The sequence below is a fragment of the Tamandua tetradactyla genome, chromosome 7 (assembly GCF_023851605.1).
Source record: "Tamandua tetradactyla isolate mTamTet1 chromosome 7, mTamTet1.pri, whole genome shotgun sequence".
In the NCBI taxonomy this organism is placed as follows: domain Eukaryota; kingdom Metazoa; phylum Chordata; class Mammalia; order Pilosa; family Myrmecophagidae; genus Tamandua; species Tamandua tetradactyla.
In genome coordinates, this window is record NC_135333.1 from 71,442,838 (window position 1) to 71,689,561 (window position 246,724).

Below are 246,724 nucleotides of genomic sequence, written 5' to 3' on the forward strand. Positions count from 1 at the left end.
GATTGTATAATTATATAGCTTTTACAATGTTATAGTGTAATTGTGAAAATCATGTGTATGGTGCTTCTTTTCTCTAGGGTATGGACAGATAAGTAAAAAATATGGATAAAAATAAATAATGGGGAACAAAGTTTAAAGTAAATTGAGTAGATTGAAATACTAGTGGTCAATGAGAGGGAGGGGTAAGGGGTATGGTATGCATGAGTTTTTTCTTTTTTATTTCTTTTGCTGGAGTGATGCAAATGTTCAAAAGAATGATCATGGTGATGAATACACAACTATGTGATGATATTGTGAGCCATTGATTGTATACCATGTATAGAATGTTTGTATGTCAAGAATGTTTATATGTTTGTTTTGTTAAGGATTGGCAATAAAAATACTAAAAATAGTAAGTTACTGTAATTCATAATGCCCACATATGAAGCCTGGTATAAGTTGTAAAATATTTTGTAGAAAAGGTGCTCTTCTACTTTAAAAGAGTTGGCAAAACCATTCTCTTGCATTTTCAGTCTTTTTCGTTTTTCATGACTACTACAAAGGAGCGCTTTAATTTTACCTTCAGCTGCCCAGTCCCTGTGGAGAGAGAATTTTGGGGGACAAGAGTTATCCTGATGGCACTGAAGATGAAAGCTTTTATGTGGTTTACACATTAACAGATTTTGAGTAATCAAAGATCATTTCCTGGACATGACAAGTTTTATCTTGTTAGATTGAGTACACATTATATCTTGGCACAGAATTTATCAGACGACACTGTGTTCAACGATAACTTGAGTCCACACAGAACTTTTGCCTTTAATGCTATGAGTGTTCTTTGTTTTAATATTCTCATTAATTTTCATTCTAAATTTTATGATTAAACTGAGAATATTAAGTGAAAAGTGTTAAGATATTTCTCACACTTTCTCACCTAATAGCAACTCCTTTATCTATTTTTAAACTATTAAGAAGAAAATTTTTCAGCAATTCTTTCATTTTTGTTAAATATTAATGAAACATTCCTTTCCTTTAGGGGTGTGCTAGAACAAATTGAAATCTGTAACTCAGACTTTTCACTGAACCTTGCACTGAAGATCAGAAATATTCATAATGTGTGGATATATCTTTTTATTGAGTCATCTTATTTTCATTATGACCACAGGATAAATCATTAAGAAACTTGTTCTTGGAGAACTTTAGCAAAAAGAAGAAATTATTTGGGGGGTGGAGGTGGGCATAAGCTTTAAGCATGGCAGAAAGTTAGAAATGAAAAACTGGGTACCATATCTCAGATTTTATTTTTTGTTTTTAATTATAGAATTGTACATTTTCATTGTTAAATTAAAACTGTGAATAAATATATAAAACAAAATGAAAATGCCTTACATTCTCCTTCCTCCACCAACTAAGTGGGACCTGATCATTTATTTGTTTTGATTTGAAAGGCAAATAAGAGTGGATTAAGTAAACTGAGTCACTGAATGAATAATATTATTTTAACAGGAGATAATTTGTATTTACTTATTTAAATGATTGCTGATCGCCAGTCTTAGTAAGATAGATGCAAAGATTTTTAAATGATTGCTGACAGCCAGTCAATAAGATAGATGCAATGGTTTTTCTCTTAGAGCTCACTGGAGGTATAAAATATACTTTTTTTCCAGCCTTGGCAGCCACTAACCTACTTTCTGTCGCGTAGATTTCCCTGTTCTGGACATTTCATATGTATGAAATCATACAGCACATGGGCTAAAGTATACTTTCAAACAGGCTTTGCTCAAAGTCCTAAAAAATAGCAAAATTCCTTTTTTTCCTCATTCACTTAGGAAAAATATCAAAACATTGTTCCGTAAAATGTTTATGAAATATGAAACAACTCAAGTCAGGTTTTAGTAAAAATTATCATTCTAAATAATTTTCCATACACATCATTCCTGACAGACACATTTATGCTATGCCATTTCTCTTTTAACTATCTACATATTTGCTCACTCACACATTGATGCACTGATGAGTTATTCCTTTGTTTTCCTGGGTGTCTACAACATTCCCAGCACTGTGTTGGGTGAACAGGCGGCACACATGATTAGGATGCAGGTTTGGTTTCAATCAGGTCTCAGTCTATGAATGACAGGAAAGTAAACAATCAAGTATGCTATATTCTCTATATGGAATAGAGATACATGTGTTAAATCATTTAGCCAACCATGAAGAAGATAGCCCAGCTGTGCACAAATAGGCTAGGAATCTGTAGATCTGGAAAAACCTGCTTTCCTCTACCTGACACTGCATAGAAGATGAGAAATCTCCAATGCAAACCTGACCCATTATTTTGCTTAAAATCCAAAACTCCTACCAGCAAATAAGAAATCTTACTCTAGCTTTTTAATTATCTTATAATTTTATCACTGCCTCTATTTTAAATTTGTCTACTTGTATCTATTTTTTCTTTCAATTTATTCTACTATATATGTCCATGAAGTTAACCTTAGTGATTTTAAGTTTGTAGCCCAGTCCAATTTCAGTAACTGAGAAATCAGCGTTAGAATTCACTTCATCTGGATTGAATAAATGGAGATAAAATGTGTCTGAATAGGGTAGACCAAATATTATAAAGAATAGACATTCATAATAATCACAAATCATTCGCACACACAACCAATGTGATTATAAACAATACCAAATACGACTGGGAAAGAATTAACTTGATAAAAGTATTTCAAAATTTTATCTGGAATAAATAAAAAGCTGACTACTGCAAAGAAAATATGAAAAAGAGAATAGAAGAGCCATAATAGATGTGAAAACCTTTTATGAAGTCACATAATTCCACTATTTTAATCCTTGTAAGAGAATAGACTAGCTAATCAATGGAACATAATAGATAATTCAGAAGCAAGCTTTAGTATGAATTATTATTTAATGTGTGATGAGGGATGCACGTTTTATTAACAGGGAAAGATTGAATTGGTCAATGAATGATGCTGGGATCATTAGAAAGCTACATGGGAAAAAAAGTCATCTACTTACCACATAGTACCCAGCAAAATAAATTTGAGATCTGATTAAGTGTAAAAATTTGTGCCAAGATTTCTGCTTCCACACGAGGACGATAATCTCCTATTGGAATCGCCTTCCTGCTATAAACAACTAGAAACCCAATAAAAATATATGAAACAACTTCTACTTTCAGACAATGGACAACAGGATTGTGATCCTTAAGAGGAGGGGAAGCAAATGAAGATACTACAAAATTATACCAGTTTACTACCTAGAAGTTGTTTCCAGTTTTCAGCACAGCAGGGGAAACCCACACAGAGCTCAGAGAATTGCAGAAGAGGCCGAGGTGGCTAGAATTTGCAGGGAAGAATATTGGGGAGGGGGGCGGGGAAATGAACTGCATAGAAAGAGAAGTCCAATTCGAGAATAAACTTGAAATATGTCATTGGTAACAGAGTTCAGCAGGAGTTAGAAACAGGGTAAGACAATGGGTAATTGAAGCTGAAGGGATACAGACTGTGCAACAGGACTAGATACAAAAACTCAAAAATGGACAGCACAATAATACCTAATTGTAAAGTAATCATGTTAAAACACTGAATGAAGCTGCATCTGAGCTATAGGTTTTTGTTTTGTTTTGTGTTGTTTGTTTTGATTTTACTATTATTACTTTTATTTTTTTCTCTATATTAACATTCTATATCTTTTTCGGTTATGTTGCTAGTTCTTCTAAACCAATGCAAATGTACTAAGAAATGATGATCATGCATCTATGTGATGATGTTAAAAATTAATGATTGCATGTGTAGAATGGTATGATCTCTAAATGTTGGGTTAATTTCTTTTTTTCCGTTAATTAAAAAAAAAAAAAAAGAGAGAAGGGATAATTGGAGATGAAGGGATACAGACTGTACAACGGGACTGGATATAAAAACTCAGAAATGGACAGCACAATACTACCCAATTGTAATGCAATTATGTTAAAACACTGAATGAAGCTGCATGTGAGGTATAGGTTTTTTGTTTTTGTTTTTTTTGTTTTTTTTCTTTCTATTATTGTTTTAATTCTTATTCTGTTGTCTTTTTATTTCTTTTTCTAAATTGATGCAAATGTACTAAGAAATGATGAATATGCAACTATGTGATGTTATTAAGAATTACTGATTGTACATGTAGATTGGAATGATTTCTAATTGTTTTGTTAATTCTTTTTTTAATTAATAAAAAAAAAAAAAAAAAAAAAAAAAAAAAAGAAAGAGAAGTCCAGAGAATTTCAGGCGGGAAGAAGAATTCAAATTTTTGGATGAATACAGATCTGTGTAGTTGTGAAGTAAGATCCCACAAAGCTAGGGAAAGAACCACTGGAATGCAGTAGTTCAAACTAGGTATTGGCAAATTATAGCCAGGAGTCAAATTTGGGCTGTCATTACCAGTTCTTTCTTTCTTTCTTTCTTTCTTTTTTTTTTTTAGACCACCCATGAGCTAGGAATGATCTTTATATTTTTAAATGATTACATTTAAAAATATTATGTAATCACCTATATAATGACCTCAGTTATGTCTTATGACTCTTTAAGAAAAAGTTTGCCAACCACCATGGTCTAAATATTTTCCCGAGTAGATGCAAGGATTGGAATATTTCACAGTCTGGACAGCCAGAGTGGAGAGATTTCCATAATGCCTGGGACATCAGGGAGAATCCTTCAAAGGGTATGGCCTTCCTAGCAGGTTAAATTAGCCCTAGACCAATTTAAAAGCAACCTAATACAATTTAAAAGCAAGCCTGAAAGGATCAAAATGGACCCAGAAAACTGAACAGCCCATCAGAACAAAGTGCAGCCCTCCTTAAAGGAATGCAACAAAATTTAGCACCAAATAATATAAAATTTACAAAGTCCAACGTTCAATCAAAATTTACTAGGCATGCAAATACCTTTGAAAATATATCCATAATGAGGCAGCAAATCAATCAACAGTAACAGATACAGAATTGACACATATGTTGATTGACAAAGACATTGAAGCAGCTAGTCTAAATATATTCCGTATGTTCAAAGAAGTAGAAAAAAGACATTGATTATATAGAAAAGAACAAATTGGATTTTCTTAGAAAATGTTATTTAGATTTGGACCATAAGTTTTTCCACCCTCTGTGAATAGAGATTTATATCTCCATTTAGTTTTTAAGCCTTAGCTTTTGGTTTGGGTCTGTACCATACATGCTCAGTTCAAGGGTTAGTCTGAGACATGTGCTTAGGGTTTCAGTTTCAGTTAAGTTCCATAAACCTCCTCCATGTCATTTTGGATGCGTCCTGTTCATTCATAGCTCAGGGGATAGGCTGAGATGTGTGATTTAGGGGATGTCCTTTGTTGGCCTTCTCTTCCCCAAATTCCATAGTTTGTAGGATTCAATTTTTCTTTTTGGCTCTGGTGAAATACGGAGTTTCTCTTGGGACTTCAGTGGCCTGTGCTGCCATGCAACCGGTGACTGGTGTCTGCCCTTAGGTCAAAAGTGGGAAAGGAGGGAAAACATGTAGAAACTTACGATTGTGTGTGGGTAGAATCACCAAGTTTTGTCTCCCCTCCACAATCTGCCTGCTCTTGATTACTTTTCAGATTCCTCAGGTGCGGTGTTTTTTTACATATATATTTTGTTCAGAGTTTTTGTTGTAATTAGTAGGAGGGATTAGCTTTAGTGGGTTTATGCTGTAATAGCGGAACTGGAACTCTTTGCAAATATTTTTAAATATTGGTGTATGTAGGTCTGGTTCATTTTAAAAAACAAAGTATTTGATAGCATTGTAATGCCATAAATTGTATAATGTATTTCTATACGGGTGAACATTTTAGCTTCTTTTCAACATTTACCATTAAGGGCACTACTGTACAGACTTCCATCGTACATACTTCTTTAAGAAAATGTGTGATTATTCTGTAGGAAATTTCTACACTTGTAATTGCTAAACCAGAGATTACACACAAAAATGTTGATGAGTGCTTTCAAAGTATTTTCCAAAAAGAGGCTTTATCAATTTACCCGCTCAGCAATACTATATGAGTTTCTCTATGCTTGGTCCCACATCAGACATTATGAATCTTTTTGACAATATGATGCTGGAAGATAATATTATTGCTTGTATTTGCATATCTATATTTTAGGTGATTTTAAAAATTTTTAATATATATTTTCCATTTGTTTTATTGTATTTTAAAGTGGGCATTTATACCCATTCCCTTTTTTTTTCTGTAGGTTTATATTGTCTAGTCTTTTGTAGAACTTATTTCTAGTTTTTTGATGCGGGAGCTTAGATAATTGATTTGAGATTTTTCCTCTTTCCTAATGTAAACATTTATAGTTTTCCCTCTTAGCACTCTTTAGCAGTATCTCCCAAATTTTGTAGTATTTTCATTTTCAGTGAGTTTATATGTATTTTCTTTTATCTCCTTTGGGACTTTGTCTTTGAACAATGGCTTGTTTAGAAGTGCATTGGTTATTTTTCAAGTGTTTGAAAATTTTGCTATTTTTCTGTTATTGATTTCTAATTTGATTCCACTACGGCCAGAGAAAAATCTCTGCATGATTTCAATTCTTTAAAATTTGAAAGTTTTGTTTTATGGCTCAGGATATGGTCTACTTTGGCCTGAGTTTCAAGATGCTTGAAAAGAATCTGCATTTTGATGTTGTTGGTTGGAGAAGTGTTTTTTAAATGTTAGATTCTACTGGCTGAAGGTATCATTGAATTCTATATCCTTGCTGATTTTCTGTCCGGGTGTTGTATCAATTATTTAGAGATGGATGTTGAAGACTTCAATTATCACTTTGGATTTGTCTATTTCTCCCTTCAGGTCAATCAATTTTTTTGTTTGTTTCATATGTTTCCAGTAATTTAGGATTACTATGTTTCTTGGCGAATTGACCCTTTTATTATTATATGCTGTCATTCTCTGTCACTGGTAACTTTTTTCACTCTACTTTATCTGATATTAACGTAGCCTCTTTTGCTTTCTTTTTATCAATTTGGCAGTGGTATATCTTTTCCCTCCTTTTTATTCATATAATTATCTTTGAAATGTTTGAAATGAGTATCTTGGAGACAGCATAGAGTTGGGTCATATATATATATATATATACACACACACAACCTACATATATATATACATTATTATATTACATAATATTATATTATATATAATATGTTATATTTATACACACATTATCTACTCAGCAATCTGTCTTTTAATTTCTGTGTTCAGATCATTCGTATCTAATATAATTATTGATATGTTAGGCCATTTTATTTATTTTTAATTTTCTCATTTTTTCAGTTTTGTTTTCTTTTTCCTGTGTACCTAGTGGGTTACTTGAATTTTATTTTTAATTCCATTTTGATTTATCTATAGTGATTTTCAGTGCCTCTCTTTGCATTGCTTTTTTTTTTTTTTTTTCTCCTCACAGACAGGCACTGGGAATCGAACCTGGGTCTCTGGCATGACAAACAAGAATTCTGCCTGCTGAGCCACCATGGCCTGCCCTGCATTGCTTTTTAGTGTTTTTAAAAATGCTGTGGAGAATACAGAAATATTTCAGAAGTAAAATGTAACATTGATAAAGGACAAAAAAATAGAGCTGATTATAAATCTCATAACTTTATTCAATATACAAATTTATGAATTTCCAATTCAATTCCCTTCTTTCTCCTGCTGTTTTCTCTGATGGTACTTCTTGGTTCTTAATTTCTAAAGAAGTCCATATGATGGGCTCCATAAGTCTCCATTTCTCAAGCATTTCCCTGTTGAGATTCTAAACAATAGAAGAAATGGTAGAAATATTAGGGAAATTCTATGATCTACTAAAGAAAAAAATTTTTCATCTTTCAATTATAACTATTTGAACTTAATGCAATTTTAATTGTTTTTAATAATAGGTAGGGGCGCTTAAATTTTCAGATTTTAAAATGAAGAACCAAAAATCTCATAGCAAATGCTATATTGTAAAAATATGAACCCTACAAGCCAACGTAGAAGTAAGTCTTACATATCCCAATTTTCATGCTGTGCTGTATGGATAATTAAAGTGACAAGTTTCCTGACCTTAACTATCAAAAATTCAGGAATATTTTAGAAAAGTTCTGGGTGGCAAACATAAGATATCATCACTAGGGATAGAATGTGAACTAAATATTAGATAATTTTATTTTTATGTATGGTAAGTTTCTGGATTCATTCGTAGATAAGCTACCCAGACACCAGTAAGTATACTTTACTTTTCTTTTCCCCACAGAGAAATCCTATAATACATTTGAAATGGTACTATTCATAAATGACACATCAAGGTGTTTTATATTATTGTAAATAGACAGTCATCTTAAGAAACAGTCTTATGCAGAGAACTGAGGCATTTTATTATTATTTTTTGTTGTTTTTTCTGCTTTAATTTGACATTAGATTTTACTGTTTATACTTTACCGGAACTGCAGGGGGCACTGTACTCTTCAATGGTGAATTCATCTGAGATGCAAAAAGAGTAAAGACATTCAGTAATAGGCCCTTGAGCAGCTCATTGCAAATAAACCACATAAGCGAAGGAAGAAAGTATTGCAGTGCAATATAAAGCATAGCTATAGAACCAATAAAAATGACTCCTATACTAAGCCATTTGAAACTTGGGGGAGGGAACCAAGAGAAAATTGGGTTTGAGTTCAGATCTGGGAGGCAAGTTTCAGATGGTGTGACTTTGCTTATTAGTTGCTTTTTTCTCCTTTGAGTTGCACCTTCCTCTCTGAACCTTTCAAATCTAAGTAGGAGATAAGTTTTAATACTACCAGCATGCTATGATGTACATAAAGAATATAAGTTTCTGGTTCAAAGCCATGAAGTATATGGATTTACTACAAAGTTTTCCAAACCAGTGAGACTATACAAAGCACAAGTCAAAAAGTAGATCAAATTTTAGGTCTCATATCACACATCAGTATTAAGATGTTGCTTTTAGTTATTGTTATTTCTATCTTTTTGGAATAATTCAGTCCAGACTAAACAGCTTTATAGGAGAATTTAGACAGATATGATCACCTTATTGTTTTACGATCAATTTACATAAATGGTTCTGATGACATAATTTAGGGGACACATTATAGGCTTATATATGCAGATATGACTATCCAGTGACCATAAACCCACTTTTTCTTCCAGTGAAAGATTGTAGGGTTTCATTTCAGAGAAGGTGGCTCTTTAACAGGTTGGTCATTTTTTCCCCTTACAAGGCAGAATAGCTGAATCCCACTCACCTGTCTCGTAATAATCATAAACTTTCACTGTAGTTGGTTTTAAATTATTTACTTGAATGTCTTGTTCCACTGAGAAGGAGAAGCTCAAAGTTTGATTAGATAGCTGGAGAGACAGAAAAACTGAATCAGAATCAAAGCATAAGTTAGTTTTAGTTACCCTTTTCTCTTTTTAAGGTATTTTCAAACCTTGTAGTTATGCTATGCATCTCTACCCAAAACTAAGGAAATAGTGGGATATTTTAAGACTTGAAAAATACACTCGATGACAGATAAAAGAAGAACAAAAAGAAGGACAAAAGAGGCAATTCTATGGACAGTTTGAATGTGGTAAATTGAGCCTTGATTTCCAGTCTAGGACCCATTTCCCTCTGTGGCTATTTCCCCCCCGCCCCCATCTCTGTATGTGAAAAGCACGATTGGAACAGGGACTGATTTGTTAAGAATTCCTAGTAGTTCTCCTAGAACTAGCAGAGTCACAGAGACCTACCTTTTCTAAGTAAATTAGAACATGGTTGGTGCTTATTTCAGTTCTTTGAATCTGAGACTTTTCTTGGAGCTGTTGACCAAAAACATAAACCAGAGATAGGGGATGAGGAAATTTTAGATTGGGTCCAATCGCAGGCATTTCCTATCTAAAAGGTTGCTCAGAAGCTTCCAAACTGCTAGTGTTTATTTCTTCAGGAATTGTAGTGATGATGATAATCATGATGATGGGTGGTGTTGATAGTAATGAAAATAATAAATATTTATTCAACCCTTCCTATTTTCTAGGCACTAGTTTAAATGTTTTTACACGGATCAATTTATATAATCCTCACAACAAAACTATGAGGTAGGTACTATAATTATCCCTTTTTTCAGATGAGAAAACAAGTGCGAAGAGATTAATTTGTTTATTGTTACACTGCCATATATGACAAAACTTGATATGCACTCAGGGAGTCTGGCTTCAAGACTTAACTGCTAAGATTTGGAATTTGACTAACTACTAGGAAGTGGAAATTTTACTAGCATTCTTTTTAACAACACAATCTTTGAAAGTTTAAACAACACAAAAATTTGTAAATGTCCTGATATACATTGTTGCTATACTTACCATAAAAAAGTGTTTTTTCACTTAAAAATTCAATGAGGACCTGGAGTGTAAATTGTACCATCTGAGTTGGCTTAGAATGGAACAGTTGTGTTTGGGGCAATTATGAAGAACTTGGCACTACACCTAAAAGATGTGTATACCAAGAAGAGGGGTTATTTTGTGGTGGAATCTAAACTAGGAAAAATACTTGTTACATGCATTTGTCATTTATAATGTGCCACAAATGTAATTTATGTTTCATTTTTTAACTCAAAATACTTGTTTAGATAAGTTAAGAAGCGCTCATTTAGAATATCGTTGCTTTTATCATCCATAAGTACCTAATAGAAGACTATATTATACGTAGCTTACAAAATTGCAATTTTTAGTGTCAATATAAATTTTGAAATAAATATTTAGTAAAGTAGTGAGTTGTAACTGGGAGAGGATTTTGCTAGTAAAAGTGACAATTTTCATCAAATAGTTTCTAATATTTACAATTTTAGAATGTAAATGTAGAGGCAAGACTCTAATCTTGGCATTTACTACATAAAGAGAAGAGAAATAAAGGATAGAGAGAATGGGAGACCTTCCTAGATTCCATGTCATGGCGTAATAACTATGTAATTCTTGCAACAAGAGATACTTGTCTTCCCAAGTACAATGAAACAATAGAGCTACAAGAATTAGTTCTCCTCTTCTCCGATCAAGTCTTAGAAATAGAAGAAGGCAATGCTAAATAATCCTTTTCTGGAGGAGAGAGGCTAGATCAAACAGAAGACTCCACTTCTAAGTACACAAGTCTTTGTTTTTTAAGAAGGGTTAACTCTCTTTCAGCCGTAATACCTTGAGGCCCAATTCTACTTTGCAGGCTCTTTTCAAAGTAGAGGCACGATTCAGGATTAGCTGTTAACAGTGATTCATCATCAGTCACTGGTCAAGGTCGGGACTTTGGGTATTCAGCCTTAAGATTATTCTTCACTTTCTCCCCGCCCCCCACCCTGCACACACATACATACTTACGTATACACGTGTATATCATACATGTATGTGTATATGAATATGTATATTCACATGTGTGCATAAATGTATATGATACATACGTAAATCCTTTCTTTTTTATGCATAGTTGAAGATAATTGTCAGGATTTGCTGAAACATTATTAACCATCTTTACGACTTATGCTCTACATTGTACCATAAAACAATGATGTCCGTATTAAAATGATGGAAACACACTATTTAGAGAAGCATGTTTGAGGGAGTAAACCTCTTGAAAACCACATCAATCAAATCAAACTGACAACCATAAATGTCAGCATTTGCCATGAGTTTGCAATCTGTAAAGGATTCAGGGTTTACCTTTTTCACTGATGGTTTAACAGGTATGAAGCCTGATGGCATCTTCACATCAATAATGGCCATGTTGGATCTGGGTCGGTTCCCAGCATAACTAGAAAGTCAAGTCAGGAGGATTAGGCATTCAAAGAAAAGCCACTGGAATTCATTTAAGATAGCAATCTCTCTTCTCTTTTGTTTTAGTGTTCCTTACTCCTAAGTACAACTCAGTTGTCATAAGCACTCTATTTGCTTTCATTATGATGGCTTTTTTACTCACACTCTGCAAGATTGGCAGCATCATTTTCTCAATGATAAGTTTTTTAGTAAGTGTAAAAAAAATCTTCTTGTTGATAAATATTGCAAGAATTCCATATTCATTTTATATGACTCGAGGCAATGGAGTTCCCCATGCAAGACAATCAGTTTCCCTACATTCTACAAAAGGTCCGATGGTAACAAAGGATTTACCTAATACTGATGTGTATCTGGAATTTCTTGTGAGCATCTGCTTCATCACAATTCTTGGGCAGGGCATCAACCCTCAGATTAAAGGGAGCTTTCCCTTCTTTCTTGGGCAGGATGTTATATCTCAGGGATGTCTAAAACAAATTGAAAAAAAAATCTTTACCTTTACATTCAAATAGTCTATTATGGGAATGAGTCATGCCCCTCACGAAGATGTGTTCAAATCCCCAGTTCCAAGTCCTGTGGATACGGATCCATTTGTAAACAGTATCTTTGAAGATGTTATTAGCTAAGGTAAGACCAAAATGAATCAGGGTGCACCTTAATCCAATATGACTGGACTCCTTCTAAGCAGAGGAAAATTGGAAGATAGAAATTAGAAATAGAAGGAAACAGATAAGGAGAAAGGGTATGTGACAAAAGAGAGATGGAGTTATGGATTGTCAGTAAGCCACCACCAGAATGCTACAGACTTCAGAGAAAGCATGATCTTTCTGACCCTTGATTTTGAACTTTAATCCTCCAGAATTGTTAGATAATAAATTTCTGTTGTTTAAGCCACCTGGACTGTGGTACCTTGTTATAATAGTTCTATAGACTAAGACTCATTCTTACACTCTCTTCTACATAACACTTTGTTTTAGCACACATTTGTCTTTCTATTTTGAAATGCAAATTTCTCTCCCCCAAACCCTGGCAGGCTCACCTGGAGGTACACACACCCTGTTCCTGACACTGTTGTGCTGTAGTCCCCTGGAATCTCTGGCAACTGAACTTCTTGCAGCAAAAGGCGATTGGCATCATCTACTTGGAATTCTTCAGAGAAAGTCTTGGATGACTGGATTCTGACTTTAGCTGCTTTCTCACTTTTAGTGAAAGTTGCTGCTCCATATTTGGAGAGGGCTTGGAGAGCTACCACTGTATCCTGAAAAAAAAAATGTGTGCAGAAATCATAGGAGAATAAACTACCAAAGAAAACTGTATCAACAGAAGTATTAATTCAGAAACACAGTTCCTAAACTTAATTTCAGTTCACATCAGGCCTGGTTATCAATGATGAGCTATGCTAGGTACTTTGGAGGGAAAAGAAAGAGTTTCCTCATTTAAGAAGCTTACTATATACATCTGAAGATAAGACACAAACAGGTGACACAAGCAGAGGCTATTTCAATAATTTATAAATTCATGTGAGAATTTTTTTTTGTAAACATTCAGAAAAAGGAGAAGAAAATATGGTTTTATATAATAAGAGAAGTCTGTAAAGAAAATCAGAAATAAGATTATCTACAAATAATGGGAAGGGTTTACATCAACAAAAGACAGATATAAGGGAGACCAGGCTGGGAAATGCCACAAATGAAGACATGGAAATGGGAGTGAGCCAGTTCTAGAAAGAGTGACAAGAGTATACTAACTGGATAGGAATATTCATATTTACTGGAGAGTGGAAATATTTTGGATAAAATATTAGATAATTTTAGTTCTTGGATGAAGGAAATTATTTTACCAGGAAAGTAATCTAATGACAACAGTGCCATAGGGAGATTAATCAACCTATACTTTGGGGAGTCCATTAAAAGGAGAAGATATGACAGACTTTAGAGGGAGGATAAACAAGAATCCATATTTGAAATAATAAGGCTGGAATCTGCCTGGGGATGGAGGAATGGAGAATGTGGGAATTAGAAACGCTATTCAATTACTCAACTCCTGAAATATGGTTGTCTCTACATATGTGTTAGCTTTATTCCGACAGTCACTCCACAGACCTGAGTGGAAGAGAAGCCCCCATAGGGATTCTGTTGCTTAATGATCCATCTCACAATACGTGATGCCACGGATAGGTCCTCTGAAGATGGGGCAGGCTGAACAGTAAGACGGGCAAGGAGCACATAGGACGTCATCTCCACTTCAGCAGAAGGAGCCCGGGGTTGATAATTGGGTTCCTTAACTTCTTGAAGTTTCCCAGGACGTTGCCAGTGAATTGAATCCTCTTTAAAATGGAAAAGGATAAAATCTTTCACTTAAAGAATGGTTTAAAGAACTAATCCATGAATGATCATTATAATGAGAGTGCATCTAAAGAAATGGCACAAATGAGGTAAAAGCAATAAAGAGTCAACTATTAAGCAAATCTTTACCAAGAAGGCAAATCAAGTTTCCAGCTAATCCCATTGTGCGCCCTTGGGTCTACAATATGATATTCGATATTTGGCTGTACAGACAGGATCTATAATGTGTGAATTGTTAGTGTATCAATTGTCCATGTTACTTAGAGAATTTAAGTATTAGATAAATCCTAATTGTTCTTATTACCATTAGGGTCAGTAGCACGAAATGTGTGAACTCAGTGGGTCTCCCCTCTTCTGAACACTGGTGATGGTTGGAAGTCAGTTTTGCAGTCCCAGACCTTACCTTCTTTCACAGCATCTCCATCCAGTGATTCAAGCAGTTCATTTCGCTTGATCTGGTTTCCTGCCAGGGCAAAAGCATAAGCTAATAATGCCTTTGTGTAGACATGGCTCCTGTGGGCCTCTGATACAGATCTCCAGGCCATTTCCAGGCAGGACAGAGCATTGCGGACCACGGTGTGCTATGAGGAAGGTGAGAGGAAAGCCTAAGACGCAGAACCAGGGTGGCTTCTCAGAGGACCTAGACCACTGCTTTCTATGAAATATACCAAAACTAAATATCATGAAAAACACAATTCATTTTCCTCAGGGATTCATACTTCCATGACTTTAGTTTCTTACATTTAGATGGGGGTATAGGAAATGTACTAATACATACATTGACAGGCAGTGGCATCTCCAGGAGAGCGATGGTGATGTAGGCAGAGAGCGTTACCTCATCATCTACCCCACCCTGTAAGGATCAGAAGCAGAGATACTCAAACACTCAAAAATTCATTAACCAGAGTCTGCTAACTTTGCTTTTCCCCTTGGCGTCTTCACTAGACAGTTTCTTTTCTTGTGCCATATCATTGATTTCCGCCCTTCCTCCTCCACCCTAAAATTCTCTATCATCCTTCCTCAAAGCTGTGTCAATAGAACTTCAGAAATTGATGGGAGCATTATTCCCTCAACACATCCCTATCTCTAGGGAACAGAATAAAATTAGAGAAGACATACTTTAATAGCATTGTTCAGCAGTGATCCAGAGCTTTGAAAACAACCATTTTCTTTCTGTTTCTGTGAGAGCCATACGAAGGCATTCATGATGTGTGAGTTATCCACAAAGATATACACCCGGGCTTGAGCAAAGGACTTGAGCACAAATGCAGTGAGCCTGTCCAGCAAAGAAGAGACTTTAGTGCTGAGAACCACCTTATTTAAAACTCACTTTGTGCATTGCCTCCAGACATTCATCTTCACAATTCAGTAGGAAGAATTTTGGTGGGGAAATTGGTAGGGAAATGGCACCTGAGAGCTGACTATTCTCGAGTCCAGCAAATAACTCAATCTTTTTGTTTATGTCTCAACTCCATTGGTGCTCCAGAGATGGTACTTTCTTTTCCCTTTTTTTCTTTTGAAATCATTGTTGTAGATCCCAAGCCTCCCTACCACCCAAACTTCCATTTTCTAAGTGGCTTATCCTGATATTACCATATCACTGTGTCTTCCTATCATTTCCCTCCTTCCCTCCCTTTTAAGCATAGCATGGAAGAGTCTTCCTCTGTCATTTCACATAATAATATATTTGCTTGCAGGTGAGCTTTCAGAGTTTGAAATGAAGTCATCACCTAATAGGGATAACATGCATGTAGGTTTTAAAACACTAACATTTCTTCATGAAGGAATCCAGTATTTGGGAGTAGCTATATTTCTGGAATCCTGAATACATAAACAGTCAACTATTAGGCAAATCTTTACCAAGAAGGCAAATCAAGTTTCCAGCTATTCCCATTGTGTGTTCTTGTGTCTATGATATGATTCTCGATATTTGGCTGTATAGGATCTATAGTGTGTGAATTGTTAGTGTATCAATTGTCCATGTGACTTAGATAATTTAAGTATTAGATAAATCTAATACATATAACATGCAAAATAATTCTCTTACCAAGTATTTCCCTGGCTTCTACTATTACGTTCTCCAAAGGTGCTGTATGAACCATCGTGGTGCTTATAATTCAACTGTCTTTGGTACCCTGAAAAGGAAGTTTTCATAGATTTATGAAATAGTAAGACATTGGAAGATAATCAGTTTTTTCCTTCTATGCTTGTTGAGGAACCATAGGGTAACTACTGTTTTATTAAGATGTCTCTAAGGCTTGATGATGCCATTGAATTTCCTGGTTATTTAGTAAAACATTTACTGTCTATGACAGCAACAATCATTATCAAATTTTAACCAATGGGATGATGATCTGAGTTCACTGAAGAAGGTAGTAAAGGAATCAATTAGAGTTTTTTCTTATGGGATAGTCTCTCACCACTGATGAGGTAACTGATGGCTTTAGATTTGATCTTCTCTGTCAGCTGCTGTGTCTCATTCAGATAGTTCAGAACATAGATATTAGGAACAAAAAGAACCATATTCTGCTCTCCACAACCATAGGGCATTTGGAGAAGATTCTGAAGGTTTTCCATTGCAGAGCCCAGAATATCACCTGGGAATTGAAAAACATAAAACAGAGTAGCTTAGATGCGGTTTGCATTGGGACAGGAAAATAGATTATTAGCTAACTGAAAGGCCAAACCAACTTGTGGAGAGAAGAACAAGAAAGTATGAGAGGTGAAGAGACAAGATATAGTGGGGAAAATGGAAGGTAAAAAATAACCATCTCAGATGGTTCAGAGATGCAAAAAATAGGGAAGAAATTGAATGTTAGATATACATCTTTTTTGATGGGCTACAAGTGTGGTAAAACTGATTTAAAATACCAATTATTTTATCAATTATTTTCAAATCTACTAGTCATTTTCTTGCTACATAGTCATTTTCTTGAAAATGAGGGACAGACAGGTGACCCTGTTTAATCTTCAGAGAATATCAAGGCATAATATATAGCATAATATCTGTTGAACCCCTTTTTCTGACTAATAAATAGTATAATCCCTAGTTTAGTGTTTTTTTCTTTCAAATCAATGCTTAATGTCAGGGACTTCGTTAACCGAGAACAGTGAGGCCCTGTGCACTACAATTATAGAGATGTACTCCTGGTTCCCTTAGAACTGGAATACTCACCCAAAACTGAATATGTTGCCCTGGCAGAGTCTTCAACCACATTTGAAGGAACTTTTAGAGACAACTTTTCAGACACCCCAGTATCTAATTAAAGAAGGTAAATGTACACAAATGAGGGGAAAATCAGAAAAATACTCCTCTATTATAAAGGATATTTTTTTACACAATCAAGATCCAACCTCTCATTTATCTAATTTCTGTGCAGTAACCCAAGTTTCTCCTTAAGCTGTGATTTATCTCTCAGTGGAGTTCTTATTAATCACATATATTTGTGACAATTTTTATATCTTCCCTTATACACTTATCCTTTGTAGTATGCTTATTTCTTTCTCTTTATTGGTATTTCTAGTACTATTAGTGTTTTAAAAAAATGACTTTCATCCCATAAATATTGTTATGTGCTATATGCCATATGCAATGATAGAGGAATGATCAAAACAAATTTCCTGAGCCCCTGGCACTTTTACTTTAACGGATGAGGAGTAAGATAATAAATAAATAAGGATATATTTGGTATGATAGATGATGATAAGTGCTATGGGGAAAATGAAAGCAGGGTAAATGCTTACACAGGTGAACTAGGAAAACTAGACAAATCAGGGAGTGCTGGGTGTGGGGGAGGGCTCCCTAGGGAAAGGCTCATTGACAGTCCTCTGTGATCAGAGACTTGAAGTAAGTGCGATAATGAGATTTAGAGGTATCTGGGGGAAGAAGCTTTCGGGCAAAGGAACAGAAAGTGAAAAGACTCCGACAGTTTGTTACATGCTGGGTGTGTTCCAAGAGCAAGAGGAAGGCTGGTGGGGCTGGCACAGAGTGACCGAGGGCAGGAGGAGTAGAATAGGAGCTCATGGAGGTGGCAAGGGTTTGAAGGTGGCATTAAGGATTTAGGCTTTAACTTCGAGGTATATAAGAAAGCCCTGGAGGGTCTGAGTAGAAGAGGGATATGAAATGTCACGTCCTTGAAAGGACCCCTCCTGTTGTAGGTATGGGATCAATGGTAAGTGATCAGGAGACCAGTTAGGAGGTTGATGAGACACAGCTCAGAGTAAGGAAGACTAGAATGAGAAGGAGGGAGATTCTGGATAAAATTTGAAGGTAGAGGCTACGAGACGTGCCTCGTGGGGCGTGGGGAGTAAGAGAAATAACATAATAAAAGACGGCCCAAAAGTTTTTATCTCCAACAAATGTGATAATCAGATTTCCATCATCTGAGATGGAGAAAAGTATACGAGGAACATTCTGTACTCAGACACTGGTAAGTGGCTTAACATGAGATTTTATGTTTTGACATTTACCTGATGCACAGAGCAGTGTGTTGGAAGTTTCCTCCTTTTCTATTCCCTCAGGCTTTGTAGTGAAAGAAAAAAAAAAAGTAAAGTGATATGGAATGTTTAGGATATAAGGCAATCATTGTAAAGTAGAAGAGAAAATGTGAAAAATTGAGTTGTAGATAAATTCACATTCTTGAGCATGAAATATCAATGCCAAACGAACATTGAATAATGCTACATTTTATAATAGTCTCCAAGGCTTAGAGAAAGTATACTGCCCACATACCTCTACCAACAAAGGCTTGACTATTGTATCTTTTTGTCCAAATGCTGGGATTTTAGGCACCTCATTGCCGCACAATTCCTGAGACTGTAAAGCTTCTGCGGATGCCGTGAAATTCACCTTCCCTGGAGTGAAAAGGGTTGTTAAAGAGTTAAACAGTGATTCCATGTTAAATGGCTTCTTAAAAAGTTTCCCCGATAAATTTAATGTTCTTTTTTTCTCTAATACAAGCTCAGGGTTAAATGAGGAGAAAAAAAAGTAAGAGTCTAGATCAGAGCAGAAGGCAAGTCATCAAACCATAAGAAGTGGAATTCATCAACATCTTTATCACTCACCCAGTGACTTTGGGGTCACCGCCCAGGACACGGTTTTCAGTCTATTTCCACAGATGCAGTGAGAGTTTTCATTCTTCTCTGTGGGGTCAGCCAGGAAGGCAGACGAGACCTCCAGCTGCACACTGACCTGTCCCCCACACCCCCCCACAAGTCTGAGAAATAACACGGGCAGAGCGTCAACAGAAAGGGAAAGAAGGTTGGAGGGAGAATGCATACTAGCCCAGAGGCTTCAAAAATTGTGCGAACAGGGAAAGTCCTATCAAATACTTTTAGGTTAGACGTTGAGAATGAGAGAATTGAAAAACTGACAGGATTCAGCATAAGGAATATCCTGTATTCAAGGCTCGTGTTACCTGAAGGAAGAGAAGTCTCTTTTAGGCAGGATGGGAAAAAAACAGAACCATCAGGTGGAAATCACGTTTGAAGGACTACACAGTTATAAAGGGTAAAGTGACTCTAACCTTACCACCTGGGACTTCTCAGGTAATTTGGTTCTTCATACCTATTCTATTCTAAACTTATGGCACCTCATATTCAGTTATAATTTATCCCTGAGGCCAGGGACCTAGGTGATGAAAGGTGAGGTTCTCTCACTGGCTTCCAGAGAAGCCTCCTTACCCGAATGCAGTGGGACAAGTAGTTGAACACGGTGGCTTTGAGGGTGAAGGTTTCTCCTCGCACCACAGAGTAGGGGAGGGTGAGTTCCAGAAAGAAGGGCTGGAAGACCTGAAGAGAGGCGGTGGGGGAGAGACCAAGTCCTGTGGTTCCGGACAGACAGAGTGCACTGGCCTTCCACTCTGTGATGGTGTCAGGGACCTTTGCTGCCATGTCACTTGCACCTGATAAACTAGTGGGGGGAAAAGAGGATAGTGAATGAAATCTGGTTTTCCTAGCACAAGTTGTAGTAACCCTGTAGCCTAGTGTGGTAAACGCTAACCTTGATTTAAGACTTAGTGTTCCTAGTGAGAGCTCCCAAAGTATTGTTTTCTTTTGTTTTGTTTGGGGTAAGGAGGCATGCATAAGAGCTTCCACTTTCTAGTGTTTTTAGATGTCCCAGGGAGGATGTTATAACAAATTTGCACTTTTTGGCTAAGAGTTAGAGGAACTGTGAATTTAAATATTTACCCGAAAGAGTGGAGCAGAACTGAAAGGATCAGGAACCCAGAATAACACCAGTCATGAAGGAAGTTTCAAATCCTTTCCTGCGCCAAATTCCAGGCAACATGCAACTTACTCGACTACCACCAAGTCCCAGATCCAGGTCTCAGGGAAATATTTCCGGACTGTCTCTTTCACTTCCACAGTCTGAAAGTTTTCTTCCGACATCCTTAAATAAGCCTCTTCATAAACACATGGATCTGTTACAGGGAGAGAGCACGTATGCCCCAAGTGAGCCTCATTTTTTTTTACTGATTTCTCAAGTAGAATAAGGCCATTTGCTCAGAGAATGTTTGTTATTGAAACAATTAAACCGACCTGCTTGTTACTTTCTTCACTGATCTATTTGCCCTATGTAAATACTAATCCAATTTGCTTCTTTAGATAGGGTATAGAAGTACACGATTTTTTTCTAGAACTAACACAGATATTTCTCCCTAAGTTTAAATAGAAAGCACAAGTCAAGTAGTGAAGAGAAGGATAATAATTATGCTAATACACCCAATATTATTTTTACACTGAAATGATAATCACAGGCTCCCTATTTGCTGGGAGAGTCAATCAAGAGGATGGATATTAGCTGCCACAAGAGGAATTTGGAAATGATTGTGTGTGTGTGTTTTAAACCAGTGAATGAGATAGGAAACATAAGCAATAAATAAAAAGAGACAATAAAGTATGTGTCATATACAGCAAGGACTCAAGAAAGCAAAGAATGATTTTACCAGAGTGGAACTTAAGATGACGTTTGAGGAGAATAGAGGACAATCCAGGGAAAAGCCTATCCAAGTGCAGACACAGAGGTGGGAAAGGATGCTTCAAAGAGAAAATACAAAACTTAACCTCTCTGCAGAGAATGTTTACGGGGGGGCAGTTAATATAGCAGTGCAAACAGTGGGTGTAGTTGTACAGCAAAACACTGTGAAAGCTTGAAAAAATAAATTAGATCTGTGAAGACCTGCTTTAGATCTGGTAAATCAGGAGTTCGCTTCATAACAAAGAATGACACTCTATCCATCAGAAGGTATACGTTCCAAATTTGTACTTCATAGATAAAATAACAGAGAGTTTTGTTCTTTTTAAAACTGCAAAGACAATAACTCAATTGCTGGAGGCAATGACTGTATATAAGAAATAAGCCCCACAATAAAAACGAAATTTAGCGTACTCTGAGATTTCAGGTCTGGGCTGTTTCCATTGGAAAGAAAATGTACATTTGGTATTAAGACGGATACGAAAATAAAGTAATAGTACTTTTCGGTTTTTTTTTTTAACAAAAAATATGCTTTAACATGGAATCATACTTAGTTTCTTCATTATATGCTCACAACCCCTTGGTGAGTTTGGTGTTGTCATTCTACCTGAGATATGATGACAGTGAGCCCAAAAGATAGAATCTGTGAATTTTCAAAGTTGTGCAAGATGCATAGTAGACAGGGGTACGATGAGAATTTGTTCTTTTGCTTTTAGCACAATGTTCTTTTTTTCACTATACAGGGTTGTCTTTCTGTTAAAGAAATATTCTTATTCATTCCTCTGTTTTCAATTAGAACTTTACAACTCATCTTCCCAGGTAAATAATTTCTATTGTATTAAAACATATGTTTAATTCTTATTTTTTAAAAATACTTTATTCCACCTTCATTTTTTATTACAAAGCAGGAGTAGTAGACATTCCCACACATAGAGACAACTTCGTAGCAGTAGAAAAAGATAGAATTAGAACCTTTTCAACTTTCCATCATTTTTAGGTATACTTGAAAAACACAATGAGATTAGCGATATGTGCCACAAGTTGAACTTTTTTGTTCAACACATCAAAATCACTTTGATTTCTATAAAAGAATTGTGACTGAGACATTTAATATCATATGACTCTTGACTTTTCGCATCCTCCGTTGTTGTTAGGTTGGGAGCTAGTAAGAATTTCTGACCAGAGGGCTACAGGCAGCAGTGACGTGTGCCATTTCTCATTCCAGCCATAAGTCATGTGCAGCCATCCTCCTTCCCTGTGAGGGTGATATTGTGGGGCCTGGTAGTATAGATGGTGGAGTCACAAAGCAGAAGCAGACTAGATAGTCCTGACTTACTGCTTGGCACAGAGCTGTTTTGGAGAGTTGCTGGACTCATAAGCAAGGTTTATGTGAACAAAAATTAAACTGTTATATGATTAGCCACTGAGAGGTGAGGGTTTGTTTGTTACTGCAGTCTAATCTATCTTATCCTGACTAATTCAGATATCCACTTCAGAGAGGACAAGGAGGGTCAGAAGTAGAAACACTATTGAAGCCTATCACAAAAAGTAGCCAATTTTTATATCAGAATAAAGAACAACGATTGCTTAAAAATCGTATTTATTTGGAGAAAATGTTATTTGAAAATAACTTACCAATACTTACAAAATAGCTGTTTATTCCAACCCAACCCTGTAATGCATCATATTACCTTTTATTACTCTAGAAGACAAACAGACCGCACAACTTGCCTCCTCTTCCTGCATAGTCCACAGCAATTGGTCGATATAGTGGATACCGTTGAGGCGGAGGACAAAAATTTGGCTTATGGATCTTTGAGTTGGTAAAAATACTTAAACCTATGGACTGGAAAAATATTCATTGTTAAAGAATACTGGCAACTCAATCTTGAGACTGGAATTAACTTCTTACATTTGCATTATATTTTCACAATGATCATACACATAGCTCAAAGGATTATCATGAAAATTCCACAGAATAGGGAGCAGAATTATTTTATAAGTGTGAAAACTGAGGCACAGAAAATTAAGTTTATTCAGCTAGTGAATGGTAGAGTTGGGTTTAGAACTCACTTCTGATTCCTACTTTGGAATTTTGTCTGCTATGCTCTGAGGCCTCTTTAATTGTATTTTGCACCTAGGAAGCTGAATATCTTAGTCTCGGATGTTTTCTTCATTCTTTTTTTCCCCCAAATTAGTATCAATAATATATATATTAGGGTATACCTATACACACATATGCATGCACATATATCTATAACCTTGTGGCTTTATTGCAGAGAGTAATTTTGTGTGCATTTCCTTTTCATTTGAAATTCTAGGGTTGCATATTAGAGATTTTCTTTACAATCATAGTAAACTTTGCTTTGTTTGTGTTTTATTGGTAGATAATCCTTTTCCTGAATATCTGTGTTTAAACGACCCCTTTCATAATTTGTCCTTTCCCCTGTTCTTTTTCATCGTTTCTTTTAACCATCTTGAATCTGTTTGTCCAGGGTAGCCTGACTCCTAGAAACTCCCTGTTCCCCTCTTCCTCTTGCTTCAATGGTAGCCATGGATAAACCCAACTTGCTGTCCTATCTCAAAATACATGGGAAACTATGGGACTTGGGGGCACATTTGTCAGTGATGGTATCGGGTTGGGAAAAAGAGGTCAGAAAATAAAAGTTTAAAGATTAAATAGTTATTCGATAAACCCAAAGGGCCCTCTTTCTATCCTTCCACCACCAAATGATTGATGACTCTGGAAGCACAAGAAAAGGGAGATTTAATGTGCTTGCAGTAAGAGTAAGCTGCCAGCCTCTACTGATAGAATTAAAAATATTTTCTTCAAGATATAATGTGAGTTTTAAGTCCTTTTTGGTAGTAAACTTAAATCTCACAATGTGGATAAAATCCCCTTTATAATTTTAGTTAACCCTGAAGATACATACACTTTATTAAAGCTTGTCAACCTTTTTTTTTTTTATTAACGTGGGCAGGCATCGGGAATCAAACCTGGGTCTCCGCAGCTTTGCCACATGGCAGGTGAGAACTCTGATACTGAGCCACCGTGGCCTGTCCAAGCCTGTCAACATTTTTAACCCACATTTTGTTAACCTTTTCTTCATGAAAGGGTGCTGTCAGTTTCCTTGAAATTTTACCATACCAAAGATGAGGGTTAAAGTATTGTATTTTGTGAAGTCATCATTTCTTCATTCTGTTACTGCTTATTTTGCAAATGCCTGATGCAGTGTCTTCTAGCAACATACTCACTCTTCCAAAGGGGTGAGATAGACTGTGGAACATGGTTTTTTGTTTGTTTGTTTGTTTATCCCCTCACATATTGAAATCTCTTTTTGTCATTGAGAGGGGACTATGATAGCGGCAGCAAGCTTTGCGATAGACTTGGTTAAGGTTTGGGGCCCAAAAAGTAAATCATTTACTGTTTGAGGTGTCAGAGATATTCAAGTTTGAATATCTGTTATGTACAGAAAATTCTCTGTTCCTCTGAGGTTCCAATATTTTTCTATTAAGAGAAGGACAGATCCTCGAGCTTAGAAGCTCACCTTTTCTCCATCTTAACAAAACAGAAGATTGAACTTTGGTAATGTTCTACCTTGAAGATGCTGTAAACATCATCAGAATCCTGGATTTGCTTTGGCGTATAAATGATTCCATCATGAGTTATGTCTTCTGCTTTAATGCACTCTTCACCATCTTCACTCACAGGACCGCCATATATAATGCTTTGTTTGTCTTTTTCTGGTAGCAAATTATAGACCTGTAAAAGCAAGAGAAGAAAGGCAAGTGGTTTCTTATCTTTTATTTTTAAAAATTTTAAATGCGATGATTTTCCATAAGGGATTTAGCAGATTGTGGTGTGTATTTAACATTCCCATTATTACATTATAGAAAACACGTAGAGAATCCTGAACTTAATTAAGGGTCATGGATCCTAGTCCTCTCGTTGTACAAAACAAAGTAAATTATACTGAGATTAGCTGAATTGATCAAAGCCTCAGAGCACATATTGGTGGAGTAAGAATAAAACTAAAGCCTCCTGTCTTCCAGCCCAAGTGCTTGCTTTTAAAAGGAAGCAGAAAAAGTGGAAAGTACTGAGAAATGTAATGACAAAATAAAAGCCACTCATAATCCTATCACCTAGAAATAACTACTCTAAACACTTGATTCAGTTCTCATTTTATATGATTAAGTTCTGACCAAGTTTTCTTTTTAGTCTACTATTTTAGAATCAAGTTTAGTTCAAGAATACTGGGACAATATAGAAATAAATCAAGTCCAGTCCAGTTTTGCTCAGAGCCTAGTGTAAGCTCATTTGCTCAGTTATGCGGTATGGTGGCCATTAAACATACACTGGACTCCATACAGACCTCCTAATCTGCCTGCTTTCATCTGATACTTGAGCTACTACAACTTTCTCTCAATTGGTCCCATGCATTTGTTCTTGCCTCCATATTCTTGGCAGCAGACATGACTTCAACAGATAAATCTGAAGTGTCACTCTCCTGCTTAAAACTCTTCAGTTGTTTAGCATTGCATTTATGTCCATTCCAAATTCCACATCAGGCTGATAAGGCTTGGCGTGACCTTCCTTGCCTACCATTCCACCTTCGACCTCTGTCATATTAATTACCTTTTACTTCCTAGAGCGTTCCATTGTTTGGGCATGTAGCTTCCACTCTTTGCAATGATCACCTCTCCCCTCCTATTTTTTTTTTCCTCTATATGCTGAATGGCGGGAGTCACATTTCATTCTTTTTCCATATGAGTAGAGTATTTCCTTATTGCAGCACCATTTGTTGAATTTCTGTTTGGTTTGGGTTTTCGTTTGTTTGTTTGTTTGGGAAGTACATGGGCCGGGAATCGAACCCGGGTCTCCCTCATGGCAGGCAAGAATTCTACCACTGAACTACCCTCGCACCCTCCCCCTCCATTTTTTATTTTTGGCATTGGCAGGCTCCGGGAACCCCTTCCATTTTTTAAAATAAATTTTCTGATTTCCAAGACTGAAACGGAACTCACCGATTGAGGGGAGAGTTCAGCTTCAGGCTTCATTAGTAGCACACTCTGGTCTACAGCTCTGAGGGCACAGAGGGAGAGTGGGGTGGCTGTGACCTTCAGGTGGGTATCTGAGGCTGGCAGGCTCTGGGCTGAGGCAAAGCTCAAATTCACCTGCAAACAGGATATGCTTTAGCAGCAACTTTTATAACCATTACAATCTCCAAACTTTTCTAACCCCACCCCACCCCATATTATTATCAGAAACATTTTTCAGATTGGACTCCATGGAGAAAATTACTTTTCTACTAGCTATGTTTTTGAAAACCTCTCTCTCAATTCCACACTATGAAGAGAGGACTGACCATCAGAAAGAGACTATTGCTGGAATGAATAAGGTGTGCTTGTGTTAAAGAGAAAGGACCGGTACCATAACACAGCCATTCCAAGCTTAACAAACAATAACCCATGATTAGCAGCAGGACATTGAAGCAAAAAGCAGGAATTTCTTTTCAGCTGATACAAAACACACAGAAGCTCCAAACTGGAGAGTAACTATCCTCTTGGCCATATCAGCCAAGGTATAATAGCATTCTTTAGTAAGATGGAGTTAAAAGTTTATATAATCTACTGTGTATCTTTCTTAGATCATTATATATAAACATAAAAAATAATTTAAATATAGTTCTCATTACAGAAATTTTTAATTGTTATGAACACCTATTGTTTTTATCTCTATAAAGTTCATATTAAAGAGCCCTTCTATATATATTTTTAAAAAGATGTGTAAGTAAAACTGATCCTACTTGATTATGAATGTTACAGAGTAGTAAAAATCAGTAGAAATGTAGCACAAAATTTGGTTAGGATTTAGCTTATTTCTACCTCAGTATGTTTCATATGGCAACTATACATTCTTTGAAAATAAAAAAGTTTCCATTTGCAACTGCATTAGATTTTTTTTGCTTTTATCATTATTAGAGTACCCTGCTATACTTCTCCAATCAGGGGACACACATATAATCTTGATATATATTCCCTATCTTCCATGCTTCCCAAGGGGAGAAGAATAAAAGGGTTGGGCTTAACAAAACACTCACCTTGTTGGCAAAACAGTTTTCAATCTCAATTTCTTCAGTATCTGCAACAACTTCCCCATTAGGTAATATAGTATAAATAATCAACTGAGTAGTAGGAGCAAGGTCTGGTTCCACTCGAATGGAGAAAGAAAATACTCCTTTCACTGGAGAATAAAGAAAGTGCAAGTTATTAGATTAGGACCAGAGTTCTCAATTTTATAAAGAAGAGAGTCACAGGTTACATGACTTCTCACAATTGGCAGCATATTGAAGGAAGGTCTGAGAGCAGACTACAGTGCATGCGGAGTGCTCAGTAAGGGTCTCCTATACCAAAGTACTTTTTATCTTTGCTGTGCTTTTGCCTTAAAGATATAGGTCTAATTGTACATCTCCTCTGTTTAAGTAGGGGAAAATGTTCATTTCATGTTTGTCCCTGTGTCTAAATTAATAAATTAAAGATTTGTTAAGAAAGAAGCCAAGAGAGAAAAAAGGAGAGACCTTCTAGGCATCCTTAGTTATCTCTACCTAAGATCCAAATCAGCACAGTTCTTGTCCTGGGCATGAGGATAATACAAAGAAAGCAAGGCAATACCTACTTTCAGGCAGTTTGTAGTAGAGTAAAGGGGATGGATGCAGGTGCAAATAACTCCACTTTCTGCTCTTTTGGTTTTTATGAAAGTAGCCCACGTGTTTGTCTTAATAGCAGCTTTCTGTGTGAATCACATTGTGTTTATGTGAGATAATGCATTTAATTTCCTCTTAAGATGTTCTAGGTTTGATTTTTGTGTTGTAAAATTCTTCTTTGAAAATTATTCTTGAGTGCAAGGGTAGTTCAGTGGTAGAATTCTCGCCTGCCATGCAGGAGACCCAGGTTTGATTCCCAGCCCATGCACTTCCCCGCAAAACAACAAACAAGAAAACAAGCAAACAAAACCCCAACCAAATAAAAAATTCAACAAATGGTGCTGCAATAACAGGTACTCACTTGGAAAAAGAATGAAATATGACCCTCGCCATACAGCATACAAAACAACAACAATGATAAAACTGTTCCTTCCCTGTATCTATAAAAGCTTTGAGGGAAGCCTATGGCACAAATACAAAAAAATAGTCAACCGAAGTTTGGAAAGATAATAGAGAAACCTAGTAAAGTGGAGTTTCGGAGAAAGGGTAAACATAGACAGGAGTTAACTTTATTAGAAAACTGTAACAAAGTGATTATTACACAAGGGTACTGACATTTATTATTGAATTTTCTAGAAGTCAAAGCCAAAAGGAAAAACAGCACTTAAATAGTTACCATGAAATAAAGTAAAGTATATTTTTTTTCTAAAAGAGATAGATATTTTCTTTTCCCTACTCCACCTCTCTAGGTTCTTAATTATGTAGTATTTAAACTCTACTACAGAAATTATTTTGAAGAAATTGCTGTATGAAGCAGCTTGTTTTTTTATATGTAATTAGGAACAAGTTTACCTGATCTAGAAACATCCACATAATTTCCAGTCCCATAAAATCAATGATTAAATAGAAATTTAGAATGAATGTTATATATTTGAGCAAATGTATTAAAATTTGTTCTTTTAAACAGTAAGGAAACGTTTACCAAGAGGTATTTTATAGACCTAAAGAGAGATTTTACTGACCTAAGCGATTTTATGGACCCATGAAGGACCCATGTTGAGCAAGGTTTTAGGGTGATGGACATTACATCTCTGTCACAGACTTGGCAACTTCCCACTGGCTGAAAAATGGAAAGACTAAAGACCAATGATTTCATCAAGAAGTAGAGTTAGAAAAATTAAATAAGAAGCGAATCAGAAATTCAAAGAACTGCTAACAAAATTCAGCAAGATTTTGAAATACAAACTAAAATCTATGATTAATTATGAATTTATCTATAACCAAGCTTCATATGTGTATTTAAAAGGAAAGTTGTAAATAAGTGAGTTAGATGACTAATTATGAATCAGTTTTTATTTGGAAGATCCTAGAGGATGTGAAGAGGTAATGCTTACTTGATGTGTATTGAACTGTTTAAATAGAAGCACTGTTTTAAAGGGCACCTAGAGAAATGTAATAGATGGAGAAGAGACTTTTCTTTTTACAAGCCTTTACCAAATAGTTTATCTTGAGCAAGTTGAGATGTTTTCTGGATCTCTATTTTCCCATTTGCAAAATGAGGAAACTGGACTAATGATCTCGAGAGTTCTTATTTACCTCTATCATTCAGATTTTTTTTAAAAGACTTGATTTGGTTTTTAAATACTTAAACAGAGAAGCAAAATCTGGAATCTTCACTAGACTGTGAGCATCTTGAGACAATGAACTGTGTTTTATTAATGCTTTTTTCCAAAACTTGTATTACAGGGATGTAAAACAGGAAGAGGTACTCTTTTCAGATATAGCTCTAATGAGAAAACTTTCTCATAGTTTATGTCATAAATTGTAAACAAAGAGATATCTCGTGCTAATTAAACATATTTATCATGCACCCACTGTTTGTCAGATATAATGCTAAGAAATGGAGTTTCAGAGATAAATGACAAACACATTCCAAACCGTAGAAGACATCTTCACGACTTCCTGGGTATTTAAGTTGAGTTATGAGAGGTACATGGGCTTTCTGATATCTTTAAATATGCTCTTTTAATTAGAACTGTCTTTATCAAATAATAGTCAATAAATATTTAAATGAGCATGGGAAGACATGGAACAAATAAATAGACGAAATCTACTCGTCTTTTTGAAGTAGACCCTTTCAATGAAAAGTTAATCATTCTTCCTGGGATAACACAAACTACAGATATTTGTGATTCAAGGAAATACAGAAGGACACTTTGATAGAAGCTATAGAAATGCTATCAACCGACTTGCCATTTAGAGGACACTTGATATTTAGAGAACACTGCAGTTAGCAACAGAATATTATCAGAATACACAGAATGTTTAATAAACTGATAAATTCTATCATTTACCAAGATAGATCATTTTTGGGCCATAAAACAAGTTTCAATAAATTTAAGAGAATTGAAGTCATGTGACTATAATGGCATTAAATTGGACATCAATTGCAGAAAGATCTCTGTGAAATCTTCCAATATTTAGAAACTAAATATCACACTTCTCAATAACCCACGGTCTACAGAAGAAGGTAAGAGGAAATTTAGAAAATATGATTAACTGAATGAAAATGAAAGCACAGCATGTAAATATATGTTGGGATGTAGCTGAAGCTGCACATAGAAGGAAATGTGCAGCACTAATTATCTATATTCAAAAAGATGTATGATTTTAAATTAAGGGCTTCATTTTCCACATTAAAAAACTAGAATTAGAAGAATAAACTAAACCTAAAGTAAGCAGAAGAAGGAAAATGATAAATATCTGAGTGAAAAATCAATGATAATAATGATAGAAAAACAAGGAGAAAATAAACCAAAAGTTGATTGTTTGAGATCAATAAATTGATAAAACTAACAAGGCTGACCAAGAAAAAGCTGAAATCACACGTTATAAATATCTTGAACGAAAGAAATGCTATTACTACAAATATTTCCATATGAATTTTAGAATCAGCTTGCCAATTTCTATAAAAAAGTTTCTGTAATTTTGTTAGGGACTACTCTTAATCTAAAATTCATATGGAAAAATGCAAAGGTCTTGAAAAGTCAAAACAACTTTGTAAATGAACAAAGTTGTGAGACTAACACTACCTTATTTCGAGTCTTCTTGTAAAGTTACAGTAATCAAGACAATGAAATTTTGGTCTAAAAATAGACAAATAAATCAATGAAACAGAACATAGAATTTAGAAATAGATCCATATGAGTAAAATCAATTACTGTTTAGAAAAAGGTACAGAAGCAGTTCAGTGGAAGAAGGACCGTCTATCAGGAAATAGTACTAAAAATTTTGATATTCATATTAAAAAGACCGATCTTTGATTCTTACTTCCCATCATATAAAAAAGGAACTCAAAATGGTGATAGATATAAATATAAAATTTATTATTACAATACCTATGGAAGAAAACATAGAAGATAAACTTTGTAATCTTGAGTTAGCTTAAGATTCTTTAGTCACAAATCAAAAAAGCATGATCCATAAAATAAAAATAGGTAAATTAAATTTTATTAAAATCTAAATCTTCTGCTTCCCCAAAGGCAGTTAAGAGAATTAAATGAAGCCACATACTGGTGGAAAATACTTGTTAAACATGTTTCTGATATAGGACTTGTATCCAGAGTATGTAAACTCAAAACTCAGTAATAAGAAAACACAAAACCCAGCTTTAAAAATTGGCAAAATATTTGGACAAAAACTTCAGCAAAGCTGACATAGTGATGGCAATTAAACATAAAAAGATCTTATTTGTCATTAGTCTTCAGAGGAATGCAAACTAAAATGAGATATTCTCTCATTTATGAGAGAGATATTCTGTTAGAATGACTGAAATTAAAAAGGCTGACCAGACCAGGAGTTGGAGAGGATGTGGAGAAATTCAAACCCTCATACACTGTTGGTAGGTGTGTGAAATAGTACAACCACCTGGAAAACAGTTGGATGCTTATTAAAACATTAAACATACCCTAACCACATGTCTTTACAAATATGTGCATATGAATTTTCATAGCAGCTTTATTTATAATATCCCAAAGCTGGAAACAATCCAAGTTCCCTTCCGTGAGTGAACAGACAAAGTGTTCTATATCCATAGAATGGAGCAGCACTCAGTAATGAATGAATATAGGTTACCAGGTATGGGGTGGGGATAGGAAATTGGAAGTTAAGGCTTAAAATGTGTAGAGTTCCTATCTGGAGTGATGCAAACATTTCGGTCATGGATGGTGGTGATGGTAGCACAACACTGTGAATGTAATTAACAGCACTGAACTATATATGCATATAAATGAGATTAAAAGGGGAAATGTTAGATTGTATAATGGTAGCAAAATAAAATTTTTAAATTTTTAAATTTAAAAATGAAATTAAAAAAATCGACAACTGCACTGCACACTGAACCATGGACTACAGTTAATAGCACAATTATAAAAATGGGCTATCATCAATTGTAATGAATGATCCACACCAATGCAAGTTGTTAATAGGTTGGTATATGGGAATCTTGTATTTTATACATTATTTTCTTTAAATCTGCAACTTCTCTAAAAAAGAAAAAAATGTTGAAAAGAATGAACTATTGACATGCAAATGTATAGAAGAATCTCAAAACAATTATGCTGAGTAAAAGGAGCCAGGCAAGAAGACTATGTACTGCTTAATTCCATTTATAAAGAAATCTATAAAATGCAAACTAATATGTAATTACGGAAGGTAAATTAATGGTTGTTTGGGACATAGGGGGAGAGGAGAGTGAATGGATAGGAGCAGGAAGGAGGGGTTACCAGGGGATATAAGAAAACTTTTAGTAGTGACAGATAATTTGTCATTTCTATTGCTGTAGTGGTTTTGTAAGTACATGCACGTCAAAGTTGATCACATTTTTAAATATGCACAGTCATTATATGTCAATTACATCTGGATACAACTGTTGAAGTGAATAAGATATAGAAATAAAGGGGAAAAAATCCAAAGAAGAAATAAAGGGAAAAAAATAATCCAAAGAAGGAATGCTTAGAAATTTATGTTAGGAAAGAAACAAGGATATTTATTGAATTATTATTCATGTATAACTTGGAAGTTCAAAGACAGGGCACAGGTGAGAAGACTTAACTTAGAATTGAAGGAATATTGTGCAGTAAAGAAAATTGTATTAGAGAGGGATATTTAAGAGCATAAGGAACGTTTCTTGAGATACTGATAATTCAATAAAGCACTATTAAATGAAGACACTATTCTGAAAAAAAATTCGTGGAAAAATGACCTGAAAATGAATCCAGATTTTTGTACCAAGAGTGGTGTACTGTCACAACAAATAACTAAAATTGTGGAAGTTGCTTTGGAACTGGGCAATGGGTAGAATCTGGAAGAATTTTGAGTCACATAATAGAGAAAGGCAAAATTTGCCTTGAACAAACTATTAGTAGAGGGACTTTCGAGTTGATGAGATTTAGGCTTTGCATTAATGGTGTAGGGAGTAGAGACTTTTGTGTATGTTGGGATGGAGTAAATGCATTTTGCATGTGGGATGGTTGTGAATCTTTGGGGGCCAGAGGACTGACTGTGATAGACAGAATAATGCCTTCCCTGCCCCTTAAAAACATCCAGGATCAATCTCCCAAACCAATATAGCAGGTGGGACTTGGCATATATGATTAAGATAAGAATCTTGAGATGGGAACATGATCCTGGATTACCTGGATGAGCCTAATGCAATCACATGAGACTTTATAAGAGGGAGGCAGGATTATTAGAGGGAGAGAGTTTTGAAAATGGTATCTTTCTGGTTTTGAAGAAAGAGGAAAAGGACTTCAGGCAGCCTCTAGGGGCTGGAAAAGGCAAGGAAACTGATTCTTCCCTTGAGCTTCAGAAGAAATGCAATCCTACTGACACCTTGATTTTATACTAATGAGACTTCTAACCTAAAATTAATTAATTCATGTTTTTATAAGCCAGCAAACTTGTGGCAATGTTTTATAGCAACAACAATTGAAAACTAACATTAAAATAGAGTAAAATAAATTACATTTTTGTTCTGGTGTATGCGTGTGTGTTTTGTTTTTTACATTTCTTAAGTCTTTTAAAATGAATATATATTAGGAGTAAAATGTAAAGTATTGAAGTGTTATGCAAAGAAGAAAATACTAAATAAACCCAGTATGTCTTCCTATTTTATCTGCTTTCCCATCTTTAGTTAAAATAGGTCTGTGAAATAAGTCCATCTTGCTAAAAAGTGTTCAGAATTTAGAGAGATGAGGAAAAAAATTTTAAATCCTGAAAATACTTACTGTTTCCTTGCTCAATGGACAACACTTTTATTCCTGATTGGGACATGCCTCCTCTTGCTTTAATCTGAAACAAAAGAAAATGCATCCCTTATTCTTTTAAAGTAAACATATTAAACTTTAACCAGTTATCTCACTACTCCAACCCAGAAGTTATTTTCAATTACCAATTTTCCTATATGCATATTTACATATAAAAATGATTACAATTATACAATTTTACAAATTATTATACAATTTACTTAGCAAGTACTATTAATATTATGACTATTAATAGTTCAACTTTGCATATTATTCTTTCAGCAAAGTTTTGGGCATCTACTACATACAACACAAAATATAGTGAAGGCAGGAGGTGCAAAGGGAGTTCAGTGGTAGAATTCTTGCCTGCCATGCGGGAGACCTGGGTTTAATTCCTGGCCCATGCACTTCAAAAAAAACCAAACAAACAAACAAAAGGAAGAAAAAATAAACAAAAAGTCAACAAACGGTGTTGTAATAATGGGATACTCACATGGAAAAAAAGGATGAAATGTGACCCCCATCATACAAAAAATATATATGTATACACACACACACACACACACACACACACACACACACACATAGTGAAGGCAGATATATGTAAGTATTGTCTATTGTTGCTTCTATTTTAAAAAACTAAATGTGCTGTGCACTCTATGGGCAGGTATTGAAGTAAATAATTTAGTTTTAAGATTTTTATTTAGTTTGCACTTGAAGTAGTTATTAATATTTTCTCCACTATTCAGGTGAGTCTACTGACATTTCTGTTCTGTTTGTTTGTTTGTTTGGCATGGGCAGGCACCGGGAATCAAAACTGGGTCTCCAGCATGGTTGGTGAGGACTCTGTCTGCTGAGCCACTGTGGTCTGCCCTGACATTTCTTTTTATAGGTGAGATTAGGTAAATTGTCCCTTGTTTCAAGTACTTGGAAGCAATAGAGCTGAGATTATAATTCCGTAATTCTTTTTTATAGCATATTTACCATTTTAAATTTATAGTTAATGTTCCTATACAGGACCTCTTGCATATAATTTTTTCCTCTTAAAATGATTTAGTTGGGCAAATAACAGCTTTAGACATTTTAAATTTTGGAACACCCATGGCCTTATTGGCCTCAAAAGTATTGTATTGATTTATATTATGCCTGACAAATGTACCTTTTCCCTGAAATTACACGTCACGAGCTTTAATTACTTAGAAGCATTATGGGTTTAAAACGCTTTTGTCTGTTGTGTTAATTTTCATTTTTCCAATTAATGTAAAAACTGGATATGTTTCCATAAGATTGTTTATAACTTTTATTTCCTTTTGGATAAGTTCTTGGTTCTTCTCCTTTTATTACTTATCTGCTGAGTTAGAAGATGAATATTTTCTTTGAATAACGACGCTTTTGTTTTAGACTCTTTCCTCTTCTATTCAATAATTTGTCACTGGAACTTGGCAAAAAAACTCCCTCACTAAGTTTCAGTGAGGATCAGAATATCACTGAGAATGAAAAGTGTTAAGTGTTTTTTTTTTAGGAAGTAACTTCTCTTCAAGCATAAAAATAAAAAATAGCATTGATATTGGTATCTTATAAATCAGATAAAAAGCCCACATTTTTGGAGTCCACCTACTTAGAAGGAGCTATAGTGACTTTTCTTCTTACCAAATAATAGAAGATTAACTCTTCTTGGTCCTTCAGGATGTGCTCATTCAAGATGTAATGTGCCTGGATTTCCTGGGTTTGCCCACAGGTTAAAGTACCAGCAACAGCTTGAAGGTGAACATAACTCTTGCTTGGGGAGAAAACACTCTTTAAAGAGTGCTGTGCTTCCATATGTGATTCTTCCAGCCACCAGTCATCAAAGGGTGTATTTGGTTTGTAAGTGACCTAAGTGAAGAAATAAAAGTCTTAACTAGGCTATTTCCTATTAATATAGCAAATATATTGAAATTTATGCATAGTGGAAACAGGTCAGTATGCTGCTTTCCCAAATGTAGCTTAATCTATAAATGGCTTCCTCTTAAAAGTCATTTAAGGTTATTCTATATGGATTCAGTAGATATTATTCACTTGCAATCAAGATGATAACTTTCTCAGCACTTTTATGTTTGCAATTTGCATCCGACTATTCAACCCATAATAAAAATAGCAGTATACCCAAGAAATCCAAGCAAGGTTTAATTTATTTTAAATCATAAAACATATTGAAATTTTCAGGGAATACCAAGATGATAGTCACTATCTCCTGGAGCTAGACCACGTTATAAACAGAGTTTATATCTAAAGTGAAGTTTTTTTGACAGAGAATTTCCTGTTTCTTATAATTCAGATTCCCAAATGCTTAATTTCCATTTTACTCTTTATTATCTTTCTTTTTTCCCCTGGATTTTCTATATCCTTAAATAATGTGGTTCCAACGATGTTTGTATTTTCATTCCCAGATCCCCCTTTCCACTTACTTTAACTGTAATGAAAGAAGATGTGAAGTTGGTAGTATCAATGGAAATATCCGCCAAACCATGCTCATTAGTTGTAAAGCTGGAGTGGTATCCAACTGCATCCACGTTAGCAGATATTGTTTTATTGGGGATGGGCTGATCTTTTTCATCAACTAGAAGAACCTAGAAATAAGAACGTGATATGTGACCACAAGTCTCATAGAGCAAAAACACCTTTCCCTTTTTGTTATGTTCATCTCTTGACCTTTTGTTCCCTCCCTGTCATTTTCTGAAGGTCTTAGAATCTGGCAACAAGAATTGTTTCCTGGGCAAAATACTCATATTTTTTCACTTGTCATTTCTTTTTGAATATCTCACAGACATTCAAATAGAAAATACCTAAAAATGAACTCAGGATGTTACCTTCTCAAATTCTCTTCTTCTCTGATGTTCTTCTCAGAAAATGGTCCATGGATCTACCTAACAGTTTCTGCCTGAATTCTAGGGGCTGTCTTAGCCATTTTCTATCTCCTATTGTCTATAACCAACTAATTGCCAAGTGCTGTTAGGTCTTATGCAATCCGCCTTTTTGTCACTTTATTCTTAGCCCAAACCCTACTCTCTACAGCCTGAACAAATCTGATCATGGTATTCTCCTTCTTATGAATCTTCAATCACACTCAACCCCCTAAGTGTAAGTCCCCAAATTCCAAATGGGTTTGATGATCTGTCCCTGCTTATCCACAACTACCCAGTCACAAGTTAATTCAGCATTCCTTCTATGTCACCTGCACTCATCGTGGCTACCTTTTTATTCCTTGCTCTTGAAAAGCTATTTCACAATTAGGGTCTTGTCCATTCTCCCCTCTATCTTAAATTTCTGGCTTACTCAAACTCATCGGACTTCAGTTTGCTCACCCTCCCCTGTTAGCCTGAAATGGCCTTTCCCAATCATGGCTATTCATATATTATTTTTTTGCTAATTTGATATGATACTAGCACGAATGTAGAAAACATAAAATTCTTAATATGCCACTGAAACGAGGACATTGCCCATAACCTGTCACTCAAATATTAGTTGCTGTACAAGAAAATTAGAAATGCCTAGAGATCTTGTATAATACCGTTTATGTGAAAGATAATTGACAGCTTCCTAAAGAAATAACAGACCTAATACTGATATTGATATTGCCAATTTTGAGCTGTAAGCTGAAACTTTTCTAAACTCTCAATAATAATAATAATAATAAATAAACCATCTAGATGAAAGAGTATCTTTTTATTCTTTCTAAGAGAAAATATTATAAAATCATTCTCTATAAAGAGGCAATCAAAAAGTATGCAGCCAAACTGTATATAGAAAATGTACTATAGAGATGTATTAGGAAGTTAATTTTATTTATTAACTTTTATTTATTCTTATTTGTTTTTTTCCTAGTTTTTGTGATGGTATTTGCTTTTTAAGTTTGTAATGTGCTATAGTCATTTTTGTATTTTAAATAAATATTCATTTGTTGTAATACATTTTGATACTGTGCTTTTTAATTCAATTTTCTACAAAGCCTCACCTCCCCAATTATGATTATGTTGTAAAGATATTTTACCTGCCCAAAGAAAGGGATCCCACTTCTGTAATGTGAATCTGCTTTAATAAATTTCAGTTTGCTTAAGGTGTTAGTGATTTCACAGGATCTGTGCCCAGTTAATTCTAATCCTGAAAAAGAAAGCACAGTTGAACTGTTCTATGTACTTACAGCTCACCCCCTGCTTCCACCCCCGCTTCATTTCATTGTAATGAAGTACCATCGTTTTTCTTTCTTCTCCTTTCAAGAATTTATCTCATTTAGAAGATAGAAGCCATTTGACAAGGACTCCATCAGCTTCACCTTCATATACAAATTTATTGATACCCATAATTTCAAAATTCCTCTGTTTCACAAGTCTTTCTCCTTGCTTCATCTATGTTCCTAAGTCTTCATCTCCTCTGTGATCTTCCTCCATTCTCATCTCTACCTTCTGCCTCTCTCACATCTTCTCCACCCACCCAACTTTCTGCATATGAGATTCTTCACTTTGACCTAATAATATTCTTAAATTTCTATCACAAACTGCCTCCCCATCAAGATTTTTCTTTTCATGGCACAACCTATCCACAGTATAGGCAACACCTGGTCCTTTACCACTCGATGAAATATAATCTGTATTTTTGTTTTCATCATCTAAAATACTGCTCTATCAAGTTCTAAATGATAACTTAATTGCCCCCAATACAGAATTTCATCTCAGACATCATGATACATGTACTCTCTCTATATAAGTACCACTGAAACATTTCCTTCCTGTGACTTCTAAGAAATTGCACTCTCTTATTTTCTCCCTATCTATATGACTTCCAATTTTATTATGCTGACTGGTTTAATCATAAAAAAGAGACTATCTCTCTTTTATATGCTGTTGTTTTTGCTCTTGGACCACTCTTTGTCCTGTGTCTAACTCAAATTTAGCAATGCTAAAGGAGCTCACTTGCAGAGAAATTGCATCCCCTCTAAGGAGGGTATGGACGCAGTTGGAATGACTTCCAGATTTACATCTCTGATTCTGATTTTGCTCTCACTCTCTTTTTTAAACCATTGACTGGATGAATCCATTTCAATTTTGAATTCCAAATTATTACTAATTATCTTTGACCCATTTTCATCACAATAGTACTGTCTCATCTACTCCTTCCTCAGTTAATGGTATTTCCATTTCCCAGGCAGGCCCCAAATTGGGAATCTTTTAGGTCATCTTTGAATTCTCCGTATCCTTTCCTTTCATATCAAATCTATCAACAAGATGAGTAGATTTTACCTGCAAAATGCCAGAAAATGTTATTCCTTATTTGTTTATATTTGCAGCTTTCCTAGTTCATGGTGAACCATCTTTCACCTGTGCTACCACAATCATCTTCTCATGTTACAAAAACTTTTTCATCCAGCCAGTCTTTCTCATGGCTGCTAGAATTATCTTCTTAAAGACATTAATTTATTCAGGTTACTCTCCTCAAATATAATTGGAAGATATCCAGTGATCTTCAGAATAAAATGTAAATTCTTTGGTATAAGATATGCTTTCCTCCACAACCTAGAATCAGCCTACATTTTCAGACTCTTCTGAGACTGAGTATATTTGTTGCCTGATTAGTTTCCCTACCCATCATTGTGCTTCAAAATTCTCAAAGAATCAGTTCAAATGCTGTACTATCTATAAAACTGTCTTCTGGCTCTATTTTAAAATTAATTGCCTCTCTTCATACACATTTGGCCCTTAAATTTCATTTTCTTTGTGGAAATTTTATAATGTTTACTTATGTGAGTAAAGTCATGGACTATTCATTTTCACAGTCCTCAGCAACTATAAAGTATTTTATATAGACATTTGATGAATGTACATTGATATTTAATAAATATTTTAAAATAATACAAACCTGTTCCCTCCTCTTTGACTTTGGCTTCGACTTGTATTAACATGTCATGCCCTTCTTGTCTCAGCTGAAATACTTTAGTCTTTATGAGTTGTGTGAAACAGCCTTCATTGTCTGCCTGAAGAAAAAGGAAGAGAATCCCTGAGTCCTCTAATTTTCTATCAAAAAGTCATTTACTAATCTATGAAAAATATTTATTGGTCATAGAAACAATCTTTTACAAGTATTCTGGCCATCCCTTTGGTGCTTATCCTTTCCTAAGCCCAAGAATAACATAAAATTTCTTCATTGACCATTGAGTTATTCATTGCCAACCTTTGCCTTTTTTCCCTCTCTCCTGAAAACCTATCCTGAGCGTTGCACATTTAACTTCTTTTTGAGTTTGAGTTTTAAAACGTGTCAGGGTGTTTCATAATTCTCTTTTTTGTATCTGTTGCTCCTCAAGTGACAAATTTCTTTCTCCCATTCTTTAGTTGACCAACAGTAACTGTTCAAAACGTAAACACAGCATCTTCTAAGAAGCCTTCTAACTACTCCTGGATTAATATTGGTTACAGATTTTTTTCCTAGCCATATTTTCTCAATATCTAGGACATTAATAGAACATATATTCATTGAATGAATGAATCCTTAGAGTAATTAGATTACCAAACTAAATATTAGGATACATGTTTCAATAAACTGTTTTTCCTCATTTACATGGAAAAGATTTTCTGCATAATATGATTCCAACACATTTATTCTATTTAATATAGATGTCATGGCACTCTTAAAAATAAAAATTAATTCCAGTTTCCCCATCTACTAAAGATTTTAGCAGTTGAATTCCTCTCATGTTTATCTTGTTTATCAATGTTTATCTTGAGTGCCCATTCAGAACCTCAGCTTCTCATTTATTTGTCCTATGCAGCTTCAATAACTTTCTTTTCCATCCCCCTAGCTTACACTGCCACTCCTGAAATTTTACTTGTTCTTTCTTTGAAATCACTAATGTACGCATTCCATTTTTCACTAGAACATACTCTTTCAACTTGTCCCTTAATTATTCTTATTATACCTCCTCTTTGATATGATTGGAGCCTCCAATCTGTTTTCCTCTGCTTCAACCCACTATCGCTAATAGTCTTCCCTATGTGTTAGGTTCCATAATAACATTTGATCCTCCCATTGGTCAAATTCTAAACACAAGTCACATTTTTCTTCTGTTATCCCTTTGACAAAGGTTAACTTTGGATTCCACTATATCCTTTTGATTGCTGCTGGGAGGAAATCACAAAATTGGCCAAATGCATACCACTATATATTCACAATTTCCACTGGCAAAATGGGTCTCTGACACTGCCAGGCAATGTCACAATGTTTTCCTTACCCAGTAACTATTTCAAACACTATTGACTATTATATTATGTTCACTATTTTAATCCATGAGAAAACCGTATCTGGAACTAGTGCCTTGGAGAGAGAGAGTGGTTTCCACATACCTGTTGACTGAATTCTTCACAGATTTTCTGTGAAAATGTGCTTTGGCAGGTGGAACGGCTCCGGGAGTATTTTTTGCACACATTCATTGTCACAAGTCCAGAGACCGGCTTTCCATAGGTGTATCTATAGCAATAAGGCGGTCATAGAAAAAGGTACTTAATATAAAGAACTCAGTCATTTCTTCATCTAATTAATCTATTCGTACATCCATCTTATTTATCTAAAGCAATTGCATTACCTTTCACAGCATTTGTGCTTTAGAAGCACTTATTCTGAGAGACGTATCTTATCTAAGTGGAAATATACCCATAACTTTAAGAGTTTTGAAATACCTCAAGTGGAAAATTAGCAATTTAGTTTTATCTCAGCTCTTTCCTTTCTTTCAATTGAGGTTTTCCTGTAAAGATTGTACTATATCTCTCTTTCTATGCTCTCATATTTTCAGGTTATAATTCCAGTTTTATCAATCCCTCCTCAACTTTATTTAAAGAGAAAAACTTTTGGGATATATTCAGAGCTATTTCTAAGTCCTTCCTAATTCATACGAATTTTAAGAGATAAATGAGAAATTAGATGGCAAAACATAGGTAGAAAAAAATGTTAAAGATGAACAATATCATGATGAGTTGGTTTTATCTGCCAAATACAATGAAAGGATTTGATGCAAAGCTGAACTTAGTCTTTTAGTTTATTATTTTTTTCAAAGTGTACTTTATGGACCACCTACATTGAAATACCTGAGTTACCTGTTGAGATGTGAATTCCTGAGCCTTTCCTCAATTTATGCTTAGAATCTCTGGATGTAGGGCCAAGCAACATGCACTCAGGTAGATTCTTACACACACTCACAGGTTAGAAGCCTATTAACTGAGTCTAAACTGTGAAGCAGGTGAAGTTTGTCCTCAGTTCCCAAAGTTTTCCTTTTTTTGTGTTTTTTTCCCAAATCCCTATAAGTACTGATAAGTAACAATTTAATAAATTTAAATAGCTGCTGAATCTTATTTTTAAATCTGTGTCAAAAGGCTTTCCCTCTGTTGGGAAATTTGAAGCATTGAGGCCAACAAGAAGGAGAAAAACAGGCTTTTCATGTGGGTTTCAAAAGCAAGAAGAAAAGTTTCTACTCTTTTGGGTATGGAGGATGCTTTATTGCACAGTAGAAGATAACCAGGGAAGAAATTACTAAGGCATATTTTTTATTAATTGACTGAACCTGACAGACTAGGTTCCGTTTCCCTTTTCATATCGTAATTGTAAATTGAGAAAATTTATGGAGAAAAATTAACACAGTGGCTGGGATTTATAAGTCCTTCATAAGGTTGGTTTTGTTTTTTTTTTTAAACAAAGTCCGCATAAACTAGAAGAATGGTGAGGTCAGGGTCTGGGGCCAGAGTGTCGGATTTAAATTCCAGTTCTGCCATTTACTATCTGTAGGACCTGGACAAAGTTTTTAATTTTTTTTTTATCCTCCATGTATTATAGTTTCCTCATTTGTAAAATGAGGATTACAGTTATCCCCGTCTCACAGGGCTCATATAAGAATAAAATATGTTAATAAATGCAAGCCACTTAGAATATTGTCTGACACATTTTAACTTTTCATTAATGATTTTATTATTAGTAGTAAAGCATTGTATGTTACCACCCCTGCTACCTAGCAGAGGTTCAACATGATGGAGAGGGAGTTATTTCCCTAATTAAAATACTTCAATGTCCAGTAACTGCCATTTGCAATACATTCCCCCAAATAAAGTAGGGAAATAGAAATGAGATGAACGAAATTCAACTCACAGGCCACAGACGGATACTGCAAATTCGTCATCTAGAAAACCGATTGTCTTGGGCATTTTCACTTGAACCTCAAATTTGGGCAAAACTGTTGCCAAAAAAAAAAAAAAAAAAAAAAACAGAAGAAGAGGTGGGAGTGGGCAGGAGATCTTGTGAGTATTAGTGATATACTCTATTACAGAACCTTACAACATAGGATCACTTGAAATTATTTCAACTGCAGTAAGGAGCTCCAGAGCAGCTGCTGACAAAGGAGATGTTTTTCATCGCCATGGTAATTTGTGGTATGTCAGTTTGGTTAAGCTGACACTACCTTTCCCAGAATCTCCTTCTCTGATTTTGTGTAAAATTTGGAAGATAGGAAAGAGGCAGCATCATTAGTCTCTGAAGATTGTCCTGGTTAGGTGTGGTAACAGATGTAGAGGGGCCAGCGTTTCTCCAGTTTGTCCTTAGTCTTTTCCTCTCAGTGTCCAGCTCTTCTTCCCAACCGCCAGGCTTGCTGATTAACAGAGGCCCCAGAATGACCAACAGATACTTGGCTGTAGTCCTAGTGAAGTGCTAAACTATGCAGAGGTAGCAGTTTTCCATAGATTCTTCCGTCAGCTCCCCTTTGTGGTCCACTCAGGCAGATCCACACCAGTGCTTTAGAACCAGCTAAGAGCCACTAGCTGATTTTCTCTGATCCACCACCTCCCCCTACTGGTTTATTTTTCAGCTCAGTGTTATTCTTATACTAGAGCTCTAGTCCATAATTCTCACAGTGGTTTTGGCAAGTTTTGGGAATCCTGATTCCATGATAGAACTCCTCATCCATAGCATGAAAGATTTAATTTAATTTAGACACACCACGTGACTGATCTTGCTAAGTTACTAACTTTTGTAGTAAAGAAATGCTCATTTGTAAAATAGGGATAATGAATTTATCTGCCTGAGAACATTATTTGAAAATTAAATGAGACGTGAATAAGGAAAGTTAAGCAAATTTCTGGGTCCATATAAAAGCTTGCTGATCATCAACTGTTATATATTAAACTTGCTTGTCACCCATGTATAAAAACTACTCTGTCTTAAATATTGTAATGTCACATATAACTTGCAGATGCAGAATTCTTACCATATTCTTTCACCTCAAAGGAGTGCTCTATTTTTTTTCCAGACTCCTTCAGCACTGTGACCTCGTAGTGCCCCAGACTAGGCTCCGTTGAGAGTGGGAAAGAGAGCTGGGTGAGTCCCCCTTGCAATGTGAGACTTTGCCATTGGAAAATTCGGTTTTTCTTGGGATTCTATAGGGAGAAATATGAGTTCATAGAAGCAACTGAAATATGTATATGTGAGTGGAAGAGCAGGTTAGTGTGATATTGGGCATTGAATAATAGATGGTTGGTAAATTGGCACCAAAAGCTATTTGCGAAGGGTTCTGGGAATTCTACATTGGGAAAAAGGCAATAAGTTTACTAGCTATGAGGTATTACAGATAACATTTTACACTGGCCCCTCTTCTTGAGCTTATGCATATTCATTTTGGTTAGAAATACTTGAGAAATCATTAAATCGCATCATAAATGAAGGAACTTTTGTCCTTCATTTATATCTTACCACCTCTCCAAAGGAATTAAGATAGAGAAAACAGTATGTGCTTAGTTTCGATGCAGTTCTACTGGGGGTGGGCAGATGGGGGAGAGAGGCACTTTAACATACAATAAATCCTTATTCCAATGGATAAACACTGTATATCACCTACCTTAATGTAAACCAGTGGAAACTGAAAAGAAAGAAAGAAATAGCATGAGTGTGAGATGGAACTTAGGAGAAAACCATGACATCGGCAGTGACAGAGTATGTGGGCCAGAGGGAGTAGGTCTCTAGATTGCTTATATAAACAAAAAAAATGCCCTCCTGTTGGGTTCACAGCATTTTACGAGTTTAATTTGGGACACACATTATTTACGAAGTAAGGACTTTTCTTTGGTGATAAAGCATCCAATTGAAGAAACGTATAGACTTTTAAAAGCCCAAATTATAAGTATTTTGCCAATGATATTTGGCTGAGAGAGATGAAATGCACTATCTCTTCGTTCCGTCAATAAGCATCACTGGGATCTTTAAGAAGACAAGCCATGATTTAGGCAACTTCAACCTAACATTTAATTTATTTTACAAATGCAGTGATGAATTGACTTGATTCTGACCTCCAGATTCCGCCAGTGGAGGTACCCTTGTTAGATCTTGCACTGTGGTAGATTTACGTATCTCTTGTATCGGCCTCAGCTTCCCCAAAAGAATGATCCTTAAATTCTTGTTTGTTTGCTCCAACCCCTCCCCCACCCCATGATTATGAGACTCACCATTTCATTCAAAGGGCGAAAATTGATATCCACAGAGACAATGCGTAATTTCACTGAAACATAAGACATTTTTTTTTCCTCATGAGACCCCTGATGGGAACCCAGCATAGTGACACAGACAACAACTTGCCAGGATTTCCGTGACAGCAGAATAGTGAAGTACCACCCGCCCCCACCCCCCATCCCAGCCCCCTGCTTAAAGTTGCTCTTCCTCATTAGTTTCCTTGTACCTGTTTGCGCTGGTTTGTAGATGGGTTTGTCTGTCTGGACAAAGACTAGGCTCTCTACTTTCACTATGCGTATTGACTTCCTCTTTGTAAACTGCTGGGTTGGCCCCTTCACCTGCACAGTAATGAATGCCACCGAGGATGGGTGCTCTGGGATCTGTAAAACAGAAATCGCCTGAAGAATCTGCCCAGACCCACTGCTGAGTGTCTCTACCTTTATTATTTCCTCAGTTTTCCTGGTCAGTCCCATGAGAACTAGTAAGCGACCATTCAAGGACCATGTTCTCTACTTTACAGGTAAATTATTATGATTGTGTAAAATGACAGTAACAATTGGTTGATTTAATGAAAGGGAAAATATCATTCCAGTAAAATGAACTAATTCTTTAATTCAGTCATGACAGTGAAGGAAAACTGGTCCACATTTTCATAAAAAGCATGGTGGTATTAAAAGAAGTATTAAACTTTATTTTGTATTGATCAAGAACTTTATGTATTATTCTTGGTAGCCAGCCAGTATTATTAGCTAAACATTTAATGCCCTGAGTAATAAAAGTTTACAAGGACAAAACTTCAACTATAAAGTATCTGTGGGATCTTAGACAAGTTGCTTAGCTTTCTGAGTCTCAGTGGTTTCTTCTATAAAGTGGAAATCATGACATGAACATTATTTACTTCAGAAGTCTTTTTTAAGATAAACGAAATCTTCCCTCTACGTGCTGTTACCTTTCCTATATTGCACTGGATCTTTGTGTAAATATTATATAAGCATATTCAGTAGAGCTTTTATTTTTAGGATCTAATTTGAAATCACTCTGTACTCCTCATTTGCATTTTATTAGGCTTCTTTTCTGGTGGAGGTTAGAACATAAGACATCGACTAATATGCTCTCTCTCTCCAAGCTGCACCCTGTGGAAGATGGGTACTCACGGTGAAGGCGCTGCAGTAGAAGGAGCCCTTCTCTGCCACAACGTCTGTGAGGAGGCTTCTATTCTGCCCTTCATATTCCAGAGATATGCTCAGAGTCACCGTCTCATTCAGGTGATTCAGTAGGACACAGACGTTCTCAGGGGTGTCAGCGTAGAGCTGTGACGGGACCAGCACCAGGTACTGCCTGAGAAGAAGAGTCTGGATTAGCCATGCAGGGGCTAAAGAGACATCATTTCTGAAGTTGTTTTCTAGACAATCTTCGCCACTGTAACCAATTGTAGAGACATTAGCAAACAGAGCCAATGTCCAGCAGTGGTGCAGCAGAGTTTATTCGCCAAAGGCCAACCCAAAAAGCCTGCAGAAATCAGAAAACCCTAAGAAGTTAAACATCAATATGTTTCTCTTGTACTGTGGAAATGTTCGCTTTCATAATATTAGTAAATCTATGCATAGCCATGGGCTAGCAACTCATAATTTATTATACAATTTGAAAAGAAATGATTTTCAGATTTACAGTAGCAATAATAAAACATGGTTAGTTTTATTTTTAGTCAGCACTAATAACATGGTCTTAGGTTTTACATGGATAGTGCCACAAATCCCTCTGTTTCAGGTAGCACAAGAGAGGTAGCATTTAATACCTGGAGAGGACCTGAAATTCACTACTGTTTCTGAAACAACCTTGGATCTTTTCTTTCTTTCATTCTCTGGGTAATGGAAGACAAGACAAGTTAGAATGGCCACCAGACATTTTACAATATATAGCCAGAAAAAAATACCACTCTCTTTTCTTCTTTTGCCCTTTACTTCCCTTCACCCAAGCATGCTGCATTTGGGAAGATGCATGCTTTCCTCTTTTTCTGAAGTATCCTTGTCTATCTAGAAAATTTCTATTTGCTTTTTAAGACTTATCTCAAAAGCAGGTTTCTCATAGTAAAGCATAAGCAACAAGAGAAAAATAGATAAATTGCATTTCATCAAAATTAAAAACTTTTAGGGGCGCATGGGTGGTTCAGTGGTAGAATGTTCACCTTCCATGTGGGAGACATGGGGTTCGATTCCTTGATCATGCTCCTCTCCCCCCCCAAATTGAAAACTTTTGGGCATCAAAAGATATTACCAAAAAAGTGAAAAGATGACATAAGAATGGGAAAAAAATTGCAAATCATATATCTGATAAGCATTTAATATCCAATACAAAAAGAACCCCTACAACTCAACAACAAAAGAAAACATACCAAATTAAAAAGTGGGCAAAAGATTTGTATGGACATTTCCCCAAAGAAGATACACAAATGTCCAGTAAGCACATGAAAGATGACTAGCATCATTAGTCATTAGGGAAATGCAAATCAAAATGTCAGTTAGAGACCACTTTACAACCTCTAGGATGGCTTTTAACAAAAAATTCAGAAAATGACAAGTGTTGGTGAGAGTGTAGAAAAATTCCACCTTTGTGTATTGTTGATGGGAATGTAAAATGGCACAGCTGCTATGGAAAACAGTTTAGCAATTCCTCAAAACATTAAGCATAGAATTATCATGTATCTCAGCAATTCCACTCTTAGATATATACTCCAAAAATGGGAGAAAATGACTCAGATATATGTACACCAATGTTCATAGCAGAATTATTTACAATAACCAAAAGGTAGAAACAACCCAAGCATTTATCAACAAGTGAATGAGTAAGGAAAATATGGTATATATATATACAACAGAATATTATTCAGCTATAAAATGGAATGGAGTTCTGATACATGCTACAACATGAATGATATCTTGAAAATACTACGCTGTGTGAAGTAAGTCAGAACTCAAAAAGACAAATATTGTATGATTCCACTTTTAAGAAATATCTAAAACAAACAAACTCATAGAGACAGAAAGTAGGTTAGAAGTTACCAGGGGCTGTGGGGCAGAGGGAGGAGGGTGGCAGATGGGGAGTTATTGTTTAATGGGTAAAGAGTTAGCTGTTTGAAGTGATGAGTGCTTTGGCAATGGGTATTGGTGAAGACAGCACAACATTGTAAATGTAATTAATGCAATAGCATTTAAATATGATGAATTGTGCATTTAAAATGATTAAAATGGAAAGTTTTATGTCATATGTTAGCACAATAAAATATTTTAAAATAATTTATTATAATTGTAAAAATATTTCAAAATACTCCCACACATACACATAGGTAACTTTCTCTATGCACACTTTATGTCCTTTCCTTTACATCAGGTGTCAAGCAGAGTTCTCTTTTGTGAGCATCCTTATAAAATCCTGTAATGACTGCTTCTGTGCTTACATTGTATTTCATTACCCGTGCACCATCTGTCTCTTTTACTAAACTATGAGGTATTGAGGGCAGCTCTATAGTCCCCAAACTTAATGTTGGCCGAAACATTTGCTGAAGTAATGAATGAACTGACTCTGGCTTCTCTTAGATCATGCATCCATCTTGGAATTCCTGATTTGGGGAAAGCACAGACATAAAGTCACTTCACTACGGCCAAGACACTTCAGCCCATTTTATGAAGCAATAGAGGATTTGACCTTTTATTGGTAGGAAATCTATATTCTTATTTGGTGACTATTTGGCAAATGTTACAGCCCCCTGTCTCCGAGTTTTTTTACAGTTAGAATGTGCATCTTTCCACATGGGCAATAACAACCTACTGACCTCTCCAACCTTTCAGACAGACGATAATTTCATAGAGAATCAGAAAATAAGTAAAAGCATAGGAATCAAGAAGCAGATAACACAACAGGAAAAAGGAAGCGCAATAGAATCGTCTGGAAATGTTGCTTACGGTTTTATAGTAGCTGAAGCATCTATGGGAAGGAGCAGGAAAAGCAGAATCCAGGCTGGTGTGGACAGTTGATAGCCGGTCATTGCGTGGGGAGGAAGAGTAACAAGTGGGAATCTGAACCCTTGATTCACTGAACTCTGTTCCTGCTCCAGATTCACTGGTTTTTATTTTACCTCATGGGCAGTGAAAGTAAACTGGCAACCACTTATTTTTGTAACATATTAACCAGTTTCAGCATAAAAAAGAAATCAATTCCAGATTATTTCCATGGCCATCAGTAGTTTTTCATCCACTTTCTCAAATTGTCCAAAGGCCTGAAGAATAGTACTCTGAGGCTACCATTGGTTCAGTATATTAATCAGTACCTTAAATCTTTTTAAGGAAAAACAAAATAAATGACATGGTTTGATGGGATCGATCAATATTCTTGAAAATTTTTTTTAAGGGCTATTAATGTAAAGACAACATCCCAAATCTCCTTTTTTTGTCAAGGAAGTATTATATTGCTTCTTCCTAAATGGCCCTTTAATGAAACAAGGAAAAGAAATTTATCACAAAATTTAAGACAAAGTAGTTTGAAGGCAAGTCCCCCATTGTTTTTGCTTTTCACAGTTATTCTTTATTTATTAAAAAGAAATGGTAGTTCATGTGTATATATTAACTTATTTAATATTTATTGCTTGTTAGGTTATTCAACTTCGAGAAGATAAAGACAATTAATTTATTTTTATGCTCTAAGGAAATGAATTTTGCATGAGGAACATTCTTATTTAGTTTGACTTTAAGTAATTTCAAAATATTTTTTTTTGTGTGTGTTCTTTTAATTTATTTTTATTTTTTTATTAACGGAATGAAAAAAAAGAAATTAACACAACATTTAGAAATCATACCATTCTACATATGCACTCAGTAATTCTTAACATCATCACATAGATGCATGATCATCGTTTCTTAGTACATTTGCATCGGTTTAGAGGAACTAGCAACAGAACAGAAAAAGATATAAAATGTTAATATAGAGAAAAAAAATAAAAGTAGTAATAATAGTAAAAAAAAAAAAAAACAAAAAAACCCCTATAGCTCAGATGCAGCTTCATTCAGTGTTTTAACATGATTACTTTACAATTAGGTACTATTGTGCTGTCCATTTTTGAGTTTTTGTATCTAGTCCTGTGGCACAGTCTGTATCCCTTCAGCTCCAATTACCCATTATCTTACCCTGTTTCTAACTCCTGCTGGACTCTGCTACCAATGACATATTTCAAGTTTATTCTCGAATGTCCGTTCACATCAGTGGGACCATACAGTATTTGTCCTTTAGTTTTTGGCTGGACTCACTCAGCATAATATTCTCTAGGTCCATCCATGTTATTACATGTTTCATAAGTTTATCTTGTCTTAAAGCTGCATAATATTCCATCGTATGTATATACCACAGTTTGTTTAGCCATTCTTCTGTTGATGGACATTTTGGCTGTTTCCATCTCTTTGCAATTGTAAATAACGCTGCTATAAACATTGGTGTGCAAATGTCCGTTTGTGTCTTTGCCCTTAAGTCCTTTGAGTAGATACCTAGCAATGGTATTGCTGGGTCGTATGGCAATTCTATATTCAGCTTTTTTTTTTTTCTGTTTAATTTTTCATACTTTATTCCCCGTATCAATAGGTTAAGAAAGAATTTTCCCAAGTCCTGATTTATAGATAATGTGAATAAGCAGCATACAAAACATTCGATTTCACAGACAGTAACATTCAGTTATCCATTTAAATGCAATTTCAATCCGTATTTTAAACTAAATGCAATAGTTTAATATAATATAGCTAAATACACAGACAACTTATATCTCCTGAACTACAAGTAGTTTCCATGGCCACATATGGTTTAGTCAAGTACATATTTCCACAACGAACAAGTACGAACAGATATGTTAATAAAATACTACCCCGAATACTTATCCTGCCATCAGCTTATTAGGCAATGACATTTATGCGATTGAAAGGATTTATTTTTAGAAGCTTTAATCTGATCTGGAAAACTTAATTCTTCTAAAATTTGACAAACAGCATGTATCAGCCCCAAAGTTCTAAATAAAAAGCTTTCCAACACTGAGGCATTCACATGAAACTTACAGTTTCTCAAAAAATAAACAAGAAAACAAAAACTCTTGCTATCTGAAGAAAATTAAAACAAATTACCGTTTAAGACACTTAAACATTCTTTAAAAAGACTGTATTTTCCTATATCATCTTCTACTTAAGAGAAACAAAAACCAGTTCACTGTCATTAATAAATCTCACAGATTACTTTTTTTTTTTTTTTGGCATTTTTTTTTATTAATTAAAAAAAGAATTAACAAAACAATTAGAAATCATTCCAATCTACATGTACAATCAGTAATTCTTAATAACATCACATAGTTGCATATTCATCATTTCTTAGTACATTTGCATCGATTTAGAAAAAGAAATAAAAAGACAACAGAATAAGAATTAAAACAATAATAGAAAGAAAAAAACAAAAAAAACAAAAACAAAAAACCTATACCTCACATGCAGCTTCATTCAGTGTTTTAACATAATTGCATTACAATTGGGTAGTATTGTGCTGTCCATTTCTGAGTTTTTATATCCAGTCCCGTTGTACAGTCTGTATCCCTTCATCTCCAATTATCCCTTCTCTTTTTTTTTTTTTTTAATTAACGGAAAAAAAGAAACTAACCCAACATTTAGAGATCATACCATTCTACACATGCAATCATTAATTCTTAACATCATCACATAGATGCATGATCATCATTTCTTAGTACATTTGCATTGGTTTAGAAGAACTAGCAACATAACCGAAAAAGATATAGAATGTTAATATAGAGAAAAAAATAAAAGTAATAATAGTAAAATCAAAACAAAACAACACAAAACAAAACAAAAACCTATAGCTCAGATGCAGCTTCATTCAGTGTTTTAACATGATTACTTTACAATTAGGTATTATTGTGCTGTCCATTTTTGAGTTTTTGTATCTAGTCCTGTTGCACAGTCTGTATCCCTTCAGCTTCAATTACCCATTGTCTTACCCTGTTTCTAACTCCTGCTGAACTCTGTTACCAATGACATATTTCAAGTTTATTCTCGAATGTCCGTTCACATCAGTGGGACCATACAGTATTTGTCCTTTAGTTTTTGGCTGGATTCACTCAGCATAATATTCTCTAGGTCCATCCATGTTATTACATGGTTCATAAGTTTATCTTGTCTTAAAGCTGCATAATATTCCATCGTATGTATATACCACAGTTTGTTTAGCCACTCTTCTGTTGATGGAGATTTTGGCTGTTTCCATCTCTTTGCAATTGTAAATAATGCTGCTATAAACATTGGTGTGCAAATGTCCGTTTGTGTCTTTGCCCTTAAGTCCTTTGAGTAGATACCTAGCAATGGTATTGCTGGGTCGTATGGCAGTTCTATATTCAGCTTTTTGAGGAACCGCCAAACTGCCTTCCACAGTGGTTGCACCCTTTGACATTCCCACCAACAGTGGATAAGTGTGCCTCTTTCTCCGCATCCTCTCCAGCACTTGTCATTTTCTGTTTTGTTGATAATGGCCATTCTGGTGGGTGCGAGATGATATCTCATTGTGGTTTTGATTTGCATTTCTCTAATGGCCAGGGACATTGAGCATCTCTTCATGTGCCTCTTGGCCATCCGTATTTCCTCTTCTGATAGGTGTCTGTTCAAGTCTTTTTCCCATTTTGTAATTGGGTTGGCTGTCTTTTTGTTGTTGAGATGAACAATCTCTTTATAAATTCTGGATACTAGACCTTTATCTGATATATCATTTCCAAATATTGTCTCCCATTGTGAAGGCTGTCTTTCTACTTTCTTGATGAAGTTCTTCGATGCACAAAAGTGTTTAATTTTGAGGAGTTCCCATTTATTTATTTCCTTCTTCAGTGCTCTTGCTTTAGGTTTAAGGTCCATAAAACCGCCTCCAGTTGTAAGATCCATAAGATATCTCCCAACATTTTCCTCTAACTGTTTTATGGTCTTAGACCTAATGTTTAGATCTTTGATCCATTTTGAGTTAACTTTTGTATAGGGTGTGAGAGATGGGTCTTCTTTCATTCTTTTGCATATGGATATCCAGTTCTCTAGGCACCATTTATTGAAGAGACTGCTCTGTCCCAGGTGAGTTGGCTTGACTGCCTTATCAAAGATCAAATGTCCATAGATGAGAGGGTCTATATCTGAGCACTCTATTCGATTCCATTGGTCGATATATCTATCTTTATGCCAATACCATGCTGTTTTGACCACTGTGGCTTCATAATATGCCTTAAAGTCAGGCAGCACGAGACCTCCAGCTTCGTTTTTTTTCCTCAAGATGTTTTTAGCAATTCGGGGCACCCTGCCCTTCCAGATAAATTTGCTTATTGGTTTTTCTATTTCTGAAAAATAAGTTGTTGGGATTTTGATTGGTATTGCATTGAATCTGTAAATCAATTTAGGTAAGATTGACATCTTAACTATATTTAGTCTTCCAATCCATGAACACGGTATGCCCTTCCATCTATTTAGGTCTTCTGTGATTTCTTTTAGCAGTTTTTTGTAGTTTTCTTTATATAGGTTTTTTGTCTCTTTAGTTAAATTTATTCCTAGGTATTTTATTCTTTTAGTTGCAATTGTAAATGGGATTTGTTTCTTGATTTCCCCCTCAGCTTGTTCATTACTAGTGTATAGAAATGCTACAGATTTTTGAATGTTGATCTTGTAACCTGCTACTTTGCTGTACTCATTTATTAGCTCTAGTAGTTTTGTTGTGGATTTTTCTGGGTTTTCGACGTATAGTATCATATCGTCTGCAAACAGTGATAGTTTTACTTCTTCCTTTCCAATTTTGATGCCTTGTATTTCTTTTTCTTGTCTAATTGCTCTGGCTAGAACCTCCAACACAATGTTGAATAATAGTGGTGATAGTGGACATCCTTGTCTTGTTCCTGATCTTAGGGGGAAAGTTTTCAATTTTTCCCCATTGAGGATGATATTAGCTGTGGGTTTTTCATATATTCCCTCTATCATTTTAAGGAAGTTCCCTTGTATTCCTATCTTTTGAAGTGTTTTCAACAGGAAAGGATGTTGAATCTTGTCAAATGCCTTCTCTGCATCAATTGAGATGATCATGTGATTTTTCTGCTTTGATTTGTTGATATGGTGTATTACATTAATTGATTTTCTTATGTTGAACCATCCTTGCATACCTGGGATGAATCCTACTTGGTCATGATGTATAATTCTTTTAATGTGTTGTTGGATACGATTTGCTAGAATTTTATTGAGGATTTTTGCATCTGTATTCATTAGAGAGATTGGTCTGTAGTTTTCTTTTTTTGTAATATCTTTGCCTGGTTTTGGTATGAGGGTGATGTTGGCTTCATAGAATGAATTAGGTAGTTTTCCCTCCACTTCGATTTTTTTGAAGAGTTTGAAGAGAATTGGTACTAATTCTTTCTGGAACATTTGGTAGAATTCACATGTGAAGCCATCTGGTCCTGGACTTTTCTTTTTAGGAAGCTTTTGAATGACTAATTCAATTTCTTTACTTGTGATTGGTTTGTTGAGGTCATCTATGTCTTCTTGAGTCAAAGTTGGTTGTTCATGTCTTTCCAGGAACCCGTCCATTTCCTCTAAATTGTTGTATTTATTAGCGTAAAGTTGTTCATAGTATCCTGTTATTACCTCCTTTATTTCTGTGAGGTCAGTAGTTATGTCTCCTCTTCCATTTCTGATCTTATTTATTTGCATCCTCTCTCTTCTTCTTTTTGTCAATCTTGCTAAGGGCCCATCAATCTTATTGATTTTCTCATAGAACCAACTTCTGGCCTTATTGATATTCTCTATTGTTTTCATGTTTTCAATTTCATTTATTTGTGCTCTAATCTTTGTTATTTCTTTCCTTTTGCTTGCTTTGGGGTTAGCTTGCTGTTCTTTCTCCAGTTCTTCCAAGTGGACAGTTAATTCCTGAATTTTTGCCTTTTCTTCTTTTCTGATATAGGCATTTAGAGCAATAAATTTCCCTCTTAGCACTGCCTTTGCTGCGTCCCATAAGTTTTGATATGTTGTGTTTTCATTTTCATTCACCTCGAGGTATTTGCTAATTTCCCTTGCAATTTCTTCTTTGACCCAGTCGTTGTTTAGGAGTGTGTTGTTGAGCCTCCACGTATTTGTGAATTTTCTGGCACTCTGCCTATTATTGATTTCCAACATCATTCCTTTATGGTCCGAGAAAGTGTTGTGTAAGATTTCAATCTTTTTAAATTTGTTAAGACTTGCTTTGTGACCCAGCATATGGTCTATCTTTGAGAATGATCCATGAGCACTTGAGAAAAAGGTGTATCCTGCTGTTGTGGGATATAATGTCCTATAAATGTCTATTAAGTCTAGTTCATTTATAGTAATATTCAGATTCTCTATTTCTTTGTTGATCCTCTGTCTAGATGTTCTGTCCCTTGATGAGAGTGGTGAGTTGAAGTCTCCAACTATTATGGTATATGAGTCTATTTCCCTTTTCAATGTTTGCAGTATATTCCTCACGTATTTTGGGGCATTCTGATTCGGTGCGTAAATATTTATGATTGTTATGTCTTCTTGTTTAATTGTTCCTTTTATTAGTATATAGTGTCCTTCTTTGTCTCTTTTAACTGTTTTACATTTGAAGTCTAATTTGTTGTATATTAGTATAGCCACTCCTGCTCTTTTCTGGTTGTTATTTGCATGAAATATCTTTTCCCAACCTTTCACTTTCAACCTATGTTTATCTTTGGGTCTAAGATGTGTTTCCTGTAGACAGCATATAGAAGGATCCTGTTTTTTAATCCATTCTGCCAATCTATGTCTTTTGATTGGGGAATTCAGTCCATTGACATTTAGTGTTATTACTGTTTGGATAATATTTTCCTCTAACATTTTGCCTTTTGTATTATATATATCATATCTGATTTTCCTTCTTTCTACACTCTTTTCCATATCTCTCTCTTCTGTCTTTTTGTATCTGACTCTAGTGCTCCCTTTAGTATTTCTTGCAGAGCTGGTCTCTTGGTCACAAATTCTTTCAGTGACTTTTTGTCTGAGAATGTTTTAATTTCTCCCTCATTTTTGAAGGATAATTTTGCTGGATATAGGAGTCTTGGTTGGCAGTTTTTCTCTTTTAGTATTTTAAATATATCATCCCACTGTCTTCTAGCTTCCATGGTTTCTGCTGAGAAATCTACACAAAGTCTTATTGGGTTTCCCTTGTATGTAATGGATTGTTTTTCTCTTGCTGCTTTCAAGATCTTCTCTTTCTCTTTGACCTCTGACATTCTAACTAGTAAGTGTCTTGGAGAACGCCTATTTGGGTCTAATCTCTTTGGGGTGCGCTGCACTTCTTGGATCTGTAATTTTAGGTCTTTCATAAGAGTTGGGAAATTTTCAGTGATAATTTCTTCCATTAGTTTTTCTCCTCCTTTTCCCTTCTCTTCTCCTTCTGGGACACCCACAACACGTATATTTGTGCGGTTCATATTGTCCTTGAGTTCCCTGATACCCTGTTCAAATTTTTCCATTCTTTTCCCTATAGTTTCTGTTTCTTTTTGGAATTCAGATGTTCCATCCTCCAAATCACTAATTCTATCTTCTGTCTCTTTAAATCTATCATTGTAGCTATCCATTATTTTTTCTATGTTTGCTACTTTATCCTTCACTTCCATAAGTTCTGCGATTTGTTTTTTCAGTTTTTCTATTTCTTCTTTATGTTCAGCCCATGTCCTCTTCATGTCCTCCCTCAATTTATCGATTTCATTTTTGAAGAGGTTTTCCATTTCTGTTCGTATATTCAGCATTAGTTGTCTCAGCTCTTGTGTCTCATTTGAGCTATTGGTTTGTTCCTTTGACTGAGCCATATTCTCAATCTTTTGAGCGTGGACAGTTATCTTCTGCTGCTGGCGTCTGGGCATTTATTCAGATTTCTCTTGGTGTTGGACCCAGCAAGGTTGTAATATTTTTCTGTGAAATCTCTGGGTTCTGTTTTTCTTATCCTGCCCAGTAGGTGGTGCTCGTGGCACCCGTTTGTCTGCGGGTCCCACCAGTAAAAGGTGCTGTGGGACCTTAAACTTTGGAAAACTCTCGCCGTCCTGGGGGTTCGCTAGCTGAAACGGCTTGAGCCGGCCCGGGGTCCGAACGCAGGGAGGGTTGCTGGTCGCCGCAGCCAGGGAAAGAGCCCGTCCGAATTTTCTAGTCGGCCCTGGGCAACAAGCGTGGCGGGAGGGCGCCAGCGGCAGTGGCCCGCCCGAGAGAGTGCACGTTCCCCGGGAGTCACGGGTTTGGAAGGGGCCTCCCCCACCCGTCACCGTTCTCCGCGGCCTGGGGGTTTCCGATCCAATTCTCTCAGTTGGTCCGGGGGCTGCGCGTGGTGTGGGCGCCAGCCGTCTTTGTTTCAGGGGACCGCCTCTCCAATTCTCCCAGCCGGCCCGGGAAGGGGGAAGGGAGTAACTCCGGCCGCTTGCCACCCCGCCCGGTAAGGCCCGTGCGCCTCGGCGATCTCACCCGAGCTGCTTCTTTCAGCCAGCCAGCCGTTCCAGGATGGGGTACGCTGTCTTTTTTATCTCTGTTGTGGCTTTGGGCGCTTTCTGTATCGTTTCTACTCCCCTAGTAGGTGTCCTGGAGAAGAAACTAAGATCCGCGCGTCTTACTAAGCCGCCATCTTCCCTCACAGATTACTTTTGTCTAGAAACTTGAGAAAACATAAAACACATTTCTCAGCTATCATAGGATCAAAAGTGCCATTTAGGTGTCACATATTAAACAAATATAACCTACAATGGCAAAAAGACATCTAACAGATAAATATTACTTCATCATCTATATAGTCAAAAATCAGAAGGAATTACATGAATAGCAAATTAAGTTACATATGGTCATTAAAACCCAATTAAGTAATTCAAGTATGAAAATATAAAGGCAGGCAATTAAAGGCTCAAATACTCTAAAATCGAAGACATGAAAATTAAAGCTGAAAACTGTGTTTCTCCAACTTTCATTTTCATGGTTAGGTAACAGGACCTTACTGTAGGAAATACGCAGTTACTTTATATAGTTGTCCCAGAAGATAAGAAAGCTTCAGAAAGTACAAAAAGTATCAAGATCCATAGTTCGCTTCATCAAATGCTTTTCTAGCTCATTTCAATTCTTCATTCATAGTAAGTAAGTCTTTAACCCTAGCAAACTTCCTTGGGTCCTTTCGAATCAAGAAGACAATATCTTCAACTTGTGCTCGACATTGTCTTCCAATTGACATTGCCCTGTGAGTCATTTCAGTGATGAACTCTATGACAAGGTCTTCAAGAATATCCACTGACTCAGTGTAAGGATTCTGGTCATCCCCAAATCCATACATCATACACCGTAATTCTTTAGAAAAAAGTCTCTTTCTTTTACCCTGTCCACCTTCTGCACCTCCTCCAATTTCTTCATTTTCTTCCTCAAACGTGGGGTCCTCTTCCTCATCTGCCATCCCACAATCCAGCAAACCTATGGGTTTCCGCCGGCTAGCGCCGAGCGGATTTTCTATATTCAGCTTTTTGAGGAACCACCAAACTGCCTTCCACAGTGGTTGCACCATTTGACATTCCCACCAAAAGTGGATAAGTGTGCCTCTTTCTCCGCATCCTCTCCAGCACTTGTCATTTTCTGTTTTGTTGATAATGGCCATTCTGGTGGGTGTGAGATGATATCTCATTGTGGTTTTGATTTGCATTTCTCTAATGGCCAGGGACATTGAGCATCTCTTCATGTGCCTCTTGGCCATCCGTATTTCCTGTTCTGGTAGGTGTCTGTTCAAGTCTTTTTCCCATTTTGTAATTGGGTTGGCTGTCTTTTTGTTGTTGAGTTGAACAATCTCTTTATAAATTCTGGATACTAGACTTTTATCTGATATGTCATTTCCAAATATTGTCTCCCATTGTGAAGGCTGTCTTTCTACTTTCTTGATGAAGTTCTTCGATGCACAGAAATGTTTAATTTTGAGGAGCTCCCATTTATTTCTTTCTTTCTTCAGTGCTCTTGCTTTAGGTTTAAGGTCCATAAAACCACCTCCAGTTGTAAGATTCATAAGATATCTCCCAACATTTTCCTCTAACTGTTTTATGGTCTTAGACCTAATGTTTAGATCTTTGATCCATTTTGAGTTAACTTTTGTATAAGGTGTGAGAGATGGTCTTCTTTCATTGTTTTACATATGGGTATCCAGTTCTCTAGGCACCATTTATTGAAGAGACTGTTCTGTCCCAGGTGAGTTGGCTTGACTGCCTTATCAAAGATCAAATGTCCATAGATGAGAGGGTCTATATCTGAGCACTCTATTCGATTCCATTGGTCGATATATCTATCTTTATGCCAATACCATGCTGTTTTGACCACTGTGGCTTCATAATATGCCTTAAAGTCCGGCATGGCTAGACCTCCAGCTTCGTTTTTTTTCCTCAAGATGTTTTTAGCAATTCAGGGCAACCTGCCCTTCCAGATAAATTTGCTTACTGGTTTTTCTATTTCTGAAAAATAAGTTGTCGGGATTTTGATTGGTATTGCATTGAATCTGTAGATCAGTTTAGGTAGGATTGACATCTTAACTATATTTAGTCTTCCAATCCATGAACACGGTATGCCCTTCCATCTATTTAGGTCTTCTGTGATTTCTTTTAGCAGTTTTTTGTAGTTTTCTTTATATAGGTTTTTTGTTTCTTTGGTTAAATTTATTTCTAGGTATTTTATTCTTTTAGTTGCGATTGTAAATGGGATTCATTTCTTGATTTCCCCCTCAGCTTGTTCATTACTAGTGTATAGAAAAGCTACAGATTTTTGAATGTTGATCTTGTAGCCTGCTACTTTGTTGTACTCATTTATTAGCTCTAGTAATTTTGTTGTGGATTTTTCTGGGTTTTCTATGTATAGTATCATATCGTCTGCAAACAGTGATAGTTTTACTTCTTCCTTTCCAATTTTGAGGCCTTGTATTTCTTTTTCTTTTCTAATTGCTCTGGCTAGAACCTCCAACACAATGTTGAATAATAGTGGTGATAGTGGACATCCTTGTCTTGTTCCTGATCTTAGGGGGAAAGTTTTCAATTTTTCCCCATTGAGGATGATATTAGCTGTGGGTTTTTCATATATTCCCTCTATCATTTTAAGGAAGTTCCCTTGCATTCCTATCTTTTGAAGTGTTTTCAACAGGAAAGGATGTCGAATCTTGTCAAATGCCTTCTCTGCATCAATTGAGATGATCATGTGATTTTTCTGCTTTGATTTGTTGATATGGTGTATTACATTAATTGATTTTCTTATGTTGAACCATCCTTGCATACCTGGGATGAATCCTACTTGGTCATGATGTATAATTCTTTTAATGTGTTGTTGGATACGATTTGCTAGAATTTTATTGAGGATTTTTGCATCTGTATTCATTAGAGAGATTGGTCTGTAGTTTTCTTTTTTTGTAATATCTTTGCCTGGTTTTGGTATGAGGGTGATGTTGGCTTCATAGAATGAATTAGGTAGTTTTCCCTCCACTTCGATTATGTTGAAGAGTTTGAGGAGAGTTGGTACTAATTCTTTCTGGAATGTTTGATAGAATTCACATGTGAAGCTGTCTGGTCCTGGACTTTTCTTTTTAGGGAGCTTTTGAATGATTAATTCAATCTCTTTACTTGTGATTGGTTTGTTAAGGTCATCTATTTCTTCTTGAGTCAAAGTTGGTTGTTCATGTCTTTCCAGGAACCCGTCCATTTCCTCTAAATTGTTGTATTTATTAGCGTAAAGTTGTTCATAGTATCCTGTTATTACCTCCTTTATTTCTGTGAGGTCAGTAGTTATGTCTCCTCTTCCATTTCTGATCTTATTTATTTGCATCCTCTCTCTTCTTCTTTTAGTCAGTCTTGCTAAGGGCCCATCAATCATATTGATTTTCTCATAGAACCAACTTCTGGTCTTATTGATTTTCTCTATTGTTTTCATGTTTTCAATTTCATTTATTTGTGCTCTAATCTTTGTTATTTCTTTCCTTTTGCTTGCTTTGGGATTAGTTTGCTGTTCTTTCTCCAGTTCTTCCAAGTGGACAGTTAATTCCTGCATTTTTGCCTTTTCTTCTTTTCTGATAAAGGCATTTAGGGCAATAAATTTCCCTCTTAGCACTGCCTTTGCTGCGTCCCATAAGTTTTCATATGTTGTGTCTTCATTTTCATTCGTCTCGAGGTATTTACTAATTTCTCTTGCAATTTCTTCTTTGACCCACTTGTTGTTTAAGAGTGTGTAGTTGAGCCTCCATGTATTTGTGAATTTTCTGGCACTCCGCCTATTATTGATTTCCAACTTCATTCCTTTATGATCTGAGAAAGTGTTGTGTATGATTTCAATCTTTTTAAATTTGTTAAGACTTGCTTTGTGACCCAGCATATGGTCTATCTTTGAGAATGATCTATGAGCACTTGAAAAAAAGTTGTATCCTGCTGTTGTGGAATGTAATGTCCTATAAATGTCTGTTAAGTCAAGCTCATTTAGAGTAATATTCAGATTCTCTATTTCTTTATTGATCCTCTGTCTAGATGTTCTGTCCATTGATGAGAGTGGTGAATTGAAGTCTCCAACTATTATGGTATATGTGTCTATTTCCCTTTTCAGTGTTTGCAGTGTATTCCTCATGTATTTTGGGGCATTCTGGTTCGGTGTGTAAATATTTATGATTGTTATGTCTTCTTGTTTAATTGTTCCCTTTATTAGTATATAGTGTCCTTCTTTGTCTCTTTTAACTGTTTTACATTTGAAGTCTAATTTGTTGTATATTAGTATAGCCACTCCTGCTCTTTTCTGGTTGTTATTTGCATGAAATATCTTTTCCCAACCTTTCACTTTCAACCTATATTTATCTTTGGGTTTAAGATGTGTTTCCTGAAGGCAGCATATAGAAGGATCCTGTTTTTTAATCCATTCTGCCAATCTATGTCTTTTGATTGGGGAATTCAGTCCATTAACATTTAGAGTTATTACTGTTTGGGATAATATTTTCCTCTAACATTTTGCCTTTTGTATTATATATATCATATCTGATTTTCCTTCTTTCTACACTCTTCTCCATGCCTCTCTCTTCTGTCTTTTTGTATCTGACTCTAGTGCTCCCTTTAGTATTTCTTGCAGAGCTGGTCTCTTGGTCACAAATTCTCTCAGTGACCTTTTGTCTGAGAATGTTTTAATTTCTCCCTCATTTTTGAAGGACAATTTTGCTGGATATAGAAGTCTTGGTTGGCAGTTTTTCTCTTTTAGTAACTTAAATATATCATCCCACTGTCTTCTAGCTTCCATGGTTTCTGCTGAGAAATCTACACATAGTCTTATTGGGTTTCCCTTGTATGTGATGGATTGCTTCTCTCTCGCTGCTTTCAAGATCCTTTCTTTCTCTTTGACCTCTGACATTCTAACTAGTAAGTGTCTTGGGGAATGCTTATTTGGGTCTAATCTCTTTGGGGTGTGCTGCACTTCTTGGATCTGTAATTTTAGATCTTTCATAAGAGTTGGGAAATTTTCAGTGATAATTTCTTCCATTAGTTTTTCTCCTCCTTTTCCCTTCTCTTCTCCTTCTGGGACACCCACAACACGTATATTTGTGCGGTTCACATTGTCCTTGAGTTCCCTGATACCCTGTTCAAATTTTTCCATTCTTTTCCGGATAGTTTCTGTTTCTTTTTGGAATTCAGATGTTCCATCCTCCAGTTCACTAATTGTAGCTTCTGTCTCTTTAGATCTACCATTGTAGGTATCCCTTGTTTTTTCCATTTTTTCTTCTTTGTCCTTCACTCCCATAAGTTCTGTGAATTGTTTTTTCAGATTTTCTATTTCTTCTTTTTGTTCAGCCCATGTCTTCTTCATGTCCTCCCTCAATTTATCGATTTCATTTTTGAAGAGGTTTTCCATTTCTGTTCGTATATTCAGCATTAGTTGTTTCAGCTCCTGTATCTCATTTGAACTATTGGTTTGTTCCTTTTACTGGGCCATATTTTCAATTTTCTGAGCGTGATCCGTTATCTTCTGCTGCCGTCTGGGCATTTAGTCAGATTTCCCTGGGTGTTGGACCCCACAGGTTGTAATATTTTTCTGTGAAATCTCTGGGTTCTGTTTTTCTTATCCTGCCCAGTAGGTGGTGCTCGTGGCACACGTTTGTCCATGGGTTCCATCAGTGAAAGTTGCTGTGGGTCCTTTAACTCTGGAAAATTCTCACCGTAGGGGAGGTTCGGCAGCCGAAGCGTCTTGGAAGAGTGCCAGCCGGCCCGGGGTTCCAAACGCGGGGAGAGTCGCCGGCCTCCGCAGCACGGGAGAGCGCCCGGCCGAATTACCTAGTCGGCCCGGGGCGCCAAGCGTGGCGGGAGGGCGCCAGCTGTCGCAGCCCGGGAGAGTGCACTCTTCCCAGCCGGACCGGGGAGTCACGTGTTTGGAAGGGAACCCCCGGTCACTGTTCTCCGCAGTCTGGGGATTTCCGACCCAACTCTCTCAGTTGGTCCGGGGGTCCTCGCGTGGTGGGGGCGCCAGCCGCCATGGCCCAAGGGGACCGCCTGCCCAATTCTGCCAGCTGGCCTGGGAAGGAGGAAGGGAGGGACTCCGGCCGCTTGCCATCACACCCAGGAAAGCCCGCGCCCCTCGGCAATCTCACTGGAACTGGTTCTCCCAGACAGTCAGCTGTTCCAGGATGGGGTATGCCGTCCCTTTGATCTCCGTCATGGCTCCGGGAGCTGCTCTGTATTGTCTCCACTCCCCCAGTAGCTGTTCTGGAGGAGGAAAGGTGAGGGTGGCAAGGCTGTCGAGGCTGGTGGCGGAGGAGCCGGTGAAGGCAGAAGAGGGCACGGTGGTGGTTGGAGAGCCACCGGAGCAGGAAGGGGAAGAGGGGAGAGGAGGGCGGGCGAGTCGGCTGCTGCGGGGCGTGGGCGCCACGAGGCGGGCCGGCAGACAAAGAGGGGAGAGGAGGGCGGGTGGGTCGGCTGCTGCGGGGCCCGAAATATTTTATCAATAGTGATTTGTCATCCTTTTTGCTTTCTAAAAATTTTGAAAATAAGAACTTTCCACACTGTAAGATTAATATAACTGGGTCCATGTGAAATTGAAGTGCATATGTTTTGAATAGAGAACAGGTTTAAGCTATAAAGCAATAAATAGCTATTCCCTGAGCATTTCTGCAGATGAAGAACGTTTTATTGGGTGCTCCTGTGAACAGAGGCTAGGATGGTCTTGACCTCCGTTTTATATGTGGTCTGCCTGAGAAGTGAGGATAATGTACATGGCAACCCTTGATGAAGTGTAAAACTACATATATACAAGGTATCCAAATTCAAATGATGATAAACTATGAGTGATAAAAGCGCCAAGTCAAAGGTAATATTGTAATAATACATTGGGTAGCCTTTGGGAGAGGATATATTCTTGTTGAGCAAATGTAAAACTCTTCAGCTTTGTTTTGGTGACTTCTCTCACTAGAATCTATATGCTCCAATACTTCCCAAGATTTTCTCAGTTTTCCCCATCTCCTACATCTCTCCTACATTGTTGCAAGGACACTTTTCCTCTGCTATCTTAATTTGAGATAAATGATCCTATAGCAAACTAAAAATGACTTTTAAGAACTCTCTGTATTACTTTTTGCAGGCATGATTATATCTTTTGGAAATGCACCAAACCTAAATGCCAAATAACTAAGTATGAAATTCGTATTTGACTGAGGCATCATAGTTTGAATTTCTGACATAGAAGAATAAGTATGAAATGTTAGCAGCATTTTATCATTTCAATTTTTATTTAAAAATTTAGTATACATTTTTTTAAGTTGACATTATAGAGTTAAAACTATTTTCTCAGTACTGTCAGTTAAAGCTTTTATACTCACGATCATCAAACTTTTTTCTTGTATTGTCTAAAAGAATTTTAGTAAAAATGTAACTTTTCATACATATTTATCCTGCTATCTAAAATATTTCATCATGAGTAAGGTGATAAAAATATATATATAACACATTATGATATTTTAAAAATAAAACTGTAATATCACTCTTTAAATATATTTAATGCAATATAGATATTACAGTGATTTGATGTTGACTATCATACATTCAAAACACACACGAATTCATTTCTTTTACCAATTGTACATTTTATATCATTTCCGCTTGTTTGTTTGTAGTGGGTACTGTTTGTCTTATGTTTCCGTTCCATTTCTCCAGGTAATTTTAACCTCAATTTTATGCTTCATTGTATTTTATTGAACACTCTATCATACTTTTCTGTAGCAGAAGATATTTCAATTTATTAAAAAGCTTCTTGTGCCTATACATTTCTGATTATTAATACAATTCACCTGCACTGAATTATCCTGGCAATTATAACTAATATATGACTTTCAAAACCATATACATTTATTACAGTCAATAAATATCAAACATGAGAAGTAAAATTTTCTTTGGAACGCTATTCTTAAAGAAATCCATCCAGTATTCCATCTGGCATTCCTTACCTCAAGCATTCCCCATCAGTTTATGTAACCTTGGATGAATATTGCTTACGTTAGAATGAGACAAAGTTCGCCTGTCTATTCTAGCCTTGTTTTTTCTTCTGTTCTGCTTCTATTCTAGAATATTCCAATTCCATTTCCTTTTGGATAGGTGTTAACACCAAGAAACTTCATTCACATAAGGAGAGATAGAAATGGGGGGAATTCTCTCACCAAAATGTCATTTAATTCTTTAAGGTTCTAAGTCATAAACCAAACATCGTATTGCAATCACCTTTAAAAAATTAATTTTATCATCTATCAGCTGATAAATCAAATATGTCATCCTCAAATTTTTTGAAAGCCAAGCAATGGAAACCATTTCAAGTGCAAAATGATTTGGAACTCAGTTATTAGGATCATGCTAGTTTTGCTTTCTAGAAAGTAGGTAAAAGATATTTAACCAAGACTTTGAAATGACTGCCAATTATACTTCTTGCTCACTTACTTAGAGAAAGTTTTTAACTAAATATACTCAGAAAATTTGGGAAAATTGAAATATTGTTAATATAAATATACTTTTGTCAATATAAATTCTCAAAAAAGCTTTTATCTCATTGTATACTTTAAGTATATTTTCATCAAAATCATAGACCATTATATCTAACTCATTAAATTTGTAGAGTTCAACTAATAAATTAGTTTTCAAAGCCAGTCCTCATTGTCAAAAATAGTCAATCAAATTAGACTAATTTCTTACAGGAAAAATATTACACCATTTTCAATTCAAACAAATTCAAATACACATTCCTATGACAGTTGTCTCACTTCTGAATTCTAAGATAAGGCAAGGATTCTTGCTAAGTATTTATTACATTTCCACTTGAACTTTTCTTTTTATGCTGTGCGCTTTATTCTTATGGAATCCACAAAAATTTGAACATTGAGAGTGGTTGGAAGAGGGAAGAGGTGGGGTTTGTAAATGGAAATTGTCATTTAATGTAACCCAACTCTACAAATATAAATGATTACAGAACTTCCAAAATGGAGTATAAGAACCATTTCTAATGCTGTGCTTTTGCAGCCTACACTGGACTTATTATGCCTTTGGTTAAAGGAATTTGTTCAAATATCGGTATTTTGACTTGTCTCTTTGTAAGAGACAAGCAAGATTTTCACTTCAAGATACGTCTAAAATACATACTATAGCGAAAAGAGAAGTTCATATCTTAAAACAGTCCATGGCATATCTTAATCTTGATTTTATTATCAACATTATAAGTAATTATATATAATTATAATTTTCAGTGATGATAGGATACTTCATGCACAATTTCAGGAATTCCAGCAATAATGCTTCAATAGGTTGAGGGAAGCTGAATCTGAATTGGAGATTTTAGCCAAGTGTCAAAGTAAAAGCCAAATATAAGGACATGGCAGCTTTTAATAATAATAGATAGCCTCTTACCTCACCTGGTTGCAAATATAATCATGAAATTACAGTCATTCATTACAGGAGACTTTATTAGTCAAATATTTGTGGAATGAAAAATTATAGAAAATAATTTGGTGTCATTTACTGGCTAAAGTAATGCTTATATCAACAGGAAAACACCTGAAATAGAAACAATCTGCAACACAAATATGGAGATATTTTATGACTCTCAAAGCAGGATAACATAGCGGTTAAGAGAATAGATTCAATTGTTACTGTCTGGAATGGTGTCCCACTTCCTGTGTCACCTTGGGAAAATCACATAACCTCTCTCTGTTTCAGCTTCCTCATCTCTAAAGTAGGGTTGATAATAATTCCCATATGATTGGATCATATTGATTAACATATATAAAGCACTTAGTATCTGACACATATACCAGTTATTATTAGTAAGGCTGCATTTCTGGTTCTTATTCCAGATTTTTACCTTAGAAACTCCTCTTTGTGACAGGAGAAATTTGCTATACAAAACTGATAGGTAAGGGTTAAATCAGTCACAGTTTTGATCACCACATAAAAGTGACTCAATAAAAAAATTCCCCCATGAAGATAAAATCACACACACCAAACTCTTCAGAATAGCAAAAGTTAATATTAGTAAAACTTTGAAATAACTGAAATGTCTAATAACAATTAAGAAACATTTTGTATGTTCTCTTGGTAGACTATCACACATCCATCAAAAGTAATAAATATGAAGACTATTGCAATACAAAAGGTTTAATGACACAAGTGAAAAAGACAGAACAAAGGCTAAATTATGACTATAGTTATGGCATTAGATGTTGCAAAAACTGGTATAGAGAATAAGTAAGCATGAAAAGAGTTAACTTTGTAATTTATCATACTACTGAAATAATGTTAATTTATATAATAAAAAGATAATTACATTCTCAAAAATAGAGCTTTTTAATTTAAGCTCTAGGAAGTACATCATTACCTTTGGACATATTTTTAAGCAAACTTTGTTTCCTAAGAGAAATGTGTTTGCAGAGCATTGAGCAACTGTGAGTGGGCTGAGAATGAAAATGCCCTTGCCCCTTTAGTGTACATTGGGGGATGTGCGGTTAGTATCATTGGTATTGGGAGAATGAAAATTGAAACTCTTATTAACACATACAAGACTTTCAAAGCAATACTTTAAATGAATAAAGAGCCAGGAAACATGTTTATAATGATTTATGTACCATGATATCTTGCTGATTAATCCTGTATATGTTCTCTCCTTATAAATATTTGACTGGTAGCCAGCAGACTGGAAAACTCATGTGATTAGACAAAACTTAAGCCTGACAAAACTTTTCATGTCAGGAGGAAAGGCAGGATGGCAACTCCTATAGAGTAATAAAGACCATTCCCCAAACCCCACCCAACCCTGCCTACCCTTTCTTTAACTTCCACTCCTGGCTATACAGCTCCCAAGATTATAGGATCTCCAGATTTCTCAGATTTGGGGAAGCTGGAGGGGGATTAGGGAGGGCGGTTTACTTGATTCAAAATTTTGTGGTAACAAAAAGGTTGCAAAATTTTAAGTATTTAAAACAAATTCCAAAATGCCATAGATATTTCATTTCACATTTTTCCTTTAGTACTCAATTCAACTCTCCTTCTCCTGCTCCTCCTCTTTTTCTGATTAGATATCCTCATCAAAATAGATGCAGAAAGAATGAGGACTACATTTGTCAAAAACATAGAGTAATAAAAGTAATCTCATATTCTTAATTATCTACTGGCAAATCAACTGGCAAATTTATTATAAGAATCAGGAGAGAGCAACTCTCAAGAGGCAATTGGAAGCAAGCTGTTTAGCATTTACAGTTAAATCTGGTGCTTTGTATTTAAGGTTACTTTATAAGGATAAACTTTCTTTCCTTTTATGGAGCAGCACCACTCTAGGATTTAGTCCTTACTGAGTGATTGCATATCTTAGATACTATGCATTTTATATTCCATTTGCTCTTTTGGAACAACTGGACTGTATGTAATATGAGAAAAATAGCACCATAGTCACAGACAATTGAGATTATTGGGGTGAGGGATGGATTTTGGACTGTGAGTCTTTAGAATTACTCATTTTAAACTTTTAGCTTTGGGATTAGGAAAGAAGATGCTATAGGTGCAGTAACAAGGTGGATTTTAAGGGACTTAGAAGAACTTTCAAGGATAACTGAGATAAAAATCCAGGAACTGAAACATTATATCCCTCAGAATAATGTTTCCTAATGCAAAACAAATAATTCTATAAAAATATATGGTTAAATTAGTGTGAGCTAGTAATATAATAGACAAGGTAAAAAAATTAAAAATTAAAAAAAAGAAGTAACAATACATTTAAGTTAAGAAAAAGTTAAATAAGAAAAATGAGATAATGTAGTGAAGATGCAAAATAAAACCAAAGGATACAAATCAAAAGGGAAAAAAATGGGAAAGATAAAATGGATACAATGATACAAAAGACAGGCAAGTGAGAGTTTAAAATATAAGAGACGATTTCAAAAATCATTAGGCTGGAAAAGTTACTGTGGTTTCTCCTCATTTCCTACTAAAATATCTGAGATGAAACAGGCAAAACTGAAAGGAAACAAAAAACTAAATAGGAAGACTGATTGCTAAATCAGTATCTTGTTCCACGGAATACATGACTAGTGGTGACAGATTTGTCAACAAACTCAACAACTCTGAATTTCAGCTGAAGCTGAAAGCCATTTCATGCTTGACCCATTTTCTGCTCCTTTGTCCAGGGACCCAGAGTCGTGATAAACCATAAAATCGCCCATTCCTCCTTGAACTGCCTGTGTTGTGCATTTGGGAGGCAACAACTCTTCTAATCTTTCCTCCATGTCATCATTCCATGGAATAGCAGTGTTTGAAAGGCTAGGACAGCAAGGGGTTGGGAAGGAAGGAAATGAAACGCATTAGATCACTAAGAGAAATTTCATTGCATCAAGATGTGTAATAAGACACCCGCAGTTGGGATGGATTTGGGTTTTATTCTGCTCCAGTAGTTCCCATGATTAGGGAAACAGGCCTTGGAACTATGGTATAAATCAACTTTGCACAGCATAGTCGGCCAAGACAGGGCTCTTCAAACATTATTTACGTAACCACAGTAAGAAATACAGGGCGGGCCATGGTGGCTCAGCAGGTAAGAGTGCTTGCCTGCCATGCCCGAGGACCCGGTGCCTGCCCAGGTTAAAAAAAAAAAAAGAAATACATTTCCACACATGGGAAAGGGATGGGACATTAGGTCTAATGGAGCAGCAACCTGAACGTACCTTAAAAACTGAAACCCGGAAAAGAAGCCCCAGCTGCATATCAGCCAGAACTTTCAATAGCAAGGCGCCTCCCACCTTGGTCTGTATAAATACCCCATCATCAGGCAGTACAGGTTTGTCCCTCCTCTCTGAGGCAAACTGGGGCCTGTGGCAATGCAGTACACCCACCCTAACCAAAGCCTTTTGACTTCCCAACACGCCCACCAAGGTTGGATCCCTTGCACTGTTGTTTGTGTGGTATAATTATAGAGCAGGCAGTTGTCTTTAGCTCTACCTAAACACAGTAAACGCTCTCACTCTGACTACTCTCTTTCACACACCCATACACACAAACACATGCAGGAAAACAAAAATTGAGAATTGTGAAAGGAAAGAAGGAAACCTATTGCATTGACTTTATGGAATGTTAAACACTGGTTTTCCCTGAACTTTCTTAAGAACTGGAAAGACAATAGAGATATTATGGTTGTTGTTATTATTATTGCACAAAGGTTATCAAAGGAAACAGATGGTAAGCCTCTTTCCCTGGGACAGAATGGCAGCCCCAGCAAGCCACTCAAGTCCTGTCTAAGATTTAGCCTCGAGAATACTCTCTACATTCATGTTTATTCTAGGGCTTGTGTAGGTTATTACAAGTAGGCACACTCCTCATCCCAGGCTCTCCAACTGAGCTCCTGGTTCCCAGAGGTTGAAGTTAATTAAGCAGGTCCTGCAGGGGTCCCAAGGACTCCCCCTGGGTGACAAGGCATTTGTTGGTTGCTGAGACCAGCTCAGCACGGGGCGCCAAGGAAGGCACCATGGATCTGAAAAATAAAGATACTCACACAGAACAGTCTTTTAAGATGAGAGCAGGGGACTCATGTCTCAAAGAGCAAGAGCCCTGAATGCTTGCTCAGCACCGTATTTATTTTCCCAGTAAAGCAGGGAGTACACAGAAATAACTTTCTGTTTGTGTTTATTCTTTAACAGTACGTGCAGACAGAGAGAATGCCTGTTTCTTCATCATGGGGGTAATGGGTATGGGACAAGGAGCATGTTTCTTCTCTATCTTTACTGGAATGATAGCCAAGTGGATGGTTCTCAACTTTGGCTAACTTTAGTGTTCTAAAGTTATCATTCCATCATAAACCACAGGTCTGTGTTCTGAGTCTGCAGATGTTTTACAAAGCTGTTGCTCTGACTTCTTCTCTTAATTTTCCCTTCATTCCCCCCTTTATGTTTTTGAAGGATCACGAAGGCAGTTCTGGCAACTTCTCTGTGCAATATTCTTTCAAGGGCATTTTGCATACATCAGAAGACTGTGCAGGTTAAAAAGAGAGAAAGAAATAACATTACAATATTACTTGGCAACCCACCTCCCCATCCTTTAATCCACGTAAGTGGACTAAGAGTCTGAAGCCCATTTGCTATGCCATTCATAGTCTCAGAGGAGGATAGAAGTTCTACATGGGCATGTTGTATAGCAGAGACTAATGCTTGGAGGTAAGATATATCCAAGCTTAAGTTATCATGTTGTCCAGTTATAGGACGGTGAATTTTCTCCTATCAAATATCAGAAGCATTATATACATAAGGAATTACACAAAAACTAAATAAATTTCAATCACATTTCAAATGCATTCACAGTTTTAAGGACGCCATTTCTTCTTCTAATAACATAACATCATTTTCAACATCAACTAATTGATCATTAATTCTTTGTCAATTTTAGTTTGTTCTCCCATGCAAGACTAGCATTCTTATGCCACTTTTCTACAAATTCAGTATTATGAATAATTTCTTGTAAGGTAACACCTGATACTTCTGCAATTGTTGTTAAAGCTATAATACCCAAAATGGCTGCAATTAGTAACCCTATAAATCATTTGGTTCTTCTAATAACTTGATGTAGTACAGATAATAATGCATGCATATCTGGCGAGGATTCCCATGGCCGTGTCTGATTCATGGGAATCCATAATCCAACACATCTTCTCAAGATCTTATAACTACTATTAGAGTTGATTATGGTATTATTAATGCAAGCATACAATTTGCAAGAATTGCAAGTTACCTCTGAAGAACTTTCATTGAGATGGAACTCTCCTGCCAAGAATACAAAAGGATCCCTAGCACAACTTTGTAAATAAATGGTTTTGTTACTTTTGAAGGACAAATTGTACCATTTATTATGAAAAATTTTCCATTCCAAAGTTTTATGGGGTGTAGACTTAAAGGAATTTTCCATAAAGAAGACCGTGTAGGCCCATTTTCTAGTTGAGGTAATGGAGGAACCATACCCATACCATGCCAGATAACGGGGTGATCTGCATGTGTGGAGATCACAGTATGGTTATATAGTGACACATGCCATTGTAAAGCTTCTACAGAAGAGCATATAGATATGTGGCTACAAATCTGGGCTGCGTACCCGTTAGGGGCCCAGTCTATTACAATTCCATAGGAACCATTGAGTAACCACACCCCATGAGATCCTCTACATTTTTTTCCAATGTATGTGTTCACTTTCAGGTGTCCACACATGGCTATAAGTACAAGGTGGTCTATCAGGAGGATTCTTAGCTAAACTATTGTGAAAGACTTTAAGCTCAAACCAGACAGCATGTGTAACTGAGCTACTGAAACATTGCCATGTTTAGGAGTAATAGATAGCTATGCTTGGGATGACAAGTTAACACAGCCCTCCGCCAGGCTTACACACATAAGCCATATGGAAAAACCAAAAGACAAATTAAATAGTGTTTCTTCTTCATTGGGATGTTGTGGGAGCTGAGAATCTTCAGACTCCAGGATCCAAGTGGAATCACTGATATAAATTAAAGGAAGGCTTCCTTTCCAAGAAACAGGGCACAATAGAGGAAGATTGGGAATATAAACCCAATAAGCATAATTAGCTGCAGTGACAACAGGTAGGAAACTTACAGTCACAGTGATTATAGCTATCACAGAGAGAAGCATGGTAGGTGATGTTACAGGCATCCCTTGATTCTTTAACTGCTGTTCAGCTTCTTGGCATAGATCCTTAATTTGTCCCCATGTTGGTGGAATTGTATATCTAGTGCCTGGAGTCAGTCCCAGTCATGTCGTGGTCAAATTCAGTCCTTCCATCTGGATGACTTGAGGTGTCTCATCCCAGAATCAGGGAGGGGGTGGCCCATAGTTCCAGAACTTCCTCTTTTTCGTGTCGCTCATAGTATGGCTCTTTTTCAACTAGGCATCCACACTGGTTTCTCTCCTGTTTTTGGTGGGACACAAGCAAACCCTCATCCCCATGTTAACAGTTTACCCATATTCCAAGTACTAGTTAAAGGATCATTCCACCAAATCCGTGAGTGTCCTTTACGTTCTGGGTACTTGCTTCATTCTGCTTATAATGCTTTTCTGCAGCAGTACCATCATTTTTTGAACTTAAAAAATTTAAGATAAATAATGATTTGTGTAACTGATCTGAAGCATTTCCTTATCTTCCCCTTTTTGTTTTTTAAGCATAAACTTCAATGTCTGGTTGGCTCTTTCAACTATAGCTTGTCCTCTGGAATTATAAGGCTAGAACAATGTGAAATGTTCCAGTTTTGCAAGAACTGTTCAAAAGCTGCACTTGAATAAGTGGGAATATTATTAGTTTGGATAGGCTGCGGGAGTCCCATAACTGCAAAGCAAGCTAGAAGATGTTGTTTAATATGTCGTGATATTTCCCCTGTTTGTCCTGTAGTCCATATGTAGCCAAAAAAGGTATCCACAGTTACATGGAAATAATTTAGTTTTCCAAATGAAGCAAAATGAGTAACATCATTTGCCACAGAGAATTTGGTTTTAACCCTCCAGGGTTAACTCCTGGTTCAGTTTGTGCTGAGTTGTTCAAAATTTGACAAAAAGAACAGGTTTGGATTATATTTTTTTTGCTTGGGCCCAAGTTAATGGATAATGGGCTTTAAGTCCAGCAGCGTTTACTCGGGTCAAATTATGAAAATGTATGGCATCCCATAAAACTGGGGTAACTAGTTTATCAGCTAATGCATTGCCCTGGGCTAAAGGGCCGGGAAGATTCGTATGAGACCAAATATGAGTGATATAAAAGGGATGGCTACAAAGGCACACAACAGATTGTAATTTTTGAAATGGCAGAAATAAAGAAGGATTTAGGTTTTGCTTGATAACATCAGTTCAAATTAATTGTGCTTAAACACCACATACGCAAAATCAGATAAAATATTAACTGGCTCTGATATATCTTGAAGGGCAGTAATTACTGCTAGTAGTTCAGCTTGTTGTGCTGAAAATCCTGGGGTCAAATTTTTTTTTTTTTTTAAACCTGAATATCCTGCAGTGCCATGTCCAGACCCAGCAGTGAAAATAATAAGAGCATCAACAAGTGGATGTATTTTTTTTTTGTTCTATTGGGTAATATCCATTGAGTTATTTTAAGAAACTGTAGGACAGGATTACTGGGGAAATGATGGTCAATCTTTCCCACAAAGTCAGCAAAGGCAATTTGCCATAACAAATGGTTCTGAAAGCAAGAACCAACCTTCTGTCTTTGTCAGAGGAAATATCACATGAGAAGGATTCTTTCCTAGTAAAGAACTTGTATGATCTCTGCCGTTAAGAACTATTTGTGCATAAAATCAAGGTGTGGAGATAAAGATTTTACCAAATTATTAGAAAGAAAAATCCATTCTATTATTCCTTTACCTTGCATTATTAATCCTGTTGGGGAATGACTGGGGGGAATGATTATAAGTTGCCATGCATTAGGGTCAATGCTTTCTAACGGGCTCTTTGAATTATTTGCTCAACTAATTCTAATTCCTTTTTGGCTTCCTTACTCAGGGAATGAGGACTAGCTAAGCTTGGATCTCCTTGGAGTATGACAAAGAGATTGGACAATTCCTAAGTAGCAATACCCACCTTTGGTCTAAACCAATTAATATCTCCTAAAAGCTTCTGTAGACCATTTAGAGTTTTTATAGAGTCTCTTCTAATTTGCACCTTTTGTGATTTTATAGTTGTTCTATCTACCACATATCCTAAATAAGATATAGGAGTCACTGTTGGAATTTTTTCAGGAGCTATTTTAAACCCAGAATTTGTCAGACGTTTCTCTAGATCCTTATATAATGGTATTAACTCCTCAGTTGTTTCGGCCGCACAGAGAATATCATCCGTATAATGGATTATGTAACATTGAGAATATTGTTGTCTTATTGGACTCAAAACTCTAGCGACATAGTTCTGACACATAGTAGGACTATTCAACATCCCTTGGGGTAGAACTTTCCACTGAAATCTATTCATAGGTTCTTTATTGTTAAGAGAAGGGATGGAAAAGGCAAATTTCTTCCTATCTTGGACAACTAAAGGTATAGTAAACAAGCAATCCTTTAAATCTATAACTATCATTGGCCAATATTTTGGAATCATTGTAGGGGAGGGCAATGCTGGTTGCAAGGTGCCTATGGACTGAATTACCACATTTACAGCCCTGAGGTCAGTTAATAACCTCCATTTACCTGATTTCTTTTTAATAGGAAAAAGTGGAGAATTCCATGGGCTAAAGGACTCCTCAATATGTCCTTTGTCTAATTGTTCCTTAACTAGTAGCTGAAGTGCTTTTAATTTTTCCGCTGACAAAGGCCAATGCTTAACTCATGCAGGAGTGGAGGCTGTTCAGGTAAGTGGCAATGGACACGGAGAGTTTAAGAGGTTAGTGCGAGCAGTGGCCACTATGTAAATGGTAAATACCTGAGGCCCTTATGGTTTCTAAAAAAGGGGAGAGAGATAGGGCCCACTATACCGTGATGATGTTTTCCTAACCCTAATCCAGGAATATGCCCTTGTTTTTGCATTACTTGGTGGCATTGCTCACTACAATTATTAGGTTTGAGAATATATGTCTCAGTTTGCCATTGTTTCAACAAATCATGGCCCCATAGGTTAATAGGCAAGTCAGTGACATATGGCTGTAATTTAGCCAGTTGTCCCTCAGGGCCCTGGCAATGAAAAATGTTAACACTTTGTTTCAATCCTCTTGGAGTTCCTATTCCTACTACGGAAACTGGGGCTTCTAGTAGTGGCCAAGAAGATTGCCAATGTTTAGTACTAACAATAGAGACATCAGCCCCTTTAAATTTCTTATTCTGAATAGTTATTTCACATATGGGTCTAGATTCTAAAAGTTTTTCATTTAAAAACACTCCAGCCTTTCCAGTACTTCCAAAGCCTTGACTATCACGTACCACACCACTCTTACCCACAGGCACATAAGGGAGAATAAGAAGCTGGGCAGTACCTTCCCCTGGTGAAGCTTTCCATGGTGAGGGTAATGACATACTAACCAAGATTCCTCCTTCGTGATCGGAATCAATAACCCCTGTATGAACTCTTACTCCCTGGGAGGTGAGACAACTCTTTCCCAATATAAGGCCTGCATTCCTGATGACAAAAGACCGACAAGGCCTATTTTAACACAAATGGGTGCTTCCCTGGGGAAGTAACATAGCAGACTCAGGAGCAGGGATGTCTATTGCTGCACTTCCCGCAGTAGCTGGGGATAAATCCAGGGCACGGTGGAGTACTGACTGGTGGCAACACCTTTTGATCATTGACTTGAACTGAATACACCCCCTTTTTGTTCGGGGCTGGGAGTGTGCCCTGCTGGTAGTTTTCCTGCAGTAATCTACCATCCTTATGAAATATAGATTTACCTTGAGCAGCCCAATGATATCCCTTCTAGCATCTGAGACATAGTCCAGACGGTTTAGGATTATCTGATTTTTGTTAATCTGAAACAAACCCCTTTCTTATTTTCTTTCTACAATCCATCCCAGCATGGCCATATTTTCCACAATTATAACATTTTCCTGAGAAGGGAACACTTAGTTTTAACCCTGCCATCACCTGAGCCATCATGCTAGCCTGAGCCTCAGCCGTCATTTCCAATTTATGACTTTCTGTCCCAACATCTTGACATGGTTTAAGAAAGCCTGTTAAATCCACTTTCCCTTTCATTATACTGGTAGCCTTTTGACAGTCATTATTTGGATGTTCATAAGCACAAAGTTGTAGAATAGCATCTGCTGCTTCTGAGTTACTGATTTGTTTCTTTATAGCTTCATGGAAACGAGGTATGAATTCAGTATAAGGCTCTTTAACTCCATGAACTATTTTTTGAGAAGAAGCTTTATGCTCCCATTTGCTTTCAATTCTTTCCCAAGCTTTAAAATAGCATTTTCGGACTTGGTCAATGGTTTGATCTGTCATGGTTAATTAATTTTCAATTCTTCCCCAGAGCCCTATTCCTACTAATTGTTCTAAAGAAATTGGAATATTCTGTGCTAATTGGTTAGCTACAGCACCTGCATGTTCTCACCACCAAGTTATAAATTGTGAATATTCCCTTAGCCCAAGAGTGATTTACACTAGATTATCCCAGTCAGCCCAGGGCAAATGACAGCCTTCAACTAATCCTTGTATTAATCCAAAAGTAAAGGGAGAATTAGGTCTGTATGGCTGTACTGCATGGTTTTTAGTTCCTTTAAAGTCTTAAAAGGAAAAGGCTCCTGCCTGACATCATAAACCCCATCAGGATTGTTAGCATCTACCCTGGAGCAATTTTTTTCTGGATTGTTACAGGGAAAGCCATCTGAAGAGCATTTAAATCACCTTCCCTATGAGCTTGCAAAATTCCCTGTTGAAAAGGTGTTTACCTGCTTCCATAGAAGGAAAAGGAGGAGGTGAGAACAGGAGTTCACCATCTGCAATATCCTTAATATTCAAAGGGTGGGCAGAAGGGAGGTTTAGAGAATCATCCAGGTTCTCCTTTAGTTTGTCTAAATTGTCAATTACTTCCTCATCTTCCTCCTCATCTTCAGTTTGTAAAGTCTCAAGAACTGACTTGATCATAGTATAAGTGGGCCAAATGGTTACAGGAAGTGGCACACCCTGTACATGCAATTTTTAAGGCTCTTTTCCTACTCTCTTCCAGTCACCCAACTCTAAGCTGCCAAGAGTGGGAAACCAGGAACAATATTTCTCTATTCTAAAAGTTCTTAAGCCAAGCCTCGCTGGCTCTTCTGCCTCTTGCCTTAAGACAGACAGACATAGTGGTGATATTTAGTAGGGCTGTCATTATTCCCCATTATTCCCCTGCTTATTTTACCCAAGAGTGTCTGTACCTTTCAGTTTCTGTTTCCAGAACTCAAGAAGCCTCTAAATCCATTCGGGGATTCGTGATGTGACGACTTCAATTTTCGCTCCGGCAAATCTTCTTCTTCTTCGAACCCCACGTTGGGCGCCACTTGCTCAGTCCAGCTCAGCACGAAGGGCCAAGGAAGGCACCACGAATCCGCAAAATAAAGACACTCACGCAGACGAGTCTTTAAAGATGAGAACAGAGAAACCATATTTCAAAGGGCAAGAGCCTTAAACGCTTGCTCAGTACCATATTTCTCAGTACAGCAGGGAGTGCCCAGAAATAATTTTTTGTTGTTTTCTTTATTCTTTAACAATATGTGCAAGCACAGAGAGTACCTGTTCCTTCATTACAGGGGTAAGGGCTACGGGACAAGGAGCATGTTTTTGCTCCGCCTTTACTGAAATGGTAGCCAATTGATGTTTTTCTGCTTTGGCTGACTATAGTGTTCAAAAGTTATCATTCTATCATAAACAACAGTGTTCTGAGTCTGCAGATGCTTTGCAAATTGATGCTTTGACTTCTGTTATTTTTCCCTTGAGGTGTTGGAACTGGGGCAAGGCAAAGCTGCAGTTGCGGTGCATGCGCACAGAGATTCGCAGACCCCGCACCAAGATCACCACGTTCCACCTACAGTTACCCACTTGCTGACTAGAGACCCAGCCTTACTTCCTTCCCCAGAGATCCAACCCACCACTCTATCTTGAAACGCAGTGGTGCCCTTTGACGCTCTAGAAAGGTTCAGCTTGAACCGGCATTTATGCAGAGACAGCAAATACAAGGGACTACGGCAATGAAGGTGAAGAAAACTTTGTATTGGGCAGGACGAAAACAGTTTTCCTAGCACAAGATAAATGACTCTACCTGATGCTGAAGGACAGGGAAGCGTGGAAAGAGGTAATAAGTTGCAAAAGGTGAGAATGTTTATTAAAGTAGTATTCTTTGAGAAAATCCCTAGAACAGTTTCATACACCTAAGTTTCATTTGAATAATAGAGGATGGAGGAATTCCAATAGCACTGAAAATCTTCTGTGATTTTCAGTTAATTTTAGGAAGGCAGCCAAAAATTTGCTCCCATACCGAAAATTATACAGGTGTCACTTTTCTGTTCAGATGTAAAACATGTAAATAAAGCACCAGCAAGTTGACGCAATTAGAGATGAAACAAAACAAAACAAAACAAAACAGAACAAGAAAACGGTTTCTTTACACAAAGCAAAGACGACCCAATATCCAGAGGACTTAGTACGCTTTATTCCAGTACAAATGCAACCCCCAATGGATTCCTCAACTCTCAAGTTACAACTCTCCGTGAAAAAGTCACTTCTCAAACTTTGGTGTTGCTCTCACGTTTCAAATTGTGCAGTTGACAAGTAACCTCAGGACGCAACGTGGAAAGCAATGACGTATACACCAAGCGCTTCCAACTTTGGAAGAAGAACGACATGTATTCAACATGCACGAATGAGGAGTCAGTGACGCAAAAATTGGTGAGATTTCTATTGATCTTTTGTTGATCTTCTCAAAGCGGAAGTTATCTTCGAGACTGCAGCATATTTGAAACAATTTCTTCCTGAAAGAAAGTAAGAATCAAAAGATTTGCAGTTATTTGTAAAATTCAGTGTATTGGGGTCAGCTTGAGACTTGGTTAATGTAGATACTTTTGGATCAAGACATGGCAGTTTATATTTTCATGATGAGCCTGACGTATATGTCTTGTCACAGTACCGTAATGCTCAAGAATCACTCATGCAGAAGACATTCCCACCCCAATTCTAAAAGAGAGTCAAACAGTTATATATAGAGAGAGAGAGGCGGAGAGAGGGAAGGAGGGAGAGAGAGAGAGAGAAACAGAGACAGAGACAATGGAAGTGTGAGAGAGAGTGCGAGATGGGCTGAGAAGGAAATCAGGAAGGAGGCAAAGCAGCAGCAGCAGGAGAGAAAGAAAAAGGTGTAGGGAGGAAGAACAGGTGGTTATGAATTTCTCTCGAATCTCAGGGATGCTCAGGATGTGGTCTTTGGTCAAATCCAACTTGAAAGAGTAGCTCGAAAATACATGATGCCGTCAGGTCTTCGTTCCTGAGAATTGGCTTGCAAACGTGGAAGCAGCCCCTGAAACTCATTGTCGAGTTCATGGACAAAAGCATCAACTGAACTGATGCTGCAGGTGTCCCAAAGAATGAACGGCTGGTCACATGAGCCTGGGGTGGGGTGGGGGGGCGAGATTGTGGTGGGGCAGGCTGCGGGTTTAACTAGGCAAAAGAACCTTGAAAACCCCAAAACTGACATCATAGCCACGCAACGACAAGTGTCACAAAGAGTGCACGCTGTGGGCACAGCAGAGTGTCACGGAGGGAGAAGTGTTCTGTGCTGCTTGAGACGATGTCCTATTTTTGCTGTCCTGGGTAGTTTCTAAAATAAAGTAAACTTTGGCCAGGGTTGAGAGTCTGATTGTCAGTCTGAAACCAAATGCGCAGCTGATGGTGAAGTCTAATAAGCAATGGAAAGGAATCACTGAAGGCGTGCGGGGCAAAGAGAATCCTTCAGTGATAATGGGGCCAGATTGGGAGAAAGGACTTACACAGCTCTTCACTACATCCAGCATTTCATGTACCATTTTCAGAAATCTTCTCTGGTTCTTCTGGCGCCGGACAACCTGAATTAAAATATAGAGAAGACAGAAGAGGATTTCATTTCAGTGTCCATGTTTTATGCCTGCAAAATTTACATGTCCGTACATTCTTCAGATTAGTTACACTTGGGGGAGCTTTCTGGCATTTGCAAACACTATCTCCCACTTCCTAATGATATCATGCTTGTGACATGTCTCCTTTCAAGGATGCCACTGACAGAAAGACAGGCATCCGACTGGACGATGAACGCGACTGAAAGCGTCATCGTCAGCCTTACCTTTCTGCTAGCACGGTGGCAATTAGTCCTTCGCAGCCTCTCTCTCTTTGACTTGCTCTGGCCATCGTGTTCCCGCGCATATGGTGAGGATTTCTTTTCTTCTTCCTGGTTTCCTGGCTTCAAATTTGGATTTTTCAACAGATCAGGAGCTGGGGGAAGAGGCAAACATCAGTCCTTCCCCATTGGGAATTAGGTCAAGCGCTCCATGCATGTAGGATTCTATTTTAGGTGTATGTGAAAGCGATTAATGTATACATGGATAACGATAGAAGCTAGAGAAACCCTGAATTACGTCCTGGCAATTACAAGCCATCCAGAATAGAATGTCTTGTCCCCCATGAGCTGTGCTTTCACCCCACCCCAACTATCCTTCAAACGTCCTTCTAGAGAACCCACCTGGAAAAGTCGCTTGGGGTTCACGATTCCTTGGTGCCGCTCCTTCTTCGTCGGTTGCTAGCAACTCCAACAGCATTTTCATGTCATCGTCCATTTCAAAGTTTGGTAAAAAGTTTTTCAGGAATTCATCGCCAACCACGGGCTTTCCTGGAAGTAGGTGAAAAATGACTGAAAACTAGAACTTCCTAGAAAAGAGGATTTCACCAGAGTCATCCTCTTCTACTACACGTAATAATACACCCACTTCATTGATGAAAGTTATGCTATCGGCAATGAGTTTGATGGAGATCAAATGACAATTTCTCTTCTACGGTGAGAAGAGGTGCCTGGGAGTGAGCGAGATGGAGACACAGAGACAGCTGGACAGAGAGAAAGCGATTGCCTCACACACATCCAAAGACAAAAAGCGACAGAGTGGTTCGGCTCTGAGAGTGACAGAGAATTAGAAGCGTCTAAATTCTAAACCTAAATAGAAGGATGTACGATTGCTTTCAACCTTGATACTAACTCACCATAACCTGGATAGGCAGGAGCAGAAACAGCAAAAGCTCAATGTCAGAAGGCAACACAGAAAGCACAGATGCACGCACACATTTTGGCAGGATGTTCAACGTCGACAAAAGCATGCGTACCTGTTTGGGCCATGTCCTCTTAGTGGAGGATATTCGAAGGAACTTCCAATGGATGGTTCTGAAATAGTCAGGGAAAAGCACGTATTCAGACGAGATCTTGGGGCTTTAGGGGGTCTTTTTGATTTTAGTTGGCATGGTAGATGGCTAGATGACCGGCCATTGTGCATGCCCCTTTTCCTAAATATTACCTCTCAGAGTATGCAGTTAAACCAAAGTATGCAGTTAAACCAAAGCCAAGGTGTTTTTAGTTAGGGTTCTCTCAAGAAATAGAATCAACAGGAAGTATTCGTAAATAAGAAATTTAGAAAGGTGTCTCTTGTAACCGTGGGAACGTAGAGTCGAAAATCTGTAGGGCAGGCTGTAAAGCCGACGATGCCGATGGAGGGTCTGGCCAAACTCCACAGCAGAGGCTCACCGGTCGAAGCATGAAGAGAACCTGTCTCTTCTGAGTCCTCCTTAAAAGGCTTCCACTGATTAGATTAAGCTTCTAATCTAAGTGATTAGATTAATCTAAATGATTAATTCTGAGTGATTAGATTACTCTTCCCTCATTAAAGAAGACACTCCCCTTGGGTGATTATAAGTGGAATCAGCTGTGGATGTAGCCGGTGCAATCATGTTTTCATTCTATTCCCAATGTCCTCATAGCGAAAGCAAGCCAGGACTTGCCGAACCAGACAAACAGATAGCACCACCTGGCCACGCTGACACATGAACCTGACCGTGACACGAGGTGATCCCTCCAGCCTTCAAAGATGTATAGCATGTTGCATTTGGAAGACTCACAGTTCAACTAGGCCTTTGAAACCAACTGGGGACAATTCCATGGCACGCGGTCTGCTCCAATGCCATTGGGGTTCTGAGCCCTATATTTATGTGGCCCCGCTCATGGCAAACCTGTTTATTAAAAGAAGTACATAGCTGCAGCGAGAAATGCTCTGTTCTTGTATTACCATTGAATGGTCACGAGCACGTGGACGGTCCTGAGGAATATTCTAGAGCTCAGAGAGATACGAGGTGATGAAGTAGGTCAAGACACTGGTAGTTCCTTGGTGCAACACCTCCTCCATCATGGGACGGCCTTGAGTGTGGAGTTACTCACACCTTCAAGTGTCCAAAGCAAATCTTTTCCCAGCCCCTCAAAAACCTTTGTTTGTTCTTAAAGAGTTATCCATGTGAGATTCAATGTCTCCCTTATTCCTATTTACCTCCATTTGGGGGAGATGAATGATAACTTATCCTGAACCAGAAGCCATCCATATCTGAAATCAAAGAAGGAAAAGTTCCCCAGGGTCTAGCTATATAAGGAAAACAAAATCTGATCATGCAACTCAAGCAATGACATGAGTGGTCTGGCCACCCCTGCCCCTGTTCGTCTCTTCAGGTTGAGCCTGTTTCACCATGAGCTTCCTAGCCTCACGTGCCTTTGATTGAACACATGATGACTCTTGGGCATTCCTCAATTCCTGACGATCATTCATGGGACAGACATATTGTGATTTCCTGAATGATCACATTTGTTCAAGAGGGTTTTCTGTGCAATCACTGGCATCACACATTGAGATGTTGGCTAGAAAACAGCTGTTCATTTCAAACAACATATTTTCCTTTCCTAGTGTTTGGAGTTCAGAAAGAAAACAGAACTTTGGCATTGTGGGTAAAGACTGTAAATTTCCCATCATTAGGTGGATTTGAAAACACAGTCAATTGTGATAATATCAACAAAAACTTGCGTGTGCATTTAGAAGGCTGAAAAAGGAGGGGGAAATTGTTTTGACTGGTTTTGTTCTTTCCAACTTCGTATTTTGACATCATTGAAATGAAAGATTTAATGACAATTTGTACCAGAGAAGGCAGACCCCACCCCACCACCACAATTGGGTGAAGACATGAAACTCTCCGAACTTGTATTGTCTTCCAAGGTGTATAGCCTGGGGTCCATGTCCTCAGGCCTTTCCCTTGTTTCACACTCGCAGGATAGTGGTGGTGCGAACATTGAGTGGATCAGAAGCCCTATGAGCAGCTAAACTACTCAACCTAATCCGATTAGGTCTGAGACAAACTTAGAAGATAGGGTTAATCCAATCAGCACAAGACTCGATGGGTCTGTGTTTTGAGAGGATGTTAGCAGTTCCTTGAAAAGCTGTGTAGATGATTTCAAGCACTTCAGAATCAAAATGTGAGCTGGGACAAGTTTCCAAGTATTGGTAAGGAGTCGAGATCATGCTAAGAAGAATTCCTAACCCAACTTTCTTTCAAGAACTTTGACTCACTCCAATTGTTTTTCTTTCATGTTCTTTCCTCTAACATGACTCTTCCCACGCTCAATCAAAAAGTAGCAATTTGAGATGTGTGTTTCCTTATGTTTGAACTTTCCCCTCAATGTATGGTCGATTTTCATACTGTTCTGAGGTGCATCCCTCCACTTCTTCAAGACCCCGCACAGTCCTTTTTCTCAGTTTGCTAACGCTCCCCAAGTCTTTCCTGTTTTAGAATAAAGGTGAACTTCACTGAAACTTTTCATGCCTGGAGCCATTTCTCCAGCAGTGCTTTTTCTATTTCATTCCCATGTGGAGAAGTGTCAACAGCCAAAAGGACAGGCTGAATATACCAATAGTCAGAAACTTGATGCAGTCAGCGTTTCTCTTTTGGTAAGCTTTTTCTACATCAGAGTTCATTCTGTGGATTATCTCCTCTTTGTTGCCCAGGAGAATCCTGGAAACATCTGTTGTGATGCCCAAGAGATTCAAGTCAAACATGCATGATGACATTGGCAGAAGAAGGAATGTCTACGTGGCCCAACTGTTTTTCACGCTTCGAAAGTGAACTTCGGTTCTGTGTGCAATATTCAGGACAACTGAAGGAAAGATGTTGAAAGATACACTTACACAGTTTCACTGTATGTATTTTATGTCCACTGTCAATTCGAGATGTATCCAACTCCTTCTATGCACGGGACAAGTCGTGTCCCTCTGCCCAGACCCTTGGAGCAGAAAATTCAAAAAGCTATTTGCAGACATAATTGAGATACCATGCAGAGAAATTCGTAACCTTTCCACGTTCAAAAATGGTTTCAGACCAAATCAAAAGCTTTGTTTCCACAGCAGCGATGCATGGATTACTTGCTAAGTACTTACCATGTGAGAGAGTTACATTCATCACCTGAACATGTTACCTTCCGTAATCAATTCACTCCTCCCAAAGATGCAACAAAGAAGTTATAATGATCTCAATTTCGCAGAAAACAAAACTCAGGTATGGATAGACATGTTGAGTAGATACTGCTCATCCCTTTGTTACATTAACGTGCCAGGTGAAAAGCATCAACGCGAAAAGAAATATTAGAACCATCACTGAACAAAGTCTGATGAAAGATAAATAAACTCAAATCAACAATCCCTAATGAACTAAGAACCAGCTAGATGCACAAATGAAGACAAATCAAGACTACAGGGCATCAACGCGAAAAGAAATATTAGAACCATCACTGAACAAAGTCTGATGAAAGATAAATAAACTCAAATCAACAATCCCTAATGAACTAAGAACCAGCTAGATGCACAAATGAAGACAAATCAAGACTACAGGGCATTTTCTGAAATGAAGACTAATATTACTGAGAATAGAATATTTGTATGCTGAGTCCAAATTTAAAGAACATATATAAATAGTTGAATGTACAGATGCAGTGTTTATTAATAAGGAGTTTAATCTACACACAGTCATAACTTATCCTCTCTCACTCTCTGTCTAACATGCACACACGCAGATGTGCCCACACACTGACAATGATGGCAGGGTCATGGGCATGAAAGAAAATAACCAAATTACAATAAAAAGTAAGACGAAGAAAAACAATCAATGAAAAAATATGTAAGAGAGAGAGAGCGAGAGAGAGAGAAAGAGAGAGAGAGAGAGAGAGAGAGAGAGAGAGAGAGAGAGAGAGAGAGAGAGAGAGAGAGAAATGATTCCTCTTGAAAACACACTGAATTGATGGGAAGCCAATCAAAACAAAATCTGTAGCAATGGTTGCCCAAGTAGCTGAATGTTCTTATCAGCAGTCATTTCAGGACAGAATACTTTTGGAGTAGTCTTTCCGAAATGTTCTTGGTCATTATTTTCAGGACAGTTTGTCAAATATCCATATTCCCTGGCATATATTCTTAAGCTGTAAACTCAGTAGGTCAGGAGTGGGACCCAGAAATTTGCATGTGAATTATGGTTTTGGTGATAAGCCAAGTTTGGAGCTCTCTGTTCTAGAGTATGGATGGGGTTGGCACAGTTGGTGTGGCAGAAGCTTCCAAGTTGGTCCCGAAGTCTTCTTCCTCTCCAAACGCAGCGTGTTTCTCTCCCTGACAGGAAGAACCAGGACACACCTCTGGTGCGTTCAGTAACCTCGAGTGCAGGGGAAGTGCTCGCGAGGCTCATGGGTCTTTGCGTCAGAAGTAGAATATAAGGATTAAAGCCCCTTAATAGCTGAACTTTTCTTTCCTTTAAAACTCAATGCTAAATAACTGAACTCCTAAACGGCAAAGTTGTTGGCCATTTGAAGGTCAGAATGTGAAACATCCTGCAGTACTGTGAGGTGACTGAAATGAATTCCGAGTCAGTTTTCCGGAGACTGACGTTGGATTCCACACTGTGCTCCTGCTTCCATTTTCTCTGCATCAGGACTGACGTTGCTGAGGCTTTGTTTGCTTTCGAGGAGTAGCAAATACCAAATGGAAGTCCACTCTCTTGAGCCTTGCTCCTAACTATTTCATTGAAGGAAGCTAACGTGTTAGTGCATTTGGGTACCGTGTGGAAAGGGAAAGAATTTCTTAGTCCAAATTGAGCTAAAATGCCTTCGGCGCTCATCTTAAAGGTCAAGGAAAGAAAACGTCACATAATTTCTTCCCGAACCTCTTCATCTTTTCCTCTGATGGATTTCCTTCCACAAATAAAAATAGAAATATTCTCATATGCTTTTCCTTGACTTTGCAGGAAATTATAAAGGCAATCCCTTTCTCCCCCTCATATACGGAAGTTCCAGCTAAACACATGAAACTATCTCTCAGTCTCCCTCTTCCTCTCCCTTACCCTCATTCTTTGTTTCACGCGCGCATACACACGTCCACACACACACACACACACACACACACACACACACACACACACACGAAAAATAGAATAAAAATGTCGATTGCCCGAAAACGGATATTTGCAACAGTATTGCAACAACTTTCCGCGATGCTGAAAGTTGGTCTTTTCTGGCCTTTGTGTTCTGTTAAGACGTGGAATGGGACTAGAGATATAATAAGAATGATCACATTGTTATTACACAGAGGTTTATCTTAGGAGATGGAAAGGAAGACCCTTTCCCTCTGGCAGGAGGCCAAGTGGAGCCAGCTGCTCAAGTCATGCGTATGTTTGAGTCTGGAGAATGGTCTCGAAATTCACGGTCATTCCGGGGATTGTGTAGGTTAATAAAAGGCTGACAGGAAGTGATGTTTCGGAGAGCTACCGGGTCTTGGGTTGCCGATTAGTTCCCAGTGATAAAGACTGTGAGAGAGGCGTGTTAGTCCCTTGGTATGCTTCCACAGTTCTTTGATCAAAACGGACACTTTTTTGTTGAGATACTTGATCGTGCACTGGCACAAACGAGAAGCGTAGGGACGATGTCAACACTGTGGGGAGGTGCCAGGAAGTCCCTGGGAGGTGGGGGTGGCCTCTATGGAGGGTGCAGAGGACATTGCTTTGCGGGCCCCGCGGGGGTGAGCGGAAATGCCAATTCCCAGCTCCCGTCCCCCCGACGGGCCCGGCGCGCTCCTCATCCCAGGCTCTCCAGCTGAGCTCCTGGTTCCCAGAGGTTGAGGTCCATTAGGCAGGTGCCGCAGGAGTCCCAAGGCTTCCCCCGGGTGACAAGGCATTTGTTGGTGGAACTGGGGCGAAGCAAAGCTGCAGCCGCGGAGCGCGCGCGCAGGGATTCGCAGCCCCGCGACAAAGCCACCCGAGCTCCCCTTGCAGTTCCCCCTTGCCGGCCACTCGCCCCAAGTCCTCGGAATTGAAACAAAGTCCCTCTTAGAGAGCCAGCCCGACTTCCTTCCCCAGAGAGCCATCCCACCTCTCTCCCTTGAGACGCACTGGCGCCCCCTGCCACCCTCAGACCGTTCAGCTGGAAGCAGCATTTATGCTGGGACCACAATTGCAAGGAACTATTGCAGTGAAGATGAAGAAAACTTTGTGTCGGGCAGGACGAAAACAGTTTTCCTAGCACAAGATAAATGACTCTACCTGATGCTGAAGGACAGGGAAGCGTGGAAAGAGATAATAAGTTGCAAAAGATGAGAACGTTTATTAAAGTAGTATTCTTTGAGGAAATCCCTAGTACAGTTTCATACACCTAAGTTTCATTTGAATAATAGAGGATGGAGGAATTCCAATAGCACTGAAAATCTTCTGTGATTTTCAGTTAATTTTAGGAAGGCAGCCAAAAATTTGCTCCCATACCGAAAATTATACAGGTGTCACTTTTCTGTTCAGATGTAAAACATGTAAATAAAGCACCAGCAAGTTGACGCAATTAGAGATGAAACAAAACAAAACAAAACAAAACAGAACAAGAAAACGGTTTCTTTACACAAAGCAAAGACGACCCAATATCCAGAGGACTTAGTACGATTTATTCCAGTACAAATGCAACCCCCAATGGATTCCTCAACTCTCAAGTTACAACTCTCCGTGAAAAAGTCACTTCTCAAACTTTGGTGTTGCTCTCACGTTTCAAATTGTGCAGTTGACAAGTAACCTCAGGACGCAACGTGGAAAGCAATGACGTATACACCAAGCGCTTCCAACTTTGGAAGAAGAACGACATGTATTCAACATGCACGAATGAGGAGTCAGTGACGCAAAAATTGGTGAGATTTCTATTGATCTTTTGTTGATCTTCTCAAAGCGGAAGTTATCTTCGAGACTGCAGCATATTTGAAACAATTTCTTCCTGAAAGAAAGTAAGAATCAAAAGATTTGCAGTTATTTGTAAAATTCAGTGTATTGGGGTCAGCTTGAGACTTGGTTAATGTAGATACTTTTGGATCAAGACATGGCAGTTTATATTTTCATGATGAGCCTGACGTATATGTCTTGTCACAGTACCGTAATGCTCAAGAATCACTCATGCAGAAGACATTCCCACCCCAATTCTAAAAGAGAGTCAAACAGTTATATATAGAGAGAGAGAGGCGGAGAGAGGGAAGGAGGGAGAGAGAGAGAGAGAAACAGAGACAGAGACAATGGAAGTGTGAGAGAGAGTGCGAGATGGGCTGAGAAGGAAATCAGGAAGGAGGCAAAGCAGCAGCAGCAGGAGAGAAAGAAAAAGGTGTAGGGAGGAAGAACAGGTGGTTATGAATTTCTCTCGAATCTCAGGGATGCTCAGGATGTGGTCTTTGGTCAAATCCAACTTGAAAGAGTAGCTCGAAAATACATGATGCCGTCAGGTCTTCGTTCCTGAGAATTGGCTTGCAAACGTGGAAGCAGCCCCTGAAACTCATTGTCGAGTTCATGGACAAAAGCATCAACTGAACTGATGCTGCAGGTGTCCCAAAGAATGAACGGCTGGTCACATGAGCCTGGGGTGGGGTGGGGGGGCGAGATTGTGGTGGGGCAGGCTGCGGGTTTAACTAGGCAAAAGAACCTTGAAAACCCCAAAACTGACATCATAGCCACGCAACGACAAGTGTCACAAAGAGTGCACGCTGTGGGCACAGCAGAGTGTCACGGAGGGAGAAGTGTTCTGTGCTGCTTGAGACGATGTCCTATTTTTGCTGTCCTGGGTAGTTTCTAAAATAAAGTAAACTTTGGCCAGGGTTGAGAGTCTGATTGTCAGTCTGAAACCAAATGCGCAGCTGATGGTGAAGTCTAATAAGCAATGGAAAGGAATCACTGAAGGCGTGCGGGGCAAAGAGAATCCTTCAGTGATAATGGGGCCAGATTGGGAGAAAGGACTTACACAGCTCTTCACTACATCCAGCATTTCATGTACCATTTTCAGAAATCTTCTCTGGTTCTTCTGGCGCCGGACAACCTGAATTAAAATATAGAGAAGACAGAAGAGGATTTCATTTCAGTGTCCATGTTTTATGCCTGCAAAATTTACATGTCCGTACATTCTTCAGATTAGTTACACTTGGGGGAGCTTTCTGGCATTTGCAAACACTATCTCCCACTTCCTAATGATATCATGCTTGTGACATGTCTCCTTTCAAGGATGCCACTGACAGAAAGACAGGCATCCGACTGGACGATGAACGCGACTGAAAGCGTCATCGTCAGCCTTACCTTTCTGCTAGCACGGTGGCAATTAGTCCTTCGCAGCCTCTCTCTCTTTGACTTGCTCTGGCCATCGTGTTCCCGCGCATATGGTGAGGATTTCTTTTCTTCTTCCTGGTTTCCTGGCTTCAAATTTGGATTTTTCAACAGATCAGGAGCTGGGGGAAGAGGCAAACATCAGTCCTTCCCCATTGGGAATTAGGTCAAGCGCTCCATGCATGTAGGATTCTATTTTAGGTGTATGTGAAAGCGATTAATGTATACATGGATAACGATAGAAGCTAGAGAAACCCTGAATTACGTCCTGGCAATTACAAGCCATCCAGAATAGAATGTCTTGTCCCCCATGAGCTGTGCTTTCACCCCACCCCAACTATCCTTCAAACGTCCTTCTAGAGAACCCACCTGGAAAAGTCGCTTGGGGTTCACGATTCCTTGGTGCCGCTCCTTCTTCGTCGGTTGCTAGCAACTCCAACAGCATTTTCATGTCATCGTCCATTTCAAAGTTTGGTAAAAAGTTTTTCAGGAATTCATCGCCAACCACGGGCTTTCCTGGAAGTAGGTGAAAAATGACTGAAAACTAGAACTTCCTAGAAAAGAGGATTTCACCAGAGTCATCCTCTTCTACTACACGTAATAATACACCCACTTCATTGATGAAAGTTATGCTATCGGCAATGAGTTTGATGGAGATCAAATGACAATTTCTCTTCTACGGTGAGAAGAGGTGCCTGGGAGTGAGCGAGATGGAGACACAGAGACAGCTGGACAGAGAGAAAGCGATTGCCTCACACACATCCAAAGACAAAAAGCGACAGAGTGGTTCGGCTCTGAGAGTGACAGAGAATTAGAAGCGTCTAAATTCTAAACCTAAATAGAAGGATGTACGATTGCTTTCAACCTTGATACTAACTCACCATAACCTGGATAGGCAGGAGCAGAAACAGCAAAAGCTCAATGTCAGAAGGCAACACAGAAAGCACAGATGCACGCACACATTTTGGCAGGATGTTCAACGTCGACAAAAGCATGCGTACCTGTTTGGGCCATGTCCTCTTAGTGGAGGATATTCGAAGGAACTTCCAATGGATGGTTCTGAAATAGTCAGGGAAAAGCACGTATTCAGACGAGATCTTGGGGCTTTAGGGGGTCTTTTTGATTTTAGTTGGCATGGTAGATGGCTAGATGACCGGCCATTGTGCATGCCCCTTTTCCTAAATATTACCTCTCAGAGTATGCAGTTAAACCAAAGTATGCAGTTAAACCAAAGCCAAGGTGTTTTTAGTTAGGGTTCTCTCAAGAAATAGAATCAACAGGAAGTATTCGTAAATAAGAAATTTAGAAAGGTGTCTCTTGTAACCGTGGGAACGTAGAGTCGAAAATCTGTAGGGCAGGCTGTAAAGCCGACGATGCCGATGGAGGGTCTGGCCAAACTCCACAGCAGAGGCTCACCGGTCGAAGCATGAAGAGAACCTGTCTCTTCTGAGTCCTCCTTAAAAGGCTTCCACTGATTAGATTAAGCTTCTAATCTAAGTGATTAGATTAATCTAAATGATTAATTCTGAGTGATTAGATTACTCTTCCCTCATTAAAGAAGACACTCCCCTTGGGTGATTATAAGTGGAATCAGCTGTGGATGTAGCCGGTGCAATCATGTTTTCATTCTATTCCCAATGTCCTCATAGCGAAAGCAAGCCAGGACTTGCCGAACCAGACAAACAGATAGCACCACCTGGCCACGCTGACACATGAACCTGACCGTGACACGAGGTGATCCCTCCAGCCTTCAAAGATGTATAGCATGTTGCATTTGGAAGACTCACAGTTCAACTAGGCCTTTGAAACCAACTGGGGACAATTCCATGGCACGCGGTCTGCTCCAATGCCATTGGGGTTCTGAGCCCTATATTTATGTGGCCCCGCTCATGGCAAACCTGTTTATTAAAAGAAGTACATAGCTGCAGCGAGAAATGCTCTGTTCTTGTATTACCATTGAATGGTCACGAGCACGTGGACGGTCCTGAGGAATATTCTAGAGCTCAGAGAGATACGAGGTGATGAAGTAGGTCAAGACACTGGTAGTTCCTTGGTGCAACACCTCCTCCATCATGGGACGGCCTTGAGTGTGGAGTTACTCACACCTTCAAGTGTCCAAAGCAAATCTTTTCCCAGCCCCTCAAAAACCTTTGTTTGTTCTTAAAGAGTTATCCATGTGAGATTCAATGTCTCCCTTATTCCTATTTACCTCCATTTGGGGGAGATGAATGATAACTTATCCTGAACCAGAAGCCATCCATATCTGAAATCAAAGAAGGAAAAGTTCCCCAGGGTCTAGCTATATAAGGAAAACAAAATCTGATCATGCAACTCAAGCAATGACATGAGTGGTCTGGCCACCCCTGCCCCTGTTCGTCTCTTCAGGTTGAGCCTGTTTCACCATGAGCTTCCTAGCCTCACGTGCCTTTGATTGAACACATGATGACTCTTGGGCATTCCTCAATTCCTGACGATCATTCATGGGACAGACATATTGTGATTTCCTGAATGATCACATTTGTTCAAGAGGGTTTTCTGTGCAATCACTGGCATCACACATTGAGATGTTGGCTAGAAAACAGCTGTTCATTTCAAACAACATATTTTCCTTTCCTAGTGTTTGGAGTTCAGAAAGAAAACAGAACTTTGGCATTGTGGGTAAAGACTGTAAATTTCCCATCATTAGGTGGATTTGAAAACACAGTCAATTGTGATAATATCAACAAAAACTTGCGTGTGCATTTAGAAGGCTGAAAAAGGAGGGGGAAATTGTTTTGACTGGTTTTGTTCTTTCCAACTTCGTATTTTGACATCATTGAAATGAAAGATTTAATGACAATTTGTACCAGAGAAGGCAGACCCCACCCCACCACCACAATTGGGTGAAGACATGAAACTCTCCGAACTTGTATTGTCTTCCAAGGCCTTCCTTTTTTCAAGGTGTATAGCCTGGGGTCTCTCCAAGGTCCATGTCCTCAGGCCTTTCCCTTGTTTCACACTCGCAGGATAGTGGTGGTGCGAACATTGAGTGGATCAGAAGCCCTATGAGCAGCTAACCTACTCAACCTAATCTGATTAGGTCTGAGACAAACTTAGAAGATAGGGTTAATCCAATCAGCACAAGACTCAATGGGTCTGTGTTTTGAAAGGACGTTAGCAGTTCCTTGAAAAGCTGTGTAGATGATTTCAAGCACTTCAGAATCAAAATGTGAGCTGGGACAAGTTTCCAAGTATTGGTAAGGAGTCGAGATCATGCTAAGAAGAATTCCTAACCCAACTTTCTTTCAAGAACTTTGACTCACTCCAATTGTTGTTCTTTCATGTTCTTTCCTCTAACATGACTCTTCCCATGCTCAATCAAAAAGTAGCAATTTGAGATGTGTGTTTCCTTATGTTTGAACTTTCCCCTCAATGTATGGTCGATTTTCATACTGTTCTGAGGTGCATCCCTCCACTTCTTCAAGACCCCGCACAATCCTTTTTCTCAGTTTGCTAACTCTCCCCAAGTCTTTCCTGTTTCATAGTAAAGATGAACTTCACTGAAACTTTTCATGCCTGGAACGGTTTCTCCAGCAGTTCTTTTTCTGTTTCATTCCCATTTGCACAAGTGTCAACAGCCAAAAGGACAGGCTGACTATACCAACAGTCAGAAACTTGATGCAGTCAGTGTTTCTCTTTTGGTAAGTATTTTCTGCATCAGAGTTCATTCTGTGGATTATATCCTCTTTGTTGCCCAGGAAAATCCTGGAAACATCTGTTGTGATGCCAAAGAGATTCAAGTCAAACATGCATGATGACATTGGCAGAAGAAAGAATGTTTACGTGGCTCAACTGTTTTTCACACTTCAAAAGTGAATTTTGATTCTATGTGCCATATTCAGAATAACTGAAGTAAAGCAGTTGGAACATATACTTATGCAGTTTCACTGTTCGCATTTTATGTCCACTGTCAATTCGAGACGTATTCAACTCCTTCTATGAACAGGAGTAGTCGTGTCCCTCTGCTCAGACCTTTAGTGCAGAACATTCAAAAAGCTATTTGCAGACATAATTGAGATGCCATGCAAAGAAATTCATAACCTTTCCACATTGAAAAATGGTTTGAAACAAAATCAAAGCTTTGTTTCCACAGCAGTGATGCATGGATTACTTGCTTAGTACTTACCATGTGAGAGAAGTTACGTTCATCACCTGAGCATGTTACCTTCCGTAATCGATTCACTCCTTCCAAAGATGCAACAAAGAAGTTACAATGATCTCAATTTCGCAGAAAACAAAACTCTGGTGTGGATTGACATGCTGAGTTGATACTGCTCGTCCCTATGTTCTATTAAAGAGTAAAGCGAAATCATCACGTGAAAAAAACATATTAAAACCATCCCTGAAGAAATTCTGATGAAAGATAAATAAACCCAATTCAATAATCCCTAATGAACTAAGAACCAGCTAAATGCACAAATGAAGACAAATGAAGAATACAGGGCATTTTCTGAAATGAAAACTAATATTACTGAGAATAGAATGTTTGTATGCTGAGTCAGAATTTAAAGGACGTATATCAATACTTGAATGTACAGATGCAGTGTTTATAAATAAGAAGTTTAATCTATATACAGTTACAATTTATTCCTGACTCTCTTTCAACACGCATACACAGACACATGCATCATGAAAAATAGAAGATACATGTTGATTCCCAGAAAACAGACATTTGGAACACTATTGCAATCACTTTTTGTAATGCTGAAGGTTGGTCTTTTCTGGCCTTTGTGTCCTTTAAGACTTGAAATGGGACTACAGATATAATAAAAATGATAATGTTATTACACAGAGGTGTATCTTAGGAGATGGAAAGCAAGTCCCATTCCTTCTGGCAGGATACCAAGCAGAGTCATCAGTCAAGTCATGCATATGTTTGAGCCTGGAGAATGATCTTGAAGTTCACGGTCTCTCTAGGGATTGTGCAGGTTATTAGAATTGTGTAAGGAAGTGATGTTTCAGAGAGCTACTGGGTCTTGATTGGTGATTAGTTTACAATGATAAAGACTATGAAAGAGGTGTGGTAGTCCCATGGTATTCTTCCCTAGTTCTTTGATCAAAATGGACACTTTTTTGTGAGATACTTGATCGTGCACTGGCACAAATGTGAAGCGTACAGACGATGTCAACAATGTCAGCTGGTGCCAGGACATCCTGAGAGGTGGCGGTGGCCTCTGCAAAGGGTGCAGAAGACATTGTCACCCCGCGGGGTGAGTGAAAATGCCAACTTCTAGCTCCTGTCCCCGACGTGCCCAGCGTGCTCTCATCCCAGGCTCTCCAACTGAGCTCCTGGTCCCCAGAGGTTGAGGTCCATTAGGTAGGTCCCACAGGAGTCCCAGGGCCTCCCTCAGGTGACAAGGCATTTGTTGGTGGAACTGGGCCAAAGTGAAGCTGCAGCCGCGGAGCGTGTGTGCAGGAATTCGCAGCCTCGCGCCAAGGTCACTCTATCTCCCCCTGCACTTACCTTCATGTGGACCACTCATCCCAAGTCTTCGGACTTGGAACAAAGTCCCTGCTAGAAAGAAACCCAGCCCGACTTCCTTCCCCAGAGATCCATCCCACCTCCCTCCCTTGACACGCACTGGTGCCCTCTGCCTCTCTCAGAAGGTTCTGCTCGAACCACCCTTTATGTGGTGACCACAATTACAAGGGACTGTTTATTGCAGAGAAGGTAAAGAAAAATTTGTATCTGGTTGGACGAAAACAGTTTTCCGAGCATAAGATAAATGACTATACTTGATCCTAAGAGAACAAGAAAGCATGTAAAGACGTAATACCATGCAAAAGATGAGAAAGTTTATTGAAGTATTATTATTAGTAGAAGTCCCGAATACAGCTTTATAGCTAAGTTCCAGTTAACTTGTAGAGGATAGAAGAATTCCAGTAGCATTGAATCTTTAGTTAGTTTTATGAAGCCTGCCAAAATTTTTTTCCAAAACCGAAAAGTATACACTAATCACTTTGGAGTACAGATTTTAAAAACCTAATTAAAATACAAGCAATTTGAGCCAGTAATAGTTTCAAAAATACAGTTTATCTGCACAAAACAAAAATGTCCTAATATCCAGATAGCTTAGTACATCTTATTACCTTACAAATGCATTCCCAATGGATTCATCAACTATCAAATTGAACTTCTCTTGAAAATGTCATTTCTCAAACTTTGGTGCTGCTCTCCGATTTCTCATTGTGCAGTTGACGAATAAACACAGGATCCATTGTGGAAGGCAATACATATACAAAAATTACTTCCTACCCTGAAAGGAAAATACACGCATTCATAATGCAGGAGTGATGAGTCACTGAAACAAAAATTGAAGAGATTTCTATTGAGTGATGTTCTAAAAGCAGAAGTTATCTCAGAGAGTGTAGCACGTTTGAAACAATTTCTTCCTGAATGGCAATAAGAATAAAAAGTTCAAATTATTTGCAAAATTCAGTGTATTTTGGTCAGCATGAGACTTGGCTGATATAGATATTTTGGGAATCAAACATGGCACTTTCTGTTTTCATAATTTGTCTGATGTATATCTCTGATCACAGTAGCATAATGTTTAAGAACAACTCATGCAGAGGCATCCTTCATCCCAATTTTAAGAAAGAGACAGAGAAGGACAGAGAGTGAGAAATAAAGAAACAGAGATGGTGGAAGCGCGCGCGAGAGATGGAGTGAGAAGGTAAACAAGAAGGAGACAATGCAGGAGCAGCAGGCATAAAAGCGCAAGTTGGAGGTAGTGAAAACAGGTGGTTATGACCTTCTCTTGAATTTCAGGGATGCTGAGGATTTGATATTTGGTCAAATCCCACTTGAAAGAGTAACACAAAAGTAGATGATTGCATCAGTTCTAAGGTAATGAAAATTTAGATGAGGTGACCCAAACATGGAAGCAGACCTGAAACTCATTGTCAATTTCACGAAGTAAAACATGAACTGTAATGATGATGCAGCTTTGCTGAAGAACGATGGGCTTGTCACATAAGCCTGGGATGGGGACGAGATAGTGGTGGAGCAGACTGCGGGACTAACTAGGCAAAAAACCTTGAAAACCCCAAAACTGATGTCATAACCACATAACCACAAGTGTCACAAATACTGCATGATGTGGGCATAGCAGAGTGTCACTGAGGGAGAAACGTTCTGTGCTGCTTGAGATGACTATGTTTTTGCCTGTCCTGGGTATTTTCTGTTTTGGCCAGGGCTAAGCATGTGATATCTCAAGAGTTTGATTTTTTTATCTGAACCCAAGGGCACAGCAGCTGGTCAAGCCTAATGAGCAACACAAAGAAATAATTGAAGGTGTGGGGGATAAAGAGAATTCCACATGATGTTGAAGGCCGGATTGGGGAAAAGAACTCACACAGCTCCTCACTTCTTCCATTAGTTCATGCACTATTTTGAGAAAGCTTCTCTTGTTCTCCTGGCCCAGGAAAACCTTAATTAAAATATAGAGAAGACAGAAAAGTATTTTATTTCGATGTCTGTGTTTTATTCCTTTAAAATTAGCATGTCCGTACATTCTTCAGATTAGAAATACTTGGGGAAGTTTCTGATATTTGCAAATACTATCTTTTACTTCCTAATGTTATCACATTTATGACACGTCTCCTTTCAAGGATGCCACTGACAGAAAGACAGGCATCTTTTTAAGAGATGAGCCCAACTCACTGTGTCATCGTTAGCCTTACCTTACACTGCTAGAACAGTGGCAACTTTTCCTTTGTATCTTCTCTCTCTTCGACTTGCTCTTACCATCATATGTCCATTCGTATGGTAAGGATTTCTTAACTTCTTCCTGATAACCTGGTTTCAAATTTGGCTTTTTAAATGGAAAAGAAGCTGTGGAGAAATAGCCAAGTGTCGGTCTTTCTTGATTTGGATTTAGGCCTAGTGTTCCAGGCATGTAGGATTATATTTCATGTGTATGTGAAAGCAATTAATATATGCATGCACAATGATAGAAGCAAGAGAAACCCTGAATTAGGTGCTGGCATATGCAAGCCATCAAGAATAAAATGTCTTGTCACCCATGAATCATCTCTCTCCTTTCATCCCACCCCAACTGTTCTTCAAAACTACTTTTAGAGAACCCACCTGGAAAAGGCCCTTGGGGTTCATCCTTCCTTGGTGCCACTTCTTTCTTGGTTGCTGGCAACTCCAACAGTGTTTTCATGTCATCGTCCATTTCAAAGTTTTGTAAAAACTCTTTCAGGAATTCATCACCAACAACCGGCTTTCCTGGAACTACAGAAATAATTACTGAAAGCCAGAACTTCCTAGAAAAGAATATTTCAGCAGAGTAACCTTTTTATTCTACGTGTAATGGTACCCCCACTTCATTGATTAAAGTTATGACTCCACCAACGAGTAGGATGAAGATCAAATGAGTAATTTCACTTATACAATGAGAAGGGGTGCTGGTAAGTGAACAAGACAGGGTCACAGTGAGAAAGAGATTGCCTCACACAAATCGAAAGGCAAAAAATAAAGAGTGGTTTGGTTGTCACAGTGAAACAGAATTAGAAGCATTGTTTTCAGCCTTGATATTAATTTACCATAACACAGGTAGGCAAGTGCTGAACCATCAAAAGATCAATGTCAGAAGGCAACACATAAAGGACAGATGCACACGCATTTTGGCAAGATGTACAATGTCATCAAAAGCATACATACCTCTTTGGGCCATGTCCTCTTTGCCGAGTATGTTCAGTGGAACTTCCAATGAATGGCTCTAAAATATTCAAAAGTGTGTATTAAGATGAAATCTTTGGGCCTTACAGAGTCATTTTTATTTACTGGGTATGGTAGGTGGCTAAATAATTGGCCTTTGTGTGTTCCTCTTTTGCTAAATATTACCTTCCAGAACATAAATTTAAATTAAAGCCAAGGTGATCCCTCTATCCTTAAAAAGATGTGTAATGTGTTGCATTTAGAAGGCTCACAGTTTCAACCAGGCTTTTGAAACAAATTGAGGACAGTTCCATGGCATGTGGCTCTTCTCCAATGCCTTTGGGGTTCTGAGCCCAATATTTATGTGGTCATGTTCATGACAAAGCCATTTATTAAAAAATATATGGCTGCAGGGAATGAATCCTCCATTCTTGTATTACCATTGAATCATGACAAGCATATATACAGTTCTATGGACATTTCTAGAGCTCAGGGAGATATTAGGTGATGAATTACTTCAAGGTACTGGTACTTGCTTCATGCAACACCTCCTCCATCTTGGGAGTGCCCCCAATATATGGAGCTACTAGCACCTTCAAGTGTCCAAAGCAAATCCTTTTCCCAGCCTCTCAGCAATATTTATTTGCTCTTAAAGAGTTTTATATGCTTGATAATATGTCTCTGCTACTGCTATTTATCTCCATTTTTTGGGACCTAGAATGGCAAGCACTCTATATTTAAAATCAATGAAGGAAAACTTTCCAAGGAGGACTAGCTATACAAGGAAAAGAAAATCTGATCAATGCACATTAAATGATTAGATCAGCCGTCTGGTCACACCTGCCACTATTAATCTAATTAGGTTGAGCCTCCTTCACCATGAAGATTCATATTCTTACTTTCCTATGAATGAACATATGATGTATCTTGGGAGTTCCATAATCCTTGAATATGATTCATGGAACAGATATGTTGTGATTCCCTGAAGAAACCCATTTTTGTCAGGAGGGTTAATGGCCCATCACTATCATAATATTGAGATGTTGACCAAAAAACAGCTGTTCCATTTCAACAATAAATTTTTCATGTCTAGTATTTGGATTCCAGAAAAAATATAACCGACAGTGGCTAAACACTCGAAATTTTCCGTGTTCAGGTAGATTTGAAAGCACTGCTTATCGAGATATTAAAAAAAATTGTGTGAATTTAGAAAACTGAAACAGGATCCATAACTAATTTTGCCTGATTTTTATGTTTTCCCACCTCTATATTTTTACATCATTGAAATGAAAAATTTAATTGCGATTTGTACCAAAAGGGTGACCTCCCCCCTCTGCCATTCTCCCAATCGGGTATGAGAACAAACTCTCCGAACAGTCTTCCAAGACTTTTCTTCCCCCAGTTGTATAGCCTGAGTACTCCACAGTGTCCACTTGTTTGGTTCTTTCCCTTGTGTAGCAGTCAGAGGATGGTGGTGGGTGAACATGAGTGAGATCAGAAGCCCTTATGAACAGTTAACCTAATAAATTCCTTCTGCCCATGGTGATTAGGTCAGAGACATGCTTAGAAGATAGGATTAATTCAATCAGCACAAGACTTGATGGGTTTGCATTTTGAGAAGACTTTAGCAATTCCTTTAAAACTGTGTAGATGATTTCTAACTCTTCAGAATCAAAATATAAACTAGAACAAGCTTCAAATTATTGGTAAGGATTAGACATCATGCTTAGAAGAGTTCCTAACATAATTTTCTTTCAAGGAGATTTACTCACTGAAATTGTATTTAATTAACTTTAACATGACTCTTACCATACTGAATCAAAAATTAGCAATTTAAGATGTGTGTTTCTTTATGTTTGAACTTTCACCTAAATGCATGATTTATTTCTGTGTGGGTCTGAGGTATATCCCTCCATTTCTTCGAGACCTCCCACAACCCCTTTCCTCAGTTTGTTAACTCTCTCTAAGTCTCTCCTCTTTTATATAGAAAGATGACCTTCATGGAAACTTTGCATTTCTGGAATTTTCTTTCCAGAAAATAATGCTTTTCTGTCTAATTCTCATGTGGAGAAGTGTCAGCAGTCAAAAATGACAGGTTGAAAACATCAGTAGTCAGAAACTTTATTTAATCAGTGTTTCTTTTTTGGCAAGTTTTTTCTATATCGTAGATATATCTGTGGATCATTGCTTCTTTATTTCCCTGGAAAATCATGGAAATATCCATTGTGCAGCCAAAGAGATTTAAGTGAAAAATGCATTAACCTGGCAGAAGAAGGAACATTTAGGTGGACCAACTGTTTTTCACTCTTAGAGACTGAATTTACATTCTGTGTACAATATTCAGGACACCAGAAAGAAAGATGTTGAAAGATATACTAAAACAGTTTGGCTATGTGAATTGTATGTCCATTATCAAGGATGTAGGATTGTTTCAGATTTGACTTTAGCTTACTGTAACCTGTATAGGCAGGTGCTGAAAACATCAAAAGGTAAACATCAGAAGGCAACACATAAAGGACAGATGCACACACATTTTGACAAGATGTACAATGTCAACAAAAGCATACTTACATCTTTGGGCCATATCCTCTTTGTGGAATATGTTCAAAAGAATTTCCAATGAATGCTCCCCAAATATTCATAAAATATATATTATGATGAGATCTTTGAGCCTTAGGGAGTCATTTTGATTTACTGGGCATGGCAGGTAGCTAAAAACCTGGTCTTTGTGTGTGCCTCTTTTTGCTACATATTACCTCCCAGTAAATGCAGGTAAAGCCAAGATGATCCCTTCATCCTTAAAACATGTGTAATGCATTGCATTCAGAAGATTCACAGTTTCAACTAGGTCTTTGAAACAAATTGGGGAGAGTTCCATGGCATATGGCTTCAATGCCATTGGAGCCCAATATTTATGGGGTCATGTGCGTGACAAAACCATTTATTAAGAAAACAATCCTGCTGCAGTGAAAGAATGCTCCATTCTTGTATTACCGTTTAATCATCACAAGCACATGCATGGTTCTATGGAATTTACTAGAGGTCAGAGAGATGTTAGGTGATGAAGCACCTTAAGCCACTGTAATTCCTTCATGCACTGTGATTCCTTGGGAGTGCTCCGAATGTGGAGCTACTAGCACCTTCAAGAGCCTGAAGCAAATTTTCCCAGAACCTCAGTAATGTTTGTTTACTTTTAAAGAATTATCCATACTTGGTAATATGCCTCTGTTGTTCCTATTTACCCCCCCACCCCCCCTTTTGGGGAGATGAAGGATAACCTACCAGGAATGACAAGCCCTCCGTATCTGAAATCAAAGAAGTAACACCTCCCCAGGAGGACTACTTATATAAGGAAAAGAAAATCTGATCAATGCAAATCAAGTGATTAGACCATTGGTCTGGCCATACCTTCAGAGGTTCATCTAATCAAGTTGAGCCTCCTTTATCTTGAAGATTCATATTTTCATTTTACTATGAATGTGAAACTACATATGAAATTTATTGGGAGTTCCTTAATCTCTGAAGATCATTAATGGAACAAACAGACATGTTATGATTCCCTGAATAACCACATTTTTTTCAGGAGGGTTTAATGTCCAATTACTGTCATAATATATTGAGATTTTGACTGGCAAACAGTTGTTCAGTTCAAACAATGTGTTTTTCATTTCTAGTATTTGGGTTTCTGAAAGAAAATATAACTTTGGCACTATGGTAAACACTCAAAACTTTCTGTCTTTAGGTATATTTGAAAGCACTGCTAATTGCAATAATATATATATATATATATATAATTATTTTGGGTGAATTCAGAAGGTCAAAAAAGGATCTGTAAATTATTCTGTCTGGTTTTTATCTTTTACTGTCTTTATATCTTTATATCATTGCAATGAAAAAATTAATTACAATTTGTACCAGAGAAGGCAGCCCCTACCCCATCACACCCAATTGCCTAAAGACATGGAACTTCCCGTAACTGTATTCTCTTCCAAGATCTTCCTTTTCCCAGATGGATAGACCGAGTGTCTCCCCAGCATCCACTTGTTTGGGCATTTCCATTGTGTAGCAGTCGGAGGATGGTGGTGCAAGCACTGAGTGGGGTCAGAAGCCCTTATGAACAGTTAGCCTAATCAATTAATTCCTCCCCGCACCCTCACAATGATTAGGTCAGACACCAGCTTAGAAGATAGGGTTAATTCAGTCAGCACAAGACTTGCTGGGTTTATGTTTTGAGAGGACTCTCGCAATTCCTTTTAAAATTGTGCAGATGATTTCTAACTCTTCAGGAAAAAATGAAGTGGGACAAGGTTCAAATTATTGGTAAGGAATAGAGAGCATGCTAAGAAGAGTCCCTAACACAACTTTCTTTCAAGAAGGTTTACTCATTGAAATTGTATTTTTTAAATTATCTCTACTCTAACATGACTATTACCATGCTTAGTCAAAAAGCAGCAATATAAGATGTTCATTTTTTTATGTTTGGACTTTTACTTTAATGTATGATTTATTTCTGTATTGGTCTGAGGTAAATCCATTCACAGTTTCAAGATCTCAGTCAATCCCCTTTTCTTCATTTTGCTAACACTATCCAAGACTCTCTTCTTTTATATAGAAAGATGACCTTCATGCAACTTTCTTTCCAGCAATGATCCTTTTCTGTGCAATTCCCATATTTAGACATGTCAGTAGCCGTAAATGACAGGCTAAAAATATCAACAGTCAGAAATTTTTCTCAGTCATGTGTTTCTTTTTTGATATATATATTTTCTGTAACAGAGTTCATTCTGTGGCTCATCCTTTCAATTTCCTTGGAAAATCATGGAAAGATCTGTTGTGATGGCAAAGATATTTGCTTTAAAAATGTATTAAGAAACTTGCAAAATAAGGAATGTTTAGGTGGCACAATTGTTTTTCACTTTTAGAAACTGAATTTAGGGTCCTTGTGCAATATTCAGGACAACAGAAGAAAAGACGTTGAAAGATGTACTTAAACAGTTTCCTCTGAGAATTATAAGTCCACTATCACTGCTGTGTGTATTCACCCTCTTCTATAAACAGAAGAAGTCAAGTCTCTCTTCTCAGGGCCTTGGTGCAGCACCCCAAAAAAATGTTGGCAGACAAAATTGAGATGCTATATATAGAAATTCTAGGCCTTTACAGTACGCAGAACTGTTTCAGACCAAATCATCTTTGGGATTAAGGCAAAACCACATGGTATGGACCAGATCAGAGTCATGGTTTTCATACTCTGTTGTGACTCTGAAAGGATTATGGATTTGCCCTTAAGCTGAGCCAATTTGTCTCTTTAGAAAGGAAAATATGATTGACCTACTAGAAGCTTTGACACTCCCATGATACCTGTAATTAAATCAAGAGGGAAAAGCAAAACACATTTCACAAAGAATCTTGGGTGTGGCTCTGTGAATTTTGGCACTTGAATTTTAGTGGAATTAAATAAAAATTGACTTACAGTTTTTGAGAAAGTCATGTTGGTGCAGCTGTTCCTGGTCCCTGTTTTTTAGAAAAGAAAAAACCACCAACTTTTCACACCAGGAAGTTGAGAAAGCTGCTCAGATGCCAGATAGGAGTATTCTTCAATGTGTCCTTCTGATGCCAGCAAAAGTGGTATGAGGAAAGAGGGATGCCCTTCCAGTGAGGGAAGCACAAACAGTGGATCAGGGCGCTAATTCTGGGCATGCATTTGAGGCTTCTTTGCCATTAGAGTAGGGGAACCTGGCATTATTTTTCTAGATGGATTTCAGGTTTTCATGGACCAATGACAACTGTGTCTCCTTTTCTTACTTCTTTTTAGTGGTACTTTTCATAGTGGTTATCCTGTCTCTCTTATACTATTGTATACTGGAAGTGTAGGGAATAGAAAAAAAAGGTTTTATCCCTCTAGATAAAGAAGAGGTACAGTGGAGACATGATGTGGAATGTACAAATGTGGATTTTGAGCATGGTGCTATGATTGAGTAAAATGGGGAGATATTTGGGGATGATGAGTATATTGTTATAAAGGGATGAGTTTGAATCAATATGGTGAGAGTAGATTGTAATATATTGGATTATTGTGCACAATGATTCTATCCCTTTCTGTTTTAGAATTTTATTCCCATATAACTTTGACAGGTGACCTTGTAATACTTTCTACCAGAGTTAATGTGATCTATTTCTTCATTCACTTATGTTGTTCTGGGCTGTATGACTTCCTTTTGCCAATGGAATTTGGGCAAATGTGACATTGTACAGGTTCTGAGCTGAGGTCTTATGGTGTATTTCAAGTTTCTTCATAGAAGGAACGTGCCCCAAGTAGTTGCTCACGAGGAGATGCCTATGGAGTAGATTTAAACCCAACCTTCAATCTGGGTGCAAATTCAACTAATCCCAAGTAAGTCCAACATTGCCACATTTGACTACAGATCCATGAAAGAAGTTTAAATATTTTTTCTTGCAGTCCACTTAGTTTTGGGCTGTATTTTGAAATCTTCATTATTACAATATTAGCTGACTAATATACCATTCATATATTTTTAGTAGGTTTTTTTCTCCAGCGTTTAAAGCAAAAAGATGGCAGGGTTTTCTCCCTCACACATTTACCAAATATATATATGGCAAAGATTAGTTAATTCTCCATATACCTCTATGTACATTGAAATATCTGCTAATAGGTACGTGATTGATGATAATTATTAGCTTATCTTTATAACTATTGTCATTAAAAATAAGGAAATCCAATAAAGGAAATTTGCCTTATTCTTTTTCTCTGAACATTTTTATCATTCACATTATTTTATAGGCTCCTTGGCAATAGTGAGTGTGTTTCTGCTCAGTTCACATCTTTGCCCCGCTTGGGTGTTGCAAGAATTGAAAGAGGTGAAAGTGATTTGAGGGGAAAACTGAAAAATGATAGTATTTGAGAGATAGACCTTATTCACCAGGTAAAGCATTCATTTGTTGTTTGAAGTGACATAGGAAGCTACTGAAGAGATTCAAGCACATGAGACAATTTGAAGCTATACTCTGTCTTTAGAATATAGATTTGGGAGGCGGAAGTGACAGACCTTACTGATGGATGTAACAGGCATGAAAAAAGGAGAAATAAAGCAAAATACACAGGACTGGGACCAAATTAAAACATCCAAGTGGAAGGTGGTGTCGTAACTGAGGGCTGCCAGCTAACTGGGTATGGACTGAGACTGTGTAGGGTGCAATGGGGGAGGGTTGGTGATGAATTACAGCAGGTTACGATTGGACCTGTTATGTTTGAGATATTTGTGAGATACTGTATTAGTTTTCTATTGCTGCAGTAACAAATGACCCCAATCTTGATGGCTTAAAAACAACACAGAGAACAAAACAATACAAACAGTTGAACACTGTAGGCATATATTTTAAAGTTGTTTTTGAAATAATACATATATGTGGGTGTGTACAATAATAATATGCTAATGAATGCTTGATCTTATAATTAAATCAAGCATTTAAGGCTCTTCAGAATATTTTATATCAAAGAAAATATTACAGATATAGTTCAAAAAGTGATCCTCTAAGTGACCATATGTGTACGTGAATGTGCCTGTTCCATGCCACAAAGACAATGCTACTTTAAAATTAAAATTAAAATACACAGATTTTGGGGGCAGTGGGAAGGTGGCTCTGTGGCAGAATTCTCACCTGTCATGCTGGAGACCCGGGTTCAATTTCCGGTGACTGCCCATGCCAAAAAAACCGCCCCCAAAACACATAGATTTTTGTCAGGTTTAACTAAAAAAAGATTTCCCAAGGAAACTAACTATGCTTTCATTAAAATGTTATGGAAATTCTACTTTTCCCAGATACCCGAGAAATTGTTTCAGAATATACACTTGAACTAAAATACATTTGAACTAAATTATCAACATGTTAGAATAATCCGTATCTAATAAAACATTTTCATAGTTCTACATTAATCGATGTGCTATGTTGACTTTGCTTGAGTTGCCCTGAAAGCAGAATCTGAGGCAAGGACTTGGGTAGAAATAATTTATTTTTGACTTATGCAGGGAGGGAGCAGGGAGATTGTAACAAGGAAGGAAAGGCTAATTCAAAGGTTTGCTACTGAGGCTGTCTCCATGAGGAACAGGGAGCTCCCATCAAGGGGACTTCAGGACAAGCACTTTGAATGCCTCCCAGAATTCTCTGATCAAAGCAGGAGGTGGGAGGCTTGTAAAGCAGGAGGCAGGACGCTTGTCCTCTCATTGGTTGAATTTTAAGCACAATGCAGACATAAACTTGCCCTTCTCAGTTGCATTTGTACACAGGTCAAGCTGGCTGCCCTGATTCCAGGGAAGGCCCTGGGGAGAAAGCAAGAAGCCTTTGGTGGAAAGATGCTGTTGGTGAAGATGAACTTGAATCTTGGTTTCTGTGAAGATTGTGGATGCTTTGATTTGGTTGAAAGCATGGACTGGATTACTCTAAATATATCCACCTTCCAAGGTGTCTTCTTTTCCATTTCATTTCCCTTATCCTAGAATTAGGAGGTCTCAAAAGACATCTTATTGCATGGTGTGTTGTATTCTGCAAGTGCAAATTCATCTGGAAGAGAACAATGGTCATGAGAATAGTCTCAGAATATTGCTCGAGAAGAAAGCATCTTTACTTCTTATCTCTGTTCAGCAACAAGATCTGTCCTAAGTCATCTATTCTACTAAAACAGTTTCTTTGTTCCCCAACTTTCAAGTACGTTTTTATACCTCCAAATTAATATTGTATGCATACCTATAAACACATTCTTAAATGTTTTAGGTATTACATTTTGTATATGATATATATTAAAACCTGACAGGTTAGAGGGTCCATATTTTTATTAAGGCTTGTATCATTTCTAATAGTATGTAGGCTTCCTTCTCCAATCAGAACACATGATGTCTGGCTTCTCTAATCTACACTAGTGGTTAAATAAATGTATGTCAACATTCACAGGCACTAGTTTTATTTTGTCTGGATGTGTAATTTATTTTCCTGAATCCACAATTTAGGTAACCTATCTCACATTTACTTTAATTAAACATTTTTGTGAAAATACTAGTTAAGAAAAATTATACCAATTGAGTCGCTATCAATAGAATTGGTTGTGCCTATATAGACAGACAAATCTCAAGCACTGTTTGCTATCAACATTTGAAACATTTTGGATTAGATGACACTGAAAGTTAAAAGATGCTAAATAAGGGAAGATGATTCCAAAAATAGGGGCTGTGGCACAAGTAGAGAAAATGAAAATTGGTGTACATACATTTAATTCTATGTAGAATATAAACAGTATGATTAATATTAAATAAAACTCTTACCAGTTTCATAGTAATCATAGAGTTGAATGGATGCTGGCTTCATATTGGATACAAGTACCTCTTGTTCAATAGAGAATGAGAGTTGAATTTCCTTTTGAGTAACCTGGGAATAAACCAATATTCCTGGGTATATTTAATTTATTTCTTCATTTCAAACATTTAAAATTATTTAACAATGATCTTTTGTAATTTGCATCCTTAAGAAAATAAATAAAACTTAAAAAACAAGCAAACGAACACAACCACATGTACCTCTGGTATAAGCACTATGACAAAAACCAAATTATGAGAGTAAACTTACATTCTCCAGATAGAAAAAGACATGGGTGTTTTTTACTTCTACTCGTTGTACTTTGCCATCTCCCTGAAGCTAAAAATGAGGAGAAAAAAATGTATTGAAAATTTAGGAAACTTGTAATACAAACATCCATTCAAAAAGGCAAAAATATTCAACTTGGTGGATTCCTTGCTTTATAAATATCTGCAATGATTCCATATAGCCTCAACAACAAATATAATCTTTGAAACTCATTTACTCAACATTTTTGAGAGATCTGTCTATATAAAAGTAGTTTCTAATTTTTCAATAAATAGAATGGTAGAAACTAAAACCCAGCTCATCTACCTGTTTTATTTTTTGATGGTAAGACAACATAGAGACATATATAGACAATTATAAGAATATAAATAAATTAGAACATCACAAACAATGTTGTACTGTTAGATACATATATGACTGAAGTTTCATTTTTTGAAAATAGAAAAGCTATCTTTTAAAACTTTTGCCAATGTATAACACTGGCCCTAACACATATTAACCATTTGTGAAATTATTTTAATTAAAGGCGTTTAATTATTTACCTTCTCAATAGATGATTTATCAGGTACAAAGCCTGAAAGCATCTTCACATCAATGATAGCCATGTTGGAAGAGTTGCGCCGTCCATTATAACTTTTTTTAAAAAGTAAAAAAATTAAAATCCAGATAAATTTTAAATATTATTCAAGAAAACAAATCACCAACAAAAATGTATTTGCATGAAAAACCATCTAGTTATGGCACAAACTTGAACAGCATTTTGTTTTTGCTTTGCCATATTCCCAAAGCTAAAATTGAACAAATTACCAGTGTATAATGGAAATATTTCATGAAAGTTTAGTAATCAGAGAGTTCAAACTTATGCTTTTAAATTTATGTCTGTATATTTTTATGATCCTGAAAGTCTCAAATTTCCACGTGGAAAGTGAAGGCTTCACTTCAGTTATTTTTTTTCTTTACAGGTTTCAAAACATGACTTTTTACTGAATTGGAAATTTTGGTGGTGCATAGGCATAGCTAACTGTGAGTCAGTGCACCGAAGCAAAGATGAAAAGTCAGCTGTGATAGCTGTTAATCGTCTATTTTATCATAACCTTTATAGTATTTTGTTCTAATGTTAGATTAATCTACTAACAACTGAAGATAATGGTGTCCAAAATGAAGGAACATAAATTTCAATGTAACTGGACCCAGGGCATTGAAACTGACTGATATACTTGTTTTGAAACTTCAAGTTCCAGAATAAAGAGACTGCAATATGCTATTTTACAAACTAGGAACTTTGTGGAAATGTACATCTTAAGGAGGAATTTGTAGAACTTTTTTCCCACAACCTCCTTCTCTTTACCCTATTCCATATTTTTGAAGTCACATTTTCTTCCACCTAGTATTTTCTTATACAGTTTAGGCAATTTAAATACACTGAAATGTATACTCATAGGGAATCAAGACAGGCCAACCTCTTACATAAAATGACTGGGGTGTAGTTTCACATGGAGGCAACGAGAGTCACTAGTATACTTGCATTAGAGATAGAGGCATGTGTAAATTAAGAAAGAAAGCTATTACCTGGCTGAAATGACAAGGTCAAACCTTGTTTCAAATACTCCTTCGCAGAAAGCATTGGCTGTATTCACAGAAAGGGAAAAGCCAGATGACTTCTTGGGTAGCAGGATGTTATATTTCACAGTTGACTAGAATAAGTATAGAATATATTCTTTATTAACCAAAAGATTATTTTTATCTTTATTTCCTTTACATGCACATTTCAACTTAAACCACAAGTCAAGTTTTACCTGTTTCCCATTTTCTATGCCAGTAGTAACAATAGTAATGATAGTTAACATTTATTGAATACATACTATGTACTTACTTTTAAGTGCTTTTATTGTAATAACTCTTTTAATCCTCTCAACAACTTTTGAGGTAGCAAATCTATGGAAGAGAATTAGGCGCTGAATTTAACCTACAGCAATGGAAATGGGTATACCTATCTTTAGCCCCCATTTTACAGATGAGGGAACTCAGAGGTTGAGAGATAAATACCTCTCCAAGGTAGAATAACATGTCAAATTTTATATAGCTAATAAATAGATAGCAAAGACAGACTATACCTATAATCTCTTGACTAATAATTAAAATTGCCCGATTTCTACTTTAAGAAATGATAACATTACGGTAGATAATGACAGAGCCTCAGGAATCGTGGTGAACAGCTGGATTACAATAAAAGCATTACAAGGAAATTTGTAGATTCCAAATCCAGAATAATACAGTTTGCAAATAGGTTTAGTTAAAGATTTTATGTGAACTAATCACCTCACTTCCAGAAATGCATCCTGTAGATAGATATATACCTATCCAAGTATGAAAGAATCTGTGTATAATACTATTCATTTCAGCACTAATGAAAAAACCAAGGAAATAATGCAAATATCCATCAATGTTTGACTTATTGCTGCTTATTTACTTATTGTGTGCCCATACAGTATGGAAATAATATATATTAAATACTTATCTAGAATGCTACCCTAGGTGTAAAAATGGATGAGAAATAAGAATAGTGCATTCATATTAGCTTAACAGACACTGGGAGAATAAACCAATAACATGTACTTCGAAATTCATTGCATTTGTGTGTGTGTGTGTATATATATATAGTATCTCAATAAAAATTGTTAAAATGAAAGGAAGGATAAGTGCTAAATTTTTTAACAGAAGGGACATGGATAAAAAGTAGATTTCTTTGAATATACCTTGCTTTATAGACCTGAATTGGGAAGCATGTAAATATTTCATATAACTATATAGCAAAATTAAGTTTAAAGAAGAAATGACCAAAAATAAAAAAACAAAATAAATGAAAAAAAGGTTAAAAAAAAAAGAGGAAGTCAAAAACAGACACTGGAAGAATAAACCAATACCTTAAAAAATGATGACTTAAGGTGGAAGAGAATTAGGTGTTGAATTTAACCTACAGCAATGGGAAAGAGATGTCTCTTCATTCAATTTTGCCTTGTAAACCATGTCATTATTTCACATATTCAAAAAATTAAATTAAACCTAAATGAAAAACCTAATCCTAAAATGAAAGAAAAAAATGAAATAGGTATACCTAACTATATCAAATTTTTAGTATAATCACACAAAGGAATATATAGAACACAGGTTTTTTGTCATACATCTTTAGTGGTGTGTATTCCAAAAGTAAAAATGTACATCTAAAAAGCTGAAAATTCAGGGCCAAAATGGCTAAGCAGGCAAAGTTGGAGCCCCGGGTTCACTTCCCGGTGCCTGCCCATGCAAAAAAAAAAAAAAAACAAATAACTGAAAATTCATTCAGTAGTTCCATTTAATAAATACTGCTTTGCTATTTAAAAGCTATTTTCTTCATATTTTAGGACAAAGCATATAAATTCTTGTGTAAATGTTATTAAAGTTTTTAAAAACTATGTTTGAGAAAATAGATACAAGCACATAGTTAGATACGTGATTACATTACAGCATTTAATTTGAGTAGGGACACTGACAAGAACTCAAAACTTTTAAAACTGAGCACTGCCCATAGCAGGAACCCAGGGTAGGAACATCTCAGTAGCAATGAGGACCCCAGCACGTACGTTTCAGGGAGAAATCCCCTAGTGCTCCAAAGAGATGAGCACTCCTTGGTCAAGGATGACTCTAGGTCTGGGACAGGCAAAGTGCAAGATGAAACAAAGTCACCCTTTTCTCTCTTCACCAGAGAGCAGGAAAGCACCCAAAGTTTAACGGTATGCTCAGATATCACCCTTATGTTAAAAGATCCCAAAGGGGTTCTTAATGGCCAAATAGGGAAGAATTTGACCATCAGAATGAATAATAGACTGTAATTAATTTAACATTGTATCCATGATACTCAAAAAGGAAAAAAGTCCTAAACTCAGAACTCATTTGCTACCACTGGAAGTGATTATCATACTGATTATTTTTTGTTAATTAGAAATTAAAGGGAAAAAATTATCCTGCCATTTCATAAGGGCTTATTAATATCCTCAAATTGTATGGAGGAGCTCTTCTTTGTAGAAGAACACCAGCTAATAAAAGTAGGAGGCATGACAAAATTAGAAAATCACCACTTTGCAATCTTTAACAAAATAGTCAATTCAGGAACAGATCATTAGTTTATCCTTAAATTTCTTGGTGTGAATTGCTGTAAGCTAGATATTTTCAGGGATCCAGTGCATCACTTCATATCTTAATCACTGCTTACAAAGCTATAAAACAACACATGAATGGAGAACCATGGCTGCTGCTGCCTTAATCCAATGAACAGACTTGCCTAATAGTCATGTGCCTCCTCATGTAATGACATGTGAATGTAGATCTAACTTTTAGATTTCAGAACACATAGGAAATTGGAAAACAAATTAAATGGCATTAAAAGAGAAAACAAGGGGTGCACGGGTAGTTCAGTGGTTAGAATGCTCGCCTTTCATGTGGGAGACCTGGGTTCGATTCCGGGACCATGCATCCCCTGCCCGCCAATAAAAAAAGAGAAAACAATTTGTTAATTCCAGAATAGGGAACATTCTACAAGACAACTGGGCCAAAGTCTTCAAAAAATTAACATCATGACAAATAAAAAAACCTGATAAAATTCTTAGGTTAAAAGAGACTTAAGAAGCATAGCAACCAATTGCATAGCATGGTCCTTGATTAAATCCTGGTTTGAAAAAAAAACGATAAACTAAATTTTGGGTTAGAGGGCTGGTAATAAAATTATAAAGCTACTGTTAATTTTTGTTGGCTGTGATAATGATATTGCAGTTACATGATGGAATGTCCTTTTGAGGGCGGTACACTATGATATATTTGGGAGTGTCATCATGTCTCCAATTTACTTTAAAATTCACCAAAAAAACAAGAGGGAGGGAAAAAGGGTAAAATGTGGACAAATGTTGAATGTAGGTATTCATTATACTTTATTGCTAATTTCATATAAGTTTGAACATTTTGATGTTAGGGTTTAAAAAGTCCTGATTTACCTGTACATATACACAGCCAATGCCATTCACTTCCACGGTATATTTCCCCTTAGTCGTTGGTAAAGGAATTCGTTGTAGCAGCAAACGGTTCTCATCATTTACGCTGAAGGCCCTATTGAATGCTTGGTCATTGGAAATCTGCACTGAATTTTGTCTGTTTTTAGTGAAAGTGAGCCTTTGGAACAGGGTCAGAGCTTGGAGAGCAACGATGGTATCCTAAAATAATAAAGTCATTGTATTAGAACATGCTATAGGATTTAGAAATCTTAAGCCAAATACAGCTGTGAATCCTTACAAGTGAGTTAAAATGCAAAATAAGGTATCTATGGCTAAGAGAGTTCATAGAAGATCTTTCTGGAGGCTACTTTTATGCAACCTTCAGGTAGATATTGCTAATTGACATGGTTTGCCAAACCCCGAACAACATTAGGCCTGTTAACCCTAAAGAACACCTAGGCGTCTATCTGAGACTCTACAAAAGTTTCATGCACTAAGTTTACTTTCCAGAAATGTATACCCTCCAGATGGTTCCTAGGCCAGATAAGTCCTGAAACCCAAAGTGGTCAGCCTCTCCAAGAACATCAACTAGCTCGTTCCTTGTAGCCCACATTGTCGACACCCCTTTCTAACATGAAAAAGTTAGAATGGGCATAATCCAAAATCCTTAAAGATTGGGAGAAAAATAAAAAAAAGAAGGAGTTATAACAGAGAAGATAGGATTTAACAAACGAGTATAACTGCTGGATCATTATATTGATATTTCTTGTAGTCTCCAGTGTCTTGGAGCGGCTGGAAGGAAAAAACTTTAATTACGGAACAGTAACCCATACTGAACTGTGAAATTTGTTCTATAACTATTTGTTAAAATGTACTTTGAAATTTACTGCTTTTTTTTTGTACATATACTTCACAATGAAGAGTATCTTTTAAAAGTAAAAAAAAATGCATATAAGCAGGGGGAAAATGAGTTAAATGCAATAACCATTCTTTTACAAACTACTGGATTGAGGACATAGGATTTATGATAACATTTCCATTTTTAAATTCAACTCTTTAAATTAACACAGACAAAAACATCATCTAATGGAACAAAATGTGAAAACAGCCAAGGAAACTTTTAAAGTACCTATTGAGTCAAACTTTGTCCTATCAGATATTAAAACACATGACAAAGTCAGAAGAACTTGGAAAAGAATAGAAAGCCTAAAAATACCCCAAAATGTCTATCATTTTATCATACAATAAGAGTGGCATTTCATGTCATTGAGGAAATTAATTATTAAGTAAATGACATTGGAACATTGGGACAACTGGCAAACCATTTAAAATGGTGTTAGGTCTCTACAACACATCCATATAAAAACAATCCTGGATGGATTAACAGTCAAAAAGTAATAAATTAATCCCAAATAGTATGTGAATATATGGCTATATTGTTATAAAATATTTTTGTATTGAGTGCTTCTGTTTTCATGGCATTAGATGGAGAAATCTTGAAAGGAATGATTACACTCAGTGAAAATGAAAATAAAATAATCTGTACTTTAAAGCATGATGAAAATTAAAAGGCAAATGAAAATTTGGCATGAATATACTACATGTATGAACAAAGGATAATATCTTTGCTACATTCAAAAATCTTATCAAGAAAAAGATTCACATCTCTATTAGGAAGTGTGCAGATTATATAACCATGCAATTCGTAATGCATGAAAAAACGGAGGACTTTTAAATATGAAGGCATATTCTATCAAAGTAGAAACCATGCAGAATTATTTTTATACAGAAGAATAGTATTTTTATTGTATCAAATTTGAAAAGAATTTTACAAATGATTTTGAAGTTTTATAGAGAAAGATATTTACACAGTGCTAATGACAATACAAATTGATGCAACTTTTCCGATAAAAAGTTTAGCAGTATGTGTCATAATCTTTCAGTTTGACTATTCTTTTATGCAGACATTTTAGCAGGTTGGATATTTAAATTCTCATTTTAAAAATGATAAGAAATTAGCTTTTTAATAAACAGAGATTGTTTATTAAAATAGATAAAATACTACACTCTTCAAAAAAACCTAACAGGTACCAAATTTAAAATTGATAGCAAGTTTAATAATTATGACTAACCTATTCAATTGGAAAAAATACAATACAAGGCAGGCGCTCAATTTTCTTGTTCAGAGAAATTTAAAATAGATATAGAGTTACCTTAGTGGAGGAGAAACCTCCATAGGAATTCTGTTGCTTTGCTACCCACTGCGTAATCTGAGAAGCATAGGACAGCTCTTCTGAAGTCAACAACCGCTTGGAGAGAAGAGCCAGCAGGCCATAAGAGGTCATCTCTATCTGTGCAGATGAAGCCCGAGGGTAGTAAAAAGAAAGTCCTTCCCTAGAAAGGTTCTCTTCTAATTCCCAGTAAATGGAGCCACCTGTACAAAAAGTGAAAGAGTTCTTTAGTGTCTGTATCAATGCATGAGATATACATGGGTCAGATGAGGGACAATAGGAAATAAAGGAACATGAGGGCATGATAATCACACCACTGCTAACCATTTTAGTTATTTGCCATGTTACTCCAGGAAAGTTCAAGTGCACTCACCTACTTTCTTTGCTTTTTTGCTTAGCTCATTGAGGAAGAATTCCCTTTTGTCTTCTTGGCCTGCTAAACCGAAAGTGTAGGCCAGGAGAGCCTGGTCATAGGTGGTAGTAGTTCTCTTCCTAGATGCAACATCTAGGCATTGGAGACCCTTTTGAATAGCCACCAACTGTAAAGGTGAGAAAAGGAAAAAAAATTCCTTTGTGCACTCAAACATATACATGTGAAGATAGATGTAGCGGTGCTCAATACAGGAAAATAATCAGGGCTGCATTTTATTTGTGCCAAAATGGAAGGGCAAATGCTCCACGTGTTTTATTTTCAATGTAGTTCTACCTGCAAGGTGTGGTTTAAGCAGTAAGAAAACTATTGATTCAGTATCATTTTGTGGTAGCTACAAACATATAGTTCTTGTTTCTAATAATGTATTGTGGGCTTAAATGCTTCAACTTCATAAGAGGCAAGTTAGGGGTATCACCAGGGGGTTACTTACTGAAATGGGGTGACCAGCTTCAATCAGAGCAGTAGTAACATATGCAGTGAGAGAAATCTCATCATCTTCTTCTCCCTGAATAAAACAAAGCGTGATAATGTCAGCCTCGTGGATTTCAGAGGGAAGGATGCATTTATTTGTTTATATTTTATATTGTGAAAACCCAGATCTGTTTCTTTTTGTGTTTTAGGGTGAAATTTTGAGTATCTTTCCTCAAAAGTTACTGTTTATAAAATGAGGGAGAAGTGAATGAAAATCCATGGGATTTACAGTGTAGAAACATCATTTATAAACATAACTTATGGTGGAATGATAGAAATGTTTTGGTAATGGATAGTGGTGATGCTAGCACAACATCATGAACATAATTAACAGACCTGAAATACATATCTGAATGTGGCTTAAAAGGGAAATGTTAGGGTGTGTATACGGTAGCAGAACAAATTAAAAAAAAATCCATTGGACTGCACTACAGAGTGAAACGTAGGTTAAAACAGGGACTATAGTTAATAGTATAATTATAAAAATGTGCCTTCATCAATTGTAACAAATGTGCCACACCAATGTAAGGTGTTAGTAATAGCTATTTGGGTATTCTGTATTTTATGTATGATTTGTTCTGTAAAACCACAACTTCTCTAATTAAACAAACAAATACACACACTATGAGCCTTGGGGTATGCGGAATCAAAGGAGGCAAAGATTCCTAGAAATAATATAGAAAATGTACGTGAAATATATACTGTAATATTACAATAATTAAAAGAGTGCTGTATGCAATAGAAAGGCTGGTCAATGGAAGAGAACAAGTAAAGCAGAAAGAAATCCTAGCAAATATAGAAAGCAATGTAATAAAGTTGACCTTAAAAATCAGCAGGAATTGTAACCCATATAAAACTCTGAAATCTGTTCTACAAATAATTGTTGCGATGTATTCAATTCATTGTTTTATGTATATATGCTATTTAAAGAGAAGGAAGAGTATAATAGAGAAGATAGGATTTAACAAATGAATATTACTGCTGAATCATTATATTGATATTTCTATTGGTTCTTGTGTCTTAGAGCAGCTAGAAGAAAAACTGAAAAATCGTGAAACTATAACCCATACCAAACTTTAAAATCTGCTCTGTAACTACTTGTTAGAATGTACTTGGGAATTTGTTGTTCTTTTGTATATACATTATATTTAACAATTAAAAAAACATTAAAAAAAGAAAAATAGGATATACAACATTAATAACAAGAGCTGCTAAAAATATGACCTAGTTAAAGTATAGAAATATATGATATATAGATTATACAATATACTGAAAAAAATTCTAGCAGACCAATAATATTAACTATTAATAAATTCAAACTGACACAAAAAAGATGAAAGGGCAAGTAAAAAGGAAAAATACAAGTTGAAGATGAATATCTGAAAAGCATTTATCTTCTGAACTTATGGTCTTGGAAACAAACATAGACATGAAGCATCGTATTTTTTACTTCTACATTTGTGAGGAGTTTTGTTTTTAATGTTTATATTATTCAATGCCAGCAATAACTCTAAAAGTCAGATAGATACTCTATATGTGGTGAGAGTATAAATTGTTACAACTTTACTAGAAAATAACCTGGTGACATTTTCTTAGAATCTTAAAAAAAAATCCACTTTTAGATATATATCCTAAGACAATAATGACCTAGGAACAAATATTTATTTGCTAGAATGTTTTATACAACATTACTTTGAGCTTATATAATATTATTGAAAGTTCAACAAAAGAGTAATAAGCACTTATGCTTTATCCATATGATGGAGAACTAAGAAACTCTCAAATTTATATTTTTTAAATCATTTTAATGACATGGGAAGGTCATTGGGTATAATATTAGGTTCCATAAAAAGCAGGCTGGGTGGTGTGGTGGCTTACTGGCAGAATTCTCTCCTGCCATGCCAGAGACCCGTGTTCGATTCCCGGAGCCTGTCCATGCCAAAAAAAGAAGAAGAAGAATGAACTAACAACTCAATGACACAGGGTAATCCTAGTTATGGAAATGCATGTTTATATACAGGAAAAAAAGAAGGAAGAAAAATATGTCAAATATTAATGGTGCATGTCTCTGAGTTGTTGACATAAGAATGACATTTTGGTTCATTCCTTATATTAAGTTCTCCAAGCTGCTTTCAATAAATGTCACCATAATAATCAGGAAGAAAATCTAATCTTAGGCAAAATTAAAAAAATAATTGGAAAATTCATTCATCAACACTTACCTTGGGGATATTAACAAGAAAAGTTCACCAAACTGAATTTCAATAATGATACAGTATCAACCAAGAATTTCTTAAATGCTAAACCTTTAAAATATTCGTAATTATTCTGGATCTGTTTTAAACCTTACTCCCAAATACATTTACTAATAATACTGCCACTACCCTTCCCCCTTGCCACACCACCATCACCATCACCATCACCAAATGCTGTTAGAAAATCTTTTGATTTTAGAGTTTTTTCTAAAACTTTTAGAGTTTTTAATCTGACTAAAGGAAAGAACAAGCTCCATTTGTTAGGAGGAACCTGTTTTTTTAAATATATTTTATTTATGCTGGTAGGAATCCCAGTACAGTGACTTCCACTCAATTTTGCAGTAGTACTTTGTGGTCATTAAACAATCATAAGGAAAGGATAGAAAATAGTAAGAAAGGATTTTATCAATACCTCCAAAGCATTGTTGAAGACTTTGCCCACATTTAAGAAACAGCCATCTGATTTCTGAGCATTTAAGAGCCAAATAAGGGTTTGGGACTGAACTTTGTCATCAATATAAATGTAGCGTTTAGCTTGTGCAAATGACTTGTAAACAAATGCAGTGAGCCTGGAAAAAATAATACACAGTGAATGTGTATAGCAAATGTTGAAAAGCAGAAAGAACAGCCTTTAAAACTGGTGCCTCACTGCAATCAGGTGTTTGAATTCTTTCCTCAACTTTCAGCCAATATGTCCCTTCCAAATCTCCACCCACTTGCTTTATGTCCTTTCTCCCTCCTTCTCCCTATTCAGCATTCAAGTCCTAGGTGAAGCATTACCTCCTCTATGACGTCTTCCCAAATGCTTTTCTGTCTACTCAAGTGAAAGTATTTAACTCACATTTGTCCTCTCCAAACACCTGAGAATTTATTCAGCAGTTAAAGAATATTATCTTAGAGGCCACGTTGAGACACATGTATCTCATTTTCACAGTTGATAAACTGAGGTCTAGAGGGTTTAATGGTTCATCCAATTCATGAGCCAGGGTTATATTTAGATGTGTACCTTTGTCCCTTGTGGGCAGATATTTCTTGCAGGCAAACATTAGGTCATATTCATCAGTGTGTGCAATATGCTTTACATTTAGTACAAAGATATCATAATTACAGTTTCTGGAAAAATGGTTCCTCCTATAAACTCTCATAATGTTATGTACATCTTCTATCACTTCGTATTATAATATTTTTCTTACTTGTCTTTCCCTTACCATATTCTGAAGTTACTTAGATCAAGGATCATGTGTTCTCAAGAAGCAAAATCATATAGTGGATAAAATTTCTGCCACATAATTAGCATTGTGATCCTGAACAAATTACTTAGCCTCTCTGTGTCTCTGTTTCTATATCTGTAAATAGGCTATTATAGTGCTATCTACCTCATTGGGTTGTTATGGGGTTATGATAATGATTGCTATAATTAGCGTTTGTCTTTTTGTATTTCAGGGGCTTATTAATTTTTTCAAGGATAAATGTGTGCTTGTAAATAAATGTTAAGAATATAGGGCATAATTTTAAGAATTCATTTGCATCTCACTAATCATTTAATCTTTTAGGCTTTCCGTAAGAACAATCTATGCTTAATTTAATTTAGTTTTAGTACTTATTTCACTATTTGTAAGAAGTACTATTCTGTTCAAATATGGCTTTTTAAATATCTCATCAAGAAGGCTCGTATTCACGCAACATATTACTATGCACACCACCAGTGAGTGTAAGTCATGAAGAGTTATCTTTCAGGTTGAATTGGGATGATATTAATGTTTCATTTGGAATAATTTGCTTGCATAATAACTGTAGTTCATATCACTCATTCTGCCCATTTGAATTGTTTTTTGTCCCCCTAATGATTTGTTCTTTGAGCATGTGTTTTTCATAAGTAAAAGCCAGAAATAAAGCCAAAGCCATATACCTTGAATCTTTAAGCAGAGAGTACAAGGATCCTATTAAGTCAAATATATGTATATGCCTATGCAAGCCTGTATATATGTAGTTTGGGGAGAATGTCAATAGTTTTTATAAAATCCTCAAAATTCTACTTGAAAAAGAGTGAATTAAAAAAAATCTGTAATAAGTCTTGATATAAACTATAAAGTAATTCAAACCATGTGTTTCCTTGTTGATCCTCATGTCCAAAGGTACTGTAAGATCCATCTGAGTGTTTATAGGACAATTGCCTCTGATATCCTAGAACAGGAAAGGAGATTTATTTTAAAATCTAAAGTAACGATCTGGAAAGAAAATTGTATAGATTGAATATTTTTGTTAGTTATAGCTGGAAATATACATATACACAAATAGACGCTTTTACTTAATAAACAAACCAGTTGGAATTCAGGGATTTAGTTAAGCGAAAAGAAAGACTTTTCATTTTTTTACCTGTGGTCAGGTATCCAACACCCTTGGATTTTATTTCCTCTGTCAGTTGTTGAGTCTGGTTCAGATAATCCATGATGTAGATATTGGGAGTGAAGAGGGCCATGTTCTGCTCTCCACAGCCAAAAGGCATATGGAGAAGATTCTGTGAGTTTTGCATGGCATTACCGAGAATGTCCCCTGAAAAGTCAAAGTAACTTCATCAAAATTGATAGGATAAGTCATTTGTTTGTGTTCAAGTTCTCTATGTTATAGATATGAAATAATCAGTTGTTTTTCTATATTATCCGAATCTTCCTCCCTCTCCTACTTGTTGAGCCCATACCACAGATTAGTTTGTTTTCAAGACTAAGGTGTGTTACCCAAAGCAGCCAAGAGCAGAAAAGCTAAGAAGTTTGTAGGAATCAAAATTCCTGGACAACTCCCAGGTAAAGCTAGAAAACTCAAGGTCAGTCATCATTTAGAAAAGACAAATTAGGACCAAAAATAAGCATTTTCTGAAATGCTTACTATATACCAGCTACTGTTCTGAGCACTTAATTTATGTTCATTTACTCAATCTTTATAACAATAATGTACATTGATATATAATTATTTCTATTTACAGATGAGGAAACTGAGGCACAGAAATGTTAAATAATTTTCCCAATATCACCCAATAAAGATACAGAAGAGTCAGGAATTGAGCACAGACACTACGACTTCAGAGTGCCTGGACTTAACCACTTCCCTATACACTCTACCGATGCCCAACACTCATGCAGCACTTACTAGGTATCTGGAAGTAAGCATTTTAATTTATTTAATTTTATAACAACTTATCCTGATGCAAAAAGTAATATTAGTAACCTCATTTAAGGACGAGGAAAGGAGGGTGAAGGCAATTCATTCAAAGGGACACAGCAAGTGGTAAATCTGGGATTCAAAGTCTGCTTGTGGACCTGTGTTCTCTTATCCACTATGCTTAGCCACTGCAAAAACCTTCTACAGTCTGGATGGAAATTGAACCATTTGGAAGTAAGATCACAAAAAATAAGACAGGCTTAAAATTATTGTCATGAAAATTCAAAGTACAGTAATGGAGCCCCAGACAAATGACAAAACCAATAAATAGGATGATAGCAGATACAGGTATAATTTTTCTTTTTACTCTAAACCTATATAAAACTCCCCACTATTGCATTGTATTGCAGACTTACCAAGGACAGACCAATAAGCTCTAGAAGAATCTTTCACAAAATTTTCTGGTAGAGTTAGCACTACCGTTTGAGACACTGTGGATCCTAGAAAATAGTAAAGTGAATTTATTAATTTAGAACTCTTATTTATCTTAAGGACCAGACTCTGACTGTGATTGTAATTCATCCTGTTGATTAGTAAAGTAGTTAGTATTTCCTTACTGCTCTGTTCCACCTGTAAAATGATCAGAAAAAAAGGCTAAAGGGATTCCTACGATTAAAATTAATCAGATTTACTTTAGATTTTTCACAATCAATTATAATTTAACACATGACAAAACCTTAACTTTGGAGATTGTATTAAAATGTTCTGCCTGCTTTTACATATACTATCCAATGGAATTTTCACAAAATAACTTAATGGATGGATAGGCCAGATCTATTTCCCCCTACCCTACCCACCTCCAGCATAGATAAGAATGCTCAAGTCAAAAGAAAATAAGAGATTTGGAAGATCACATAACTAACAACAATGAAGCACAGACTCTGGACCCCAGCTTTTTAAATTCAAAACCAGTTTAATTTCCACACTAGTGTTGAAATACTCTACTCCTTGAGAGTGTTCCTTAAGGTGATATTATATTGGAAAATGAAATATGATCCCTGGATTCTCTAACTATAGGAGTCTCTAGAATTGCAGAATGAAACAAGCACTACAGATGGCAGTAATTGCAAGATAATTTAGATAATAGAAAAATCCAGTAGTGGCCTGATACTATGTATGGGGCAATCTAATAGTTGTAGTTGGGGAATAGAAAGATTTGTAGGCAATGGAGACTGGGCCAAATCCCTGGACAGGGAGTGGAACTCTGAAGGTGTGGTAACCAGAAGAAAGACCTGTGAGAATTTGGTTCACAGGTGGAATGAGAAGACAAAGCCCTGTTGAATTGAAAAATGCTAAGTAGAGAGAGACAATCCTACTTCAGTTGGAGTCTTTTGACAGAACTTGTATACTCATAGCAATTATTTTTAAATGAAGAAATAAAAGCTTGGAAAAGAGGAATTATGGGTAGAGATAAGAGATGAATGAAAGTGTACTTGTATATCCAAATTGGGGAATACAGAATAAGAGGAATTTAAAGTATGGAATTTGCTTTCGCTTATGGAATATTTTGATTTTATTACTTGAAAATAGCTCATCTTTTCCAGTAGCCATTTCCTTGAGAAGATCAATAATAAAAGAGTAAATTACAAAACAAAGACAAAAGTTTCATTTAATGGTGTCATAATAGTGAGATCATGTAAAAGTATCTACTTACCATTTGTACAAATAAGGGAGCTCTGTGTTATCTCCTTTTCAATACCTTCAGGCTAATCATCGGAAGAAGAAAAGAGAAAAGTCATCAATTTCAAATACTAAATATATAAGAATATTCATAAATTAATAATGTGTGAAAAGAATAAATCAGCCACAAAACGCTATCCCAAATAATGAGCACATGAACTCTTAAGCCCAAGATAGTACAGAAATGAACCATTTGATTTAGCATACTATAACAGAATAAGTTGAGTCTTGCTAAAATTGAAGGCAAGGATTTTCTCAAAAATCCTTCAAGCTACAAAATTCTATCACTCCCCTTCAAGAATATTATATCTCTGACTGTTAAGGTTCTCTGCAGAGTGCAACTAAACGTCTGTTTCTGGTCTTCCTTTTCTAATATTTGACTAAAATATTGTCCTGTCTCTTTGGATAAGTGACTGACTTCTATTTCTCTGAAAAGGCATTTTGAAATACACACATATTTTCAAGACCCATAAGGTTTTCTTTTGAGGCCATACCTCCACCAGCAATGGTTTGATCAGTGTGTCCCTCCAGCCGATATCTGAGGCCATGGGTGACCCGTTCCCACAGACACTCTTCTGCAGAGTTTCAGCAGTGACAGTGAGGTTGATGGTACCTTGTGGCAGGAAATACAAATGTCAGAGTTACAGTGGTCCTTCTAATGAATAGTGTTCAGGGAGGCAGAGATCATTCTGGGCTCTAAGTCAAATTACAAATAAAAATGCAACTGTACAGAAGAGAGAGGAGAATTTGATATGGAAAATATGAGCTCTTAAAAGTTAGCACTCGATTCTAACCCTTTAACCCTGTCTGCAGGTAAGGTGGGCTGTGTTGTAAAAGAGAAGATTATAATAGGAATAGAAGGACAGACAGGTGAGCGACACTAAGCAATGTGTCAATCAGCTATAATAGAGAAACAGCTTGACATAAACTCTGAGGAGGATTTACAGAGGAATGTAAAAATACGTAGGAACTGAAAATCTTACCCAGTGTATGAGGGGTAACCAGCCAAACATAGGATTTTTTCTTATTGCCACATATACAAATGTTTTCATCTTCAGTTGAGAGAAGTTTGGATTGGTAAGCACTAGAATCTTTCAGTACAGTACTAATCTGTGAAAGGCAGAAAAGAAGAGAGAGAAAAAAGGAGTACCTTCTTTTTCAAAGGGAATTTAGGCATGTCGAAGAAGTTATAAAGGAAATTACTCACCTTTCATATTTTCTGCCATGGGAAAAATAGCTTCCCAGCCATATGGAATCCTTCAAGGCCCTATTACATAATTATTATAATCTGGCCTTTGGCACTTATTGACCCATGGCTTATTATTTTGAAAAAGCAATGCTTAGTATAGAACAATACACTACCACAAAATAAGCAGGTGTTTGTTCAGTCTGAGTTGATCAAGTTGTCATATTGTAAGCCTCAGTTTCCTTTCACTTATCTATAAATTGGGACCACTGTTATCTATTGCTTGTAGTTGTTGTGTATGTTATAATTGATAACATACAAATTACCTAGAATTGTGCATTGTGTCCTAGGCCAACAGATAAAATATTTATTAACAAACAAGAAAGCCAATGAACAAAACTTCCTTTAATGTAAGAAATGATTTTTCTCTAGAGATGGTCACTATAATGCTGCACCCCAATAAAATGGAATAGGTTTTACACACCTGATATTTTTTCAGTAAATAGTTTAACCTAAATAAAGAATATGTTATTCAAATATCTTACTTGGTATTTTGGTTATATGAATCTATAAATATTGTTGACTGAGGTTAATCAAATAACTGGATGTCAATAAAGGGTTGGGTTTGCGCATCATATGTTGAAATAGAAGGTGAGCAAATAAGACATAAAGGCCATACTTCATTTACATTATTCTATTTGATTCTCACAAGAACTCAGCCAAATTCATGTTACTAATGCTGTTTTGCACACTGGTAAACTGAAGTTTAGAAAGGTTAAGTATCCTTTTCAAAGCAACAATGCCAAAAAGTGTAAAAACCAAGATGTGAAGCTAGAATTAAAAGCTTATGCGTTTTCTTCTAAGAAATTGCTGCATTCCCACAGTTACAATCTAAAGGTCAAGAGCCCATGAAATTAATAAGATGTTATTTATATATTTTATATATCCTCAATTAATTTAAGGGTGAAAGATAAACAGATTTAAAATTTAATTTAATAAAAAAATAATTTAATGACAACCAACTTATTTAAAAAATCCCTTCTTTTCAGAGGGAATTTATGGATAAATATCTTGGATATTTTGAAGAATTGGAGGTTCTAGACATCTCTTCATTTCTCCCCACCACACATGCAAAAGGACAAGATAACTCATACCTTAGAGTTTGTCTTCACTTTTATGTCCAGCCAGCCACCCAGATATAGTATTTGTATTTCTATACTCCACACTGAATGGCTGGTAGAGTTAGTCAAGTTCTGTGATAGTTAATCTTATGGTTAATCTTACTTGGCTAGACAACAGCACCCAGTTATTTAATTAAATACTAATCTAAGTGTTGCTTTGAGAATATTTTTTAGAATGTGGATAACATCTACAGTTAGTTGATTTTAAGTAGAGATTACCCTTCATAAAGTGGGTGGGCATCATCCAAATCAGTTGAAGGCCTTAAGAGCAAAAAAATGAGGTTTCCTAGAGAAGAAGAAGTTCTACTTCAAAATTGCAGGACAAAATGCCAGCCTATGGATTTTGGCCTAAGACTGCAATAAATTTCTGACTAAGTTTCCAGATTGCCTGCCTTCCCTTCAGATTGTGGATGTGCTAGCCAGCACAGTCATGTGAGCCAATTGCTAAAAATAAATATCTTTACATCTATCTATCTATCTATCTATCTATCTATCTATCTATCTATCTATCTATCTATCATCTATCTACCTATCTATCTTCCTATCTACTTATCTATCTAGTCTATCTCCTTTTGGTTCTGTATCTCTGGAAAATCTTGACTGATACAATGTCTTCCAACCTTTGGAAAGACAAAGTACCTATGAAATTCGATATCTCCATAAACCTCAAACATGAAGATAATTTACATAAAAAATTGGTGTTTACTAAAAAGACCCAAGGAAGTACCTGAATACAGCTGTTGAGATAGTTGAAGGCATTAGCCTTCAGAGTGAATGCTTCTCCTCGAACAACTGAATAGGGGAGAGTGAGCTCCACAAAGAAGGGCTGAAAAGCAGTCAGGGAGGTGGTTGCAGAGATGCCAAATCCAGCCTCATCATTCATGCAAAATCCACTGGCCTTCCACTGTGTAATAGTATCAGGAACAGTAAGAGGAAGTTTGGCTACCCCTGTGGAGCTAAGGGAGAATTCACACAACATTGAAGAGATGATGTGCTACGATACAAGAAATAATTAGATCATTCCATTTACTCAAAGCTTTATATTCCTTTCTTTGACTCTTCAATACATAAACTACAATAGGATTTTTTTCTTATTCTCATTCTTCCTCTGTTTAGCTCCTTGTTATGCCTTATCTATAAAGAACTTCAAAAGCAAGCCCTGTGTTCAGTGTACTAGCTTCTGTTCATTTAGGCTTATCTTAAGACTCTCCCATGTCTCTTAATTCTAAGCCATCTTTTACTCTAAATTTTATTGTACTATTTTTTCTTATAATCCTTACCAAATTATAAATTATTGAAATACTTGACATAGGCATTGATCTCTCACTGATACAAAATTTGGAGAGTTTTTTTTTTTTTTTACATATTTTTCTTTTTCATTATTGATAGACACTGTGAGTGATCTTTAACAGCAAAGTATTTAGAAATGTTAGAGTAGGTGGAATACATGAGTTAATGACATTTAATTTACTTCCGATACATACAATAGTAATTAATTTAGTTATGGACTATTTTTGCCACACATATATCCAACTTTACTGACAACTTTAGAAATATAAGTCCTGTAATATAGTCTTCAAGTTTAAAATGTACACATTAGTCATATATTTGGGTTCCTTATGGTCCCTACTTAGAAACTAATTTTTCCCAACCTTCCTCCTTCCCTTTCTTCATCCTTTTTATTATTTCTCCCATTCTTTGTCTCTTCTGACTTCCTTCATATTTTGTTTCTCTCTCTCTCCTTTCTCTCTTATAGCCAATTAAATTGTGTGAGTATTATGTTCACCATGTCATATAACAGGAAACAAAAATTTCAGTCAGTTTCATGGTCTCTCATATAATTTTTCTTACAATACAATCAGATTCTATAAATATAAATGATAAAAATAATAGAATAAGAAAAAGAAATAAGGAAAAATGAAATGAAGTAGAAAGTGAAAGAACAAAAAGAGAGGACTAAGTCCTCTGGAGAATTTCTGACACACTCATTATTTTCCTGATTTTGAACACATTTATTTATGAAAAATACTGATGAATATTGTTTCTCACTTGTTGAGGTGAAAAGAAAAAATAATTAAATGCCGAAAAACAGTAGAAAAACTCACTCGGTTGTGATAAGATTCCAAACCCAAGTTTCAGGAAATGACTTCCTTATAATCTCAGTGTAAGATCTACCAGAGCCTGAAGTCTCATAATTTTCAATCAACTTTGAATGTGCTACTAAAAGAAGATAAAACACATTACCAACAAATAAACAATTTTTATGGAAAAAGCCAAATTCAACTTTTCAGCAAATGAGCTTAAATGAGCCCAAGGCTGAATAATAGCAGCTTTCACTTATTGAATTATGACAATGTTTTGGTCACTATTCACAATGCTTTTTACATATTTTAACTCATTTAATCATCACAATAATCTTTTATGAAGCTTTAAGAGCCTACTTCTTGATATGCCTTAGATTTGGTGAATAATCTATGAATATTTTATGCTCATTAAAAAGGTCAGACAATATTAATTATTCATCCCTGTGACCATGTATCACTGACATTTTGACATATTGTACTTATCAATACATTACCCAAGTAATATGGTTATGAACTAGCCTATAAAATAATTTTAACACTTAAAATAAAACCAAAGTCCCCGTTGATCTTTACCACCAGCCCTGATTTTTCTCCTCTCCATTGCTGTGTGCTCTTGCATATATCTATAGAAAATATGTCATTTTTTCTATTCTTTTTAAATGATAGTATATTTATTATTCAGCAACAAGTTTTTTTCTCCTTAACATTGTGCTTTTGAGCTATACTAATGCTTATATATAGTTATCTATTTCATTATTTTTAGTTGTTTTATGGTACTACCTATACCTCTCCTGATTGGCAAATCTTCAATTTTTATCAATATCCTTGTTCACTGATATTCTCATGTGTGACTATTTCACTATATTTTACACAAATAAGCACACTTTCAGGATCATTGGGCATGCACATTTTTTTTCTTTATGATAAATTATTTTCAAAAAGCTCATGGAGACTAATTTGTATCTTCATCAACAAATGGCATGAGAATATGCATTATTCCACATTATTAGAATAAAAAGAAACTTTTAGCAAAATTTATAAGGTTGAACTTGTATCCCATGTGATTATGTTTCCTGAACTTTTTGAAAATTGAGCATATTTTATTATGTTTATTAGCCATATGTATTTTCTCTCCTGGGCACTGTTAATTCATTTACTTTACTTTTTACTATGGCATTGTTAGAACTTTTCTTATTATTGGCAGAAATTTTCTGTATATTCTAGTAATTAATGGTTTTTGCTGTTTTTATTAAATGCATTTCAAACAATTTCTCATCTGTCAATGAAAAATATAAATTAATATGTACTACTCTCCCTATAGCATATAAATATGAAACTATTACATCTCCACTTTTTCCTAAAGCATCACATTGTTCAACACTAACGTATTTTGTATATATCCTGGATATGTCCTTCACTGATATGTAATAATTTTGTTTAATATGTTAATTTATTTTAAACTCATATAAATGCCATTGTAATTTAGATCTCATTGTGTTTATTACTTTTTCCACTCAAAACATTGTGCTCAAAACTCATCAATGTTTATTTAATCTATTTTAGTAATAGCCATCTAGGTTGTCTCTATCTCACGCTAGCACAAACAAGGTACTGGATACCCCAAAACCTGCACATCCTTATGTGGACATCCTCTGTGGACTTGTTCATGCCCAGGAGTTTAACTGCTGTGTTAGAGGGTATATGCATGTACAATTTAAGGACTCTCATCTCCCATAGAATGATTGTACCACTTTATCATCCCACTAGCAGTATGTGGACTAATCCCATTTATCTCACTTATATAACTAGTATTATTTAATTCTTTTCTTTCTTTCTTGTGTGTGTTAGATTGAATTGCGTAGCCCAGCTTGGACATATTCTTGGTCTTAGTCTAGAGTTTAGTGGGTGTGGACCTATTGTAAGTAAGATCTCTTCAAGACGTTACTTCAATGGAGGTGTGGCCCAGCTGAATCAGGATGGGTTTTATTCTGGATTACTGGTGTCCTTTATAAGCAGAGTGAAAGTCAGATGGAGAGAGAAGTCATGGGTAGCAGCCAGAAGCTGGGAGTCAACAGAACCAGTGGAGAAAGGAAGAAACATCACCATGTACATTGTCATGTGACAGAAAAGCCAAGGGATCCCAAAGATTGCCAGCCAACCAGCCAGAAGTTACCACCCCTGGGAAGAAGCAAGCCTTTTAGTCTCCAAAGCCATGAGCCAATAAATTCGTTTTAAAAAACCCATCCACTGTATGGTATTTGTTTCAGCAGCTAGGAAGCGAAAACATTTTGCCATTGGTTTGCTGGTGTTCCTTCAATTTTTTTTTCTTGTGTTACTAGTGATGTTAAATATCTCTTCATATGGTTTTTATCTATTTGTTTCTCCTCCTTTGTTTCATGTCTTCATATAGTTTTTCTATTTCTTTGTATATTCCTTGGCATCATCTAAATTTCTCATCAAAAGTCACCTCTTCGTAGGGTTTTCTATTGTTATTCTATTTAAAATAGCATCCTCATGATCCACTCTTTTCTTTGCTTTTGTTCTATTTTCTTCATAGTAGTTCTTTGAGAAGTAGTACAGTATAATGGTGAAAAAACTATACTTTGGGGCCAGAGTGCCTCGATTACAATCCTGTTTCTTCCAACAAATTTTTCTTGCATTTGGCAACTTATGTAATCTGTTTGTGCATAATTTTTCTCATCAGTATATTGGAGATAATAGTTTCTAATTCATAGGCTGTGAACAGTAAGATGATTAATATATGTGAAATGCTTGGAATTGCTTGACACATAGTAACCCGTTAATAAATGTCAATTATCAGAGAACTTATTACCATCTGAAATTATATATATATATTTTATATATTTTCCATATCCCACTTCGATCTAAACTCCCTGAGAATAAAGATTCACCTGCTATAGCCACAATATATTCTCTAATAGGCTCGTATATCCTCACCATGTTCCAATATTCAATATAATGGGGACATTGAATTAATAAAATAAACAAATAAGAAACCTCTCCTCTTTTCCCAAATCAATTTATAAGAGCTAAGAAATTACAAGCTGTTATCTGCCCTCTCCATTTTACCAAGACTCACCTAAGTCATCATAGTCAGGATATTTGAAATTCTTGCACAGTACTGGTTTCCGTAGATGAGAGTTACTAAGGACTTTTAATCCCATTGCCTTCAAGATAAGATAAGTTTTAGATCATACAGCAAAATAGACTAGCAGTGTAGACCAGTTTTTTCCTCTCGCTATCTTCTTCTATTCCCTTTTCTTATTTATTTCACCATTTTGAATTGTCATATTTTAGAGATACTGTACAGCCATTTTCCAAATTCCATGTTTTCAATCTCCCTAGTTTCCCCAATTCTAATGGCTTTTGCTTTTAATTATCAGCTGTTGATGAGAAACTTTAAATGTGAGGGGACAAAGAAACTACATATCATACTCTACTACCATTTGCTACCTTGAATATAGCATCTCTGTTGCACTAGGGAGAATAGTCCACTTGGAAACACTTCACACATCCAATATGTTAATAGGGTAAAATTTCATTGTGAGATGTAGCGTGTAAGTGAAAGGACAAAGTGTTTGAGGATTTATACTAGACATCTGGTTCATAACGCATACAACATTAAGTCAGGAAAGCTGATAATTCTTTCAGATATTATTTTTTTCCATTATAAATCAATACCCTGAGAACTTTTAGATGAAACAAAATACAACTATGAATACTTCTTTGTTATTGTCATTCCAGTTTGCTTATTTATATTTTGTTACACATAGTAACCATTTTAATACATGATTGTCTTACCTTCACGAGGTCATAGGCATCTTCTCCAAAGTCAGCCGATGCAGGTGTGTAATAAATTCCATTGTAAAGGATTTGCTCATCATTGAGACATGGTTCTTTAGGGCCATCATCTAAGTTAAGTCCTTTGAAATAATAGCCATGTAGTTCCTTATGATATAGCTTACCATATACCTAAATGGTCGAGGAAAATCAGCTATGTAATTTTAATAGAAAATAACTTACCTTTCTTCCCACAAGAAGCATATACATATTCTATACAATCCTATTTTCCTATGGAAAATTGTCACCATATTTGTAGCAAATATTTACGAGAAAAGTATAGGACTTTTCCTATACTTTAGGAGCTAGTGTAAACACTTTGTGATGTCATATAACCAGTTGAACAAGTGCTGGCATAATCATATTAAAACCAATAAAGATTGAACTGGATCTTAAGAACCTCCAGATAAAGGGACTGCACAGCATTCTTAGATGACTCATTCAAAGTTTGGTTAAGTTACTAAATCTTCCCAAGTTTAAGTTTATTCATTAGCCAAGATAGAAATATAATATTCTTTCCATAGGGTTAATATGAAAATAAAATGAAACAACGTATATCAGAATAATCTATAGAGTGGCTATCGAATAATATTCAGTAAATATATTTCTTTTTAAAAGTGTAGCTTCCTTTTCTCATAAGAGGGTTAGTGTAGTCCATTTGGCGTGATTTTAATCTAAAATATTTTTTTCTCCATGTGGATTCTGGCCCATCTTTTGGTTTCCTTATTTATTTAAGGTTTCCCATTTTTATCTAAGGCGGAGGCATAAAACTGTATGGCTGATGGCAAATAAACGTGGTTTTAATCACTCACGCTTTGTGCTGACAGCTGACCATAGTCCCTCAGGAGCAATATACTTTCATCAACAGCCCAAAGGGCACAAAGAGAGTTCGAGGCAGCTGAGACTTGAAGGCTGATATCGGATCCTGGTGAACTTTTTTCTTCAGAGAAGTTTAAATTGACCTGAAAATGAAAATAGACCAAAGGGCAAGGGGTTGGAGTGCCATACAAGAATCTTTCAGACTACCCAAGTTTTTTCAAACACACAGCAATGCAGGTGGGTCTTCTCAGTGAGTTACTCTCCCTCTTATGGCTTCTGTGATTTAGGAGATCAGGGGCAACAGCCCAAATAGATGCTCCAGCCCTGGTATTTTTGAATCTCACAATGTTTGAACTTTACCATTCTAGTTTTCTTTTATTTTACATTTACATTACCTCAATAATGTGAACTAATTACAGTGTTGTCTGAGAACTGAATTCAAGAGTATAGGTTATCAGAGGAAGGCTTATTGTGGAGGTTCCTGGATTGTAGGCTCCTCCAGTGTTAGAATCTATTCCTGAGTTGTAGCTGTTTCTGAATTCTAGATGCTGAGATCTTTGTGTATAGCTTGGTTGTTCCCTGGAACTTTGCATATCTGTATGTCATCTGCGACTCAGAGTTAGAGTTCTGCAGCTATTGGTGTTGACAATACACCATACAGCAACTGGTGGAAAAGCTGAAGAAGAGATGACATTTTGATTGGAGTTGTGAATGAACTTGATCAGGTTAGGACTAAGGTAAATCAGAATAAAGAGTAAAGGATATTGATTTTATTTTACATTTTGCAACTCTCAGAGAAATTGTGCATTTTCTAAAGCCCTATGTGTTCCAAATTCTCCTTTGTTTTCAAACAACTTGAACTATTCTGAGGGAGACACCCTTTTTTTTTCTTTCCTCACCTTGTTTTTGAAGCATTTCTCAATGTAGATTCTGGTACTGTCAGTGACCATTTCTCCTCCAGGATGTAAGGTGTAGATAAATAGAACTGCAGAGGGCGCCAACTCGGTGCTAACGTCTATAGAAATGGAAAATACACCCTTCGCAGCTGTGAAAAGAGCAGACCAAATTAGAAAAGTGCTTTGGTAAAACTGCTAACTCCTTCAGGTAGCAGAGACCCTCCATGGACTTCTAGCTAACTCACCCACTGCCAGGGAACCCAACACGTTAATTTATAAAGCAATTTCTTAGAGGAGTTTACCAATCTCTTTCATACATTATAAAAGAAAGCAATAGTTGTAGTTTAACATTGCAAGCATCAAAGTCTTATTTTGTTCACTGTTTAATCCTTCCTTGTTTGAATGTAAAATACTGTCTTTCTTGGAAGAGAAAGGAAAGAGCCAGTGACTTACTCCCTTAAGACAGTGCTTTGAATATAATTAACACTATAAATATTTATTAACTGACATATATTTTAGTTTGGAATCATGCCTATTTATATTCATATGTTCTTGCACAGTCTCAAAAGGTGATTTGGAGTAGTAAACAGCTCTGAAAATGGGGGCTATGATTCTTAATAAAATATACCCCTATTGAAACATTCTATTTGCATTAAAGTCTGTGCTAAAAATCACAGGTCTCACCATTGTTACTGATCTCAACTTTCTTTTGTCCATGAAGAATGATCACACCTTTTGTAATTACCTAGAAGAAACAATATTATGATACAGTTTAGGAAATAGTAACCGAATTTCATTTAATTATATGGTTCCGTTATTTACCTCTTTTATGGGTTTGAACAATAAAATTGAACAAGTTCATCAGTGAAATTGGAACACCAGGAAATATTTTGTAACCCTAATAATTATAGTTATAGCATTATGGTTATGTTATAATGTAATAATAATTATATAGTTATAGTTATTAACAGTTCCCTATGACACAATGAAAAAAAATTTCACTTATATATGAAAGTGTTGACCTGTAACTATATTTATTGCAGTGAAGCAAAGCTACACAAAGGCATTATCCAGCATCTCCCAGCATTGAAAGTTCTTCCTGAATAATGGACTTGCTTGATCCAAAGGTATAAGCAAAGAATGCTCACCCTTCTCCACTCAAAATTTTAAAAGACAAAGAAAAGGAGGGAGTGTGCCAGAAAAAAGCTTCTTTTGCTTTACATTTATCTGCAACTTTGTGCAAATTTACATCAATATACTTTAACTAAATTGTGTTAGCTATGTGGAGTGCACAGTTTAGGTAATTAATTAATTCTTAAAGAAGAACTGAGTCCCTGCTATTTGCCGGATACTGTTTTCGGCACTAGAAGAGCTGCAAAGAGGAATAAGACTCAATATTTAATGACTCTTTCAGGCACTATTCCGAGTACTGTTACGTGTATTAAGTCATTGGCTCCTCAAAACCGTAAGAGAGGAACTTTTATAACAGATGGGTAAACTAGGGAGGAACAAAGTGGAACAGGTTTTGATCCATGTTCACATAACCATGCTGCCTTTTAAAGCATAACAATCCATTCATTCAATCTAAAATATTGTACTGAGTGCTTCTTATGCATCAGACATCATACTAGGTGAAGGTATACAATCATATGATAAACCAAGCACAGACTGTGAACTCATGGAGTTCACAGAATAGTGGGGAAGATGGGCAATTTACATGCAATCACATCAATAAAGATGTAAGACAGATGTTGTTGAAACCTGAGAGAAATAAAGGCCACTAAGTTCATTGTGAAAGGGTATGTAGAGTTGAATTGTGGGTGTTCAGAGGTTTTCCTAGAAAGTTTCTTTTAAGCTAAGAAATAAATGATGAAGAGGATCATCTAAGCAAATGGAGGGCAGGCGGTTGGGCTGGTGGTGGCAGCAGTTGGGAAAGAAGATTATGATGGGAAGAAGGAAAAGAGCATGGGGAGCTTCTGAGCCAGAAAAGAACCTGGTTGTCCGAGGAAATGTGAGCCCTCTGTGTCTGCAATACATAAAGCTTAGTGTAGAATGATAAAAATGACATTGGCAAGTCTCATAAGAGATAGATAGGTAAAGTCTCAGAGGCAAGGAGAACAAATTTGATGCCTATGTTAATAGAAATAAGAAGCCACTGAATGCATTTCAATTTGGGGAGTGAAATAATTATCATTGCTTTGGAAATAAATTACTTTAAGTTTCACATTGAAGAGTTTTGTGTCTTCTTTTCTGTAAAAGCTCTTGGAAAGAGTAAGGAAAACAAAAAGTTGAAATGAAAGAAGGAAAGAGGAGAGAAAACAAGAAAGAGAAAAAGAAGAGAAATAGAAAGAAAGGCAGGAAAGAAGAAGGAGAAAAAGAAGGAAAGAAAAAGAGAGAGGGGGAGAAAAGAAGAGACAGAGCAAGGAAGGAAAGGGGACAGAGCGATGGAGAAGAAGAGAAAAACCAGCTTCTTTAATTATATTAGGAAACATATGTAACCCTGAGTCATCATTTAAAATGGAAATCAGGTGAAGTGATTGTTAAGCCCTTATCAAAGAAGAGAAGAGGGATAAAACTAAACTATTTCAAAAGGGAAGACAAGATGACAAACAAGCCTATTCACCCCTACAGAATTGCAAAATGGCTTGGCTTAGGAGTACCAAAGTGAGCAGGGGTGAGATAAGGAAGGGAGGAGAGGAGCCCAAATCAGGGGATGATGGACATCTTTATGAAGAATAGAGGTTCAGTTTGTCTCCCCAGGATGCTTGATGTTCCTCACACACTGCTATGGCAATTTTGTTGTTAAAAGAGTGAAGCATTTCTGTACTGGTTGGTAAGGAACTGCTAACTTCAGTTCCTCAGAGTCCCCTCTGCCCTTCTCTAGGATCTCTCCCTCAGAGTCTCCCCTGACCCCCATCTAAATAAGTCCCAACTGGCTTAATAAAGAGCTTCAATGGAGTTATAATATTTCTGTTTGGTTTGCTGCCCATATCTCACTGTTTTGAAATATTTTAATGTATATAGAATTGATTAATGAAAAGCAAAGTGTGAGAGAGAATATAAAGAAAAAGTGGTAGGATATGGTGATTCAATTAATAGGGTGAAAAGAGAAGTGTCAAAAGGTTATTCTAAGACTCCAAGTTTGAAAAACAGTAGAAATTTTGTTGTACTACTTTCACACTTCATATACTCAAACACTTTTGATTCCCAGAATTAAAATTTACTTCAGAACTCTCTGAATTTTCATACAACATTTTCTCGAACAAACCTGAATTTGCCTCTCATGCCTTCTATCAACCAGGAAACTCCTATTCTTCCTTACAAAACCTTATTAGGCATATCCTTCCATATATGTTTTCCTAAACCGGTAATTCTCAAACTTTCCTATACTTCAGAATCACTTGTTAAAACAAGATTGCTGGGCCCCACACCAGAGATTCTGACACTAGGTGTAGGGTAGGGTCTAAGAATTTGCATTTCTTAACCCATTCCCAGGTCAGGCTGATACTGCTAGTTTGGAAACCACACTTTGAGGATTATGGTCCTAAACTCTAGTTACAGTTAATCATGTTTTCTTCTATATCACCTCACCGATTCCATACATTTCATTTCTTGCACTTATATCATTATAATTTAATGTTTTGTCTCCAATTACACTTTCTCTGTTTCCACCTTTCCCACAGAGCCTAATATTGTACCTGGCATGTGAAAATCTTCCAATAATGCTTGCTGATTGAATTAATTCACATGTCATTAATTTTAGACCATCTTTATCAATCTTAATGAAGGGCCATGCATCCACTTAGGCAATGTAAAACATAATCAACAATACTTCATTATAATAAAGACTAATAATTAATGAGTACCTATCATTGGCCAGCCAGACCATCAAGGGGCTTTACGTGTATAATGCATTTAGTTCTCTTAACAACCCTATGATTAAACCAAAAAGTTAAAGTTCTCTAGAGGTTAAGTCATGATTTGACCTCAGGTATATCCAAACGGAAATGAGTGACTAAGTGTGATGAGAAAGATGAAGTGAATAAGGATTATGATGACTTAGCCTGTCTTGTACATTTTTAAAATAGAAACTTCAGTTATATATTTTGCATTTACTTTGAAATTGATCATGGTATAAGAACAGAAAGGTTTATATTAGGGTCAAAGAAGTTTGAAAGTCAATAAATGATTTTGGTTGTAGAAGGATATTTTCAGTGCATACCAGATAATTGAAGGTTGCCATGTAGGTTTTGTCTTCAAAGTTTTTCATATTGAGAAGGTAGTGCACCACCACCTGCTTCAGCTGGTTGCATCTCATTTCTTCCTTCTCTGGGACAATTTTTAAGAAGCTGTTAGTCTTGGAGTAAAATCGGCGTACAAAGTATGCTGTCTCTGGGTATTGAGGCAACACCCAACCATGAGCATGGCAGTTTTCATTGGTCTTGTAGGTTGCCTAGGTAAAGAAAATAATTTACAGGCATTATGGGATAAAGAGAAAGGAGAAGTTGAAGTATTTTATAAGATGGTTTATCATCATACTGTTCTTATCACTGCATGAAAATTTCCTGGCTCTTCTCCATTAAGTCTAACCTAATTCACCTACTTTCCAGTTGTACGCTAGCATAACCAGTATATGGCTTTTAAAATTTACCTTCTATTAAAGTCATAATTTAATAGTAATATTCTAAAATTTTTTATTTATTCTGTGCTACAATTATATTTTTGTTTGTATATCTCTCTCACTACAATATAAGGAACCTATGAATGCAGGAGTCATCTTTGCTAGTAACACAATATGGAGTTTGGTAAGAAGATGGCAAAGGAAATTTTTAGGAAATATAGAAAGGAGTGTAACCATGGGCATTTACCATTATCAATACAAAAGTCTGAAGGGGTCCTTTAAAAATGCCTAGAAAGGACTGAACTTTAATTAATACAGATAGTTCCTTCTTTCTTGAAAATATCTACAGAAGTTCTTTACATTATTTCATGATAGTTTGTAGCATTTCCCAAGTATTTCCTTCTATTGAAATGTAATTGCCTTTCTATTTCCAACATGAAAGTGGAGAAGTGCTTTTTATTTTCACTTAGATAATTTTCCTTCTTACACTTAAATATATATACTTTTCTTCTGTCTTTTGCCAGTATTCATTAACAATTCTTTTATCTACTTTCCATAGGATCTGTTTCCTTAATATTTAACCACTTGCAACTCTTTACATTCACACCAAGAAGTACATTTCCATTTATGTTCCATAAATATCGTTTAACGTAGACTTAAACCTAACCTAGCAAATGCAGCGTTTTCTTCTCTACTTGCCATTGCTCACTTACTTTCAAAGTAATGTTTGGGTATGTAATTTCAGATGTATCCAAGGAAAATTGAGCAGTGCCATTTATATCTGTGGTAAAGTTGCCCACAATTTTGTCCTCCAGGTGCAGCTGGATGATTTCATTTGGGATGGGAGAGTCGTCCGGATGAAGCAATTTAATCTGCGCAAGAGAAAGAAAATAAATTTCTGAAGCATTTAGTGAAGTTGGGACAAGGCAGCTTTTAGGGTGAACAATCTGGCAATACCTAGTGAAATTTAGTATGCATATATGCTGCAGCCCAGCAAGCTTACCTTGGAGAATATATGCCAGAAACTATAGTTAAAATAAAAAGATTGACAATACCAAATTTTGGTACAGATAAGGGACAACTGAATTCTTACACATTGCCGATGAGTATATAAAAATGGTAAAATCAGTTTAGAAATCTACCTAGCACTTTCTCATAATGTTAAATATACAACTACCCTATGACCTGGCACTTCCACTCACAAGAGAAATGAAAGCATATGTAAACAAAATGACTTTACAACGTATTTACATACCACTAATTATAGTGCCAAATTGAAAACAACCCAATGTCCATAAAAAGGACATTGAAGTAAACAATTGTGTAACATCAATTGGCAAATTGGTAAGACTTTGGTTTTATGGTTTGTAGTTTCTTCTGGAATTGCAAAAACACATACCTTTTTTTTGTTTATTTTGCTGTACTTGCACTTGTGTTAGATAATGCATATACAAAAGGATTTAATGAAACATTAATTGCGACAGCAAAAGTTTAAAGCACACATAAATATTCATCAGTAGGGAACTGCTTTAAATATTATGGTACACCCAATAGAAAAGTAAGACAGAATGAGGATATGTAATAATATGGAACAATCTCCAAGCTATACTGTTAAGGGAGGGAAAGCAAGATTCAGAATATATTTAATATGATGCCCTTTTCTCGGTATAAAAGAAGATATGAAAGAACACATACATTTGTATTTGCATGTTTGCAAATACATTCAAAAGGTATTTGAAATAATATACAAAACTGATAACTCTTTCTGCCCAGGGAAAGAATCTAAGCATCTGGGAAACAGACCTGAGACAAAGAATTTTCACTGTGATGCCTTTTTATCCATTCTGAATTTTTAAATACACAATTGTATCACCCATTAAAAGCAGTCAATTATAAAGTAAAAAGAAATAATCTTTTCATTTTTTTCCCATTAGTTGGGATTAAAGCATAAGCATGGAGATGTTGAAAGATGACACTATCATAAATAACTGCAAGTTATGAAACTAATTCAAATATAAGAAAAAAACAAGAATATTCAAGCAATAAAAGGGGATTTCCTTAAAATATAATAGGCATAAATCATTAATTAAACCTATGAGGTTCCAAAAGTGTGAAAAGTCATCAATCTACAACAGGAAATCAAATCGATAATAAACACATGAAATTGTGTTGCTTTACTAATATAAAAAAGAATAAATAAAAACAATTTTGAGACTTTCTTGTAACATCAGATAAAATATCAATAACATGGTAATGTTAAATCTTGTTAAAAGTTATATTAAACTAACGTAGTTGTAAATGTAAATCAATATTTCTTATCTGCATAGCAATTTGATACACAGGAGTTTTAAAATATGGAAAATTTTGGAAAAAGTAACTGTATGTCAAACAACCAATTATTTATTGAATTATTCATTATTAAATTATGACACACCCTATTGACTGCAAATTATAAAGCCAAGGGAATGCTTCATTCAGTTTCATGATTGGGACATTTTTCATTATGTATGTTTAAGAGGCATAAGGCTGGATACAAAATTTTATTCAGTGTGATCTCAGTTTGAGGGAAAAAGACTATGTAGAAAATTCACCAAATTTTGAAACTGGTTATTTCCTATAATCACATAAAAGACAATAATTTTCCCCTTAAACTTTTCTGTAGTTTCCAGTTTATTGAAGGTGATTTTTAAAAAAATAATCAGTAGAGAGCAATTAAAGTTTATTTGATTAACAGAGAGTATTTTTGAATTCCCTTTACCTCCTTTTCTCACATCTCCTTCCTAATAGAGTTTATATACTTTTGATTAAAAGAGTATGAAGGCCTAGATCTGTAAGGGTCTTCGAATTTGAAAAAGCAACAGTTTTATCCAGTGGCAAAAGCATCAACAAGGAAGAGTTAAAGGGCTTAAAATCATGTCTTGATAGAAGGATGTGTGATGATCTCAAAAGAAGTGATGGAACATCTCATTATTCTCTGCAGCTGTGGTTGCTGGATGAACATGATCAGCCTCATCCGAGAACTTGTTAGAATGCAGGTTCCAGGCACCATCTTTGACATACTGAGCCAAAGACTCCGGGCATGGGTCCAGCAGTCGGTATTAACAAGCCCTCTTGGTGATTTGGATGCAAGACCAAGTTTGAGAACCATTGCGTGGTAAGCTCTAGTCCAGGCTCACTCCTTTCTGTAATTCCATATCAATGTCCTTCTGTAAGCCTAAATATTATTTCCTCAGGGTAACTTTCCAAGACCATTGAGTCCAGGGCTCAGCAACCTTGTTCCCCTATGTTTCATGACTATAATTAAATAATTATTTGTGAAACTGTATGGTTAATACTTATTTTCTCTTGTAGACTATAAACTTCTTGAGGCCAGGGACAGGGCCTGATGAGCTCACCATTATATCCCCAATATTTACAGGAACTATATAGTTTTTTGCCCAAATTAGAACGTTTTGACAGTGCAAAAGAACACTAATAATGATGACACCTTGATGAAAGTCATAAATCCAGACAGACCTGTGAAAACCTACAATGCAGTTCACCCTACAATGCTTAGCACAGAGCTGCTCACTTAATCACATCTCAGGAAATAGCTGTTAGTTGAATGAACAAGTGAAAGAAAGAAAATGAATGAACACGTGGATGAACACATAAAGAAATTGTTGCTTCTCTTACCTGACCTACATAAGGGAGTCCCTGTTTGTAGACACTATCCATATTCTCAAATCTCATCTGCATCAGTGATGAATCTATGGATATGTACTTGTAGTCTTTAAGCTGTACACCTATAGTCAGAAAAGAATATTAGGGAAATATCACCAAACAAAAGTCAGACAGAGCTATAAAAACACACACACTCACACACACAGACACAAACACCTACTATTCTTTCCAATAGTTTCCATTTCCTAAGCGATTTGAATACATATCTTTTATAAAATAAAATTATCAAAGATGGAAAATAAATCCAAAAAGCTTGTCATTCTCAACTATTGTTGCTACTCTTCATCACACTGATAATTATTCCTCACATTCCTTCTGGATGGATTGGTAACTCAGCTGATTCCCCGTTGTTACTCATTATTCTTAAGCAACTGCTTATAAACATTTCTTTTGCTATTTGCAAAAGAAAACATACACTTTCATCTGTTCATAGTAGAGCTATATGTATATTACTGGAAATTTAAAAGTTTAAACTTTTAAACTTTTTTAAACTTCAGATATACCAAAGATAACAAAAATTAGCATTTTAGGTTATTTCCTATCAGCTCTTAACTGATATCTTTTTATTAATATAGTTGTATATATATATATATATATATATATATATACATACATGGGTATTTATACATATATATACACATGTAGTTTTATATTGTTTTAAATATTACATTGTGAGCATGTGATACCTTTCTAAAATTTTATATTTTCAATGGTTGCATAATATTCCTCTAAGGATGTATATATCTTCATTTAATAAGCATTCTTTTTTGTTTTACACCTTGACTAAAGTTGAACATGTCAAATATATTTAATTGCCGATTAAATGTTGTATTTAATATTTGAATTTCCTCAGGAGGATGGTGAAAGATGCCTCTAAAACTTTGAATAATGATATGTATATATTAATGTTTAATATCTCATGTGCAAAAATTCTACTGAACTTTAAGTTATATATACATACATTAAGAAAATCTATTAATGAAAGAAAGTGGTCAGCACAAAAAAAGGATTTTAAGGAATAATTCTGTACTTGAGAGAGGGGGGAACACTAGGTCAGGAAAACACAAGAAATTAGTCTTTGGAAAATGTTCCTGGTTGTAAGATGAAGATTTTATTGGACATTTTCAGTGATATAGAGAAATACTCTTCCTAATTATGATATACTACCCTTGCTCTGAATCTATTTTTATACCAATTTCTATAAATTTCTAATTTTATATCAACAACTAAATTTCTCAAATTATAGATGGGCTCATTAATGGGAGTGAACATACTAATATTTGAAAAGAGATAAACCAATTACAAATCAGTGAATTGGCATTCTATTCCAGTTTCATTTAGTCTCATTTGAATTTAATATTTAACCATGCATCACCAGGAATCTAATACATTTTGATTGGAATAAGAAACATTTGGATTTTAGATCTGAGAAACTGATGACACACTCCGAGGGAAACATAACTATATTAGCATTGTGTAGCTGGCCACCAGCTGTCAGTGCAAACTGGACAGTGATATCCTCTGGGATCTGACTGCGTTGAGATCATTACCTGTTCCAGTTTCTGTGACAAGTGTGTGCACTTCAAAATAACTCCGGTATCCTTCCCGGTTTAACTCAAAGCCAGTTGTGTTAACAAACTGAGAGATGCAGCCATCTTTTCCTAACTGAAAAATTAATGGAAATAACAATTAAAAAAAGGTAAAATGAAAAAGGAGGCTTTAATAACAGTTTTAGGGAAAAGGTGTAACTTCTGGGAGGCAACTTTAAGAATGGCCTCTATAAAGTAATCTATTGCACTTCTATAATTTGAAATTTCAGCTCACACATTTACCTAGGACTCTATTTGATATTTTTAACAGGTATTAATGTTTACAATGCTGAACTCTCAAAAAAAGCTTCATGGGGTCATTGTCTTGTTAATGCACAAGATAATAATGTCTTGTTAATTCACAAGATAATAAATAAAATAAGAAAATTAAAATGAATGAATCTCTAGTCACTTTATTCAAGCATGATATTTGAAATTTTGTTAATTTCACATTCTTGTTCAGTTTTGAAATTGATTTTTATTTTGTTCAGTTTTGAAACTGATATTTATAGAACTAGATATTACATAGCAGTTAAGGAGATAGACTTTAGAGTCAAACACCAGGATTTGAATCTTGATTGCCACTTATTACCTCATACAAAATAGGATGCTACTAAAGAACTCATAAAATTGTATATATTACATAACATAATGGCTCAAAAATGTTTAGCATAATGCCTGGTACTTAGTAGGCTTTCAATAAATAGTAACTGCTGCTATTATTATTATTATTCAACTCTCCTGAACTTCACTCAAAATTGATTTGGTCAAGTTAGAATGTGTCACTGAATGAATCTTTTAAAATTCACAATTAATAAACAAAGCTAAAGCTGAGGGAATTGGTAAATATGGCACAGGAATCTAGTACTGTCATGATGTGTTCCTAGATCCTGATACTATTATATGAGGCAAGGGAGAATTTGCGTTCTTTTTCAACTCCTTCATTTTGTGATGAGATGAGGAGATCAAGACGTAAAGATGTCAGGTGGCCTGCCAAGATCCTATGGTCACTTCAGAGTGAACCTACATCAAAATCTAGTACCATTTCCATGACCAGAAATGTCCAGAACCACTTCATTAAACTTGAATGTGAACAATTGATGACTCACTGAGTCTGTACTCTTGCTTTCACCATGCCAGTATATATTCTTCTATTGTACACATCAATCTGTATTCTAAACGGGCAGAGCTCTCAAATCTCTTGGAGACCATATGTTATATAACTTTTTTGATAATCCGTTCCAGGATCTAGCTACACCGTGTACTTGGCTTGTGTGGTTCATTTTCTTATAGAATGTGCACCATTTAAAAATAATGACTGTTTTATAAAATGCAAACTTCATGAGGACAAGAACTAATTCTGTCTTGTTCAAAATTGTGGCCCCTAAATAAAATAATATATGCATCTTAAAGGACCTCAATACTTACTTGTTGAATGAACAAATGAGGAAAATTTTCCATCCCTGAAATGCCTGGAGATACGGCTCCACTACTTATATAATATATAATATTGAGCAATTTACTTAACCTTCCCCTCCAATTCACTCCTCTATAAATGAGTGGTAATAAAATTTTTTTTCAAAGCATAAGGTTGCTTTGAAAATTAAATGCATATAAATTATTAACCCAGTGCCTGTTACTTAGAAACCATCAATTAGATGTTAGCTGTCATTATCATTATCATAATTTTTATTGGTGTTCAAATAAAAAGCTTAAATTTCAGAGCCAGAATACTCTTAATTATTTCTAATCAATCAAAACACTTTTTCAGGAAGAGCAGAAATAATATGAGTGTGTTTGTGCATGTATGTGAGTGTGTGTGTTGAGAAATGGTGATTACACTGTAATATGGTGATGTCAATTGTATACTAGTAAGTCAGTCTCTGGCATGATTTTGACTGGAGTCCTTGCTATGTCCTAAAACCACTGTTTTGTGTCCATTTCCCGTTGCTGTTTAAAAACCTTTCCAATGAGTCTTTTTCAGCAAATTCCTCTCTTTCAAAGAAGTTGATTCCCCTTGCTAGTGGTTACTAATCATGACAGATATATGCTTCTTCTGGAACATGTATCCAAATTTATTTCCAATGAGAACGCAGAGAAAAAATAATGTAATCGCTCATTTGATATTCTTAAATACATGTGAACAGTTTCTGATTGCCTGACTAAATCTACCAGCACAAGGTAAAGTGATGGATATATCACATTTTTGTACTGATAGTGTGTGGGTTTCAATCTGGAACCATTTTATAATTAAGAATTGAAACTCACCACTGAAGTTATCAAGAGAGAAAAAGAATTTACAAATGGGAATATGAATGTAGAAGAAAAGCATAATTTTGTAATGTAAACAGGGTTACAAGGAGAAAGAAGAGTGAGTGGAAGATGAAGATAAAAATATTGCAAAAATTTATTTATGAATTTGCAGATGCATCTCTTACCTCAGTGGTAAAATTTTTACAGAGTGAGTTGATAGGATAGCTACAGAGACCATAATATGTGGAAGCCCTGCACACACTGAGTTGAAGTTTCCCTTCCACAGGTTTGCCATAGGTATACCTAATGAGAAAGAATAACAATAAAATTGCAGAGGTCAATATTGTTATTAATCTGCATAGGCTGTTCTGAAATTTTCTTTAGTGGTTATAACCACTACTGCAAACTACATTTAAATAGCCTATTACCTTAAATAGAATTTTCTGGAGGAAATAAAAAAAAATGGTACTGACTAAAATTGAGGTAAATTCTTTACGCAAAGATTACTTTTAATTAATATGGTTGAAAATCAACATGACTACCTCATATCTATGTCACTAAAACACAATGTAAACAAGCACAATTTTAATTAAAAAGGAAAGAAATAGAACAGTTCTTAACTAATTTCTTAGAATGTTGTTTATTTAATATATATTTATATTATCTATGCAGATAATAAGATTTATTTCTGTTTTCAATATATGCCATGCAATGAGTGTATATTTTTATGCATTTTACTTTTATAAGGCAAGTTGTATTTATTTTTGATTACACAGAAGTACATAAATATATTTTCATTGTTAAAAATTCAAACATCAAATGGGAAATTAAAATCTCTTTTGACCAGCAGATTAAATCTTAATTTCCTCTTTCTTTACTAATAAGCTCCCTTCTGGAACTCCTGGCCGCATGTTTATACTTTTCTTTCATTACGTATTTTTTTGTTTGTTTGTTTTTGCTTTTGGTTACAGTCTATGACAATTCCTCAATTTCATCTTCCAGATCACTAATTCTCTCTTCAGAATTATCTTTTCTTCTAGTTGGCTGATTATATGTTTTTATTTTAATGATCAATATGCTGAATTCCATGATCTTTGATTAGTTCTTAAAAGATACCATTTACACTCACTCTGAGTATATAAAATTTACCTTATTTTTAAATCCTTATTCTAGTTGATTTTAAATTGTTTTCTCAGCTATAATTGCTCATGCAAAAATAACAACAACAATAATAATAAGTATCCAAAAGGATAAAGAAAAGCAAAGCCCATGAGATTTGATCTGTGGTCAGGGGAAGAATCAATTCTCACATCAGGTTTGAGGAGACAGTGTGTTCTGGTTGTGCTTTAGCCATCATTTCTAGTTACACAAGCTCCTCTAATGCTGCTTAATTTAGCGAGGAGGCAGGTTGAAGACAACTTGAAATGCCAAGCACCCTTGTGCTGCCCCATAGTCTCTGTCCTCCCTTGAATCTTCCAGCCAGTGCACCAGAATTACCTTGGAGTTACTTTCAATTCTTAGAGCAGTTTTCTCTAAGATGCATTTTGAGCTATGGGTTTTTTCTTTGATCATGTAATATACGAAGATTGAATCAATAGGCAGAGGGGGCACAATACATCCTCCTCCCCCAACATTGTCCACCAGAATTTTCTATAATGATGGAAATGCTCTATGACTGTGCACCCCAGAATTCACTAGCCACTAATGACATGTGACTAATGAGCACTTGACACGTGATTAGTGCAAATGAGGAACTGAAATGTAAAATATCCACATGTGGTTAGTGGCTACTGTATTTTGATGGTATAAAAGAATCCGTCAACTTGTGATGGAAGATAGTAGTCAGTGGACTTAGAACTGTGACCTAAAACCATATGCCACAGCATGTATTCAAATATTTACTGAAATATGGTAAGAATTAATAAAGTCAGCAATATCCTTTCCTCCCCTTTTCCCCCTTGCCTTTTATACTTTTCTATTTTCACTTCTTTTTAGCTATCTTCATTTCATTCCAGCATCTTTCTATGACTACATCATTTTATTCTATGAATACGTCATTTATTGCACAACTCCTACTTACAAGGCACAGACATTTATTTTGAATTCATGGTCCACAACTAAGATGTTTGCTGGCACATCCACAGTCATTTGAAATTTGGGTAACACTGTCAGTAAAAAGAAAAAAAAATCTTATTTCATAAGTATATCCATATATTCCATTCACAAATCACGGCTCTATGCTTATATTTGCAGTTCATAAATAATGTTAAGAATATATAAGAGCTGAATTTTGGAATTGGATAAAACAATGCAGATTTGAATTCTAAATCTGTGATTTCCCAGATGGTGATGTAGGAAAAATGTGCCTGAAGAACTTCATCTGTAGAATGGGACTAATGATACCATAATAGAATTCTTATGAGGGTTTTATGAGATAATTAATACAAACGGAACACCTCCCCACATAAGTGATTCTAATTCCTTCCCTTTTACAAAAGTGCTTTGAAGCATAAACATCGCAAAAAAAAAAAAAAAAAAAAAACCAAAAAAAAAAAACAAGTGTTAAAACACCAGAAACCATTCTAAAAACTGAATTCCAGATGCGGCAAAGGCAGGTAGACATAGAGGTTCCAGGTTAATGGAGAGTTGGCATGGGGGTTATGGGATGAACTAGGGGATGACAATCAGTGTAGGTAGAGAATTCTGGGATAATAGAGTATAAGAAAGGAGGATAGGAAGACATACAGATACACATTTGACAATATGCTATTTGATAATAGTGCTCATGCGAAACTAGAGAGATTTGAACATTCTTCTTATCGTTATCAGATAATAACTGCACAGCCCTTATTTACCATATTCTTCCACGGAGAAGTAATGATATGTTTTCTTCTCAGAGTGCGTCTCCACAACGATGTGATACTGGCCAAGGATGGGCTCTGAGATTAGCTGGAAGGAAAGTTGCACGATCCCCCTCACAGATTCCTCATTCACCCACTGTTGAATTCGATTGCCACGTGGATCCTGAGAATGAAGAAAGTGTGTTTGGTTGCATTCTGGATTTTTTTCATTTATCTGAAAAGTCATCCAAACACGGGAGCATCCTCTGATTCCTCAGGCAAAATTGATTTCTGTCTCATCTGAGTAGCACTTATGTTTTAAGATAGTTATTTTTTACAACTCTACTTTCTGTGCTTGGCTCTGATTTCCTAAGAGTGAGTATTTTATCCCCAGTGCATAAAACAGTAAATGCACATTTAGATATGCTCAATAAAGAAACGATATATGGAATGAAATCATACTTGCCTAATCACCAGTGCTATTAACAGGTGGATGTTAATGATGTTAATGTGAATTCTATGAATGAAATATTTCTATCCTCTTGAGGATGGCTACAAGATAAATAACTCTGCGACAAGTTAAATAATCTGTCTTCCTCTGTAAACTTCATTCTGATTTTGAGGTTTGAGGAAATGTAAAAAAAACAAAAAAACTTACCATGAGGAAAATCACTGGATACTGAAAGAAAAATAAAAGCAACATTAATATGAGAATTCAAGTTTTTTTCTCTTTGAGCAAAGAGATTCATTAAAATCTGTTATGAAACAAAGAAACATAAGCAGATAATCTAGTATATTTCAAGCAAATATTGATTCTGACTAAAAGTCAGAGTATCTACTGATTGTACGGAAATGCTTCTATCTAGTTTTCAAGACTTCTCATTTACGTCTCACTCCTTCACAACACACACAGCAATCACAGTAAGCAAGTCTGGGTATGACCTCTGAAACATTCCATATTCATTTCCATGTCTGGAACTTTGTTCAAGTTGTTTCCCTCCCCCAGGTATGCCCTCCCTTTCACCCTCAAGTTTCTTTTAATTTACCATTTTTTTCAAGGTTTTTAACACATCCCAAACCTTTATTTAATACCCTCGTGGTTTTTTTTTTTTTTTTCACATTGGCAGGCACCAGGAATTGAACCTGGGTCTCCAGCCTGGCAGGTGAGAACTCTACCTGCTGAGCCACCGTGGCCCACCCAATACCCTCCTTTGTGAGTCATAAATTTCCATTGCCTTTCTGTAGCATTTAGGGTCGGTACCACTCAATCAAGGACATTATATTGTATCTTCCTGATGTGTTTCTTTTGTCTTCCTAACACAGGTTTAGGAAAACTGAAGATGGGCATTAAATATCATACTTTTTCCTCCACATTAAGTAATGCACATAGTGGGAAGTCAAGAACACTTGTGATTAAATGTTGCCTTGGAAATAGGCATTATGTAATGAAAGTGAACTGTTAAAAGAAAATAAAATGAAAAAAAAAAACCCTCAAATCAATGAAAAGTAAAGGAAGATAGCATGAAATGATCAGATTCTGGCCATGTCAATGTAATGCATTTGGGGAACTGGGTAGGTAAATTTAGATCTATTCCTGGTGGAAGATACGAATCATTCTCTTAGTGGGTATTTGTTCACAGGCAGGCATAGAGTGCAGGTCAATAGTATGAAAATATTCAGCTCGAGGCCTAAATTCTTGATGAAAATATTGGACTGTAAATGTAAGTTAGGATCTCATTATAGTGGGTTCCTCCATCCCACAGGGATCTCCGCCACCTTAGAATGTATAATTTTATTATTTATAAAGCATTATCTTATAATACCCTTTATATTTGCATATCATTCTGCTTAACAATGTACATGATACAAGAGATATCTTTTCTCATCCTGGTAAAGAGCAGGAAAACAAATGCCCATGAAGGGAAAAAGAATGAATTCAGAAAAAGTAAGAGAGAGAAAGAAGGATGGAATGAAGGAATGAAGGAAGGAAGGAAGGAAAAGAGAAGAAGGAAGGGAAGGAAGGAGGAAAAGCAATGAAGGAGTGGAGCAGAGGGATCTGACATGGTGGTAAAAAAGGAGAAAGAATCCAGAAGAAACTAATCCAGAAGGTGATAATATTTCTCATCATTCTTTTGCTGTCTAACTTCTTAGGAGAACTACCACTGTTTTTTCTTGGTTCTCTTTACTCAGATATTTAAACTTAGGGATCTCTAACATTAAAAAATTATCCTCTAAGATCACTAATGACCTCTTTATGGACAAACCTTGTGGGCAGTCTCTACTCTGGCAGCTATCACGTTTTACATTGCTCATTGCCCCTCTTTGAAATACTCTAATATGATTTTTTTTCTGTATCCAGCACTAATCCAATTGTCTTTACTTTTTGACAATTCCCATCTACCTTGCCATTTCTTTATTATACAAGTAAATTAGCTTAGGCATTTGCCCCAGCTTCTCTTGCCCTAAGTCCTCTCTTCGTCTTCTTGTTCCTGCCATTTCTTTTTGGGCATCCTCTCAGTTCTCACCAGGACTCACCACTCTTCTCCTCTCTAGACCTACAGAGCCAACTGTTTGCTTTTCATTAATGAGTATGTTCTGTCAAGACCCTAAAGCCAGCAAGTCTGGAATTGAAAAACCCTAGGCCAGATGCCTCATGAGAACAGGAAGATTAGACTTTAAAAAATGGTGATTGGGTTCCCTTTCCCACTCCTTGAGCTGCTAAATGTCCCTTCCCACTAACTGCAGCATTCATTCACTGATAAAACACACACATTCTAGGATCAGGATTGTTAATCCTTGTCCAGAATTCTTAAAACTTAAAAACACAACTGGACCCTGTCTGTTACACTAAATTCAGGAAAATGGCATCTATTGATGACTTATTGAGATGGTGTTGAATAGAGTTACTGAATTATATACTCAAGCAGTTATAAAAGGTAGACGGAGCTTCATGAGATCAGCTCATATATAAGGGAAATAAAGATTTTATTATCTACAAGTGCCATGGAAAAGGCTGAGCAATTGAAAAAAAAATCTAATAACAATAAATGAAGTTGAAGAACTGTTCTTTTTTGGATATCTTTTGTGATATTTCCAATGCAGGTGTCTTCCACTGCATTCAACAAATTGAAGTTTTGTTACTTAAATTTGTCCTCTGGTTTTTACCAAGATTGAGCCACTTCAAAAAATTGTTGCACAAGAATCTAGTAAAATTACATTATCATTGATCTCATTTTTTTTGCTTGATTTTTTTCCAAATTAGAAAGGGACTGATTCTGCTTCAGTAACACTAATGACTCTAACTAAAACTTGCATACGAGCCAAAGACTTAGAAAACATCTGTATATTCTCTTCCATACTTTGGTAAATAAACCTCTCCCTGATCATATCCAAGACCTCTGAAAGCACAAGCTGTTCCATATCTTCAGATAAGTTAAAGGAAAGATCTGAAACTTCATGATACAAATGAAGTTGTCTGGAAAAACAAAATGTTTGAATGTGATTTAAAACACTAACTTAAGGGGAAAGGAAGACAGAGTTGACAGAGAAGTTGTATACACCTGAAAGAAAAGAAAGTTGTAAAATTTGGGCAAATTATATATTCTATATCTTGGCACATTTGCACCATTATTATGAGTTTTTTTGCTTTTGTTTTTAATTTTGCAGTCAAATTTGCCACCATTTCCCAGATTTCATAAAGGACCAGTTTATATACTGAATCATTTATTTAAATGGAATGATAAACTGAAATAGCTGTGGACCTTAGAACTATTGGCCTGGAAATAAATACCCATGTAATCTGTTAACTGCCACTGTTTTGGAACTGCTACATCAGTTCAGATGGCTGTACAAATCTGATGCCATTTGCCATGACGTGAAACTCCTCCACAAAATCAATTGGATCAAATGATCATCTTTTCTATGATGATGATCATAGGCCCACATTTGAAGAAACAGTTCACTAATACTGTTGTGTCCATGCAAATGCAGTCATTTCTAAAGCTGGGAATTGGATAACCATATCTGATAAAAGTAATCAACCACAGAGGAAGAAAGCTGATAGAAACTAACCAGACAATTGTGATGACATTGCCGTCCCTTCCATTTCCAAGAACTTGCACTTTCCCATTGTCCTTTCAACCAAGGATGATTGTGAAATGACATCGGAAATGTTTGATGCTTTGATTCAATATAGGATAAGTAAGAGGAAGCAAGTACCATCCCAAAGGAGTGTTTTTAGGAGCCACTCAGATTAATAAAAGAACATTTTGGCGCAAAAATTAGATACATGTTCTGGAAATTAAATTAAGCAACCATTCAACAAAAATTACAAAATCCCACTTTGTAATCCCATTTTGACGATGGGAAAAGATGGATTAGAAATGCTGATGCCTTGACTAGGAAGGAAGAGAAATTGTTTGGAGGGAAGAAAAGTAGTAATGGAGAAGTTACATTGTTTCTTTAAAGCTTAACAAGCTTATATATAACTCTGTGCTCATCTTACGGATCAACATGGGAGACCATGCGTAAAAGTTAGTTCTAAGATGTTTGGTTCTAAAACACATGAAATGAAATAAGTCAGGTATCCTGTTATAGAGGTTCACATCTCTCCTCAGTCATGATTCATTGTTTTTTTGTCCATTTTCATTATTCTCATCTTTGCTCTGATCCCCTTTAGCTAGGTTGTACCCTCCTATGGAAACAGCATTATCTTAGGCTATCATCACCATATTTCTGCTAGTTCTATAGTTTCTTAATTTCTGAGACGTATCCATGAAAAATCTTCTCTTCATTTCTTTAGAGTCACTTTCCCTAATGGGTGATGGCAATAGCCACTCTTATTATCCTAGTGTAAATAATGAATATTTTCTGAAGAAATTGGAAAAGACCCTGGAACACATACCCAATTGCAGTATCCCTGCACTCTTAACATAAACTGCTCCTTCTAACCGAGCTGTAAATTCAAGAGCCTTCACAACATGGCACTGATCCTCTCTTCCAGTTGTATTTGCCATTACTCCCTATGTTGACTACATTTCAACAAGGTCGGATTACTGCTATTCCCAAAGTCCTCTCAATTCCCCACCCTAGGTCTTCTTAATGTGCTGATCTGAATGACGTATGTCCCCTAGAAAAGCCAGGTTTTAATCCCAATCCCATTTTGTAAAGGCAGCCACTTCTTCTAAGGCCTATTCAGCACTGTATGTTTGAAACTGTAATTAGGTCATCTACCTAGAGATGAGATTTAATCAAGAGTGGTTGTTAAACTGGACTAGCTGGAGGTGTGTCTCCACCCATTTGGGTGGGTTTTGATTAGTTTCTGAAGTCCTATAAAAGAAGAAACATTTTGGAGAATGAGAGCTATTCAGAGAGAGCAGAGCAGAATGACACAGCCACGAGAAGCAGAGTCCACCTTCTTGGAAATGAAGAAGGAAAACGCCTCCCGGGGAGCTTCGTGAAGGGAAGCCAGGAGAGAAAACTAGCAGATGATGGCGTGTTTGTCACATGCCTTTCCAGATGAGAGAGAAACCCTGACCCTGTTCATCATGTGCCTTCTCACTTGAGAGAGAAACCCTGAACTTCATCGGCCTTCTTGAACCGAGGTGTCTTTCCCTGGATGCCTTTGATTGGACATTTCTATAGACTTGTTTTAACTGGGACATTTTCTCAGCCTTAGAACTGTAAACTAGCAACTTATTAAATTCATCTTTTTAAAAGCCATTCCGTTTCTGGTATATTGCATCCAGGCAGCTAGCAAACAGATTTTGGTACCAGAGAGTGGGGTGCTGCTGTGATACCAAACATGCTGGAATGGCTTTTTAAATGGATAAGGGGAAGAATCTGGAGGAGTTGTGAGAAGTTTGATAGAGAAGGCCTAGAATGCTCTGAAGAGACTGTTGGTAGAAATGTGGAGCTAAAGATACTTCTGACCAGGCTTTAGACAGAGATGAGGCACATGTTATCGTAGACTGGAAGGAAAGCGAGCCTTGTTTTAAAATGGCAGATAATCTGGCAAAATTGACTAGTGTCTTTGACTGGAAGGCAGATTTTAAAAGCCATGAACTTGGATATTTAGCATAAGAGATCTCCAATTTAAATGTGGAAAAGTGCAGCCTGGTTTCTCCTCACAGCTTATAGTGAAATGCGACAGGTAAAAGATAAGCTGAAAACTGAACTCCTGGGTACAAAGAAACCAGAAAGTGAAGTTCTGGAAAATTCTGGGCCTCCAGAAAGGGAGACCACAGAGAATAGTGCCCTGTGTGAGGATTCAACAAATGTGGAACCAGCCTGTCATTTCAGAGAAAGCCAGAATTGAACATGGAGTTATCCAGGAAGAATTGTGGAAACTCCTTATGTCTGATGGGCATGATCCAAGGCTACTGCATAGAAAGTCAACGAGAGTGCTGTGGGATCTGTATAAACAGAGCTGTTGCCAGTCTGGACTGAGAGGGACAGAGAAGGGACACACTGAAGGAAAAATAACCTCAGAGGCAAAACCATGGAGGCTGAGGTCTGAAGTCCAAGCATGTGGAGAGGGTGAGTTTGCCTCGAAGGCAGAGGATGGATGCTTGGAGTCCTCACTCCAAGCACGTGGAGAGGGTGAGTTTGCCCCGAAGGCAGAGGGTGGACCTTCCACCTCATTGCAGTGGAAGAGTTTTGCCGTCTCAGGCCTTGGAGAGAGTGAAGCACATTCCTTGGGGTTAGGGGAGAGCCTTGCTGCCACCACATGGAGGGGTTGAGTGTATGTCCTGAAGATGGCAGAGAACTCAAGTGTAGCCCCAATGCTTGGAGAGGGAGGAGCCGAGAAAAAGGTAGTCTTCCCAGTGTCCCCCAAGGCTGTATTCAGAGAGAGGCAAGCCACTGGATAGGCCCTTGGAAAGGGTGGGACTGCTGCTTTCTAAAGCCCTGGAGATGAATGACTCTCAGACTTTGAAATCTAATGAACTTTGCCCTGCAGGTTTTCAAAACTGTATAAGTCCAGTGACCCCTGCATTCCTTCCTCCCTATGGAAATGTGTATATGTATCCCATGACTATTCTTCCTTTGTATGTTGGCAGCAAATAACTTGTTATGAGTTTTCAAAGGTCTAGAGACGAGGAGAATTTGCCTGAGCACAGAACATGCTTGTATCTAACTTTGATGAGATTTTGTAATGGTTTTAACCTGCATTGCATTTGATTGTTATTGAAATGTTTTAAAGTTTTCTGATATTATAATGGAATAAATGTATTTGTATATGGGAAAAATTAGTCTTTTTTAGGGTCCAGAGGGTGGAATGTGCTGATCTGAAATGATGTAAGTACCATAGAAAAGTCATGTTTTAATCCTAATCCCATTTTGTAAAGGCAGCCACTTCTTCTAATCCCTATTCAGCACTGTATGTTTGAAACTGTAATTAGATCATCTCCCTAGAGATGAGATTTAATCGAGAGTGGTTGTTAAACTGGACTAGCTGGAAGCATGTCTCCACCTATTTGGGTGGGTCTTGATTAGTTTCTGAAGTCCTATAAAAGAAGAAACATTTTGGAGAATGAGAGCTATTCAGAGAAAGCAGAGCAGAACGACACAGCCACGAGAAGCAGAGTTCACTAGCCAGTGACCTTTGTAGATGAAGAAGGAAAATGCCTCCCAGGGAGCTTCATGAAGGGAAGCCAGGAGAGAAAGCTAGTAGATGATGGTGTGTTTGTCACATGCCTTTCCAGATGAGAGAGAAACCCTGACCCTGTTCATCATGTGCCTTCTCACTTGAGAGAGAACTCCTGAACTTCATCCGCCTTCTTGAACTGAGGTATCTTTCCCTGGATGCCTTTGATTGGACATTTCTATAGACTGGTTTTAACTGGGACGTTTTCTCAGCCTTAGAACTGTAAACTAGCAATTTAGCCATTCTGTTTCTGGTATGTTGCATTCCGGCAGCTAGCAAGCTAGAACACTTAATATTTCCCATCTGCTTATAATAGTGTCCTATCCATAATTTAAAATGTTTGAGCATCCTCCCTATTCTCTAAGGATTTTTTAAAATTTCACCTACCCCGTGACACTTGTAGCAGATGTGCCTAAGATCCCTGTGCCTTGTTGTTTGCACCCACATTCAGCTTCATCGTGCTTTGTTTCTAAGAGGTTGTGAATTTTTTGAGATGCCTGTGTTAATCCTCTTGGTAAGTTCATGTGAATTTAGTTCCATCTTGGGTACCACCCATGGCCAATGACTGCCTGATACTGGAATACGAAGGTTTAGCTTACTTTCCTTGAAGCAGGAGAAACTTTGAAGTGTAATTTATCCTCTGCAACTTTCTGCCAGATCAGAGCCAATTCTATTGCTCTTTTACTTGACTTCTTCCCCTTCCCAATCTTGCTTTCCCCAGTCTCTTCTTTATTTCTCTTGGGAGTACTTTCTTAATAATTCTCTTGTTCATTATTCCCTGTCTCAGAATCTGATTCTGGGGAACCTGACCTAAGATAATATCTCCTCTGATAATTTCAAGATGAAGAGGTCGTAATGATTTCATTCCTTCATTCACTCATTCTCAATATTAATGGCCTACTATACGCAGATAATAATTTTCCAGATGTCCTGCAGATAATGATGTGTTTTGCTTAGAATTTTCTAATGTCACTTTTATTATGGACATTTATGTACTTCTCCAACCTCTTCTATTCTTCTATTTCAGAGGAGGGCTGAAAAGAGTTTTTTCTCTTTTCTTTGGATCTCACATTGCCAATACAGGGCTCTGTAACTTGTAAGGATTTAGCAAATTACAGGTCTTTCTGTAATGGGGAAATAGATTTAATTCTGTTGATCAAAGAGAGAGAGAAAAAGAAAAGGGATGAGTTTGTTTAGTAACAGCACAATGGGTCATTAGGTCATTAGAAATACAGAACCAATAAGTTTGACTGGCTTCCTTCACTTTCACTGATTAATTTTAAGACATGGGAAAGAAGACAACCCATAAATATCTACATGTGCCCAATTATAACTTACCAATGTGTGAACAGGCTTCAAATTATCATCCAAAGACACAACTCGAAACATCACTGGAGAAAGAAATAAAGGTAATGTGAATGAAGTATATTTTGTGCAATGGTAGCCTTCACACTAAATTGATGAGCTTAGATGAATCAGAAAGGGATATAATATTGCAATGTGTGATGAGTAGTTACATACACATTTTATGCAATATATAGCAGATACTGGGCTGACCAGTTTAACATATTAAATAATATTGGCAAACAAGACAGTGTTCAGTAAAGAACCTCTCATCTTTCTTTTATTTCTATCTCATCTTTTCCTTTCTCCTCCTATGCATCGTTATAAAACATGGTCAGACTAACTAGTTACTTTATTAAAGAAGCAAGGAACAGAGGAGACAGGTCAGGTAGTTTAATTCTTAATACAATTCTCCATAGAAATCTTGCACAGACTTAATTCAATATATGCCTTTCAGTCTTTATTTCATAAACCAATACATAGTGTAAGCCTCTGAAGCCACCTGTTTTCTCCAACACTCTCATTCCCTACGCAGCTATGTCCCATCCTGAGGTTTCAGCCCATGGGCCCTTATCAAATCCACATCATTGTGCTGTCAATAAAATATCTTCTCTTTGGAAGACATTTTGCTATGGTCTACGTTTCTCACAGAACACCCTCACCATGTTTCTTCTGTTCCAAGGCAATTTCTTTTCCACTAGATCTCTCCAGTGAAGACCTATTACCTCCCATATGCCTCATAAAGAAGACTAACTTCTTAAATTCGCAACATGGAGTAAACATTTTCTTTCCTTGCACTTTAATTCAAAAGTGAGAAATTATTATTTTAGGAGCCATTAATTTCAAGAGACCTCTTTTTATTCTTGTTGATGTCATCTAATGATTTTCTGGTTGCTGTCTTATTTTGCATTATATATAGAATTTCATCTGGCTAATGGTTACCTTTCTACCAGCTAAGTTTGTAGGGGCAAATTTGGCACATTCATGGAAGATTTAGTTTTCTTTTTAAGGAAAAGGAAGATCTAAGTCAAAATCTGTGTATCATCACAGCAGAACTATTACACTTTGGGAAAAAAAAATCACTCACTGATGTTCCAATCCTATTTTGTTATCTGATTGCACATACTAACAGGCCCTTTAAATATGTTTTTCAGACTCATTTAGACTTTATTTTCTTTAACCTTATTCTTCCAGGATATTGACACTTTCCTAGCTTCAATTCATTTATTGAAACATTTATTGTAAAAACCTTTATTGGTGACATATGTATGCATGTGTATGTGTGTGTATTCCTATGTCGGTGTGCATGAGTGGGTGTCAAATGCTGAGAATGAAAGATATGGTATTGGGTTACAATGGGTCTATCATAGGATTTGTTGAGAAGTGCTGATCCCATCAAATCCCACGGTTTTAAAAATGATCTCTCTGTAGATGACTTCCCATATTCACGTCACCAGATAAGAAGAAATTCTTATCTAAGCGCCCATAAATCCTGCTTCCTCCTTGACATACCTGCCTAGGTATTTAAAAGATATCTCACACTTAGTGTGTCTGAACTTAAAGAATTCTCAATTTCTTTCTCAAATCTGTTTGTGGTGGCTTAGAGCTATGTCCCCCAGAAAAAACGTGTTCTTAAACTTAATCCATTCCCATGTATGTGAACCCATTGTAAATAAGACCTTTTCGTGAGGTTACTTCAGTTAGGGTGTGGCTGAACTGAGTCAGGATGGACCTTCATCCTGTTACTGAAGTCCTTATGTGAGGACCACAGAGAGAGAGAGAGAGAGAGAGAGAGAGAGAGAGAGAGAGAGAGAGAGAGAGAGAGAGAGAGAGAGAGAGAGAGAGAGAGAGAGAGAGAGAGAGAGGAGAGAGAGAGGAGAGAGAGAGGAGAGAGAGAGAGAGAGAGAGAGAGAGAGAGAGAGAGAGAGAGAGAGAGAGAGAGAGAGAGAGAGAGCCAGTCACAGCCAGAAGCTAAGTCAATGGAATCTGGAAGACAAGTCAGAAGAGGCTGTGCGACAGAAAAAAACAAAGACCACCAGCAGCCAGCCCCAGAATGCCACAGTCTTCTGGAAAAGAACATTTCCTTGATGACATCTTGATGTTGGACTTCTCCTAGCTTCAAAACCGGGAGCCAATAAACTGGCATTGTTTAAGACAACACACTGCATGGTATTTGCTTCAACAGTCAAGAAACTAAAACACTGCTCTTGCCCTGTCTATTTTAGTAAACGACGTTCTTGTCATCACAGTTGTTCAGGCCACACACCTTGGAGTCATTCTTATCTTCCCTCTTTATCTTACACCCAACACCAAAACATACCTTCAAAGTATATCCACAAGGACACCACTTCTCACTTGCCTTCACCTCAACGTCTTGTTCTAAACCACCATTGTCTTTTGCCCGTAGTCTTGACTTTTAGTTGGTCTTCCAGACTTCAGATATGCTCCCATCTCCCTAATTGTGTATCTATTCTGCTAAAAACCCTGAAATAGTTCTCTATTTTACTTACAGTGAAGCAGGTAGAACTTTATATTGTCCATTAGACTTTTCATACTCTGCTACATCCACATGTACACAATCAACTTCTCTTAACTTATCTCCTTCTGTTCTCTCCCTCATGATTCAAGCAATATTCTCAACTTTGCATTCCTCTAACCTCCCAAGCCATCTTGAGCCATTTACCTTTGCTGTTTCTCTTGTCCAGAATGATTTTCCTTAGCTGTGTGTGGTTCACACTCTCACTTTATTCATGTCCCTGCTCAAATAGCTTAAACCATTTTTTCCTTTCTAGTCCTAAGCTTTCCACCACTTAGTCAGTTCTGCATTTAAAAAACCGATGTCTTTTTTACTACACCACTGCCATTGCCTTGCTTCAAGACTTAATTCCCTCAATAGTCTCAACTGGATCTCTGTCATTGGTGTTGTCTTATTCTAGCTAATCCTTCTATGATTATCAGAGCTACGTTTACAAAACTGAATCTGGTCATGTCTCTTCTGAGGAAAAACTCTATTTCACAAAGCAGCTAGTGTCTTAATATCTTAATAAGTTTTAATGTGTTACAGGATACTCAATTTGCATTTGCGAAAGTCTTGCATCAGCCTTCTATGCAGCCACTCCCTTCCATGCCATATGGCATGTCTTTCCTGTATTTATTGCATTCTAAGCAATAAACTTACTTTCTCCATTGCTGTTTCTATGATAACCTTAGCACTTCTCCGTCCCCCTACAAATCAGGGAGGTGGCACTGCTTTCCCTGTCATCTCACCGTTGGAATCTTGGGATAGCTGCTTCTTTAATTCTCTCTAGCAAAACTGGAACCCACTTTGCTGAAAACTTCATGTTACTCAGTCACCTCATCCCTTTTTCCCTCCAAATGCACTCCTATTGAACCCAGTGACACACTTCTTTAGTACCTGAAGTGTTAATCACTTTCTTCTCTGTCTTTCCACCATTCTTTGTCCAGGTCACCACATGACGGTTAATAAATTGTATTATAGATATTTTTTACGTTGCTTTCCCTAGTCAATTTTCTGCTTATGATTTTTTTTGATTATTCACCTTTGTATTGACATAGTACATCAGATTACCCAGCACACAGCAAGTGTTCAATAAATTTGTTGATTGAATTGATTTTTTTTCAGCCATCTTAAACCATGGTGATTTCATCAGGTATTTTACTACCACATCATCCACTATTGCTTTGAAGGAGAGATTTGCATGGATTTAAGAAAAAAATTTCTTAAGGTCAATAGTATAGGTGATATTTAAATTTTATAGGAAATAATTTAATGTAAAATGATACATATTCATGAGAGAAAAATTAAGAAAAAATCCCCTTAGATGAAAACAAGTTAAACCATGAGTCACTTAAAGAAATGATATCCCCAAACAATCTGCATGGTTTGTATGTTGCATCTGTTATTTTCCACATAGAGTCACTTACTAACACCCTATTTTCATTTTTTTAAAAAATTAAGACAAGCTACAATAGGTGTTTTAGAATTAATGTTAACCACCTGCAAAATATTTGAGATAGCTCCATAGTAACAGATCACATATAGATAAGTTTTGTTACTATTTATTTTATAGGGAGGGTGTTACTGTCAGAGATGGGTTTCTTTGAAAATCTCAAGTCAAAACCCAGTTAAATTAGGACTTATCTTGTTAAATAATGACATATATTTCTGTGTGTAGCGCCTATGTGACCATAGCTAAATACCGTAATAGCTATTAATAGCTTAATAGCTCCCCTTGTCAGCTTTTAAACTGGCTTTTATAAAAACCATAAAAAATAACCCATTAAAAATTGGGGATGATATTTTCATCAATTAAAATTATGCATATAAATACATTTTCACATCACTCTTTCAAAGTCATGTAATTCATGTTTACATGCATCACAGATATTTCTAGTGGAACAATTGCCAAGAGAGTACAAAATTGCTAAAATGGCATAAAAGTACTTCTTGAAATGATAGTGGTTGCCACTGTAAGCAGAATATTGTTCCTAGGCAGTGGATGTGCTATTATTTTCTCTGAGTTAGTAGGGTAAATCCAAATAACCTCTCCTTCCTAATTCTATGAAGTTTAAGATGTTTGTTTTAGTGGTTTAAAGCATCTTTCAGAATTTTGGTGAACTTTTTTTTCCACCTAAATCATATGCCCATTTTCTGTTACCTTTAAGTGTGTATTTTCAAGAGAGAAATGAAAATTTATTGATTTTAAAGTTTAAATGGTAGCTTGTTCTTATGAATAACTTATTTATAAGCTTATTGTTAACAATAGCTCATTGTTACAAGTCTTGTGTTCTCCATGGTTAAAAGCCACTCAATGATTCAATGAAACGCTTACTCTATTCAACAATTCAATTCAATGAAACACTACTATTCAATTTCAGGAATCAAGAAGTAGAGGGTGGCAATTACTTTATGGGAGTGACTTCTTGCAAGCTGAAATTATAGTATATGGAAATAACTCAAAATTTCTTAAGGCCTATCCTGTGGATACTGCCTGTAAAAGAGCAGGCAAATAGATTATTTCTGGTATTAACCTGTCCTTGTTTCTGATCGCTGAATTAAATTGTACTGTTTGCTTTTTCTTTGATCTTGGGCAAGTTTAGACAGAAGTGATGACAACACTCAAGAAGAGCTGGTCAAACAAGTATGCAGCTTTCAGTCATGCAGATAATTTCTGTCAAAATAGGACTTCAATTAATGCATGAATTATGAATATATATATTTCTGGATATAATAAATAGCAAATATGAAGCTGAAAAGCACAAAGTTTAAAATATATATCTAAATAATTTATGGGTCCTCTCTAAGATTTTAATTGGCTGAATTTGCAATAACTTAACCATCAAAATCTTCCCACAGAATTTTCAGTCTGGATTGAGTTATATCTCTTGTAATTTCTCAGGGGGAGAGGGAGAGAGGAATGTATAAATCTAAATGCAAAGGGTGGCCACATATGAAGATACAAAAATCTAAATGGGCTTTGGCATTTTAAAATAAAGTCATAGTTGATAATGCAATATACTTTCTAGAAAAAGTAGAGAATGACCTTAGTTAAACCATGATTGTTTGCAGCATCACATCTCAGTCCCTAAAGATCAGTTGTTTGGCAATTAAATATTCTCAATTGTTTATTACAGATTAGGCATCTCCCATGCTGTATTATTACCGTTTCTCTGCACATTAAGCTCTGTACTACATAGTTAATAGGGCGAGAAAAGGAAAGTGAGGTGTTTGAAGTAGTAGCAGCCTTACCAACCCCTGCCTTTCCCAACTCTTCTTAGCAACAGTCCTCTAAACCTTCCATTTTATGCTCAGCCCTGTCTAACTCAGGAAAGAGTCTTTGTCAGTAAAGAAAGCATGTTATCAGATTAGCCTATCAGATTTAGGCATGCGGGCTTCATTTTGCTATGACAGACTTGGTGTGTGGGGTAGTCTGGGTGGGTGAACTTGGGCATTTTTGTGTATCGACCACATATAATCCTTCTTTTCATGAACAGTCTCCTCCCCTTATCTAAACTCATGATCTTTTCTCAACAATTAGGAATGCTCACCCTAAATTTAGAATTGAGCCGTACCTTGGTTTTCTTGTCTCGTCCTTCATTTCCTCTCTAGTACACCAGTCCTGATCTGAATGCTTGCTTTCACGACTGCCATGAAGTAATGACATCACACAGAGGGCAGTGGAAGGAGGATCAGAAAGGTGGGGGAGTGAAGGGAAGTGTTCCAAATCCAACATGCCTTTGTCACTTCCCTCAGATTATGTACTGAGATTGCAGCATGATTGCATCCATGCCAGCTCTAATTATAATAGTTCCCCAACTCACCATACCTGCCTCACGAGTTGAGTGCTAGTCAGCAAACCAGTGGGCAAAACATCACCAAGCTTTTTTTCTCTATATCAGGGTTTCTCAGTGGGTATCTGCTGAATATTAGCATCAAAACCACCGATGAAAATTATCTTAAAAATTCCGATTCTTGGTGCTCATGCGCAGAATAATTTGGCTTTTTCACATGCTTCCTAAGCAATTATTTGGCTAACTGAGGTTTGAGAACCACTACTTTTAGCATCCCAAGTTGCTGTGATATTTGGTTGAAACAATTGGGAAGAAGTAGTTAAAAGAAAAATAAGTGTGTCTTTTAAAAAAGATTCTGCCACTTAAAAAAAATATATTTTCATTCATTGTTCACAATTTTAGCTAGTAATCCTGGAAAAATATTTGGAGAAGAATGAATATATCTCAGGGGACACTAATTGATGTGCTACTATTTTTCTTAACATTTCATCATACAGCTAAAATGCTTTGAAGAAGATATAGTATTAATATTGAAAATATTTTCAGCCTGAATGAAGAAATCAATGTACAAATTGACTTATACAAGGACAGCTTTGTTACTGTGCATTTATTCAACTTTAAAAAAGTTTAAATGTGTGGGACTTTTGCAAGACGTAGCTCAAAACTAAAATATGCAGGTGTGTATTGTTTTCACACAATAAAATAGTTAAACTTGAATTGTCAGTGTGACTACTCTTATATTGCATATATTACGAGGAATCCTTGAATGTAATTGCAAGCTAAATGAAAACAAAATTGGCCATATCATCAAAAAAAAGGAATAATGCTTTTTTATTTTGGTCATTTTTTCCCCCTAAAGAGGCCTGTATAGAAAGATATTCAATTATTTTTTTTCTCATTTTCATGCCTACTGTCCTTGTTGCACTGTTTTTCAAAATTATTGCAGAGAGCTATTAATAGGTTGCGACACTCCCTTTGTGCTTCAACAATACTTGCACATTGGTCTGAATGATCTTCCTCAGAGCTTTCCATCATAATCTACGCCTCACACCTTAGTGGCTCCAGGTGAGCCTTACTTGATTGTACTCAAAATGCCCTTCCACCCCTTCCAGTGATTTTATTCACCTCAACTGGTTTTTCTCCCTTCAATTTTTTTCTTCATGACCTATATGTCACTTCTCATCTTAAGGCATAGTTTTAGAATTAATTCTACCCTTGTGCTTTCTCACGTGTCATTCATCTCATCAAAAATGTCTTTTTTTCAACTCTAGATATCTATGCCCACTAACTCCTTCTAGACCCAGGCCTTTTGGCTTAATTCAATGTCATACCGATCATTTTATCTCAGGGAAATTTTCTAGTCTCCCAGGGGATCTCTTGATACGTTTGGTCACTGTTCTTACCTCTAATTCAACTATGAGCTCCAAGGCTTGCTTTAACAAAATCAAAGTAATTCCCAAACCTGGAGAGTATTAGAAGCGCCTAGGAAGCTCTTTAAAAAAACAGTATTTGAATGCCGTACTCCCAGACTCATGGAAACTAAATCTCTGGCCTTGAAAGTATGTGATCTGCATTTTTAAGCAGACTCTCTAATGGATTATCATGGAACCAATTTACTGAACTTGCATCGCATACCCATCAGTTTAACTATCTCAGAAATTATATTAGCTAAGGGTAATGTGATTTAAGTGCACTCACATTTCTGTCCAGGTTTGTAGATAGGTTTATCCATCTGCACAAGGACCACATTTTCACTGGGTCGGATTGCCACGGACCTTGTCTCTGCCAGGTCAAGAGTGGCTCCTTTAGCAGAGAATATAATGAAAGCCAGTGGATCAGATCTGGCCACAGGAACCTAGAGAACAAATTAAATACTTTATGAGACTGGGGGTAGTTTGTTAAGAAATCTTAACCCCTAACTGTGTGTTGTTTTGGTATCACAGAAAGTTTTAATTCATAATTGTTCATACTGTTTCCTTAATAACTGACCTTGATTCTTTCAATTCCTTGGCTACTATGTCTTATGCCATCCTTCTAAATTAAGTATCCTTATATTTCTTTAAAAATTTTCTTTTCTTTACAAGAGTCTTTCTCTTTTCATATCTCATTCCCTTCAAAAAATTTGTGTTACGAAATCATGTTGGCTCATACCTTCATCACCACTTCAGACTGTACTTATCTCATCGCAAACTGAGGACTACATCATTTTAAAAATTAAAAGAAGTTTACACACACAGTAAAATGGTCCTGTCTCTATTCTTATAAAGTCAGTGATGTGGCTGGCTTTTATGCATCTGCAATATTCTTTCTCATATAAAGAAGAATGAAGTATTTTACCTCAAAGCTGATGCACTTGAAGAAATTCTCCTCTGCAACATTCTCTACCAATATTTTGGTCTGAAGGTCACCATAGTTGAGGTAAACAGTCAAAACTACAGGCTCAGTAAGATTGAAAAGCTGGGCACAAGCTTTACCCAAAGAGTTTTCTTGCAGAACAGAAGGGACCAACAAAACATACTGCCTACAAAACAAAGCAAGAGTGTTAAAAACATGTATAGAGACATATCTAGTTATTTAGCGATTGTTTTGTTAATGGAAGGATCTTGGAGTTTAAGAAAACTGCGTTATGTTATAAAGTTCTAAATATGGCAAAAACTAAATTCAAGGGCACAGAATGTATAAAAAGGGAAGATGCTGGTCTATGAAATGAATTTTCTAGGTTCCAAGGACAATCTCCGTTACAAAGCAGTAATTAACTTAAGTCACTAGTACCATAAAGGTTAGCATTGTCAGTGTCTTCAAGCAATGCTTTCGCCCCCAAATTGATACCACACATTTCATTTCATATTTGTCTATTGTTTGCCTAGCTTCCTTCCCCAGCAGCAGCTTGATGCCTTCTCTACAACAACTGTTACAGCTCTTAACTAGCATTCTGCATATCTACTAGGCAGAAGTGAATAGTACCATTCAAAATTGGAATTTGCTGTTCAAATAGCATATTTTGGATCATATCATCAAATGGGAATATTATTTAAAATCAAATTACTGCGACAAAAGAGTAATAAAGCATGGATTTTTATCACCAAGTTCTATTTGGCTTCCACACATCACAGTAAAACTTCATGTAATCACTTACACATTAGGAGGCTGAGAAAGAGTCAGATGGAAGAGGAAAATGCCCAGAAGTATTCTCCTCCACATCATGAAACAAAAGAAGAAGAAGAAGCCAACAGACTGTGCTCCTCAATCCAGGTGCAGGTCAGTGTGCTGCCAACTCCAACATGCTCACTGGCCAGTAAAGCCAAAGGTGGAGCTATATATTCATGTTGTACTTGCTTTTGTCATGATTTCCTGAGTCATTCATAGAATGCAAGCTAACTGGATGCAGTCTTTTAATTTTAGTCACCTTCCAGTACCCATGTCTGTTACATGTCATTAGGTGTACTATTTGAATATCACTCTCTTGTTTATGAAAAGTCTTGCATCAGCATTTCCCAGACTTAAAATATGAACCTGTGAGCAAGTTTTTGCTAGTACAAATTAAAAAAAGAAATTCAATTACTGCCAGAATTTCTATCCTACTGCCTAATTTTTCCTACTTGAGAGCTAAATCTGTGTTGAAAGATTTAGCTACCCACTTCTGATTGACAGTAGTTGTTTACAGTTATTTTGATGGAAACAAATTAAAAATAATGATAGAAAAAGACAAGCTGAGATTGAAAAAGCAATTAAAATATTTTCATGTACTCTTTTATTAGTAATTGTTTAGGTTGTATTTTCCATACAACCTAAGTTTTTGCAGGCTAAAAAATTCCTTACAATATTCTAAATCAAGAGAAACATCTCAAATCTCAAATTTTTAATGTAATACTAAAGAAATAAAATAAAGGTAACTGACGATGTTTATCATTATAAGATTTACCATTTATTGCTCCAAATGGTTTACAAATGTAGCAAGACACATAACAAAATGGCACTTCTTAATTAATTTGACAAGAAAAGCTGCCATTTTAAAGAGATCCTTAGAGTGTTACCTTGAAATAGAGAAAGTCATCCATGTAACCATAAGGCACGCTGGTACCCAGTGCTCCTGAGAAAGAGATAACAAAATGTTCTTTAGTTATTTCATTTTACTTCTTGAGAAACCCCTCCCCCATTATTCTGCCAAGACTGCACCCCTTTTTATGCCTTGATAAACAGAGGTCAGGAAAGTGGTGAAGCAGTTACCTTTGGAAATTTAAGAGGACTTTTGGGAGATAAAGAAATCTCTCTAACATTCACAGCTATGGAAACTCTGAGATGAAACTGAGTGGACATAAGTGAGCTTGATCAAGACCTAATGGTCTATGAAATAAAAATGCTTGGCAGGAAAGTTTATTGAAGCATTATTTTCATTTTTTGGTTTGTTTTTGTTTTGCATTGCACTTCATTTTCTTCTTCTCCTTTCCTAGAATACTGTCAATTATTTTGTATTTCTTTACCTCTAGGGTTTTGTCTATACAAGAAGCTCTTGGAAGGTAACCTGACCATTGCTGTGGTTTAGTCATGCATGACGAAGTCATCTCCTACTCTAGAGCAAGTTTCTTCATGAGAAGTTTCTTAGGTACCTTTCCAACTTCCAGTTCCTGCCACTTCCCTACAGATATTTTGTTCTTTCTTCAGTGAAAATGTTAGGAATTTCCTACATGTGCTATGCTCTTTCATCTCTCCATGCATTTTTATGTGTTAAATTCTCTGGCAAGAATGCCTCTCTCTCCATAACTTCTTTCTGTCAAGTAGAAACTTTTTCTTGTATTTCATGATTCAGCTCAAACTTTCATGAATCTTCATTTGAAATCAGATGTCTCTGCTTTAAGCTTCCATAACTCAGGTATATATATATATCTATTACTCAGACATGTTAAACTATAAATATTGTTTTTATGCTATGTCTGTCATTTCTCTGAGAACCTCGAAGATGCAGATTGTGTTCTTTATTGTTTGGCTTTTCTGTGGCTGAAATAGGCCATTAATGAATGCTAGATCTGATTCAAATATTTAATAACTCTCCCAGCACAAATGACGACTTCTTTCCATTCTCAGGATCCAACCTGTGGTGTGAAAAGTAATTAAACCCACTTGACCCCCAAAGTTGTAAAGTTAAAAAAAAATATTGGGGGGCCAGGCCAAGGTAGCTCAGTGGCAGAGTTCTTGCCTGCCAAACCAGAGATCTGGGTTCGAGTCCCGGTGCCTGCCTGTGCAAGGAAAAAAAATATATATATATATGATATTTTGATGCAGAAAGAAGCAGATGTACATTTTCAACTTTTCTTTTGCTGGTTTACTATTGTTGCATATTCCAGAGAATTAAAAAGGATCAATTAAGTCACCATCAGTGTATGGTTAAATTTTCTAGTGACATATTAGTTTGTATTTTCGTATTGTATTTTCTACCCACCTCTTTCTAAAAGGATGCTTGATATTGAGTGCTTCTATACCTCCAAGAAAATTGGCCTGACTCACTATAAGGCTATAGACTGTATGTCTTTAATCCATTATTTCGTCTTTATATCACAGATGGGAAACAGTCCCATATTGTTGATCACTTATGTTATCCTTTATGGAAAGCAACAGAAAAACTGTCTTTATTTGTCCATTCTCATAACACTCACCCCAAGGCCAAAATCTAAAATGGTCACTTAATATTGGAAGAGCACAGTCAGGCATATGCTTACATTTAGAACACGTTTATTAATTAGTTAAAATGCAGAGCATAAATTATAGTAGTGAGGCATAATGAGTGCAGGTCAAATGTTTTCTAAGACTGTCATCAAATCCTGTTGTCCAAAGCTATCATCAAGAACAGGAAAGCTAGCATGGGAAATTCCACTAATGAATCACTACAAATACATGAATTTGTTGAGTAGGAGGGGGAAATTACAGATCACTTCCCTTTTGAAAGATGAATTGAATTTATATTTATATAGACATAAAATCTGGTCTACCTAATTTAGTGGCTACATTCATAACTATTAAATATTCTAATACATAGCCCTCTGGTAAGTAAGTATATGTCATTACATTGGATTGCCAACTGGCACCTACAATTTATGGTATCTTCCCTTTATGACTTTCTATCTGGGTTTTTTGTTTGAAATTATGGTTTATTTACTCTTTCCATAGAATTATATTATTTATGGAATGATTTTCTTAATATTATTCATACTTACCTCTGATTGTAACTTAGTTGCGTCTGAGTGAGTGTTCATTGCTTTAAGATCCCTCCTGTGATCTCAAAAATACATTTTTTATTATATATGTATTACATATATCATTATATATATATATATATATCACAAGCACTGCCTCTACATTAGGCAAAAATAATCTGTTTAAATGTGAAACAACAAAGACATAAAAATATGTGTGCACACATATCTTTATGAGACAAACACAGGATTTAGAGGATAAATTCAATGACTGAGACTGTTATTTTCATAGAGAACACAGAATGGCTGCTTCTGATTCTCTGTGCACTGTATGAGGAAATACTCTTTCACTGTGGAAAAAAGATTTACCATTTACTAGAAAGGAATGATATCGCTAGTAAAGTTAAGCTATATCGAAATTGGAGAAAATGATGGTATGAATTTTCTATGAGGCGAAATAGGTGTAACATTTACAACATATGGGAAATCCCCATTTTCTATTCACATACATTCCATATCCAGTTCCTCATTTTGTAAAACGGAAATAGTGAAAATATTTCATCACAAACTGTAACAGTGCAATATTGGAATAAGGCCTCCTTAGCATTATGGAAAACAGAATTCCAAACCCAAATATGAATCAATACATCTAATTTCAAGGTCTTGGTTCTAGCCAAGATGCATTTCAGGTTGCCTTTAATAGAAAAAAATTTTTCAAGGTAAGCAGCAATACCCTTTATGAAATCAATAACAGGCTCAGCTGTTGTCAAAGTTAAATATAAATAACTAATATGTAAGTTCAAGTCTGATTCCCTTGTGAATGTATTGCCTTAATGTTAACACCAGGTACTGTATGCTGTTGTTTCCAGTGAATATTCATATTTAGTATACAAAGATATTTACTTATCCAGACACCTTTGTCTACAATGCAAAATGATTGAAGATATATAGGTAATAACATACAAAAGGAAAAAGGAAGAGAAAAAGAATTAATTATGATTCTAGTCTTGGTGAAACATTATATTCTCAGTTCCAAAGTCAATTCTGGAGTCTTACTTCTATTCTGTCCTGCTTCTGTTCCATCTTTACCACCTCATTTTCTTTCAGGTAGCTAGTTGCCTAGGTGGTATATACAATTTTTCATATTATGAAAACATAGAACTTTTGGAAGGAACTCTGATCATTTTGAAACCTTTGATGGTAACCACAAGTGTTAAGCAGTATTGTTTCTTAGGTGGAGAATAAAGATGTTGGAAGAAATGTGCCAGGAACTAGCCCTTAGTCATGTAGTAAATGAATGTAGTAAATGGGAGCTTGTTCTGCCCTCTGCAGAACCTGTTCTTGACAAGACCTCTACCAACAATCTCAGCAGACAGCTGTTTAATGCAGCAGATGCTAAGCAGTGCCAATCTGTTTTCTCCCACAAGAGCCATCTTTGTGTGGAGAAGAACCACAAGGAGGGGCTGTGTTAAGGGTTGTGAGCTCACAATTTTCTCATAGGAAATAACATTACTGAAAATAATAAGGTGTTTGTAAACCTGTGTTGGTTTTGGCATTAACACTGTCACAGCAAGTTATAAAAATTTCCAGGATCCCTTTGCTGGCTGAGGAAGCCATCACTTTTCAGGCAGAGTGGGGTTTGGGAATGAGTGCATCCCTGACTGGAAAGGTTTTCAATAAATGTAGTTCCTTTGCATAAAATATGTTTTGCCTGTTTTGTAGTCATCAGCATATACCTTTGCTCAGTCTTTCCTTTAGATGTTAATATACTAAGAATCTGGTTTGTGCATAGAGCTCTCCTTATGAGGCAGTTATAAAGATGGGCAAAGGCCCTGAAAAGTCACAGCTATAGTTTGGATCCTGGTTTTACCACTTACCAGATATGTGACTTTGGATGCATCACTTAAATTCCCTGTGCTTCTCTTGCCTTGTCATTAATTAGAGTCACAATAACAATGACTAATAAGTGTATTGTGGGAATTAAATAAATTAATATATCTAAAGTGATTAACACAGTACATGATATACAGTAAGCATTGGGTAATTCCCCACAGAGGCAAAATATTGCTCACCATAGACACAGAAACACATACACCAAGGTCTTATATCATGAAGAACATTGCTGTGAAGAATGAATGGTTGTTCACAGGATGATCACACAGTGGGATCTTTCCTAGCAACTCTCCAAAATAATTTTCCTAGAGTTAGCCATCTGAGCACTCAGAAAAGGAGATACGGCAGGTTCCATGTGAGGGTAATATAGGAGAAAAAGGGAAAGAAATTGGAAAAAAAAATGGTGGGAAAAATGCATTTATTTACTGCAAGTAACAGAAGGTCTAACTAACCGAGACATTAAAAAAATCAGGCAATTATCGTCTTATTTAGCACAGATTCTGAAGAAGGTAGTACTTGGATTGGTTTAGCAGCTCACCAATGCCCAAAAGGCATTTCTTGTATTCCTTTCACTCTGCTTCATTGGTACATCGGAATTATTTTCCTTTTTGGTCACAATTTTGTTCCTGAAGTGCCAAAGATGATTTCTTCCTAACAATATCCCAATCTGGAAGAAAGAAGGCAGCAGAAAAAGAATTTTCTTCTGCATCTCTTTCCTTCTCTCTTCTATAGGGTAGGAAAATCATTCTAGATAATATATAAAATACATCCCTATATAGCTCCTTAGCCAGACCTGGTTTTTGCCTTTTGCTTCTCCACCCAAATAGCAGATGCTGTGGTGTGTGCTCTAGATATTCATTCATGGCAGAGGTGAGGCAGTTTGGATAGAGAAGGAGGGTGTTTTGGTTTGCTAATGCTGCTGGAATGCAAGATACCAGAAATGGGTTGGCTTTTACAAAGTGGATGTATTAGGTTACAAATTACAATTCTAAGGCCTTTGAAAATGCTCAAATTAAGGCATTAACAAGAGGAGACCTTCACTCAAAAGGCCAATCACTTCTGGAGTTTTTCTGTCACATTAGAAGGCATGTGGCCATATCTGCTGGCCTTTTGCTTCCAGGTTTCATTGCTTTCAGCTCCTGGTTCCAGTGGCCTCCTGCCTGAGATTCTTTCTATCTCCAAGCATCTGAACTCTCTACTCTCAGTGTTGGCTCTCAGCTTGCTCTCTCTCTGAGCTCTCTCACTCTCTGAGATCTTTTAAGGATGCCAGTAAACTAATTAAGACCCACCTTGAATGGGCAGGGTCACATCTGCACGGAAACAACCTAATCAAATGGTCCCACCCAACAGTAGGTCTGTCCCTACAAGATTGGATTGAAAGAACATGGCTTTTCACAGGTATGTAAGTTTTAAACCAGCACAAAGCAAAAGGGAAGTGACCCTAACACACATAACAAAAAAGTTCCTTTTTGCATGCACACACCTAGACTCCTGCACACCTAGCCCTCATTCAGGTCGGCCCGTGAAAAGAACCAATAAAAAGTGAAGCTCATCAATCCGTTATTAGCATAACCAGAGGGTGAAGGGCCCCTCCCAGTCTTTATAATGTAAGGATCCCAATTTCAGAGGGCTTCTTTCCCTTTGGAGAATACCCATGGTCACCCATTTGAGTGTGTGCATTTAAATTTTGGGCAATACACACAAACTAGTCTTTGGATTTGTTCCTGTAGCTGAGTCAAGCAACTTCACAGTGTCAGACCTTGGTCAAGGTCTCCACTTCTCTGAGAACTCCTGGGGCTTTCCAACATCCAGCTGGGAACTGATTGGGGCTCTCCAGCATCAGTGGTACTGATAACACTAGGTGCTGGGGTGGCTGCTGAATTTCAGCTGAATTCAGCTCTGGGAATTGTCCTTGGCACCAGAAGAAACTTTTCCCCTAAGTCCTGCCTCTTCCCCATTGGCAGCTGGATATCCAGTAATGGTTATTGAGCTGATATAAAGGTCTGGCTTTCTTGTTTTAAGGTGGGACAACTCTGAAGAACCATTCTAGTGCCAGAGTCCCTCATAGGATACACTGAAAACCTTATAGTTCAATTCTATCCATACAATTTTGCTTCCCTCTTTCATCACAGGTGTCAGTGTTGAGTATCTTTCCCAATAAACTTCCTACATGCAAATCTCCATCTGAGAGTTTGTGTTCCAGGGAACCTGACCTGTAGATAACCTATCACTGTGGAATGTGGGAGTTATTGGCTTGAAAAATTACAATTCATCCAAGAGTACTCTGTGGTCTGAACAAAACATGAAAGAGCACTCTGTGGTCTGAGCAAAAAAAGGAGGAAGGTTTTTGGGTGAACAACCAGTGCTACCACAAACAGAAAAGTATATTTTTCAAGATATTTTGTTTTGAATATTAGATTGTATCAGAGGGATGGGGGAGAATAGAAATACAGGAAGTTATGAGCAAGATAAAAATGAAGAAATATGATTCTTTGGCTCAAGAAAGAGAAATTGAGAATTCTCAAAGATCAGTGATCAGCAAGAACAATTATAGAAAGATGGATAGAGTTTCCTAAAAGAACCCACCATGGCCTAAGCAGTACTTCACTCATTTTCATATACTAGGTGCATCATCTGAGGATCTTGTTTACATATGGATTCTGGTTCAGTAGGTTTGGGTAGGGCCTGACATTCTGCACTTCCAACAAGCTCCCAATGAGGCTGTCTTTTGACCATAACTTGAAGTAGCAAGTATCTGAAGAGGCAGTTTTCAACCCTGGCCCAACAGTAGAACACCTGAGGAGTTTTGAATAACCTTGGTGCCCTAGACACATTCTTAGAGCAGGGATTCTCCAAGTGTGGTGCTGGGCCCAGGAGAGCCAGTGTACCCTGAGAACTTGTTATAAGTGCAAGTTCTTGTGTCCACTCCAGCCCTATTGAATCAGAATCTCTGGGGGTTGGACTCAACAATCTCATCGTCATCTGATGCTTCTGATGCATGGTAAAGTTTGTGAATACTGCTTTAGAGATTTTTATTTAATTTGTCTAGGCAGGACACCAGCATCCATATTTTAAAAAATAGCCCTGGAAACTACACCCAAGGAAAGCATGACTCATCTAGTACACTTGAGCTAAAGGTTCAAGAAGAATGAATGAAATCTACTTTGATATATGATGCCGCTTTGTGTGTAAAATTTCTTTCTGTCTAAGTAAATGATCAAATCTCAGTCTTTATTTTACTAGACTATTCAGCAGCACATGACCCTTTTTATCACTCCTTTTCCCTTGATACTTGTTTTCACTTGACTTCCAGGAGACCACACTGTTTTGGGTTCCATCCTCATTCACTGGTTTCTCCTTTAGTGTTTCCTTTATTGTTTCCTCCTTCACAGAAATGTCTTTAGTTCTTTTCTCCTGAACGATTTCTTCCCACCCCTTGTTTTTATGGGCCATCTATGAACTAACAATTGTCAAATTTATATTTTCAATTCAGAGTCCTATTCAAGTTCCCATACTGATTATCCATCTTTTGGCTTAGCATCTCCACTTGAATGCATAAAATTACAAGCTCAATAAGTCCACAGCTGAATTCCTAATCTTCCATCTCTTACCTACTTCAACCATGGCCAGCTCAGGTGTTAGCTGTTGTATCTTTCCAGTAGCTCAGGCCAAAAGTATTATTATAATCTCTGATCACTCTCTTTCTCTTGTTCCTTACAGATAATCCATCAGAAAATCTTGTTGGGTTTACCTTCAAAATATATCTAGAATCTGATTACTTCTGTCTCTGTTGCTTCAACTCTCATTGTGTTCACCATCATCTTTACCTGGATTACAGCGATAGCCTCTACCACATCTCCTTGCTTCTAGTCTTACACTCCTATAGCTGATTTCAACACAGAAGCCAAATGATCACCTTAAAACATAATCAGATCGGATTACTCCTCTTCCCCAAACCCTGTAATGGCCCCAGTTTTGCTTGGTGAAAGTTAACACCCTAACAACAGCACTCAAGCTCCTAGGAGATCTGGCTCCCTGTCACCGTTCTTAACTGCTTACCTATGTGAGGTCAAGTACAAATTACAATAATAACAACAACAATAATGAGAAAGGGCTTAATTCTCCCCATTGGACATAAGGGAAGAGACTTTCTCTTTCTTATCTGTCTTTGCATTTACTTTGAAAACGTGCAAATGTAAATTCTCCTTTTCTTTGTCCTTTTAAAATGTATGTAACTTTAAAAACATGTACAAGGTTGAATAAGTCTCTTTCAAATTTCATCACAAGTTGTACTCTAGGAAGGAATTTATTTCTTTGTAATGTAATCAAGGAAGATAGTGCCCTCATCTCCCCGTTATTTGGGAAGAAATTAATAACTGCTGGGGATTCTTGTCTCCAAATTTTAAACCTACTCCAACATATCCACAGAATGTGTATGTAATAGATTGTGTGCTTGCTTCCTCATATAAAAAGGATGAGCTCTCCTTCTGTCTTCATGGATTTCTTGTGCTACATCACATTCTGATTCAACGCTTATGTATCTGAGAAATCAGGATTTAAGAGATGATTTTGATTACTGAATCATCATATAAATGTTCATTTTGCTTTTGGGATTTTGCAATGGACAAGGGAGGGTACCTGAAAGCCCTGAACTGTAATTAAGCTGTTTGGACATCTGAAAGTATTGTAAAAGCCCTTACCTCTTGTCAGGTGCCTTTGTGACTGTAAGCTGTTATGCCCCTTATCTGGTCATTTTCTTTGGTAAGGAAAACAGTCATTAACTAGCCTCATTTACATTTGTAAATCATCGGCTAAGCTCTGTCATTGAAAGATAGATAGTTCTGCCTCCTTGCCTTTGAATTTATGTTAACTTACATTAATAACGTTTAACAAAGTTTTCTTTTCTGGTTTGAATTTCTGCCTAGAATTTGCTATCTGAAATGACCTCATCTCCCCTTGCTGGAATCCTTAAAAACCTTGAATCTCTTTTGTTCAAAGAGACAGATATTGAATGTTAGGCTATCTACTCTCCTGCCACATGTATAGTAATAAAGTCTGTCTCTCTTAGAAACCCCAGTGTCTCAGGTTTGGTTATTGAGTACATCTGGCAGAAGAATCCATGGCTTTTATCCAGTTACAATTTGGCAACCCAGATGGGATGAATGTCTGAATCTCTGGAGCCCTAGCAGAGCAGGTGAGCCAGATAATTGAGCCTTTTGTGGCCACTGGACTGAATTTAGTCTGGAAGCTCAGTCACCAGGGTTTCTCTGTTCTGCTGGCACTCCAGAGACTTTTGGCACCTTAAGAAAGCTTCAAAGGGAGAAACTGCTTACAGTTCTAGGTCAGGACATCTGACTGGCTGAGTGGGATCATCAGGGTAAGTGGTTCGAGGAGTAAATAGGAGGTTCAAGTCTCATTGACCTAGACTTGGGTCACGTTGCCAGAATGATCCCTTTTCTCTGACTCTCTACCTTCTGATTTTGGGTACCATACTACACAGTTTTGCTGTCTGGGTGAAGGGTCATCAAGGTAGAAATGGATCAGGAAGTAAATATACAGTTTGAGTCCCCTTTGACATAGGCCTGGGTCATGCTTCCAGAATGATCCCTACACTCTGACCTGGACACCTTCTGATTTGGAGTACTGTCATGTACAGGATTTGAAGCCCTGACCTACTCCAACAATCTCCTGGTGTTTAATGAAATTAAGTAGGTGTGTTTAAAGTGTTAGCCAGTGTGTTATCTAGGTATTGGTTAATTGTTAAAGTGGTACGATAAGTGTTTTATGTCTGTTTAATTGCTAACTGATGTATTTGGTGTGCTTTCTGTACAGGGTTTGAGGCCCTGGCCTAAATCTGTCTGTTGATTAGACTCCTAAAAATGAATAATCCAACAATTAATTAGTATTTAATGGAAGTAAGTAAGCCTGTTTAAATGCTAGCCAGTGTGTTACCTGCGTCTAGCAGAAGTTGATTGTGTAATTGTTAATCAGTGTGTTAAGCGTTTAGTGCTGGTTGGTTAGCTGATGTGTTCAATCTAGCCATTCATTTGTGTGTTCCTGTATTTGCTTTATTGGTCAAATGTTAATAATTGTTTACTCAATATGGAAGTTCTTTTTTAAAAAAAGAAACCTTTGAGCTATATTAAAAATTGAAAAGATTTTGGTTATGAATTTATAAAAAAAGATTCTATCTCTGCAACATAATCTGGCCTCAATATAATTCAAAATAAATACTACTATTATAGTCAAAGTTAAAGATAGTACGGTTAGAATTGTTCCGCAAAAAAAGGAGAGATAGGTTGAGCTAATAAATTCAGTCCTTTATTTGTCCCTCTCAAAAATATTTCTGTGTTTCTGTTTTTTTGAAGTAATGAATTTCCTATTTGTATCTGTATGCATTTACAATGTATATTCTCATACCTCTGGATGGCAAGAGCAAATTAATAAGAAAATTCTTAAGGAGTTCTGTTTGAACTGCTTAAAAATGATTAAGCGCCTGATATAAATACATAAATTGGTACTTCTGAAATAAGAGAGAAAAACTTCTGAACGGCAAGATTCAAAAACCTTAGTTTTATAATTACTGTAAACAAAGGGGCATTAAAAAAAAAAAACTGCCCCTGGAATTTCCCTAAGGTAGCACAAAACTGTCAAAAGAGCTGCCTCTGGAAAAAGCAAAGAACTTTTCCAATGATTCTGATCACTTTTATTAAAATAAATCTAATAATTAAAAGCATAAGAACTCTCACAATTCCAAGTATAGGAACTCTCACAATTCCATGGCCCTCACCTAAAATTTTCAAACCCAGCAAGCCTGATATCTTTCTGTCTGTGCAACCAATTCCTGCCCTAAGGCCCAACCACCTAGAGCAGGTATGGGTGAGGGCACAGAAAGGAATGGCGAGTTGTGGTTTAAAATTCTTTTTTACTGGGCCTGCAGATTTGAAATGCTAAGCATAAAGAATGTTATACTATAGGCTATATTTGCTAATATTATTTTTTGCAGTGGTAACTAATAATTAGATTATTATTAGATAATCTAATAGCCTTGGAATAGGACTAACTGAATAAAATTTAATTATTAAATTTCAGTAAATAAAATGAAAGCTTTTTCAGAGATATGGAAAAATTTTTCCTAAATTGAGACTTGGGACAAATTGAATGATTTCAGTATGTTTTCCAGATCTTAATAGTCAATGTAGTTTTAAAGTTGTTCATAATTTTAGGATATTATGAGAACAACAGAAGGAATTGAATGATGAGTTTTTGAATTAAACATGCAATTTTATTCTGCTTAGGTATGTTCTTAAATTCATATAAGCCTACTAACAAAATAAGCTAATATTTTAAGTACATTCTCAAAATTCATCTTAAAGTAGCCTAACTGACAGGTTGCATAAACTAAGCAATGTACCTGATAATGTTGGCATTTAAATATAATAAAAATAAGGATATGATAATGCTTCAAATATATCTTATATAAGAAATAGGTTAAGTTTAATAAGATATAAATGGATTTTTTATAACCTTGATTACCTGGATGTCAAAAAATCTACCTTTTTGCTACTTGGCCATTTGTTACCTCAGTATGTACAAAAATTTTTAGTGGCTTTGTTAATGTCAGTCTGTTATAAATGAAAAGACATATGTCTTAGATTCTAAGGGTTTATATTCTAGTTAGAATATACATTTATTAAGGCATAGTATAAGACAATGGTAACAAAAGGATAAAAATGTTGGAAGAATTTAAAAAGCAAATAAAGAATGACCTGAGAAATCCTCATAGAAGAGATGACACGTGTAAGACCTTTAAATAAGAGAGGAGCATTTAAATAAAAAGAACTCTGAACTAGTTTTTAAAAACCATAACAATTTCGTTAAGTAACACATTTCTGACATTATTTAGCAATTGGGAATAATGTTGAGAAAATTTGTTTTGTTTTGTGTTGTTTTTTGGATATAAATCCCTTAAATATAAAAAACTGATTATATTTCAAACTTGGGGCTTTTCTAACCTCTGAAAGTAGTGTGAATTGGACTGAGAGATTTTAAGTATATTATAAAGTAATCATTTGTGTGTTCTGAGTATAAAGTATATAGATGCCTGGCTGTGTTTCAAACCCAAGCATAAATTTCTTCCTTCTTCTGTTATTTTGTAGTATCTCTGTCTCCTTCCTTTCGTGAATACTGCTATTAGAAGGAAGTATGTAGGTTCAAAAGCTTTGTGTATCATATATTTAAAAGAAGCTTTTGTGTTAATCTGAGTTTGTACAAAACTAAAATTTAGTTTTCTCCCTGTTAAAATAACATGGACATCAGAATAATGTCCTTGTTAATGTTTATGTTGGCATTATCCTTTATTTCAGAAAACAGGTCTTCACACTGCTAAGGGAAAAACTGTTACAAATAATTTATTCTTTCACCTTGTGTAAATAAGGGGCTGAAATAGATTAACCCATTATATAGGAGGTGTTTGGGAAGTTTTACAGTGGTTAAAAGGGATTTTTCTATCTTATTTCTAATTAAATTTGTATAAGTAAAATATTATTCATATATTTAGAGACTGTATAAATTCCTAAAACTTTGATAATGTTCTCACTGTCCATGTTATATCCTGATACTAATTTGTATGATGTTAAGTAATGGTATGGTGTTGTTAGTGATAGTTTTAGTTATTCTAAAAAGGCCAAGGATCAGAGAAACAGCCAAATTGTCAGATGCACTGCTCTCTCTAATACTTATCTAAAGGTATGAGTGCTCAACTTTATTTTTTTACTAAGAAGGATATTTATTGAAATAATACAAAGGTGTTGTAAGGATGCATTAGATGATGGTCCTAAGAAGCTGGGTGTTCATGAGTGCATGGTGTGTGGCTGCTGGCACTAGGAAAGCCTCTGCTCAAGCAGCCTTACATACATCTGCCCTGTGTGCTGAGGTTCAATTGGTTAGATCTAGGCTAGGCAATGCCCAACTTTAAAGGAATGATTGAACAATATATGTTATATTCTACCTGTTAAATAATATAACTCTGGTAAATGTATAAAAGTGAAACAGAACAAAACTTCTATGGTTCCTTAACATAGATTGGCTGTCTAATATTTTTCTTTCTCAAAGAAGATTCATTTAAAAATACTTATAAAGTTTAAAGCTCAGATTGTAACCATTAACTATTATCATTAAATTCTGAGTTGTTTTACTATATGTATAGCCCAGTAATTCCCTGGAACTTTAAGTATCTGTGTGACACCTGAAACTCAGATTTGGTTCTCCAGCTCTGAAAATTAGTATGAATCCACACAGCAATGGTTAAAAAAAACTGAATGAGATTAAACTTCAGTTAAAAATATGACAAAATTGATCTGGTTAAAACTAAGTTAAATCAATATACAAGATAAAGAATAATATTGTCTATATTTTAAAGCTCTAAGTTTTGTGTGAGATAAAAAAAAAACGTTTATTTTCTCCAAAATTTGCACTATCTAATTTAATTGGTCTAGTCAGTTAAACAACCTAATCACCTTTCCTTGTGACCCAAGGAGTAGGCAGCTGACTTCACCATGTCCTCCTTGTTTGCTTACAATTTGAGAAACAATTTTATTATGCTATCAAACAAACTAGTGAGTAAATATCAAGTATAAAGAGGACTGAGAATCGATCATTTACTTAGGCAGAAAAAAATGTTACCAGCAAATGAATATCATATACCAGAAAGTAAATTCCCTTCAATCTTTGTGAACCTTTAGCACACATTTACTAGAAGAGTTTACATTCATTTACATGAATGTAATTTCCTTGGAAATCCACCATGCCTGGTGTGTTTCTTAAAAAATATGGATGCTTGCGTCCCATCTAGACCTGTGGTGTGGCAATTCAGGGGTCAGGATCCCCTTCTTTAGGGAAGCATGTGGCACTTTTGTGAAAACTCCTCTCCTTTAATAACTGTTGGTAACCAACTCTTGTGGGACTGTTGAACCAAATCTCATGAAAGTCTGCTGAAACCCCATTGTAACCAAATCTTGGGGGTCTCTGTTAAACTTTCTAAGCCACACTCTTGGAACTTCTCTCTCTCTCTCTTGTTTTGGCAGAGTGCTGACTCTCATTTCCCAACCAGCATCCATTGAGCAGAATTTTCTCCTGTTTGTAAGTCCCTTGTTGAGACTCATGACTAATTTTCTGCCTGGGGTATTCTTTAGTCTCAGGGTTATACTGAGTTGGAACACTTGGTGAGCCCACCAGGAGACCAAATTGCCACTGGGCATAAAGAGCATGAGTCTGGGGAAAGAAGATGCTATAAGGGTAATCCTGAGATGGATTGCTTCCTTGATGTGGGAAGGCGTCACCCACTTGCTTGACTATGCTGTAGCTGGTTGGCTGTTGTTGTGTGCAGAACAGCCAAATGCAGCAGACTGTCTCAGAAAGACCTAGAAATCAGTAGATTTGAAGGATGCATTGAATGAGAGGCTAAGCCATGTAGATAAGGGTTTAGAAATAGTAGCATGCTGGTATGCTACAGTAAGAGGGTGTAGATTGCCCAAGAGGCAAGTGAGGCATATCCTGACTTCCCCTGACTGGGACCCAAAGGCTTAGGATCCTGTGTATTCTTCATCTGATGAAGAAAAGGAGATTGAAAAAAAGAGATTATAGAAGCAGAAAATAAAGTAATGCCATCTTTGTATGCGGCAATTCTGAGGGTTGCCTCTTTTCTACAAGGAATTAACATTCAGTTATGTCATTTTATCTTTGTTTCCCTGTGTATTTTCTTAAATGGGGTCAGTCAACTCGTTTTCACCTTCACCTGGGAAGAAGAACAAAGGATTGTCATTGTGCTTCCATTAGGCAATATACAGTGTTTGACTGCTTGCCACAGGTTCATAGCAAAGGATTAAGCTAAGTGGAAAAGTGTAACTCTATTTCACTATATGGATGAGGTCATGTTAAGCAGTAACTCTTTTCAAGAACTAAAAGAAGGCTCAGGCTCATTGCTCTTTCAGGAATAGGCAATTAAATCATGACAAACTACAATACCAATGCCATGGCTGCCCGGCCAAATTCTTGGGTGTCGTATAGTTGGGAAAAGCAAAATTTATTCCTTTTGGAGTAATTGATATAGTGCAAAATTTTCCTATGCCATATATGCCAAAACAATTTATGGCTTTCTTGAGAGTGTTGGGGTATTGCAAACCTTTTGCTCCTTACTTAGACCAAATGTTAAAACCTGTGTTTGTGTTGATTAGGAAAAGCTGCTCCTGAGATAGGATACCTCCCAGCAGGCTGCTTTTGAAAAAGCCAAATGGGCTATAGCACTGGCCCAGGCTTTATGGAGGGGTGGACCCAGTTGTGCCTTGAAAATTAGACGTGGGCAGTTTTGGTTTTGGGGGGGGCTTGTGGCAAAGGCAATCAAACAAAGCAAGTTCTCGTCAGCTTTTGGTTTAAATTATGATCTAGCCCTTTGGAAAAACAGCTTTGTGCTGCCTGTAATGCCTTACTGCAAGTTTAAGGACTAACTCAAAAATGCCCTGTGAAATAAACAACCATCCCCATATAGGAGTGGATACAGGACACTGCCACAAAACCCCACTCTGGCAGTGCACAATCAAGCTCATTAAGGAAATGGAAAACTTATCTGCTACAGTGCAGCATTTTAAACAACAGCCTCTTAAGTGCAGAAATGTTTGATATCTTAAGACCAGTTTCCTATGTGGAAGAACAATGCCTGACCCTCATGCTGATCCTCCCAGGATGGCTGTCTCTGTGCCCACTGTTGACAGATGTGGCAGTATACCTAAGTCTGCCTGGTTTACTAATGGATCAGCACACAGGGAGCCTGCCACTGAGATGGCAGTAGTCATGCAACTTAGTATGGATACTATATGGTGGGAAACTGGGGCTATGCAAAGCAGCCAATGGGCTGAATTAAGATCTGTATGGATGGTCATTCTTGTTCATGAACCAGAAGATGCATTAACTATTTGTGCTGATAACTTGGCAGTGTTCTGGAGCCTGACAGTGTGGAGGGCCATGTGGAAGCAAGAACAATGGACTATTGCTGGCTGCCCTGTATGGGGAAAAGAAATGTAGGAAGACACCTGGACTACCTGTCACAGGCAAATGGCAACCATGTTTCATGTCACTTCCCATAACACTGATTCTTTACCTGGCAATATTGAAGCAGATGCTTTAGCAAAAATTTGTAGCCTAAAGCCAATATCACATGAGGCTACTGAATGGTTACATAAATGACAGGGCACCAAGGATACCAGACTCTGTGGAGACTGGCACAGAAATTCCAGCTGCCTATCACCAGACAACAACTGAAAGAAGTCATGAGTGCCTTGCTTTCCTGTTCACTTTGATGCCCAAAGATGCTTCCTCATTAACTCAGTTATATCTTTGGCCACAAGCATATTCTGGTTACCAGGTGGTTGGTAGATTGTATTGGGTCCAATCCCTAATCTGGAGGTGCAAAACATGCTTTTACACCTGTAGATATGACCACTGAACTGTTGCTGGCCTTCCCAGTAAGGACAGCTAATCAAAGAGCTACAATATATGGTTTGGAAAAACGCAGAACATTCTTTGGGGTCCATACACATGTGGACAGTGATAGGGGCACTCCCTTTACTGGTCAACTAACCTAAGTCTGGGATACTGAACATGATATCTTATGGGCATTTCATCTGCCTTACAATTCCACAGCAGTAGGATTAATTGAAAGAATGAATGGGCTTTTAAAGAGCAGTTAAAAGATAACAAGCAAAATTTATAGCAGTGGACAGGCCAGTTGTATCCAGCCCTCATCAGACTTGATTCATGGCTCCAAGAAGCCATTCCTGCTCCTGTTGAACTGTTAATGGTGGGTGCTGTGAATTCAGGTAAAAGAACCAGCAATGCTACAGCCACAAAGAGGTAATGAAAATAACTTGCTCTTACCTGTGCCAGCATCAGAAATTGGGGAAAATAAGATCCTTAGCCATGGGCTTAGGCTGATGCAGCATACTGGTTGGAAAGCTCAAGCCCATGGAGTATTGGGTTGCCCAAAATTTAAGTATTAGACCACAGTTTATGTGCAAAATGCCAAAAAAATGTATATGTAGTCAACCCAGAATGCCCTACGCCCCAAGGTACAGTATGTATGACTCTGTAGACACTGATTATGACGAGACTGATTGCAGATTTGACTCCTGAAAGCTGTCTGCACTTGCCAGGGGAAAAGGTATGGTATCTGTCTATTGATGGAAATTCAGCTTGTATTTTTTTGCCTTTAGCGTTGGAGGAAATATCTTTCTGCAATAGGCTTCTGCAGTAACCTATGTGCACAATAAATCTCAATGCTAAGTGTGCACTGAACTACCACTCTTGGGTGTCACTGGCCTGCCTTGGACTGTGACTCTTGTGAACTGTACTACATGGAATGGTCTGCTGCCCTGGCAGAATTCAGCATTTCAGAAAATCTGGAAAGGAAACATCTCCTTTAGCACTGAAATGAGAATCAAATTAGATAAATGATAATTTTATCAATTATCAGTAGAATGGTTTAATTCCCTTTCTTGGTCATGGCAACGTCACTTTGTGGGACTCCTAATGTTCTGTTGTCTCTTCTGCTGTTGTAGAATATGGATGCAATATCTGTCCTAAAATCAATGCAAACTGCTGCATGGAGGTGGATTGTGGCCACCCAGGGGTCAGGACATCCTCCCTAAGGAAGCCCATGGAGCTTGTGTGAAAGCTCCCCTTTCCTAATCACTTTTGGTAACCAACTCTCATTCTGCTGAACCAAATCTCACAAGAGACTGCTGAAACCCCATTGTAATCAAATCATGCAGGACTCTGTTATACTTTACAAGTCGCCCTTTTGGCACTCTGCTCTCTTTTGTTTGGATGGAGTTATGACCCATTTTCCAACCTGCTGTCATTGGGTAGAATTCTTTCCAGTTTGTAAACGTTTAATTAAAACTCATGGCTAATTTTCTGCTTGGTGTGTTCTTTGGTTTTGGGGTTGTGCTGGGCTGGAACATGTGGTGGGCTGCATGTTAGTAATAAAAGAAATAAGAAGGTTGTTTTTTGTTTTGGGTTTCCTTGTCATGAGTAAGCATGAAGTTCTTTCAACTCATTCTCTCTCTCTCTCTCTCTCTCTCTACCTCTCTGAATATTGGAGGATTCCAAATTCTGCATGGCATAATGTCTAAAACTTTTAGTGTTAAAAACAATAAAGTGAAGTATCTTAGTTGCTATCAAACCAGGCTCTGAGTTTTCTAGATTAAAAAACTATGAATAATGCACTGGTTGCAAAGAAAATCACAGACTCAAGTGCAAACTTGAAGAATTTAATGGGCTAATAAAGAAATAAAGTATGACATGAAGTCACAGCAGGCTGCAGACTGTTCTGGATGTAAGTTGGTTCACGGTTCTCACCCAGGATTGACACAGAAGAACAAGTGTATTCAAAGTAAGTTTCCACCTGGGACTTAAAAAACAGTGCAAACAATAAAGAAACATGTGCATGTTTAGATATAGATCTACAGATATACTGGTATAATATATATAGACATATACAAATGCATATAAGACATATACATATATGTATAAAATGTGCATGTATATATTTAATGATATGTTATCTCATAAAACAAAAATGAATGATAAGTGCTTGCTTCAGAATATACTAAAATTGGAACGATACAGAGAAGAGTAGTATGGCCCCTGAGCAAGGATGATATGCAAATTTGTGAAGCATTCCATATTTTAAAAAAAAGAATGACAAAAGATGGATATATAGCTATATAGTTTTTAAAGCTATTATAAAAATTATTAAAATCTTAATGACCATCAATATACTCATCCAGTATGCATGGATGAACAAACCTTGTGAAATACCAAGAACTTTTCTTTGCTTCATCCATTGCTCTATCTTTTTAAAGTTTTCTTCTTACCAGGTATGTTTTCAACAGTCTATGATTATAAAGTCTCCTTACCTTTTCCTGTGCTTTGCTTTTTCTCACTGTGGGACTGCAATATCCTTGATATTGTAAGACACAAGTGCATATTCATCTGGAAAGTAAAGTGAAAGCAAGTATTTCCTTAAAAATAGTTTCAACTTGCTTATACCCAGGTTATGTCAGACAATATGAACCTACTAGGACTGGTCTTTCCAATAATTTTGCAAGAGAGTCAAACCCTCCCTCATTTTACAAATTCAGGAATAGTCCCTCAAAGTTTAAGTCACTTGATGAAGGATGTTCATTTTCTAAATAACAGAGCCAGAATTCAAGTAGTCCTTGACAAACTTTGCACAGCAATCAGCATAAAACAAGTAGCATTAACATTCGAGGGAAAACTTTTATGTTTTCACAACGTTTTAGTAATTACTTGGAACACAAAACTCACAGTATTCGTATAATCTTCCAGAATGCTGCCTCCTCCCCTTCTTAAAATCAAAGTCCACTGAGGTGACATAACATGTAAATCCAGGCATTAACAAAAAGAACAACAGAAAGATCTGGCAGTTTAGCCTGGTTTATAATTCAATTAAAAGGGAGCCTTTTGCATTATAACAAAAGGATTTTAGGTGTTGAGAAACTCTGGTATCTGAAAATGGCCTAGTAAGAAGATATATAATAGAATTTTTAAAAATCCACATACAATATAAACCATCTATTGTTTAGTCTTTGAAGACTAAAGATGTTTTGGAAAAATTTAGTAGGTCAGGGCATTAGGAGATGATTGTGGCTGCCTACCTTTTTCATAATAGTCGTAGACCATGACTGAGGCTGGCTGAATGTTTGCTACAATATTGACTTGCTCAACAGAGAAAGTGAAATTTTTTCCTGTATCAAAAACCTGTAAAGGTACCAATTATAATTATAACAGCATTTCTGCAAAAAAGGAAATCACTTAACAAATTATATCCCCAAATTCATGGTCCACTCATTTAAGCGGATCAAGGGTTTCAATTATCTTACATAATGGCAAAATGATGGATTACTTAATATTAAATTGTATGCAATGTTAAGTTTCGTGGCTTATAAGGAGGTGCAAGGACTTTAACTGCAAGCTTTAAGGTAATGTGGACATTTGCATGAACGGTAACGATCTCCACATAGAAAGGGTGGCTCTAACTCTTATGCCAGCCTCTGTTGGATTCAAGACAAACTATAAAAGAATCACACATCATCTACTCTGTTAGCTTCTGGGAGAAATGCAAAGTGGAGAGATGGTGTTCCTCTGTTTGGGAACCATTTGGCCAGGAAGCCAAGAAGTATATGAAATAACTTGAGAGCTAATAGGGAAAAGTTACTAGTAAAACAAAACATAGGCAAATTTTAGCACCCCATATTTCTGACAAAACTTATCAGGCATACTTATAAACAATAGAACCACCTAACTAGTCATGACAGAAAGCAAAGTATTGCTGAACTTACATATTCCAGGTAGAAAAGAACATGATCATTTTTGACTTCAGTTTTCATCACCTGGCCATTGTTTCCAAGCTTTGAAGAAATAAATTGGCAGGGACGGATAGATATTAGAACAAATGAAAAGTATCCTTTGAGAATTGAATGCTTCGTGCTTTTTATTTAACTAGTTATTAGGAATCTATTTTATAGAATGTTCCCACAATGCCATAAAATTTTCTGAAGGAACTAAATAGAGAAATATATCATGCTATCCAATATGGAAAATAATCACTAATTGCTAAGAATAAAGAATACCATCCCTCTAAGAGTCCATCAGAATATAAATGTGACTCTAAATAAGTTCATTTAAATGATGAATTTCATGGTTCAGTTTTATTAACCAATTATTTTGTTTATACATTCTGTTATTTTCTCTGTATTGAAGATTGGGTTTCTATTATTTACCTCCTCAATGGATGACAGGACTGGAGTAAATCCTGATAGCATTTTTACATCAACAATGACCATATTGGAGTTATTACGAATTCCAGTGTATCTGAAAACAAAAGAAAATGGGGGAAAAAAAAACACGAGTTGAGATATCAATTCAGAAAAGTGACATATCATAGTGAGGGTGGTGGGCAGGGAGACATAGTCAGTTATAATTGACTGTAAGTCTGAAGGAAAGGCAAAAGCTGAGAGGAAGCACCTGATGAAAGTTGTTCTGAAGCATTTGAAAAGAGGCTCATCCAGAGTGATGATAGATGAGGGTAACATAAATTAACTTAAATCGGGGCAAATAATGAATCATCTCAACCTAGCATCTTCCCAAGCCCCGTTCTTAAGCTTACCTGAGGCTGCAAAGTCAGAAATTATAAACAAAGCTTATAAATTTATATTACATCTATTTAAGTTAGTCTTAGATTTGCACAACACCTAAAAGACATCTTAGTTTAAAAAGCAACATGTTGGTGGAAGCATAAAGTAGACATGTCCTCAAGAGATCTTGGGGTTGTTGAGACGTGAAGTCAAGAGTTCCGCAATGTATTTCAGTTTTTTCTTAGTTCTGATGTTCAAGAGACTGTCATTAAGAAATCCTTAGAGAAACCCCCAAACTACTTTTACTCCATGTTTTCCAGCATATTAACTAAGGCTAAAATCCTTTGACTTCTGTACGTCTAATCTGAATTGGAGAGAATTTTTTTACCTCCTCTGAAAAATAAAAATCTAAAATTCTTGCTCTGTACAGTTACAAAATAAACATTTATAAGCTTTCTAATATAGGCCCATCAGTGATTTTCTTTAGGAGGAAAAGCAATATCCCCATTGCCCAAAACTGACAGCGCTTTCAAATTAATCTTGGATGTAGTGCAATGTATACTTGACATAAATCTAGCTCTGATTTTGCTTGACGTACTAAATTGTGGTGGCTACACAGAGAGCTATGAAATAACCATGTTATAGAATAATACCACCAATATTTGAACTCATTGTGGTTATCATCATTCATATTTTGTAATTTCATTCCTGACTAAAATAACTGTTTTTTGGTGTATTACCATTTCTCTACTTTCGGTGCTAAAATAAAAATATGACACTTACTTTAAAGTCAGTGTTAGGTCATAATTAGCTTGGAATATATTTGATGAATTTTTCTTGACCAGGTCCACGGAAAGGGAAAATCCAGATGCCTTCTTAGGTAGTAGCACATTATATCTAAGGGTGGCCTAGAAAAGACAGCAAGTGAGAAAACCCATTCATTTATCCTGTAATAAAAACTGCAGAATCTATTGTTTCTCTATTTCCATTATTAATGCATTTTGCTTCACCTCTTTGCAACAGCGAATAAGGCACATGAAATTGCTTAGTTTTCAGAAGACACAAGAATCTTTAACAGCATAATTTAATGAAGCTATCAGCATACTTTCTAGCATGATATCTTCAAGAAACTTCTCAATTATCCACCTCTACCTGAGTGTGCACTTCTTTAGAAAATAACTTGCATCTTCAGCTGTTGATTAGAAAACATCAATGAGAGGAAGAGTAGAGATAATCATGGAAATATGCAAAATGGCAAGCTAGCACTTCACAATTAACTAAACAGCCTGATTCTTTTACTCCCTCTCTGGCGGATTTCTATTACCTGGATAAATACGCAACCTTGCCCTTCCACATCTACAGTGTATTGTCCATCCACTTTTGTTATTTCAGAACGTTGGACCAGTAAGCGGTTGTCACTGTTAACCTGGAAATTCTCACTGGATTCTTTATTACTGAACTTGACAGTATTTTGATCCTTAGAGAAGGTGAACTTCATGTAGCGGGTCATGGCAAGAAGGCAGACTGCAGTGTCCTGCATAGAACATTACAAGTAATTATCTGAGCTCTGTTATGATGCAATATTAATTGTCATTTGACCAGCAACTCTAAATCAATCCACAGAAATACTCCTAATGTAGTCCACAGAACTCCAAGAAACAAGATCTTTGGACAGTAGGAAAATACATTTCCATGTGCTTAAAAGCTGCTGCGATTTAAATGAATTTCCTCCTATCAGTCTTAGTTAGATTTCAGTTTTCTAAAGGACTTTAAGAAAGTATCATCTTGAAACCAGCAAACCTACAATTGCATATTATCTTTTATTAGTGACTGAATTATTTTATAAAACTAGCTTTTATTCATATTGTATCCTTTATATATAGTGAAATAGGCAAACACTAAATGAACTGTAATCCAAATGTGTGCTAACCTTTATGTAGTCAGAAGATAAACACTTAAAATATTTTAAAACCCTCGCTGAACTATAGTTTGCAACTTTTGTAGTAGTCAGAAGTGAAAGTCTCTAACGTCTGTGAAGCACTGGACTACAACCCAGATGTCCAGATGTTTCAATAATAGAGACTAAATAAGTATATATATAGACCTTATCTGTAAATGTGTCTTGAAAAATGTAACACCTCTCAAAAACTTGTAGCTGGCTCTGCCAGCAATTTAGCAAACTCTTACCTTGTCTTAGTGCCGGTTAACCTTTGAAGCAACCCAGACACCTGATTATTTTGGGTAATGACATCTTACATTGTAAGTCATGAGCAGTTAAGTTTACAACCCTGAAGCCTGACCTCTGTACATAACCCCTAATGATTGTTAAAGGACATGTGTCAGCACAAAATTAACTATCCTAAGCCTACCTTCCTTCATTTGAATAATGTGAAACTATTAAAGTTTCTGCAGTATGGAGAGATACATCTGAGGTTTTTGACCTCCCGTTCTACTTGTGCTGCATACCACAACTAAAGCTTTTTTTCTCTTTGAAACTCCAGTGTCTAAGAATCTGCCAGTGAGCACATTAGGCTGCAAATGCAGTTTTGTACAAGCGCAGCAACAGAATTAGGGCATGAATTCTTTGAAAAGGGGGCCTTATTCCACTCATTTGTATACAGACACTTCCTGGAAGAGTGCTTGATAGACAGTGACGGTCCAATAAAAGATTGTTGAATGATAAAGATTCATAATATCAAATATCCTGCATCCCAAAAGTATTTTTCTGTGATTATTTTTGCTATTCAAATTATTACTCGAATATTATTATAAAGTAGCATCTTCTGCCTTAAACATATTGACATTAATATCAGGCCCACATCAGTCACCTGGGTGGAAGAGAAGCCTCCGTGGGGATTCATCTGCTGGGCAAGCCACTGCACAATCTTACTAGCATATGTGAGGTCCGGAGTTTTTCGCGAAATGACAGCCAACAGCACATAGCAAGTCTTTTCAATCTCAGCAGAAGGTGCCCGAGGAAAGAAAGAGGGGGATTCTTCTGTCTTGCGTTTCTTTGTTCTTTCCCAATATATCACATTATCTGGAAAAAGGGAGAATTTTCATACAATCCCTGTCAAAAGCACCCACATCAGTCACCTGGGTGGAAGAGAAGCCTCCATGGGGATTCATCTGTTGGGCAAGCCACTGCACAATCTTACTAGCATATGTGAGGCCAGGAGTTTTTCGCAAAATGACAGCCAACAGCACATAGCCAGTCTTTTCAATCTCAGCAGAAGGTGCCCGAGGAAAGAAAGAGGGGGATTCCTCTGTCCTGGGTTTCTTTGCTCTTTCCCAGTATATCACATTATCTGAGAAAAAGGGAGAATTTTCATACAATCCCTGTCAAAAGCACTGATTGCCAATAAGAAGGATGCAGATTCCATTCGTGGCCTCAAATAGTAACGTGCTATGGTCAAAAGTGGTCTGTGCATAAGTTCTATAAGCAATTATTTTTGGCTATGGCATGGTCACCATGCTCCATTTCCTTGACACCAATCACTGAAGAAAATGGCAGAAAAGAGAAGGAGGCAAGTAGAAAATATATAATAATCTTTAAAGTTAAAGGAATACTGAGAAATTCCATAAGAGAAATAGAAATACTGTGGTAAAAGTTTCATTACTTTATTCTCAAGGTCATCTCCATCAGCAAAAGCTGATATACTTACTGATTTTTGTAGCAGATTGATCCAGAATCTTGAGTAAGGATTCTGTTTGCTCCTCTTTTCTGGCTAATGCAAAAGCATAAGCTAGAATTGCCTGATTATAGCCATTGGTGACCCCATGTTCCAATGCCTCCTCTAGGCAAAAGAGCCCATTACGTAGAGCAGGAAACTAGTCAGGAAGAAGAAGAAGAAGAAGATAATTTAAAATAAACACCCAGACACTTTTTAAACTTGCTGAATATTTAAAATAATCATTCCTTGTAATGTATTTAATAAAATATCTTTGAATTATATTTTACACATAAACCTATTCATATATACATGCCTTATAGTTCAAAAGTATCATTAAAATAAATTTCAATGATTTTATTAGTATATGAAAAATAAAATTTAAGAATTAAGAAAATAGCTGTTCTTATACCTGAAGGTAATATTTTAAATAACAAAAATTTCTTTATGGGGCAAAGCATATGAATTTATTATTAGACCTAAGGCATTTTTACTCTTAATATCTAAAATAGAGACATATTACTAAAAATGATTTCTGAGATCTACTAACAACCATGAAAATTCCTAGTATTTTAGTTTAGGAATAGATTTTCTCATAAGATAGTCTGACGTATGGTTGGGAGATAGCTGGGATGAACCACACTCAAGTTTAAAATATTTATACACTGAATTGGTTAGCGAAACAGAATGCTGAGTTACAGTTATTCTTAAAGCAGGGTGCTACATATCAGCAGATATGTAAACACCTGAATCTGCATGAAATACTTGTGTATGTGTGCGTATGTGTATTCTCTGGAAAGAAGAAGCCAATAGGGTTCATCAAAGGTATCTGAATCAAAAAAGTTTGAACAGCATCACTCTTGATGTTTCGTCCTGTCTAAGAATTTAAAGTTCCTTTGACCCCATAGTCTAAGTAACATGCAGTCAGCTGACTGAAACCAAAAGGTCATGAGAATGCATACGGTGAAATTGAGCCCAGCTTCCAGGAATGCTCCAACAATATAGGCAGTGAGTAAAATGTCCTCTTCATCTCCACCCTAAACATGAAAGAACAATGAGTCATAAGGACAGTAGGACATAAAAAAGCAGCCATGCTTCTGAAGTGAAACTAGGAAAGAAATACTGGATGAATATTGTTATTCATAAAAATATGTGAAGAGATTTAAAAATTAGATGATTAATAACTATGATATCTGAACAAGAAACCTTCAAGATCCAATGTTATAATAAAATAAAACATAGTATAATTAACCTCAACTATATCCAATGACATATAAATCATTTTTCTGTGACCTGGTATTAATCATGTATTTCAAGGGGAGGTGGGGCAAGATGGCTCTGCAGGGAGGTGTGAAATTTAGTTAGCCTTCTAGAGCAGCTAGTAAATAGCCAGGAACTGTCTGGAAAAACCATGTGTGGGAAGACACACATCATACACTGGTCTGGAATTGATGGAAGAGCCGAGATCACACCACAAAACTGTGAGGAAAGCCCCCCAAAGCTGGAGGCTGATGCACCTCCCCCACTGGCATGGCAGGCTCAGTTGGAAACACCTCCCTGTGGGGAAAAGAAGAGGTATCTGGTGTGAGTCAGAGAGGGCAGCCCAGTCTAGTTCCAGTTGCGGTTTTAATTGACAAATTTGGTCTGCTGAATACAAGCTCCAAGCCCAGACAAACTGAGAGCAAACAGGGAAGAAATCCTGCGGTTTCTCTCAGCAGCCAGGAAGCAAGGCTGATGGGGAAAAAACAAAAACCAAGACTTTTGGAGTTTGCCCAGCACAGAATACTGAAAAAGGGCAATGACCCCAGGCATTAAAGCCAGGTACCAACTCCTGTTCTTACACGGGAAACTTGGGGGCTTGGGACTAGCTCTGAAAAGGGATTTTTTTTTTAGAAAACAAACAATGCACTTAGAACCACCAACAATGGATATCTTAGTTAGCTTAACAATAGGCATATTTAAATAAAGTATCCATATAATCATTGTAAACTCTGTGTTTGTACAGTAAGTTTCATAAACCAATTTAAAAGTAAGGCAACAAGGAAAAATCGACATACGCAGGCAGCAAAGTCCTTAAATTCTAAATATTAAATATTAACTTAGATACTATTTGATCAGCTGTCAAAATTGTGAATGATCTCAAAATATCAAGTAGAATGTTCTTACAAATATTTGTATTGCTATAGTAATGCCCTATGTTACTAAATATTTTCCTGATTTCAGGAAATATGAAGACACAAATATTTTTACAATTAGTGTATGGAAATCTTAACCACCTAAAATGGATATCTAAGCTAGCTTATCCATAGGCATATTGACAAATTATCTAAGTAATCATCATAAAGCCTGTTTGTACAATATGTTTCATAAACCAATTTAAAATTTAACAAGGAAGGAAAAAAATAAAACTACACCAAGACACTTTCTAAGTAGATTGTCAAATGTGAAAGGCAAAGAGAGAATTCTGAAAGCAGAAGAAAAAAGCAATCCATCACACATAAGGAAAGCTCGATGACTATGTGTGGGTTTCTCAGCAGAAACCACGGAGGCAAGAAGGCAGTGTTATGATATATTTAAGTTTCTGAAAGAGAAAAATTGCCAACCAAGAACTCTATATCCAGCAATAAAAGTGTCCTTCAAAAATGAGAGAAAGTTTAAAATATTCTCAGAAAAGCAGATAGTGAGAGAGTTGGTGACTAAGAGATTGGCTGTACAAGAAATACTAAAGGGAGCACTACCAGAAGATAGGAAAAGACAGGAGAGAGATATTTGGAGAAGAGTGTAGAAATGAAGACTATCAGTAAGGGTTAAAAGGAGAAAAAAAGATATGACACATAAAATCCAAAATACAAAGTGGTAGAAAAAAATACTGCCCTTATAGTAATAACATTAAATGTTAATGGATTAAACTCCCCTTCAAAAGACATAGACTGGCAGAATGGCTTAATAAATGGGAACCATCTGCATACTGCCTACTGACAAAAGACAAAAATAGAGCAAAGGTAAAAACAGCTTTAGACCAAAAGACAAAAGACAAAAGACAAAAGACAAAAAAAAAAAAAAAAAAAAAACCAGACTGAAAATGAAAGGCTTTAGACCAAAAGACAAAAATAGATTGAAAGACTGGAAAAAGATTTATCATAACAACCAGAAAAGAGTGGGGGTAGCTATACTAATATCAGGCAAATTAGACTTCAAATGTGAAACAATTAAAAGAGAGAAAGAAGGACACTATATACATTATTAAAAGGAAAATTTCATCAAGAAGACATAACAATGATAAGTATTTATGCACCAAGCCAGAGTGCCCCCAAAATACGTGAGGCACACACCACACTGAAGGGAGAAGTAGACAACTCTACCATAATAGTTGAAGACTTCCATATATCACTGCCATCAATGGAGAGAACATCTCTACAGAGGATCAATAAGGAAGCAGAGATCTTGAATAGTACAATAAATGTACTAGACTTAACAGACATTTACAAAACATTACACCCACAACAGAAAGGATACACATTTTTCTCAAGTGCTCATGGATCATTCTCCAGTGCTTATGGATCCATATGGGGGGGGGGATCACAAAGTAAGTCTTAATAAATTTTAAAAGATTGAAATTATACAAAACATTTTCTCAGATCATAATGAAAAGAAGTTGGAAATCAATAACAGGCAGGAGACTGGAAAACTCATAAAAATTGGGAGGCTAAATAACATGCTCAAATAACCAGTGAGTCAAGGAAGGAATTACAAGAGAAATCAGTAAACATCTCAAGGCAAATGAAAATGAAAACACAACATATCAAAACTTATTGGATGCAGTGCTGACAGGGAAATTCATTGCTCTAAATGTCAATATTTAAAAAGAAGAAAGAGCAAAAATCCAGCAATTAACTGTTCACTTGGGGGAATAAAAGAAAGAACAACAAATTAACCCAAAAGCAAACAGAAAGAAAGAAATAATGATAATTAGACCAAAAGTAAATGAAATTGAGAGCAAGAAAACAATAGAGTATCAACAAAACCAGAAGTTGGTTCTTTGAGAAAATCAATAAAATCAATGGGCCACTAGCAAGAATGACAAAGAAATAAAAAAAAGAATGACAAAGAAAGAGAGAGAGAGAGAGGATGCAAATAAATAAAATCAGAAATTGGAGAAAAGACATACCTATTGACTCTGCAGAAATAAAGGAGATAGTGAGAGGATACTATGAAGAAATATATGCTAATAAACTAGACAATGTAGACAAAATGGACAACTTCCTAGAAAATCATGGACAAACAATGCTGACTAGAGAGGAAATAGATGACTTCAACAAAACAATCACAAGTAAAGAGATTAAATCAGTCATCAAGAGACTCCCAAAAAAGAAAAGTCCAGGACACCCGATGGTTTCACATGTGAATTCTACTATGCAGTCATGAAAGAATTATTGCCAATCCTGCTCAAATTCTTCAAAAAAAATTGAAGAAGAGGGAAAGCTACATAGCTCATTCTATGAAGGCAACATTGTCCCAATACCAAAACCAGACAAAGATACTACAAGAAAATAAAATTACAAACCAATCTTTTTAAAGAATTTAGATGCAAAAATCCTTAAGAAAATACTTATAAATCAAATTCAGCAGCACACTAAATGAATTATACACAACGACCAAATGGGATTTTTTCTAGATATGCAAGACTGATTGAACACAAGGAATTAATGTAATACACCAGATCAATAAATCAAAGTGGAAAAACCACATAATCCTCTCAATTGATACAATAAAAAGGCATCCTATCTTGATGAAAACACTTTGGAGGATAGGATAGAGTGGAACTTCTTCAACATGATAAAGGGAATATATGAAAAACCCACAGCAAATATAGTACTGAAAACTTTATTTCTGAGATCAGGAACAAGACATGATTGCCCACCGTCACCATTGTTATTCACTGTACTGGAAGTATCAGCCACAGCAATTAGACAAGAAAAAAAAAGGCATGCAAATTGGAAAGGAAGAAATAAAACTTTCAGTGTTCGTAGATGACATGATCCTATATGTCAAAAATCCCCCCCAAATCTACACCTAAGCTACTATAACTTATAAATGAGTATAGCAAAGTGACAGGGTACAAGACCAACGCCCCCAAATCAGTAGTGTTTCTATATACTAGTAATAAGCAATCTGAGGAGAAAATTAAGAAAAAAAATCCATTTATGATATGAGACAAAGGAATCAAATATTTAGGAATATTTAGGAATAAATTTAGCCAAGGCCACAAAGGGGACGATAAATGAAACAAAATAAGGTTTCAGTGGCTGAGAGATTTTAAATAGAATCAAGAGGTCATTCTGGAGGTTATTCTCATGCAGTATACAGATATCCCTTTTCAGATTTTGGTGTATTGGGAAATATCTGAAAGTGTTCAATGGTAATCCAATAGCTTTGATTCTTGAAGATGACTGAATAACTATAGAGCTTCTAAGGTGTGACCATGTGATTGTGAAAACCTTGTGACTGACATTTCCTTTATCCAGCGTATGGATAGATGAGTAAGGAAAAAAGAAGAATAACAAATAAAAACAATGGGGGGGGGGAGAGGGAAATATGGGATGTTTGGGGTATTCTTTTTGACTTTCAATCTTATTTTATCTTTTTGGAGTAACAAAAATGTTCAAAAATCAACTGTGATGAATGCACAACTGTAGGATGGCACTGTGAAACACTGTAAAATCTGGATGATTAAACAGTAAGTGAACCATAATACATATCAATAAGATTACATTTATGAAAAGGATATTTAGACCCAAAATAAGCTAATTAGATGGATCTAAAAAAAAAACATACATTTACAGCAATTCATATGACATTATTTGACTCTATTTGTTATTAACTTGAGAACAAAACAAACAAGGAATGTCAGATGTGCTGTGAAGCTTCCTGAACACCCCTGGAAAGATACCCTAAGAGGGTATGATAACTCTTACTCTATAGAATTAGAAAGGCATTTATTTATAAGTCATGTGGTTTATAGACTGGCTGTGTACCAAGATTCCCTGGGGAGTTTAGAAATTAAATACACCAGATCCACACAAGAGATTCTAACTCAGAAAGTCAGGAAAAGAGACAGGAAAATGAATTTTAATTGGTGCTCTAATACATCTGATATAAATGGCATTCAGGTTAGCATTTGGGATCCACTGATAAATCCCTCATTTTCTCTATTTAAGAAAAATGTGGCCTCCCTCTTCTTCAGAAAAGGAAGTTTCAAGGTGCAAATAACTGCAGATGGTGGAACTAAAATAAGGTATGGGAACCTAGAGCACCTAGACTGTGGCAAGCTGTATCACCATTCCTCGGCAGTAGAAGTTCTCAATTTTCTTTTGCTTCTTTCCTCCTCCCAACGTAACACTACACAATTCATTCTCTCTCTCTCCCTCCCTCCCTCCCTCCCTCCCTCCCTCTCTGTGTCTCTCTCTCTCTCTTTCACACACACACACATACACATATTTCTTTATGAAAGGAGTAGGTAAGCTTAGGCAAATTGAATAGTGATCAGTATTTAATCTGATAAAAAGAAAGATGTGAAAAGATCTTTTAGAAAAGAACATATAAAAGTCTGTGATTTTCCTACATAGGTACAAGAGTTCTTCTCCATTAGGTTGCTGCCACTGTGAGGAATAGGCTTGGAATAATTTAAAGATATTTTTCGGCATCACATAAGAGTAAAACAATTCAAAGACAATTTGCCTCATAGTTAAATACCATAAGGGGTTGCCATTTATTCACATATTGAATTGGATTATTTTAATCAATTCTACATTCAAAAATTCAAGATTGAGAATGGTGATTATGAAGAAGGATTTAAAGGAAAAACTCAGGATATCAGGGTGTATTATGGCTTGCCAAAATATTATGAGGAAAATACAAAGTTTAGGGGAGTAAAGTATGCAGAGGGTGGGTTGGAGGGGAACAGCCTCTCTGCAAGGAAAGGAAATTCAAAGGAAGGGAGAAAGCCCAGTGATTTACCTACATATGGACAAAGAAAAGGTGGGTACCACTGAGGACACACTTCGTCTCATTTGTATCTTGGCTTAGGGCAGACTTGGCTTTTCTGCTCTTCATTGAGAAAGTACTAACACTTTCAAACTTTCTCTCCATCCACAAATAGGAATGAAATATCTCCTCAAAGCCTCCTCCCTTAATGTATTGCCTGGTTCCAAATTTATGAATGTTTCCTCTCTGGAGGAAACCCCTCTCTTTCCTCTCCCGTATTTACAATTTATTTACAGTCGGGGACTGGCTCTACGGAAGGACTAAAGACTGAGTAAGGCAATGAGAAGATTCATGAGGAGCTATAGCTACGGTGTGTCTAAACAAGCACACTGCAGGGTTCTGAAAGGGTAATATTCACAATATCTGTGTTCCAGATTGGGTGGGACAGATATAAGGAAGGTAGGCACGTAAAGGAAGAAGGAAAGCACAGAGTTCTATTCATCTCTCACCTCCCAAGCATTGTTGAAAAGTTTGCCATCACTTGTAAAGCATCCATCTGCTTTCTGTTTGCTTGAAAGCCAGATTAAGGTCTGTTTCTGAATTTGTTCATCAATGAAAACATATTCCTTCATCCTCTCCAATGTCTTAAAGGTAAGAGCAGTGAGCCTGTAATGAAAGACACCGGAGTAAAAATTAGATATAAAAGAAATGATGACAGCTACTCAGAAGGTTCACTACTATTATTCCCTTGGGTAATTTCTATTATGGGCAGAAATTACTTACTTCATCCAAATTTATTACTTATTTATTACTTCATCCAACTTTATGTAACCAGTCTTTATTGATAGTGGCTCTTTTCTTTGGATCAGTAAAAGACTGTGATAATAGACACTTTTCAGTGTGCTTACATACAAAGTTCTTGTTATATAGCATGGCTTGCTGTCTTTCCTTGGTAACCACAAATATATCCTGTGCTCAAGGCCAGATGTACCAATAAAGCAAAACACAATCTTCTAGTAGGTAAGGGGACTGCCAGTACATTCCTTCCCCTACTGTCCAATTATATTAACCACACATGGAAAGCAAATGGGTATAATTAGGTGTTCGGGGGCCTTCTAGTTTCATTTTCCTGAATTCACATGGGACAGTTAAAAGTGCAGACTAAGACTTGCCATTTTCCATGGAGTTAACCAGCTATGCAAATATAGGAGTCATAATTAAATGATCAGACTGCTAAGCAAATTGCCATTAGACTCTGGGTAGATGGTTACCTTATAATGAAAACCATCAAATAATTTAGTTTTATCTGATTATCCTCTGTAAATTCACTTTGAAACTCACTTCCCTTCCAAATCCCCACTGACTTAAGCCTGATAGTTCCCCTCAAGGTCAATTCAAATCATTCATGTCATTATTTAACATAACATTTTTATCTCTCACCATAAGCTTCCCTTCTGATTCCTCTGCAAAAACACACTATATGAACCATCAAAGTTTTTGAACGATAACTGCTTTTGATAACCTGAAATACAACATTGAAGGATATTATTTTTTAACCCACGAAAGTTAGAAGAAAATGAATGGTGTAGAGCATGCCCTGGGCTTTTTGGTATTAGATATGTATCTCTAGGATGAGATGGTCAATTCAATTTTAATTGCTAAGACTCTGGTTTTCTAACCATAAATGTGAAAATTTAAATCTTACCTTGTAGGAGTTTTGTGGACAAATAACATCTAATACATAAATATGCGTAGTTTAATAACTGACTCATAACTGGAACTTAATGATGGTCCACTATCCTTTTTAAAGATTATTTTAATTCAGTGTTTCCTTTATGAGAAGAAAACCCAAAGAAACTATACCCTTAAAATTTTTCTTTAACATCACATTTTACAAGGTTTATATGCCCTCCTTCTATAAGAAATCTAATCATTTGTCTGTTCCACTGCAATGGGACAGAAGTCAGCAGAAAATATAGAAGTTGATGCACAGACCAATTGCAGTTACTATTAATAACAACAAAAACAACAAACAAGCTAGTGTGCAAAATGTTAGATACTAAAAAAACCATTGAGTTCATAATTTGAAATTTCACAATTATAAGTTATGAAGCTAAATATTTGGACAGATTTGGAAAACTGTTAAGTAAAAAAGAAAGCATAGCTAGAACTCAAAGAACCTCAGTTCAGATCTAATTTTTCCTCACCAGACTTCCTTATAATTATAGCTTTATGAGATCTTGGTATTAATAATAACTGATTTCATTTATTATATGCATTTATTATTTAAATCTTCTCACCATTAGATAAGAAAAAGAAAGCCTTTGATTTAACTTTCTCTGTCAACTGTCCAGTGGCTTTCAGATAGTCAAGGACATAAACATCAGATGCTAATAGGGCAATATTCTGCTCGCCGCATCCATAGGGCATTTGGAGAAGATTATCCAGGTTTTGCATTGCAAGTCCTAGAATATCCCCTGAAAACAGGAAAAGCAGAAAATCAGTATTGCTTGCAGTTGTCATCTCAGCATTTATAATTACAGATAATAGAGGCATCATGGCAGCGGGAAGCATTGAAAATTGCGTCCAAATTGAAGTGGAAAGAAAGAAAGTTTTCCTAAAGTAATCAAACAAATTTCATGAAATAATTCTAAAGAGAAGAAAACTATGGAAAGTGAAGTTAAAAGAGTTTCTGGCATGAAGAATATTTCTGAAGATCTCAGATTCTCATTACTAGAGAAGAGAAGGAAGTCAGGAAAGTGTTTATTTCCTTGATTATTTGTTTTTTGAGAAACTGACACTAATGAATATGACCATTATAAACTAATCCATCTCTTCCTAAAAGGTAGACACAGAAGTTTACCTTCTTTTAGGCAGATTTTTCCTTTTATTGAGGTAATTTCTAGCATCTTTAACAGGCAAAGTTTATTCTGTATAGTAGGGGACAGTCCTACCACGGCTTTCTGTGTTTCCTTGGTACCCACAAATATACCTTGTGCTCAGGGCCAGATGTATCAGCGAGGCAAAACACAATCTCCTAGTAGGTGAGGGGATTGCCAGTATATTCTTTTCCCTATTGTCCCAAGCATATGTAAATATTCAAAGGGCACAGTCTGACTCTGGTGAGCAGGATTTGTGGCATCAGGCTAACACCCCTGTGGCACATCTGCCCGTGGGCAGGGGGGACAGGAAGTTTCTCCCACTACGGCACTCACACGCAAGAGAGCAGTCCTGAGTGTAGAGCATCACTCTGCATGGGCCATAGATTGAGACTCGCCAGATATGGGTAACTGATACCCACTCGAGAAACTGACCTTGTTCCGTCTCCTCTCTATGTGAGTAAACATTGTCCCATCCAGTGTGTGTGAGCCATGCTTTTGTGGTGACTCTAATACTTGCAAACCGTGGAGTGGGGACTGAGTTCCTGGTGGCATGCTTTGTTATGCTCTTGCCATCCTCCATGTGCTGAGACTGTACCCCTGGAGGTGCTTGTACTGGTTTGAAAGTATTATACACCCCGGAAAAGCCATGCTTTAATCCTGATCCAGTCTTGTAGGAGTAGCTGTTTCTTTTAATCCCTGTTCAGCACTGTAGGTTGGAAACTTGATTACATTACTGCCATGGAGACGTGTGATCTTTTTGATTACATGGAGATGTGACTCCACCCATTCCAGGTGGGTCTTGATTAGTTTACTGGAATCCTTTAAAAGAGGAAACATTTGGAAGAAAACCAGCAGAGCTGACACAGATGTGGACACAAAGAACAGAAACATGAATGTTTGGAGATGCTTGGAGCACAGCAGACATTATCATGATACGTTAAGCAAGCCTGAACCTGGAGAACCAAGGGAAACCAAAAGATGAAAATCAGCCCCAGAGAAGCAAAGTAGGGGACCCCCACAGGGACAGAGGCTGAAAGCAAAGGAGCCCAGGAGCAAGGGACAAGCAGATGCCAGCCATGTGACTACCCAGCTGACAGAGCTGTTCAGACCCACTGGCCTTCCTTGAGTGAAGGTGATCTCTTGTTGGTGCTTTAATGTGGACACTTTCACTTCCTTAGAACTGTAAACTTGTAACTTATTTAATTTCCCTTTTTAAGAGCCATTCCATTTCTGGTATATCACATTCTGGCAGCCTTCAAACTAGAACAGTGCTTATAGGTACCTCTCTTTCTTACCAACATTCTGCTCCTCCCAGAGTTGGAAATTTAATATTTCAGGTTATTGGGCTACGATCGAACCCTTTGTCTTTTGAACACCAGTTACCACCTCCCAGAACCAGTGCTTTATAAGGACATAGGTTTGCAAATCGCATTATAATCCCTTCACATTCTGCAAGGTAAACATAGAGGATGATCCTGAGCAATAATCTTCTTTATTTTATAGCTTAAGAGAATCTTTCCATTCTGTTATTTTAAGAAAAAATTGTTGAGACCATTTCACTCCAGATTGTTGAATCACCGTGCAACACAAAATTTAATAAACGTACCCAAAACAGCGAAAAAAGCTCTGGCCGATCCTTCTACGAAGTTGTCTGGCAAGTCCAAAACTATCACCTTAGACGCTATGGTACCTGGAAAGAACATTGACAAAAAATAATGTGATGACTTCCTTCTGTAAACTATAGCAGAAAATTTATGGGACAAACATATTGGAATAAGATATCATTATTTATTTTCATTTTACAAGTTGGAATAAGATATCATTATTTATTTTCATTTTACAAGCTGCTTGTGAGAAGAGATGAAATTGAGGTTTTGTTGTACTTTAGAATAACAAAACATTCAGAAGATAATATATATGAACCTGTGTGTTAGGTATTGGATCCATTATCCATTAGTTTAGGGTGCCTAAGTGATTTCATGTATGAAAAAAATATAAAAACTGCTGACTATGACACACAAAATAGCACACACAAAAGGTAAAGTTTGAAGACTCCTAATAGGCATGAAAACCAGGTCACTGTCAAGCAGGCAAAGCAATACATTTTATAGCCATCAAGGAGGGGGTTGAAGGGCAGTGATTTATCTATGGGCTATCTCACCCTAAAAATATAAACACAAAGAATATGTTATATGCTGTTGGGCATAAACCTGAATTTCCACTATCCAACATTGAGTGTCAATTAAAAGACAAGAGCAGGCAAGACTCTATAAAACAAGAAAAACAGACCGAGGCACATCAATGTCAGAGGTGGACTACAAAGATCTCATAAATATACTTTTTGTTTGCTAAAATTACACAATCAAGATAGGACAGGAAGTAAAGTAATCCTCCAGGGGGAATCTGGCGAAATCACTGAAGTAGACCGTATGTCAAGTGGATAATGTGGAAGAAGAAATAAACTGACCCTTTGATAAATTCTCTTTCAAAATAACACTTTGATAAACTAATTTGTTCACCTGAAAGAGTCCCTTACCGTTTGTACAGATCAGGAAACTTTGAGTTATTTCTGTTTCAATACCTTCAGGCTATCAAAGAGAAAAGGAACATAAGCACAAAATAATGAACAAAACCATTTTTTCCACAAAGGAAAAGTAATCAAGGGTCAGTTCACATAAGTATGGCCGGTATATGTTTTCCTCTGGAAGAAGATCCCTTCATACTCCCTTTTGTTTATATTAAAAAATTATTGTCCATGGTCAAACCATTTTAGGACTTGTGTTTTCAGAGATAAGGCAGAGGTAACTTCAGTGTCATTAAGGAGCATGCTCAGCATCTCTGATCCTAACATTTCCAGTACTCAAAGTTATTGATAAGCATTAATTCTTTTTGAGGATGATAGGTAATACACAGGGGTCTATGACAAGTAGATTTATCTCTTGGATTTGAGAGATGAGGGAAGTGGAATAGGTACACAGAAAATAATATGTCAGGCACAAGCAAATAATTATTAAGCCTTAGGTCAAGTGATAAGTTTCACTACCCTACATCTAGTATTAATTTAAGAAAGGATGAATTTGATCCCTGTTTTAATTTCTTTAAAACGATAGGTCTTGCATCAAAAGTAAACATGGTTGGGCAGGCCACGGTGGCTCAGCAGGTAAGAGTGCTTGCCTGCCATGCCCGAGGACCCGGGTTCGATTCCTGGTACCTGCCCATGTAAAAAAAAAAAAAGTAAGCATGGTCATTAAAAACATCTACTCAATGAAAAAACCCTTTACAATTCAAACCTATTGGATACTGTCTATTTTTATTGTGAAGAAACTGATGGTCTTTGCATGTACATACCTCTACCAACAAAGTCTTGATCACAGTGTCTTTCCATCTTGTGTTTTGCTGTGCATTTGTTTTATGTCGGCAAGCACTACTTTGTTTGGACTCAGCAACTACAGTAATATTCACTCTTCCTGAAAAACATTCCCAAGTATAAGTTAATTGACTACTGGCCCCTTCTGTAATGGGAAATCATTTGAGTCTATGAAACACTTTGTGAATTTGGTGAACCATATTTTATCATCATTTTATGCCTTGACAAAATTACCTTGTTCTTTCTCTTGTCTGGAGATAATATGGTATACTCTATTTTACTTATTTCAAGATTCCTTATATCAAATAAGTGATCTATTAACTTAATGGGAACATAAAAAATATATTAAGGAAAAATAACTTGCTGCAAAGCCTACTGAGCTGATTCCTTGATACTGCTTATTTATAAAGGGTACATATGACAAAATAGACACGGAGCATCAGGTATCCCGGGCTCCTAACTTTGCCCAGCAATATAATAAAACATGATATAGTGGAAAGAACAATGGACTGAAATAAAATGTTAACGAGAAATCCATTGTTTAAAACACCCTGCGATATCACAGGCCATGTAATTAAAACTGATCTCCAGTTTCCTTTCTTATAAAAATTAAAGCATCGCAAAAGATAATTCTTTAGGTTCAATTTTATTTATATGTCTAGTATCAATCTGCATTACCAATATACAACTATTCATGTATTTTATTTATTAGTTTTCTGCTTCATTTGTTTTTTTTGGAAAACTTTAATACTCTACTGTTAGCAATGTGCCCTTCCCTTAATGCCATAAAATCATAAGTTAGTAAGACATTCTTTTTCAATTACCAGGGTGATATTTCTGAAAACCTCATATAGCATAAAATTTAAGAAACTCAAAATACAATAAGAAAAATAGACTGAGGCAGACCAATGTCACAGGTGCACTAAAATAAACTAAAATATATTCTTTGCTTGCTAAATAATACAGTGGAGATATGACATGAAATAATGAAATTTTAATGACAGTTTTTTTACTAGTGATGAGTATCACGTGTCTAACACATTGAGCAGCCTTCCTTTCCTAGACTCTTCAATTTTTCCCATTCCCTATATTTTCAACAAGACACTTTCAAATTATTTTCTTAAATTGCAGGTAGTATTATTGAGGTAAAACTCTTCCTAGTGTTTGATCTCCATCTAAGTAGTCAGTGTTCTTGGTGTCTCATGATATATTGAGTAAATTTGCAAATGCTAGAAAATCCATAACTAATTATTATTATTATTGGGGAGAACTTTTGTATTAGTGACATGGATTGATGACAGTAAGTCAAGGAGCAAGTGAAAAGTGAAAGAATTAAAAAATTGGATCACCAAGAACATTAATGAATATATGGCCTTAAGAGTGAATCTGAGATGAATGTACTATATTTCAATCACATTATGATTTTATACCAATGAATACTGGGTTTGCTCTATGCAAGCCTAAGCAGCAGGAAATTAGATTATAAGCATAGAATTTTTAAGGAGAATAAAAGGAAAAATGAGAAATACAATTAAAGTTTTATAGAGGATTTAAGGAAAATACATAGAGGCAATAAAAATGGGTGGGCTTTTCATGAGACATTGGCATACACACATAGCTGCTTACCCAATTTCTTAGGTAAAACAGTCCAAATATATGTTTTCCTCTCTCCAGCTTGAATAACCTTGCTGCCATTGTTTTGTGGGGTGTTGCTGTTTGCTTCATAATCCTCAGATGCTTCCAGTTGAACTGAAATCTGAAAGAACAATCGTGGTAATGTGGTGGCCCTTTAAATACTTTACTGTGACTATTCTTACTCCCATCTTGAGAAAACCCTGCTTTATCTATTTTGTTATAAGTTAACAAAGTTAAAAGATACCAAATGATTCTTCTCAGGAGAGGCTAAATATGGTAGAATGCATATTATGACGAATGTCATTCTCAAAGGACTATTCAAACGTTGTCGAGAATTAAAGTGATTGTTTCTGGAGTGAGGAGTATAGCAACATATGTTTTCACTTTAGAGTCCATTTTGCATTTGAGAACACAAGAGATTATAGAAATAAACATGGAAATATTAAGGAATATTTCAGCCTTGTTAGATTTTGTCTCAAGATCTAAATAGCTAACATACCTCTACACATGTATTCAGGTAGTTGAAGATAGTGACAATCAAATCAGATCGTTCATTTCGAACAACTGAAAAGGGTAAGGAAATTTCAACAAAGAATGGCTGAAAGACTTCCAGAGAAACTGTTGATGAAATACCGAATCCAGCATCACCATTCACACAGAAACCATTTGCCTCCCATTGGGTTATAGTATCAGGGATGGAGAGTGAAAGATCTGCTGAACCTGAAGAGCTGCAAAGAGACATTGGTAAAATACATTCCTTCTCTAAACCAAGAACTTACATTTACTTCAGAGCAAAGGAAGTAAGCAAAAAATATGAACCGCAGGTTAAAATGAGCTAGAGTGACTGGACAGGGCATTAACCAAAAACCTTGATAGCTGGATTTCTATAAAATTTTACTTAAAAAAGACCACATTTAAAATTTTCACATTTCTTTAAATACTTATTGTTTTTTAATCGAGGTGGTTAACAACTATATGCATGAAAATAATAGTTCAGAAACACAGGTGAAGAGAGAAAAACAATGTTAAATAAATGAATAAAACTAAAAGTGTGATCAGTACATAGAAATAAATGGAATTGTGGAATTTACAATTATTTTATTGCTTTATTTAATTGGGAATAAAAGTTTAAGAAATAAAAACAAGGAAAATAGAAATAAAGAAAAAGGAAGAAGAAAAGAATAATAAAAAAGATACATAGGAGAGAAAACTGTGTGAGAAACTCACTTGACATCAAGGAGGGTCCATATCCATGTCTCCGGAAAGTTTCTTCTTACTGTTTCTCTTACAGCGTTTTCTACAGGTGCAGAATTATCACTGTGGACTTCATTCACTAAAAGAAAAGAGAAATGCTTTACTTACAGAGGATAAAACCACATATTTCTATGATGCACAGTTATACGCTAGGTCTTTAACTGTTCATTCTTATTGTGCCGTAGTGTAAAGCAATATGAGGATTTGCTTCTGGGGTTCATTGCCAATAAATGAACACCTCAGCCTGAGCATCCACGTTTCAATGTTCAAATATTTCCCATTATAAAAACAAATAAAGAAACAAAACAAAGTAACAAATATCCAGCCTACATTACTCTTCCATAGTCAAATTTAGAAAAAGTTATACCTATTCACTAATCCAAGCATTCTTTGATCTGTCAATTCCACTATGCTAATATGACTTTTCCTAAAGTTTCCAATGACATATCTGAATTCTCATGAATACTTTCTTTCACTTGCTTGTCTCTAGGCTGCATTTGATGCTATTAATTACTCCATCATTTTCACAGTTGCTAACTTCTATAACACCTTAACTTCATTTATGTCCTCTTTTCTTCTTACTGTGTACTATCTTCCCCATTGATATCCTTACACATGGTTTCAATGACAGTACTCTTGCTGATGTCTCCTTAATCTGTATCTCCAACATGGTTCTCTCTCCTGATCTCCAGAGTTGTGTATCTGACACCTTTGTGTATATTTCCTTCTGGACTCTTTTGAGGCATTTCAAATCAAACTGTTCCCAAAGTAAGCTCATTGTATCTTCCCCTCTTCCTCTCCAACATCTCCAATCTTCATGAATGATCCCCAAGTTCACCCACATGTCCAAGTCAGAAACCTATGAATTGTCCTTTATTCTACCCTATCCTCATTTTCATAACCAATTAACAAATGCTGTCTATTATAACTTAAGTACAGCTCTCAAATATATCCATGCTTTGTCATTTTCAGGGACTCTCAATAGTAGTCCTAGGCACAATTGTATCTCCCAACTGAAATACTAACACGCTAACATTTTGTAATACAATATCAAACAGCCTCCAGTCTCTTTTTTCACAGAACAACCAGCGAGATCTTTTAAAAAGCACACATTTGAACATCTTCTTAAAACTTGTTACTAGTATATTATTGCATTAGGATAAATTCCAAATCTTTAATACACCCTATGAGATCTTCCATGATCTGTTTGTTCATCCTTCTTGCTTTAGAGATATTTACTCTTCTCTTTGAACCGTACACTTCTGCCATTCAAAAGTACTGTTTCTTACCTCATCCCTCTGTGGTTTGAATGTCCTGATAACACTTTTTGTGGTTTATCAGCATGCATAAGTTAGGTTTCAATATAAATGTTATTTCCTCAAGGAGGACATAACAGGCCTTTAAGAAATTTTCATCTCTGCTAGAGATATTCTGTATTTTTCTGTTTTATTGCACTCCTATCAAGTTATTGGAAGTATCTATTTCACTGTAATACTTCCCTGTTACACAAAAAGCTCCAATATGTAACTTGGTTCTGTCGCAATAAATATTTCTTGAGTTATTTAATTAATGAATGGCTAAAGAAGGAAGAAATTAAAATGAATAACCTTGGGTTTCAATACATTTTATTCAAGGATACTAAAAAGCTTAGATGTTTCTGATAAAATTCATTAAGTATGGTTTAATCTCATAGCATTAAAGGAGGAAACTTCAACTTGTTGACTAGACTTTAAAGAAGTTTCAAACTCTGGATATTATATAGGTCCTTTTGAATACTCACTGAATCTATTCCTCTGTAAAACTGCCAGGTCTTTCATTTTTCTCAAGTGGAACTTCTGACCCCTATCTTCATGATCAGCAATCAATCACTTAACTAATTTGAGTGTGAGGTCAAAGGGATTTAAATGCATCTGCAGTTTTGATTCTGTTCTGACATCCTTGTTATGTTTGGGTCCTATGACTAAATATCCTTATTGAATAATCTACCTATTTACTTTATTCATCTAAGACTATGAGATTATAGTTTTGTGATTATAATTCTCCCAGTAAGGAATGGACTAATATTTCAAGTACACTTCTCTAATGCCTGCTGTCTGGCTATCTGGGCATCAAAATACCCCCTGCCTTGGACTCTGTATGTCAAGGTCTATATACGAAAGGGTCCATGAGGGCATTTCATCCTGAATCAGACTCAACCATATTGACTGTTGTGGCCGATTGAATTTTGTCCCCTCAGAAAGACATGTTCAAGTCCTAACTCCCAGTCCTGTGGGAGTGATCTTATGTGCAAATGGGATTTTCAAAACTCCTATTAATAAAAGTCCAAACTGAAGTAGGGTGGGCCTTAATCCAATATTACTGGAGTCCTTGTAAGTAAAGAAGTTTTGCTTTCAGCAATAGAAGTCACAGGAGGAACAGAAAGTGACAGACCACCACGTGATGGAGTCAAGATTGATTGCTAGCAAGGCATCACCAGGACTCTACAGACTTTGGAGAAGGCAGGACCTGCTGATGCCTCAATTTTGTTCCTTTAGCCTGCAAACTGTGAGCCAATCAATTCCCATTGCTTAAGCCAACCAGTCTGTGCTATTTTGATAAAGCAGCTTTGGAAAACTAAAGACAGCCTTCTTCATATCTCCTCACAATGTCAGCTCCCACACACTTCAAATATTGCATTCTGCCAATAAAAATAAGCTTCTTCTCATATCTGAAATTAATTCTTCCTGCTAGTCAAAACCATTTACAGCTTGTCTTATCTTGTTTTATTCATTTGTAGGATGTCTGGTTGTAGCTAAAAACAGGAAATAATTCACTTGTAAAATCTCAGTTTTGTATAGTTTTATCCCAAATATGCAAATTTCCACAAATCCTTTTGGCCATCCTCCAGGTGTAAAATTCAAGATTACTCACTTGCTAATCTAGATGAAGCCATTGCATATCCTCCTGCTTCTAGAGATAATGGTTTAAACAAAGGCAGCCTTTCCGGCACTGAACAAACTTCTGGTTTCCGGTAGTGGAGATTGGTTAAGACTTTCAGGCCCATATCCTTCCAAGGAAGAAACAAACAAACAAAAGCAGTTGAGCATTCTTTTCACATGAAAAATAAAAAATGGCATATCAGCTATACTGTAGTGACCAATTGATCCTAAACACTCATTTCTTGTGCCCACATGGGTTCTGGGATTCCAGAAGTCAGGCCACCTCTACTTGATTTATGCAAAATTCCTAAATTAGAGGAAAAATGATGATCACTATGATTTATCTAACACTTATTATGTGCTAGCATTTTGCTAAGTAATTTACATAATGTCCCATTTAATCCTAAGGGGAAAAATACTTATGAAATAGACTCTTTCATTACTCTAATATCAAATATACACACACACACACACACACACAAACACAATGCTCAGTCAGCAAACTGGAGAGCTGGGATTTGAACTAAAGTTTGCCTGATCTATGCCTCATTTCTTATAAGCCTGTGCCTTTAATTGATAGCCTAATTATATACGGAGCACAGGACTATGTTTGAGGCTCCTGATTTGACCATTCCACATAAGATGTTTTACAATAAATAGAAGATTGTCTCATTTTCTAACATGGTATTATATAATTCCAGCCCCATAATTTATTTCCAATGAAAAGAAAAAATCAAGAAAAATTAATATCTCCTTTTTATAAGACAATTACTGAGTGCTCTATTAGCAGATTGCAGATAACAGATAACAAGCTCAAAGAATAGGGAAAAATAGCTATATAATTAATAAGAGATATGCATAGTGCAGAACTAAAATTAAAACTGAAATGAGATATTTTCTAAGATCTCAGTGAACTTACCCTGACAATATCATGAATGTCTCCATCCCCATAATTGCTTACAGGCATATAATATAAACCATTGTAAAATATATCCTTCTGAGGAATGCAAGGATCTAGCATTTCATCATCAAGGTTGAGACCGTGATAGAAATAACCATTCAGTTCTGTATTTGGAAGCAGATTGTACACCTATGAGAAAAATCACATGGTTCCTAATGATTTTAAGACTCCTTTTATAGTTACAAAATTGGCAACCTTGTGCCATAACCACCTAATCCTGTTTTTTTATTTAAGAGCATGACCACAATAGCTGATCCAACAACTTTGAGCCATCTCATCCTTCCAGAAAAGGAAGCCTTCAATTGTGTTTTAAGCAGTCAATGTCATGTTCACAAATTTTTCAGCTTTGGTGTGAGCATGTGAGCAAAATAATACCTGGAGATCATTGATTAATATAATTTAGTGCACAAATAATTCATTGAAATTATGCTGAAACTTTCATGTCTAATAATAGCCTAATGGTAGCTGCTTGATTACAAATCTTCTCATATATCCTTTCAAAGAAAGCATAAAATCAACCAGGAGTATAAACAATAGAATCCATGGCTTGTTTCTTAAGCATTACTAGGAGACAGAGAATACTGTGGACATTAAAATACTTGTTAGTAGAGAAACAAAAAGCAAATTCCAACAGAGGTCCTGTTGCTGCTGATAAACTGAGGATGTGAAAAGCTGGAAAGGGGGGGCTTAAGAGACTACATGATAAAAGAAGACAATGGTATGGAAAACTTAGAAACCAAATAAGCTACAGACAAAAGAAAATCCAAATACAGTACCAAAATACAAAGCACAGGCACCATCCTGGTCTGTGATCATTTCTAGTACCAGCTACAGGGGAAGGTGGCTTGAAAGTGAAAGGGTTGGAAGTGGCAGCTTCCAAAAATCATGGGTAATTGCAAAGGATGAGATTAATAGAGCAGGTGTGGTGACACTTCAGGACAGAGCACTGAAAGGACGGATGGATATAAAAGGGGAAAATTAAGGACACTGAAGAAACAATGGAGAAATAAAACATACCAATCTCTCTTCCACTCTCGTTTTCACTAACCCCAATATTTTGCATCAGAGAAGCCATGCAACTAAAATAACAGAAAAGGGGACTCTGACTAGGAATGTTGTTCACAAAATGCCAAGAATTGGGAAAAAAGTTAAATCGACTCCATAAAAAGCTGGTATAAGAAGAAAACAAAAAATGAAAATATTTCAGCTGATGAGACTTCTATACAAAAAGTAAATAAAAAGATAATAGTCAAAGAAACAAATTCATCAAGTAGAGATGGACACATAGTCTTAATAAGCACAAATTGTTTTTGGTTCAAGGGGGAAATTATCCAATGGAGATATAGGAAGACACCTCAATCAAGTGATCAAAATTATCATCATCAATGATGGGCAGATGGGTACTGTGTACCTTACATGTGATACCCTGATAAACACACATGTTACTTATGTGATATTCTTGCCAGGGTGGCACAATATCCACCTAAAGGTGAGATACGTTGGACAAACCTAAAGTGAGAAACATTTTATCAAAGAAAATAACTGGTTTGTGTTCTTCAAAAAATGCCAATTTTATACAAGATAAAGTCTCTGATCTAGACTAAAGGAAACTAAAGAGGCATGATTATCAAATACACTATGAGGTTTTGGCCAGGATCTTTACTAAAGGGGAAAAATGCAGTAAAGAGGATGAATGACAACAGTTGAACATGGTTGGTAAATTTTATTAAAAGTATTGAATCAGTATTAAATGTCCAAAATTTGGAAACTTTATTATAGTTGTGTAAGGGATAACCCTTGCTTTTGGGAAATGGACACCAAAATATTAAAAGGTAAAGTAGCATATAAAGAGGTAACCTATTCTCAAATGGTCCAGAAAAAAAATATATTATTATACATGTGTTGGGAAGAGGAGAGAGAGAGAAGTAGAAAACAAATGTGGCAAAATGTTAAAAATTGGTGAACATGGGTAGAGATTGCATAGGAGTGGTCTATATAATTTTTTCACGTTTTAAATTTATTTCAAATGAAAAATTAAACTCTTATGAATGGGAAGAACTAAAAAATGCATCCAATTGCATAACATTTATACTGATTTACACTTAATTTAATATTGATAAATCCTAGTAAATTTTTGAGCTGGAATAGTTAGTAAATAAGGAAAATTTCTTTGGGCTCTGGTATCAAATTTTGAGACACACCTTTTCTGGTAAAATACCTCTGAAACTTCCTGTTTGTGATTCCCTCATTTTTTTTTTTTTTTTGCAAGACAGTTTTCCTAAGACTTAGTTATCTCTAATTATAGGAAGAATGTACAGAAGTTATTCACTCTGGATCCACGAAGCTCTCAGGACAAAATATATATAGATAGATATAGATACAGATATAGATATAGATATAGATATAGATATTCCAAGTTTATAAATAAATTTGTCTTTATTTGTTGGTGTTTCTCCAGATTCTGAAATCTGAAGCTTAAATGCATTTAAATCTTTCATTGGAAAAAGGAAAATATAGTTTATATCATGATTCATGGTTATCAAATATTAATTAATTAATCAATTTTCTATCTTTATATTTCAAACTAGGCTTACTACTGAGTGTTATTTTAAAAAGTAGAATGCAAAACTGATTTGTCAGTAAGAATTCAGTTTTCCCTTCAGGGAAGAAATTTAAAAGACCTACATGGAAAAATGTAAAGAAGTCTAAGCATTAAGATTATAGATGATTTAAAAATTTTCATTCTTTGTACTTCTGAATATTTTGTACATTCCGACAATACACAGTGTTATGGGTGGAGTTGTGTCCCCTGAAAAGATATGTTAAAGTCCTAACTTCTGATACCTCAAAATGTGACATTATTTGGAAATAAGGTTATTGCAGATGTCATTAGCTAAGGTAATATGAGGTCATACTGGAGTTGGGTAGGCCTCTAATCCCCATAACTGATGTCCTTGTAAGAGGAAGACACAGACAGAGAAAAAAGGGCCATGTGAAGACGGAGGCAGAAGAAGAGTGATGAATCTACAAGTCAAGGAATCCCCAGAATTGCTGGCAAATACCAGGACCTAAAGGAGGCAAGGAAGGATTCTCCCTTAAACATTTCGTAGCCCTGCTGACTCCAAAACTTTGAATTTACAGCCTCCGGAACTGTGAGACAATAAATTTCTATTGTTTTAAGCCACTCAGTTTGTGGGAATTTATTACAGCAGTCTGAGAATATTAATACTCACAGGTATCACTTTAATAATTAGAAAAAAGATGTTATATAACTATTGAAATATTGGACTACAGATTTAAATATGATAAAATTTCAATAGTTACTTATATATTGGTATTAACAATAAAGAACAAATATCTCACTAGCTGAAATAATTTTGACATGAAATTTTGGAATTGCTGGTCTGGACATGCTTATGATAAATGCTTAAGTTCCATTAAGAGATAACTGTAGACACTTTTTAAGCATCCTTTGAAGTAGAGATTTCCTTTAATCTAGGTTTCCATATCTATTGTTGTACTTATTATTGCTGTATTTATTATTCCTAACCAAGTCTAATCATTTATAGAATTCTGTATTGTTACGAGTGGTGGGTCAGCCAAGAAAAGTAATTCAATGTGTGACCCATAAAGAGGCAAAGCACAAAAACATTTGATATTTTCCACATTTCTTTTCAAATTAAACGTCATCTGAAGAGTTAACACTTGTAGGAAACCAGACAAAAATGAGGAAAAATGAAGAATTCTGAGAACTTACGCTTTCGGCTGACAGCTCTTGTTCTGCTTTTAGTAGAAGAACACTTTTATCCACAGCCCTGAGGGCACAGAATGAATTAGCAGCTGCTTGCAGATAGAGGTTAACTTTGGAGCCAGGTAGCCCCTGTGTCTTAGAGAACTTCAGGCTAACCTGGAGGGCAGAAAGAAAAGGAATGGAAGTAGAAGTAAATCTATATGAAGATAATTGGAAAATATTCAACCTTTTCCAAATAATTCCTTCTAAATTTCTGTACCTATTTTTCTCCCACCCACTCTCATCCTCAGCTCTCCTTGCGGGGACTTCTCTACATACCCCCTCCCACCTCAGGAGCATCATTGCTGCCAAAGGTTATTCATTCTGTTTGGTGATCTTTCTATCCCCTAATGACTTAATTGTGTTAATCTGTATTACGAAGTTACCACGTAAAGGTTATTATACTAGTCAGACGAGAAAGAGGCAACAGAGAGCAAACTTTTCACCCCTCTCACTGGGGACAGATCACAAATAGAAATAGCATCACCTTGTTTTTGAAGCACTTGTCAACCTGGAGTCTGACACTGTCAGCCACAATTTCCCCACTGGGGTGAAGGGTGTAAACAAATAAGACAGCCACAGGAGCCAGATCAGCACTGATGTGGATGGGAAACGAGAACTTTCCGTTCCCAGCTGAGTAAAGAGGAGATGTCATCAGCAGATGCAATGCCACAGATTTCCTGGATCACTGGGCACACTCAGATAAACGAGGATGAATTATGGATAGAATAATTTGGGCATTGTTTTAAAGGCAAGTGAATTCAACAATGGGAACTGCTTATCCAAATAATGAAGACTGTATAATTTAGGAAACGACAATATTTGGCTTTTGGATATTACCTACTTATAATGTACTTGATAACCTGGAAATGATAGAAACAGGTTAAAGTACCCTTCATCAAAGTATTTAGTAGTTAACCCCAGACAAAGCTAACTGTTGCCCACAAATCAAAATGTTAAAATGCATTTTCTACCCTCTCAATCCTTTCACTATAATATTTCCTTAAAAAAGAAAAAATAAGTGAAAGTAGAGCACATATTACAAAATGAATGTGTTATACACACCTGTGTTTTTGATTTCCTTTTGTCCGCTGAGGAAGATAGAGCCTCTTATCATCAACTGTGCAGAACATAGAAAACACAGTCTATGATGTTATCACTAATGATAATTTTTACTCCATAAGATAAGGGAGCTCACACAAACAAATACTTAAAATGGACACTAAACAACTTGGAAGAGAACAGGAAAAGTGATCATAATTTATTGAGAGTCTATTATGTGCTAGAAACTAGTGAAGTAGGTGAAATGCACTGCATGAAGGCAGTGCACAAGGCTTTGAAATTGCAAAGATACTGGTTTCATATCTGCCTTAATGTATTCATTAGCTCTGTGATCTCAGACAAGATTCACCTCTTTGCATCTGTTCGATTACCTGCAAAATGGGGTTATTCTTAAGGATGTGGTGAAGATTAAATGAGTTAACACATACAAAGCTCTTATAACAATGCTTGACGTATAATATTTACCCAAGTGTTAAGTCTTATTATCTCCATCTACAAATATACAGTGGAAGAAGCTAAGGCTTAGAGTGTTTAAACAATCTGTACTAGATCAACTAACTTGTATAAGAAATAGGAGGGGGAGGGTGGGATTCAAAGTAGGAAAGTGCTAATTTCCAATTCTATACCTTTCCATTTTCAATGTGTCCTATAGAGACAAAATGGATAAATATAGGCCCAAAACAAAAAGGGCTAATTCCTTATTTTGCTTATCAAATTCAGCCTTTCACTTTATTCTCTGGTGTATGTCTAATATTTTACTGTCACAAAGGGTCATACATACTTGATATGAGTTAAAACGGAATGCAGAAAAAAGCACACTTTGAATGGCATTTGTTTTCAAGGTTAGGGAAAATGAAATGGCCTTAGATCTTTTTAAATGCTTTCGTGGCATATATTCTAAAGGGATCTAACAGCATTCACCAGTGAGGTAAAAAGTTTGAGTTCACTCAGATTAGCATGGCTCGATTGATGTATTACTTCTAAGCCTAATTGTGCTAAGCATACAACCTATCAGACAAATTCCAAGAAGCCACCAATTGAGACTTACCAAATAGAAGAATTTTACTTTTGAATTATCTGCAAATGCTTCCCTGTTTAGGGAGTAAAGCACAGTAACGTTCTTCTTTTGGTTGCATCTAAGCTGCTTTGGTTCTGGAACAATCTTCAGGAAGCTGTTGGTTTGGGAGTAAAAGCGTTTGACGAAGAAATAAGCATCTGTGTACTGAGGAATCAGCCAGCTGGAACGATAGCAGCTTTTAGGTCGAAAATATGTGGCCTGATATAACAAGGGGAAGCAAAGGGTCTTAGAATGTCAATACTTTCCAAAGACAGTAATGACTACAGAAGAGAAGGCTTCAAACCTCTTCAAGGCTTTCAATATATTTCATTATATTATATGAATATAATATTAATTATTATATTCATATAATATGATGAATATAATATTATATTCATATAATCATATTTCATTAGACTTGCAAAGAATTGCTTACTTCTATTTTTAAACTAAAGTCAGAGAATTGTATTTAAGCCCCATTTCTTCCCATTTCATCTGAATTTTGGCAAATTGTTTAACTGCAAAATTCTGTTTAGGTAGCAGAAAAATAGAAATCACAGTTATCTCCCCATCTATGCATAAAATGATCTAAGGGAGAAAGCCAAATCATAGCTATGACGTACTTCTAGTTCCTCAGAGAATAGTAGCTGTTAGAGAATTCATAACAACTTTAATAGACTATTAGCTTTTCATCCTCTTGAATACATATTCTCATATAGTTACTTAATGAACAAGCAAAGTATATAAAATACCATATATTTTAAACTTTGTTAAAATATATTCCCAGGGTGGGCCACAGTGGCTCAGCAGGTAAGAGTGCTTGCCTGCCATGCCCGAGGACCCGGGTTCGATTCCCGGTGCCTGCCCATGTAAAAAAAAAAAAAAACAAAAAATATATTCCCAGCGCAAGATATTTTTAAAGAGATTCCTAATGTTAAAAATTCTTAACATTCACTTCCTCGGCGAATTTCTGACTGTCTTCATCTACTTTTTGAGACTTACTTTTAGGTTGAACCCTGGATCGAATATATCTGCAGTGTTAATGGAAAACTGAGCTTCACCGTTCTCATCTGTGGTGTAATTTCCTATAAATTTGTCATTGAGTTCCAATTGCAGTAACTTGTTCACCATAGGTACATCATTGGGCCCAGAAAATTTAAGCTGTATGGAAAAGGAAGCATTAACATTTTTAAAACACAGAATCTTCACATTATAGCAGAGCAAGAATTTTCTATTCATAAACATGATCAGTTACTTGTAATTTCCTTAAATTCCAAAGATGTTCTTTTAAATAAATATATAATATGGAAACAGCTATAATTTTATCCATCACTCTCACTCATCCTAGAACTTTTTCACAAGATCAGACATAGAAATGCTAACTATGTATTAGGAAAGCAGGTAAAAAATACCTAGAAATTTCCAAAAGACAATCTATAATTCAAGAAAATGATATAAGAACATTTATTTCTCCAGTCAAACATACGGTTCCAGAATAAGTAATTCCTCTTCTATAGAAAGTGTCCATGTTCTCAAACTTCACACTCCCAAGCAATTGACTAATAGAAATAGAGGTCTTTTCACTGATCTGCAGGCCTGTAAGAGCATTTGAAATGTCAGGGAGGAATGTAAACCTTTGATCAAGAACTTCAAAAGAACAAATAGCTTAAGGTACACGTGCAAACTTCTATACACAGAGCTATATCCTTGTTCTACACTGAAAGGGAGCCGGGGATGCTTTAAAGAAACTTCCAGAGAACTCTCCATCTATCTGGTTCTAGTAGTTCACTTCAAACTGAATAATGCAATCGGTGTGAAAATGTTTGAATTAGAAGCTGAAGAAATGCTCTTAAGCTCCTTATTGCTCAGTTCTGGCTTGTGGTATTTCTTGATGATGGAGACTTTCATGGACATCTCAACTATTTCATCTTCAAAAAGCTTTCTGGAGCCTACCAGATAACTATGTATTTAGACTTTTATCAAAATTGAAAAATATCCAATTGCAAAGGAAATAGAAATGCTGTGTGATCTCAGTAAAGAAAGTAAATAAGCAGAGCAAAACATATCTAGCCGAATTACTTTCTATAACATTATAAATGACCCTAACGCATTATGAATGCCATCACAATACAGATCAAGAATATTTGTAAAAAGCATTTTATAAATATAATCCAAGCCCTTTTTAAGTAACCAGAAATTGGTGATTATCTGGTTTCCTCACTCCAAATTTCTTTCTTTTTCTCCCTCATTTTTTATTATTTTAACAAAATATTTATTGAACGCAACTATGTGCCATTTGGTGAACTTTTGCAATTGCAAGTATTACCAGTTGTATTAGAACATAGGTTGGCAAACGTTTTCTGTAAATGTTCTGACATTTAACATTCTAGACCTTGGGCCACAAGATCTCTGGATGACTGCTGCAAAACTCAACTTTGTTATATCTCTATAGCAAGGTAAACAAATGCATGTGGCTGTGTTTCATTAGAACCTTGCTCACATTAACAGGCAGGGAGATGGCTTGGCTCTTAAGATATAGTTTGTGAATCCTTGTATTAAATCAAAGATATAGACCCTGAAGAATTGCTTATCAACTGATTAACATGAAGTTAAAAAAGAGATACTTTGTGTGCAGCTAATTGATTAGTTCAGTTCCAGTATTTCACAGAGAAACATCTCCATTTGTCTGATTGAAGCAGGCACAGAAGCAGATATGAACATGCATCATTCACATGAGAAATGATTTTAAATATTATTAAGAAAATCTTATTTAAGAGAAATTTCCAATAGACCTATTGGCAAATGTACTTCATTTTGATATTTTAAACAATGAGTTGATCTGCATTTGGTGAATATTATTGACTCAATATGCTTCTTTCTGTTAGGCTCCCACTTATCCCCAAGTTTTCCATAAAATAAAATCATTACCTGTCCCAGTTTCCGTAACAATTGCTGTGACAGAAAATGTCATGAAAAATCCAGAACGGTAGAGTTGGAAGGCTTTTGTATTTACAGTTTGAGAAACACAACCGTTTTTCAGCTGAAAAATAAGGAGAAGGTATAATGGGAAAAATAGGGATCCAAGAGTCTTAAAAACTATGTAGGAGTTTTAGCACAGATATGTAACTTCCCCCTCTCCCATGGCTCCTCCGCACAAACTTAGTGAAACGACTAAAGAATTGAAGAGGAAGAAAAATTTAAAGAAGCACTTATAAAAATCTCTTTGTCACAGATTTCAAGGAAATTCTTTTGGAAATGATGTAAATGGGAACAGATTAAAGGCTGAAAACTGAGCGGAGTGATATTTCAAAAAAGTAGAAAATTAAAATCATCTTGAGAGACACTAACACGCCACATCAACCCCATGGAAAATTGAACCGGTGGTTTGGAATACAAAGTCAGGAACTTCACCCCCCCCCAAAAGAGGGAAAACGCAGTGAGATTGTAAAGTACATAAGACAAAAAGATGATGATGGGAGACAAATGATGGTTATGTCTGGATATTTTAAGTTTCTATAAAAGACGTAAGAACAGATGGAAGAGAATCACTGTTCCAATATATAACACTATAGCACTATTTTTGGTAAGCTGTTCACTTGAAATAAGCTAAATTCTATAGATAATCAATGAAATCAATAATTACTATAGAAATGGAAATTCAGTTATATGTTAAAATAAAATGTGCTTATTAATTCCAAATGTACAATGTTAGCAAGATAAATCAATTTTTTTGATCCTCAAAACTACCACATGAGTTAGACACTATTATTATAAATAAGCACTATCAACGGAAGCTCAGGTAGGTCATATAACCTGCCCAAGGTCACACAGCTGACAGGTGGTGGTGCTAACTAGGCATTCTGGCCCAGAGTGTGTGCTCTTCTGAACTATCATATATCACAGCAAAACAAACAAGCAACTTTAATAATAAGCAACTAGAAGGCCCCTAATTACTTTGAAATTAAGGAAAAAAAATTTCTCCAAAAACCTTGAATCAAAATGAAAATTAAAAATTCATGACTGCACATTAACTTAATGGAAAAATACTTTGCATCAAAATCTATAGTGTTTAAGTGTTGGTTAAAGGAAAATGTAAAACTCTAAATATATCTGCTACTAAAGAAGCAGCAGATACATTAAGAAAATAATATTTTAAAGAAGTAGTATTAAAAAGACTAATAAAAACCAAAAAATATTAAGAAATGAAATCATAAGATAAAAGCTAAAATACATGATTTTGTAATAGAAAAATAATATTGTGAAGAAAACAACAACAAAAAAACGAAAGTCAGCATAAGGACCACTATAATTTTATGAGCATGATTTAGAATAAACAGAGAGTGAACAAAATTTTTGCAAGATTAGGTGCTTACACAGCTGAATAGTTATCTGGGGGAAAAACGCCACCAAAATTCCTTATTTTAGACCATAATGAAAAATGAATTCCATGTGAATTAGAGAAACAAAAACAATCTTGAAAGTATGCCTGATGGCTTCATGGGGCAGGGAAGACCCTTCTCTAAAGCTAGAAACCCGCAAACAACAGGAATTTGGCATGCCAAAATTATCACAAAGTCAATAGTTAACAACAGATTTGAAAAGTTTGTTTTTGCTTAGCAGATTAAGGGTAATCTCTACAATTAAAGCAAGTCTTAATTTCATGCCAACAAGGAAAACTATACCCTAGAAAATAGCAAAGAAGCAGAGGGGGACCCTGGCTAACTCCTGAGCCTCACCTTGATAGGTCAAGCAAATCATGGGACATGCATGAGTTGGCCTCAGTACAGGCTCAAAGTCATGATGCACTAAGAATGACCAGCTCCAGTGTTCACAAGGGAAGAAAGATCGGATGATTTGTTCAGGGCAGTCAAAAATATTTTGCCATTTAGAAAAGGCCAAAACAAAGCATTTCCTTTTGATGGGCTGTACTGATCAAAGAGAAGGATTTGAGAAATTGCCGTCTCCATTTCATAGTGAACTAGCAACTTAGAAGACTACCTGAAAAGGTTGGAAAGTGATTATATTAATCTAAAGGGGTCTCTTTTATTAAGGAAGAAAAATAGGCAAGGGGCAATCAAGAATTCTCAAAACACCAAATACAAATTGATAACGAAAATATGAGAGGCTGCTCAAACTCACTGGAAATTAGGAAATACAAATCAAAGCAAAATAAATTTGTGCCTATCCAAAATACATTGCTGGCAGAAATTTTGGAAATATAGTATTCTCATACTTGCTGATGGGTATTTGAATGTATAAAAGTTTTTGGACAGCAATATGTTAATACTCACACTTATATATAATATGAATACATCCTTTGACTCAGGAATTCTACTCCAAGGACACTATTTCAAATAAATAAAATTTTTCATATATATCTTTTCATATTTACTAAGATAATTTTATACCAGATTGTTTATTGCTGCCTTGTTCATGCTGGGAAAAAACAAATAAAACATTAACTGCATTAACACCCATCACTGGGTAAGATGGTTGACTACATTCCATTTATAACCACCCACTGGGATTACATGCTCCTGATGTGCAAGAATTCCACTCAACCCTCCCTAGCCTGCACTTCCGATCTAAAGGTGAGCTTCCATCTTTACCAAATACTGTTATTGACTTAATGGATGTTCACCAAATTTGATAACTTCAGGATTCTCAGACTTAAAATATGTACTGTGCAGTGCATACAAATTTCACTTTTAGAAGTCCAAAAGCAATCCTCAAAGAGATTGGCAGAACTGTCAGCTGGTTGAGAAATATGGCTGCAGTTGGAGAAATGGGAGTTTCAAATATGAACTGCAAATCTAAAGTCATGAAAGTAGATGCTCTGAATTGCAGATGCTTGCAAAGGAGCTGCTTTTCATAAAGGCAATTCTACGTTACACAAACAGTAGTATCAGAGATTCATTTATTTGAGAGATGACTCATGCGTCTCCAAAGCAGCAGCAGGGAGACCACCTAGAGAGTATATAAAACAAAGGAGCCAGTGAGATCTATCAAACTCTAAAATATCTATAAATTTATAGATACGTAAGAATTTATATGGCCTAGAGAAGAAACTGTTGTTAAAACGTATCTTCTCCTCTTTCACCTTCCCTTATTGCAACCACCATTATCCACAAAATGAAAACAGTGTTAAGTCCCTTTCATAATAAATGAGTCAAAGTAAAAATAGTAATAAAAAACTAAAGAACACTTTTCAGAGTAAAGATTGTAGTCTGTACCTGTGCAATAAATTGTTCACAGATTGCATTGTTGTCTGTCTCACAGTTCCTGGAGGAAAACGCTTCTCTGCACACCTGGATTTCAACTTTCCCTTGCACAGGCTGGCCATAGGTGTACCTAGTGGGAGAGGACAAATTTATGGCTACAGGTGGACAATATCATAGTAAAATTTTATAATATTTATCAGAAAATATATTTGAAATGCCTAAGTCGTGAATATCCCAACTTAATCAAATTCAATTAGGAACCCTCATCCATTGGCACACTTTCTTCCACAGAATTTAAGTTAAATCAGGCATTTGATTTGTTAGGATTCATCTATCTGTTTTTTAAAATCACATTCAAAGTGATGTAGAATCTATAGTAATCTAAAATCTGAATGAAAAAGATTTAATGATTAAACTGAGTTTTTAAAATGGCATTTTAATCTTCTGATCAAAATATATTTTAAAAATTGGTTGCTGGTATTTCTTTAGCAGAAAATATTTTTGAATACAAATAAAACACAAATGACTCAGAACTTTGAAGTACATCTGGGTCAATATTTTAAGTAGCAATTCTGATTTTATCTCCTAATAAATTGACTAGACAATGACCAAAGGTGTAACACCTCCTGGTTTGAATAGTGTGTATTTTCTCCTAAACTACACATTAAACTACAAATAAATAGTTTTTTAAAAGGTACAGCCTTCTGTTAATTGAGGATTTCTATTAAGATTTATGACACATAACAAATGTAAAACTCATAGTATAGTAAATGGAATATCTTTAAATTTGCTGATTATATATTTTTTAATTTGTTGAACAATGATATATGCCAGGTATTGACATAAGTTACTGCCTTAGTTTTTCTCAGAGACCTTGATATTTAGATATCGTATCTCGTTTCACAGACTAACTAACTGAGATCAAGAAGCACATTTCCTCACCTTGTAATTGATGGAGATAAAATTCAAACTCAGACCTGCCTGACTCCATTGTCCATGCTCTTTCCATTCCACTAATCTGTTTCTCTCTCTATTTATAAACAATGTTGTTGAGATCTTGATTCAACTTGAATCACTAAAATAATCTGATCTAAATATCAATTACATGAATAAGAGAGGCTAGACTAAGATTAGGCCAAAATGCTACCTTCAAACATTTTTAAAAATTATTTCTTCTTACTGTTTCTTTTTCACAAAAGGAAACATTTATTATAGTGTCCTCTACAGGTTAATACCTGTCCATGAGACAAAGCTCTAATATTTACATAAGACAGAATATGTTCTCTGAGTAATGTCCATCCTGTAAGAGCACTCTTTTTTTGTGATTTGTAAAGCTATCGAAGACTAACGTAGTTTATTGAAAACTCCTTGCCTATAGGCAGGTTTTCTTTTGTCTTAAAAGCCTAATTCATCTCTCAGGCTGTTTGCTAACACAACGAGATTTTGTTATATTCTCTACCTGTTCCAAGCTAAATCCCAGGGGATACAATGCACAGACACAGCATTATACAACCTGAGGTAGGCTACTCACTCATTGATGCTAACTTCTAAATATACTGATTTCATTCAGCATTCTCTCAGAGCCTGCCCAGAAATTACCTTGCAGGAAAGCATAGTTCCTTTCTGAGTTACCTAGCTTTGTGACTTACTGCTCCCTAATATGACTTACTACGTAATGTCAAAGCTATCTCAAATATAATGATATAGGAGTTTCAAGAAGTCAAAATAGTGGATTAAAACCTGAAATGATGTTGAGGCACAACAATTCCATGTCAGAATTTAGCTTAGTGAGGCTTTTATGAAGGTCCTACTTTATGAACATTTTGACTCTCTTGATCTGTGTGTGTTTACTTTTGTAGCATGGCAGTGGATAAATAAATGATTGGTGATGTTAATCTCAATGGAAATTCCTGGTTTTGTGTAGGGATTTCCTAGTGAAGCCAGTTTAGGCTCCTGTGCTTTTCCAAGTCTATGTTGATTAACTGATCAAGTTAAACATTGGATAGTCTATGATAGCTCAGATATTACATTTACTACTCTACAATAAAACTCAGAAAATCATTAGGATCATTTTCTTAGAGTTTAAATAAGATTTTAAATATTGAAAGTAAAGGCTGAAAACTGGCGTTCAAGACTTTTTAAGGCATATTTAAGCATAGTCCCACAAGTTTATTGACAGTCCTTTTCACATGCATCTTTATTATACTGCTGAAAGATATTCAAAAGAAATAATTGTCAATGTCCTGAATTAAATAAAAGTGTTCAAAATATAGAAAATATTAATATTTTATCAGTTTATATAAAGTATCACAGAAGTGTTGGTTAGTACGTCTAAACTCTGTTCTGCACCGAAAAACTTCATCAGTGTTGACAAGTTCTTTAAACTGCTCTGTGTTAGTATATTTGTTTATAAAACAGTTATGCTAATAGCTCCTAGCTTATGATATTGGTGTAAGAATATAATATGCTTAACATACTACCTGGCACTCAATAAATTTTAGCTGTTTTTTATTATCATTACAAATCAGAGAAAAAAAAATCACACTAAATAATGGAAAAAGGCATTAGAAATGACTCCCAAAAAGAAAATGAAGATTTTTCAAATCATATTGGAAATTTTTTACCTTAGGAAAGTTCAAAAAAATTCAAATTAGACTGGTGAGATGTCTGTTTTCCTTATGATATTGTCAAAAGTTTATTTTCTTTTCTTTAAATGAAAATACCCAATAATGGTGAAGATTGAAGTAAGCAAGTATTCTCATAGCAGCTGATAAAACTTTCCATTGTGCATAACATACTTGGTGAACAATATGGCAATCAAGAGACTAAAACTGGCTCCACATATCTCATTGGTATTTAATTAAAAATTCTTTCTTAATCAAACAATTTTTAATATAAAAGTCACATTTTATTCACTTATACATAAAGGCATATATTGCAAAATTTTTTATAACTACTAAAACAAAATGAAACATACTATGTGTTACATAACACCAGTTATATCAGTTTGCTATAACCACATAAAAAGATATGTCTATGCAGCAAAGGGTTGGATTTCATGAAATGACTGGCATAATATGACACATGTTCTCTTAATTATAGTGGATAAAAAAGTATGATTGTAATTGTGGGAAAATATTCATAAAGGATTCAAAGAAAATAAATCACGTTAGTGGCAGCTGGTAGAATTATAAGTCATTTTCTGTGTTGTTTTTGTACTTTTCAAATGTTCTACAAGGAAAACTCATTACTTCTCTCATAATATTAATATAAATATCAAATAAAACTGCATGATTAATCTCATTTCTCATCCTCTCTGAGCTCTGTAGCAACAAACCCTGTGATTAAAGACTTACTTGGCACATACACGCACTTGAAACTCATCATCTGAAATAGTTACTGTTTGGGGTGCACTGATGGTAGCTTCAAACTTGGGCAAAACTAGAAACAAAGAGACATGATTACTTCAGCCCCCACAATTACTGGCAAGCAAAACTTATTATACTCCTGTAACTAAGTATGACCCCACATACAATGTTTTCATATATGTGTGTCAATTGTTCCAAATTCTATGGCACCAGTCTACCGCAGTACCTAACAGTTTCTCATTAAAGATTAATTCTTCTCTTTTCCTTTGTCTTTCCTATTCTCAGAACTTCACATTTTATTTGTTTTAATCCATTAGATCTTCCCTAGAAGATTTTCTGGACTCTGGAAAATGAGGTATTTCCTAGGGAGAGAAGGAAGGGGTTGGAATACCAAGTGAGGACCAAGAAAGGAGAGATTATTAAACAGTAATGACTAAGAAAGGAAGATGGCAGTAAACCAAATCAAGCCTCACCTACTTTTGCCTAAGTCTAGCATAAAAATTGTTTTGTTCAGGTCTTTGAACTCAATATTTATATAAGACAACCATAAATAGAAATTGGTTACCATAATTCTTAACAGTAAATTGGTATCTCACTGTCTCTCCTGATTTTCTGTTCACATCCACAGAGTAATCTCCAAAAGTTGGCTCTGAAGCCAATTGGTATGAGAGCTGGGTAATATTTTGGAAAGAAGTCACATTTTGCCATTGGAAAATCCTGTTGTTTTGAGGATCCTAGAAAATGAAAAAAGAAATTCAAATAATCAGGGTTATGTGAGGATATTATTCTTTCCTTCTTTATTTTTGGTCCTTTCTTGCATTTATTGGAAGTAAAACAAGCCCTTGCATTTTATTGAAATAATTATCTCAAATTATTCCTCAATATATTCAAATTCAATTTTATAGTTATACCTTTCTTAAACCCCAAAAAGATAAGGAAAAAATGCAATGAAGCCTTTTGATTTTGATCTTTCTGAACCAGAATTGCACAGTTAAGGAATTAAAAACTCCTGCATCTAAGTTGGTCATGAGTCACTCACTGCATGCAAGAGCTGCTTTCCACTATAAGAAAGGATTGATTATGGCTCTCTCCTTTATCTGCTTTCAATAAACTGGGTTGTGTCGCAGTCTCCATGCATCTGTTTCTAGAAAATTATTGATATCATCTAGTGATTACTAAACATTCCCTGATAAAAATATTTCCTCAGAGAATAAAACATTATTGGTTATCCACTTTTCTCTTGTTTTCCTCTACTATAAAATCATGAATGCTAAATTAATTTCCTTTAATTAGTTAAGGTCTGAATGCTGGCCAATGAAATGTAAGTAAACGGCACCAGATAATGTGTCCAGAAATGTTTTCTAGAAGACTCTAACTCAGCAGTCACAGCCCTTTGTTCATTGTCTTTTCACCTTCCTCCTGCTTGAAATGCAAGGCATAATGCCTGGAAGTACAACAGCCATTTTGTGAACTTGAAGATAAAGCAATGCATTAAGATGAGCAGAGAAGATAAGCAGAAGAAGCCTGGGTCCTTGGTAATATTGTCCTAACCCTTTTGGGCTTATATCCAGACTTAGTGGTTTGTGAGAACAATAAACCTTTTACTCATTTAAGCCAATGCTAGATAAACTTTTTGTTGTTTTCAATGGGACATAACACTAGCTGAATCAGAATGTGAAATTAATATTATTTATAGATTAATAATAATTCAGAAAACACCAAAAAGATGACCTGATACACTACTAGTAGGGTGAGCTATTTGCCACAAGTGTATCAATGCCAAAAACACGCAAGTTATGAAGACTATCTAACCTATGTAATTATACACATAATCATTAATAATAAGCTAGATCTCATTGTATTACCCTTCAAAATTAGCTGATAATAACTGTACATACCATGGGTAGAAATCAAAACACATATGTTGAAGGTAATTGATAAAGTTTATTTATTCATAGGCATAAAAACCCAAATAAGTATGAAGGCCACAACTCTAGAGATTTGAATTGGTAGAAAGAGATTCCATTGACTAATTTTGGAAGGTGAGTCCATTTTGTAACAATATCATCTTCTATCTTATTTCTAAATTTTTAAATGTTTGTGTTTTTCTGTTTCCTTATAATGAGATGTAGTTCAAGTAAATTTGAGAAGGGACTGCAGACAAAATTAATTTCAAAGACAACTTCCCCTGGAAAGCACCACTCTTTTATTTTCCATAAAAACCAAGCTGCTGCATTTGCCACCCAACTTATACTAAAAGTGATAGTCCTTTATTTAGGGCTTCATCTGATGCTTTACATTATTTATTCACAAAAATTTCGGTTACCTTTATATTTCGGTATATTTCAGTTACCTTAATTTGTAATTATGCATAACGAAAACTAGACATATCATTATATATTTGAATATTTTAAATGAAAGGTGTGGGAAAAGATCTCTTACCTGAAGTGTGATTAAAGGATACTGAAAGAGGAAAAAAAAATCAGATTAATACTGCAATAGTAAATTCTTTTTATTTTCCCAACTATTACATTGTAAAGATTATATGATGTCTTAATTTGTGTTTAGATTTAACCCTCACTTTCCCAGAAAACAAAGTTTGATAACTAAATGTAACAAAAAAACCCAAAATATAAAAAAGATCCCAACCTCTACTGAAGAGGAGAAAGTAGGTTCCCTGCGACCCATTTTCTTCATATGTGATGAAAAGATCTGAGCAGTATAAATAGCTCACCATAAATGCAAGTTTTGCATTTAAATTTGAGGTTTAGCGTAACACTGTACAAATCTGTACTCTAGGCTAGAATCTATTTCCATGCTTACTGAAAGCTTCCTCAAGGAACTTTGCATATAAAAAGATTTATTTAATTAGCTGATTTAAGTTTGATCATACTGTTAGGAATTATTGAACTCACCAAATCCTCAACAGGTTTGAACTTGGTATCCAGGGTCACGATGCGAAATTGAACTAAAAGAGAAAGAGAGGATAATATTTTTTTCCTGTTATTTCTCTCTCCAAGCTATGATTTTAAACAGACATAGCAATGTATTGCCCTGCTATCAGCGAATACAGCCTTCCTCGACTGGCTCTGTTTTGGCCCTTTGAGATTTGTATTCTGTTTGCAAAGATCCCTGATTGCATCTTTGCAATTCCTTTCTGATCACGTTCTGTTGTATCAGAGCTGACACTGGCTGCTGCCCACACAGCCCAGGGAGGTATTGGTGGTAGAATCATTCATAGAAGGACAAATGTATAACGTGTATGGTAGGAGGTATACATAATTTCCTGGAGAAGTATATTGGTGCTAGCTAATATATTCTTTTTCAGAATTCCAGGGAAACCGATTTAGCTACTTTTATACCCATAACTATCATCAAAGCATTTTACTATGTCCAGAAGAAAGAATATAATATAGAAAAGATCTCATAATAAGAACCCTGTTCTTGTTCTATTTCTTCTCAATAAATAATAAAATCACATAATATTAGTCAAAGCAAAATGTAAGAGAGACTCTCATCCAACACACTAATTTTACAAATGAGAAAAGTCAGCCCAAAGCATCAGAGTGTACTTAAAGGCCAATAATTTATTAACAGGCCCAAACCCAAAATCAAACCCTTCTAAATCTAGTTTGGTGTTCTATCTGCTACCTCTACTTATGACAATAATAAAGAAAGTGCAAGAATTCTGCCTAGGGTATTAGCTTTAGGATTACTTCAACTACACTGACTAATAATGATACCTATTAGCACTGATGGAGCCCTTTCTGTGTAGTTGGCACTATTTTACGTTTAATCTCTTATTTTATTCTCACGCTATTCCTACACGGGAGACATTTTTATTATTCTCATTCTGCGAATGAAGAAATTGAGCCCAACTGGTAAATGTAGAGCCAGGATTCAAACCAAAAACTTTTATTTCATATCCTATTTTTGTAGCCATTGTATTGTGCAAGCCCATCTACGGAATTTGCAGACAATGAAAATGGTATGCAAAACTTTGAGAAACAAAGCTTTAGGCTACTGGCATGGGAGGATATTGTTTCAAAGTTGACCTGGACAACCCATAAAAATTCTAGAAATCCATGATTCCATGACACTAAGTATAAATTTAAGACTAAAATTCATGTGTTTGATTACCCTGAATTCAGAGAGTGTGTTCCTCTAGCCAACTATATGAAGAAAACATTAATATTGACTCACCTTTCTCTCCGGATTTAAAGATGGGTTTATCTGTCTGCACAAAGGTTACTGTTTCTCCTGAGGTGATTGCTACAGACCTCCTCTCAACAATTTTAAGAGTATTTCCCTTAACTAACAAAGTCACAAAAGCCAGCTGTTCAGAAGATTTCTGAGTGATCTGTTTATGTGGGGGAGCAGAGAAAGGAAAAATAATTTTTGAACATGAAAATAGTGAACAATGTCTTAATTTGGCTTCTTAGTCTGAGAGAAACTTGAAATCCCATTGTTGCTTAATATTGAAAGTAATTTAGCCATCACTTGAGAGTTTCTAATAAACTTATTGTTTGCTTGCCTTCTATATTCTTTTTTGTTGCCTTGAACTCCAGTCATTCATTCTTTATCTAGATTCTCCCTCCTCATATTGTGAGACATTTCTATTATCTAAGCAATTGTGTCTCATCATCATTCCCTATAAGAGAAGAATGACAGTTTTCACAATTTTTATTGCATTTATAAAATTTCCATTTACTTCTTGGCTCTCAGGAACTCTCCAATTTTCTTCCCTAGCTTCCACAATTCATCAAACATCAAAATAATATTTTAAATTTTTTTAATAATTTAAAAATAATATTTAAAAATATTTTCATCTTCCAATATGAAGTTCTGAAATGGAAAATTCAGTGCCTCACCTTGAAATTTTCACAAGCATAGAAGTTATCCGTTTTCACAGACCGGTTAAAAATAGTGGCATTGAATCCATCATATTCTAAGATAACACGCAAGGATACAGATTCATTAAGGTTTAAAAGGTGGATACAAGATTTTTCTGTGGAATGACTCTGTATCACAGAGGAGATCCAGAGGATGTATTGCCTAAGCAAAGAAAGGAACCAACACCCTAAGCAAGTGTAGAAGAAGTGGAGAACATACACGAAAAGTATATTTTAGCTTGTTGAAATATTCCTGAGGCATACACAGTTTTCAAAGACAAGATTATAATAAACCTGGGCATGCAGAGAGAGGTATCTTAAGAAAAATATAACAATTTCCTTCATATACTTATTTATAAGGTTGAGGTAAACCAGTACTCAGTGTCAGGAGTTGAAATGCTAAGATATAATCAAATCCTAATGAGAAATATATTAAATAAGGTCATTTTGCTAGTACTTTAATAGAACAGAGAGTATAATATTCCCTTACGGTTCTGAAGCCAGAGCAGCAGTGAAATGAATCAAAAAGATGCTCAGGAAAATGGTGGACACCATTTTATCCCAATGTCTGAGCAATGACGACTTCAAGATATTCTCTCTCTCTCTATGAATAGAAGTCAGCTGTCTCAACTCTCCGCTCTCCTGTCCTTCTGCTTTGCCTCTCTCTGTGTATTGTTGCTTTTATAGGTGCACACAAGGGAGGTCAAATACTTTTGGCAGCAAGTATCAGGGGACCCACCAATCACATTTATTTACCTTTCTCATTCTGCTCCAAGACTGTCACCTTATATTCAACTTCCTGCTTAAGTTCACTGGACACTACTGAGATTTTGGAAATCAGTAGTACTGGTTGGACAGGAAGAAAGAGAAAAACAAAGAAAGTAGTTGTATGATACTTAGGTTTTCACTTAACCAACCTGTTCTGCTTAATTTAGCATCTCATGCACAGGGCTGAAGACAGTACCCATAGCATTACTACATAAGGATTAACACTTAAAAGAAAAATACCCCTCAGGAGCTGTTATTTTCCTTCCCAAAGGTGAATTTTTCAGGCTTCTGAGAGGAGCAGCATTTAAGATGTTGTCAAAATACAGATGCAAACAGACACTTCAATTTGGGCTCCCTTAACAGACCATTGAAACTGCTAAGTTCTCCTTTCATAATTTCATCATACAGAATGCAACATTTCAAATGTTCATGTTCCTTCACACTTAGTATGATTCTCTTAGTGAGGTTTTCTTTACAACATTTCTTTTCAATGTTCAATGTCCTTTTGGACATAAATGCAATAAGGCAAAAATCAAGGGAAATGTTAATACACACACACATGCACATTAGACACTTCTTAGTAAAAGAAACAAAAAGCTTTACCATTATTTTGACAATAAAACATTTCTATAAGACAAATGAGGCATGCCAAAGAAACTAGCAAACTTTGTCAGATGCCCAACATGTAACATCATTTTTATGTCAAGTATTGATGGAATTAATGTGTATGACATAGAGCACATTATATTGATTAAGAAAAGACAGGGATTGACTTCAGTCTTTTTGAAATGTCTCTGTAACAACAAATATAAAGGAAAGAACAATAAAAGCAATTATAATAGTTGAGGAACTATAATGGCGATAGCAAAGGACAAGCTTCTCTGAGGTCTGGGAGATGTGGGAATAGCAGTCCCTGTGGAAAGATTTTTATGTTTCTGTACAGAATTGTGTTCATGAAAACTCAGATCATGGCTCTCTAGCAGAGTTGAGACATTGTTTCCTTACCCGTTCCCATTTACCTTTTTCGTTTTGTTTTTGTCTGCCTTTCCTCTAACCCTGCCTTCCACTGGAATCTCAAACTATTAATTTATTTTTGACCAATCTCCTTTCCTCTGGCAGGCCCCTATGCTTATTAACATCATCAGTGTCCCAAAACAATTGAGGCTCCCCTTCCTTTATCAGCTTTCAGGATAAACACCACTGCAAAGTTGATTGTTCCCAGACCAGACAACCAATTCTCTATCCTTGAGGTTGATCAATCTAAAGTAATAAAACTTCTGCAAAATATGTTCACTGTTCCAAATCTACAGTTTTTATACTGAGTAATGAGTCTAATGATCTCAACATTAATCAACACAAATTCATTTAAGTCATCTTAGAAATAAACGTGTTTTCCTGGTCAAATAAGGAATACTCCAAAAAGTTTCATCTGCTTAACACAGCCTCCAGGTTATTGGAACCCTATCTCAGAAAACTTTGATATGTTTCAGTTCCAACAATATCTATTGAATGCTTATTAAGAATCAATGATATGCTAAGTTCTAGAGATACCAAGATGAATAAAACATGATCATCTAAAGGATTTTTCCTTCCAGGAGAGGGAAGGAGACAAGAAGGCAAGCCAGAAGGAAGAAAGGAAGGAAGGAAAGAGGGAAGGAAGGAAGAAAGGACCTATACAAGATGGCTGTAGTTGGCTGTGAAAGACCTTTTACTCAATGCTAGGGAGTTTGAATATTATCCTGAAAGGTAATGAATTCAACAACTCTTGTGCTTCACAGAGAATGGAAGGACTGAGAGGTGGTAAGAAGCCATATACAAATCTGTTCATAGACTAGATTACAGGTGGAATGAGGACCAGAACACAGTAACATCTCTTCAGGACACATTTTTTCAGTCCAGTTGTTAGGTATTGAGGCTGTTTTCAATGTAAGGATGAAGAAAAGAGAAAGAAAGAGAGTTAGGTTGACCTGATAGAACATGATGTTACAATTAGATGAGACAGGGAAAGCAAAATTAATATATAGATGGAGTGATTGTTTTGATTTGGAATATATTAAATTTGAGGTGACTGCAGAAATAATAAATATGGTGCTGTGGAGAAAGAAAGTTGAATGCAATTTAGGATTCATTGTACCATATAGATATTGTTTAATGTCATGGGCATTGATAAAATTATTCAGGGAAAACCTTTACAAAGGAAAAGACAATAACCACTAGTAAAAGAAAAGCTAGTGAAAAATATCTGGCTACCCTACTCTTCTGGCTGGGTGATATTCATCATCAGGCATCCAGCAATATCCGGCAGCACCGCTGAGTGCAATCTGAAGCCATGCCTTAAAATGTACTGTAATATTTATTTTATGGATTTTTTTCAAACAATAGGAAATGTTTTGTTGATTTTTCCAGCTGTAAAATTAGTGGAACTCCATTGTAAGGGTCAGAAATCTAAAACCCGTTTCAGAGTTCCTGAGAACGACTTGAACTTAAGAAATATTCATTCAAGCCAACACTACAAACAAGAACACTGCCCAAGTCATGTAATGTATAAGCAGTAAATTTTGTTAAGAAAAAAAAAAACAAATCTATTCAGTTCCTGATGTTGCAATCTATTGAAAAGTAAATTGCCCTTTCCTCTTGAAGGAATAATCTGCTTGGCAAGTGAAATTGCCCTTTTTGTTCGCAGATGCTTATATCCTGCATCATGGGCTGATTGTTAAGGTTGTCAAGACACTTCTAATCGCAATGCCTACCTACGCATAAGTGGTAGGAAAAGTAATGGGGAAGAGACAGGTGGACAATGAAAGGTCAGGTGAGCACTATTGATGTGAGCGGGTTTGCAAAGCCAGGTTTTTTCAACTCTGCAAACAAAGTTCAACAGTGTCAGAGATATGAATTTTGCAAGGTCATTCAGGATCATTTTTTTATACTTCTATTTACCTAAAGATCCACAAATCCCAAATAATACTATTCTACTCAAGCAAACAAACAGACAAATAAATAGACAAATGTGAACTGAGTTTTACTATTTGCTCCCCCCAATATGTTCAGACATCTCTGTTCAACAATGTTTTCTTCAATAGAAAAAGTCTTAAAGGCTTGGTTCGTGGGGAGGATGAGGTGGGGAAGGATGTGTAATAAAGGTGAAGGGATATATTATAGCATCCATAAGTCTGCATTTCATTACCGAAGCTACCATCCTCCTGGAAGTTTTTGTGCCCTTAGTGAAAAACATGTCCCGAGCAAAACAGCCTCCAGCATCATCCATTCAACACAGAGACTTATTCATTGGCGCAAACAAATTTTATTGATATCTGTGTTAGGACTTGTGATTAAAATAAAGGAGATCAATATAATTTAACTTTTCTTCAAGGATATTGTGATATAATTGGTGAAATGAACATGAAAATAACTCTAGGCTCACGTTAATACAAAAAAAGAGGAATATATATTTTAGGAAGTTTTCTACCTGGAGGAGGGTAAGACTGTCACTTGAGAATCCTCAAAGTTTTTTACTTTATTCATTTCTGAAAGTCAGAGTGTTAATCAGATGGCATAATCCACAGCCAGGACTGTTCTTATGAATTGACTTGATTAGATTGGATAGAGCAGCAATAAATAAAACATTTGTGTATTTCAAACCTGGGCATTAGGTCTGAGTAATGAATGATTTTCCCTTTCCTCCCCAGAATAAAAGAGAAGAAAATTTATATAGAGTTCTGAGGTCCTCTGAACTGGTATAGTTCTCTCTCCTTTTATCATCAACTTCCATCATTGGTAGGACAATAGGACAAACTGATGAAGCAGTCCTTTGAAGAACATAGAGGCACTGAGAAGTTATAGCTTTATCCTCTTATGCATTCATTCCTTTGCTTGAAATATGAAGACACAGTAAAATAAGGAGAAATAACCTTAGCTGACCGGGTCTGACTTTCTTTGCTGTTACTCTTGGGAAATCCATAAACCACACTGAATATCCTCTGGTCTGGCCACTTAGCTCACTGAGATAAGTAAAAGAGTATGTTATATATGACTCTTGCCACATTAGGTCATAGAATTTTGCACCACCTTTCCATCACTTTCTGAAATCATGATACATTTCATGATACAGTGATGAAACATTTAGAAAAATATAAGTTGTGTTGCTATGGCCTGAGTGATAGTTTCAAAAATACTTTCCCAGTTTATTTTGCCCTAGGCCATCCTAATATTCTTATTACTTTGACTTTGTGCCTCTAATTGTAAATATCAAGTGTACTGAGCTTGACTTGCTATAATACCACTCATGGAAAAAGAGATGACATAATGCAATAATTGGACTCAATAACCATTCTATGACCTTTCAATCCATTCATAGTTGATCACGATTTTTCAAGGATACTTCCAGAGGATGATTATGAAGTAGCTAAATGTGCAGAACACATGGGAGTTCATCATTTCCCTCCTGTGATTGGACTCTTGTCGATACTTACATGAAAGAAAAATGGAGTAACTTAGGCTAAGATACTTTAAATAGAGTCAGAGAGCTGCGCATATAGAAAAACCCTTATGACACCCGCCAAAACCCAGAAACTGGCCGTTATAAGTGAAACCTCACCAACTAACAAAACTGCTCCTTTTCTGAATAAACAAAATCTATTTTAAGAGCTTCACCTTAAACAACTTCTCGCTTTTTCCCCCCTCTTTATCCCTTTGAAATCCCTTGCTTCACACCCCCAACTTGGAACACAATTTAAAATGGTTGCTACTGAATCTGTGCTCCCCTAATTGCAATTCTAAGACCCCAAATAAGTGCTTTTATTGCTTTACAACTCAGTTTGTTATTTCTCAGAGGACACCTACAATTCCAATCCATACCTCAGGGCTATTCTGACCTTCTACTAATCCAAGTTTTTAAGGATTAATGTTTTAACATTTTCCAATTGAGAGAATTTGGCTCTCATCACCTGCATTGCAATGACTTATTTGTTCAATTTAATGACTATCCAAACTACTCCCAGACATCTCCCTTGACTTTCTACCTCCTCACTCCATCTTTTATGCACCCTCTACTTGGCTCTCTATGCCTGCTCAGTGCCCTGCATGCTTCCAAAGAGACTCCATGTTCAAATCCTCCGCAGATAAACCCTGGCTTCTCTACACTAGGAAGAAAAGGAGAGGAAAGGAGGGGAGGAGAAAGGAGGGAGGAAAAATTGGGAAGGGAAGATAGGAAAGGAAAATGGGAAAGGAAGGGATGATACAAAGGGTATAAATCTTATTACTTAATATATATTATTTTAGCAAACAGTTTTAAGATTCATTTCTATAGAGTAAACTTTTTCTTTTTTTTCCAATGTTTTTTCTTGTAAAACACATCCCATGCTATCTTATAAGCGTCTGATTTGGGGCACAGTGATAGTTATACATAAACTGATATCAAGTGTTAAGGACATTCAGGAAAATGGTAAGGGAGAATGCCTGGTTTATAATGTAGAAGCCAATAATAGTTTATGGGGGCAGAAAATGAGACTAAAACCTAACCTATGAGGCTCTATAAGACTGACTGCCCACCTCTGCAGCCTCAACTTCTGCCACTTTCTCCTTCACTGCCTATCTTGCAAACACCTTGGTTTACAGTTCCTCTCATGTGCCAAGAAATCTCCCATCTCAGGCTTGCCTCTCTCTGCACATGGTATTCCCTTTGCCTGAAATGCTCCCACCAGCAGTCTCTTTGTTTAGTTAACAACTTATTATTTCTCAGAGCTATCCTCAAACATCAATTCATCAGAATATTTTTCTCTCACTCTACTTACAGTAACTGCTCTTATAGTACCATGTTCTCCTCAAATCTTCTAAACAAACTGCAATTTTATATTTTTCTCCAGCATTAGTCTCTAACCACAATTAAGGCAGAATTCTCAATTAGTTTTCAATGTATTTACACTGCCACTTTGGGGCGAAAGAAGAACCTTTTACAGAGGTGGGTTCAATTTGAATAAAACAAACTTTTTTTTTAAACAGAACTATGAATAAGAAATATTAACTTCTTCTTGTGAAAGACTTCTCCCACTTGAACTTTAAATTCATAATTTGTAGATCAAAGACAATTGGAGAAACTAAAAATTATTGAGTCTTTCTGAATTTAATTTTTCTATCTTTCCCATATCTCAAATATTATATTACATATAAATAGTTTTAAGATAGTCTGAGATAGACTGTTTCCTATGTCATGGTAATCTACTGAATCTGAATTAGCTGCTAGGAATGATATGTCTTAGTAAAAATATTATTCTATTTTTAAAAATGGTACTCATACTAATAAGATATTGCCACATTAACGTCCTATATTCTGCTTCTAGTTTATTTCATTATTTTAAGTTTATGGGTATACATTTAAAATTGTTGAATTACATGGGTCATGATGGCTTTGAGGAATTTTGTAAATGTGCATTATGAATTGTAAGATGTTGCATATACTTCCAATATTCAGCATTTTATGGTAGACTCCCCAGTATACATTTGATCCTAGCAGATATGTTTAAGTCATTCATGGTAATTTTATCCTTGAGTTTGGTTCAAAGATGAGCAAGTTTAAACCAATATTTGATAATAAAGCACAAGGAAAATCTTGCTTTGGCTATTGGGAATGAGAAACTACCCCTTTCCTTTAGCTAAATATTAATATGGCAACATGTAACATTGATTTCTATTACCAGGCACTTAGTGATCTAGGGAAATAAATTCAGAATGAAACCTGTACTGAGAATGTCGATCCAAAGTGAGGAAAAAAATATAATTCTAGGTGAAAGAAGTGAGTTTGTAATTCAAACAACAGTAAACTTTGCTTTGTATTCTGACTTCCTGTTGTAAGATATAATAAACTTAATTTGTCATTTGTAGTAGGCGTTCCTGTCAATTGCAGCTGAAAGCAACTTAACTGAAACACCCTATCATATTTGAATTGTGACTGTAGGTTATCTGTGATTTAAGTTCTGTTGTCAACTTGGCCAAGTGATAATGCCCAGTTGTCCAGCCAGGCAAGCACTGGCCTGACTGTTGCTGTAAGGATATTTCATGACTGGTTGATAAATCAGAAGCCTGGTGTATAAAATCATCATTCAGTTGATTGCATCTGTGGCTGATTATGTCTATGATCAACTAAGGAGTGTCCCCCAGAAATGAAATAATCCAATCAGTTGAGAACTTTTAAGGAAGAAGAGGGACTTTTCCACTGCCTCTTCAGCTGGTGAGCCTCTCCTGTGGAGTTTTTCCAGACCCTTCATCTGAACTGCCAGATTCACAGCCTGCTTCCTACTGATTTGGGACTCTTCCATTCACGTGGTTCCATGGCACACCTTTATAAATACTATATTTACAGATATCTTGCATTGGTTCTGTTTTTTTTTTTTTTTAGAAAGCCCCGACTAATATATTACTTAACTCTAAGTTCAGGTCTGTTGCCTAAGATTTTAAATTTTATTTATTTTTGTTTTGAATGTTCAATCAAATAGCCAAAAAACCAAAAATATAAAAAGGTACACATTGGGAAATGTCATTCCTACTCTAGCTCAGTTTTGCTCTGTTTCTTTCCAGACCCCACCATTTATAAATAGTTCATTAGTTTCTTGTCTATTTCTCAAGTGTTTCTGAGACACAGACAAAGATGAACGTGTATGCTTATATGTGCGTATTAGACGTTATGTGTGGTATTATGTGTGTGGGTATGGGTGTGAATGTGTGTATGTACCTACAAGAACTATGCGGGGTCAGAGTTTCCCCCACTTACATGCTGACTAGTTAACCTACAATAATTTCAAGGATGTTGATAGAAATCTGAGACACCTGGTCAGAAACAAAGGACTTCATTCTTCTCAGCACAGCAAGCAGCCTGAGCTTCATGTCTGAGCAGTCTCCTTTGCCATCTCCCCCACCAAGACCCATGGCAGCCACTCAGAGAACCCACTCAGGTGGACCCTGCACATGCACTGTGTTTGAATTACTGTTGAGGAAACTTAAGCATGGGAAAAATTTACTTAGGAAACATTTTTTTTTAATTGGACTGCAAGCAAAACCACCTTATCTTTGCTATACCAAAAACAAACAAACCTGCTCTCTACTTCTAAAGGACTTCCAAGTCTGTTTGCTGTACTAGCACCCCTGAATAGACAGCCAAGAACAAAGACTGACACTAACTCTGATTGCTCAACATGCAGCAGAGATGTGGAAGATCCAAGGACTGTCCCCCAACAATATCCACCCCTCATTTCTGCACCATTGTGGCTTCTGATGGATTTTCCAATGAATATGTCACTTCATTAGCCACTATGGGTAATCTGACCAGCAGAAGATGGGACCAAATTTGTTCAACTCTTTTCATATAGCATTTAACTAAGACTACTCTCAATAGTACTCAAGGAAGAAAAATAAGACCAAGTGCAGTGTTGAGCTTAACCATGCCTTCCCTAGGCTCCCAGACCAAACCGGCTGAACAAATCCCAGAAACCACCAGAGACAGCCTAAGGAAGCTAAGAGGCTTTCTTACTATGTTTCTTGGAGTTTTCACTGGACCCAACGCATTAATCCACCACAGCAGGATGTACTAAAAATTGCATAGTCTCCACCGCGGCCCACAAGGAGGAAGGCCAAAGCAATTATGATATTTGTGATAACTGTGACTGGTGAGTGGAAGCTTACCTCAGTGCCTTTTAGGGATGAGGAAGTGATATTGATGCCTTCAGCTAAAGTCAGGGACAAATTTTTTTGTTTGTTTTAAATTATTTATTTATTTATTTTTTTTTAACTTTTTTATTGTATAATATAACATATACATATAAAGCAAAGAAATAAAAAAGCAATAGTTTTCAAGGCACTCTTTAACAAGTAGTTACAGAAAAGATTCCAGAGTTTGTATGGGCCGCCATACGATCCTCTCAGATATTTCCTTCTGGGTGCTCTAGAATATAGGAGGCTAGAGGCTTAAATATTTTTTTTTATCACCACGGTCGACTTTTTTCTTTCTTTTTTTTGTGAAAGATAGAAAAAATACAAAAAGGCAATACATTTCAAAACACTACACCACAATTAGTTGTGGAACATATTGCAGAGTTTGACATGGGTTACAATTCCACAATTTTAGGTTTTTACTTCTAGCTGCTCTAAGATACTGGAGACTAAAAGAGATATCAATTTAATGATTCAGCATTCATATCATTTGTTAAATTCTATCTTCTCTGTATAACTCAACCACAACTTTTGATCTTTCCATCCCTCTCTTTAGGGGTGTTTGGGCTATGGCCATTCTGATTTTTCATGTTGGAAGGGATTGTCACTAATATGGGGTAGGGAGATGGAACTTCTGGAGAGACCAGGCCCTCTAGGTTTCAGGACTTATCTGGTCCAGGGACCAACCTGGATGTTGTAAGTTTCTGGAAAGTTATTCTAGTGCATTCATCCCTTGTGGTGTCTTATATATTGCCCTAGGTGTTCTTTAGGATTGGCTAGTATGGTCCTGGTTGGGGTTTGGCAGATAGCAATGTCTAATTGTAGCTTGTGTAAGAGCAACCTCCAGAGTAGCCTCTTGACTTTATTTGAACTCTCTGCCACTGAAACTTTATTAACTACATTTCTTTTCCCCCTTTTGGTCAGGATGGAATTGTTGATCCCACAGTGCCAGGGCCAGATTCATCCCTGGGAGTCATCTCCCATGTCACCAGGGAGACTCTCACCCTGAATGTCATGTCCCACATAGGGGGGAGGGCAATGATTTCATTTGCAGAGTTGGGCTTAGAAAGAGTGAGGCCACATCTGAGCAACAAAAGAGGTCCTTCAGAAGTAACTCTTAGGTATACCTATAGGTAGCCTAAGCTTCTCTTTTACCTATGTAAGCTTCACAAGAGTAAGCCTCAGGGTCAAGGGCATGGCCTATTGATTTGGGTGAGGGACAAATTTTGTACCAACTTTTCTAATTGAATTACTCTCAGTATAGGAAAAACTTTCCAAAGAGTGCACATGCATAGCAAGTCAGTTCTCCTCTAGCAAGTTTCCCCAAATAACCTAGATTCTTTGTATCCCCAAGTCACATAGAGGCAATGTGGAGTGGCCCAGGTGGATCCTGTATACACAGTAGGTTTAAGTTACATTTGAGGAATCTCAAATTTAGGAAATCTCACCTTTTATCTTAGGTCCAAGCCAATCTGCCTGGACATTTCTACAGAGGAAGACATTATTTCGATCATATTGAACATAAACAAACCAGCCTTCTGATCTGAGGAGACACCATCCTTATCTTCCACAGCTGTTCATTATGCTAATGTCCCTGAAAATATAGTCTAGATCAAAAAAGTACCAGTTCCTCTACTTGCAAAACATGCAGACATACGATGGAAAATTGTCTCATAGCAATGTCTGCATATATATGCATTTGTTCTACTTCTTGCTCTTTTCTCATAATAATCTGTCTCAGTTTCCAGATGATAATGACAAATACCACACAATGGATTACCTTAAATGATGAAAATTTATTGGCTTACAGTTTCAGAGGCCAAAAGTCCAAATCAATGGCTGGAAGACATCCTTTCTTCCTGCATCAGTGGTGTTCTGGCTAGCTGCAATCCTTGCATTTCTTGGCTTTCCCATCACATGGCAATGCCCTCTCCTTTTCCCTCCATGTTCCATTGATGTCTGACTTCTGACTCCTCCCTGTGGCTTTCTCTGTGGCTATGTCTGAATTTCTTCTAATTGTAAAGGACTCTAGTAATCCAACTAAGATTCACCCTTATTCAGTTAGGCCACACCATAACTCAAAATAACATCTTCAGGGTGGCCATGGTGGCTCAGTGGCAGAGTTCTTGCCTGCCATGCCAGAAATCCAGGTTCGATTCCCAGTGCCTGTCCGTGTAAAAAAATAAATATAGCATCTTCAAAAGATCCTTTTTCAATGGGTTCATCACACAGGAGCACTGAATAAAGTGGTAAGACAATATTGCTAATTCCTAAATTTTAAAGATGCAGAATATATTATATCTAAAGAGGGGATCTGCTAGGGTTTTTCAAATGCAAACTAATTGACGTTGGACAAGTTGCTAAACCTCTTTGAAACTATTTCCTCCTCTGTAAGAGGAAATTAATAAAATCTACCTCATAGGGGTTTTATGAGGATTAAATGTGTTATTAGAGATAAATGGCTTAGAAGAATGATTGGCTT

At 36.3% G+C, this 246,724-nt stretch overlaps 4 protein-coding genes, 1 long non-coding RNA gene and 2 pseudogenes across 9 annotated transcripts; 2 read left to right on the plus strand and 5 right to left on the minus strand.

The window, feature by feature from the left end:
- Positions 1-7,613: 7,613 nt before the first annotated feature.
- Positions 7,614-49,762, minus strand: LOC143691469 (pregnancy zone protein-like). The gene is made up of 36 exons (XM_077169976.1): positions 49,612-49,762; positions 46,807-46,990; positions 45,879-46,032; positions 45,649-45,701; positions 45,045-45,065; positions 44,418-44,586; positions 43,307-43,391; positions 41,518-41,641; positions 40,040-40,154; positions 38,178-38,287; positions 36,595-36,756; positions 35,798-36,022; positions 34,130-34,193; positions 27,240-27,382; positions 26,164-26,313; positions 24,737-24,901; positions 22,858-22,984; positions 20,461-20,584; positions 19,845-20,073; positions 19,227-19,353; positions 18,895-19,016; positions 18,633-18,684; positions 17,338-17,421; positions 16,583-16,759; positions 16,210-16,297; positions 15,282-15,438; positions 14,941-15,015; positions 14,566-14,743; positions 13,920-14,143; positions 12,857-13,075; positions 12,154-12,284; positions 11,707-11,797; positions 9,757-9,825; positions 9,270-9,372; positions 8,449-8,490; positions 7,614-7,783 (listed from the first exon to the last, which is right to left on the minus strand). Exons 1-36 carry the CDS (start codon positions 49,692-49,694, stop codon positions 7,761-7,763), a joined length of 4,449 nt encoding a protein of 1,482 aa, XP_077026091.1. The 5' UTR covers positions 49,695-49,762; the 3' UTR covers positions 7,614-7,760.
- Positions 46,106-72,371, plus strand: LOC143691470 (uncharacterized). The gene is made up of 3 exons (XR_013179532.1): positions 46,106-46,172; positions 46,779-46,983; positions 72,155-72,371. It is a non-coding gene; the product is annotated as an uncharacterized LOC143691470 (long non-coding RNA).
- Positions 58,357-59,180, minus strand: LOC143689770 (transcription initiation factor TFIID subunit 13 pseudogene; annotated as a pseudogene).
- A 17,341-nt stretch (positions 72,372-89,712) lies between the features above and the next one.
- On the minus strand, positions 89,713-98,448 carry LOC143689771 (uncharacterized). 2 transcript variants are annotated; one of them, XM_077167913.1, is made up of 6 exons: positions 98,335-98,448; positions 92,404-92,461; positions 91,772-91,918; positions 91,376-91,524; positions 91,047-91,121; positions 89,713-90,038 (listed from the first exon to the last, which is right to left on the minus strand). In XM_077167913.1, the coding sequence occupies exons 2-6, from the start codon at positions 92,414-92,416 to the stop codon at positions 90,000-90,002; spliced, it is 423 nt and encodes a 140-aa protein (XP_077024028.1). In that variant the 5' UTR covers positions 92,417-92,461; positions 98,335-98,448; the 3' UTR covers positions 89,713-89,999. The 2 variants fall into 2 exon arrangements, with proteins under 2 accessions (XP_077024028.1, XP_077024029.1); XM_077167914.1 differs by lacking the exon at positions 91,047-91,121.
- Positions 98,449-108,162: 9,714 nt separating this feature from the next.
- LOC143691471 (ovostatin-like) lies at positions 108,163-168,700 on the minus strand. 3 transcript variants are annotated; one of them, XM_077169979.1, is made up of 35 exons: positions 168,558-168,700; positions 167,759-167,942; positions 167,120-167,276; positions 159,104-159,156; positions 150,779-150,799; positions 150,136-150,304; positions 149,361-149,445; positions 147,466-147,583; positions 144,989-145,103; positions 143,391-143,500; positions 140,429-140,587; positions 139,317-139,547; positions 135,779-135,839; positions 135,098-135,243; positions 134,192-134,341; positions 133,341-133,511; positions 132,619-132,706; positions 129,540-129,651; positions 128,162-128,390; positions 126,051-126,177; positions 125,562-125,680; positions 125,042-125,093; positions 123,744-123,827; positions 122,548-122,724; positions 122,274-122,355; positions 120,584-120,740; positions 117,876-117,950; positions 117,386-117,551; positions 116,995-117,215; positions 114,785-115,000; positions 111,330-111,454; positions 110,303-110,393; positions 109,743-109,811; positions 109,442-109,544; positions 108,163-108,686 (listed from the first exon to the last, which is right to left on the minus strand). In XM_077169979.1, the coding sequence occupies exons 1-35, from the start codon at positions 168,623-168,625 to the stop codon at positions 108,625-108,627; spliced, it is 4,353 nt and encodes a 1,450-aa protein (XP_077026094.1). In that variant the 5' UTR covers positions 168,626-168,700; the 3' UTR covers positions 108,163-108,624. The 3 variants fall into 3 exon arrangements, with proteins under 3 accessions (XP_077026094.1, XP_077026093.1, XP_077026095.1); XM_077169978.1 differs by having other exon boundaries at positions 108,164-108,686; positions 129,540-129,654; XM_077169980.1 differs by lacking the exons at positions 167,120-167,276; positions 167,759-167,942; positions 168,558-168,700 and adding an exon at positions 165,203-165,279 and having other exon boundaries at positions 108,164-108,686; positions 129,540-129,654.
- A 19,110-nt stretch (positions 168,701-187,810) lies between these two features.
- On the minus strand, positions 187,811-235,450 carry LOC143691472 (ovostatin homolog 2-like). Of its 2 annotated transcripts, XM_077169981.1 has the most exons (37): positions 235,268-235,450; positions 234,757-234,940; positions 234,089-234,245; positions 232,801-232,853; positions 232,328-232,348; positions 230,451-230,619; positions 229,874-229,958; positions 226,530-226,647; positions 223,225-223,336; positions 221,783-221,892; positions 221,299-221,457; positions 220,288-220,515; positions 219,243-219,297; positions 218,665-218,810; positions 218,145-218,294; positions 214,346-214,516; positions 213,419-213,554; positions 210,482-210,587; positions 209,754-209,982; positions 209,246-209,375; positions 207,601-207,719; positions 206,789-206,840; positions 205,859-205,942; positions 203,671-203,847; positions 202,811-202,892; positions 201,880-202,036; positions 195,349-195,423; positions 194,381-194,546; positions 193,874-194,023; positions 193,544-193,755; positions 192,040-192,249; positions 191,499-191,623; positions 190,362-190,452; positions 189,921-189,989; positions 189,237-189,339; positions 188,475-188,550; positions 187,811-187,966 (listed from the first exon to the last, which is right to left on the minus strand). In XM_077169981.1, exons 1-36 carry the CDS (start codon positions 235,330-235,332, stop codon positions 188,498-188,500), a joined length of 4,509 nt encoding a protein of 1,502 aa, XP_077026096.1. In that variant the 5' UTR covers positions 235,333-235,450; the 3' UTR covers positions 187,811-187,966; positions 188,475-188,497. The 2 variants fall into 2 exon arrangements, with proteins under 2 accessions (XP_077026096.1, XP_077026097.1); XM_077169982.1 differs by lacking the exon at positions 193,874-194,023.
- Positions 188,148-188,247, plus strand: LOC143642995 (U6 spliceosomal RNA; annotated as a pseudogene).
- Positions 235,451-246,724: the final 11,274 nt, after the last annotated feature.

Bases quoted from the DNA above. Each gene is read 5' to 3' on its own strand.
- LOC143691469 (XM_077169976.1), bottom strand. From the start codon at position 49,694: ATGACCGGCTATCAACTGTCCACACCAGCCTGGATTCTGCTTTTCCTG. The intron at 34,194-35,797 runs GTAAGAAGAAAA...CTTTTGTTTCAG, and splicing joins AGTTAATCTTCTATTATTTG to ATTAAAGCAAGAGGAGGCAT. The intron at 9,373-9,756 runs GTAGGTCTCTGT...CTGTCTCTCCAG, and splicing joins TTCTAATTTACTTAGAAAAG to CTATCTAATCAAACTTTGAG.
- LOC143691471 (XM_077169978.1), bottom strand. From the start codon at position 168,625: ATGATGTGGAGGAGAATACTTCTGGGCATTTTCCTCTTCCATCTGACT. The intron at 135,840-139,316 runs GTATGCACTGAA...TGTTTCTTCTAG, and splicing joins TGGCAACCTTCAATTATCTG to GTAATTACAAAAGGTGTGAT. The intron at 109,812-110,302 runs GTAAATAATTAA...CCTCATTTTTAG, and splicing joins ATAAATCATCTATTGAGAAG to CTTCAGGGAGATGGCAAAGT.
- LOC143689771 (XM_077167913.1), bottom strand. The intron at 91,525-91,771 runs GTGGGTTCTCTA...CTCTTCCCCCAG, and splicing joins ACCCCAAGCGACTTTTCCAG to CTCCTGATCTGTTGAAAAAT. The intron at 91,122-91,375 runs GTAAGGCTGACG...ATTTTAATTCAG, and splicing joins GCCACCGTGCTAGCAGAAAG to GTTGTCCGGCGCCAGAAGAA.
- LOC143691472 (XM_077169981.1), bottom strand. From the start codon at position 235,332: ATGGTGTCCACCATTTTCCTGAGCATCTTTTTGATTCATTTCACTGCT. The intron at 223,337-226,529 runs GTACAGACTACA...CTTATTTTTCAG, and splicing joins GTGAACAATTTATTGCACAG to CTGAAAAACGGTTGTGTTTC. The intron at 189,340-189,920 runs GTAAGTTCAGCA...GTACCTTTACAG, and splicing joins TTCTTTTCTACCTGGAATAT to GTTTTTGATACAGGAAAAAA.